This window comes from Caretta caretta, chromosome 20 (genome assembly GCF_965140235.1).
Source record: "Caretta caretta isolate rCarCar2 chromosome 20, rCarCar1.hap1, whole genome shotgun sequence".
Classification (NCBI taxonomy): Eukaryota; Metazoa; Chordata; order Testudines; family Cheloniidae; genus Caretta; species Caretta caretta.
In genome coordinates this window covers 21248098-21519323 of record NC_134225.1, presented here as the reverse complement: position 1 = coordinate 21519323, position 271226 = coordinate 21248098, and the positions used below count along the sequence as shown (strand labels likewise).

At 57.2% G+C, this 271226-nt stretch overlaps 18 protein-coding genes and 2 non-coding genes across 37 annotated transcripts in view; 9 read left to right on the top strand and 11 right to left on the bottom strand.

The window, feature by feature from the left end:
* The window catches only part of STX10 (syntaxin 10), an 11390-nt gene extending 7072 nt beyond the window's left edge, over positions 1-4318 (top strand). For 2 of the 3 annotated variants that reach the window (XM_048832253.2, XM_048832252.2), the window contains exon 7: positions 1-186. This exon is cut by the window's left edge and continues 1219 nt beyond it. Coding sequence is in view for 1 of the 3 variants with exons in the window: in XM_048832255.2 (XP_048688212.2) it covers positions 4153-4283 (131 nt within the window). In the remaining 2 variants the exon portion in view is untranslated. Of the gene's footprint in view, positions 187-4152 lie in introns of those variants that run through there. The other variant, XM_048832255.2, reaches the window with a different exon arrangement.
* Positions 4319-15656: 11338 nt separating this feature from the next.
* On the bottom strand, positions 15657-35207 carry NACC1 (nucleus accumbens associated 1). 3 transcript variants are annotated; one of them, XM_075121692.1, is made up of 6 exons: positions 35082-35207; positions 22124-23078; positions 20635-20814; positions 17953-18058; positions 17499-17596; positions 15657-15935 (listed from the first exon to the last, which is right to left on the bottom strand). In XM_075121692.1, the coding sequence occupies exons 2-6, from the start codon at positions 23025-23027 to the stop codon at positions 15676-15678; spliced, it is 1548 nt and encodes a 515-aa protein (XP_074977793.1). In that variant the 5' UTR covers positions 23028-23078; positions 35082-35207; the 3' UTR covers positions 15657-15675. The 3 variants fall into 3 exon arrangements, with proteins under 3 accessions (XP_074977793.1, XP_048688207.1, XP_048688208.1); XM_048832250.2 differs by having other exon boundaries at positions 20635-20817; positions 35082-35205; XM_048832251.2 differs by having other exon boundaries at positions 20635-20817; positions 22124-23075; positions 35082-35205.
* Positions 35208-38233: 3026 nt separating this feature from the next.
* Positions 38234-48578, top strand: TRMT1 (tRNA methyltransferase 1). 2 transcript variants are annotated; one of them, XM_048832247.2, is made up of 17 exons: positions 38234-38324; positions 40173-40557; positions 41000-41055; positions 41748-41869; positions 42591-42778; positions 43177-43292; positions 43647-43759; positions 44446-44594; positions 44820-44903; positions 45289-45358; positions 45441-45575; positions 45766-45851; positions 46249-46357; positions 46639-46715; positions 47353-47472; positions 48083-48197; positions 48344-48578. In XM_048832247.2, exons 2-17 carry the CDS (start codon positions 40193-40195, stop codon positions 48425-48427), a joined length of 1989 nt encoding a protein of 662 aa, XP_048688204.2. In that variant the 5' UTR covers positions 38234-38324; positions 40173-40192; the 3' UTR covers positions 48428-48578. The 2 variants fall into 2 exon arrangements, with proteins under 2 accessions (XP_048688204.2, XP_074977924.1); XM_075121823.1 differs by having other exon boundaries at positions 38242-38324; positions 40169-40557.
* A 359-nt stretch (positions 48579-48937) lies between these two features.
* Positions 48938-72308, bottom strand: MAN2B1 (mannosidase alpha class 2B member 1). 2 transcript variants are annotated; one of them, XM_048832243.2, is made up of 24 exons: positions 72131-72234; positions 70284-70386; positions 68465-68638; positions 66025-66218; positions 65531-65663; positions 64559-64701; positions 63514-63630; positions 63015-63097; positions 62336-62456; positions 61890-61968; positions 61287-61396; positions 59863-59970; positions 59512-59628; positions 58455-58673; positions 57730-57827; positions 57236-57353; positions 56534-56652; positions 55810-55911; positions 55134-55221; positions 52494-52574; positions 51921-52157; positions 50409-50558; positions 49747-49849; positions 48938-49432 (listed from the first exon to the last, which is right to left on the bottom strand). In XM_048832243.2, exons 1-24 carry the CDS (start codon positions 72200-72202, stop codon positions 49305-49307), a joined length of 2997 nt encoding a protein of 998 aa, XP_048688200.2. In that variant the 5' UTR covers positions 72203-72234; the 3' UTR covers positions 48938-49304. The 2 variants fall into 2 exon arrangements, with proteins under 2 accessions (XP_048688200.2, XP_074977923.1); XM_075121822.1 differs by lacking the exon at positions 70284-70386 and having other exon boundaries at positions 72131-72308.
* Positions 72309-73979: 1671 nt separating this feature from the next.
* LOC125627778 (PAT complex subunit Asterix) lies at positions 73980-78113 on the bottom strand. Its single transcript, XM_048832281.2, has 4 exons — positions 77992-78113; positions 76747-76852; positions 75728-75825; positions 73980-74195 (listed from the first exon to the last, which is right to left on the bottom strand). The coding sequence occupies exons 1-4, from the start codon at positions 78039-78041 to the stop codon at positions 74129-74131; spliced, it is 321 nt and encodes a 106-aa protein (XP_048688238.1). The 5' UTR covers positions 78042-78113; the 3' UTR covers positions 73980-74128.
* LOC125627777 (WD repeat domain-containing protein 83) lies at positions 78112-85862 on the top strand. 2 transcript variants are annotated; one of them, XM_048832278.2, is made up of 10 exons: positions 78112-78226; positions 78903-79067; positions 79523-79643; positions 80057-80162; positions 80752-80800; positions 80922-81048; positions 81382-81449; positions 82770-82878; positions 83313-83427; positions 83550-85862. In XM_048832278.2, exons 2-10 carry the CDS (start codon positions 78965-78967, stop codon positions 83703-83705), a joined length of 954 nt encoding a protein of 317 aa, XP_048688235.2. In that variant the 5' UTR covers positions 78112-78226; positions 78903-78964; the 3' UTR covers positions 83706-85862. The 2 variants fall into 2 exon arrangements, with proteins under 2 accessions (XP_048688235.2, XP_048688236.2); XM_048832279.2 differs by lacking the exon at positions 78112-78226 and adding an exon at positions 78281-78363.
* On the bottom strand, positions 83752-112748 carry DHPS (deoxyhypusine synthase). Of its 7 annotated transcripts, XM_048832272.2 has the most exons (12): positions 111852-111989; positions 109495-109923; positions 108364-108503; positions 107637-107765; positions 106996-107108; positions 104007-104098; positions 100959-101107; positions 99305-99418; positions 98633-98722; positions 98041-98106; positions 93584-93651; positions 89445-89510 (listed from the first exon to the last, which is right to left on the bottom strand). In XM_048832272.2, exons 2-11 carry the CDS (start codon positions 109919-109921, stop codon positions 93616-93618), a joined length of 1356 nt encoding a protein of 451 aa, XP_048688229.1. In that variant the 5' UTR covers positions 109922-109923; positions 111852-111989; the 3' UTR covers positions 89445-89510; positions 93584-93615. The 7 variants fall into 7 exon arrangements, 6 of the variants coding, with proteins under 6 accessions (XP_074977516.1, XP_048688233.1, XP_048688229.1 ...); XM_075121415.1 differs by lacking the exons at positions 98633-98722; positions 99305-99418; positions 100959-101107; ... (4 more) ...; positions 109495-109923; positions 111852-111989 and adding exons at positions 83752-85464; positions 85605-85730; positions 86020-86123; ... (3 more) ...; positions 88430-88551; positions 88814-88978 and having other exon boundaries at positions 89286-89510; positions 98041-98601; XM_048832270.2 differs by lacking the exons at positions 89445-89510; positions 93584-93651; positions 111852-111989 and adding exons at positions 96908-97644; positions 112662-112748.
* LOC125627779 (guanine nucleotide-binding protein G(I)/G(S)/G(O) subunit gamma-7) lies at positions 92836-96715 on the top strand. The gene is made up of 3 exons (XM_048832282.2): positions 92836-92992; positions 94060-94152; positions 95552-96715. Exons 2-3 carry the CDS (start codon positions 94060-94062, stop codon positions 95675-95677), a joined length of 219 nt encoding a protein of 72 aa, XP_048688239.1. The 5' UTR covers positions 92836-92992; the 3' UTR covers positions 95678-96715.
* LOC125627775 (WD repeat domain-containing protein 83) lies at positions 112599-117983 on the bottom strand. 2 transcript variants are annotated; one of them, XM_048832274.2, is made up of 10 exons: positions 117890-117983; positions 117057-117213; positions 116481-116601; positions 115988-116093; positions 115350-115398; positions 115102-115228; positions 114701-114768; positions 113658-113766; positions 113067-113181; positions 112599-112935 (listed from the first exon to the last, which is right to left on the bottom strand). In XM_048832274.2, exons 2-10 carry the CDS (start codon positions 117157-117159, stop codon positions 112780-112782), a joined length of 954 nt encoding a protein of 317 aa, XP_048688231.2. In that variant the 5' UTR covers positions 117160-117213; positions 117890-117983; the 3' UTR covers positions 112599-112779. The 2 variants fall into 2 exon arrangements, with proteins under 2 accessions (XP_048688231.2, XP_048688232.1); XM_048832275.2 differs by lacking the exon at positions 117890-117983 and adding an exon at positions 117753-117807.
* Positions 117161-124042, top strand: LOC125627807 (uncharacterized). Its single transcript, XM_075121787.1, has 5 exons — positions 117161-117215; positions 117853-118123; positions 119438-119543; positions 120529-120682; positions 122884-124042. Exons 1-5 carry the CDS (start codon positions 117161-117163, stop codon positions 122901-122903), a joined length of 606 nt encoding a protein of 201 aa, XP_074977888.1. The 3' UTR covers positions 122904-124042.
* Positions 124043-124234: 192 nt separating this feature from the next.
* Positions 124235-134465, bottom strand: LOC125627774 (F-box/WD repeat-containing protein 9). Of its 2 annotated transcripts, none has more exons than XM_048832273.2 (11): positions 134152-134465; positions 131904-132332; positions 130785-130921; positions 130049-130177; positions 129408-129520; positions 128289-128380; positions 127935-128083; positions 126668-126781; positions 125960-126049; positions 125368-125433; positions 124235-124971 (listed from the first exon to the last, which is right to left on the bottom strand). In XM_048832273.2, exons 2-11 carry the CDS (start codon positions 132328-132330, stop codon positions 124897-124899), a joined length of 1392 nt encoding a protein of 463 aa, XP_048688230.1. In that variant the 5' UTR covers positions 132331-132332; positions 134152-134465; the 3' UTR covers positions 124235-124896. The 2 variants fall into 2 exon arrangements, with proteins under 2 accessions (XP_048688230.1, XP_074977517.1); XM_075121416.1 differs by lacking the exon at positions 134152-134465 and adding an exon at positions 133981-134104.
* A 2732-nt stretch (positions 134466-137197) lies between these two features.
* Positions 137198-167322, bottom strand: TNPO2 (transportin 2). Of its 3 annotated transcripts, none has more exons than XM_048832257.2 (25): positions 167208-167322; positions 165275-165388; positions 164850-164925; positions 163411-163560; positions 162275-162381; positions 159559-159692; positions 158122-158203; positions 157089-157211; positions 156125-156243; positions 154414-154474; positions 152077-152245; positions 151661-151813; positions 150552-150777; positions 149576-149747; positions 148782-148868; positions 148412-148519; positions 147873-148031; positions 147695-147782; positions 146950-147048; positions 146478-146573; positions 145579-145654; positions 143505-143604; positions 142553-142627; positions 141611-141741; positions 137198-140178 (listed from the first exon to the last, which is right to left on the bottom strand). In XM_048832257.2, exons 2-24 carry the CDS (start codon positions 165371-165373, stop codon positions 141634-141636), a joined length of 2667 nt encoding a protein of 888 aa, XP_048688214.1. In that variant the 5' UTR covers positions 165374-165388; positions 167208-167322; the 3' UTR covers positions 137198-140178; positions 141611-141633. The 3 variants fall into 3 exon arrangements, with proteins under 3 accessions (XP_048688214.1, XP_048688213.1, XP_048688215.1); XM_048832256.2 differs by lacking the exon at positions 167208-167322 and adding an exon at positions 166383-166532; XM_048832258.2 differs by lacking the exon at positions 167208-167322 and adding an exon at positions 166321-166342.
* On the bottom strand, positions 150027-150097 carry LOC125627860 (small nucleolar RNA SNORD41). Its single transcript, XR_007354104.1, has one exon. It is a non-coding gene; the product is annotated as a small nucleolar RNA SNORD41 (small nucleolar RNA).
* On the bottom strand, positions 153230-153297 carry LOC125627864 (small nucleolar RNA SNORD41). Its single transcript, XR_007354108.1, has one exon. It is a non-coding gene; the product is annotated as a small nucleolar RNA SNORD41 (small nucleolar RNA).
* A 1690-nt stretch (positions 167323-169012) lies between the features above and the next one.
* On the top strand, positions 169013-176034 carry LOC125627772 (RING finger protein 11). Its single transcript, XM_048832262.2, has 3 exons — positions 169013-169222; positions 172623-172792; positions 174160-176034. The coding sequence occupies exons 1-3, from the start codon at positions 169103-169105 to the stop codon at positions 174329-174331; spliced, it is 462 nt and encodes a 153-aa protein (XP_048688219.1). The 5' UTR covers positions 169013-169102; the 3' UTR covers positions 174332-176034.
* Positions 176035-178681: 2647 nt separating this feature from the next.
* TRIR (telomerase RNA component interacting RNase) lies at positions 178682-187324 on the bottom strand. Its single transcript, XM_048832261.2, has 3 exons — positions 186917-187324; positions 180820-180897; positions 178682-179352 (listed from the first exon to the last, which is right to left on the bottom strand). The coding sequence occupies exons 1-3, from the start codon at positions 187196-187198 to the stop codon at positions 179245-179247; spliced, it is 468 nt and encodes a 155-aa protein (XP_048688218.1). The 5' UTR covers positions 187199-187324; the 3' UTR covers positions 178682-179244.
* A 332-nt stretch (positions 187325-187656) lies between these two features.
* GET3 (guided entry of tail-anchored proteins factor 3, ATPase) lies at positions 187657-197984 on the top strand. Its single transcript, XM_048832260.2, has 7 exons — positions 187657-187979; positions 188779-188926; positions 189550-189698; positions 192682-192832; positions 193230-193337; positions 196544-196741; positions 197320-197984. Exons 1-7 carry the CDS (start codon positions 187819-187821, stop codon positions 197449-197451), a joined length of 1047 nt encoding a protein of 348 aa, XP_048688217.2. The 5' UTR covers positions 187657-187818; the 3' UTR covers positions 197452-197984.
* Positions 197985-201509: 3525 nt separating this feature from the next.
* On the top strand, positions 201510-210690 carry BEST2 (bestrophin 2). The gene is made up of 10 exons (XM_048831772.2): positions 201510-201704; positions 204590-204768; positions 205046-205140; positions 205664-205897; positions 206875-207029; positions 207654-207731; positions 207997-208149; positions 208419-208499; positions 208742-208896; positions 209528-210690. Exons 2-10 carry the CDS (start codon positions 204617-204619, stop codon positions 210105-210107), a joined length of 1683 nt encoding a protein of 560 aa, XP_048687729.2. The 5' UTR covers positions 201510-201704; positions 204590-204616; the 3' UTR covers positions 210108-210690.
* Positions 210691-215338: 4648 nt separating this feature from the next.
* Positions 215339-237760, bottom strand: HOOK2 (hook microtubule tethering protein 2). The gene is made up of 22 exons (XM_048831771.2): positions 237607-237760; positions 233293-233378; positions 232797-232869; positions 232232-232282; positions 231547-231679; positions 230779-230846; positions 230461-230523; positions 230194-230274; positions 227347-227495; positions 226916-227056; positions 225678-225879; positions 225383-225493; positions 225100-225187; positions 223013-223082; positions 222119-222256; positions 221824-221911; positions 219494-219528; positions 219160-219242; positions 218770-218873; positions 218344-218451; positions 217267-217338; positions 215339-217048 (listed from the first exon to the last, which is right to left on the bottom strand). The coding sequence occupies exons 1-22, from the start codon at positions 237715-237717 to the stop codon at positions 216881-216883; spliced, it is 2223 nt and encodes a 740-aa protein (XP_048687728.1). The 5' UTR covers positions 237718-237760; the 3' UTR covers positions 215339-216880.
* Positions 237761-269868: 32108 nt separating this feature from the next.
* JUNB (JunB proto-oncogene, AP-1 transcription factor subunit) overlaps positions 269869-271226 on the top strand; it is a 2096-nt gene continuing 738 nt past the window's right edge. Inside the window, exon 1 of the mRNA XM_048831632.2 lies at positions 269869-271226. This exon is cut by the window's right edge and continues 738 nt beyond it. Within this exon, the coding sequence (XP_048687589.1) occupies positions 270352-271226 (875 nt within the window). The 5' untranslated portion in view covers positions 269869-270351.

Below are 271226 nucleotides of genomic sequence, written 5' to 3'. Positions count from 1 at the left end.
TGGGAGATGTAGTCCTGCTCCCTGGCTGGAGGGAGGAAGTAGAGGCGTAAAGGACCTCCAACTACAGCTCCCGTGTGACGAGGGCCTAGAGTCTCGGGGCCTAGCTGGAACCTGAATTTCTAATGTAAAAAAATATTTTTTTAAAAAAACCTTTAAACAAATGCACAATAAAGCAGCAAAACTGAAGACCTGAGCCCAGTTTTTTGTCCCTTTAAAGGCGCCTGGTTTTTGTCGGTGGCTCCGTGTGCTGAGATGGGGCCGGCCTTGGGAGCGTTTAATGCTCCGTCACCGGGGATCTTCGCAGTGCTCTGAGAAGTGACTTTTAAGGCCAGCTTAGCGTGGGGGCCCAGATCCCCAGCTGGTGTAAAGCGGCGTTCTCCCGTCGGGATCAGTGGGACTGCACTGATTTACACCTGCTGAGGCTGTGACTGTCCCGGTTGTGCGTCTAACATCAGTGGCGGGGCTCCGCAACGGGTGTGAATCCAAGTGGCTCCTTGGCCGTTATGCCAGCTGAGAATCTGGCCCCCGGCCTTCCCAAGTGCTGCCTAGAAACGGGCACAGCCCTGAGCACGCAGCAATCCCGCAGGCAGAGAACGCAACGGCGCCTCTGGGCGCTGCGGGGGCCTTGTTGCGAACACAAAGTCACCGGGGCTGGGTTTTGTCCCTAAGAGGCAACGGATCTGGCTCCTGGGGGGACGGGAGGGCGTAAGAAGAAGAGATCTGGGGGCAGATCCCAGGCACGAGGCGTATCTGGACACAGGCCCAGTGTCCAGCGCTTGTAATTGTGGTAACCTGCAGGGTTCTGGGTCTCTCCTGGGGCATGTGCCCCCCCAGCCACTCTCTTCTCTGCAGGCAGGAATGGGGCTGCAAATGGTGTTGGAGCGGCTCAATGAACGGAGGCAGCTGCTAACGAGGCCTGCCCCTCCCCCCCAGCCCCTTATAAAGGCTGGATGAGTTTAGGTGACTGTTGGCAGCTGCGGGGGGGGGGTGCTTTTAAGCCACAGGGGGTCAACTTCTCATGGTGCTACGCCTGGGGGGACAGGCCTGGGCGCTGCTTGGTAATGTAATAATGAATAAGCACATGCGAGCGCCCCAGCAGGGGGCTCCCTCCGCCCTGTCTCCCCCTGCAGGGTGCAAAGGGAGCTGCAATGGGCCTCTCCCAAGAGTTTCTTTCTAGTGCGTGACGGGCCAGAGGCGGCTGTGTGTTCAGCCACTGCACTGCTTCAGAGGATGCGTGGACACCCCTGCAAGGAGCCCCGCCTATGCTGTGATGGGGTGTATGAACCCCATACTGGGCAACATGGGGTTAAGGGATTATTTTGGGCCCCGGCACACCAGAGCTGCAGCAAATGCTCCATCTGCTGGAGGAAGTAAAAGGCCGGGAATGAGCTTATTTGGGGGGCAGTGCAGAGGGGAAGCCTCGAGGCCCTGACACAATGAGGGAAGGCTGGACCCACCCCAGAGACAACCAGAGAGGGAAGTATCCTGTGGCCCTTGGACATTGGTAACCACCCCTCCTTCCTTAGTGTGGTTTGGATTTCCCCACTAGGGGAAAGCCTTGGAGTAAGCTGACTTAGTGGGCAGGGGACAAGAGGAAGAGGCCAGCCTTGTTTGCCAGACTGCTTGTAGCCCACAGGGGCCTGGGTGGGAGCCCGGTGGAGTGAGAAGGCCCGGGTGCCCCTCCCCACAACCCCATTGGTAGTCAGAGGTAGTGGCCATGACCACTAGGCCACTCTCCCCAACTAGACCCCCAGTGAGGACTATTACACTTGGATGGTACCTGCTACCACATGGGAAATCAGCCCCCACGCCTGCCCCAAACCCATGTGCTGCTTTTCCTGGGGTATCTGAGAAGCTAAAGAAATCTTTGACAATAACGGGGTTTTTATAGTCTCTCATCACCGCTCTCTGTATCACGTTCTACAGTATTTTAAAATTCCAGTGGAAATTGGGTAACGGGGGGATGTCATGGCCTGAGCCAGAGTTGATGAGTCTCCCTGAAATGATCTGTAATCTGCTAGAGGCTCCAGCTGAGGGGGGAAAGTGTGGGGGGGGGTGTCTCGTCCCGCAAGGCGCTGCCCACACCCCCCCCAGCTGAGATAAGGGCCCTCATCCTGCCAGACGCTACCCCCGCACCGCCCTAGCTGAGAGCAGGACCCATGTCTCGCCAGGCGCTGTGCAGATACGGACAGAGGGTCGCTTGGCTCTCCACGCCTGCTGTCAATCTGGATTCACTCCGTTACAGCCAGGGGCGTGGCATGGACTGTGCACCAGCTCGGCACCGCTGTGCTTTTCTATCATGGTTTTCAGTGCCCTGGGACCCATCCTGGCCAGCTCTGCACAAACACGGGAGGCAGCTGGCTGCCCTGATGTGCTAACTAGCCAAGCTAGCCCCCAGGTGGAGACAGAGGGCTGGCCTCCAGGGGCAGTGGACTCGCTGCAGGGGGCACAGGTGTGCCCCTTGCTGGAATCCTGTGCCCAGGCCTGGTGGCCGCACAGCCAGGAGGCTGGGGCTCGACGAGTGAGGGGGGCAGACATGCCATGGGGCAGATTCAAGCTTTGGAAAACCTGCCGGGCACTCCAGCTGTTCCGCTTACCCAGAAAGTTAGGGGTGATGTGATAACCTCATGCGCACCGCCGGGTGGCATCACGTGGCTTGGCTGCGCTGCCTCTGGACTTGGGCTTCACTCAGACCTGGGAACCGAGAACAAGCTGCCCCCTTAGCGAGGGGGGTCTCATCGCTTCGCTCCTTTTGAAGAGTACAAAGAACCCCCGGGAGTCCCTCAAGTCCAGCCCTGGGGTTACTGCCGACAAGCGGCCCCCCAGAAGGAGAGCCCTGCTCCAGGTGCCGGGCTGCGGGATGGTGCAAAAGAAACTTGCGCTTCTGGCAGTGGGTTATTCTTCATGCCGGCCCTGGGTTTCAGGCAGCTCCTTGTCCATCCTTTCTGCGCCGGCTGTTTCCCTGCTGGCTTGGTGAGGTGGACAGGAGCGTGCGCATAAGGCCGGACCCCGCCACCAACAGGTCTTTTAGCCGGGCTAAGTGCTTGTTGGTCAATGACCTGCCCAGATGGGGTCCCTCCCTTGGGAGCAGCTCTTCAGGGACGCATCAGGCCCTGCCTCCCCTTACAGGGGCCGGCCAGCCCGGGACATGTGACTCGATCCCGGGCTGTAAGTACCTACATGGGGAACAACTATTGGATAACAGAGGACTGATCAATCTAGCAGCCCAAGGGTCAACACAAGAGCCAAAGGCTGAAAGTTGAAGCTAGTCCAGTGCAGACTGGAAATATGGTGTGAAGGTTTTAACCGGGAGGGCATTGAAGCAACTTACCCAGGGTCCTGGTTGAGTCTCCACCACTGGTAATTTGTAAATCAAGATCAGATGTTTCCCTAAAACATCGTCTCCTAGTTCAAAGAGGAATTAATTCAGGGAAGTCTTCTGGTCACAGAGAGCCCTTCTGACCCTAAGTAGGTAAAGGGAGCAGAACGATCCCCTATTTTTGATGGGGAAACTTAGGCACAGAATTGGCAATGTCTTGGTCAAGGAACTAAACCCAGCTTTCTCAGGTGCCTTAAACACCAAGCTCCAGCTGTTGGCAAATGCCTGGGGTGTGCGCGTGAAATCAGGATAGAAAATAACCAGCCGGGTGTGCAAATTTGTTACAAACCATTTTATTTTTTATTAACATTTCTGAATTCCTCTTTCTTTTTTTTTTTTTTAAATCTTTACAGTAGTTAATGTGCAATTGTCGATACTCTCAGGTCACAGGAATGAGGGAGTCACAAAAATTTCTTGGCACTTATAACACAGAACAAATACTGGCATTATTGGGGGGCAGGGGCAGGGTTAGAACAACAGCAGGGGGCGCCGGGGAGCAAAGAGTGAGTTGCATTAAAAAAAATTTTTAAAGGTTTTTTTGTTTTGTTTTCCTCTTTGTAAGTATGTTATGATGGGGGGGGCAGAGACAGGGGCATCGGGGGGAGAAATGCTTGAGATTATAGAAGCTAATTGCATCAACTGAAAGCACTTGGAAGGTGTCCATGCTGCATTGGCATGCGCTTTGAACAATCAGGCGTTCGCGCTTTTTAAAGTGTAAATTAGAGATTTTTTTTTCCCCTCAGTTCGTTCTTTTTTGTTATTGTTGAAAAAGAAAACAAAACCCGACGATGATGGCAACGAAAGGGAAACCAACCCAAAAGCTGCGAAAAAACCCAGGTGCCGCTTCCCAACTCAAATACGGAAAGTGAAGTCCAGATTGGAAAGAAAACACAAACAATCGTGAATAAATTTGCCAGCTCAGAAAAAAAAAAAATCCCATGGGGGGGGTGGTAAGGGCTTCCCACTTGAGCCTGGCGCTGCGGGCGGAAGATAGCCAGGTTTCCAGCATGGTTAATTTGGGGCAAAGGGGTGTGGGCTAACGCACTGTGGCCTGGGGGAGGAGCGTGTGGCTAACATCCCATTCCCAGGCAGGGATCTATGGCATGGGCTCTCCCTTGGCTCCTGGGATAGTGTCAAGTACATTGGGGTGCAGGGGCATCTGGGACTGCCGGCACGTTGCATAAGGCACAGCACCCCCCATCTTTGGGTCTCCCAAGTTACAGTGTCAATCAGGCTAGGAGCACGCGGGGAGGGGTGTACGCCCATCTCAGTTTGGGGCTGGCGGGGAAGAATGGGGGCAAAAAAAAAAAAAAGAGAAAATTCGAGCTGCAGAAAGTGAGACCTACTCCCATCTCAGTTCTAGTGTCAAGCCGCAGTCACTCCTCTGAGCTCCGGACAATCCGGAGTCACTCCATTACAACCAAAGCATCAGCGGTGGACTTGCACTGGCATAACCCAGCTCAGCTAAACGGGGCTGCGGCAAACCCATTCCCACTGGGCCCCCCTGCCCCAGAATCCCCTCCCCCTGCGTTATAAACTAAAACCTAGGTCTTGAAAGGCATTCCCATGCCCAGCTCCCCTGGGAAGTAAGCATTTAACTCCAGAATCTGGGACTGAAATCGCTTTTCCCTTTTACAATATTAAATCAAAAGGCCAGTTCCCAAGCAGGGGAAGGAGAGGGGAGTAACCAGCAGAACCAGCCCCCATGCAGAACCAGTTCCAACGCCACCGGATGCTTATTGTGAGCTACTTTCTCCCCCAACCCCAGAGCTTTCTGGCAGGCCGGCCGGTGTCCGCCCACATGCCTGGGAAGTTTTGGGTCTGATTCCCCAGCAGCACAAAGGGATCTGAAAGTGCCTATGGGGTGCAGAGGGCCTGGGAATTCCACCCTGCATAGGGGCCTTCCCAGGCAGTGGAAAGAGGGGGCAGGTCAGCCTATTCTGTATCTCCCCCTGGCCTGAAGCGGGAGGCCGAGGCAAGGGAGCAGAAAGGGGGCTTAGAGCTTGGGCAGCCCTGCCATGGGGGGTTCAGTTTGATCCACCCGAGAGGACAAGCCCAGGCTGTCTTTTAAGCCGAGGTAGCGGGATTCTGATCTGGCGCTCAGGCCTCAGAGAGAGGAGAACCGGGATGATCCTTGCTCCTGCCACATCCACCCCATCCCTACTCCCTTCCCCCTCAGATCCTCCCCACTGACCCTCGCTCATTACAGGCCTAGATGCTTTAATCTCTAGGTTCCCACCAACAAAGTTTAAAACCCACCGGGGAGGGGGGAGTGTTCACTTCAAAAGATACTTCCCCCCTGCCCCATACTGATGTGGACAGTAACAGCACCACCAGGTGGCCCATCTACGGAATAGCAACATTCAAACCTCTCTCGCCCACCCTTGCTGTGTGGATCGAAGATCATGCCATGGCTCTGCACTGGCTCAGGCTGGGCCAAATCAATCCACGGGCCCCAGTGTCTGAGCTAGGGTGGGCAAGCGGGAGTGAAAGGGTTAAAGGGACATTATTTGGGAAGGGTCTGAGGTCGGGCATGGGAAGGACCCCAGCTCTCCTTTGCAAAGCAGAGACTGGTTCAACTCATCACACGTGAGGGTGCTGACACCTGCCACCCCGACACTGGGAGCCAAAGGGAAAAGTTGGGAGCTCAAGCTCCAGTCAGACGGTCCCCAAACCGCACAGACACCGGACACACTTCCGAATCTCCCCTCCATGACCGAAGCCCTGGGCTGACATCACCCCAGACAGCAGGGATCCCTGCTATCATCTAGTGCAAGAACAGGGATCGGGGGGATCCTAGAAGCAACCCCCATCCCAGGGGATCTCCTGCTAGCCTCCAGATCTGGCTGCTTTTCCCCAACCCTCACCACACTACGTGCCCTGCCGCATGCTCATCACAAATACTGTCAGCTTGCACTGTCCTCGTCCCCTGTTGTTCACCAGGCTGGGTCAATATTCCCTCCATGTCAGTGGAGGGGGACTGAGGCACAGAGCTGGAAGGGACTCCTCCCCGTCCCAGAGCTGGGAAGAAAACCCAGGAGTCCTGGTGTGAGGGCCACACCTCTGGAGCTAAAAGCTTGTGTCAGATCATCTGTGGACCAGGCCCAGAGAGGGGGCTGCAGGGGGAATGTAATGCACGCTGATCCACAGCTTTCACTGGCCCCCAGTCCCTATCCACCCAGTACTGCCCTGCTCTGTTCACGGGACAGCTCCCATCCTCCCTGCATAGAGTGGATCCGATCACAGTACCGGCCCCGGCAGCCTGCGCTAGAAAGTGACGGAGCCTCAGTGCTCTCTAGCCAAAGGCGCTGGCAGAACAGGACCATCCACTGGCAGCTGCGCTATTCTGGTCCCGAAGTCAGATCCTGCCCCACTTCCTGTTCACCAGGGGGGAGGATTTATATCCTGGGCCAAGGAATTTGTCCCAGTCAGCGTAAATGAACGAAACATTACAAACAGCAGCCAGCCAGGCAGCACGGCACAGCGGGGAAGGCACTTGGCAAAGTCAGGAGAGCTGGGTTCTGAGTGGGAACGTGGTCTAATGGTTAGCGCCGAAGGAAGCGTAGGAGGAAGAGGGAGCCAGGACTCCTGGGTTCTATCCCTGGCTCTGGGAGGGGAGTGGGGTCTAGTGGGTTAGAGCAGGGGGGGCTTGGAGCCAGGACTCCTGGGTTCTATCCCCAGCTTTTCTACAGATTCCTCTTGGTCCTGGGGCAAGACATCTCAGTGCCTCCCTTTCTCCATCTGTAAGACAGGGAAGGTCTTTTGAGATGCCCAGACCGCAAGCCCCTGCGAATAAGTATTGTAGGAAGGCTCTGGAGAAGTTTGCCCCCCCAGTGGCGTAACTATATTACCACACAGGAATCCTACGCCACCGGAATGCAGGGCTCCAGGGCAAATGTGGGACAACCTAGAGCGTCGTGGGGGAAGGATGTGGCCCCTGGCCTGACTGTCCCCACCTGATGGCCGACTCCACCTCTACTCCGGGACTCACAGCCCCATCCCCCACCTAGAGACGAAATGGCTCGCAAGTAAATTCAGTGCAGCAGGGGCCTGTGCTAGGCGGATGCTGGGAAAGTTCAACCGCACCTGTGCCGGTGCCCCTCAATCCTGACCCGCAGCCCCCTGCTCTCCCAGCCCTGGGCTCCCCCCTGAGCTCTTCCAGTGCCCCTCACTCCCCACCCTCAGGGCCCCTTTGTAAGGACGATGCTATGTGCTTCAGATCAGCATCAGCAAGGGGCAGGTAACAGCCGAGCTGAGCGAGCTCTCAGGTGCTGTATCTATCTAACAACCTAGGCCCCACTTTGATCCCCCTCAAAGCCTGGCCGCCATCTCAGCTGACACCCCAGGGCACGGAACCGGAGACCCCCCCCCCCCAGGGCTAAAAGCAGGAGTTGTCACACATCTTCCCTAGCCCCAGAGAGCAACCCACACCCTCTGGCAGAGGAGAGAGACTGGGCAGCTATAGGGGAAGTCAGCTATTTCCCATCACCAGGCACCTGCCCCCTGCTGGACAAAGGCTGCTAGGACTGTCAAACAACATGGGCCACGCTAAAACAAGAGTCACTCTCACATTTCTTTAAAGGGCTTTTTTACCCCTGCTCTAGGCTCTCTGTTTTCTAGACTGTTTTAATCGCTCTGGAAAAATAGGACTTTTGCGGGTTTGGTTTCAATATTTAAATCTTATCACCTCCCTCCCCTGCCCAGAGGGGAACTCAAAGTGAAACTGACTGGGGAAGAGAAATATTAAAAGTGACCAGGAAGTGAATGAACCAGCATGATTCTCCTGTAACACGGCAGGCTGGGGCTATCATGAGCAGAGTAGGAAGATCTGAGTTCTGATCCTGAGGACAAGAAGCAATGGGCTTAAATTGCAGCAAAGAGCGGATTAGGTTGGACATTAGGAAAAACTTCCTGATTCTCAGGGTGGTTAAGCACTGGAACAAATTACCAAGGGAGGTTGTGGAATCTCCATCATTGGAGATTTTTAAGAGCAGGTTAGACAAACACCTGATGGGGATGGTCTAGATAATACTTAGTCCTGCCTTGAGTGCAGGGGACTGGCCTAGATGACCTCTCGAGGTCCCATCCAGTCCTGTGATTCTATGGACAGGGCAGGCATTGTACAATCCTCTCCAGTCTCAGAATCCATGGTGGTTATAAGTAAAACAGCTGAAGACTTTGTAAAAATATGTTGTAACAAACCTATCGCCACCCCAGATTTAACCGTTATCACTTGCAATTTTGCAGCGGGATTAGAACTCAGATTCTCCTGTTCTGTACATGAGAACCCCCCAGCCCTCTGTGCTACAGGAGAACCAGGCTCCTAGATTAGCAGTGTTGGGCTCTTGTCCCACAGGTGAGTAGTTCAGATTTTAGCCAGCAGAGCAGCATGGGGTTCCCAGCCATGAGCCTGGCCGCTTCCTGTCAAGCTTCACAGAATGTGCCTCTCTGTAATGACAGACAGACATAGTCCCATTGGATTCAGTGCCCAGAGTGGAGCGTACAGGCTTGGGGCCCTAACAATGCTTTGACAGTATCCTTTCTGACAGTGAAATAAAGTCAGATTACAGTGTCATTGGGAAGCCAGTTATTCCCCTCCCTCCCCCTTCATAATGATTATTTTTAAATCTGGGGGGGGGGGGGGGGTGGATCGTGAAATCAGTAAAAATATGCACCAAAAAAACGTTTCAGACACCACCACGTTTACAAACCACACGTTGAAACAAAGGAGCAATTAAAAAAAAGGTTATTTCAAATAACTAACAAACACCACACACTCGTCTTTGATTCCTAGTGAGTTACCATGATCCCAGTGTCTTGGCTTTTAATTTCTTCAAGAGCCAAACTAACCCATGATGCTTATCTAGTGATAAGGTTAACCACGCAAGCCACCAGTAGCCAGACCAATGGGCTCCTGAACCAGAAATCTTTCCAAACAAATTGTGATAACATAGGGATGGGAGGAAAACGAGGGGAGGGGATAGACGAGTGACATTTGGTCCAAATTTGGAGCTGTGACCAAGTTTCAAACTGTGTCCCAGCGTGAAGCATTTTGCTGGGGCTCTTCACAGCTGATCGAAAGCACAGAAAGAAACATTGAGAGGGGGAAAAAAATAAAATAAAAACCTTTTCCTCCAACATTTGGAATTTTGCCAGTGGGCGTTGTTTCTGAATTGTAGAAAAATATCAACCAAGCTCTGGGCCCGATCCAGCAAAGCGCATAAGCACATGCTTAAATTTAAGCATGCGAGTCGTCCCACTGACTTCAACAGAACTTCTGGCGAGCTTAAAGTTAAGCAGCCTCCATGGGGCTTCACTGACTCAGGTCCCAGTGCTCAGCATCTCACAGAAGCAGGACCCAAGTTATCTGAGGGTAATGCACAAGGGGGCAGAGTCTGCTTTTCCACTGACAAGTTGGCACACCTGGCAGAAGGCTGTTCTTAATGGAGCTGCAGCCAATTCATACCAGCTAAGGATCTGGCCCCACTTACTTTATTGGAGCCGCGCAGATTTACATCCGCTGGGGATCTACCCCACTAGGTGGAATTCACACCGGCTCGTGTCTTTTTTGTCATGTAAAATTCTAGTTCAAGAGTGTAAGTGACGCATAGATCTGGAGCCAGTCTGCTGAACGGGGGGTGAATTTTACATATTCTGATTTAAAAAGATCTTCCAATCAAAGAATTATACTTTGATATTATGCTCTTAAAGTGTTAAAAATACATACACTAGAAACGTTTCTGTGGGAAGGCGTCTCCAACCCCCCACAGCTGGTGGCTTAAAAAATATTAAGAGGATTTATGCTCTTACAATTTTTGGAAGCGGAATTTTTGCAGGCAACCATTTTCCAAACACACAAGACTGGTTCATTTCTTTTCCCCAACTCCTCTTTTCATTAAAAAGAAGATCAAATGGTCAGACATTCCAGGCAAGGAGGAAAAGTTTTTACTAAAAAAAAAAAAATGTAAGCAAAAAAACCCTCACCCTTTCTTTCTACTGCAGCTGTGTGCGTGAGAGAGAGGGGAATGTATTTCCAGTTAAAAGAAATCATGACTAATAAAGATTGTGAGCAGCTTTCAGATCTGTTGATTAAAAACACTATATTAATAATATCACCCCGCTCTTATATGTAGCGGGAAGATCTGGGTAATTAAAAGTCTGATACAAAATGCAGCTGTAAGTGTGTGATCACCACACCTCGCAGAGTGAGCAGAATGGTTTTACAGCCACTCACACTTCGCATGGGGATATTCGGCAAAGCAGTTTAATAGGGAATAAAGGGCACAGATCCATAGAAATGTGGGGCTGGAAGGGACCTCGAGAGGTCACCACGTCCAGCTCCCTGTGCTGAGACAGGGACAAGTAAAACTAGACCTTCCCCAACAGCTAATTGTCCAGCCAGTCCTTAAAACCCTGCCACCACCTCCCTTGGACGCCTGTTCCAGAGCTTAACTCCTCCTCTGGTTGTAAAGCTTTTCCTAATATCTGACCTCAATCTCCCTTGCTACAGATTAAGCCCACTGCTTCTTGTCCTAGCTCCAGTGGACACGTCCCCTTTATAACGGCCCTTAACACATCTGAAGCCGTATCCGATACCCTCCCCGCCAGTCTCCTTTTCTCAAGGCTAACCACACTCAGGTTGTTTAACCTTCCTCATCGGCCAGGTGTTCAAAACCTTCGATCCTTTTCCGTGCTCTCCTCTGGCCTCTCTCCAGTTTGTCCACCTCTTTCCTAAAGTGTGGCAGTCAGAACTGGACACAGGACTCCAGCTAAGGCCTCGCCAGTGACCTTCCCACACCTTACCCACCACCCTCCTGTTAGTACACCCCAGATCGATACAAGGCTTTTTAGCAACTGTCTGGCTTTGGTGGCTCGCATTCACCTGTGTCTAGAACCCCCAGATCCTTCTCAGCCGTCCAACCTCCTGCCCAGCTATTCCCCACTTCATAGCTGCACATTTGATTTTTCCTTCTCCAGTGAAATACTTTGCCCTTGTCTTTACTGAATTTTATCTCGCTGGTTTCAGACCAATTCTCCAATTTGACCAAGTCGTTTTGAATTCTAGCCCTGACCTCCAAAGTGCCCGCAACCCCACTCAGCTTGGACATCTGCACACATCATAAGCGCGCTCCTCACTCCATTATCCAAGTCATTAATGAAAATATTGACTAGGACCAGACCCAGGTCTGACCCCTATGGGATGCTGCAGGAGACGTCCTCCCAGTCCTACAGCTATAACTCCTCTTTGAGTCTTCCCGCCACCCATCTTATACTAATTTCATCTAGATCACATTTCCCTCGTTTGCTGATGAGAAGGTCATGGGGGGCTGTGTCAAAAGCCCACCTAAAATCAAGATCTACCGTGTCTACTGCTTCCCCCCACCTGCAAAGCCAGTCACCTGTCAAAGAAGGAAATTAGCTTGGTTTGTTCTTGATCAATCCATGCCGGCTATTCCTTGTCACCCCATTGTCCTCTAGGGGCTTATAAATTGATCATTTAATCATCTGTTCTGCTGCCTTTCCAGGTATCAAAGTCAGGCTGACTGGTCTGTGATTCCCAGGGGCCTCTTTGCTCCCCTTTTAAAGATCGGCACTATGTTTGCCCTTCTCTGGTCCTCCGAGATCGCTTAAATCCTAATGACCCTGCCTGGGGTAACCCACATCAAGGGCTCATCCAGCATAGCATTTCCTCCCTGAATACTATCAGCTTTGCATCTACACCGGGTCTTGTGGTGGGACAGCTGTGCCGGGAGGAGGTTGTGATTATGTCACACGCCCAGACAACACAGCTATACCGGCAAACATCTGTAGCTAGACTGAGCCCTACACACAGAAGTTGCACCGGTTTAAGGTTAACCAGTTTAGTTGTGTGTGGACATACTTATATGGGTTTCAAACCAGTTTAGCTTGCCCCTGTAACTTTAGAGGCACGAGCCAGGTTTAAAGTCGTATAGGAATGTCCACACACACACAAACGTTGCATCTAGTTTAATACATCAGTGTGAAAAATCACACCCTTTGATCCAGCAATGTAAGTGCGGACGGAGGGTAGGTTTGAGAGCAGGCGAGTGCTTCTGGCTTCGTCTTCACAGCAGATTTAACCCAGGTTCAGGTGCTGGTTTCCCCCATCACACGCTTCGAATTCAGACACAACCACCCGAGCCACAAGGTGCAGCTGCCACCGGGCTCCGAGACACATGGTGCGGACGCTGAGTTAGCAATAGGAGGGATAAGCTAACTGCAGTCACAACAATCCATAGATGATGGTCCTCCAATCCCTTCCCACAAGCCCCCGTGGTGGCCAATGCTGGGTATTCTCTAGCCGTATGACCCAGGGCCAGAAGCGATCTGCCTTCACATGCCTCTGCTTAGCGTCCTCAGGTTCACACCACTGCAGCTTCACCCTTGCTCCCCTCAGGAGGCTCAGGTGAATGCTTCCAGCACAGCATGGCCACGGTTTCAACCCTCCCATCGGGCGGAGCATGGCAGGTGTGAACTTCCCTGGGGACAAGCCAACAACGGTTTTGATTTTCTAGCTTTCTACTAATCCCCTCTCCCCATCCGCTGTCACACGCACAGATCGATCCGACTTGCTACAGCAACAAGAGAGACCGTCCACACAGTGTTACACCTCCATCCTTAACCTCGAACAGCCGATCACCCCAGTCTGATCCCGCTGGGGTACATGGCTACACAAGGGGGATGGAAGAGGGGGTCAGACCCCAGCAGAGTTACTATTCACAGTCCCCAACCCCTGAAATGCAGATTTTTTTACATTACATTTTAAATGTTTTTTTAAAACCTTTCCCTGTCCCCATAACATAATTATGGGGAAAGTTTTATTTGCTCCAAGGGGCACCAACTCCCAGGGTAGGGCATTGGCTTACAAAGAAAACAGAAGGTTGCAAAAAAAAAAAAAAAAAATTCTAAGAGGGATAACAATGTTTTCATGTTGGCATTTTAATTTCCAATTTGGGGGTGTGGGAGGGGAGGAGTGTGGTCGTTTGTTTAAATTTAAAAATGTTCACAGATGCAACAACCACAATAGTAATTACACTTAGCAGCTTTTCCAAGGCAAGAATCATTATCCCCATGTCACAGATGGGGAAACTGAGGCACGGAGAGGGGAAGTGAGTTGCCCAAGGCCATGCGGTAAGTTGGTAGCAGAACCGAGAACAGAACCCTGGAGTCCTGACTCCCAGCCCCCTGTGATAACCACCAGTCCACACGCCATTCCCAGAGCTGGGAACAGAACCCAGTAGTCCCTGACTGCAAAGCAGCACAGAAGTGAAATTGAGGAGAAAGGGAAGGTAAAATTAAACAGTGTCATTTCAAGAAAACATACAGCATCAATTCCAGGAATGAAAACAGGCCCTAGTGCTTAAGAAGCAGCATGTGAATAGGTCAATGAACACACACACATCCTAACAGATGAATCCTGCCTGTGTCTGCAGGATCAAGGTCTACATTTTAAAATCACAACTTGGGATCCTGGCATTAACCGGAAGGGATTCAAATAGATTACCCCCATCTCCCCCTCTTTTTTTTTTTTCCCCGACAATGCCCCGTGCTATTGAAAAAACAAGCATAGCCTTGCATATCGCATTCAGGGGCTCATCTATGCTGGATTTTGGTTTTACATCAGCGTAACTATAGCGCCGTCAGCGTCAACTCCAAAAAAACAAAACAGGGAAAAGGTCGTATCAGTCTGAACAAAACCCGTTCACCCCAAAGCAGAAAGTTTTGTTTTGCAGCGTTTCTTACAGTATTCCTAAAATAAAATGGAAGGTCATTTCTAAACCAAATGTTACGATGAAACACTGAAATAGATGCATCCGATGAAGTGGGCTGTAGCTCCCGAAAGCTTATGCTCTAATAAATTGGTTAGTCTATAAGGTGCCACAAGTCCTCCTGTTCTTTTTACGGATACAGACTGACATAGCTGCGACTCTGAAACCTGAAATAGTTTGAAAATGTCAAAACAAAACGTTTCGGGGGAAGGGGTTGGCCAAAACAATTTGGAGAAACTGCCCCATTTTGGTGGCAAATCTGCCTTTTCCAGCCAAAAGAAATTTCAGCCAACAATCTCAAATTTCAAGTTAGCGTAACATGACACACCTTGGCTGGGGACTGAATCTCAGACTTGAGGTGATAAAAGCCAAAACTGCTACCGGGTGAGCTAAAAGATATGGCCTGTTAGAGGATTCAAACCTTCACATGCAGCCTGGCCACTCGAGGGAGACAAAGCAACAGGGAATTAGGTTGGCTCTGCCCAAAGTTCAAATGCCCATAGAGGTCACTTGTCAGTCGCTGCAGTAGGATTTTACACTACGTGGTTGGAAGGGGAAAGAAGAAAAGAATCCAGTGTAGACGCAATGTGAAAAGACATTACAGCCAGGAGCGTTGCTCTGTCGCTTGCTTTAAAAAAAAAGCCCCCATTCAGAGACACACACGTTACGACCCATCCTTATTCTCCACCCTTGTCACTGCAGCCTGTGGATGGATGAAAGAAATCAGTGGGACTTGAGCATGTAAGGTGAATAAGGTCAAAGGCCCATTTTGACTGAATTCAAGAGGAACATAAAGAGGTGCTTAAAGTTAAGCGCATGCTTACATGCTGTCTTGAACAGATGCTTTTTAGAAATCAGGGTCTTAAATTCGGATTTTTATTTTCCTGTAAAATCGTACAGCCCCACTTTGTACGAAGGCTCCATTCGTGAGCAGTTTGCACAGGGTTCATAAAGCTTGAATGCAAGGTTAATCAGTTCTCAGGGATGGTTATCAAATCCAATGGGAAGCTTAGACCCAGCTGCAACACATCCGACGCTCCTGTCTTTGATATGCTTGAGACATGATCCATCATTTATTACCCCTTTGCAAACCACCTATAAACAGAACCTGCATATAAAGCGTGATCAATTATTTATAGATCTATTTAACGAGAGGTCATTAAAAGCACGGATCCTGCACAACGTGAGGGGGAGGAAGGGGGGAATTTCCCCGGTTTGACTCACAGGGCTACCCAAGAAAACATCCACCTGCCCAGTAAGAACAGCGTGAGATTGAAACTGCCCACGCCACGACCCCTCTCTCATTACCCACACTGCATTAGGAACTGAGGATGATTTTGTTTTTTTAAAGAGACGGTGCAACGTTTTTCCCCCCCTGGCAAACCGAAAAAAAAAAAAAAACCCACATTAAAATCAAATCAAAGTGGGACGCTAAAAATAATCAACTTAAGAAATTAAAATAAAATAAATCAGTGAATGGAAAGGGCTAACGGGAGGAAGCGGTTTTTACTGGAGGCTCTCGGCCGAGGTCCCTGCATCCCCGTCGTGACTGCCTGTCTCAAAGCTCTGCTCCACTCCCATGATGTCCGGCTCCATCTTCCCAGTGTCGTTGATGAACGTGGTGTAGGTGTCACCTTCTGCCATCAGCAGCTTGAGCTTGGGGATCCAGCTCTTACGGACCACGCGCCGGGCATTCGTGCACATGTCGGCGGCGATGGCGTTCATCTCGCTCTCCTTGAAGTTGGGGGCGAAGTTCTGGCAGTAGACTGGGGAGCGGGGCCGAAAAAAAAGACACTTATTAGTCGGGCAGCCATGCTAGCACCCCCCGGCAAGTGTGCTGCAAGACCCCCCTCCCAGTGCCGGATCCACAGAGGACAGGAGACAGTTACAGCCCAGTTCGGGGGGCCCAGCGTAATGCCAGGATGGGGAAGCGAGGGGGCGTTAAGTAGAACAGGGCAAAACACTTCCCCCCACCCCAATGAAAAATGCAACTTCAGTAACACCAAAGCGTTTTGCAAATTCACGTTCGTTTCACCTAATTGCTCATTTAGGGCAAAAGCCTAAAAAAAAATTATACAAAAAAGAATTGATTTTTCGGTTTGAAAATGACTTTTCGTTTCAATGTTTCCTTCCAAGTTCAAAGAGCGTTTTAAAATGGTCAAACCAAAACATGCTGGTTTCAATGGAACAAAATGTTTCGTTCCACCCAAAACTCTTTTCTTCCCAATCTTTTCATTCGCCAACAATTTCTGAAATTTTTGTTTTCACTCCCACCAGAAACTAAAATTTTTGTTCCACCCAAACTATTCATGGTTTATTTTTACTTTTTGATTCGCCAAAATTTTGAAACCTCTCCCCCCCAGCTTTTCTGAATTGTCAACAAATGAAAAAAATCTGTTCTTTGTCCTTCTGTAATGTTAGGAACCAACTATCGCAAAGCAACCGACAATAAACAAAAATCCCGTTTTCCAGAGTGATTAAAATAGTCTAAAAAAGTGCCGAGATCAGCTCTGGGGTATAAATGGTGGGAATTATTATTATTTTAAAAAAACAAGAAGCTTTTTAGCTTGGGCCTACATTTTATGACTATCTCTCTGCAGCCTCTGGCCAGCAGGGGCATGATCTCAGTGATGGGAAATACCTGTCTCTGCCTTTAGATCCCCATTCTCTACCCTACACCCCTCCCCCCGCCCTGCCCTCCCCCCACACACACATAATGAGTGTAATTCTCCCCCTGTGCATCTGGGGTCCTCCTCTGTGCTGTTCTGCAAAGAAGAGTCTGGCCCTTTAACAGGGGGCGGGGCCAGGATTAGCCCACCCCTTCCCCAGATGGAGAGTACAAGGGTCATGTTATGGGGAGCATGTGACTCAGAACTAGGGTGACCAGACAGCAAGTGTGGACGGGGGGTGGGGGATAATAGACGCCTACAGAAGAGCGAGCCCTGAATATTGGGACTGTCCCTGTAAAATCGGGACATCTGGTCCACCCTACTCAGAACAGAGACTCCCACCCCCCGCCCTGCAATGTTCAGAACCAGAACCAGAGCTCCTGGAGGACTTGGCTGTGCCAGCTGGGTCTCTGGGCCTGCCCCCCGCTGGTCTCTGGACGCTCAGGCCAGGATCTCCGTAATGAGCCTGATGCAAAGGGCACGACGCTCAATGAGGAAGACGCAACGGGCTAGGCCCCAGAGCGTCACTGGGATGTGGGGCAGTACCATCTGCTGCGAGACAGGCTTTCGGACCCCGGCTCACCCCCCATGGGGCCCGGAGGATGCAGCCTTGTGGAGCCCCTGGGCCCAGCAGAATCACCCCCTGCCCCCTGCACTCACACTTCACGGCATGCAGCACCCTGCTGTCCAGCGGCTTCCGGCTGGGGTCGTTGGTGGACGAGCGGATGCCAGTACCACAGCTGTTTGCCAGAGTGTTCCTAGCCAGGGGAAAGGACAGAGAATTAGAACTAAAGACCCTCTCACCACTGCCCTGCTCTGACCCCCAGACCCCCATCCCCTACTCAAAGGTGGGCAAAGAACCCAGGAGTCTTCGCTCCCAGTGCCCCCTGCTCTATTCCTGCCAGTTCCTTACCACAGGCTGGGGGGAACCCAGTTCTGATTCCTGGCCCCTTGTGCTCTAACCACTAGGCTCCACTCCCTTCCCGGAGCTGGGGCTAGAATCCCGGCGTCCGGACTCCCAGTGCTGCGTCAGGCCTGGCAGGGCAGGGCAGGGCAGGGGACAGGAAGAGAGAGACGCAGGCCCACCCCCACGATACAGAAAGCCGAAATTCACCGATCAAAAAAGGACGCCAGAAGCCGCCTCAGAAGCACTTTGTGCCGCGTCCCCGCGCTGACATGGCAGTTCATCAGCTGTGCCCGGGTGATGTACACGTTCGTTCCTAGGCAGGGTGGGGGAAAAAAACCCATTATGACCCAGACATGTCCCTCTGACCCCTCACAAGGGGGCGCCACTAGGGAACAGCCTCGATTCCTGCCGAGCCTGCCCTTGGACCCAACAGAACGGAGCTGGAGCACGAGCCTCAATCCCCGACCTGGCAGTGACAGACAGCGGCTTCTGCGTGGCGAGGGAGGTCCTGGCGTCGGGGCAACACGGAACAGGGGATGGGGCTGTAACACTGCATACTCTAGGGCACGGGAGGTTAACGACGACGGTTGGGGCCCACTGCTGTGCCCAGCACCCCATGAACCTCCATTCAGGGTCCCCTGCCATGCCAGGTGCCCCACAGATACCCCCTGGCTGAGATCAGGGTCCCCTGCTGAGCTGGTCACCCCAAAGACCCCACCCCCAGCCGAGCTCAAGGTTCCCTGTTGTGTCAAGCACCACACAAACACCCCCCAGCCAAGATCGGGGTCCCCCCAACATTAGGGCCCTACCAAATTCACAGTCGATTTGGGTCACTTTCACGGCCACAGGATTTTTAAAACTGTAAATTTCATGGTTTCAGATACTTAAATCTGAAATTTCATGGGGTTGTAACCCTGGGCGTCCCAACTCAAAAGGAGGTCACGGGGACGGGGTCGCAAGACTATTGTAGGGAGGGTCGCCGTATTGCCACCCTCACTTCTGCGCATGGTGGGGGGCGGTGTCATAAATATACAGCTATGGGTAGCATAAAATCTACCTTTAAAATCTACCATAAAATCCTTTATCTGTAAAGGGTTAAGAAGCTCAGATAACCTGGCTGGCACCTGACCAAAAGGACCAATAAGGGGAGAAGATACTTTCAAATCTGTGGGGGAAGGTTTTTGTTTTATGTTTTTTCTTTGTGTTCTCTCTGGTGAGGAACCAGGGCAGGGAAAATACAACTACTAAAGCCATATCTGAACTAACATCTAAGATTACAAATTGTAAGTAATAGGAAGGAAATGCATTGGATTATCTTTTGTTTTAGCTTGTGAATTTTCCCTGTGCTAAGAGGGAGGTTTATCTCTGGTTTTTGTAACTTTGAAGTTTTGCCTAGAGGGGAATCCTCCGGGTTTTAAATCTTATTACCCTGTAAAATTACCTTCCATCCTGATTTTACAGAGGATATTTTTACTTTTTTTTTTTTCTTTATAATGAAGTTCTGTTTTTTAAGAATCTGATTGGTTTTTAGTGTCCTAAAAAGCCCAGGGGTCTGGTCTGTGCTCACCTTGTTCACCTATCTCGTTGGTAGATTATTCTCAAGCCTCCCCAGGAGAGGGAGTGAAGGCTTGGGGGAATATTTTGGGGAAACAGGAACTCCAGGCGGTCCTTTTCCTGAATCTCTGTCTAACTCCCTTGGTGGTGGCAGCAGTACCCATCCAAGGACGGGGAAGGATTTGTGCTTGGGAAAGTTTTTAACCTAGGCTGGTAGAAATAAGCTTAGGGGGTCTTTCATGTGGGTCCCCACATCTGTACCCCAGAGTTCAGAGTGGGGAGGGAACCCTGACGGGGTGGGGGGGTGTCCTCACTTTTGAGGGGGGGGGAGGGAAAGGCTGGCCTTACGGCCTATACCATGGTTGGGAGGGTGACGAGCCGAAGGCCCCTCTGACCTCCGAACGCTGGGACACTGGGCCCGGAGCCAGGGAAGGGCGGGGCTGGGGTCGCCCTGGCTGAGGTGCTCCTACCGTATGGCAGGCTCCAGCTGCTGGTCCTGGCCAGGCTGGTGAGGGACGGGATTTCCTCTTCCCCTGCAGGGGCCGCTCCCGGGGTCAGGTCAGATCCATCTCCAGGAAGCTCCGCGGCTTCTGGCAGGGAGCCCAGCTCTGCAGGCAGTGCCACCGCCCGCAGCAGCGCAGAAATAAGGTGTCGTGGCAGGGTATCGCCAGCTTCCACCACCCTCCTGCGCCGCCTTCAGAGCAGGGCGGCCGAAGTAAAGGTGGCAACATCGCAACCCCCTACAGTAGCCTTGTGACCCCCCCACAACCGCAGTTTGGGTTGAGACCCCCAGTTTGAGAAACACTGGCCTCCCCCGTGAAATCTGGTCTTCTGTGTACTTTTAGCCTGTACTATACAGATTTCACGGGGGAGACCAGATTTCACGGTGCAGTGAATTTTTTAGGGCCCTCTCCCCAGGCTGAGATTGGAGCCCTCTGTCATGCTGGCTGCTGCACAGAGAGCTCCCGCCCCTGACCGAGTCCCCATCAGTCCAGGCCCTGCACAGACCCAGGGTGGGATGGGAAACTGAGGTACAGGGTTGGGGGAACTTGCCTGAGGTCACCCAGTGGGGCAGTGGCAGAGTTGGGAACAGAACCCAGGTCTCGTGAGTGCCAGCCCATTGGGCCTCACTGCCTCTCCTGTCACTGGCTCCCGTCTGCCAACACGCAGGAACAGGTGCTCAGCTCCCGGTAAGGGAAGAACCCCACTGAGTTTGGATCAAGCCCTAAAACAGGGGCAGCACATTCACATGCTGCAATTTAATTAGCCCCCCGCCCCCAACCCCAGACTGGTCTCTGCCTCCTTCCCCCAGTTGGCCACCCCCCCCACACACACCTGTCACGAGCTCCAGCTTCTCCGCAGGGTCGCCCTCGTCGTACAGCTTGGGGTGACACCGGTTCCCGATCTGGTTGATGAGCTCGGCCGGCAGCGACGCCAGGTCCTGCCGCACCCGGATCCGGTTGCGAGACTCAGAGGCCACCTGGTCGGGCAGGGCTTCCACCTTCTCTGCGGCCGCTGCTGGTTGGGGCCCGGGGGAGTAGAGGGTGAACACACAGAACACAGCTCCTAGGCCTAAGCATTCAGTCTAGTGGGGTGGGAGGGGGCTAGGAGCCAGGACTCCTGGGTTCTTTACCTGGCTCCGGGAGGGCAGTGGAGTCTAGTGGTTAGAGCAGGGGGGACTGGGAGTCCGGACTCCTGGGTTCTACTTCCAGGTTTGCCGCCAACTCACTACAGCGACTAGGACCCGTGATTTTTTGTGTCAGTTTCCCTTTCCGGGAGGCGGGGACGATGGCCATTTTTAACCCCTGCACAGATGGGATCTGGAGCGCAAGGGGTTTGTCTCTCCAGCTGGAGAAGAGCGAATTCTCCCCTATTACAATGGGGACCACCGGCCCAGCTCCTCTCCCCGGCCATGGGTCCGTGTGAATTTATCCCCTGGCTAATCGCCCCCTTGCAGATGGGCTTCTCTAGCCGCCGAGTGGGGTGAGCCCCGAGAAAAACCCGCAGCCTCACCACTGAGCCCTGCTTTGATAGCAACCTGGGTGTGCCCGGCCTGCTGGGAACTGGGCTGAGACTCAGTGAAACTCACGACACAGAGGCTGAGCCTTTATCCAAGGAGAAGCCTGGAACAGCTGGAGAAACCCCAGAAAAACCATCATCTCCAGGCCTCACCCAGGTCATTGATTTAAGGTTTCTACGCCCAGATGTTACAGCTTGTCCTTGTCCTACCCCCGCCGCTGGGGTATTTCTCCTCACCACACTCCTAGGAGGCAGGGCAGGGATCCCCAGTGTACAGATGGGAAACTGAGGCACAGAGAGACCGAGCAACATGCGCACGGTCACACTGGGAACTTGTGGCGGAGCTGGGAATTGAACCCAGGTCTTCAGGGCATGAGGTATCGCCCTTACCACTGGGCCACCCTTCTTCTCAGTGGTTCTCTAAGCTCTTCCAGGCCAGACTCTCCAGCTAGTGTAGCTGGATTCACCGTGCAATGAAAACAAGTCCTTGTCCTCGCCTGCCCATAACCCTGACAGCGAACGTGCCACACCCAGCAGCAGAGCAGAAGCCCCGCCCCATCCCTCAGCCACTCCCCAAAGGGGTGGAGCAATAAAAGTCCCTCCTCTTCCCCCAGCCACTGCTGTAAGGAGAGAGCATTATAAGCTCCACCCCTTCCTCTCTCCCTGTGCCATGCCCCCAAGGGGGCAGAGCACTAGCTCTCCTCCCCTTTCCCAAGCCCCTCCCCAAGGGGTGGAGCATTAGGGCCCAAGCCCCTCCCCCAAGGGGTGGGGCATGAAAGGCCCCTCCCCACCCAGCCACTCTCACCTGTCTGCCCTACATTCATCATGCTGTACATCGTGTACATGTTGCAGATCTGCCGGTACTGCTCATCGGAGCCTTCCTCGGCCGCATCCTCCTCTTCGTCCTCCTCGTTGTGATAGGAGCTCGGGCTGTCGCTCGTGTAGGCGCTGGACGTGCCGGGGCTGGTCTGGTCGGACGTGCTGGGCCCGCTCACCACACTGGGCCCGCTGCCGCCCCCGCCCCCTGCTGCTGCTTGCGCCCCCTGCTGCTGCTGCCGGTTGCCTCCGAGGTCCTGCGTGGAGAACTTGGCCATTTTGCGGCTCCCGTTGTTGCCTCCTCCCCCGCCTCCGCCCTCCTTCTGGCCGTTGTCCCAGAGCCGCTTGACCACAAAAGTGCACTGGACGGAGTCCGACTCCTGCTGCTCTGTCTTGACGCGGGACACGAGGGGCAAGGGGGTGTTACAGGAGGGCCAGGTGGAGGTCTGGGCCACGGGGCTCTGGGGCTCGGAGGAAGGGGTCTCCTCGGCGTGCAGGCCCTGGGAGTCGCAGCTGGGGGAGCTGACCTTTAGGAAGAACTCAGTCCCTTTCTCCATGATCTCCTGGATCTGGAGGAAGCCGGCCGTGTACATCAGCAGGAACTGGTCTCCCACATTCATGCTCAGCCGGCCCGTGTAGCAGAAGCTGAGGATCTGCTGGAAGGACTGGGGCTGCACAGCCGCCGGCAGCTCCACCACCGCGCTCTTGCTGTTGTTGAAAAGGTCCCGGAAGTAGGAGCTGCTGGCCGCCAGGACGGCCCGGTGAGCCTTGAAGGCGTGGCCTTTCACCACCACCGAGACGTCGCAGTACAGCCCCTGAAGGCGCTGCTCGTTCAGGCACTCCAGGATGCTGTTGCCGAAGTTGGGGATCTCCATCTGCAGAGTCTGCGCCATAGTCGTCTCCTCCTGGCTTGGGGTGGGGGTGGGGAGGCGGTGGGGGGTCTGCTGGAGACAGAGAGGAGGGGAAAGACACGTGGGGGGGGGAGAGGAGGAGACGGATGGATGGATACGTGTGACCAGGGGTGGGCATGCACCACGATGGACGGACGGGTGGGTATGGATGCACGGGGACCACAATAAGATACATCAGATGCATGGTGATGGACAGATAGGTATGGATGATAGCAGGTGGAGACAGACAGGTGGGTGGGTAGGTATGACGACAGAGACAGACCGACGGGGTAGATGGATGCAGACATGGAGAGGGGAGAAGAGAAGACAAGAGGAAGGCAAACAGGGAGAGCAAGAGAGGAGTGAATGGGGGGAAGAGAACCAGAGGTGGAGAGACATGCGAAGACACAGGCAAGACATGGAAGCAGGGGTGGGGGGAATGATAAAAGGGAGCAGGGGGCGGGGATATAAAAAGGAAAGTGCGTTAGCTATTTGCCTGGCTGTGGCGGAGCGGCCCTATCCCATCAGCCAGGTTCACATTAAGATCTTTATGATGCCGCTGCGGGGGGCCCGCGTTGTACCTAAACCCCAGGGAATGACACCCGCAGTGGGGTCCAGCGGAAGGGGTTGAACCTGACACCTCTGGATCCCACAGCTGGAGTCCCTCCTGAGCTAAAAAAGAAACCCATTCGCTCAGAGGCTAATAAAACCCGATCCGTGTCCATAGGATACTTTCACAGACCCCCAAGGCCAGAAGCGACCATTGTGATCTGTAGAACCCAGGCCAGAGAACATCCCCGAAAGAATTCCTAAAGCAGAGCTTTTAGAAACAGACCCAGTCCTGGCTGGAAAATGATCAGCGACGGAGAAGCTGTCGGTACCTTGTTCCAGTGGTTACTCTCAGCATGAAAAATGCTCACCTTGTTTCCAGTCTGAATGTGTCCAGCTTCAACTTCCAGCCAGAGGATTGTGTTAGGCCTGCCTCCGCTGGACAGAAGAGCCCGTTACTCCCCAAGTAGATACTCAGACTGTGATCAAGTCACCCCTTAACCTTCTCTCTAATAAGCTAAATGGACTGAGCTCCTGGAGGCAGGTTTTCTAATCTTTTAGATCCTTCTCGTGACTCTTCTCTGACCCCTCTTCAATTTATCAACATCCTTCTTGAATTGTAGGCACCAGAACTGGGCACAGGATTCCAGCTGCGGTTGCCCCAGTGCCGAATGCAGAGGGAAAATCACCTCTCCCTACTCCACATTCCCGTTTATACATCCCCGGACCCCACTAGCTGTTTTGGCCCCAGCGTAATGCTGGGAGCTCCTGCTCAGCTGATTATCCACCACAACCAAATCATTTTCAGAGTCCCTACTTCCCAGGAGAGAGCCCCCCTGCCTGGAAGCACAGCCGACGCTCTTTGTTCCGAGCCGGATACATTTACAGTTAGCTGTAATAAAACATAGTGTTTGCTTGCGCCCAGTTTACCAAAGGATCCAGATCGCTCTGTGTCAGTGACCCATCATCTTCATTGTTTACCCGTCCCCCAATCGGTGACAACTGCAATACCTCACCTCTCCCAAACCGTAATGGTTTTATCTTCATAACCTGGCCGGGAGGTAGGGCGGTGCTATTCTCCCCATTGTACAGATGGGAAAACTGAGCCACAAAGAAGCCCAAGGTCACACAGGGAGTCTGTGGCAGAGCAGGGAACTGAACCCAGGTCTCCCAAGTCCCAGGCTGGTGTCCCACCCAGTAGAAATCCTGACACTTCCAGGGGAGCAAACCTCGGACCCCTGCATCTTAAAGCCTTTGCTACCTCTGCTAGAAGACTCAGCTCTGTCCTCCAAGGCTGGTCCAGGCTCATCAATCTCTAAGTGGCCCCGTCACCACTCCAAGGGGACAGAGCAGCACACCTCATGGGCGTGGTGTGCACGTCCAATCCCTCTTTGGCTCTTGCCAAGTTTTTGGCCTCCACGCCATCCTGTAGCAGCGAGTTCCACAGGGTAATGATATGTTGTAAGGACGAGTATTTCCTTTGATCCATTTTGTAATGGTTTCAAAGACACAGCGCGCCCATGTGTGCATGCAAGCTCCTAGCCACACGGCCATCTTTTCTCCACACGCTGGCTAACAAGGCAGGAAATCAGAGCCACGCTCAATTCCACGCTCCCATCCCGTCACTGAGACTTGCCACGCCTAGCAAATCGCTATGGAACGAAGCTGGGAGGAGGGTTAATTTATTTGTGATTAGCAGAGCAATTTGCTAGACTTTTTTTTTTTAGCTAACTGATTTTTTTTAAAAATCCCAAGAGAACAGGAGAGACTCCACCTGCCTCCGACTCACAGGGCGCCCACCCTGGGTCTGGGTTGGAGCCAGCACCCCCCAGAGAAGAAAGAGGCAGTGTCCCATTTCCTGGCCCCCTGAACCAACCGCTCCCCTAAGCTGGGCTGGATGAAAGCTGGCACCCCATAAAGGGGAAAGGGACTGAATCCCATTCCCTCCTGCCCCTGAGCCAGCCAGTCCCCTAACCGGGGCTGGATCAGAGAGGACCCCCCGCGGAAGGGAAAGGCCTCATACTCCTTTCCCTAACTGGCCCCCGTGCATTGTACGTCTTTTATGGGAGTGGGGGAGGAGAGATGCAGTGAGCAACACAGGTCTATCCCACACTATTTCGATATATTTCTATCCCACACTATTTCGATCTGTGGCAGACACTGAAACCAGGGGAAAAAAAACGTAAAGCGAGCGAGCGGGGAGTAAACACTGGCTGAACTAGCCACGCAGGGATGCAAAGCAGGAGCGGGGAAAGGTAACCAAGTGAACGGAGTATTGACTTATCCACCACGTGGTGTGCTTGTCTCCACAGACACTACTGCTGGGAGCCGGGGACGGGCATGTGCTGATCCGAGCGCCCCATCGGCATCTCCCCAACCCCCGGGCGGGGAGAAAACCAAGGCCCCCGTGGCTTTGTTGTCTCATCAGCCCCAAGCCCTGATAAGCCGGCCTTCTCTCCAGCCCTGCATTTAGCCATTTCAAGAAAGCCCAGCCACTGTGGGTACACCTAGTCTGTGTGGGGCATCCCACACCCAATTTCACATGGGGGGGTGGGGTGGGGGGGGCGGAAGGACGGCGAAGGTACAGGCAGGAGAAGGGATTTGCCTAAAGCTGCAGAGTGAATCAGTGGTGGAGCTGTAGAGAGAACCCAGGAGTCCTGGCTTCTAACTCCCCGCTCTACTCACTAGGCACCACTCCCCTCCTACAGCTGGGGATAGAATCCAGGAGTTCTAGCTTCTAGCCCCGACCTCCACTGCTCCAAACACTAGACACCACTGCCCCCTTAGAGCTAGGCACAGAACCCAGGAGTCCCTTGCCCCCACTGCTCCAAACCCTAGACACTACTCCTCTCTTAGAGCTAGGCACAGAACCCAGGAGTCCTGGCTTCCTGCCCCTCCTCCCCCATTCTAACAGAACAGAATCCTCCACTCCCTGCCATCCCAGCCTTGTTCCTTGGTAGCTGCCATGGAATTCCACCTCGTCGGCAGCACTTTGTAATAAATGCAAAACTACAATCCCGAGCTCTCGTCTAGCACGTCTCACAAACAGATCTCAAAGAAGGTCACTGTCATCCTTGTTTCACTGATGGAGAAACCGAGGCACAGAGTGGGGTGAGTGACTCGCCCAAGGGCCCCCAGCAGGCCAGTGGCAGAGCTAGGAATAGAACCCAGGCCTCCCGAGACCACTAGGCCGCACTGGGCTAGGCACTGTACAAACGCAGAACAAGATGACAGTCCCACTCTCAAGCAGCTCATGCCCAGTCATAAACTTATTCGTTCTCTGCCAGAATTCTGAATGCAAACCTTTCTGGGCAAAGGCATCATCATCACAAGAGCAAGGGCAAGTTTTTCCTCCGCCTTATTCTGCAGGCTACTTATAAGATTCCTTCTAAAAAAAGAGAAGCAAAAGGAAGGTCTTGTGGTGAAGATAACAGACCGGGACTCGGGGGGCCTGGGCTCTGGCATCGCTCGGCCTTGTCTACTTGGAAAAGTTGAACTGGTTTAACTCGCTTTTTTGTTTTTTCTTTAAAGACCCAGGGAACCCCTGCACGGATGATCTGATTTCAGTCGAGTTTAAATCTGTCTCTAACCGACTTGAACCAGCCCCAGAGAAGCCGCTTTTACACCAAAACCGGAGCGCCCCTTGGCAGCACTTTCACCCCAAGTGGCTTACGTTCACACCTTCGCTTCAAAACCAGCACAACTTTTCCATGCAGACAAGTCACTTCACATTTCTGGGACACAGTCCCCCCAGTGATAAACCCGAGGGACCGATCCTGCCTTTGTCCCTTTATTTATAGGGCAGCAGGGTTTAAGACCAGGAGGGACCATTAAATCCTCTAGTCCGACCTACTGTAGGCCCAAGATCTTCAGTTTCACCCATTTACCCCTGTGCTGAGCCCAGCAGCTGTCTTTGGCTACAGCAGAGGCACCAGGATGGATCTGGTGACTTCGCAAGATGTAGATTCCACCTCCTGGAGGTTTGTCCCAATGGTGAATCTCCCTGAGCCTTATTTCCAATCTAAATCCCTCTGGCTAGACTGAAAGCTCATTGGGGCAGGGCCAGTCCCTCACCCTCTGTGTGTGCAGCGCCTGGCATGATGGGGCCCAGCTTTCGGCTGGAGTGGGGTCTGTGCAGTGCCTGGCATGATGCAGCCCCCCATGCAAGACCCAGCATGAAGGGACCCCCCAATCTCAGACGGAGGATGGTCTACGCAGGGCCCGGATCCCTGCGGCGGGCGGGTATCTGTGCAGGTCCTGGCATGATGGAGCATCCAATCTCAGCTGGGGGTGGGGGTGGGGGGGGTCCTGTGCAGGGCCCGGCATGAGAGGGCCCCCAGTCTCAGTTGGAGGGGTGCACGACACAACCAGGCCCCAATTTCGCTCAGCACAAGCATCCTACAGAGACAAGGTGATCTTTAGGTGAAATCCTAGCCCAGGACAAGTTATCCTACAGCCCAAACTTTGCTAAGCAACACAGCAAAAGAATAAGACCACGGTCTTCTCAGCCCTGTTCCCCCGACCATCATCTTACCCAACGGCCAGCCCCTACCCATCAGAGCTGGCTGACCCTCTGCCCTGATCCCACATACACAGCTCCAACTCTGAGCCACACTGGCTCTTAGCTTTGGAGACCTCTGTGGATTCTGGCTCAGCCCAGCTCCCACCCATCCCACAGGTTGGCTGGTGCTGGATCAGCTGTCTCCAAGACTCTATGTAGCCCCAGCGCAAGACTAGCAACCTAACCTGCCTCTCTGTCTCAGGGACCCGCCTCTGGCGGGGAAGGGAATTTACTTGTTGTCCCTTCAATCCCACTGACTGCAGCAGCCAAGGAAGGAACAAGACTGAGACCTGACAACTCGTTCCACCTAAGGGGCCGCCTGCCAGATCGGGGTGGCTTTCCGCCTCCCCCAGTCCAGGGAAGATTAATACCTTCAGCCCAACTAGCCCCCCACGGTCCCAACCTCTCTCTCCACCCACTCCTGCATGCTCACCACCTGGTTCAGACACCTGATACCCCCAAATCGCAGGAGGAAGGGGTAGGGTAACCGTCAGATCAGAGGGAGCCTTTCACATCAAACTCAGGGACATTGACAGACAGGCTGGGGAAGCAGAGACAGTGGTTCCCTTGAGAAAAAACCCCCTGCACTCGCTATTGATTTGCATTAGAGCCCCTGACCCACATCCTTGACCCAAAGATCTTTTAGCCTCAATCCACTAAGCACAGACACGATGGCATGCTACCATCTCTGCCTCTCCTGGGAGGGAGAGAGATGCCACAGACTCTTTAGTGGGGGATCCCCTCTACCAACCCCACTCCAAGCGAGGGGAACCCCCTGGTGGGCAGAGCCCCAGGGCCCCAGATTCCTAGGGAAACTGAGGCACACAGTGATGCGGGAACAGACCCAAAGTCTTGCCCCAGGGCAGTGGACTCCCCCACAAGGCTGCCTCTGTGCCTTGGGTTTTGGAACCTGGGTGACATTGCGTTTTTAAAGTCACAGCAGCCCGGAAGGGTCACTCTTTTTGCCCGCGATCCACCAGAGAAACCGACTGCCTTGACCTATTTGCAAGCGACAGAGAGGAGGGCAGCAGATGAGCCGGCTTTCCCAGCAGCTGGCACGTATAAGAACGAGACACCAGCAGGTTAGAGCACTTAACAGAACCTCCGATCCTGCAGAAAAGGAAATCAGTTTAAAGGTGCAGTCCCACTGCATGTGCAGCAGGATCTAGCCGGGGCTCGGGACACCTGGGTTCTGTTCTCCACCAAAGACCTGGAGTAAGTCATCCTCTGGCCTCAGTTTCCCCTTCTACCACTTGTTAACTTAGACTGTAAGTCTGTTGGGACAGCGACTTGCTCTTATAATGTATCTGCAGCACCTGGTGCAACGGGCACCTGATCTCACCTGCGGCCTCTAGGTGCTACCCGCACACGCCTAATAAGGGTCGAATCCTGCATTACTGGAGTCCATGGTGCAGGCTCAAGGGATAAGGAGGGGCAGTCCCTGTCCCAAAGAGCCTCCTCACTCTCCTTTACTTTTGACATTTATCTCAGCAGGGCAGGGAGAAAGTTCTTTGTCAGTTTCATCTTCCCTGGTCTGAAATCAAGGAGGTTTGAGAGTCCTGTTTTGGTTTTTTTAGTTTAATTTTTAAAACCCATTTAAATCAAAAAGTTTTTCTACCCATAGGAAGTTCTGTAAAACCATTACAAACCCTGACTTCTGGGCCTGTTTATTGTAGACAGTGACAGACTCCGGAAGCCCTAGAGTGATGGTTAAGGGGTGACTTGATCACAGTCTTTAAGTACCTACCTGGGGAACAAAATACTGATCATAGAGGGCTCTTCAGTCTAGCAGACAAAGGTCTAGTAAGAGCTAGTGGCTGGAAGTTGAAGCTAGACAAATAAGACACAAATTTTTAAGAGGGACAACTTACTAAGGGCTACTGTGGATTTGCCATCACTGGCCATTTTTAAATCAAGTTTGGATGTTTTTCCAAGAAATCTGCTCTACTTGAAACCAGAATTAATTCAGGGAAATCCCACAGCCTGTGTATTATACAGGAGATCACACTAGCTGATCACAGTGCTCCCTTCTGGCTTTATAATCTATGAAGAAAATGTAACGATTCTACCTTTAATTTGACTCTCAATAATAAACACCTGATGCTTATTTCTTCCAAGGTTTCACAGTACTCTGCACATGATCATTAACCAGCCTCCACATGCAACCCACACTCCTTCACCCGAGGATGAGTCAGTATCATTATCCCCATTGTATTGATGGGGAAATTGAGGCACAGAAAGGCGAGGTGACTTGCCAGAGGTCACCCAGCCAATCAATGGCGGAGCTTGGAATCTAGAAGCGCTGGTTTCCAGCATCTCCAGCTCTCACTTCCAGACCACAATCTCTGCCAAAGACAGGAATAAGAACGGAGGAGTCCTGGCTTCTACCTTCCTACCCTAACCACTAGATTCCAGAGACTAGACCCTACTCTCCACCCACCTGGGAACAGAACCCAGGAGTCCTGATTTTCAGTCCTCCATCCTGACACCGATTTACAGGTAACCTCCATACTATGGAGCCACAAGGCGCACAACATGAGGGCATTGCCAACCTCACCTCCAGCTAATGAGAACAGTTGCCCCCAGTTTGAGATTCAGGAATTTTGGTGGGAGTCAGGACTCCTAGGTTCTATTCCCAACTCCGCCACTGACCTGCTGGGTGACCTCAGCCAAGTCCTTCCCCCACTCTGTGATTCAATTTCCCTTCCCACCTGTGGCTGTGCAGTGTCCAGTGAAGTGGGGTCCCTTGATCTCAGCTGTGGGGGACAGCGCCCGGCGCAGTGGGGGCCCACTGATCTCGGCTGGGGCCTTTAGGAGCTCTTGCAATACAAGTTACTATCATCCAGTGGGAGAAAATAGAACGGCTTTGCCTGATCTGCACCCCCTACAAGCCCTCTTGGTTTTTCTGGGGGCCCCAAGATACCAGATCGGGGCACATTGTGAAGCATGTTTCACACAGGCCACAAGAATAAGACCTGTCTCTAGCTTCCCTAGGCTGTTTTCAGACCTACCCACACAGCCACCCACTGCTGCATGTTTAATATCAAGTATCCAACTCCAGCTCTGTCAGAAGCATCAGAGGAATAAGCTGCCCGTCAGCTGGATCCCTCCCCACCCGATCCAGCACCTACTCCTGCCACTCTCACAGATCAGCCTCCTTCGCTGCCCGGGGACCCAGAAAGCCGCATGCCTGGCTCCTGCTGGGATCACAACCCCGACAGTTCTGTTCAGGCTTAAACTCAGCGCTCCCCAAGAAGGCACCGTAACTCATTGACCTCTGTCCTAGGATCTCAATCACCCTCCCATCCAGAGCCAGGAGCAGAGCCCAGGAATCATGGCTTCAAGTCCACTACACCCCACTCCTGGAGCTGGGAGGAACCCCATGCATCCCGACTCCCAGCCGCCTGCTCCGTTCACTAGACTCCACCCCACTTCAGCACTGGGACGAGAACCCAAGAGTCACAGTTCCCAGCACTGTGCTCTAACTATTAGACCACACTGCCTCCCCAGTGCTGTGACAGAGCCCCGAGTTGCTTAGGGATAGTGGCGTAGATTGGACGCTCCACTATACGGTCACAGAGGCAGCCCTCAGACCCAACTCCCGCACGAGGTCTCGACAAGGAGGCAACACTGAGATGCAGGGATCGGGCAGTGGACTGGGGATCTGGAGATCAGCATTCCATTCCCAGCTCTGCCACTGACTCTGGGCAACCCATTTCTCTGCTCTGTGCCTCAGTTTCCCCTCCCACACAATGTCTATTTAGATTGCAGGCTACTTGGGGCAGGGACTCTCTCACACCCTGTATCTGTGTAGCACCCAGTACTATCTATTATAGGTACTTATATGGCCTCCCATTACCAGTATCTGAGCACCTCACTACCCTTACTACATTTATTCTCACCCCTGTGAGGCAGGGCTGAGCTATTATTCCCATTTTACAAATGGGGAAACTGAGGCACAGAGCGAGTATGGGATTTGGAGATCTCTCATGGAGTATGCAGCAGAGGAGGGAATTGCATCCGTATCTCCCAAGTCCTAGGCAAGTGGCCTGACCTATAAGGGGCTGGAGTCTGTGTACCTCAGTGGTAGCCCATATACATAATCCAGCTTGCTACCACTCTGTTTCAACATAGTTGTAACTAACTGGATGCTGATCCTGCCAGGACCGTGGACTGAGCTACACAGAAAAGGTCCAGGGATGAGGTTCAAGCTTAAAAAACAGGATTTATGCACAAGACAGATACCACAACCTTTCCCCCCCAAATCCATAAAGAACTGCAACCCCCAAATTGCAACCCAATCAAAAACGTATTGAAAAAAATATACAATCTCCAAATAGAAACAGCAACCCAAACAAAACAACATATTAAAATATATGTGTAATCCAAGCCTGAACACTGCAACCTAAACAAATGGAATAAAAGTGAAATACAACCCAAACAAAACAATGCACTTATTATATATACACACACACAACCTGAAACTTGCAACCCAAAGAAACAGAAAAGGGGAACATGCAACACAACACGTGTGTTATTATACACACTCTCTACATAAACCAGAAACCTGTGACCCAAACACATAGCAAAGGAAAAAAAAATTAAATTAAATCAAATGCAACCCAAACCAGACAGCTTAACCTGCCCCCGCCCCCTTCAAAATGTAAATAAAGAAAAATGTAAACCATTTGCAACAGAAACAAATTGTAAAGCTTTTTCGGTGAAGTGAAGAAATCCTCGCTACACCCTCACCTCAACCCACTCTGGGGTTGTTCCAGTTTCACGAGCCACAGAGTTTATCCAGGAAAAACTTCCTGGCTTTTTGTTTGGTGGGATTTTTATTTATTTTTTACAGGGGGAGATCACCCCTTTATCCCTCCCTCCCCTTGGCCAAACACCACTAACTCCCAACATATGACAAGGAGAAGGGCAGTCTGCCGCCCACACACACACACCCACACACACACACACCCACCCTCCCGGCCTTGCTACCCCCAAATTCCCAAGTAGCTGAAGTTGACTTTAGGCTGGTGGCTTTCGGCCCTTCCCTTGCAGCTGAGTGGGCAAGAAGCAAGATAACGAAACAAAAGCCCATCTAGGCACAGGGGGCTGCTAGGATGGGAAGACCCCAACTACAGCTTGAAGACCCCATAAGAACTGCTGTAGCTCACGAAAGCTTATGCTCAAATAAATTGGTTAGTCTCTAAGGTGCCACAAGTACTCCTTTTCTTTTTGCAATAGAAGGGTTTCTCCACCCAGGAGCCTGATCCATTGGGGAGATTCATCCTTGCCCCCACCCCCTCACCTCTACCCAGAAGGGGGTGCATAGGGGGAGGCCTCACCAGAGTTTATTGTGGGGGGTGGTGATTCTCTTCCCATGGGGGGGGGGAAGGTCCCCTAACGTGGAGGAGATTGGGAGGGTCTAGGAGGAGAGTGGGGGGCAGCTAGAGAACTCCCCAGGGGGCAGAAAGTTTCCTGAAGGCACTGTGGGGTGAGCAGGGAAGCCTCTGGGGGAGAGGCGGGACCTGGAGAAAGGCCTAGCACCCCTCCAGACCACCCAGGGGAAGGGGTGAGTCAGATGGGGGGACTGCAGCAGAGGGAGGCATAGCCAGTCCCCTCAGCATCAGGGAACTGAGATAAGGGACTGCAGCAGAGGGGGAGCAGAGCAGGTCCCCCCAGGATCAGGGGGTTACAGTGGAAGAGTCAGATGGGGGGAGTGCAGCAGAAGGGAGGCGGATCAGAGGATGCAGGGGGGTCAGGTGGGGGCTGAAGCAGAGGGGGGCTGAGCAGTTTCCCCCAGGATCAGGGACTCTGGGGTGGGTCAGGTGGGGGCTGCAGCGGGAGGGAAGCAGCTCCCCCCAGAATCAGGGGGTGCAGTGGGGGTCAGGCTGGGGGGTAGAGCAGGTCCCCCAGGATCAGGGGGTGCAGTGAGGGGTGCAGCAGAGGGGGTCAGAGCAGCTCCCCCCAGAATCAGGGGGTGCAGTGGGGGTCAGGCTGGGGGGCAGAGCAGGTCCCCCCAGGATCCGGGGCGGCAGTGGGGGGTGCAACAGAGGGGGGCGGAGCGGGTCCCCCCGGGATCCGGGGGGGCAGTGGGGGGTGCAGCAGAGGGGGGCGGAGCGGGTCCCCCCGGGATCCGGGGGGGCAGTGGGGGGTGCAGCTGAGGGGGGCGGAGCGGGTCCCCCCGGGATCCGGGGGGGCAGTGGGGGGTGCAGCTGAGGGGGGCGGAGCGGGTCCCCCCGGGATCCGGGGGGGCAGTGGGGGGTGCAGCTGAGGGGGGCGGAGCGGGTCCCCCCGGGATCCGGGGGGGCAGTGGGGGGTGCAGCTGAGGGGGGCGGAGCGGGTCCCCCCGGGATCCGGGGGGGCAGTGGGGGGTGCAGCTGAGGGGGCGGAGCGGGTCCCCCCGGGATCCGGGGGGGCAGTGGGGGGTGCAGCAGAGGGGGGCGGAGCGGGTCCCCCCGGGATCCGGGGGGGCAGTGGGGGGTGCAGCTGAGGGGGGCGGAGCGGGTCCCCCCGGGATCCGGGGGGGCAGTGGGGGGTGCAGCTGAGGGGGGCGGAGCGGGTCCCCCCGGGATCCGGGGCGGCAGTGGGGGGTGCAACAGAGGGGGGCGGAGCGGGTCCCCCCGGGATCCGGGGGGGCAGTGGGGGGTGCAGCAGAGGGGGGCGGAGCGGGTCCCCCCGGGATCCGGGGGGGCAGTGGGGGGTGCAGCTGAGGGGGGCGGAGCGGGTCCCCCCGGGATCCGGGGGGGCAGTGGGGGGTGCAGCTGAGGGGGGCGGAGCGGGTCCCCCCGGGATCCGGGGGGGCAGTGGGGGGTGCAGCTGAGGGGGGCGGAGCGGGTCCCCCCGGGATCCGGGGGGGCAGTGGGGGGTGCAGCTGAGGGGGGCGGAGCGGGTCCCCCCGGGATCCGGGGGCGCGGGGGGCCCCGCCCCGGGCGCGGGCCGGCTCCCACCTGTGCACAGGGGCGGTCTCCGCGCAGGGCTCAGCTCGCCCTGGCCTCGCGGCAGCAGCAGCCATTCATTGCCAGCCAGGCCGGCTCAGCCGAGGGCCGAGCGCTCCGATGCGGCAGCGGCCGCCGCCAGCCGGGCCTCCCCTTGCATCAGGCGCACACACGCCCAGGCGCGGCTAGCTGAGCCCTGAGCTGGCTGCTCCCTGCTGGGCCCAGGGGCGGCCCAGGGGAGCAGGGCCCCTTCCCCCATCTCCTGGGGGTCAGGAAAATGCCTCTGGGTGAACTTGCCAGCCAGGCTTTGGGCTTATCCTTGAGGAGGGGGGTGCAGAGAGGGAGAGAGATGGGGTGCATGGGAGTAGATAGATAAGAATAATAGAATCATATGAATCTATTGCATATACACACAGAATAGTAGAATCACAGAATTATTCTATGTGGCACCTTAGAGACTAACCAATTTATTTGAGCATAAGCTTTCGTGAGCTACAGCTCACTTCATCGGATGCATTCAGTGGACTGCACTGAATGCATCCGATGAAGTGGGTCCACTGAATGCATCCGATGAAGTGAGCTGTAGCTCACGAAAGCTTATGCTCAAATAAATTGGTTAGTCTCTAAGGTGCCACAAGTCCTCCTGTTCTTTTTGTGAATACAGACGAAAGCGGCTGCTACTCTGAAACCAGAATTATTCTATGCAACTTCTCTGCAGTAAACTTTTTTACATACTATAAAGCCATATATATACACACTGAATTTCATGTCCTAGCACTAAATATATAAACATATATGTATATAAAGTCATAATATGATTATATTATAATGATTGTATAATTTTAACACAGCACCAATATACAGATAAAGTTAAGTGCAGAAAAATCGTGTGTATATATAGATAAGAATAATAGAATCATGATTGTATAATACATATATAATTTCTCTGCACTAAACTTATTTTCATATTTATATATACATGCTAAATTTAATGTCCTACCATTACATTTATATATATATATATATATGATATTTTAATCATATGACTTTATATATATGTTTGTTTTAGCACAGCAATATACATATAGAAAGTTTTGTACACAGAAATAATATATGTAGCTATCTATCAAAATAATAGAATCATACATATATTTTCTTTGCACTACATTTATGCATGTACTTCTCCGCATTAAATTTTTTCCTTCCCTTTATATATCTCAGTGTAAACTTACATATATATATGTATATATTACATTTAGTATCCTAGCACTAAACTGATATATATATGTAATTTTTATAAACCAATATATATAACATGATGATATATCATAAACATATATATGTGTATAAAGTCAATATATTTTATTATAATTATATACCATTTTATATTTGGTGCAGATAAATCCTATGAAATGGGAGGGTCAGACTCAACAGCTCTATAGGAGAGGCAGGTACCATGCTTAGGAAGTTTGGATCCAGAAGCAAAATGCATCTGCAAAAAAAAAAAAAAAAGTTGGGAGAGGGGGGTTGTTGTGGGAGGAATGGGTTAGAAGGAGATTTTCCCACCTCTACATTTGGATCCAGGGTTTTCCCCATGATTAGGCCCAAAATATTCTCTCTCTGTGTCTCACACACACACACACAAAGTAATTTCTGGATCTGGAGTAGGGGGAGGTCATCTCCAGCTTTGGATCTAGAATTGACCCCCCCAAAAAAATAAAATTTGGTGTTTGGATTGAAGGAAGTTTCCCCCAATTTGGATCCAGAACTGACCCCCCAAAACACAAATAAGTGGGGTGGAGTAGGGGAAGAATTAACTCCTGAAACTATAATTTTTGGAGGCAGATTAGAAGGAGGGTTCCCCCAAATTTTGGACCCAGAACTGCCACCTTAGAAAGAAAAATTGGGGTGGTTGAATTAGGGTAAATTTCCCCCATATTTTGCTCCAGAAATGACTCCTTTAAAATCTTAAGAGGAGGGAGGAGATAAGGAGAAAATTCCCTCCAAACTGAGGGGGGGAGTGTAGATTTTCCAGGTGGGGTCTGGATTATTCCTCACCCACATTCCCTTAAACCCCATTTTTATGGCCCTTATCCTGCCAGGTGCACCCCTGATTGGCAGGAGGAGTTGGGTGCGTGGGTGGGTCTTTTTGGAGAGGGATTGGATTTTCCAGTGGGGTCTGGTCCCCTGACCCCTTTTATAGCCCTGGTTCTGCTGGGGGCACCCCAAATTTTCAGGGTGTTCAGATCTGGGTTGCTGAGAGGGCATTTGGATCCTCTCTATATTTTGAGGGTCGTGTTATTATCTGGGGTTCTGGCTCCATATCCTAATCTGTAATTCAAGCCCAGCCAGGAGGAAGACTTGACAGACAGTTGAGTAGCCATATGTGGGGAAGGACTAGGATGGGCCAAAAGGCCTTGTCTAGCTGTGGAGTCTGTAGGCCTGGCATGCACCTGGGGACCCTGGAGGGGGTGGGGAATCAGTTTCAGTTGCAGCATTCCCACCCCTTCCTGGGATGCTGCTGAGGGCTCTCGGAGGGGTTCATGAGCCTCATGGGGGGAGATGACATCGACACCCCCCCCAAGCCTGTGCAGAGGACTAAGGAATGGGAATACAGATCTATACCCACTGAGCCCCTCTGCTCCGGGGGGAGGGGAGGCGGAGGAGGGGGAGGATAGGGCCAGCTATGGATCTCCACCCCTCAGGTTATGTGCCGACCTCAGGGCATCTGCTGGATCCCGATGGGACTGGGGGTGGGGAACCATAGCTCAGTCCACAAAATGGCCCTTCGAACCAGTGGCAGGTTTTGCACACCTGCTGCCATGCAGCTTCCTTGACATGGCTGCATTTTGCAGGATACTCGATGGATGTCTCACGCCAGCCCCTGTGTTGTGCCATGGTGATTTCTGTCGTCAGGCTGCCTGGGTTGCAGTCATGATGTGGCCACATTAAAGGGGGAGCAGCCTGACAGTGATCCCCAAAAGAGGGACATGCTCCCCACCTGGCAGGGCTCCTCTTTAACCCAGTCTCTAGCTCAGCTGCCCCCCACTACCCATTCTCAATGGGATTGATTTTCCGGTCGCGTTTTGGTCACAGCCGCCAAGTTGTTTGTCCCTCTAGCCGCCCTGTACATGGCACCTCCCATTGGCCGGATGGGGGTCACCTGATCGCTCCCCGCAGGCTACAATATGGCGCCGTCCATGTAGCTGCTCCTGGAAGGCGTGGAGGGAAGGCTAAGCTTGCTGCGCTCTTTGGGTGAGGGAAGCCTGGGGTGCTAATTGGGGGAAGGGGATGTTCTGCCCCGCACCCCAGGGAGGGCCCCGTGGGCTCAGCATTAATTTAGCTTTTTTGGGGGGCACCTCAAATTTCAGCTCTCAAATCCTCTGCTTGGGGGGGGGAATTTGGGGATTATTCTTCCCCCTTTCTCCTCCTCTGAGTTATCCTGCACGAGCTCAAAACCTGGCATCGGCGCCTCAAACGGAGTCACCCTCCCCCACTTTAATTCTGAGGGATCGGGGCCTCCTAGTCCTTCAAGCAGTTTGAACTGGCTCCCAGAAAATATCAGGTTTGGGGGGAGGTGGGGATGTCTTTCACTGTCATTGTAAGTCTCATGATACTGGGTGGCTTGTTCTCCCCCCGCCCTTTCCGAAAACCGTGGCTCTTTGTCTTGGGTGACTACGTGAGATCTCAAGCTTTTGTTTTAGAAAAAAATAACCATCCATACTCTATTAGTCGCTACCAAAAAACCCCAAAACCCACCCTGTGTTATCTGAACTGGTTCATCGGGGAAAGCTACTGCAAAAAAAGGGGCGAATATAAGAATGACCCTACTGGGTCAGACCAAAGGTCCATCTAGCCCAGTGTCCTGTCTGCCTAAAGCAGCCAGTGCCAGGTGCCCCAGAGGGAATGAACAGAACAGGGAAGCATCCAGTGATCAATCCCCTGTCGCTCATTCCCAGCTTTTGGTGAACAGAGGCTAGTGACACCATTCCTGCCCATCCTGGCTAAGGCCATTAATGGACCTATCTTCCATGACTTTATCTAGTTCTTTTTTGAACCCAGTTATGGTCTTGGCCTTCACAACATCCTCTCCTGGGGAAAACCTAGACTGGTGACCACCCTAGTCCTTGAACTTGTGGTGAAAAGCTTAAAGAGGTGAACACCCATGCCAGAAATCAAATAAAAAGAACCTCATGTGTTGTTTTAAAGAAATCTGATGACTTTAAGCCAACCTCGTGATGACTAATTTTTGGATGCATGGGGCTGACAGTGCTGTTGGATTGCAGTAACTCCTAGGAGTCCAAGCCATGGACAGAGAGTCCTGTTGCGTGAGGCGCCGTATGGACACAAAACAAAAAGATGTTTTGTCCTACAGCGCTCATGATCTAAGGGTTTGTCTACACATGGTTTTTGCACTGATTTTTTTTTCCCCTACATATGTAATTAAATCATTGCGACGCCTTTATTGGGGCTGTGGTTATAGCAGTATAAAGATGTGCTGGTAAATTTACCAAAACCAGCTCTGTTGATCTCAAAACCCTTATGGGGCAAGGCTGCATCCCCACCAGATTGTTGCAGCAATTTAACTAAATCAGTTTTTCCGCAAAATGCAGATAACAGCACACGGTGGTCATGAGTAGCAACACATTAAAGATTGTGCAGTGCTTGGGTACGACAGGAATGAGAGCTGCAGAAGTAGTGTTTGCATGCTCATTGGCAAAGCCACTTCGTTGTCCTAAATCAGATTCCTCCTTAACTCTCCTTTGCCATGATGGCTACAAAACCCTTGGCATTGGCTGATGTACAGAGACCGCTGCCCATCACGCTCACTGATACGGTTTCCTTTTGCTCCCCTGTCTACAGCCATCTGTTGCCTTTTCTTATATTTAGATTGCAGGCACTTTGGGGCAAGGACTGTCTTTGTTCTGGGGCTGAACAGTGCCTAGCACAGTGAGGCTGTGGCCTGTGACTCTTAGGTACCACTGCAATACACCTAATAACAAGCCCAGTGCAGTACCACAATACAAACCGTAGTAAGACCGTAGTTTATAAAGTATTTGGGGATCCTTCAGGGACTATTTCTCTCTTGTATTCTGGAGACAGCTGTGACACAAAATGTTCTGATGAAGGCTAAGTTCACTCCACTGGCTTGGTTTATGAGACACTGCATCCTGCAGCCGGGCAGAACTGTAACAAATCAGCTGGCTGGAAGGGGCCGGAGATTCCTGCCACCAGAAGATCTGCCAGCTGGAAAGCTCTGTCCTTCCAAGCACATGGAAGGGGAATGCCCACAGGAAGCCAATGGCTCCCATCCAGAGCAGCGTGAGGAGCAGCCGCCTACATCTGATCTAGCGATGGACACTGGGAGCTGCGCTGGCCCCGTGAAAACTGGGGAGACTGTGATCATGGAGGGGAAAGCAAAGATCATCTTCCCCAGTGCCAACGAAGTGTTCTACAACCCTGTGCAAGAGTTTAACCGAGACCTGACGTAAGTACAACCAAGAGGGGGGCCTGGAGCTGTCTACACTTATCTGGCCCCCATCACGGTAATATATGAGCACTTAGCCCTGCCCAGCCTCACAGGAGGGTTGCAATTATCCCAAGACACCAAGGCTAAGTGATTGGCCCAGGTTCACACAGGCAGTCTGTGGCAAAGCACAGAATTGAACCCAGGGCTCCAAAACACCACCGTTCCTCTCCTATTAGCCCATCCTTCTCTAGTGCCAAGCACCTGCTGTTGTGGGGGCCCTTAATGTGTCTCCAGTCAGGGCCCCCAAAATCCAGTCACTTTTGAAATCAGGGCTAATGTGACAATGGAAAGAATTGCTTGGAAAAACTGAGCAGTAGCATGTCTACCAGGGGATGTGGCCTAGATCTGAGCGTTAATGGGCACTAAGGCCTGTGTGTGTCTCTCTGATCTTCTGCCTCAGGTGTGCCGTGATCACAGAATTCATTCGCCTTCAGCTTTCGGCCAAGGGGATTCAGAGTAAGTGGAAATCTCTCTCTCTCTCTCTCTAGAAAATCCCCCGCCCCAATGCAGTGAGCAGGATGGTTAAATTAGTAGGACCGTTACTAGCACGCTAGCTTTCAAGGCCAGACGGGACCACTGTGACCTTCTGGCCTGTTGTCCCTCCCCGAGACTCCTGCCTTGAGCCCGGTGCATCAGGACAAGGGAATGCTGGGAGCTCGGCTCTGATTCTTAGTTGTCCCCTTTCTGCGCCGCTTGCGGGTGGGAATGTTAAGCTGCTCTGTGCTCTCCATAGTTTGGGCTCCACAGGGGCTTCCTTAGCCCAAAGCTGAAGCTAGGCTGCTCTTACACGCTGCTCCCTATCGCCCCTGGGATGCAGGGAACAGCCAGAGTGCTGGACACTTTGGCATAGTGGGCAGATCGGGGTGTGGCGAGAGGCTGGGAACAGGGATGGTTCAGGGCCTTCATGTTAGCTCCTCAGCCTGGGAGGGTGCCCTGCACAGAGGGGCATCCCCTCCTTCTGCCCCTCCCCCCCCCCCCAAACTGCAAGGCCTCTTTGCACATTAGAGCAGCTCAGAGCTAGGCCCCCTAAGGTCTGAACCCAGAGATGCTGCCCAGACCCCTTAACACCCAGATCTGTTGCAGTGCTGGAGTGGGGGGACGGGTGACACCCTTGCATCCGCCCCCACTGCTCGCTCTGTCTCTTGCAGTTGCCGTGCCAGGAGAGGAGAAGGTCGAGAAGGTGGTTGTGGATCTTTCCGAAGGGGAGGAGGCTGGGTCAGAACCAGCACCCGAAGGGGAGGGGGCAGCGGCAGTGGGAGAAGTGTGCAAGGTGCGTATAAACCTAGCACTAGCTTTCCCGTAGTCCCAGGGTCACCGTCTTGCCAGGCACTGCCCAGAGTGAGAAACAGTCCCTGCCTCAAGGTGTTTGCGGGCCAAAGAGACAAGCCAATCTCTTTTTGGGTAGGATGGGTGGGCTCCCCAAAATTTCTCCACCCCAGCTGTGGCCCTCCCACTGCCTGATGTCTGATGGAGGGTGTGGGCAGGGGAGACTCTCCCTTGACCATCCCCCCACCCCAGTTCTTGGGGAGAAGCCGAACCACCTCCCTATTTATGCTGCAGCTTTTTACTGCCTTCATCCACTGCACTGCAAACCGTCTTGCTGCGAGCAACCTCCAGGCAGGTCTGCACTGGCCCCTCCAGCTCGGTGAACACGCAGGGTCTTGCTTAACCTTGCAAAGGAATTGGAGTTTGCCTTTCAGGCGGATGGAGAAACTTCCTAATCCAGAGCTTACTGCTGGGCTCCTGGCATCAGTGTCTGGGCAGGAGTCTCCAATGCGCTGATGCATGTAACCCACGTGATGGCTGGGCCATGGGCAGAGGTGGATGAGCCTGCTTCAGCTGTGGCTACAGACCTGGGGCTTGTAGCTCAGGCATCAGGGGCTTGTGCTGTTGGATCCAGAAGTCCCGTGTTCGATTCCCCACCGATCGGTGACCCAGGGGGGTGTGCGGGCTTTGGCTGAGATGTGGTCCCTTCTCCCTCCCCGGCGCAGGAAGGAGTGCGGATCTTGGAGGCCTTGGCCGCCTCGGGGCTCCGCTCTATCCGCTTTGCCAAGGAGGTGCCCGGCCTCCGGGCTGTGGTGGCCAACGATTTCTCTTCCAAAGCCGTCGAGCTCATGGCGAGGAACATCCAGTTCAATGGAGTTGGGCACCTGGTGACGTCGAGCTTGGCCGATGCCAGGTAAAGTTGCAGGGATGGGCCACTTTGACATCACGTGTGCTGAGCGGGCTGTTCTCAGCCACTCACCAGGTTGGCCTGAGCTTCCCAATCCAGCTGGCTCAGAAGCAGGAGGGTGAATGGCCTTGTGCCTGGAGGATTTTGGGGGGGATTTTGTGGTCCAGGGGCTCTGGACCACAACTGGGCACTTAGACGCTACCGTATTACACCTAATAAATAACCAGCCAGGGAGACTGTGCCCTATGCAGGGTCTCCAGTGTAGGGGCTGGGGGAGGAGCTGTGTGGGTGGGGGGCTTGGCCAGTCCTGCGATATCCTAAGCTGCGAACTGGCCTCGCAGGCCTCTCGAGGCTCTGCACTCGGGAACTCCCCTGCTCAGTGTCTGTCCCCATCCTGCCTGCAGGATGCTGATGTATCAGCAGAAGGCGGAGAAGCATCCGTTCGACATCATCGACCTGGACCCATACGGCAGCCCTGCCACCTTCCTGGATGCCGCCGTGCAGGCGGTGAGTGAAGGAGGTGAGTGGCGGGGTGGGGGGGGAGCATCAGGGCTGCTGGGGGCAGGGGAGGTGGCACTGCGAGCTTCCTCGCAACAGTGACTTGCCACATTTGCAAGCTTCCATTGATGCTTTGGATGTAGGATCTGGTGGGTTAGAGGAGGGTGACCAGGAATCCAGCTTCCTGGTTCTATCTATCCCAGGGGCAGATCACTTCCCTCCTCCACCTCAGAAGTGAGGGCCCCAGCGGCTGTCCCAGGCTCTGGAATCTGGGCGGAGACCCGTCTAGGCTGGGTTTTCGCATCCTGGAGCAGGTGAGGTCAGTGGCTGGGGGAGGAATCCTCAGCTGACCGCCCCCGGGATGTCTCCCTTGCAGGCCTGCTGTGTGTTACCTGTACCGACATGGCAGTGATGGCCGGGAACAGCGGGGAGACGTGTTACAGCAAGTACGGAGCCATGTCCATCAAGGGCAAGTTCTGCCATGAGATGGTGAGTGGGGGCAGGGTGTCCCTGGGGGTGGGCGGGGCCTCTGCCTCCATGCTCCGCCCCATCCACCTGTCTCTGCTGTGCACCCTAGGGCAGCGGTTCTCAAACTTTAGCAACCCGAGGACCCCCATTTTGACTTAAAATTTTTTGTGGATGCCCAAGCCAGCTTCTAATTTTCCCTGGGGGTGCGCAAGCCCCCACTCAGCCCCAGGCCCTGCCCCCACTCCACCCCTGCCCCCAAGGCCCTTGCTCCACTCCACTTCTCCTCTTCACCTCCCCTGAGCGCACCCCATTCCTGCTCCTCACCCTGCCTTCCAGAGCCTCCTGCACGCTGCTGAGCAGCTGTTCTGCAGGGTACAGGAGGCACTGCAGGGAGGGAGAGGAGTGGATCGGTGGGGCCGGCAGCCCCAGACATGACTTGTGGGCCCCCTGGAGAACCCTCGCTGACCCCAGTTTCAGAACCGCTGCCCTAGAGGGAAGGGGAGCTCAGCCTGCTCCCTGGCCCCTTTATTCCTTGGACCCTACTTGCGATGGGGACGCTGGTCCTGCTCGGGCTGGGCTGAGACCTGGCGCACTTGTGTCCCAGCAGAGCTGGGCTGGGGAGATCAGGCCCAGTACTGGAAGGGGAGCAGGGCCCCCTCCCCACTCCCGCCTCACAGGCAGCTCCTCGACCCCGTTTCCACACGCAGGCCCTGCGGATCATCCTGCACAGCCTGGACCGGCGCGCCAATTGCTACCAGCGCTACATCATGCCACTGCTGTCGGTCAGCGCCGACTTCTACATCCGGGTCTTCGTGCGGGTCTTCACTGGCCAGGCCACCGTGAAAGCCTCTGCCAGGTGAGCATCTCATCCCTGGGGCGCTGGCCAGAAGGGTTAGCCCGCCCTGCTCTCCACAGCGCCCCCTGCTGGAGAGGCCAGGAGTGGAGTAGCCAGGCGCTCACCCCCACCGCCAGCCTTCCTGCCCTGCAGCACCCCTTGCTGGCACCCCCATTGCTTGCTGTGCCCTGTCCCCACTCCCTGTTCCTGGGCCCATTGTTGCTGAATCTCCTCCTGTCTCTGCAGCAAACAGGCCCTGGTGTATAACTGTGTGGGCTGCGGGACGCACCGCTTCCAGAGACTCGGCAAGATGACCAGCCACGGGAGCAAGTAGGGGGCTCTGGGTTCTCCCTCACCCCAGGACAGTGCAGCTGTCCCCACCCACGGGACAGGGGCTGACTCCAATTCCTGGCCCTGGAGAGCAATGGGAAGGGACCTGTCCTCAGAGCTAGTGTCCACTGGATGGGAGAGTCCAGTGCTGGCCTGTCCCTAAGGAGATGCAGAATGGATGCGGGGAGTGGAGAGGGGATGACTGGTCCCTGGAGGTGGGAGCGGGGGGTCCCCAGCTGGAGGTAGGCCTGGCCTGGGAGGTGGAGCTGGACTAGGAGATCTCAGGTTAGGAAAGGGGGCTTGGAGGGGGGCTGGGATGGAGAGGCGGGGCAGGGGGAGGGGCTCTGCTCCATTAGATCTCTAATTACTGTTCTGATTGATTCAGTTTTAAATACTCGGCTGCCTCTGGCCCCCCAGTGGGCCCCTCCTGCGAGCACTGCCACCAGCGGCACCAGGTGAGCCCCCGTCCCCCCCGGTGCACCCCACTCCCCGAGGGCCGGGCACACTGCCCTTACCTGCTCTGTTCTGTTCTCCCAGCTGGGTGGCCCCATGTGGGCGGAGCCCCTCCACGACCTAGCTTTTGTCCAGAGGGTCCTGTCGGCCTTGGGGAGCAACCCGGGACGGTTCGGGACACAGGATCGGATCCAGGGGGTGCTCAGCATGGTGACCGAGGTGAGGGGCCAATTGGGAAGCACCCCCGGGGGAACAAGCGGCATGGGGCCCTGCTGGGGAATCGGGTGGTCTCTTTTGGGTCTGAGTTGGGGAGCAGCTGGGAGGGTGGGACCCCTGGAGCTGGGGGCGTGGCCAGTTGGGTTTCTGAGGGTGGGGCCTGTGCTGAGCCACTGTGTTCCCCTCTGGCCAGGAGCTGAGTGACGTCCCGTTGTACTACACCCTCGACTGCCTGAGTAGCACCATCCACTGCAACACGCCCTCCCTGCTGCAGTTCAGGTACTCGGGGCCTTACGGGACCAGCCAGTGGGCGCCGGGCAGAGCCAGGGGCAGCCCCTGCCCCAAAGAGCTTCTGCTCTAAACACCCCTGGAGTGGGCGGGGAAATAGGGCACAGAGCGGGGGCAGAGCTGGGATTGAGACCCAGACCAGGGGCCCCCCGCTCCACCGGGACATGCTGCCTCTAAGGCAGGGAGTGAGGCTGGGGTTGGACGCATCACATAATTCCCTTGGGGGAAAGCACCTCCCCTACCCACTCACCACTAGGGGGTGCTAGGCAGGGCCCAGAGGGGGAGGGCGCCCCCTCCTGAGCTGCCACCACCTCGGAGAGCCCAGGGGCCCGCAGGCAGCAGAGGGCTCCCCCCGCAGCATGGCCTGAGGGCTCCCCTCCGGTTCCAGATCCGCCCTCCTCCATGCCGGCTACCGTGTGTCGCTCTCCCACGCCTGCAAGAACGCCATCAAGACGGATGCCCCGCCCTCCGTCCTCTGGGACATCATGAGATGCTGGGTGAGTGGGGGGGGGGGTGGACTTAGCGTTTCTTGTCTGCCCCCACCCCATCAGGTCACCGCTGATGGGGATGCCTGAAGCCAGTGAGCTCCCTCCATGCGAGCCCTGGCTGGCTGTGAAGCTGGTGAAGGTAGCAGGGGGAGGCAGGGTTTGGGGAGGAGCGGGGGGTCCTGTCTGTTGCGGCTCAGGGTTGAGGGGCACCGGCTGAGCTGCGTGTGAAGGGAATCCAGGGCTGGGGGGAGGGGAACTCAAGGGAAAAATGACCTGATCTCTCTCCCCAGGAGAGAATCCATCCAGTGAAGAGAGAGCGACTCTCGGACACCAGCCCAGCCTTCCACATCCTCTCTGTGGAGCCCACGTACGGCCTGGGGGTTCGAAGGGAATCAGGCCGGTGCCTGGCACGCTGCCTTCTTTGCTGCTGGGGGCAGGGGCTGGTGGGATGCAGAGGGGAGGCAGCGTGGCCTAGGGGGGAGAACAGTGGACTAGCACTTGAGACACCTGGGTTCTAGGCCTGGCTCTGCCACTGGCCTTCAGTGTGGGTGGGTCATGTGCCTCTGTTTCCCCATTTGTAAAATAGTGATCCTGATACTGTGACCTCCTTTGGCGATCGCTGGGTAAGACGCAGGGATGGGGGTGGTACAACATCACCAGGGCCTGCCCCTGCAGTGCAGAGGGTCTGGGGGATGGCCAAGCCCTGCTGCTTCAGGGCAACGCAGCTGTCTAAGGCGGATTAAGGAGGAACTTTCCCCAGGACAGGTTATTCCACCAGGTGTGTTGCACAGCTGGGAGACATGGACCTAAAGTGCCCCCGCCAGCCCACTGGTCTGAGCCAGGGCAGCAGGGGATGGTGGGTGAGGAATACCAGGCTGGATGGGCCCATGGGGCTGATCCACTCTCCCCGTGCCTAGTTCTTCAGGATTCCCCACTCCAGGCTGCTCAGGAAGCCCCCCCTGCAAAGCACTGAGCCGTCTGTCTCCCTCTCCTCCATGCCCTAGGCTGCAGGCATCCTTCACCATCCGCGAGGACGCCAACCCCAAATCCAGGAAGCAGGGTCTGAAACGGTTCCAGGAGAATCCCGAAGCGTACTGGGGCCCTAAAGCCAGAGCTAAAGCAGGGTAAGGGAAGCCGATGGACTGGGCCAAGATTGAACAGCTGGGGGAGGGTGCTCAGATGCAGGACTCCGCGGTTCTATTCCTGGCTTTGTGGGCCAGTTACTTCCTTTCTCTCTCTGCCTCAGTTTCCCCAGCTGTAAAGTGGAGCTAGGACTGACCCTATCTACCTCCCTGGGGCTGGTTGCAAAGTGCATCTTTGACGGGAAGGCACCAACTGGGACAGCTGAAGAGGACACCTGGGGCCCGTGGGGAGGAGTTAAGGCTAGGGGGCTGCTGTTCTACCCTGAATCCAGCTCCGGGCCAGGATGACTCTGGATCCGGATCAGAGCAAGGTCCCACCCCTGTGTGGCTACTACTCAGCCAGGCTGGTAGCCTTATCCTGCTTCCATTGGGTCTCTTTAAAGCCTCCAGCCCCAGTGGATATGTGAACGCTCCTCAGGGCCTGCGGCTTTATGCTGTTATACAGCTGGCGTGCTCCACCCCAGAGCCAGCTGCTGTCACTCCTGCCCATAGCTGAGCAAACTCCACTGCGGGGCTGGAGCTAACCCTGGGGGTTAAAATAGCACTTCGACCCCAGCAGCCCTCCTCACGCAGCCCCCTCCTGCCTTTCCAGGGGTGGCATTTCCACCTCCCTGCAGGACAAGAGGAAACTGCATCAGAACAAGCGGAAGGAGAGAGCGGAGGACGGGGGCCGCTTGAAAAACACCCCCTACAAGAGGCTCAAGGAGGTGAGGACTGGCCGGGGGGGGGAGGGGGAGCTAGAGCTGGGATGAAAGGGGCTCGGGGGGGGTTGGGGGGGAAGCATGGCAGCTCCTGGCCATGGTGCTGCTGTAATAACCCATAACCCTGACTATAGCTTCTCTCCCTCTGCTAGGGGAGCTGCGCGGGGGCTGAGAAGTGCTGCCCCTCCCCTGAACCGGCCCCCCAGGCTGTGAAGACCGACAGCCCCCCCCCGTAACCCGGCCCTGAGCAGGAATGGAGGCTACGGGGCTTTATTTTTTTAGTTCGATGAGGGTGCAAGCTTTTCATTTTAAGACTGACTGTCTCCCCCACCCTGAGCCTCTGTGCGGTCGGCCATTAAAACAAGGGTCTCTCCTTTTTAGGGACAAGCCCAGACTCACGTGTGATGCTTCTGTGTGGGGCACACGGGGGGGAGCTCAGCTCCCCCCCCCCCCGATATACACACTTCCCAAAGCAGGCACCAAGGGGAAGGCAGGGCTATGCCATGATCCCCCCAGCCTGGCAACTCTTCTTCCCCACCTGGGCTGAGGAAGGGCTCCGCAGCCACAGCCTGGCTGGCTGGACTCCAGGCAGGATGGTGGAGCTACTCTGCCTCAGTTTCCCCACAGGCAATCGATCAGGCATGTGGGGGGGGGACAGGACTCCTGGGTTCTATTCACAGCTCTGCCCCTGCCCTGGTGTGTTCATTCTGCCTGCATCCCCCGAGCAGGACTCAGCCACAAGCACCTAGACCTGAGGTCCTTGTTTATTAACAATGGCACTTAGACCCACACAACCCAGGCTGAAGGGGCAGGTGGGTAGAAATCAGAGGCTGTGCTGAGGAGGAGGAGTTTTTTTTTTTTTTGGGGGGGGGGGGCGGGGGAGGGCAGCACTGGACTCTGCCCCTCCCTTCTCCCCCAGAGCTGGCACTGCCTTAAAGCAGGGCCTGACAGGTGCAAGTTTAGCTCTTGCAGCAGCCAGGATGTGCCCCCCTCATTCCCACCAGTCAAGTTCTCAGGTGGGCAGGGCCCCACCTGGCTGAGTAGGGGGGCAGTAGTTCAGGACTCCACCTGGATGGCTTGATCCTGGGACGGAGGTGGGGGGCTGTCTTCCCCCTACAGCTCAGCCTGGCCCCCACTGGGGCCCGTGTACTGGATGGTGGCCAGGAAGGTGCGAATCTCCATGGGCTGCAGTGTGACTCCCAGCGGGTTAAGCGGAGGGTAGGCCTGGCGCCTGGCTGCACCTGGGAGAGGAAGCCAGGGGTTAACTGCCCAGGGGCAGCAGCTGGGGTGCCCTGGGCCTAGATGCTGCCAGCTTCTCCACCGGAGGGTGGACATAACCCTCCCATGTGTCTGTGAGCTCCCCACGCCATGAGTACAGCTGAGGGGCTCTGGCCACATGCAAGACAGGGCCTCCCCCAAGGGCCCAATGTGCCAGCTGCCCACCATCCCCTAGGTAAGGAGGCAGGCACTGGCTGTGCTGGGCAGAACGGGGGGCACAGCATCAGGGCTGCTGGCGGCCTCTGATCCGTGCTTTAGTGCGGGGGTGGTGATCTACCTGTGGCTGGCCTCCAGCTGAGCCGGTTCATGGCATCTCGCTTCTGGTTGGCCACCAGATTCATCTCCTGCAGGGAGGTGATGGTGAAGGAGGAGAACAGGTGCTGGGTGGGGAGAGACATGGTCAGCAACTTCCTCAGGTGAACCCTGCCTCCTTCTGGCCACCCCCAGACCTGCAGGTGAGTAGACAGCAGCAGCAGCTCCACACCCCACCCACCCCAACAAAGGGGACTCCTGCAGGCTGGTGTGAAAACCGGATTCTGTGCTGCCTGTCCTCAGCCTCTGGGTGGGGCTGCTCATTCACGCTCCACCCCAGAGCTGGCTGCATTTCAGTGCCAGGAATGGGAGCCCTGAGGAGTCAAAAGCACCCACCTCTAGGGGCCAGGGGTTAGCATCAAGTGGGTGAGACCCCCCTCCATAAAACAGCTGTCATGCCCTATGCCCGCTGCACCTTGTGTCTAAGGATCCCTCTCCCCATGTGGATGTGCAGCCATCTCTGGTGTGGGACTTGGCAGCTGTTTTATACAAGGATCCTTTGTGTGATGCTAAGATCCACCCCAGAGGTGGCTGCATCTCAGCCCTAGGCAAGGGAGCCTGAGACTGTCAAATGCTTTAGATGAAAAAGCCTCTAGGCCAGCAGCTCAGCAAGTCCCAGGTACCTACCAGCAGGTCAACAGTGACGGGCTGGGAGCAGTTTGCACTCTCCCCTCTCTCGAACTGGTGCTCCAGGCGGATGAGGACGGAGCTGGGGTCCCACTGGGCCAGTGTCAGGAGATGGACGGAGGGGGGAAGCTCTTGCTTCAGAGCAGAGAACTGGGGAGGAAGGGGAGACAGGGTGTCAGGCTGCCAGAACAGCACCCCTAAAGGGACAGTTTCAGCAAACTTAAAAAAAAGTCATCACCTGCCCTTGAACTATTTCAGTTCCCCAGGCTCCGTCCGTGGCTGCAGGGCAGCGCAGTGTGGATACAATGCACTCCCCTTCTCCTCGAGGGGCTGGCCTGCAGCTCCCAGCGTACAGCAGCGTCCCCCTACTTATGATGGGTTAGGGGGACAGGCGGAGCCCTGCTTCCAGCAGAGAGCGGCTGGCTTGTCACAACCCTTCAGTTTACTTGATCCCTCAATTTTCTGTGGAAGATCAGCTTCGACAGAACAGGTGGTGATGATCCCAGCTGCCCTCACAAGTGAGTCACCCCAGCGTAGGTTTCACAGGGGGCATGTGTGGTGTGTGTAACCCCATTCTTGGGAGGAGTCGTCCCCCACAAGCAGGGACCACAGGGCCATCAGCTCCAGCCCTTTTTGTCAGCAGATCTCAAAGCACTTTATGCAGGTCAGGCTTATTAGCCCCATTTTACAGATAGGGAAAGTGAGACACAGGGGGGGAAGGGACTTGCCCCCGGCCACTGTGTGCTACCCACTAGACAACACTGCACAGTCCCTTCCAGGCAGCACAGATTGAAAACAGGTCCCTGGTGTACAGCTGGCAGGGGGGGAGATTGACAAGATTTGTTTTCACCCAGCAAGTTGTTTAGCTGGGGATGGCTATTGCCAACTTAGCAAAGGGAGGAGATGGGAAGAGAGGAGTTTAAAATCCAGTTATATTTAAACAACGCTGACTTAACCCTAAGTCCTGGCCAGGAAGAGGGCAAATACCTCTCCCCCCTCTGAAATTTTCCCAGGGGAAAAACTGGAGTCGTCCCGCCCCCCCACCCCCCATCTTGCCCCACAGCAAAGCTTCCCACAAAGGGATTTTGGCCCTAGCAATTTTCCTGCCTGAATTTAACCTAATGAGCAGAAAGGAGGCACCTGCTCCATGGGAGGCGGGGTGTGCTTGGCCATGATGGGGTTAACCTATAGTTCACCATAGCCCTCCTGGTCAGCTGGCCCTGGGCTGTGTTGGGGTGGGGGCAGGAGCTGTAGGACTGGGAGAAAGGGGAGAGGCATAGCGATCAGAAAGACAAGGATTTCCCTCCTTGTCCAGCTCAAAGAGCCCTGCTCTGGCTGGAGGTGAGTTGGGAGCTGAGGCTGTGTCCATGGAGAGCGGGGCTGAGACCCCCCCACAACTCATTTCACAAGTGGGTGAAGCAGTTGGGAACAAGCAGCCCCTGGCAGGATTCAAACCAGCAACCCAGCAGCTCACAGTTCCCCTCCCTAAAGCACAGAGCCCTGCCCAGGCACCTGCTTGAGGCTGCGCTGCCCCCGGTGGAAGGAAGGGCCCCCTCCAGGTGCCAGGACCAGCTGGGGGGCCATGAACTCCTGCTGGGCCTGCAGCCGGTGCCGATCGGCCGAAGACTCCACTGTGTCCAGGAAGACGAGGTGCCGGCCCCGCACCACCAGGCCGTCATGGTAGACCCCAGGCTCCAGCAGGGGCTCCCCCACCCCGCGGTTGTCGTCATAGAGCAGCCGTCGGTGCACCTAGCCGCAGGGAGGGAATGTCAGAGCCGGGCGCCCTCGCTGTTCTGCTGCGGGGGGCGGGGGCTGGGAGCGCCACCTGCTGGCCAGCCCTGGGCGCTGCACAGGTGCAAGTCTAGGGCACATGGGATTGTAGCGCTAAGGGCGCCACCTGCTGGCACAGCTCTGCTTCTGCAGGAAGGGGGCGATACACACAGGCTCAGAATGGGGGGCGGGGGTGTTGTGGGGGGAGTGGAGTCCACCCTTTCTCTTCCACCCTTTCTCCTCCCCATCCACCTCTGCGGGGAGGGGGGGGAAAGAGGGGCAAGATACTTCTCTCCCCCTTGCCCAGTCTCTCACCATGAGCTCCACGGAGCCATCGGCCACACTGCTGCCCCCCTGCGAGCGATCCGTCAGCACCGTCAGCTGGAACTTCTTGTTCTAGAGAGAAGAGCGAGCCCAGAGCTAACAGGGGTGGGGGGGTGTGACGCCCTGCCAGGGAGGGTCACTCCCCAGCATCCTGTGCTCCCTCCAGCAGGTAGCAATGGGAGCATTCCCCCCCGCCCCCCCAGCAGCTCTGGTGCTCTTCCATCCTCTTGTGTCTGCCTGCGGCTTCCTGACCCCTTCCTGCGCTGCATTACCCATCCCCGCGGCTGTAGGGGGGCACTTGGCGGGGGGGGGGGCGGGGGGCTGCATTTCTTCCTTCTGGAACGGCCTCCCTCCTGTGTCTCTGCAGTGATACCTCCTCCTCTTGTGACACTGCACTCCATATTCCTCATAGTGATATTTCAATACATGGTTATGGCATAATTATGATGCATTTTGCACAAGATGGGTCATGGGAGGTGTCAGTGGAAAAGGGATGATTTGCTGAATGATTATCCTATTTGTATGCATGGATCATTTTTGTATCTGAAGTTATAAATCTTGGCTGGGTGTATTTCAGATGTTTCATTTGAGGCTACGTCTACACTAAGCACCTTTGAGCGACCCAGCTATGCTGCTAAAAGGCGCACGGTGGCAATGCTGTTTGGTGGCAGGAGAGAGCTCTCTTGCCGACAAAAATCTTCCACTCCCAACAAAAAAAAAACAAAAACAAGCAGCGGTAGCTTTGTGGGCAGGAGAGCGCTCCTGCTGACAAAGCTGTTCATGCTGGTGCTTTTCCTCGGCAAAACTTCTGGTGTTCAGGGGTGGGGTTCACACCCCTGAACGACAAAACTTTTGCAGACAGAAGTCCAGAGTAGACAAAACCAGAGTAACACCCACAACCAGCCTTTCAGGTACAACAGGGAAGAGCTAGACAGGGCTGCTGGACTATGAAAAGGCTTAGCCTTCTTGTAAATGTTTCAACTGGCCTGTAAGTAACGGCTGCTATGACCCAGCAAGGGCATGAGACCAGATCACAGGATACTGGACTCCATGTTGGGTACCTGTATTTTTCCACAAACTGGGTGGGAACTGTTGTTGGAACAAAGGGTTCCTACCATATGTTTAAGCTATATAAGGTGGGGTGTGACAGCATCTAGGGGCCTCACTCCCCACCTAAGAGAACTCCTGGAAACACATGAGGACCAAAGATTGAACTGGGGGAAGTGCTGGGCCCAGGCTAAAGGGATTTCTAGCCTGCGAATGGAAACGCGGTGTACTGCTTGGATCAACAGCCACGCTGAGAGATTGTTAATTCATATCCAATCTGTCATTTTAGGCTTCGTTTGCGGTTTTGTTTATTTACTAGGCGATACATTAAGTGATAGCAAAAAGATCTTGTCGTCAATAAACTTGTTTTTTGCTTTATCTAACCCAGTGTGCCTTTGAGTGAAATGTCCTGCACCACCCTGATGAGCCAACTGCCCCCGGCTCCCCGCCCCACTGAAACTCACTCCCCCAGCATCTGGATCCCACCACTGAGACCCTCACACCCAGACCCCCTGCCAAGCTCTATCCCCCTGACACCTCCCAAGCCCCAACCACTTTCACCTGGACCTCCCAGCAGATTCTCACTACTGTTGCACCCAGAACCCCCCCTCCCAACAAGCCCCTGTGCATCCAGATCCCCCCGCACCCAGATTGCCCCACACCTGGATCCTTCCACACTTGGATCCTGCCTTCCTGCCCACACCTGGCATGGAGGGGCAGGGCCCTGGGGTGTTTCTGGGGCAGGCTGGGTCCTTGCACTGTGTCAGGGTTGGGTGCAGCCTTATTGCTGAGTGTGTCCCAGGGGGAGCTGCACAGTGATCTCCCACCTCTGTACAGCCAGGGTCCTGTGCGCACCAGTGCCAGGCTGGAGCCTCCACATTTATTTGACAAATAAAATTTGCAGAATTTTAAAATATTGTGCGCAGAATTGTTAATTTTTTGGCACAGAATGCCCTCAGGAGTATCAGGTAGCTCAGTTTGGGTGTGTGGCATCTCCTGCTGTCAAGTTGGGTGATAACAGGGCCTGGTGAGGCTGGCTGCATCTCCAGCACAGCAGTGTGGGCAGGGCCAACCCAGCTGTGTGTCCTACAGGGGAACAGCGATTCCCAAACTGCACCTCAGGGATGGCAACCTGTCACACCCTTTGCTCTGCCTTTGCTCGAGCCACTGCATGGGCCAGAGCAGATCTGGGGGCATGGGAACGAGTGACCAGCAGCACCACCTGCTGGCCAGCACTGGTGTCTGCAACGCTTCCCCCCCAAGATCTTTACCATATCTGGCACCCACCACTGTAGGAATCAAGCCCTCGCCATCTTTAGGGCATTTACTCCCTCACCCCGTCCCTGTGCAGACAGGACAGTTGTTTATTGATGGGGAAACTGAGGTATGGGGACACGATGTCACAAGCTCCCACAGCAGAGCCAGCAGCAGAGCCAAGAACTGAAGGCCCAGGCCAGTATCGCTACTCCCTGGACCATCCCTGTATCTCCAAGGAGAGGAATCCCCCCCCCACACACACACACTCTACCGTGATGGGGAGGGGACCCAGCAAATGCCAACAGGGGCCCCCAGTGGCCCTGGTACCTTGATATAGATGCGACTGTTGACGGGATAGTAGTTCCCAGCCACCGCCTCCGTCTGGCTCAGGTTCCACGTGGCCCGATAATCCCGCCTGCCATGAGCACCAGAGCCCCATTAAGCCCCGTGTCGGCCATCTCCCCCACTGCCCCTAATCCGGGGGGGGGGGGGGGGGGGTAGGGCCAGTTTGGGCTGTGCAGTCCGGGGCTCTGGGCAGATCCCAAGCAACAAGGCTCCCAGCCTGGCCCTGGCTGGGGAATGGACTGTTCCATAGCGGCAGAGGGAAGCTCCCCTTATACCTAGCCCTGGGGTACCCCACATGCTGCCACAGTCCACAGCTGACACCCCCCAGGGGAGGCTGCTGGCTAACCATGGGGGAGTGTTGGCCAGGGCTCATTGGAGTAGCTCATGCAGGGCCCTCCATTCAGGAACCTCAAACAATAATTAAGGCCTGGACGTTCATTAAGACACAGCCCCTTTTTACTAAGGGGAGAAGGGACTCGATAATTCAATGGAAGACACGAGAATGGAACCCAGGACTCCTGACTCCCAGCCCTGCCCCCCCCGCTCCCCTCCCAGAGCTGCAGGGAGAACCCAGGAGTCCTGACTCCACCCTGGAATCATCCCCTCCCCTGCCGAGGAAGGATCACCCCACTCCCAATGTCTCCCTGCCCCCCTTTACCTCCGCTCCAGAATCTCCCGCCCGTTGGAGTCTGTGTAGAAGCGTCCGTCCGTCTGCAGGGATGTCTCAAAACGGCTGATGATCTCCTTGCCCAGCCCGTCGCTGCGGCAGAGGGGGCAGCAGGGTCAGACGTGGGGTCTGGCAGCACACGGATTCCCCCCACCCCCGACACTTTCTGGGGCTGTTCCGACATTTTCCATCTCAGCTGTGTCAATGGCCGGGGTGCTCCCCATGAAAAGCATCATGGGGATGGACAAATTGATGTGCCGTCAAAACTCCCAAATACTTGCATTTGGCAGCACTGCTGCAGTGCCTCCCACTTTATAAACCTGGCTCCCTGGTCAGACTACACCTCCCATGCGGCGCCAGGGACTCCCATAATGCACCACCTCCTGCCCCCAAGAGGGGAGGCTGTGGTGCATCATAGGAAATGTAGTCCAACCAGGGACCCCAAACCAGAGGGAATGGAAACGTGAGGCATTTGAACTACAACTCCCATGGCGCATTGCACCAGCCCCCGCCCCAAGAGGAGAGGCTGTGGTGCACCATGGGAGATGTAGTCCACCCAGGGAGCCCAGCCCAGAGAGGAAGATGGGAGCATGAGGTACCAAAACCACAACTTCCATGGAGCACGGCAGCAGGCCTCCAAGTTGAAATTACTTTGGTTTTCAGGCAGTTTCCTGTAGCAAAACCCTTCCATTTCCCACCCAGCTCTCACACTCACTCTACAGGGATGGGCCCCACCGTCCACTCCAGCTCCACATAGGCCTGCCCGGCATAGAGCCGCACCACCTGCGAGCACCACGAAGAGAAGTTCTGGTAAACCTCCTGTACCAGCTTGTTCTGGACCAGAGAGAGAGAGAGAGACACACGTGTGTGTGGGATCCCCTCACCCAGCACTGCCTAACTTCTGGGTTAGGGCATGGGGGGTGGGCACAGTTTAGAGCAGGATCCCTCATCAGATGCGGAAATGCAGCTCCTTCTGGGGCAGGCTGTTAGCAGCCCACGGAAACTCAGCACAGCGTTGGAGGAGAGTAAGGAAAGGATCCTGTATTCAGCTGGAAGTGCAATGAGGTGTGATTGCAGGATCCTGAAGGGGGTTAGCTTTGATTGAGACATCGCGGTAAGGTTAAGGAACATGCAAGGGGATCTTCAATGGTCGTTAGGAGGTGGGAACTTAATTTTAAGTCTTACCCAAGAGCTAGCAACTCTGCTCTAACCCAGTGGACTCCAGTCCCCCAGCCAGACTTGGGAATAGAACCCAGGCATCCTGGCTCCCAGCCGCCCCCCTGCTCTAACCGCTAGATCCCACTCCCCTCCCAGCTAGCTCAGGGCTAGCGGCATAAGGGAATCAGAGACAAGAGAGTTCGGCTCCCACGCCCAGCCCCCTGGAGGTTCCCACACCGGGGATGCCCCCACCACCTACCTTCACCAGGTACGTGCGGGCTCGCCTAGCCACAGGGAGGGGCTTGGAGTGGTTCGGCCGGAAGATATATGCCCCGGAGGCCTGGGCGCTGTCGTCATCACCAATGCTGGCGTTGTACCTTGGCCAGGGGCAAGAGGGGGGAGGGTGGTGAGACAGCAGCCCCGAGGAAGGTCCAATCAGCTGCCCAGAGCATCATGAGCCCCAATGCCAGGGAGAGACACCCCACCCTACCCACCCACACACAGCTCCAGCACTGGCCAAGAGATCAAACTCTCTCTCCTGGCTATTACCCTGGTTTACAGCTGGGGAAACTGAGGCACAGAGGGATAGGGAGAAAGGTATTCACTCGTGCTCAAATGTGAGTCAATGACAGAGCTGGGAATAGAACCCAGGAGTCCTGATCCCCAGCTCCCACTGCTCTACCCACTAGAGACCACTCCCCCCCAGAGGTGGGGATAGAACCCAGGCGTCCCGACTCCCCCCAGCTCACTGACCAGAAAAAGCTCTGAGACACAGGCAGCGAGATGCTTTTGTCCAGGTTCTGAATCTCCATCAGGAGCCCAGTGACCGGGTCGAACAGAACCCGGAGGTGCTGTGGGGAAGAAAGCAAGATCATCAATAGACCATGACCCGGGGGACAACCCACTGCAGGGCCCTCATTCCTCCACCTCCGATTACCCTCCCCTCCACCTGGGGGTCGCCCGGAAGGGACGCCCTGGGTCACACAGTCCAGTCCCCACCCGGTCAGATACTAATCTAGTGCCATCTTAAAGCTCGTTAGGTTGTTTACCTCCCACTGCTCCCATTGGAGGCCATTCCAGACATGGCTGCCTAGAAACCCGCTTCTCATTGCCAGCCTACACTATTTCCTGGACCGTTTATCTCACTTTGTTCGTGTGCCAACATTATCCTTTAGCTTCAACAGTTCTTCCCCCTCCCGAGAAGCCTATTGCACAATATTTATTAGGCATATTACGGTAGCGCCTCCGAGCCCCAGTCACGGGCCTGGGCCGTATTGTGCTAGGCGCTGTACGTTATTTATTAGGTGTATTACGGTAGCGCCTCGGAGCCCCAGTCATGGAGCAGCTGGAGGTGGACAGACAAGAACAGAGATTGTCCCTGCCCCAAAAGAGCTGGCCCTTCCCTTGCCTTAGAAACGGAAACTGACCCGACAAACAAAGTGAAACTGACCGGGCTGCACCCTTGCTCAGGACAGTACCTCATTCTGGAACTCCCTGGGGGACCAGGTGTCCACCCAGGGTTGGGCCTGCTCCCGGATCCGCTTGGCTAGCCTGGAGCGCAGGTCCCTGTTGGCCGTTTTCGAGATGGTGTAGGTGCTGTAGCCCAGGGGAGGGGCCAAGGCTGGGAAGATCAACTCGTGGGTGGCATCTCCCCGGCCTCGCCTCACTGCCCGGGTGAAGTTTGAGACGGGGACAACCTGGAAACAGAGAGAAAAACCATCTGAGGCCCCATCGGGAGGGTCCGAACAGAAATTGTGCCACATGGGGACACCATGGGGCTGATGCAGGGAGCTCTCAGGTTAAGCAGAGTCAGGCTTGGTTAGAACCTGGATGGGAGACCAAGGAAAATCCAGGGAGGGGGCTGTCTGTCACCTCTTCAGCACTCCCCCCTCACAGTCAGTGCAGGCCCCAATGCCACAGAGCGATGCTAGGGGGCGCTGTGCTGCAGGGAGAGGGGTGGGAGCTCAGGAGGGGCCACTCCCCCCTTGGGGTCAGCGCTGGCCCCAGTGTGGCACTAAGGGGCGCTGTGCAGCAAGGACCGGGAGCTCGGTGGGGGGCACTGACCCCAATGCCACAAGTATCTGTGGACATCATCGCCCCCTAGAGGATGCAATCAGACCTGCTCGAGTGCATGCAATCATACCGCCCTCTAGTGGTGGCAGCAGGCAGAGCCTACACGAGCAGCATTGCAGCTCCCCGCTAAGAGGGAGGGGAGGGATAGTTCAGTGGTTTGAGCACTGGCCTGCTAAACCCAGGGTTGTGAGTTCAATCCTTGAGGGGGCCATTTAGGGATCGGGGCAAAAATTGGGGATTGGTCCTGCTTTGAGCGGGGGGTTGGACTAGATGACCTCCTGAGGTCCCTTCCAACCCTGATATTCTATGATTCTAAGAGACCCTTCCTTTTGCTAGAAGATGCCCGAGCCCAACCCCAGCTAACAACTGAATCCCCTACAGGCCCACGACACGGGAAACAGGTCAAGCAGGCAGCCGCAGGGAGGAGAGAAAAAGCCAAGAAGGAAGACGCTCTGGCCCTACCTCATTCGGCACCATCTGGCCGTTGGGATCGGTCACCGAATACGAGGCTCCTTTCACGGGCAGCCGGACGTTCCAGCTCACACGCCGTCCCAGCGGGTTGTAGAGGATCACCATGAACTGGACAGACAGACCCAGGTTAGCAAGACGCTCACCCCATCCTCCCACCGCCAGCCAGAGGGCGCGGGTGCTATTCACTGGCTGAGCCCGGAGAGGATAAAAGCCATCCTACAATCGACACGGTAAGGGCGAGTCTCCTCCAGCTCAAGCAGCGACCTGCCGTCTCGGGGCTGGTGGAGCTGGGTTCTAGGCCGGGCTCCCCTCCCGCGGTCTAAACAACAACAAGGTCCTTACGGTGCCGGCGGATTCAGTCAGCGGGCACACGCTGATATTGAGGTAGTTGCAATAGATGAAGTTCTCCTTGTTGCCGCTGATGCTGGCCAGAGCATTACTGACCAGGACCTGCAAGAGGAGAGATGCCTCCCATCAGGTGAGAGACGAGAGATCCACCTCCCCACACACACCCACACACTCCAGCTGTGAGTCTGACTCTAAGGGGGGCGCTGTGCTGCAGGGAGTAGGAAGGGAGCGCTCTCCCCTCACTGTCAGTGCTGACCCCAGCAGCTTCCTGGGCAGCGATGTGTGTGTGTGTGTGGGGAAACGGACCATCAGCCCCTCCCTTCCTCCCTGTGCCCTGCACCACCTCTCTGGAGACGCAGGGGAGGGACACGTTGCTGAAGGAGCGAGGCGAGCAGGCGGAGGGGGGAGGCGAGCGGTGAGCCAGCAGCGAGTGGGGGTTCTCGCGGCAGACAGGGGGGTGTCTGGCAGGGGAGTGAGGAGGCAAGCGGCGGGTAGGGGACTGAGGAGGGATGCAACAAGCCAGCGTTGGCCGGGGGTGGAGGGGTGAAGAGGGATGCGGTGCAGGGGGGGCACCAACCCCCCCAAAAAACCTTACCTAAACAAATGACAATGATTGGGATGTCTACATGCGCGTGTTACTTTATTAACTTGAGGAAAAAAATAAATAATTTTAGGGAAAAGCGTCAGTGTGGCCACCAGCAAGAGTTGGTGGCCACACTCTGAGGCCACCCAAAAATTTGTTCCGAGAACCCCTGCACTAGGGGACGCTGCAGGAAACTGGGTGGGGACTGCTCCTCTCAGTCAGTGCTGGCCCCCCGATTCCCTGTGGGGGCGGAGGGGGCGCTGTGCTGCATGGAGTGGGAGGCCCCACTGCCAGTATGGACCCCAATGCCAGAGGGTGGCACTAGGGGGCGCTGTGCTGCAGGGAACAGGTCAGTGGTGGCCCCAATTCCCCAGCATACAAGTAGGGGGCGCTGTGCTGCGAGGGGCTTGATAGAGGGGGACGCTCTCCCCTTGGGCCCAGCATGGACCCCAGTGCCCGAGGGCAGTGCTAGGGCCCCGCTGGGGACTAGAGAGGTTAGCAGAGGATGCACTAAAGAGCATGTTTAGGCCACGAGACAGATATTGCCAGGTCTCCACAGCAAGGCATCACCAGGGCCACCCTTTGCTGAGGAGAGGAGTAGGGAGTTATTAGGGGGGTCCCCTTTAGCTGAAGAAATCCCCTTGCCCAGCGTTGAGATGCGGCCACCTCTGGGGTAGGGCCATAGCAGGTCCTTGGCTACACCGACACCCCCCTAGGCTGCCTTTTCCTTGGGCCATCCTGCCTCGGATGCTCGATGCAGGGCGACTAGAGGAGGCAGAGTCAGGTTCCGGGATCTCTGGAGGGGAACAGGGTGCCAAGGAGCCAGGGCACGTACCTGGCAAGCATCCCAGCCGGCAGCCAGGCGCTTGGCGTAGTCATTAGCCACGTGCTGCTTCTCCGTCCCGCTGACGGCGTCGTGATGCTGGGCCACCGCCATGGCCCGGCCTGTGGAGGAGCCAGGGCATCAGGGGCAGAACAAGGAGCTGCACCAAACCCACGGGATGGGACGATGCAGGACGCAGGGAAAGGGGGATTGTGGGGCCAGACAGCCCCCAAATCCAACCTCTCCAATAGAGGGCTGGGCCTGCACTTTTCCTGCCTGGCCTGAAGACTCCCCATCGGCCCCCAAGCTCCAGCATCAACTTGGCAACTTGCCCAAGGCCACACACACAGGAGCGGAACCCAGGAGTCCTGATGCTGTCCCCTGCTCTAACCACTAGACCCCACTCCCCTGCCAGAGCCCAGGAGTCCCCACTCCCATCCCTGCAGCACTGGTTCACGTTGCTGGACGTGTGTATGGAGGAGGCAGCACTGCCCTCTGCTGGCTGCAACAGGAGCTCTTCCTTTGTTCCGTCTCCCCCTAGTGGCTGCAGGGGGCAGGATAAGTTTGGGGGGAATTGCAATAACGGGGTGATTCACGGCGCAGCAGCTCACGTACGGAGCACGGCACTGTCTCCTTCCCCGTAGGGGCCTGTCCTCGCCACCGGACCGGCCAAGGCTTCCAGCTGGTTGCAAACCTGCAAGGGGAGGGAGGGGGAGCAGTGATGAGAAAACATTTATCAGCATCCGGTAACTCTCCAGGAGGGACTCGCCGCTCCCATTTCATAGAGGGGGAAACTGAGGCATAGAGAGGGGATGGGACCTGCCCAAAGTCACACAGAGCTAGGGATTGAACCCTGGATCCCAGCCCCTCTGCTCTAACCACTAGACCCCACTCCCTTCTCAGAGCTGGGGGACAGAACTCTGGAGTCCGACCCCCTAGCTCAGACCTCCTTGCTGTCCCGCTCAGGGCAGGGTGCTGGGAAGATTGACAGGCAGCAGGTCACAGGGAGAAGGGACGTGGGCGGGATCCCGGACTCCCTGCCCCCAACTGGGGATGCCCACCTGTAGGAAGTTATTGCTCAGTCGCTCGTAGCGTTTGAAGGCCGGCCGGCTGGTGAAGTAGCCTGTCCAGAACTGGTGCGGCCCGTCAGCGTAAGGGAAGAAATCGTCGTATTTGAGGGACCTGTGCGACACCAAAGAGGGTCTCCTCTGCAACTCATGGGTCCAGGAGACCCGGACCTTCTCCCTTCCCCCTCCTCAATCCACCCCACCTGCACACTGCCTGGCCAGAGGGGGGTAGCCAGCCAGCCCGCGCCACAGCTCAGCCCCTGAACCCAGCACCAGCCACCCCCAGGGCCCGAGGAACAGAGAGAAGGCTTATAATGGCATGGAAGAAACTAAAGAGAGATGTGCTCATTTATATACTCCAGTGCGGCGCTAGGGGGCGCTGTGCAGCAGGGAGCGGGCTCAGCAGGGAGCACTCTGCCCTTCCAGTCAGGGCTGACCCCAATGCAGCACTAGGGGGCGCTGTGCGGCAGAGAGCAGGGTACAGGCTCAGTAGGGGGCGCTCTGCCCGTCCAGTCGGTCCCCAGGGCGGCTCCATCATTACCCCTCCAAAGGGGACGCACCGGGGGTTGGCAAGACCATCCTCTCCGCCCTAGCATGGGGGGCGTGGGACAGCGCAGGCCACCCCAGGTGGGTTCCTGCCAGCCCCACACCGCCCTCCGGCCCCGGTGCTCACCACGACAGGTTGGCTTTGAAGAGTTCCCACAGGTAGCAGGTGGGGGTGGAGTACAGCACGTGAACCTGGCTCCCGTTGAGTTGCTGGAAGAGACACAAGGGGGTGGAGGAAGCGGTGGGGCAATCGGGCCAGGTGGGGGCTGGGCTCTGTCGTCCCTAGTGGCCAGTCAGGGTAAGGAGTCTGCTGCAGCCTCCAGCTACCAGGCCTCGGTCCGTCGCTCAGGCAGCACAGCCTGCCGCTCCCAGAGCCCGAGGACCCGGGTTCGAGCCCAGCCGTTGCCCCCATCACAGCAGGGCCCTGCCGAGTGCAACAGGCCTCCTGCCTGGGCCACGCGGCTGCCCCCAGGGGCCTGGCCTGTGGGTCAGGAAGTGGGAGCCCAACCCTCTGCGTCTGGAGCGGGGAGCCTCTCCCGGCCCAGTATGCATCCCAGGCGGGTCCCCACCGGACTGGGAAGCCCTGCCCCGCAAGGGGCTCCTGCCCCCCCCCCCCCCCCGGTTACCTGCGCGTTGACGTGTTTGATGAGCTTGTCCATGTTCTTGTACCACAGGTTGGCGTTCTCGTACTGGAAATCCGAGCCCATTGTCATGACAACGTGCTTGGTCCGGTAGTGCTTGGCCTGTGACAGAAGGAGACGCTTCAAGCTCCCCGCTCAGAGAGCCCCCCCTCTCGGCACCCAGATCCCGAGCTAAGGCCTCCCCGTGGCGAGAGCCTGGCAGGCAGCCGGCACAGGGAAGAGCAACATTGTTTCGGCAAAATGGAAGTGTTTTTCTGCAGGAAATTCTGGCTTTGCGAAACGGGCGGTTGGCGGAAAAGTCATTTTGCGACCGGTGTGTCGGAGTGCAGAGGTCCCGGGGCACTGGGCCGACACACCGGTCACCGGAGCTAATGACAGAGATCGCCTGGAGAGTCCCCCAGGGAGGCTCCCCCAGTGCGATCTTGGGGCGGAGGAGGAAAATGGAGACCGGTCCAAAACATTCAGCTGCGTATTGCAGCTGACCAGAGACTGGCGGCATGTCACAGGGGCTGGAGCTGTCCCTGAGGCAATCCCATCACAAGGTGCGATCCTTACGCTCCTTTCTGGGGCTGGTCTGTTATTTAAGAGGACAGGCACCGCAGTCCATGCTCTACATGAAATTATTATACCAGGGACAGAAATTATTACACCGGCATCCGGCCACGCAAGGGTGAAGCTAACAATGGACCCAAGAAATTCACATCCCCCGAAAGGGGCTTTACTACAGCCCCTCTCTGGCTATAAAATGACACTTTCCCCCATGGACCAGCAATTCCCCACCCAATCTCCAGGCAGCCTCTAAGCGCCAGCCAATCACAAGAGTCGGCCACGAACAGCTGAGCGTCCTCCGATGGCGGAGGCAGGAATCAAACCCAGGAATCCTTACTTCCAGCCCCCTGCTCGAGCCATTACACCCCACTCCCTTCCCAGAGCCAGAAACAGAACCCAGGCCTCCTGGCTCCCAGGCCCTTTGCTCTAACCCCTAGACATAAGGCCAGCTGGCTGCAGAGGGTCCCCTCCCAGCTCTCACCTGGGCAGCCGCAGTTCCCAGGAAATACGCCACCAAGCTGTCCACATTATTCTCATCGCTCACATCATCCACAATGGGGCTGTCAGAGCAGAACTGGTCCCAGCAGAGGGACAGGGGCGGGTTGTAGCCGTTGGGAAGGACACCTGGGTGGAGGGGGGAACAAGATCACCAGGGGCACAGGCACCTGGGTGGGATCCAGCCAGCGATATGAGGGACGATGCGGGTGTCGGGGGCCAGCACAGAGCCAGGGCCCACAGCTCTGCCTTGTGAGGCTGTCCCAGGTTGGGGGTGGGGCCCACCAACTGATGGGCACAGTGGCAGGGCAAAAGGAGCTGGCCTACAGGGGTGTAAATGCCAGGGAGGGAGGGGGCTCTGGGGGAAGGGTGAAATCCAGGCCCCAAGGGGGAAAGATCTGATTCTGTCCAGCCAGGAGTGCAGGCAGCACGGCCCAAGGGTGCTTGCTCCCAGCCCGATGGGACCAGAGGTGGCAGTGGGGAAGGGTCCCTGTCCCCTCCCCTGATCTGAAAGGGCCCCACACCACCTGGCTGGGCATGGGGGATTCCCAGGTAGACAGGGGAGCGTGTGCTCCCTGGGCACCTCCCCAGCAACCCAATCTGTTCCCCCAGCCCTGATTAGGGATGCCACCTCTGAAGTACAAAAGGGGGGGGGACAAAAAAGCCCAGGGGGAGGGACCCCCAGGCCAGCCCCTCTCCTCCCCTCCATTCCAGGCCCCCAGCTGGACACCCCAGGTCCCATCAGGTGGGTCGGCCTGGGGGCAGCCTTTCTGCTTCTGCCACTGCCTCCCCCTCAACCATGAGTCTACCCCCCCCGCCCCCGACACACACCTGGAGCCCACCCACCTGCCAGCTCTGGCTGCCCATTGGTCCGTGGCACCGTCTGCCTGTGGCACAGGTGCCCCGCCCCCCAAAACTGGGATGTTCCAGACTTGCCAGCACTCCCACTCCAGCTCACCGGTGAAAAGGTCGGCCCCGGGTGGCTGCAGGCTGGCGCTCGCTCTCCAGATCTGCTCCATCTCCTGCAGCTGCTCCCGGTTGGCTTTGTCCTGGTAATCCAGTCGGCCGAAAAAGAAGCCATCAAAGCCCATCTGGAAAGGGGACGGCAGCAGGAGGGGTCAACGCCAAGAGCCCGAGAGCCAGCAAATGCTGAGGCAGCAGCGTGACCTCGTGGCTAGAGTGCTAGACGGGAACTCAGGAGACCTGGGTTCTATTCCCAGCTCTGCCACTGACCTGCTGGGTGACCTTGGGGAAGTCCCACCCCTACTTTGTGCCTCGGTTTCCCCACCTGGAAAATGGTGATAATGCTCCTGACCTGCACAAAGCACTTTGAGACCTGCTGATGGACAGTGACACACACTGTCCCCAGGAGGATACCCCCTTGGCCTCCGAAGTCCCTGCCCATTTGGGGTGGGGGTGTGTGCGGTTCCAGGCCCCCCCAGGGGACTTCACCTGGGCGAAGAGGGAGGCCTGCTCTCGGGAGTGGCCGAAGGGGTCAATGTGCCAGGCGGCGCGGGGCCGGCCGCACTCCCCGAAGGTCTCCTGCAGGAAGCGGAGCCCCAGCGTCATCTGGTCAATCATGGCGTTGTAGTGGGTGGCCGCCTCGTCATTCATGCACCAGCCGCCATTGATAAATTCCAGCCGCCCTGTAGGGAAGGAGAGGGGGCGGGTTGCCCTCAGCGCCAGGCGAGCAGGGAGGCCGGGCACCGCTGGGATCTGCAGCTGCCTGGCGGTGCCGGGGAAGAAGAGAAGCCAGGGACTTTCCGAGGGTGTGGGGCAGCATGGACATAAGATGACACTGGCCAATATCACGTGTGCATGTGAGAGATGCTGATCCACACAAGCAAACACTGTGTGTGTGAGGCAGACGCACACCCACACGTGTAGGCTACCTGCAGCCATAGCTAGGAGTGTCTGTGATCTGCTTTTTTACACTGTGCCAATAAAGATCTGAATCAAGTTGTGCGAGAGACACAAGATGACCCAAGCAGAAGCCCCACATGTTATGTGTGGGACAGAGACACACCCCAGACATTTGCTCCCTCTGTGCGTGTGTGTTATGAGGTACCCACCAGTACAGGCAAAGGGTCAGTGTGGGAGAGCGAGACCCACACACTGGGACAGGCACAGGTGTATACAGTACAGGCCAATGCAGGGATCTGATGCGTTTGCTGGCGCACACGCACAGGGAGTTTGGGTCAATAAGTGGGTGTGCATGGCATGACGCACAACAACCCAGTCAGGCATATTATCTGGGCATGTGGCTTTCACACACCGGCCTCTAGTGACGTTGCACTCCATATGCTTTGTAAAAATATGTTTCTAAGTGTGAATATGATGTAACTGGAATATGCTGTATGCAAAAGGTCTCCTGTAAGGTATCATTACAAAGCTTATAATCCACTGAGTGTGGTCATCCTATTTGTATGAATGTGACCTTCTTTTACCTGAAACTAGGAACCTGAAGTATAACTCTGAGGTCCTATTGTAATTATGTAAAGTGTGGGCCAATTAATGGTGGTTTAGAATCTTGATGGCTCCCATTGACCAGGACAACTGATTGTAAATGACAGGTTTCAGAGTAACAGCCGTGTTAGTCTGTATTCGCAAAAAGAAAAGGAGTACTTGTGGCACCTTAGAGACTAACCAATTTATTTGAGCATGAGCTTTCGTGAGCTACAGCTCACTGGTTAGTCTCTAAGGTGCCACAAGTACTCCTTTTCTTTTTGGTTGTAAATGGTTTGTTTACCTGCAAGCCTTCCTGTGTACATGTACGGAAGAATGAGGTCTTACAGTGACATGTGATCAACCCCATCTTAAACCTGGTGCTTTTTCCATTTAGAAGGGGGTGTGAGGACCCACAGAGACAAAGGATTCCCGCCTTGTGCCAAAGCTATAAAAGGGAGTGGAACAGAACAAAGGGGACTGCCAGTCATGAAAAATTCCCTAGTTACCACCTGAGCAGGAACTAACAAGGTCTGTAACAGGGGAAAGGATTGGGCCCAGACTAGGAAGGAGTCTAGTCTGTGAAAGAAGGTTATTGGAACATTACTAAGGGTGAGATTTACCTGAAATCAGCTTCTTAACGTATTAGACTTAGACTTGTGTGTTTTGTTTTATTTTGCTTGGTAACTTACTTTGTTCTGTCTGTTATTACTTGGAACCACTTAAATCCTACTTTTTATACTTAATAAAATTACTTTTGTTTATTATTAAACCCAGAGTAAGTGATTAATACGTGGCTGTGCATCTCTCTCTATCAGTGTTATAAAGGGCGGGCAATTTATAAGTTTACCCTGTATAAGCTTTATACAGAGTAAAACAGATTGACTTGGGGTTTGGATCCCATTGGGAACTGGGTGTTTGGGTGCTGGAGACAGGGGACCTGTGAGCAGTTTTTGGTTAAAGTCTGCATATTTGGGGGCGTGGACCAGACCTGGGTCTGCGTTGCAGAAGGCTGGCGTGTCTGGCTCAACAAGGCAGGGTTCTGGAGTCCCAAGCTGGCAGGGAAAACGGGCTCAGAGGTAACTTCAGCACGTCAGGTGACAGTCCCAAGGAGATCTCTCTGACCGAACCCCTCACACCACGCACGCCCACTGATTGACCCAGGCATATTATCTGGGCATGTCTCTTTCACACACATGGGCCTGTACTAGTCAGTATTGCACAACATACACCCAGAGGCACATGCGTGGTGCGTGTGTCAGAGAAACACACCCGCAGACCCAACTGAGGCAAAGAATCCCTGTGAGCGTGTCTCTCTCTCCCCATCTCCCCCACCTATGCAGACATCCCTCTGTATGAGCGGGCTGGGGACATCACCAGACCCAGCAGTGCAGGTCACTCCACCTTCTGCCACAAGAGCAGTGCCCAGCTGGGCGGGATCCCTTACCCTCGCTGACCAGCTGCCTCACCGCCTGCTGCATTGGGTTCGCCTGCAGCCGCCACCAGCGGTAGAAAAAGGCCACCTCGACGTAGATAAAGCGCTTAGTGGGGTCGGCCAGGAGCTGGGGAATGACCGAGTCCAGGATGTACTGCACACCGGCGTGCTGGATGTTATTGCGTGCTGCGAAGGGAAGGCACAGGGCTGAGCAGAGACGTCCAGGGACCCATAAAGCAGGGACGGCAGCGAAGCCAGATCCCCCCGACCCAGCCACAGCACCGCCAGGAGGGCCGGATCCCCCACCTTACCACAACACCCGCAGCGCCCCTCCAGAGGGCTGGATCCCCCCGCAGCCATGGACAGCACCCCAGAGAATCTCAGATCTTTCTGTCTCTCCAGAGCAGGGGTAAGCCTCCCTCCCCAGAACTGCTCTGCACCTCCTGCAGTTCAAAAATCCGTCTCCCCCCCAGAGCAGGGACAGCATCAGGGTGAGATAAGCTTGCACACACAGCACCCCCGGAGTCTCACCCGTCAACCAGCCAGCCCCCACCCCATGGTCCATTCCCCACCCACTCAATCAGCCAGTCCCCCCTCCCCCCGGCCTTGGTTGAAAGGCCCTATGACCTAGGCTTCTGCTTAAGTCACGCCCGTCCTACACTGCTTTCTCTATGGCCTGAGAGATCAGATGCTCCAAAGGTATTAATGTTTCCACTAACTACGTGCTGACCTTGACTGATGTCATGGAAAAGCCGCCCACGTTAGACGCGGCCTCTAAAAGGTGAGTAAAACCACGGGCTTATTATGGCCGGGGGAGAACAGCAGGGAATGACAAAGATTCAACATATTCCTTGGCCTAGCAAGGACGGATACAAAACGCTCTGAGGAAGCATGATGTAATGATGGGGGGGAGGGTGGGGGACAGTGTGTTAGATTCCTTGCTTCTGGGAGAGGAGTAGGGCCTTGTCGTTAGAGCACAGGGGTTGGGGAGACTGGGATTGAGGACTCCTGGGTTCTATTTGCAGGTCTGGAGAGGGAGCAGGGTCTAGTGGTTAGCTCAGGGTGGGGATTTCGGGACTCCTGGGTTCTAATCCCCACTCAGATTCACTGTGTGACCACAGGCAAGTCCTTTCCCCCAACTGTGCCCCGTGAAGCTAGGACGCTTAGTCCGTGAGTGCATGTGAACTGCCATGAAACATTCTGGCAGGCGACACAGACTTTATCAAGTATCTGGCAGGGAGGCAAGGTGGGAGCGTACCCAGGCCTGGGGCAGGTCCCTACAGCCCAGCCAGGGTTGGGAGGTGCTCTCTACCTCCATCAGCAGCAGAGGAAGTAAATATGCTGATGAGAATAAGATCTCTGAGCAGCGCTTCCTCCCCCACCCACATCTTGCTGCAGAAAGGAGCCCTCCCTCAGCTTGGACTCATGCAGGGTCACAGCCAGCTCTAAAGCCAGCAGAAACAGGGATCAGATAGCGACATTGGCCTTCAGATTTGATCCTGCTACGTGGGCTGGCTGGCTTAGTGTGTTTGGGGAAAGGGGATCCGGGGTGTGTCTGTTCTCTGGGACACAGGACAGCCAGAGTCTATAATCCCTGGCTCTGCCACTGGCCTACTGGGTGACCTTCGGCAAGTCTCCTCACTCTGTGCCTCAGTTTCCCCACCTATAAAATGGGGATGACAATGCTGACCTCCTTTGTCAAGTGCTTTGAGATGTACTGATGATGAGCCCGAGGTAAGAGACCAGGATTAACCCACCGAGTCTGACTGCAGCAGCTCCGGTGCACGGAAACCCTCCCTCCCGCCCCTTGCGCACAGTCTCTGCCACTTACCTCCATAAAAATACTGATCCACTGTTTTCAGCCAGCCCACATCATTGTGTGTGTGAGGGATCAAGTGGACATTCAGCATATCTGGTTTAGTGGCCGGGCAGGACTACGAGGAGAAAAATAACCAGACATGCTACAAACTGGAAGGGAAGGCCACAGCCCCATTGTAAGAGTTCTCGGGGCCAATAGGAGATACCTATCTGAATGGATATTGCTTGGTGTAGCCAGCGTGGAATGCTAGAGGTGGAAAGAGGCAATTGTCTTCTTGGCAGCCCCCTGCTCAGAGCTGGACTGCTCCCTGCCCTAGATTCTCCAGGGCTTTGGACAAACACTTATTGAAAAATAAATCACGTGCCAACAGCAGACTGAAGGAGTTTTTCCACTGATGTAGTTAATCCACTTCTCTGAGAGTCAGCAGCTAGGTTGACAGAAGGATTCTAGCTGTATCTACACCAGGGGTTAGGTTGTCCTAAGTCCAGCACTCATGGCACTAAATTTTTCACAGCCCTGAGCGACAGAGCTAGGTCAATCTAAGTGTTCAGTGTAGACCAGGAGTACCTGGCTGGGGAGTCAGGACTCTTGGGTTCTAGCCCCAGCTCTGGAAGGGAGGCAAGGTCAGTGGTTAGAGCAGGGAGACTAGAAGTCAGGACTCTGGGGTTTGATCCCCAGCTCGGTAGGAAGAGTGGTGTCTAGTGGTTAGAGCAGGTTAGAGCTGGGTTCTACTGTCTGCAACCTTGAGCTGCAGGCACCCCAGCTGTAAAATGGAAAGATTTCACCCTGGCCAGGGTGCTCAACTTTGCAGAGCTCACAATGGGAGGTGGCTAATTATCGTAATAATCATCTCACTGAGAGGAAGCAACAGTTTAGGGAGATGGTGCGGGAGGAAAGGAAGAGGAACAAGCTGCAGAAACAGACAAAGGCACCAATCTGCACAGTATTATAATCCCCTAGAGCGCCCGCCCCACACACACACACTGCTAGGGCTCAGCCTAAGGTCAAGCGTTCAGTGCTCCCTGTTTTACTGAACTCGGGAGGGGTGGGGGTGACCCTGGAAAAGGTTAGTTATCTGCTAATGCGATGAAGCATTGCTTTGAGCCCCAAGCTCCCCGCCAGGGCCGAGAATGGGCGGCGGAGGGGGGATGGAAATTAGACCCAGCCACTGCAACCTGTCCTCTAAACTCTGGACTGTCCTGCCTTCCCCACCAAGCTCCCCCACAAGAGCACCCCCCACCCCACTACAGAACCTCATCCCCCCCCTTCATCCCACAGTCTCAGAACCCCCAATGCAGATGGGCCCTCCTCTCACCCCTTCACCTCCCCCTTCTCCAGCCAAAGCTCACCCACCCCTCAGAAATCCTTCCCCCTTCCCCCTTTACCCCTTCCCCCGACCCTCCTTCACCCGCTGCTCCCCCCACCAAGAAATCTCCCCTATCCCACCACCGCCCACTTCCCCAGAGCCGCCCCCATGCCTCCCCTTCAGTCAAAGCCCCCTATTTATCCCCTCCACACAAAGCCTTCCCTTCTGCCTCCTCCAAAAGCTCATCTCCCCAGGCCCCCTACTTCCATTAGCTCCTCCACATGCCCCCACTTCCTGCCCCCCAGACCCTCGCTCTCATCCCACCCTGCTGCCTCTCCCTCTCCCAGCCCCTTTGGCTTCTTCACCCCATCTCGCTCATCCCAAGAGCGCCCCCGCCAGCAGCCCCCTCTCCCTCCCCCCCAGCAGCCCACTCCCCCCCCCCGGGGCTCCCTGTCTCCTCCGATTCTCCTCTGCTGCCCACTACCTGCCCCACTGCCCGAGCCCCTCTCCCGACCCCACACCCAGACCCCCGCCAGGGCCCCCCCGCCCTCACCTCGTAGCCACAGCCGGCCGCGGCCGCCCGCAGCAGCCCCACGCCCAGGAGCAGCCCCACGAGCGGCCCCATCGCCCGCCTGCAACCGCGACCCCCGGCGCCTAGCGGGCGGGCGGCTCCCGCGATCATGTGACCAGGCCTCCACGTGACTCCCTGGCCACGGCATGCGGCTTCTCGCTTCGCCCCCCGCGGAGGAGCCAATCCGCAGAGACGGGGCGGGGCCACGGCCTTCATTCGCCCCTCAAAAGCGTCAATGCAAATAAGGGACGCGCTGATTGGCTGACGGGGAGAGGGCGGGGCCATGACCTTGCTCCCACAAAATCCCCCCCCATGCACCTCCATCTAGCCCCCTCCCAAAAGTGACTCCCCCATTGACAGCAGGCCGGAGGGCAGGGAGTGGGGAGGGCTGGGGCGACCCCTTCCCCGGGGGCCAGTCTCTGGGGCAGGGAGTGGGGAGGGCTGGGGCGACCCCTTCCCCGGGGGCCAGTCTCTGGGGCAGGGATCTCAACCTCGAATCACCACACGGGCCACATGAGGACAAGTACATTGGCCCGAGGGCCGCATGAGTGACACCTTTCCACACCACCCTATAAAAGCATAGGCAAAAATGAAGAGTAATCTAGTAGGCTACTAAAAGTCAATGAATTCGCTTTTTTAAAACTGTAAATGCTCAGCAATGCACCTCACTCAAAAGACAAAACACACATTTGCTTTTAGAATTACTTCCCTTAAAGCCCCCCCTTTGCCCCCGGCCTCACCCCCACTCCACCCCTTCCATGAGGCTCTGCCCCTGCCCCGCCTCTTCCCACCTTCCCCAAAGTCCCTGCCCCAACTCTTCCGCCCCCTCCCTGCCCCTATTCCAACCCCTTCCCCAAATCCCCGCACCAGCCCCGCCTCTTCTCCACTTCCTCCCCGGAGCGCACCGTGTCCCCGCTCCTCCGTCCTGGAAAGTCCTAAGCGTCGCCAAACAGCTGTTTGGCAGCGGGAGGCGCTGTGGGATAGGTGGAGGAGAGGGGACGCAGCACGCTCCGGGACAGGGCGGAGGGTGAGGGGAGTTTGGCTGCTGGTGGAGTCAGCGCCTATGGCAGGCCGCAGGAAATAAATCCGCAGGCCGCATGTTTTTCAGACCCCGGCTCCAGGGGATGCCTCCTGAGAGCCAGTGTGGGGCTCTCCCATTGGTGGGCACCGTGGCCTGGAGTGAATCTCCCAGGGAGCTGAGGCTGGCCCCTTTGTGTGGGGATGGGGGCCAGCTGTGCTTTACGCTGTCACCAGGACCCTTGAGGGCTGGGGCGAGGTTTACACCACCCCACCCCTCCATCCACATGCCTGCTGAATCTGAAGCCTTAGCCCTTCTCTGTGAAACGGTGCGAGTGCTTCCTAATAACTACTTTCCAGGCTCAAACCCCCAGCCTTTCGCTGCTAGCCTCGGAAGCCAACTACAGCCTGCAGCATCCTGCTGGTTTGAAGTGAAAGTGTGTATTGATCTAGGTCTGGTGAAAAGGTGCCAACAGAACAAACCTCTGAGACTTAAGTCCTCTGTCCACAGAGCAGATGCAACGTGGCCAGGAGCCAGCTTAAGCTTCCCCCTTATGCCATCCTCCCAGTGGGCGAGGACCCCACCCAGCAGAGAGCAATCTCTATGGCCGAGTCAACACTTGGCCTCTGTACTGTCAACAAGTCAGTTAGTGCCAGTCATGGTGAATTATTTTTACAATGGGGACCCTCGGAAACTGGACTGAGACCCACAAAATATCAGTTCGATGGTAAGTACTTTCAGCCCCTATGAACCGGTGACAGAGATGAAAGGCACCATCCTACATGCGCACAGATTATTTTTTTAAACCAAAGCTCCTACAGCAACAACCCATTTATTTTGATAGCCGAGTGTTACAACACACTGCTTGTACAAACAGATGGTTCTAGCGTGTGAATCCTTCCTCTCTGCCGACAGCGTCTCTCTGGGATTTGCAAGGAGTTGTGCAATGAGCTGTAATCTCTTCACCAAGGCGGGGACATGGGTTGGGGATTCTGGAGATAGGACATCACCACCGCAGAGATAGACAACCTGAATCCAGAGGAAGAAAAATCAATCATTTTAAAAACCAACCAACCATGAGGTTTTTTTATTATTTCAATATCCACCGTCATGTCTGGGTCTTGTACAGCATTAGCATGTTGGTGAACAATTCCCAGGGATTCCAAAGTACTTGCTTTCTCACCCATGCATACGAGGATTGCTCACCCACCCGGAAATGGAGCCACCTCTACAGTGGAAGGGAGCAGCTGCTTAATGTCAAACACTGTACAGTAACTCCCCACTTAACGTCCTCTCGCTTAACGTTGTTTCAACCTTACGTCCCTGCTCAATTACAGAACATGCTCCATTTAAAGTTGTGCATTGCTTCGCTATAACGTCATTTGGCTACCTGCTTTGTCCACAGCTGGCAGCTCCCCATCAGCTCCTCTACGCCCCGCCCCCCAGAGCGCCTCCCGCCCACTGGCAGACCCTGTGTATCAGCACCTTTCCCCTCCTCCCCCAGCTTCCTGCCCACGGCAATCAGCTGGCTTGCAGCATTCAGGAGGCAGGGGAGGGAGGGGGAGCCTGTGCGCCAAGTCCTCGCTCCTCCCTCACGAGCAGGAAGCAGGGGAGGGAGGGAGGAGGAGGGAGGACGTGGCATGCGGAGTAAAGGGGGAGGAGGGGGGGAAGAAGAGGTGAGTTAAGGGTGGGGACTTGGGGGAAGGGGTGGAGTGGGTGGGCCGAGGGTTGAGCCCCCCACCCCTGGTTCTTGCAGAGTAGAGGAAGCTGCCACTGCTGGTGCACAACAAGCTTCTCCTAGCCTACAGCACCTTCAGCCTCCTTGCCTGCCTCATTGTCTACAGTGCCAGTGGGCTGTCCCTGTGTGGGGTAAAGTGAGGGCACCTCCCAACTATAGTACTGTACTGTACAGCAAAAAAAAAAATTTCCCTGGAACCTAACCCCCCATTTACATTCATTCTTCTGGGGAAATTGGATTCGCTTAACATTCGCTTCACTTAATGTCACATTTTTCAGGAACATAACTACAACATTAAGTGTGGAGTTACTGTACCAGTTTTTGACGAGATTTTTCATCCAACTGGAACTGCAGCGTAGGTATTTAAGGAAACAGACTGTAGATTCCAGAGTTGGGAATTGGTCAGGACATGGGTTCACAGCTCAGCTTTTAGGAAAAGATGCCATGGAATTTAATACCCAAGAACAAATGAGACCTTGGTTTTGGATCTCATTCAAATGATGGCACCTCCAACAGACCAGCCCTCTATCACCAAAGCACCATGCTGGGGCGCTGGTTCATTGCTGACTAGGATGAAGAGTGCTCCGTACTAATCACCAACACCATTTTATCCCCATTTTACAGATGGAGAAACCACGGCAGCAGGAAAGTGTCAAAGTGTAAAATCATGCAGTATTAGTGGCAGAGTTGGGTACAGAACCCAGAAGTTCTGGCTTCTACTCCTCTGCTCTAACCACAACACGGACAGGCAGGCACATTTGGATGTATGTCTTCCATTCACATGGTGAGTCAATGAGACAGTAAAAGGAAGACAATGACTCACATGAAGCTGCTCATCATCTGTTTGGTGTCCTCTGAGCTTCTGGAGTTGGCAAAGCTAATGAAGGAGCAATAGACAGCAATCCAAGCACACCACTTCAGCTAGAAACACAGAGGAACTAATGTGAGAGCCTCAAAGTGGGCACTTATGGGATCTCTCAGGATCTTCAATATCTAATAATACTGGGCAAGTCCCAGAGCTCTTTAAAACATTCATTAAACAAAGATCACAACCCCTGCTCCCTTGTGAAGTTAGTTAGTTTCAGTACCATTTCACTGACTCGCACAAAGGCACACAGCGAGTCAGTAGCAGAGCTAGGAAGAGGAACCCAAAGTCCTGGCTCCCAGTCCCCTAATTTAACCAATAGGACACACTCCCTCCTCCAGCCAGGAAGAGACCACAAGAGCCTTGACTCCCAGTTCCCTTTTCTACCCACTAAACACTCAGCCCGGAACAGAAGTTGACTCTTTCTCTTCCAATTCTATTTCAGTGCAATGGCTTAGACCACTCTAGGTCTCCCCCTCATCCATCCCCCAAATCATTTAACATAGGGAGGCTCTGGAATCCCTGTCACTGGAGGTTTTTAAGAGCAGGTTAGGCAAACATTTGTCAGGGACGGTCTTGGCATACTTAATCCTGCCTCAGTGGGCTGGGGGGACATGCACAAAGCGGGAGGGTCTTGGAGCCCAGGCTCCCACCTGAGCGGGAACGTCTGCACTCCTATTCTTAGCTCTGCGGCTGAGCCAACTGATCTGGTTCTGAGACTCGGTGCCGTGGGATTTTCTTTGCAATTCAGATAGACACTAGGTGATCTCCTGAGGTCCCTCCTTGCCCAGCATTTCTAGGATTCTGTGAAAGAGCAGCCAGTTGGTGAAGGGAACAGGCACGGTGAGGCTATGGAGTGCTACAACGCCCAGCTGCCCAGATGTCCTTTATAATAAAGAGCAGGCATCTCATGTTTGCGTCACCCTAGAAGGCATCTTATCTATGCAAGAGCTAATGTTCATGCCTTTCCTGCGCACCTTAAGCATTAAGCCGCACATGCTGAAAATCATCCCCAGCAGGTTCATGTAATCTGGAGTGGGATCTTCCAGCGTGGGGTTGTTCTCTGTAGACGGAGGCTTGTACCTACAAAGCAAGCGTGAAATGGCATGTTAGGAGAGAGAGGAGGGAGTGTTAACTCACGCTTGGAAACTATTCGCTCTCTTCTCCATAGGTAGCGTGAAGATAAACAGGGATCTGCAGGGGTGTGGAATGGGATAAGGGGCCTTTCATCTCCAAGTCACTGGTATCAGGCCAGCCCTAGCTCAAGCAGACTGGGTGGCTCAGGGTGGGGATAAGGAATCAGACACGGGGGCTTTCTCATCTAGAGCAGTGGTTCATATCCACCCCCAGACCTGAGCAGCTTAGTACACCAGGGAATGAGATGTGGAGCCTTTCACCTCCATTAACCAGGTTTAATGCAGGTAGAGAGGGACCTAAAGTCAGTCCCAACTGAGGTCAGTTCATGGGAAATGAGGTGGCAGGTTTCCGGTTGGTTGTGATTGGTGAAGGGGGTGGTGGTGTCTTGGGAACAAGAATAACCTGGGGTGAGAGATGCCAGTATCTCCACTTCCCTGCTCTCTGCCATAACCCTCTGACAACTGGCCAGATTCCTGCCACCCACCCCTCGGGGTCCTGCTGGGCAACCCCACCGGACACAGGCCCCGCGGCGATCACCCGCCCCTCAGGGTCCCGCTGGCCAACCCCACCGGACACAGGCCCCACGGCGATCACCCGCCCCTCAGGGTCCCGCTGGCCAACCCCACCGGACACAGGCCCCACGGCGATCACCCGCCCCTCAGGGTCCCGCTGGCCAACCCCACCGGACACAGACCCCGCGGCGATCACCCCTTCCCATTTAAAAGGAGAATTTGCCCTGCCCCAAGGCTTTGGCTGTCAAGGGGCTGCCATGTGGAGCTCGCTGGCCGCTCGTCCCTCGGGGGCACGCTCCAGCCTTCCCTATGGGGCAGCGCCGTGGCCTCACGACGGGGCCCCAGGGCTGCCAGGCTCAGGGGTTCTCACACCTCTGTCCTGGTGATCCCCTGTCACGGAGCAAGCCTCGGAGTGCGACCCCCGCGCTGGAAACACCGTGTATCTGTTGAACCCCGTTATAAATGCTGGAGGCCCAGCGGGGGGGGGGGCTGACAGCTCGCGACCCCCCGTGTAATAACCCCCCGTTTGAGACCCCCTGACCCGCACCCCCCGGCCCGGCCCGCCCCGCTCACCTCAGCACCTTGTTGGGCCGCCGGGGGTCGCTCATGCTGTTGCCGGACATTTGCTCCCGGGGGGGCGCGGATCGGTGTAACACCCCGCGGCCCGCAGCAATGGTTCCGGGACACCCCCCGCCCCCCGCGCCTGGCCGGGGCGAGCCTGTCCCCGAGCCTGGCCCCACGGCGGGCGGGGGACGAGGCGGGGCCGACAACGAGCCCTGCACCCCGCGGCGGGTCCCGCTCCGAGCAGGTGGGGCCAAGCGGGGCGGAACCAAGGGAGCCGGAACCTGCGGGGCCAGGGGACGGGAATGGGAGGCGGACACAGAGGCCCCTCTCCCCGGTGCTGCGTGGGGGAGAGGAAGCAAAGGGGGGGCCTGGGGCTGGGGGGTGAGTGAGACTGATGGGCTGGGGAGGGCTCTGGGGGCTCGGGACCGTATAGGGGGATGATTGAGCCTTAATAGGCTGGGGAGGCTACGGGGGTTGGAAGGAGACTAAGGAACTGGGGGCTGTAGGGGGCTCTATAGGCGCAAGGCTGGGGAGGCCACGGGGGTCTCTGCAAGAGCTGGGTTGAAGGGCGCTGCACACAGCTCTGTAGGGGATGGCTCCAAATGTCTGCAGCTCCATAAGGCTCCCTGGGTCTTAATAGGATGACCTCTGTGTCCCCGACCGCACATGGAACCCAGCCACGGCCTAGATCTAGCGGGGGTTGGATTTTCCCTTTCCCTGCCTCCTGTGGCAGCAACAGGCACCAAATCACTTTCCTGTTGTTTCCTTAGCCAGGGCGGCACCAACCGCTTCCCCGAGCTTGTGAGCGAGTGTCTCCGGCCCCCAGGGAGACATCCGTAAAGCTGGAGTGTGGTGAGAGATTTGTAACCTGCCCCAGCTGACCCCTATTGTATCTTGTCCCCCCACCCCCATGCTTACAGAGTCCAGATCTCCCAGATTTAGCCACCATAGGTACTTGGTACATAGCCGCTTGGGTCCTATCATGGCGTTTCCTGAACCGAAGCCCAAGAAGCCAGAGCTGCCAAAGAAGCTGGTGCAGAATCTGGAGTGCAAACAGGGAGCGGTCAGGGCAGTGAGGTTTAATGGTGAGTGTGTCCTCACGGGCCCTGTGAAGTGAGTCAGTGGGGTCTAGTGGGTTGAAATGAGGGCTAGCACTCCTGGATTCTGTTCTCAGCTCTGGGAGGGGAGTGAGGTCTAGTGGTTAGAGCAGCAAAGTCAGACCCGTGCGGGGCATTTAGAGCCCTGTTGATGCCAGCAGATGTCAAAGAGTTCAGACTGTTAATGTGTTGCTTATTGTTGTGTCCTGGTGGGAATGAGGATGTGTCTTAGTGGAGATCTGCCCTTAGTTTCTTCCATCATTTTGGGGGTTGGCTTGGAGGGGGCAGCTGGGAGAGCATGCATGGGACTAGCAGGGAGCCATGCAGAGCAAGAGGACAGCAGGGAGAAAAGCACCGCTGTGGGTGGAAATGCTGGATGTGGGGTTAGTGCCCCTGTGGGTTACGCTGTCCCTTTGCATCATTCTCCATCCTGTCTCCTGCAGTGGACGGAAATTACTGTCTCACCTGCGGAAGCGACAAGTCCCTGAAGCTGTGGAACCCCCACAAGGGGACCCTCCTGAAGACCTACAGCGGCCATGGCTACGAAGTGTTGGACGCGGCTGGGTAAGGGCAGGGGACGGACTCTACTTCTCTCGTAACCCAAGGCACTTCAGGATCAAAACCACTGTAGAGTGTTTGGCACGCAAGTGGTTAAAGCAGGTGGGGAAGGGTATTGGCGGAGTGAGGACTCTGGGGTTCTATCCCCAGCTTTGGGAGGGAGTGGTTTTTAGTGGGTTGCGTAGGAGGGACACTGCTGGGAGTCAGGACTCCTGGGTTTTATTATGTCACTAATATGCTGTGTGGAATGTGTCGTCCCCCCCCCCAATGTGCCTCAGTTTCCCCCATCCGTAAAACGGGGACAGCTACGCTGACATGCCAAAGGGATGCAAAGCCTCATAGATGCACATCTGTAACCTCCCCCTGAGGGGTCGGATCCCAAGATAACACCTAACCTTGTCTCTCTGCTTCCCCCACAGTTCTTTCGATAACAGCCAGCTCTGCTCCTGCGGGGCCGACAAAACGGTCGTCCTGTGGGACGTAGCCAGTGGGCAGGTGATCCGCAAGTTCAGAGGTCACGCAGGGGTGAGGCCCATTTGGTTACTGCAGTGCTGCCCGGGTTGGGGGGTGCTGCAGGCTGATGTCAGCTGGCCTGTACATGTGGGGAATGACTTGGTTGGGTGTGGGGAGGCGCCAGGGGAGGCCCAGCTACTCTGTCCCTACAGGTGTAGCTGGCTGCCCCATTGCTTATTACATCAGGCCAGGGAGGCTCCCTTGCTCTCAGCCAGTGGGTGTGACAGATGGCGACCGTAACCCTTTGTGCGTGCTACCAGGGTGGGGACTGAATCGAGGTGGTGCTGCCTAGGGAGCGCATAGACAGGTGCAGCAACTAAGTGTGGGCAAGGGGGGAGGGTTTTAGCATGGTGAAGCAGCTCAGGGTTACATTGAGTTGCTTGTAGGGAGCGTTGGGAGGGGAGATGTGGGGCCTGTGGGGAAGCTGCAGTCAGGTTCAGGAGGGGCTGAGGGGATCAGTGTGGCTTGGGGGAGATGCTAAGGAGCTGGGGTGATTGCTCGGCGGATGGCCCAGCGACTGCAGGGAGAGCACTCGAGGGCCACGCACCGTGTGCTGAACTTGGCCCCGGTTGTCCTTCCTGACCTGTCTCTCCATCCACAGAAGGTGAACTGCGTGCAGTTCAACGAGGAGGCCACCGTGATCCTGTCGGGTAAGCAGACCGGCTCCGAATCCCCAGCTGACTCATTGCGAGTCCTTCAGGAACTCCGTGGACTGGCAGGGCTAGATCCGGCCAGGCTGTTACTCCGAATCTGCTCTGTGCTCTCTCCTAGGCTCAATTGATTCCAGCGTCCGCTGCTGGGACTGCCGCTCACGCAGACCCGACCCAATCCAGATCCTGGACGAAGCCAAGGACGGGGTGTCCAGCCTGAAAGTGTCGGATTACGAGATCCTCTCTGGGTGAGGGGAGCTGCGTCAGGGAGGGGGCCGTAGACCCAAGTGTGAGTTAGAAGAGCCAGAGCCCCCAGGACCCAGACCAAACAACCTTCATCAGGGTAGGGAGAGGCAGGTAACCTCCCCCACCAGGGATGTGCCGTCTCACGTTTGACCCTTGTGGGTTGCCATATTCGGGAATGGAGCTGATTCAGGGGCTTGACTCCCCCCTTCTCCAGCTATATTCCCAGGAGCTGCCCTGGGAGCGCCCCAGCTGGGCCTGGCCAGTGTGTGTGTTGGAGGACTGGGCATCCCATCCTCTGTACTTGCCCTGTAACCCCTTCCCCGTTGTCTCCCCAGCTCCGTGGATGGCCGCGTCCGGCGCTACGACCTGCGCGCAGGGGAGCTGTACTCGGATTACGTTGGAAGTGAGAGAAAACAGCTACCGCCAGGAGCCCTAGCCACGGAGCCAAGGCCAGAAGGGGGCGTGACTGCCTCCATAGCACAGGCCAGAGAACGTCCCTGGGTTCAGTCCTGCTTGTAGGAGACAGCCCACCAGGACTTAAAGTTGCCAGGGACAGAGAATCCCCCAAAAGCGCCGCATGCAGTCTGGGCAGGAATGTCCCAGTGGGATTAAGATCCCTCCCACTGCTGACTAAGGAGGACTTGTGGCACCTTAGAGACTAGCCAATTTATTTGAGCATAAGCTTCCGTGAGCTACAGCTCACTTCATCGGATCACTCTCCTTACAATGACAGGTTTCAGAGGAACAGCCGTGTTAGTCTGTATTCGCAAAAAGAAAAGGAGTACTTGTGGCACCTTAGAGACTAACCAATTTATTTGAGCATGAGCTTTCGTGAGCTACAGCTCACTTCATCTGATGAAGTGAGCTGTAGCTCACGAAAGCTCATGCTCAAATAAATTGGTTAGTCTCTAAGGTGCCACAAGTACTCCTTTTCTCCTTACAATGTGTATGATAATCAAGTTGGGCCATTTCCAGCACAAATCCAGGTTTCTGCTCCCCTCCTCCCCCCACACACACAAACCGACTCTCCTGTTGGTAATAGCTTTGGAAATGGCCCAACTTGATTATCATACACATTGTAAGGAGAGTGATCACTTTAGATAAGCTATTACCAGCAGGAGAGTGGGGTGGGGTGGGGGGAGGTATTTTTTCATGCTTTGTGTGTATAAAAAGATCTTCTACACTTTCCACAGTATGCATCGATGAAGTGAGCTGTAGCTCACGAAAGCTTATGCTCAAATAAATTGGTTAGTCTCTAAGGTGCCACAAGTACTCCTTTTCTTTTTGCGAATACAGACTAACACGGCTGTTACTCTGAAACCTGCCACTGCTGACTGACACCAAGTGCCATGGGGGAGGGGAGGTGGGCTTGGCTTGGCTGATTAAGGGTTAGGGAATGGCCTCTAGGGGGCGCCAGTTCCAATGTTGCTCCAATGTGGGCACTAGACTGTCAGGGAATGTGACACAGGGACCTTCCCCTCTAGGGGCGCTGGTTCCGATCCAGCCCTAGGGCAGGCTGGGTGGAGGTTGGGGGAAATGGGACGCTGGCTCTGATGCGGCCCCTGGGCAGGGGGTGGCTGGCTTGAGAGGTAGGCGAATGAGTCACTGGCTCTGATCCAGACCTAGGGCAGGGGGCTGGCTGGCTCAGCTTTTACCCAGCACCCCCCTCTGCGCCAACTCCCGGTTTCCATCACCTCCAGCAACTGCTGCTTTGTCCTTGCAGGTCCTGTCACCAGCGTGTGTTTCAGCAAGGACGGGCAGTGCATGCTGGCTGCCAGCCTGGACTCCACCCTGCGCCTGCTGGACAAGGACACTGGGGAGCTGCTGGGAGAGTACGTGACCCCCTCGCCTTCTGGCCGGGAGCAGTTGGATGCGCATCTTAGGGCACACTTCCCCTCCCCAGGCGCAGAGCTGGGGCTTAACACAGGGGCTCAGCCAGTCCTAGGACCCCTGTTGCACAAGAGTCTCACGCTTGCTCTCTCTGGGGCAACCACTATCTGAGTCTGGGGTCTTAGACTCCCTCCCCCCCGCTGCAGCCTCCCAGCCAAACCCCTCAGGCCCAGCTCCTCAAAGGTGTTTAAACACCTGCCTCACTGAAATCCAGGGCCCCAGGAGGGGCCGCTCACCGCACTAGGGCCCTGTACACAAGGAAAGGTGGCTTCAGGCCAGCCTGGGGCACGGCCCGTGGTGTAATCCAGCTGGGGTACAGCAGGAGGGGTTCCCCGTTCTCCCCCATGCAGACCCTGTCTGGTGTGTTCCGCTCTAGATACACCGGCCACAAGAACACGGCCTACAAGCTGGATTGCTGCCTGAGCGAGAAGGACACACACGTAGCCAGCTGCTCGGAGGATGGGAAGGTGTATTTCTGGGACCTGGTTGAGGTGAGGGGGGGCTGCACAGGGCAAGTCTAGCTTGCAGTGGGTAGAGGCCCCACTCCTTGCCCTTGGCATCGGGCCCCTCCTTTCCTAGCCACTCTCACTGGGGGGCTTTCTATCCCCCGCAGGGCTCCCTGATGCTGAGCCTGCCTGTCGGCAGAGGTGTGGTCCAGTCCCTGTCCTTCCATCCCAGCAAGCCCGGCCTGCTCACCGCCACCGAGGGGCATGTGCAGTTCTGGAGAGAGGAGTCCCACATGGCAGAGGAGCAGCCGCCAGGCTGTTGAGCTGGAGCATTGGGTGTCCCGCCGTCCAATCACACACGGACTCAGCTTTGGGGCAGCTGCTTTATTGAGCCATGTCTCCGAGTCGGGGCGGCCGGGACTCTACAGACTCTGTGGGGGAGCAGCAGCAGCGAGCCCCAGAGCAGCGCATGCAGGAGTGGGGTGAGCCTGCCTTCTTGCCCTACGCAGCAGCTCAGACCCCAGCCATGCAGGAGTCGTGGGCCTGCCCAGCACCGATCTACCAACCAGTGACCCTACAGTCCCCATCTAACCGCCTGGCCCCCCACTATCACCCCACACTCCAGGGGGCGGCTGGACACAGCCCCAGGTGGCTCAGAGGGCCTGGGAGACTTCAGAAGATACTAGGGGCTAACATTAATGGGGAGGCACCCCCACCCCCCCAAGGGCTCTGACCATCCTCCGTCTGGGACTTTGTTTTTTTAAAACTTCCTCAAAATCCATCCCCCAGGGCCTGGGCCCGGCTACTGCTGCCAGGCGTCCTTTCCATCGGTCAAGTACCCCGCAGTGACACCCCCCCCGCCCCCACTGCTTCAGCCTCAGCTGCCCCGGTCCGTTCCAGGGAGGGCACGACCAGCGCCCCCCGAGGAAACCGACAGCTGGGCACCAGGTCCAGACAGGAGCTAAACTCCGGTTTCCCTGCTGCACAGACGCTGCTCTTGAAGAGCAGCGGCCAGTAAATCGCTCCTGGGCAGGGGCGGGCAGGTGCCGGAGCTGAGCCCTGCCGGGCGGTTCTCTCTCCGCTGCAGAAGGGGGTGTTCCGAGCGCAGGTTAGAATAACAGGCACCCGGCCTCTCCCCACGGGGGCACAGCTCACATCCCCCCCAGGCTGCCCTTGCGACTGTGCTCAGTTAACCTGCACTGAGTCGCGGGGCGCGGAACACGCAGCAGGGCAGGTTTAACGCAGCCCAGCCGCTGATGTATGAGGGGAGCCGGGGGTGAGCTGCTAACCTCCGTTGAAAGCTGGCCAGCCAGATCTTCGCTGCTGGTTTCAGCTGAGGTTAACACCCGGGGTAGGGCATATGTTCTGACCAGGTGGGATGGGAACACAGGGGTTCTTTCCCAAAAGCCGAATAATAAAATCGTGTTTGTTAAAACTTGCCATGCATCAGCGGGCCCGGGCCCAGGCCTGGCCATGCTGCCCCCAGCTACCCAAAGCGTCCAAATCCAACTGGAAGGAAGAACAGGTCCCAGCACGAGTCCATGGGGCCCAAGGTGGATGTGGGTACGGCGGTCCGCAGGTGCCAGGTTCTGCCAACGCCCCAATGCACTGAGCATCACAGCCCCTGAGGGCGGGCAAGGCCACCCCCATTCTACGGGGGGGGGGGGTCGGTCAGGGGTCACCCAACGAGTCAGCGGCAGAGCTGGGACTCAAACCCAGGAGTCCTGATGCTCAGGCATGCCCCAGCCCTTGTGAATTTGGAAGCAGGGTGTTAAAGAGAGGGATGGGGATAAAGCCAGACCCTCCCCCACTTCCCTGGGATCCCAGGGCAAGCCCAGCACAGCCACGGGGCAGAGGCAGGGGGAGGTGCAGTGTCTGGTGATGGGCAGGGGTATGAACCTATTTGCTCCTGGGGCCTAGGACTCCCCTCCCCCTCCGGACTCCCCACGCTGCATCCCAGGCCGGGGCTCTGCTGGGCCAGGGGTCTCAGTCATGCTGCTTCTCGGAGCCGAAGGTGCTGGCTTTCTGGGCGAAGGTCTCGGCCACCAGCAGCGGGAAAACCAGGGAGGCGTCGGCATAAACCTGCCACCAGGAGAGCGAGCGGGGATGTGAGTGCAGGCACCCAGATCCTATACCCCCGCCATGCCCCCATCCCCCAATCCCTCCAGCTCCCCATCCCCCAACACGGCCCACACCCCCACCCTCCAGCTTTCCATGCCCACCTTCACTGGCTTGGCGTCTATGCGGATCTTCCCCCAGGACACCGCCTCGTCTGGCCGCGCCCCCGAGTCGGAGCCGTCGAACTCCTGTGCTGTGTTAACGTAGACGGCGTAGTCGGCTCCGTTTCTCTGCAAGGCGGAGAGCGAGGGAGTGTGACACCAAGGCGGGTTTCTCCCAGCCCGCTCCCCCAAGCATGACGGGGAGGGAATGTGCCGTTTGAGGTTATAAATTTAATCCCCAAATAAAATGTTGGACCTAAAGCTACAGCACCGCTCTTAGATACACCTAAGTTAAGAACACATGAGCCTGACGGGGGGAGCAGGCGCGGCGGCCAGGCAGGTGGGCCCACCCGAGCCCAGTCAGCAGGGACACACCCACCCACCCACCATCCCAGGCCGCAGCCCGAGCCCCCCTCACCATCAGGTTGGCATTGGCGATGTGGTGCTTGACAAGCCCCCCTCCCAGGATGATCATGCCTGTCTTCTTGGCGAAGATGGCCTGGGTGTTGATCAGCCGAAGATCTGCCGAGAGAAAGAGACCATGGTGACCCCCTTCTTCCTGCCACCCTCTCCCAGGAATAGGACCTAGGAGTCCTGCCCTGTCCCCTCCCCTGCCTTAACCATTAAATCTCACTGCCCTCCCCGAGCTGGGCTAGAACCCAGAAGCCCCTCTGTGTCTTGTCTGGGGTAGGAGGTCTCAGCAGGGGGACAATCTGTATGCTCTTCGATAATGCAGAGAGGGTTCCCAAGAGCTCAGTATGAAGGGGGTCCCCCCCACTAGGAATCTCCCCAGCACTGCAGGCAGGGGGCCTGCAATTCCTGCCCAGTCTAAGCCAGGGGGCTGGGAGGGGGGTGCTGCACAGAAAGGACCATGCTTAGGGGGAGGGAGACAATCACCTTCCACGATGTCCAGCACCAAACCTGGGTTCTTGTAGGAGTGGAAGAAGATCATGTCCCCCAGGGATCCGTCCGTCAGGGCTGGGCTCAGCACCGGGATGTTGTTCTGCAAAGGGGCACGAGTGGGGCAGGGAGTGTGGGGTGGGGCAGAGGAGATGGGAGGGGGAGTTTGCATTAGATCCCCTGTAGAAATTAACTGGGGGTGTGGGAGGTAAAGCAACAGCCTTGTGGGGGAGAGTCTCCCTCAAAGTAGCGTTTGTGGAGGAGCAGGGCCACTATATTATGATAGAGCCTAGACCCCCACCATGCCAGGTGCTGCGCGGACCCCCCCCCCACAAACCTTCCCCTGACCGAGACCAGGGCCCCCGGTCATGTCAGGTACTGTGTGGACATAGAGCAAGAGATGGTCCCTGCCCTCAAAGAGCTCACAATCTGAAGAGACAAAGGGTAGGAAGGGAAACTGAGGCACAGAGAGGGGAAGGGACTTGCCCTAGGCCACCCAGCAGGCTAGTGGCAGAGCTGGGAACAGACCCCAGCTCTCCCAGTCTGGCCCAGCACTCACCCCACTGGGAAACGCTACTGGTGGATTTGCCGCCCCAGGTTGAAGCCCCGGGGAACAGGCTGCTGATCCCCGCCCCAGACCAGGTGGGACCCAGGGGGCCATCATTATCTAGCCTGCTCTTAAAGGGGCAGCGCTCCAACCAGCTGGTCACCCAGGCTCTCCCAGAGAGGGACTCGGGGGTGGGGGGATGGCGGTGTGGTTCAGCTAACAGTCAATCCTAGCCCAGAAAGGGTTAGCCAGAACCCCAGTGGGGAAATGAACAGGACCCCCCGCCCACCCAAATTTCTCCCTCACCCCAACTGACCTTCTGTGCCCAGTAATAGACCGATTCAGGGTTGTTTATTTCCTTGCCCAGCCGTGCGATCATCTTGGACGGGGTCCATTTCACAGCCTGCAGGACCCAGGGGTCAAAGCTGTGGTGAAACCCCGCTCTCCTGCCTGGGCGACGCAACCCGACCTCCGCCCCCAGCTCAGAGGGAGTTATCGAGGTTCACGGGCTCATCCTCACAGCTCTCCCCGTTCCAGTGCCAGGCATCCGTTACGGTACGGATAGGGAAACTGAGGCACAGAGGGAAGTGACTCTCCCAAGGAGTAAAACCCAAAAGTCTTGACTCCCAGTGCCCACCCACCCTCTGCTCAACTCCCTAGACCCCCAACTCCATTCCCAGAGCCAGGGATAGAACCCAAGTATCCTGACTCCCAGCCCCCCTTTCTCTAACCACTCCCCTCCCATCTACACATGCCAAGTATTTTGGCGAGGCGGGAGGATGTTGGGGGTGTTCAGTAGGGATCAGGTCAGAGACTTTCCCAGCATCCTACAGGCCCAGCACCATCCCTCCCCTGGGACACGGCCTCCCCTGATGCTTCCCCCACCCCCTATCTCTCACCTCCATGTTCTGCTCAGCGACCATCTGATCCAGGATGGGCATAAGCCAGTCTTCAAACTTGCAGTAGTTGTCGTTGGGCACCAGCAGGTTCCCGATCCTGGAGAGAAACAAGCAGGTTCAGCCCCCGGCCCCCTCAAAACCAGCTGGATTCAGCCTCTCCACGAGCCCCACTCTGCCCCAAGGAACAGGGACACAGCTGGCATTTCTGATCCCCACAGATGCCCGGGGGAGCAGAGAGGATCCTGGCCGAGTGGCTGGGAGCAGGAAATGGAGCCTTTCACCTCTAGAGCGTCAGTTCCTGACCCCCAGCCTCCCCACTCTCCTCCCTAGATCCCACTCTCCTCCCAAACCAGGGACAGAACCCAGGAGTCCTGGCTCCCATTCGCCCCCTACTCTAACCACTAAATCCCACTCCCCTCCCAGAGAACCCAGGAGTGCGCCCTCCTGGCTAGACCGGAGCAGCCCCCCTGGCCCCCCTGTACCTGTTGATCCCGCTCTGCCGAAGCTCCTTCCCCCGCAGGCTGAACTCCCCCACGTAGGTAGGTGCCAGGCATTTGATGAGATCCTCTTCCACGCCACCTGCTGTAGTGACCAGCACATCCACCTGCACGGCACAGGGACCCCGGCCTGTCAGAACCCCCCTGCTCTGGGGCCCCAGTGCTGGGAGCCCGCAGCTGAAGGGGCAGGGGGGTGGCCGCTGTTCGGGTGTTAGAGCCCAGCAATGGGTTAAGGGGGGATGTGGCAGCAGCCTGGGTGTCAGAGCCTGGCACCGGGAGGGGCCCTCAGGGACACAGGTGCTCAGTGCCATGGGAGCACAAGGGACACTGGTGGGGGGCAGTGCTCAGCGACCGGGGGGGGGGGCATACCATGTTGTGCTGCACCAGGTAGCGGATGGTCTCGCGGATGCCCGAGCTGATGAGGTTGGAGGTGTAGCCCAGGAAGATGGTGCAGCCCGAGGGCTGCCGGCGGCAGGGGTTCAGGTGGGCGCGGGTCTCCTCCTCCTCGCCCAGCGGCTCCAGCTTCGCCGCGATCTGGGAACCGGAGCAGCCACATGTCAGGGGCACCCGGTCTGGCGGGTCGGGGCACTCACCCCCCCTACAGGTGCCCAAGCTACCGGCCCCCTATCCTCTGGCTCTCCTGTTAGCAGCCTCAAGGAGCAAAAGGGACGTGGAGAAACTGAGGCACAGAGTGGGGCAGTGGCTTGCCCGCAGCAGAGAGGTACAGAACCCAGGAGTCCTGACTCCCAGCCCCCATCGTCCTGCTCTAACCACTCGACCCCACTCCCCTCCCAGAGCCAGGGTGGAACCCAGGCGTCCCGGCTCCCAGCCCCCCCCTCACCATCCTGTTGATCTCCTGCACGGCCTGCCCGAAGCTGGTGGCCTGGAAGCCGGTGGTGAGGTAGGACTGGAGCAGGGCGCGGTGATCCAGCCCGCGGTCGAAGTCGTAGCCCCGCACCTGCAGGCTCTCCTCGGGCAGCCCGGCGCTGGGCTTCAGCACGGCCGCCACGGCCGCGGCCGGGAACCGCTCCCCGGGGCTCTCCATGGGGCCGGCGCCCGCGCGGCTCTGGGGGGGCCGGGGAGAGACAGGGCGGGTCACGGGCCGGGGCAGGGGCGGCGCCTCGCCAGGCCCCCGCGGGGCGAGCCCCGCCCGCCCCGCTTTCCGAGCTCCGCCCCCGAGCGAGCCCCGCCCGCCCCCCTGTCCGAGCTCCGCCCCCGAGCGAGCCCCGCCCGCCCCCCTTTCCGAGCTCCGCTCCCGAGCGAGCCCCGCCCCCCTGTCCGAGCCCCGCCCGCCCCCCTTTCCGAGCTCCGCTCCCGAGCGAGCCCCGCCCCCCTTTCCGAGCTCCGCCCCCGAGCGAGCCCCGCTCCCGAGCGAGCCCCGCCCTCCCCCGCCCCCCTATCCGAGCTCCGCCCCCGAGCGAGCCCCGCCCGCCCCCCTTTCCGAGCTCCCCCCCAGCGAGCCCCGCCCCCGAGCGAGCCCCGCCCTCCCCGCTCCCAAGCGAGCCCCGCCCCCCTTTCCGAGCCCCGCCCCTCCGCTCCGAGCTCCGCCCCCGAGCGAGTCCGAGCCCCACCCCCGCTCCAGGCCCCCGGAGAGCGCCACAGAAACCCCGCCCCAGTCCCCAGTCCCCAGCCCGGCTGGCTCGTACCGGCGCCTCAGGCCCCCGCTAGCCCCGACGCCGGACGGCTGCGCCTGGCCGCCGCCATGTTGACCCCGGCCAGCTACGGCAGCGCCGCTGGGTCACGCGTGCGCCTCGGGGAGGAGCGCGTCCGTACTGCTGGACGCTGCCACCTTGCCCCTCAACTTCCGCAGCGCTGGAACCGTACGCGTGGGAGCCGCCATCTTGAACAGAAGCCGGTTACGGCGGCCCTCAAGGGTCAAGTGTTCTCCAACTCCAAGAGCCTCCTAGCTTAGAGCATCTGCAGAGGTTTCCAATGGGCCAGTCTCAGGCCCGACAAGGAGCAGCCCCCTACCCCGGTCCACAGTACACCCCTATATAGGTGCCCTATACCTAGAGTTGCCAACCTCCAGGATTGTCCTGGAGTCTCCAGGAATTAAAGATGAATCTTTCATTAAAGAGTATGTTGTGATGAAACCTCCAGGAATAAATCCAACCAAAATTGGCAACCCTATCTATACCAGGCCAGGCAAATCAGATCAGCTTCCCCTCATGTGGACGCAGGTCTGGCACTACTCTTCCTGTATGGGAAGGGGAATAAGCTACACCAGCATAAGGCACCTTTATCCCAGTGTAACTGTATCCACTCTAGGGGTTGTCCCATTTAGGTCATCTGGGGGACAGAACCAGCATCCTGTGCATGTAAATGCATGAGCTGTTCCTACCTGTAGCTCACGAAAGCTTATGCTCAAATAAATGGGTTAGTCTCTAAGGTGCCACAAGTCCTCCTGTTCTTTTTGCGGATACCGACTAACACGGCTGCCACTCTGAGACCCAGGCCCTGAGTCAGCAGCCAGCACCACACAGGGCTAAGTAGTTCCTGAAGCACATACCGGAGTCTGTTCCCTCTGAAAGGCAGCATGGCAAAGCAGCCCAGTTCTGCCGGCTGTGAGCGCAGACCAGCTCTCTGTTCTGGGGACCTGTACTCTGGGAACCATCAGCTCCTAGCTGGGCTTTCACAGCACAGAGACGGCCGCCGGGAGGCGTACGTGGTGAATAGTGAGGGTAATTAACCACAGGAACACTTTGCCAAGGGTCCTGGTGGAGTCTCCATCCCTGACAGTGTTTAAATGAAGATGGGATGTTTTTCTAAACAATCCACTGTCCTTCAAATGGGAATTGAATCCTACCAGGGAAATCCCATAGCCGGTTAGACAGGGGGTCAGACTAGCTGATCACGCCGGTCCCCTTGGAATCTATGAACTAACCCCGGCAATCCTGCGCTGGCTGGAACGTGTCCCGTCATCCTGAGGCTGCCTGCAGCCAGGGTCGAAGGGCTCATTGCTCAAGCTCTGTTCACGGGAGCGGGCAACACCACACGTGCTACCCCTGCTCCCTTGAGCCACAAAAACGGGGGCAGGCTGTATCGCCTCCACCGCCCCAGCTTCTTTCATCTCTAGGTAGGCTCTTCTACTGCGCCCCATCATGGTGGTATCGAAGTTGCCCCTCTTTCTGGTTCCTCTCCCCCCACCTCTGCCCCTTTACCACCCACCATCACCAGCCGGCGCCGCCTGCCACTCTCCGGTGGGGTTGAGGTGTGGGGAGCAGTGGATGCGAGTCCCAGTCACGTGCTGAGCTGCAGCCATGTGAGGCCCAGCCTGGACAGATCGGGTGTCCTGCTACCCAGGCCCCATGAGCAGACTTCTCCCCGCGCCCCAGCTCGCCTTTACGCCAACAGCCATGACCCCCGGGGCCCCAAGTTGGGGACACGGGTGAATCTCACCCATCCAGATGGGCAGGATGCCCGGTCAAAGGGAAGTCCGTCTTCAAAGCAGAGTGACCGCCGCTGACCTACAACCCTGTCTGCCAACCTCTGGGGGTGCCCTGCAGTCTGGAGGTGGGACAAGGCAGGATATCATGGCTGGTGGAGACCCCGGAAAGCCAGGGTTCAGGGTCCCTGCACAACCACCCCCTTTTCCCAGCTGCAAGGCCCAAGATCCAGCGAGGGACCCCCCACATTCCTGCCCCATGTCACCATGGGAATGGGGAGATGCTACAGCCCTGCAACACCCAGAACTGCCCAAGGGGGACAGATTCCACAGTGGGGACTGCAGCTGTGTCCGAACCAGCCTGGCAGGTTGGAAATGCCCCACCCCTGCTGGTGGGTTAGAGCGGCCGTAGAGAAGCAGCTCCCTGCCCCCCAGATACCCTCGACCTTTGGAAGCAGATTGATTGAACTCCTGCCGCTCTTCCCAGGAGGACCCTGGGGTCCCGTAACACCAAAGGTTTGCCTGTGGTCTCATGAACACAGCAGTGCGAGTCAGGACTCCTGGGTTCTTTTCCTAGAGCAAGGAGGGGAGTAGGGTCTAGTGCTTAGAGCAGGGGGGACTGGGAGCCAGCTGGGACTCCTGGGTTCTAGCCCCAGCTGTGGGAGGGGTGTGGGGTCTAGTGGTTGGACTGAGAAAGAGAGGATCTGGGAAGGACTCCTGGATCCCAAGGCATGATTTCCACTCTCGCCCCTCTTCCCCCACCGCGAGCCCTTCACCCCAGGCCTGGCTGCATTTTGGCTCCGGCTGCTCTCAGGGCTGAGATGCTGGAGCGCCCCTGCTGGGGAAAACGCTGCCCCAGCCCAGCAGGAAGTGCCCCCCTTAGCCCCGGAGCTGCAGCTACACTTTGCTGGGTGACATTTCGCTCTGTGCATGGCCCAGCTGGCTTCAAAGGCATCAAAGCATGTGCGGCGGGTGGGGAGGCCCAACTGAACCTCAGCCTCTTGAGAGCGAGGGCAGGCAGGCGGTGGCCTGGGGAGGGAGGATAAATAGGGCAGAGGCGGGGGCATCGGGAGGCTGGTGGAGACTGACAGAAACGGGCAGCGATACAGCACCTGGGGAGTGCACCAGGCTGCAAACTGGGGGGAAGCATTTTGCCATCTCAGGTGAGCAGAGCAACCTTGTCGGGGGCGGGAGGGGGGGCAGAAAACAGGGCCTGATTTTGATCCCCCCTCCCCTAAATCGAGACAATGGGGGAGGCCGTGGAATTGACAAGAGGTTCGGATCAGAGCCAGGCTCAAATGCTGGTACTCAGGACCGGAGGGGATGAGTTTCACTGGCGGCTGGATGACTCAGATGGCTCCTGCCGGCATTGGCCCAGCTCTGGGACTGCCGGTCCCGGGGGGCAGGAGCGACAAATAGGTGCAGGGATCAAACCCCAACAGTGTGTGTGACCCCCATCCTGAGCTTGGGATAGAACCCAGGAGTCTCAGTCTGGGAGGGGAGGGGGAGACCGAACTCCTGGCTTGGAGCCCTGCTTCTGGAAGGGGAAGCTGTCTAGAGGAAGGACTGGGTGTTAGCACTCCTCAGTTCTATCCCCTGTCCTAACCGTGGGGTCTAGTGGTAAGAGCAGGGTGGGGGTGGGAGTCAGGCGTCCTGTGTTCTAACACAGCTCTACCACTTGGTTGGTGACCCCAAGCTAAATCACTGCCATGCTCTGTGCCTCAGTTTCCCCACCTATTCAGTGGTCCTATTACCTGTGTTGCAGAGCAGATGGCAGGAGCGTGAACTAACTTTTCCAAAGTTCTCCAAGACCCTTGGGCATCTGGAGGGATGGGAAAGGATTATTAATGTGACTATAAACAACATGCAGCATGTTTGCACAACACCCAGCACAACCGGGTCCTGCTCCATGAGCGGAGCGGCTGAGCGCTACCGTAATACAGCTAATCAATAATAATGGAAGGATAAAGGGGATGGGTGCCCAAGCTTCCAGGCCCAAGATTTAGTGCCTGCCCCAAACTGTTGTTGTGCGCTGTTATATATCTGCCATGCCCCGCCCCAGAGGTGGCTGCATTTCAGCGGCATTTGGGAGTCTTCAGCTCTGCTGCCATTTAAATGTCACGTGCTTTTCCCTGCTGCTTTGGTTCTCGCGGAGCAGCCTGCGTGCTTGTGGAGCTCAGCATCTTCACCCCCTCCAGTTGGTGTAACCCAGCCCTCCTTTGCCCTGCAGATGTTGGGGAAGGCAGCCAGCTGCAATCACACAAGCCAGGGCCAGAGGGCAGTGGAGCAGCTGCGGACAGAAGCCGGGCTGGAGAGAATGAAGGTGACACGACCCCCCTCACAGTCCCTACACTGGGGAATTCATTTGGTGCTGGACTGGCGGGACCCAGCCTTGCCCCGCTGCTGAGGGTGAGACAGGAGTTCTGTCTCCAGGCCCCGGCTCGGGCTGAGCAGGACTCCTGGGTTCTGTTCCTCGCTCAGACTCTGTTTCTGCCCCACCCCTACTAGAAACCAGCCTGAGGCCTAACAAACCCATGTCATGGGAAGTAGCACGAGAGGTGATGCACCAGCAGCTGCTGCCCAGCTGGAGCGGAAGATTCAAGGCCTAAATGGGGATGTAAGGCCCCCTCTTATCCACACACACCTACCTCGGAAAGGGTAGGGAGGGCGAAATTGACATGGCAGGATCCCAGTTAGAGGGGATCTTTCACCTGGGGGGCAAAACCCAGAAGCAGAACCATTTGATTTGGGGGGGGAAGGAGGGGCCCAGCCTTGCCCCATGCCAGATCTCCCCCCATAGGATAGCACCACACAGGGGCCTGAGAAGGGGCAGCTGCTGCTCCCCAGTGGGGAAGAGTGGGGAGCCCCTTTCCTACACCCCTGCCCAGGGCAGCTGTGACACGGTTGTGCAGGGCGGTTCCAGCCCTGCAGCAGCCGGGGTGCATGCCAAGTTCAGGCTGCTCTGTCGTCAGGCCCGTTTACAGGACGGAGTAGCAGGAGCAACACGGCGGGGAGCAAGGTAATTGCCTAGGAGGTGGTGGCTGGGTCAGGCCAGCGTGTTCCTTTCAGGCGTGGTTTAGCAGGACGCAGGGCTCAGGAGAAAAACAGATCCTGCCGGGATCAGCTGCAAAGTCGGCTCTGAAAGCGGGAGGCAGTGGGGGGGGGCGTGGAGGCTCCTGGCCTCTTTCAGCTCTGGTGGGATGGGGCCCTCCCAGCTGGCACCGACCTGCGCCAGGCCCTTACGTAAAGCTTACCATGGGCTCATTCTGCCCAGAGTTGCTTTCCCCCTCAGCGAGATGGTGCTTTGTGGTGGCAACCTGGCTGGGGTTGTGGGGCGGGGGCTGGAAGTCAGGACTCCTGGGTTCTGTTGCCAGCTCTGGGAGGACAGCAGGCTCCAGTGGTTAGAGCAAGGGGGTGGGAATCACGAACTCACACTCCAGGACCTCCCCGAGACAGGGATAGAACTGGTTCCCAGCACTCCCCTGCTCTGGCCACTAGACCCCTCTCCCCTTCCAGGGAGGGTGCTGGGAACCAGGACTTCTGGGTTCTGTCCCCATCTCTGGGAAGCCCTGCAGGGTAAGGTCTTGACTCCCACTTCCATCCCAGATCTGGGAACAGAACCCAGGATTCCTGACTCCCAGTGCTCCCTACTCTAACCACTAGCCCAGATCCCCCTCACCCTGCTGTTTGGCTTTGCTCAGCTGCCTTCTCTCCCGCTCTAGGTCTCCCAGGCAGCCAGTGAGCTGCTGCAGTACTGCCGGGCCCATGCCCAGAGCGACCCGCTGCTGACCGGTGTCCCTGCCTCTGCCAACCCCTTCAGAGACAAGAAAACCTGCAGCATCCTGTGAGGACCCTGGACCTCCAGCCCGATACGGACAACAGGCAGAGGCCTCTGAAGAGGGGAGCAGGCTCAGAGGGGGCATGACGGGGTTCCTGCTGTGTCCCACCCTATCACCCTGCTCCCCTCCCCACATCCAGGTCAGCGCAGCCTCTGTGTGCAGAGAGCAGGAGACTGTCTGACCCCTGGGGCCCGATCCCTCCTGGTGTAAATCAGGCGAGAGGAGGAGCAGGGAGTTGGGGGAAAAGCGTGGCCCTGCTGTAGCCGGGGGAGCTTTACCATCGTTTTCAACACAGCCAGGCTCTCCCCCAGGTACAGCAATCCCCTCGTCAGTTACAGCCTCTGCACACAGCATGGGGAAGGGGAGCCAGGCCAGGCCTGACTGCAGGGCAGGGCTGGCCAGCCCCAGGGACAAGCTGGCCTAGCAGCCCTGCTGCCCTTGGGGTCCCCATTCACTCCATCCCCCTGGGGCTGGGGGGCAGACTGGCCACTGGACAAGCTGACCCCACTCTACTAAGCTGCCTCATCCCTGGCCGGAGGAACCCGCATTGGGGGTGAGCACAAGGGGGAGGAGCTAAGACCCAGTGGGTCATTCCGTTCTCAGCCCCCCTCCCTGGGGAGATGGATGCCCAACTCCGCCACCGACTCAGCGTGTGACCCTGGGCAACTCACTTCCACTCCCCCGTGCCTCAGTTTCCTCATCTTCCCAGGAGGGGGACTGGGAAGCACTGGGTTACTACGGTGATAAGGGCCTGGTAGGCAGACAGCTACAGCCTGCCGTTCCAGGGAGCCCAGTCAGCGATGGCAGCCGGTTCTGTTGGGTACTGGGCCCGGCCGTGCCAGCTCATTGCACACAGGCAGTAAGGCCCCTAGATCCCCCCTGACCTGGACTGGATCAGACCCAGGAACCTCAAATTGCGTTTTGTCCATTTTGACAGTGAGCTCTTCGAAGCCAGGACCGTCTCACTTTGTGTTTGTGCAACCCCTGGGGCCCTGATCATGGCTGATGCTCTCAAAACACCCCTCCTAATAAAGCATCTGCAGCCCAGTTCCCCCCAGTGCCAAGTGCTTCACTTAGCTTACAGATCGAAGCTAGCCTGGGTCCTTTCATCTCCTACTTGGCTGGTGCCGGGAGGAAGCCGCCGTGCCTGTATTTTCAAGGCTATAGGGATTGAATTTAAAACTAAACACGTGATTTCACTGGGAAGGGGATAAAAACCCACTGACATCTCTAATCAGATCCTGTCTGGCAGAATAGTTTAATCAACAACATTAGAACGTGCGTCTCAACTGAGTCCCTGTAAGTTACACATCAGCTCTGGACTCTGTTTCTATCTGGTCAGCCCTTGCGTCTGTTTTCCTCAACCTTTAGCAGGCTGTGTGGAGCTGGGTTGGATGGTTACTGGTTCTGACCCCTTACGGCCGTCCCCTCCCGCGCTGTGACCTGAGAGATTTTGGGAACCGGCCTCGAAGGACCAGCAGCAAGAGCCCTGCACCGTGGAAAAGCAGGTGGGAGGTAGACAGATAAGTAGCACAGGCCGCCTGGCAGTCAGGCCAGGATTGTGATAATGAAGGAGCCCAGAGGGTGGAAAAGGGGACAGCGGTGGAAGAATGTGAGCCAGAGAGAGCTAAGTCAGTGCGTCTAGCAGGGAAAGGCTGGCCAGGCTCCGATCCCTCTGGAAACTCAGGCATGGAAATCGCTCTGGGAACGACAGCGCCAGAGCGAGCTCAGGCTCAGCTCAGCTTTGACCTCCCAGCTCCTCGGGCCTCTTCCAAAGAACAACGAACAAACAAATGCTGAAACTCTGGCCCCTCCCCTGGGCGGGAACACGGTCCCCGGGTGCAGCACCTCCCTCTGGGGCCGCAGCTGCAAGACGTGGCTCTGCGGATCCAGGCCTCCCATCAGGCATCGAGCCTCCAGATTTCCAAGGACAGGCCCCTGGAGGCAGCTACTACAATGTTGCCTTCTGCGCTGACCTGCGGGGGAAGCCGGGAGCGGAGGGGTGGGTGTAAACAGGCGCGACAGGAACCGGGGACTGAGGCCGTTTCAATCCGAGAGGCCAGGGGACCAGCTCCAGGGTTCCTGCTAAATACACCCTGCCCCCGCCCCGAGTTCAGCCACAAGGACAAAGCGTTCAGCATTCAGCACAGCCTCAGATTCACTCCTCGGGGCAGCACGGTCTCTCCCCTGTGCGCAAGGGAGTGCCCCCTCTGGCTGATCTGAGTGGTGGCCCGCCCTGGCCAAAGGAAGAGAGCCGAGGAGAGAGAGAGGATTCCACATGCACATTCCCCCACAACAGACAAGCTGGCTGGGAGGGCAGAAAGCTCAGGCACCCTCGTCCCCCAGTTCGGAGTCCGAGCGCCCCTCCTTACCCCATTCAGCACGTTGTTGTGCGTCTGTGAACAGATAGTGCGAGGCGGGTCCGTCGGAACGTGTATCTGGAAAGAGAAAACTCATGGGGGAGGTTAACCAGGGCCGGGTGAATCCATAGGGAGGAATGGGGGGAGCCCCTCTCTGTGCTATTTTTAGGAGGGCCCACTGTTTCTTTGCTCATCAGCACTAGGGGGCTGCATTGATGCAGCTACCCTGGGACTGGCTACGGGTGGCCGGAAGTGGGGTAGGCAGATCCCAGGCCCAGACGAGGCTGCTATTGACTTGGAATCGGAAATGCCTTATTTGCACAATCCTTGCTGTTCGCATTATAGAGAAGCATGTTCAGGGGATGAAGCTGAGTGTGCAGAGGGCTCTTCCAAGGGCCAAGACACAATTCTCAGAACCCTCCAGCAAGCAGGAATTACCTCTCTTCCCCCAGGTGGGGAAACTGAGGCACAGACAAGGAAAGTGGCTTGCAGCCAAAGTCGTAGAGCTGGGGTCGAGACTCGTGTTTTCCTGGCTCCCAGCCTCTATGAGCAAATCGTGGGGAGTGGGATGGGGGAAGGATTGCTAGAGAAGCATGGACCTTACCCGCAGGGTCTTGTCAGTGGAGGTCGTGTACAGAGTACCCAGGGAGTGCCAGACCCCAGTGATCTGGGACCCGTGACCCACGTCAAAGTACTGTGGGGAGGAAAGAGACAGTAAGCCCTCTGCATACCTCCAGCTGGGGCTCACCACAGGGGTGAAAGCCAAGGCACCCCTCTGTTGCTAGCCTGTGTGGGTCCCATGCATCTCTCTGTTCCTAACCCGTCACCTTCATGCTGGGGACTCTCACGCATATGCATCCAAGCCTGACTAGGGGATCCCACTCCAAGGTGCTTCGGAGGGCCCAGTTTAGGGTGTCGCAGGTCAGATCACACCAGGACCCCATGGAAATCTAGGTATTTTCGGTATTCATCTGGCCCCACCAGTAGCAAGTAGCAAATGGGTCATTGAGAACCATCTCCTCTGCCCTCCAGGGAGGGATGTTCCCTCCAGGGCATGGGGAATCGAGACCCATCCAGCATGGGGTTCAGGGAGGAGAGCCCTCAAGTGAAACTGACAGTGGCTGAGTTCACAGCCCCAAGCTGCAGGCAGGCAAACAAGCAGCAGCCCTGGTGTTAATCCTCTGGGGTGAAAAGGGGTGGTGGTGGGGGAATAGATGTAATGCTTAGCAAGCCTGCATCCCTCTGTCCAGCCCCAGGTCAGGGGAGGCCTGCATACCCGGATGCGCTGGAAGCTGCCTCCTCTGTTTTCAAAGACGTAGAGTCGTCCCTGGTTGTCCCCGGCCCACAGCTGCGTCCCCTGGTAGGACATGGAGAGCAGGTAGGATTCCAGCTGGGGAAGGAAAGGAGCAAAGAGAGGATGGCACAGCTCTGGGGGTGTATCGGTGTGTGATCCACTCCCCCCCATACAACACCCTCTGCCTATTCTAAAGGAGTTCCTTGACATTGGACTGCATCTGGCTGCCTGTTTCCTGGTTCCCCACAGGGCATCACATGTCACAGACAACAGAGGCCTGATGAGTGGAACAGGAGAAAGAGGCTCAGGTTTCAGGGGGACCTAGAATGGGGGGGACCTGCAAGCCACAGAGGTTCAGCCTGGGACACCAGCCCTGCAGCGTGTTTAATACCAGTCTGTTTCTTACAGTGCAGCCTCCCTCATTGCTGGTGAATGAGCAGAATGCCTGGTTAATCTGGCAGGAGGAGCTAGAAGTGCTTTATTGCCATTAAGCACCACAACCCTTCCTCTACAAAGGAGGCATCTGTTACCCCACTATACATCTAGGGAAACCGAGGCACAGCGACTGACTTGCCAGAAATCAAACACTACGTCACTAGCAGACGTAAGCCCCGACTCCGTGGGTGCTCTGGGGCTGGAGCACCCTTGGTGAAAAATTAGTGGGTGCTCTGCAACCATTGGCAGCCAAGCTCCCCTCCCCGCCCCCCCTCAGCTCCTCCTCCACCTCCTCCCCTGAGCGCGCCGCGTCCCCACTCCTCTGCCTACCTCCCAGCGCCTGCTTTCGCCAAACAGCTGTTTGGCAGTGTAGGAAGCTCTGGGAGGGAGGGGGGAGGAGGAGCCAGAATCTGGTGTGGTCAGGGGAGGAGGCGGGGAAGAATCATAGAATATCGGGGTTGGTATGGACCTCAGGAGGTCATCTAGTCCAACCCCCTGCTCAAAGCAGGGCCAATTCCCAATTTTTGCCCCAGATCCCTAAATGGCCCCCTCAAGGATTGAACTCACAACCCTGGGTTTCGCAGGCCAATGCTCCCCCCGCCAAAAGATGGTGTTCATAGAATATCAGGGTTGGAAGGGACCTCAGGAGGTATCTAGTCCCACCCCCTGACCAATCCCCAATTTTTGCCCCAGATCCCTAAATGGCCCCCTCAAGGATTGAACTCACAACCCTGGGTTTAGCAGGCTAATGCTCAAACCACTGAGCTATCCCTCCCCCCCAGAGGCGAGGGCGGGGTGGGGATTTGGGAAAGGGGTCAGAATGGGGGCAGGGCAGGGGTGGAGTCAGGATGGGGCTGGGGGGTCAAGCACCTACCGGTGAGAGTAGAAGTCAGCGCCTATGGTAGCAGACCCAGGAGTCCTGACTCCCAGCCCCACCTGCTCTAACCACGAGACCCCACTGCCCTCTCAGAGCTGGGGATAGAACCCAAGAGGCCTGACTCCCTGCACCTCACACCCTCCTTCAGATGCAACCAGTTGGATCAGGGACTCTCTAAGGATTACATATTCTCCTCCTCCAAAATATCCTCAGGTAGGGAGTGTCTACAAACTCCCATCTCCCTCCTCTCCGTGGTGATTCCAGGCAACCTCCACTGCCTTCAGCAGGTAGGAGGGAGAATAGTCACCAGCTCCGGCCACCCACCTGCAGCCTCTGGAGGACGCTGTTGGCCCGGCGGTCGAAGACGACCAGTGTCTGGTCCTTGCTGCCTGAGATGATGAAGTGCTCATCTGCCACAAGGGACAGCACGGCGCTGGAGTGGAGCTTGCGGCTCTTCAACGGGGTGTGGGAAGCTGCCGGGAAGGGAACAATGTCAAGATCTTTGCCGGGACAGAGCTCTGCTGGGGAGACTGTGGGTCCTAGCCAGGTGATGCCTGCACTGTGCCCTGGGTCAATTTCCCTCCCACTTACCCCCTAATGTGGTTGGGAGGGGAAGTAATGTTCTATCCTGCACCCCCAACCACACAGCCAGGGGGCTAGCAGATCTGCACCCCACCCCACCCCTGGAGTCATGGGGCAGCAGATCTCCACCTCTAACCCACAACCTGCAGTCAGGAGCAGCAGATCGTGACAGTCTGTACCCCTATGTTAGCCCCTTTTCAAGGATTATGGTAAAACTTATACAAAGTATGCCTTATGAGGTATCATTTGAAAACTCATGATTTGCTGATCCTTGTTGTCTTGGTAAAATGTGTGTGACAACATTGTATGTAAAGTTACAAGAGATCACGGTGACACATTACTGAGCCATGTTCCCACGTTCTGGAGGGCAGTCACAAATCAGCTCCTAAGAGACAAAAGGCTAGACAATGCCTCAGCTTGGTGTCAACGAGGTCAAGTGGACGATCACCGCATTAAGTGGCCCCTCTTCTGCTGGAGACAGGGTGTGGGCAAAAAAAAAAAAATCTACATTTTGACAAAGAAGCAGCTTGAGGTTCCTGGCCACCCAGGCTCTCCGTCCCCTGAATTTAGCTGGAGGTGATTCTTGCCCAAGAGAAATGACTTTGTTGGGAGAGTGAATGCCCCAAACCATCTCTCCTGTTCACTCCGCACAGGGCATCAACACCACTTAAAGAACAAAGGAAGCAGCAATGGACTGGGGAGGGATCCTGACTGAAAGATTCAGCCAGTCAGACTGTTGGAACTTGGGGCGTGAGAGACTTTTGAATTCCCTTCGGGAACGTCTACACTGGCAAGTTTCTGCACAAATCATACCACTTTTATTAAAGCGCTGGAATTAAACCGCGGTTGTGTCCCCACCCTGTGCTCCTTGTGAGGGTGGAGCGCATCCACATTAGCAGCTCTTGCTGCAGCAAAGAGAGCAGTGCATTGTAGTAGCTATCCCACCGAGCACCTGGCCGCAGGGTGCTTTGGGAAGGGTTTGCAATGGCTCATGGGGCAGGTACAGTGCCACATGATGCAGGGTTCCCAATCCCATTGTTCCATGGGCATCCTACTACATTTCCAGCTGCTTTTCAACTGAAGTGGGGGGGGGGTCAGTGTGTGTGTGTGGAGGGTGGGAGAGAGAGTGTGTTTTGGGGGACAAAGAGCGTGTCAGCATGCTGTCTTGTAAGTTCAGACCACAGTAGGAAGCAGGCAGGGGGGAAACCCCGACATCAGCTCCCGCCTCCCTCCCCAGCTCTCTGCACAGCACTCTCTCTCTCTCTCACACACACACACGCGTGTGTGCGTCCGTGCGTGCCTGCGTTCAACAGCTCGAGCATTCCACATGAATGGTTTGCTTTGTGGCCCGGAGCAGCACCGCACCCAAGGGCGGTCAGAAACAGAGCTTGGAAAGGGGCCGGGCGCACGGCTCCAGGGCCGCCCAGTTCAAACAAGGAGCAGAACGGCCACGCGAGGGATTATTTCCAGGCTGTAATGTGTTTACCCTGCTGCGACAGCGCTGGACCCTCTGCTGCAAGGCTTCCCACGCTCATCAAGGTGGTTTTTTCCCCAACGCTGCAGCTGAGGAGTTTCTGCGCCCAAAGTGGCTTGGCAGCGTGCGCACCTCGGGAGTTACACCGCAGAACCCTGCTTTCCTGCGCCATATCTTGCCCGTCTAGGCAGGGCCTGAGCTCGTTAAGTTAGGTGTTAGCTGCATTTTACTTCTTTGTAACCAATTCTGATTTTCATGCCTCATGACTTGTAATCACTTTCTGGTGTTAAAACAATAAAGCAAACGTATTATCTAAACCAGGGTGTTTGGATTGAAATGTTTTGGAAACTTCATTCGGGATAACAGGATTTGTGCAGATCATTTTCTATGAGCAAGATGATGGACTTTCTGTGAGCTTGGCCTGTTCCGAAGAGGGCTGGACTGTACACGCCCCACATTTCTGGGGGGAAAGCCTGGGCTGGGCGTTTGCCGGTGTTGCCCTTCAGTGCCGTTCAGAGGGGCTGGCCGGAGCACTCAGACAGCATAGCTGGGAGTCACTTACATGCTGGAGGCTGGGTGTGAGCAGACCTGGAGTGGTTACTCCCATGGCGAAGTAGTGTAAAAGGCACCCCAGGTTGGAGAATTGAGGGGCCATAGCTGTCCATCAGTCCAGTCTATACCCTGGGTAAAGTTACACAGATCTTCACAGCCAGCCAGTGGATTTTCCCGCCCAGGTCCCCGCTGGGAGGCAGGAGTATGGGAGGGGTTGCCCCAAGCCCAGGGTGCCCAGAAACCCCACTGAGTAGCGTTCTTGCTACTCAGGCTGAACTGGGCCAGCCCCGCTGAGCAACAAGCTCCAGCAGCACTGGAATCACTCCCCCACCCCACTCCTGCTCATGGGATCCCCCCTTCGCACAGGTTACATGGGACCCGGATTCCCCATCTAGGCAGGAAAAAACGAAGGGACTGTTTTTTCTTGACTATAAACTGAAAAGCTGGCCTGGGATTCCTGGGGGACTCGCTGCTCACAGGCCCCAGCAGGAGGAGGTTCACGTGCAGCAGGCCCTTTACACAGCCCTGGTGACTTTTACCCAGAGATCTCAAAGCACTTTAATCGAGCCAGGCGGCTCAGTATCATCAGCCCCATTTTACAGAGCGGAAAGCTGAGGCAGAGCAAGCAAGTGGCAGGAGCAGAAAACGGAGCCTTAGGGTCATGGGACTGTGAAAGGACCTGCTGCATTGGGCCTGCTGGGCTCAAGGGTGCAGGGATGAGCCCAACTGACAGCTGGAGCCTCGATCCAAAAGCGGACACTAACCTCGCAGGTCGTACACCGTCACCTTCTTGTCGTAGGTCCCGGTGACCAGGATGTCGGGCAGGTAGGAGAGACACAGCACGGGAGCTTTCCCACTGGGAGTTGGGGAGACAAGACAGCGAAGGGAGAACAAATATGATCCTTCAGGACGAGCCTTGCAGTTGCCACCCCCCCAGGGCTGGAAAGCCCAAGGCCTTTGGTCCCTCTGTGCCCAGCCTCTGGGTGAGATCCCGATGACTTCTCCTCTGCTGCTCCTCCCGAAGGTACTTATCAGATCCCCATTACCGTAATGTCTGAGCGCCTCGCAATCTGGGCCTCCTCCCCCACTTACCATAATGTCAGAGCACCTCCCAATCTGGGCCCCCCCCTCACATTACCATAATGTCAGAGCACCCGGCAATCTGCTATCCTCCCATTACTGTAATGTCAGAGCACCTCGCAATCTGGGCCCCCCATTACCGTAATGTCAGAGCACCTGCCAATCTTTAATCCACGTATCCTCACTAACCCTGTAGTGTAGGGCACTGTTCCCTCTAAGCTGTGTGTGCGCACACAGATCCTAAACCCCACACACACGGCAAAACACCGCATGCACAAAAAATGAACTACTACATCAGAGCCAGGCTGAAATATCATTTACGGGCAACTTTTGACATTGTTTGCCCGCCATCTATCAACACAGCCAGATTCTACTAGCTGGCAAGGGGGGGAAAGGGAAAGGAGGGCAATGAATCGTACCCCTCCTCGCCAGCATTTCGAATGTGGAATGTTGATCACGTCGGGACGGTCAGGACCCATATATCTCCATTTTCCCGCGTTTTTTTGCCACAGATGCATGGACATGATCGGAGGTATGCACAAACTTCCGGCATCCTGATCTGAATGCTCTCCCGTTTGCCCTTTTGTCGAGTCACGCTGTTAAGCGCATTGAAATAATAGTCATATAATAAAAGTACTAATTTTAAATAAACCAATCTGGTAAAAGAAATCAATCCCAAAATGTCACTGTCTAGAGGTCTAAAGCGTAAAAGAACAGCGACTTCATTTAAATCTGGATGGCTGGATGAGACTATAGAGACGGTTACATTGAAGTCACATAGTGCAATGCTTGTTAAACTTCGTGAAATATTCACATATGATGAGGACAACGGAGTGGTTTGTGTATATTGTCGAGATGCCAGAGCTTCGGGAGAATTTTCAACAGGAAGAATGTGGAAAGATGTATGGAAGTTGGATTTCTTAAAGCGTCATCTGTCAAATCCTTATGTTCAAAATACAAAGACTTTCTTGCTGAATAGATTGTTATAGTCAGTCAGTACAATGACTTCAAGTTTGCAGTAGCCGAAAGAATCTAAAGCCAACTGGTTTTAAGTTTCCCGGATATGGTGACATTTGCTCACCAGAACGAACAGTTTCAGGATCTTGCAAAGTTGACGGATATTGAAGGAACATTCCTAGCATCAAGTGCAGACTGTGAGCGTGGCTTTAGCTTAACGAACGCTCTAAAAAAAACAAACTACGGAATCATTTACAAGTAGATCCTTTGGACATGCTGATGTGTATTAAAAGTTACCAGCTGGATGGAGGACTGAGAGATCTGGACAGAGTTTATATTGAATGGGCAAATGAAAAAGATCGCAGGGAAAAACAGAAAGGTTAGTTTAGCAGTCTTTGACATTTCGACCAATAAGGAAATTAAAATGCATTTGTAATTACATATCTTATTCTTGGCTGATAATCATTTATTGATTTTTTTAGGAAAATTTTAAATTTAAAACAAACACTCTTGTTTTTCTTATGATGTTCTCTATCTGAAAACCCATATAAATTGACATGATGGCATACTTATTACATTGTCTTTATTATAGGTTTATCAAAATCTTTTCAGACATGTGTATAGAATGAAAGGTGAAAGTGGACACCAACGGGCAGAAGCCTATGGACTGATAATGATAATGATTAATATGTGCTTGATATATGCTCGTGATTGTCTATAAAAAAGATCTTAAAGCATAATGCTTAAAACTAACTTCTACTTCATGAAGAACGGTTAAATTTCCTTTTTCTAAGTATTTAAAAATGACTTTTATAAAATAACATGGTGTAAAATTATTATCAAATTACAAATTAAAACTTTTTAAATGTATAAGCATTTTACTCGCTTGGGTGCCTTTGCCTCATGGCACACAAATTTGAACTCTGCTTCAAAAATCTGCACAGAAGAAATTTTTCGCGCACACGGCCTGTCAAAAATTAGAGGGAACATTGGTGTACGGCTGTGCAGTTAACCCTACTGTATGTGTGGGGAAATGAGGGCCAGATTTTGATAGGTACCTAGGCACCTAACGCCTCTGGGTCTCACTGGGAGTTAGGCACCGAGATCTCTTTAAAAATCTGTCCCTAAGTGACTGGCCCGAGGTTCCACTAGACTCTGTGCTGAATCCTGCTCTCTTGTGTGCCGGGCCAGCGCTCTAACCACTGAACCCTTCCTCCTCTCCTGCCTAGCAGCAGTCTCCATTGATCCTCTTTGCTCTCGGACAATCCACCTGCCCCCCGGCTGCTTTTTAAGCCCGTGATGTGGTCTTCTAGGGGACAGTCTGTCTGGCAGGGACTGCACAGTGCAGAGCCAAGTTGTAGTGAGCCACGCATGGAGGTGCAAAGGAATGGCTTCTCACCCGACAGTCCCCAGCTTCAGCCCACTTCCCCGGCCTGAGCCCTTGGCCTCCCCCACTTCGGTACTCTGGTCTAGACTCTGCCCAGCAGCACCATCTCCTCCCCTCTCCACCGAGCATGGCTGCCCCGACCCCAGTCTCTAAGGCACTGAAGATTCCACTGGTGGCTGAGACTCTCCAAGGTCTCCCTCTCCCAAGAGGCAGAGGCAGGGAGGCAGCTGGGAGCACCAGCCATGCGGCCGAAGGAGGAGTTGGTGGGAACCAGGCTGGGATCGCTTCCTGGAGGGCCCGTGGTGCAGGGGGAGGAGGGGAAATGGTACCTGATCTCCCCAAACTGCTGCCCGTTGGCCTCTATGTCCCACAGTTTCACCGTGCTGTCCCAGGAGCCTGAGCACACCTTGTTGTCTCTTGAAGCCAGTGACCACACCCAGCCCTGCAGCGGGAAAGGGAGAGAAAAGGGTTAAAGTAGGAGGCTGCCTTTTCCTGGTGTCTTTCTCCGAAGCCCTTTAGCCCCCCAGACTCCCTGCAATACACAGAGTTAACCCCATTGTACAGACAGGGAAACTGAAGCACAGAGCAGGGACATGAACACAAGAGGTCCCAGTCACTAGACACACTGTCCCGGCTTCATCCAACCCGACAGAAGGGAGGAAGAAAGCTCACATTCAGCACAAGCGTGCGCAAAAAGGGCACAGGGAAGGGGGGACTGGGCCAGGGGACATTTCCTATCCAGGGGTCTCAGCAGGTCTGGCATCCCCAGAACAAAACCCCCATCTCAGGGATACTGGCACCAATTAGCTCCCCTCGTCATGGCAACAGCAAGGGCTGGGGGACAGCTCGCTCTCCAGCTGCTTGGGCATACCCATGCTGGGGACAGAGTGCCACCGGTGCCTTTCTCCAGCTCAGAGGAAGCCTGGTCAGACTCCTCCCCGCCCTGGGAGATTGAAGGTCAGTTTCCCACCTTGTGCGTCCCGTTGCGCTCCGTGCCCAGTGCTTTCACCAGCACCTTGTCCGGGGACTGGCCCAGCTCCCGCAGATCCCACAGGTCGACGTTCCGATCCAGGGAGCCTGAGACACAGAGAGCCCCACCCTGCAAGAGAAGGAGACAGACTGGCCACGGGTCCTTTGAAATGGGAGAAACTGGTCAGTCATTGGTACAGGAGCAAAGAGATGATGGGATGGTCAGAGGCAGGGACTCAGAAGTTAGAGCCGGACGGGGCTGGATGTCAGGACTCCTGGGTTCTATTCTTGACTCTGCCAACAATTTGCTATAGGACCTTAGGCAAGTCGTTTCCCTGGTCCATGTCTCAATTTCTCGCTGTGAAAATGATGTGAGCCGCTCAGATACATGTAAAAGTATCGCCTACTCTCACCCTACAGAACTCCTGGAGCCAGAGACCAATGTGCGGAGCTGCCCTAGTTAACAGGGCTCGGAAGATACCACCACCACAACCAACCGTACATGGGAAGAGAGTCTTCCATGCCTACTCCAGCCAACAGCTGCGTCTCATGATTAGAGATCAGCAGCTGTTAAACCCAGAAATAGAACCCAGGAGTCCTGACTCTGCTCTACCTCACACCCTTCCCTCCCACAGCCAGCAGTCGAACCCAGGAGTCCTGACTCCCAAGCCCTGCCCCACCCCACTCCCAGACATCAGTGGCCAGCAAAGGAGGAAATCGGATCTCACCTGCAAGAGCAGAACGGAGTTGATGGAGGAGAAGTGGCCGTTGGCGAGGGAGAAGTACTCCGTTCTCCTGCCATCACAGGCCCAGTGTCTGAGATGCTCCTCCAGCTCCATGCAGGCAGCCGGCCAGTCGAAGTCCTCCTCTGCGTAGACAGGAAGAGATCGCAAGGATCAGGGTGAGGGGTGTCCGCTCTGGGCATCCCATAGCCTGGGTGGATAGGGAATCTGGGGCTTCCAAAACTGCTGGGAGCTTTGATCCCACAGCCACTCCCCATCTCCTGCACCAGGTCGAGGTGGGGCTGTGTAAAAATCGCTTTCTTCAGGGTAGCGGCTCTCAATCTTTCCAGGCTACTGTAGCCCTTTCAGGAGTCTGATTTGTCTTGCGTACCCCAAAGCTTCACCTCACTTTAAAACTACTTGCTTACACAATCAGACATAAAAATACCAAAGTGTCACAGCCACACTGTTACTGAACAATGGCTTGCTTTCTCATTTTTATCAGAGAATTATAAAATAAATCCATTGGAATGGAAATAGTGTACTTACATTTCAGTGTATAGTCTATAGAGCAGTAGAAACAAGTCATTGTCTGTGCGAAATTTTAGTGTGTACTGACTTCGCTAGTGGTTTTTGTGTCACCTCTTGTAAAACTAGGCAAATCTCTAGCTCCCACTCCCCAGCCCCCACTCCAAGGAAGATCGGGGGAGCTACTGCCATTACAGAGGTGAAGCCAAGGCAAAGCAGGGAGGGGACTTGGCCAGGATCACATAGTGACGTCAGCTGCAAAGCAGGGAACAGAAGTCAGGTGTCCTGATTCCGAGTGCCCCCCTCCACTGTAACCACTAGACTCCCTTCTGGAGCTGGGGATGGAACCCAGGAGTCACGAATCCCAGCCCCCTGCCCTAACAGCTGGGGATAGGACCCTGGAGTTATTGTTACCCTCTCCCACACAGCTCTAACCAGCACCAACTAACTCTCAAGATAGTAAAGTTAACTGGGGGACCTCTCTGAGGCCCATGAAATAGCATCTGGTCCTACAGTAGATCCCAGGAGTCCTGGCCCCTAGTCCCGTGCTCAGTCCTTGTGTCTCCTCCAAGTCCCACCTCCAATGAAGAAAGTCCAATGGAGATCTACCTTCCACCACCGGGTAACACCCACTGATCCTCTTCTGAAGGCGAATCCTCCAGGTCACTGGGTCCTGCACAATATCCCTGAGGGTCCGACAGACCAAGGGCAAGACCTTCTGAAGAAACCTGGCTTCCAGATAAGAGCAGATCTCCAGGATCAGCTCCAGAGGGAGGGCTAACAGCCCAGAGGTCACGTCGTCGCTTGCAGGAGACTTCTTCAGCTCGAGGGGAGACCTGTGCTCCGATGCCTGGGCCCTGGGCCCCACAGACAGTGACTCGGGAGGTGGGCACTGGGCCTTGTGGCTGGGCTGAGCAGAGCTGAGGATGCGGTCGATGTATTCCTGAGCCTGCGTGTCTGGATCAACCTTGTTCTCTGCGTCGGAGTCATTGTCGGAGCCTTGGGGGTCCTCGGAGGAGCTTGGTGCCAGGTCCATGGCTGCAGAAGCAGTAGGGACAGTGAGAGTGGCAAGCGCAGCATAGGAACCAGTAGAGCATATCGTATGTAAGCATAGAGCAGAGCATAACATTGGCCATTCTACCCCATGCAGCCGATACAGCAAGGGACAGGTTCAGTCCACCAGTCCCTTTCATTCTGCCAGCTCATCCGGTAGCTGTATGTGCTCAGGGTTGGAGTTTAAGGCCAGAAGCGATCATTAGATCATCTAGCCTGACCTCCTGTAGATCGCAGGCCATTCAGCGACCCCAGTAACTTGTGTTTGGCTAAAGCATCTTTCAGAAAGACAACCTGACTGGAAGACAAGACAAGATGGAGAATCCACCACTTCCTTCAGAGTCTGTTCTAATGGTTCATTATCTTCCCTCTCAAAAATCAGTGTCTAATTTCTCATTTGAATGTGTCTGGCTTGAATTTCCAGGTGTTCGTTCCTGTTCTGCATTTCTCTACTATGGTCCCTCTAGACCCACCATTGCATCCACCTGCTGTACCAGCTCAGACCCACAGCCCTATGTCCTCAGCTTCCCATCCTCTTGTTCTGCAGTGTTTCCCAAACTGTGTGTGTCAGTGGGGGGGAAAGAGAAGTTAGGACTGACAGACTTCTCAATTGTTCTCCAGAATTTCAGCTTTCATCATTAATTAAAGTCTTCAGCTCCTGTGGTTGTGAAAAAAACACATGCCCTGACTGTTACACTCCTGGAGTCTGCAAAGAGCCTGAGACGACACTGTTGCCTCAAGTGTGACTGACACAGCAACAGTGCCTGAGCCCGCAGAGAGCCTGAGCCCATCGCTCTGAGTGGAAGGTAGGTGCTTCATTCTAACAGGTTCTCTCAGATGTCTTCACTGACAAAGTGGGAATTTTCCTCTGTGTATGTACTATGTATTTGGCTTGCTACCCAGGGTGGAACAAAAGGGTTATCTACTGTTTGGGGCAGATAAGGAGATACCAGGGAAGGATGTGATGTAACTCTCTGGGGTGGGATGAATGGGTCACTAAAGGAGGGCTGAAACTGAGCCATATCTATGGAGAAGCTGGAAAGACAACAGGAACCCCAAAGGCTAAAACAGTCACACCTAGAAACCAAGAAGGAGGAGATCCCCCCTCCCCCAGGATGTGGAGCAAAAGCCCCAGCTGGAGAACGAAGGGGACAGGCGTCAGGGAGAAGGGCTGGCCTCTGGGGAGCCAGAGAAGCTTTCGCTTGGGGCTGACAAGGAGACAGACAGGGATGGATTCCACAGCAGCTTTGCTGATGGGCCCGGCTTGGCCAGGATGGCCCATGGTTTACCTCCGCCCAGCGCTAACCTAAGGGCATTCAGATGCTACAGCCAGGTGACTGACCTGCCTGTGCCGCTGGAGGGGGAGCGCACAGGCCACCCGCAGGAGGCTGGCTGGACTAGGCTAGATTTGCTGCAGGGAGCCAGGAGAGACAGGGCCAGACTCGGATTCCTAGGCCTCTGGCCCCACAGAGTTAGGGGCCTGGGCCCGGCTGGCTCGGGGGGGGCGTCGCCCCCCCCCGCAGAGACCTGGGGGCCCGGCTGGCTCGGGGGGGGGTCGTGCAGAGACCTGGGGTCCGGCTGGCTCGGGGGGGGGGGTCGTGCAGAGACCTGGGGGCCCGGCTGGCTCGGGGGGGGGGGGTCGTGCAGAGACCTGGGGGCCCGGCTGGCTCGGGGGGGTCGCCCCCCCCCACAGAGACCTGGGGGCCCGGCTGGCTCGGGGGGGGGTCGTGCAGAGACCTGGGGGCCCGGGCCCGGTCCAGGGGCGCCGCTGGCTGCAGCCGGGGCAGAGCTCGGACCGGGGGCAGCGCGGCCGGCAGCGCGGAGGAGGCTCAGGCTGGCCGGGGAGGGGCAATGAACGAAGCCGCCGCCCCCGGGACCAGCCTGGCCCTGCCCTGCCCCGCCCCCCTTCTTACCCCCGGCGGGGGCCGAACCGCTCCCTCTGACAGCGGAGCCCCGCCTCCTCTTGCTCTCCACTTCCGGATCCGGCGCCTCCGCCCCCAGCGTCACAGGCGAGGCGGCTTCCAGCGCCGGAAGATGACGTCACATAGCGGAAGTACTGCCCGCCCCTCCTCCTCACGTGACCGCCCTTCCTGGGGGTGAGATCATCCTTGGCAAGGGCTGGTTCATAGACCCCCCCCCGTGTCATGACGTCAAGGCATTCATGTGACATCATAGGGATGACATAACCCTCTTATGACATCACAGCATCAGTGTCTTCCCCAGCCTTGGGCAACAGCCTTCGTACACCCCCAGCCAGCCACCCCACAGCCCTCCCAGGGGCAGCGTGGCAGGAGCCAGGCCCCAGCTGGGCTGCCCACCCCAGCTCCTCTCTGAGACAGACCAGGGCTGGGTCTGCCCCGCCCGAGGCTGTCCCAGACCCTACCCCCAACCGTCGCACCTGTGGAGCCCCCCCCAGCAGCCAAGGAAGCACCTCTAACACCCCACTCACCCCCCCGGTAACCAGCGAGCTGGGCTCCTGGCTGCCTCTTGCAAATCCAGAAGCAGGCCAAGGAAGCAGGGCAGCACTGAAGGCCGTCAATAAGGCCAGCTTCCCAAAGCACTTGTGACCACAGTCTAAGAAGTTATCCTCATGCTCCCTTTTTGAGATGGGGAAATAAGTAGCTTGCCCAGTATCATACCACTTAATGAACCCAGGTCAGTGCCTTTAAAGCACACCCATGTGCTAATTCATTTTTTCATTTGTTCTGTAAATCTTCACCCACCTTTACAAAGGAGAAAAGTATTATTCCCACTTTACAGATAGGGAAACTGAGGCCCAGGGAGGGGAAGTAACATGCCCAATATCAACTCCCAGGCTGGAGGTATGCCCAATGCTCCAGCTTAACAGCCTGGTGGCTGCTCCTCTACCACGTGGGACTCCTCTCTCCAGAACTGCACACGCCCCTCAGTGGCGGTAAGCAGGCCAGGCTTGCTGGGGTGGAAGGACAGGGACTGGACCACACCTCTGCCAACGGGCAGGCTCAGCATCAGGGAGCCCTGCGGGGGGAGGAAAGACCCCCAGTGAGAATGACACGGGCGGCTAGGAAAGGAGGGGCCTGACCCCCACGGCAAGGAGTGGGGCCTCTGCCCACTGCAGGCTAGACTTGCCCTGCACAGCCCCCCCTCACCTCAACCAGGTCCCAGAAATACACCTTCCCGTCCTCCGAGCAGCTGGCCACGTGTGTGTCCTTCTCGCTCAGGCAGCAATCCAGCTTGTAGGCTGTGTTCTTGTGGCCGGTGTATCTAGAGCAGAATAGACCAGACAGGGTCTGCATGGGGGAGAACGGGGAACCCCTCCTGCTGTACCCCAGCCGGATTACACCACTGGGCTGTGCCCCAGGCTGGCCCGAAGCCACCTTTCCTTGTGTACAGGGCCCTCGTGCAGCGAGCGGCCCCTCCTGAGAGACCAGTGGCCCTGGATTTCAGTGAGGCAGGTGCCTAAATATCTTTGAGGGGCTGGGCCTGAGGGGTTAGGCTAGGGGGCTGCAGCGGCTGGAGGGGAGCTCAGAGTCAGTCGCTGACCTCCAGAGCAGGCGGTGTCTGTCTGAGACCCGAGACTCAGGGAGGGGCTGCCCCAGAGAGAGCGAGCATGAGACTCTGGTGCAACAAAGGTCCAGGGACTGGCTGAGCCCCCGTATTAAGCCCCAGCTCTGCGACGGGGGTGTGTGTGTCTCCCCAACAATGACTGCTCCTGGCCAGAAAGCGAGGGGGTCACGTACTCTCCCAGCAGCTCCCCGGTGTCCTTGTCCAGCAGACGCAGGGTGGAGTCCAGGCTGGCAGCCAGCGTGCACTGCCCGTCCTTGCTGAAACACACGCTGGTGACAGGACCTGCAAGGACAAAGCAGCAGATGCTGGAGGTGATGGAAACCAGGAGTTGGCACAGAGTGGGGCGCTGCATAAAAGCTGAGCCAACCTGCCCTCTGTCCTGGGGCTGGATCAGAGCCAGCGCCCCATTCCCTCTGGGCCAGCCAGCCCCCTGCCCTCAGGAAGCATCAGAGCCAGTGCTGCATTTCCCCCACCTCTCCAGCCAGCCAGCCAGCCCCCTGCCCTCGGGTTGCATCAGAGCCAGTGCCCCATTCCCCCGAGGCCAGCCAGCCTCCCCTAGGGCTGGATCGGAACCAGCGCCCCTAACGGGGAAGGTCCCTGTGTCACATTCCCTGACAGCCTGTTTCCCATGTTGGAGCAGCATTGGAACTGGTGCCCCCTAGAGGCCATTCCCTACCCCTTAATCAGTCAGAGAAGAATGAGGGGGGATTTGACAGCTGCTTTCAACTACCTGAAAGGGGGTTCCAAGTGGATGGATCTAGACTGTTCTCAATGGTAGCAGATGACAGAACGAGGAGTAATGGTCTCAAGTTGCAGTGGGGGAGGTTTAGGTTGGATATTAGGAAAAACTTTTTCACGAGGACGGTGGTGAAACACTGGAATGCGTTACCTAGGGAGGTGGTGGAATCTCCTTCCTTAGATATTTTTAAGGTCAGGCTTGACAAAGCCCTGGCTGGGATGATTTAGTTGGGGATTGGTCCTGCTTTGAGCAGGGGGTTGGACTAGATGACCTCCTGAGGTCCCTTCCAACCCTGATATTCTATGATTCTATGATTTTATGAAGTCCTGGTGGGATGTCTCCTACAAGCAGGACTGAACCCAGGGACGTTCTCTGGCCTGTGCTATGGAGGCAGTCAGCCCAGAAGATCGCCACGCCCCCTTCTGGCCTTGGCTCCGTGGCTAGGGCTCCTGGCGGTAGCTGTTTTCTCTCACTTACTTCCAACGTAATCCGAGTACAGCTCCCCTGCGCGCAGGTCGTAGCGCCGGACGCGGCCATCCACGGAGCTGGGGAGACAACGGGGGAGGGGTTACAGGGCAAGTACAGAGGATGGGATGCCCAGTCCTCCAACACACACACTGCCCAGGCCCAGCTGGGGTGCTCCCAGGGCAGCTCCTGGGAATATAACTGGAGAAGGGGGGAGTCAAGCCCCTGAATCAGCTCCATTCCCGAATATGGCAACCCACAAGGGTCAAACGTGAGACAGCACATCCCTGGTGGGGGAGATTTCCTGCCTCTCCCTACCCTGATGAAGGTTGTTTGGTCTGGGTCCTGGGAGCTCTGGCTCTTCTAACTCACACTTGGGTCTACGGCCCCCTCCCTGACGCAGCTCCCCTCACCCAGAGAGGATCTCGTAATCCGACACTTTCAGGCTGGACACCCCGTCCTTGGCTTCGTCCAGGATCTGGATTGGGTCGGGTCTGCGTGAGCGGCAGTCCCAGCAGCGGACGCTGGAATCAATTGAGCCTAGGAGAGAGCACAGAGCAGATTCGGAGTAACAGCCTGGCCGGATCTAGCCCTGCCAGTCCACGGAGTTCCTGAAGGACTCGCAATGAGTCAGCTGGGGATTCAGAGCCGGTCTGCTTACCCGACAGGATCACGGTGGCCTCCTCGTTGAACTGCACGCAGTTCACCTTCTGTGGATGGAGAGACAGGTCAGGAAGGACAACCGGGGCCAAGTTCAGCACACGGTGCGTGGCCCTCGAGTGCTCTCCCTGCAGTCGCTGGGCCATCCGCCGAGCAATCACCCCAGCTCCTTAGCATCTCCCCCAAGCCACACTGATCCCCTCAGCCCCTCCTGAACCTGACTGCAGCTTCCCCACAGGCCCCACATCTCCCCTCCCAACGCTCCCTACAAGCAACTCAATGTAACCCTGAGCTGCTTCACCATGCTAAAACCCTCCCCCCTTGCCCACACTTAGTTGCTGCACCTGTCTATGCGCTCCCTAGGCAGCACCACCTCGATTCAGTCCCCACCCTGGTAGCACGCACAAAGGGTTACGGTCGCCATCTGTCACACCCACTGGCTGAGAGCAAGGGAGCCTCCCTGGCCTGATGTAATACGAAATGGGGCAGCCAGCTACACCTGTAGGGACAGAGTAGCTGGGCCTCCCCTGGCGCCTCCCCACACCCAACCAAGTCATTCCCCACATGTACAGGCCAGCTGACATCAGCCTGCAACACCCCCCAACCCGGGCAGCACTGCAGTAACCAAATGGGCCTCACCCCTGCGTGACCTCTGAACTTGCGGATCACCTGCCCACTGGCTACGTCCCACAGGACGACTGTTTTGTCGGCCCCGCAGGAGCAGAGCTGGCTGTTGTCGAAAGAGCTGTGGGGGAAGCAGAGAGACAAGGTTAGGTTTTATCATGGGGATCCGACACCTCAGGGGGAGGTTACAGACGTGCATCTATGAGGCTTTGCATCCCTTTGGCATGTTGGGGTTGCTGTCACCGTTTTACAGATTGGTGGAAACTGAGGCACAAGGTGGGGATGTGCCACACTGCAAACCCGGAGTCCTGACGCCCAACAGTGTCCCTCCTACGCAACCCACTGAAAACCACTCCCTCCCAGAGGTGGGGATGGAACCCCGGAGTCCTCACTCCGCTATTACCCTTCCCCACCTCCTCCAACCACTTGCATGCTAAACATTCTAAAGTGGTATGATCCTGAAGTGCCTTGGGTTACGAGTCAAGTGGAGTCCATCCCCTGCCCTTACCCAGCCGCGTCCAACACTTCGTAGCCATGGCCGCTGTAGGTCTTCAGGAGGGTCCCCTTGTGGGGGTTCCACAGCTTCAGGGACTTGTCGCTTCCGCAGGTGAGACAGTAATTTCCGTCCACTGCAGGAGACGGGATGGAGAATGATGCAAAGGGACAGCATAGCCCACACAGGCACCAGCCGCACATCCAGCATTTCCACCCACAGCGGTGCTTTTCTCCCTGCTGTCCTCTTGCTCTGCATGGCTCCCTGCTAGTCCCATGCATGCTCTCCCAGCTGCCCCCTCCAAGCCAACCCCCAAAATGATGGAAGAAACTAAGGGCAGATCTCCACTAAGACACATCCTCATTCCCACCAGGACACAACAATAAGCAACACATTAACAGTCTGAACTCTTTGACATCTGCTGGCATCAACAGGCCTCTAAACGCCCCGCACGGGTCTGACTTTGCTGCTCTAACCACTAGACCTCACTCCCCTCCCAGAGCTGAGAACAGAATCCAGGAGTGCTGGCCCTCATTTCAACCCACTAGACCCCACTGACTCACTTCACAGGGCCCGTGAGGACACACTCACCATTAAACCTCACTGCCCTGACCGCTCCCTGTTTGCACTCCAGATTCTGCACCAGCTTCTTTGGCAGCTCTGGCTTCTTGGGCTTCGGTTCAGGAAACGCCATGATGGGACCCAAGCGGCCTGTACCTATGGTGGCTAAATCTGGGAGATCTGGACTCTGTAAGCATGGGGGTGGGGGGACAAGATACAATAGGGGTCAGCTGGGGCAGGTTACAAATCTCTCACCACACTCCAGCTTTACGGATGTCTCCCTGGGGGCCGGAGACACTCGCTCACAAGCTCGGGGAAGCGGTTGGTGCCGCCCTGGCTAAGGAAACAACAGGAAAGTGATTTGGTGCCTGTTGCTGCCACAGGAGGCAGGGAAAGGGAAAATCCAACCCCCGCTAGATCTAGGCCGTGGCTGGGTTCCATGTGCGGTCGGGGACACAGAGGTCATCCTATTAAGACCCAGGGAGCCTTATGGAGCTGCAGACATTTGGAGCCATCCCCTACAGAGCTGTGTGCAGCGCCCTTCAACCCAGCTCTTGCAGAGACCCCCGTGGCCTCCCCAGCCTTGCGCCTATAGAGCCCCCTACAGCCCCCAGTTCCTTAGTCTCCTTCCAACCCCCGTAGCCTCCCCAGCCTATTAAGGCTCAATCATCCCCCTATACGGTCCCGAGCCCCCAGAGCCCTCCCCAGCCCATCAGTCTCACTCACCCCCCAGCCCCAGGCCCCCCCTTTGCTTCCTCTCCCCCACGCAGTACCGGGGAGAGGGGCCTCTGTGTCCGCGTCCCATTCCCGTCCCCTGGCCCCGCAGGTTCCGGCTTCCTTGGTTCCGCCCCGCTTGGCCCCACCTGCTCGGAGCGGGACCCGCCGCGGGGTGCAGGACTCGTTGTCGGCCCCGCCTCGTCCCCCGCCCGCCGTGGGGCCAGGCTCGGGGACAGGCTCGCCCCGGCCAGGCGCGGGGGGCGGGGGCTGTCCCGGAACCATTGCTGCGGGCCGCGGGGTGTTTCACCGATCCGCGCCCCCCGGGAGCAAATGTCCGGCAACAGCATGAGCGACCCCCGGCGGCCCAACAAGGTGCTGAGGTGAGCGGGGCGGGCCGGGCCGGGGGGTGCGGGTCAGGGGGTCTCAAACGGGGGGTTATTACACGGGGGTCGCGAGCTGTCAGCCCCCCCCCCCCCCCCGCTGGGCCTCCAGCATTTATAACGGGGTTCAACAGATACACGGTGTTTCCAGCGCGGGGGTCGCACTCCGAGGCTTGCTCCGTGACAGGGGGTCACCAGGACAGAGGTGTGAGAACCCCTGAGCCTGGCAGCCCTGGGGCCCCGTCGTGAGGCCACGGCGCTGCCCCATAGGGAAGGCTGGAGCGTGCCCCCGAGGGACGAGCGGCCAGCGAGCTCCACATGGCAGCCCCTTGACAGCCAAAGCCTTGGGGCAGGGCAAATTCTCCTGTTAAATGGGAAGGGGTGATCGCCGCGGGGTCTGTGTCCGGTGGGGTTGGCCAGCGGGACCCTGAGGGGCGGGTGATCGCCGCAGGGTCTGTGTCCAGTGGGGTTGCCCAGCGGGACCCCGAGGGGCGGGTGATCGCCGCAGGGTCTGTGTCCAGTGGGGTTGGCCAGCGGGACCCCGAGGGGCGGGTGATCGCTGCGGGGTCTGTGTCCGGTGGGGTTGCCCAGCAGGATCCCGAGGGGTGGGTGATCGCCACAGGGTCTGTGTCCAGTGGGGTTGCCCAGCGGGACCCCGAGGGGCGGGTGATCGCTGCGGGGCCTGTGTCCGGTGGGGTTGGCCAGCGGGACCCTGAGGGGCGGGTGATCGCCGTGGGGTCTGTGTCCAGTGGTTTGGCCAGCGGGACCCCGAGGGGTGGGTGGCAGGAATCTGGCCAGTTGTCAGAGGGTTATGGCAGAGAGCAGGGAAGTGGAGATACTGGCATCTCTCACCCCAGGTTATTCTTGTTCCCAAGACACCACCACCCCCTTCACCAATCACAACCAACCGGAAACCTGCCACCTCATTTCCCATGAACTGACCTCAGTTGGGACTGACTTTAGGTCCCTCTCTACCTGCATTAAACCTGGTTAATGGAGGTGAAAGGCTCCACATCTCATTCCCTGATTGTACTAAGCTGCTCAGGCCTGGGGGTGGATATGAACCACTGCTCTAGATGAGAAAACCCCCATGTCTGATTCCTTATCCCCATCCTGAGCCACCCAGTCTGCTTAAGCTAGGGCTGGCCTGATACCAGTGAACTGGAGATGAAAGGCCTCTTATCCCATTCCACACCCCTGCAGATCCCTGTTTATCTTCACGTTACCTATGGAGAAGAGAGCGAATAGTTTCCAAGCGTGAGTTAACACTCCCTCCTCTCTCTCCTAACATGCCATTTCACGCTTGCTTTGTAGGTACAAGCCTCCGTCTACAGAGAACAACCCCACGCTGGAAGATCCCACTCCAGATTACATGAACCTGCTGGGGATGATTTTCAGCATGTGCGGCTTAATGCTTAAGGTGCGCAGGAAAGGCATGAACATTAGCTCTTGCATAGATAAGATGCCTTCTAGGGTGACGCAAACATGAGATGCCTGCTCTTTATTATAAAGGACATCTGGGCAGCTGGGCGTTGTAGCACTCCATAGCCTCACCGTGCCTGTTCCCTTCACCAACTGGCTGCTCTTTCACAGAATCCTAGAAATGCTGGGCAAGGAGGGACCTCAGGAGATCACCTAGTGTCTATCTGAATTGCAAAGAAAATCCCACGGCACCGAGTCTCAGAACCAGATCAGTTGGCTCAGCCGCAGGGCTAAGAATAGGAGTGCAGACGTTCCCGCTCAGGTGGGAGCCTGGGCTCCAAGACCCTCCCGCTTTGTGCATGTCCCCCCAGCCCTCTGAGGCAGGATTAAGTATGCCAAGACCGTCCCTGACAAATGTTTGTCTAACCTGTTCTTAAAAACCTCCAGTGACAGGGATTTCAGAGCCTATGTTAAATGATTTGGGGGATGGATGAGGGGGAGACCTAGAGTGGTGCTTTGGTGCTAGAGGGCTGGTCTGTTGAAGGTGCCATCGTTTGAATGAGATCTAAAACTGAGCTCTCGTTCGTTCTTGGATATTAAATTCCATGGCATCTTTTCCTAAAAGCTGAGCTGTGAACCCATGTCCTGACCAATTCCCAATTCTGGAACCTACAGTCTGTTTCCTTAAATACCTACACTGCAGTTCCAGTTGGATGAAAAATTCTTCATCTGTCAAAAAACTGGAACAGTGTTTGATGTTAAGTGACTGCTGCCTTCCACTGTAGAGGTGGCTCCATTTCGGGGTGGGTGAGCAATCCTCGTATGCATGGTTGAGAAAGCAAGTACTTTGGAATCCCTGGGAATTGTTCACCAACATGCTAATGCTGTATAAGACCCAGACATGATGGTGGATATTGAAATAATAAAAAAACCTCATGGTTGGTTGTTTTTTAAAATGATTGATTTTCTTCCTCTGGATTCAGGTTGTCTATCTCTGCGGTGGTGATGTCCTATCTCCAGAATCCCCAACCCATGTCCCCGCCTTGGTGAAGAGATTACAGTTCATTGCACAACTCCTTGCAAATCCCAGAGAGACGCTGTCGGCAGAGAGGAAGGATTCACACGCTAGAACCATCTGTTTGTACAAGCAGTGTGTTGTAACACTTGGCTATCAAAATAAATGGGTTGTTGCTGTAGGAGCTTTGGTTTAAAAAAACAATCTGTGCGCATGTAGGATGGTGCCTTTCATCTCTTTGTCATCGGTTTCATAGGGGCTGAAAGTACTTACCATCGAACTGATATTTTGTGGGTCTCAGTCCAGTTTCCGAGGGTCCCCATTGTAAAAATAATTCACCATGACTGGCACTAACTGACTTGTTGACAGTACAGAGGCCAAGTGTTGACTCGGCCATAGAGATTGCTCTCTGCTGGGTGGGGTCCTCGCCCACTGGGAGGATGGCATAAGGGGGAAGCTTAAGCTGGCTCCTGGCCACGTTGCATCTACTCTGTGGACAGAGGACTTAAGTCTCAGAGGTTTGTTCTGTTGGCACCTTTTCACCAGACCTAGATCAATACACACTTTCACTTCAAACCGGCAGGATGCTGCAGGCTATAGTTGGCCCCCAAGGCCAGCAGCGAAAGGCTGGGGGTTTGAGCCTGGAAAGTAGTTATTAGGAAGCACTCGCACCGTTTCACAGAGAAGGGCTGAGGCTTCAGATTCAGCAGGCATGTGGACGGAGGGGTGGGGTGGTGTAAACCTTGCCCCAGCCCTCAAGGGTCCTGGTGACAGCGTAAAGCACAGCTGGCTCCCATCCCCACACAAAGCGGCCAGCCTCAGCTCCCTGGGAGATTCACTCCAGGCCACAGTGCCCACCACTGGGGGAGCCCCACACTCATTGGCTCTTAGGAGGCATCCCCTAGAGCAGGGGTCTCAAAGTCGTGGCCTGCGGGCCATCTGTGGACCGCGAACCTCCCCAATGTGGCCTGCAGGGCTCCAGCAGTTTTGGGGCCGGGTCTCTCCCTTGGCCCCACCTGCCACCCCCCGGAGCTCCCTCCCCAAGCAATTTAAAATGGCCAGGGGCCCTGGCAGTGCAGTGGACCTGAGCGGCGTCTGCCTGCTTGCTACACGTGTCGGCCAGCCCCTCCCTGCGGCCCCGGGGTGGGTTTGTGCCTCCACATGCTGCCCCCGCGGCCTGTGGGAAGTTATGGGACTGGTGCCTGGGGGCAGCAGCACGTGGAGGCCCCCCGAGCCCGCCCCACCTTCGAGCCCCAGGTAAGCGCCGCCCCCACCCCCCTTCCTGCCCCCAAACTCCCTCCCAGAGCCTGCACCCTAGACCCCTTTCCCCCCCCAAACTCCCTCCCAGAGCCTTAGTCAGGTGGCGGGCAGGTTCTGGGTGGCATGAGTAACATTATTGGCCCGTTGGGAGGATTTGAGGACTGGCTCTTGGGTCAATTGAGTTTGAGATCCCTGCCCTAGAGACTGGCCCCCTGGGACGGGGTCGCCCCAGCTCTCCCCACTCCCTGCCCTCAGGCCTGCTGTCAATGGGGGAATCAGTTTTGGGAGGGGGCTAGATGGAGGTGGGTGGGGTGGGATTTGTTGGGAGCTAGGAGAGGTGTCCACGGGCAGGGGGCAAAGGTGGGGGGGTTGTGAGCTGGGGGGAGCATGGGAATGTCGGGGGGGGGGCTTGTGGCAGTGCCTGGTGTGGGAACTGGGGGGAGCATCAGGGGAAGATGGGAAAGTCAGGAGGAGGTGCTGGAACGTTGCGGGGGGGCGTGGAGGCTCCTGGCCTCTTTCAGCTCTGCTGACACGGGGCCGCCCCGGCTGGCACCGACCTGCGCCAGGCCCTTACATAAAGCTTACCCTGGGCTCACTCTGCCCAGAGTTGGTTTCCCCCTCAGCGAGATGGTGCTTTATGGTGGCAACCTGGCTGGGGTTGTGGGGTGGGGGCTGGAAGTCAGGACACCTGGGTTCTGTTGCCAGCTCTGGGAGGACAGCAGGCTCCAGTGGTTAGAGCAAGGGGGTGGGAATCACGAACTCGCACTCCAGGACCTCCCCAAGACAGGGATAGAACCAGGGAGTCCTGGTTCCCAGCACTCCCCTGCTCTAGCCACTAGACACTTCTACCCTTCCAGGGAGGGTGCTGGGAACCAGGACTCCTGGGTTTTGTCCCCATCTCTGGGAAGCCCCGCAGGATAAGGTCCTGACTCTCACTTCCCTCCTAGATCTGGGAACAGAACCCAGGAGTCCTGACTCCCAGTGCTCCCTGCTCTAACCACTAGCCCTGACCCCCCTCACCCTGCTGTTTGGCTTTGCTCAGCTGCCTTCTCTCCCGCTCTAGGTCTCCCAGGCAGCCAGTGAGCTGCTGCAGTACTGCCGGACCCAGAGCGACCCGCTGCTGACCCGTGTCCCTGCCTCTGCCAACCCCTTCAGAGACAAGAAAACCTGCAGCATCCTGTGAGGACCCTGGACCTCCAGCCCGATGCAGACACCAGGGAGCAGCCTCTGAAGAGGGGAGCAGGCTCGGAGGGGGCATGACGGGGTTCCTGCTGTGTCCCACCCTATCACCCTGCTCCCCTCCCCACATCCAGGTCAGCGCAGCCTCTGTGTGCAGAGAGCAGAAGACTGTCTGACCCCTGGGGCCCGATCCTTCCTGGTGTAAATCAGGTGAGAGGAGGAGCAGGGAGTTGGGGAAAAAGCATGGCCCTGCTGTAGCCGGGGGAGCTTTACCATCGCTTTCAACGCAGCCAGGCTCTCCCCCAGGTACAGCAATCCCCTCGTCAGTTACAGCCTCTGCACACAGCATGGGGAAGGGGAGCCAGGCCAGGCCTGACTGCAGGGCAGGGCAGGCCAGCCCCAGGGACAAGCTGGCCTAGCAGCCCTGCTGCCCTTGGGGTCCCCATTCACTCCATCCCCCTGGGGCTGGGGGGGCAGACTGGCCACTGGACAAGCTGACCCCACTCTACTAAGCTGCCTCATCCCTGGCTGGAGGAACTCGCGTTGGGGGTGAGCACAAGGGGGAGGAACTAAGACCCAGTGGGTCATTCCGTTCTCAGCCCCCCTCCCTGGGGAGATGGATGCCCAACTCCGCCACCAACTCCGTGTGTGACCCTGGGCAACTCACTTCCACTCCCCCGTGCCTCAGTTTCCTCATCTTCCCAGGAGGGGGACTGGGAAGCACTGGGTTACTACGGTGATAAGGGCCTGGTAGGCAGACAGCTACAGCCTGCCCTTCCAGGGAGCCCAGTCAGCGATGGCAGCCGATTCTGTTGGGTACTGGGCCCGGCCGTGCCAGCTCATTGCACACAGGCAGTAAGGCCCCTAGATCCCCCCTGACCTGGACTGGATCAGACCCAGGAACCTCAAATTGCGTTTTGTCCATTTTGACAGTGAGCTCTTCGAAGCCAGGACCGTCTCACTTTGTGTTTGTGCAACCCCTGGGGCCCTGATCATGGCTGATGCTCTCAAAATACCCCTCCTAATAAAGCATCTGCAGCCCAGTTCCCCCCAGTGCCAAGTGCTTCACTTAGCTTACAGATTGAAGCTAGCCTGGGTCCTTTCGTCTCCTACTTGGCTGGTGCGGGGAGGAAGCCACTGTGCCTGGATTTTCAAGGCTACAGGGATTGAATTTAAAACTAAACACGTGATTTCACTGGGAAGGGGATAAAAATCCACTGACATCTCTAATCAGATCCTGTCTGGCAGAATAGTTTAATCAACAACATTAGAACGTGCGTCTCAACTGAGTCCCTGTAAGTTACACATCATCTCTGGACTCTGTTTCGATCTGGTCAGCCCTTGCGTCTGTTTTCCTCAACCTTTAGCAGGCTGTGTGGAGCTGGGTTGGATGGTTACTGGTTCTGACCCCTTACGGCCGTCCCCTCCCGCGCTGTGACCTGAGAGATTTTGGGAACCGGCCTCAAAGGAGCAGCAGCAAGAGCCCTGCACCGTGGAAAAGCAGGTGGGAGGTAGACAGATAAGTAGCACAGGCCGCCTGGCAGTCAGGCCAGGATTGTGATAACGAAGGAGCCCAGAGGGTGGAAAAGGGGACAGCGGTGGAAGAATGTGAGCCAGAGAGAGCTAAGTCAGTGCGTCTAGCAGGGAAAGGCTGGCCAGGCTCCGATCCCTCTGGAAACTCAGGCATGGAAATCGCTCTGGGAACGACAGCGCCAGGGCGAGCTCAGGCTCAGCTCAGCTTTGACCTCCCAGCTCCTCGGGCCTCTTTCAAAGAACAACGAACAAAGAAATGCTGAAACTCTGGCCCCTCCCCTGGGCGGAAACACGGTCCCCGGGTGCAGCACCTCCCTCTGGGGCCGCAGCTGCAAGACGTGGCTCTGCGGATCCAGGCCTCCCATCAGGCATCGAGCCTCCAGATTTCCAAGGACAGGCCCCCGGAGGCAGCTACTACAATGTTGCCTTCTGCGCTGACCTGCGGGGGAAGCCGGGAACGGAGGGGTGGGTGTAAACAGGCGCGACAGGAACCGGGGACTGAGGCCGTTTCAAGCCGAGAGGCCAGGGGACCAGCTCCAGGGTTCCTGCTAAATACACCCTGCCCCCGCCCCGAGTTCAGCCACAAGGACAAAGCATCCAGCATTCAGCACGGCCTCAGATTCACTCCTCGGGGCAGCACGGTCTCTCCCCTGTGCGCAAGGGAGTGCCCCCTCTGGCTGATCTGAGTGGTGGCCCGCCCTGGCCAAAGGAAGAGAGCCGAGGAGAGAGAGAGGATTCCACATGCACATTCCCCCACAACAGACAAGCTGGCTGGGAGGGCAGAAAGCTCAGGCACCCTCGTCCCCCAGTTCGGAGTCCGAGCGCCCCTCCTTACCCCATTCAGCACGTTGTTGTGCGTCTGTGAACAGATAGTGCGAGGCGGGTCCGTCGGAACGTGTATCTGGAAAGAGAAAACTCATGGGGGAGGTTGCCCAGGGCCGGGTGAATCCATGGGGAGGAATGGGGGGAGCCCCTCTCTGTGCTATTTTTAGGAGGGCCCACTGGTTCTTTGCTCATCAGCACTAGGGGGCTGCATTGATGCAGCTACCCTGGGACTGGCTACGGGTGGCCAGAAGTGGGGTAGGCAGATCCCAGGCCCAGACGAGGCTGCTACTGACTTGGAATCGGAAATGCCTTATTTGCACAATCCTTGCTGTTCGCATGATAGAGAAGCATGTTCAGGGGATGAAGCTGAGTGTGCAGAGGGCTCTTCCAAAGGCCAAGACACAATCCTCAGAACCCTCCAGCAAGCAGGAATTACCTCTCTTCCCCCAGGTGGGGAAACTGAGGCACAGACAAGGAAAGTGGCTTGCAGCCAAAGTCGCAGAGCTGGGGTTAGGACTCGGGTGTTTCTGGCTCCCAGCCTCTATGAGCAAATCGTGGGGAGTGGGGTGGGGGTAGGATTGCTAGGGAAGCATGGACCTTACCCGCAGGGTCTTGTCAGTGGAGGTCGTGTACAGAGTACCCAGGGAGTGCCAGACCCCAGTGATCTGGGACCGGTGACCCACGTCAAAGTACTGTGGGGAGGAAAGACAGTAAGCCCTCTGCATACCTCCAGCTGGGGCTCACCATAGGGGGGAAAGCCAAGGCACCTCTCTGTTCCTCGCCCATGTGGGTCCCATTCATCTCTCTGTTCCTAACCCATCACCTTCATGCTGGGGACTCTCACGCATATGCATCCAAGCCTGACCAGTGGTTCCCACTCCAAGGTGCTTCGGAGGGCCCAGTCTAGGGTGTCGCAGGTCAGATCACACCAGGACCCCATGGAAATCTAGGTATTTTCGGTATTCATCTGGCCCCACCAGTAGCAAGTAGCAAATGGGTCATTGAGAGCCATCTCCTCTGCCCTCCAGGGAGGGATGTTCCCTCCAGGGCATGGGGAATCGAGACCCATCCAGCATGGGGTTCACGGAGGAGAGCCCTCAAGTGAAACTGACAGTGGCTGAGTTCACAGCCCCAAGCTGCAGGCAGGTAAACAAGCAGCAGCCCTGGTGTTAATCCTCTGGGGTGAAATCCTGGCCCGGCAGGACCTGGATTTCACCCTGGGGTAAAAGGGGGCGGGGGGGAAAACAGACATAATGCTTAGCAAGCCTCCATCCCTCTGTCCAGCCCCAGATCAGAGGAGGCCTGCATACCCGGAGGTGCTGGAAGCCGCCTCCTCTGTTTTCAAAGACGTAGAGTCGTCCCTGGTTGTCCCCGGCCCACAGCTGCGTCCCCTGGTAGGACATGGAGAGCAGGTAGGATTCCAGCTGGGGAAGGAAAGGAGCAAAGAGAGGATGGCACAGCTCTGGGGGTGGATCGGTGTATGGGGGGGGAGCGGATCACACAACACTCTCTGCCTATTCTAAAGGAGTTCCTTGACATTGGACTGCATCAGGCTGCCTGTTTCCGAGCAGGACATCACATGTCACAGACAACAGAGGCCTGATGAGTGGAACAGGAGAAAGAGGCTCAGGTTTCAGGGGGACCTAGAATGGGGGGGACCCGCAAGCCACAGAGGTTCAGCCTGGGACACCAGCCCTGCAACGTGTTTAATACCAGTCTGTTTCTTACAGTGCAGCCTCCCTCATTGCTGGTGAATGAGCAGAATGCCTGGTTAATCTGGCAGGAGGAGCTAGAAGTGCTTCCGCGCCATTAAGCACCACAACCCTTCCTCTACGAAGGAGGCATGTGTTACCCCACTGTACATCTAGGGAAACCGAGGCACAGCGACTGACTTGCCAGAAGTCAAACAGTACGTCACTGGCAGACATAAGCCCCGACTCCGTGTGTGCTCAGGGAAAAATTAGTGGGTGCTCTGCACCCACTGGCAGCCAAGATCCCCTCCCGCCCCCCCATCCTCCTCCGCCTCCTCCCCTGAGTGCGCTGCATCCCCGCTTCTCTGTCTACCTCCCAGCACTTGCTGCCGCCAAACAGCTGTTTGGCAGTATAGGAAGATCCGGGAGGGAGGGGGGAGGAGCAGGACAGTGGCAGACTCAGGGTAGAAAGCTAAGCCGGGGTGGGGATTTGGGAAAGGGGTCAGAATGGGGGCAGGGCAGGGGTGGAGTCTGGGCGGGCGGGTGGTCGAGCAGCCACCAGCATGAGCAGAAGTCAGCGCCTATGGTGGCAGACTCAGGAGTCCTGACTCCCAGCCCCACCTGCTCTAACCACGAGACCCCACTGCCCTCTCAGAGCTGGGGATAGAACCCAGGAGGCCTGACTCCCTGCACCTCACACCCTCCTTCAGATGCAACCAGTTGGGTCAGGGACTCTCTAAGGATTACATATTCTCCTCCCCCAAAATGTCCTCAGGTAGGGAGCGCCTACAAACTCCCATCTCCCTCCTCTCCGTGGTGATTCCAGGCAACCTCCACTGCCTTCAGCAGGTAGGAGGGAGAATAGTCACCCGCTCTGGCCACCCACCTGCAGCCTCTGGAGGACGCTATTGGCCCGGCGGTCGAAGATGACCAGCGTCCGGTCCTCACTGCCTGAGATGATGAAATGCTCATCGGCCACAAGGGACAGGACGGCGCTGGAGTGGAGCTTGCGGCTCTTCAATGGGGCCTGGGTAGCTGCCAGGAAGGGAACGGCATCAAGATCTTTGCCGGGACAGAGCTCTGCTGGGGAGACTGTGGGTCCTAGCCAGGTGATGCCTGCACGGTGCCCTGGGTCAATTACCCTCCCACGTAGCCCCACTGCATTGGGCCTGCTGGGCTCAGGGGTGCAGGGATGAGCTCAACCAACAGCTGGAGCCTCGATCCAAAAGCGGACACTAACCTCGCGGGTCGTACACCGTCACCTTCTTGTCGTAGGTCCCGGTGACCAGGATGTCGGGCAGGTAGGAGAGACACAGCACGGGAGCTTTCCCACTGGGAGTTGGGGAGACAAGACAGCGAAGGGAGAACAAATATGATCCTTCAGGATGAGCCTCGCAGTCGTCACCCCCCCAGGGCTGGTATGCCCAAGGCCTTTGGTCCCTCTGTGCCGAGCCTCTGGGCGGGATCCTGATGACGTCTGCGCGAGACCCTTCTCCTCTGCTGCTCCTCCCGAAGGTATTTATCAGATCCCCATTACCGTAATATCTGAGCGCCTCGCATCTGGGCTCCTCCCACATTACCGTAATGTCGGAGCACCTCCCAATCTTTAATGCATGTATCCTCACTAACCCCGTTGTGTAGGGCTGTGCAGTCAACCCTACTGTATGTGTGGGGAAATGAGGGCCAGATTTTTACAGGTACCTAGGCACCTAACGCCTCTGGATCTCACTGGGAGTTAGGCACTGAGATCTCTTTAAAAATCTGTCCCTAAGTGACTGGCCCGAGGTTCCACTAGACTCTGTGCTGAATCCTGCTCTCTTGTATGCCAGGCCAGCACCCCAACCATTGCACCCTCCCTCCTCTCCTGCCAAGCAGCAGTCTCCGTTGATCGTCTTTGCTCTCAGATGATCCACCTGCCCCCCGGCTGCATTTTAAGCCCGTGATGTGGTCTTCTAGGGGACAGTCTGTCTGGCAGGGACTGCAGAGAGCAGAGCCAAGTTGTAGTGAGCCACGCACGGAGATGCAAAGGAATGGCTTCTCACCTGACAGTCCCCAGCTTCAGCCCACTTCCCCGGCCTGAGCCCTTGGCCTCCCCCACTTTGGTACTCTGGTCTAGACTCTGCCCAGCAGCACCATCTCCTCCCCTCTCCACCGAGCATGGCTGCCCCGACCCCAGTCTCTAAGGCACTGAAGATTCCACTGGTGGCTGAGACTCTCCAAGGTCTCCCTCTCCAAAGAGGCAGAGGCAGGGAGGCAGCTGGGAGCACCAGCCATGCGGCCGAAGGAGGAGCTGGTGGGAACCAGGCTGGGGTCGCTTCCTGGAGGGCCCGTGGTGCAGGGGGAAGAGGGGAAATGGTACCTGATCTCCCCAAACTGCTGCCCGTTGGCCTCTATGTCCCACAGTTTCACCGTGCTGTCCCAGGAGCCTGAGCACACCTTGTTGTCTCTTGAAGCCAGTGACCACACCCAGCCCTGCAGCGGGAAAGGGAGAGAAAAAGGTTAAAGTTGGAGGCTGCCTTTTCCTGGTGTCTTTCTCCGAAGCCCTTTAGCCCCCCAGACTCCCTGCAATACACAGAGTTAACCCCATTGTACAGACAGGGAAACTGAAGCACAGAGCAGGGACATGAACACAAGAGGTCCCAGTCACTAGACACACTGTCCCGGCTCAATCCAACCCGACAGAAGGGAGGAAGAAAGCTCACATTCAGCACAGGCGTGGGCAAAGAGGGCACAGGGAAGGGGGGACTGGGCCAGGGGACATTTCCTGTCCAGGGGTCTCAGCAGGCCTGGCATCCCCAGAAGAAACCCCCCATCTCACGGCTACTGGCACCAATTAGCTCCCCTCGTCATGGCAACAGCAAGGGCTGGGGGACAGCTCGCTCTCCAGCTGCTTGGGCGTACCCGTGCTGGGGACAGAGTGCCATTGGTGCCTTTCTCCAGCTCAGAGGAAGCCTGGTCAGACTCCTCCCTGCCCCGGGAGATTGAAGGTCAGTTTCCCACCTTGTGCGTCCCGTTGCGCTCCGTGCCCAGTGCTTTCACCAGAACCTTGTCCGGGGACTGGCCCAGCTCCCGCAGATCCCACAGGTTGACGTTCCGATCCCGGGAGCCTGAGACACAGAGAGCCCCACCCTGCAAGAGAAGGAGACAGACTGGCCACGGGTCCTTTGAAATGGGAAAAACTGGTCAGTCATTGGTACAGGAGCAAAGAGATGATGGGATGGTCAGAGGCAGGGACTCAGAGGTTAGAGCAGGGCAAGGCTGGATGTCAGGACTCCTGGGTTCTACTCTTGACTCTGCCAACAATTTGCTACATGACTGCTGGAAAGTCACTTCCCTGGTCGATGTCTCAGTTTACCCCTGTGCACATGATGTGAGCCGTTCAGATACATGTAAAAGTATCACCTACTCTCACCCTACAGAGCTCCTGGAGCCAGAGACCAATGTGCGGAGCCGCCCTAGTTAACAGGGCTCGGAAGATACCACCACCACAACCAACCGTACATGGGAAGAGTCTTCCATGCCTACTCCAGCCAACAGCTGCGTCTCATGATTAGAGATCAGCAGCTGTTAAACCCAGAAATAGAACCCAGGAGTCCTGACTCTGCTTTACCTCACTAGACCTCATACCCTTCCCTCCCACAGCCAGAAGTAGAACCCAGAAGTCCACACTCTCAAGCCCCACCCCACCCCCGCCACCAGACACCAATAGCCAGCAAAGGAGGAAATCGGATCTCACCTGCAAGAGCAGAACGGAGTCGATGGAAGCGAAGTGGCCGTTGGCGAGGGAGAAGTACTCCGTTCTCCTGCCATCACAGGCCCAGTGTCTGAGATGCTCCTCCAGCTCCATGCAGGCAGCCGGCCAGTCGAAGTCCTCTGCGTAGACAGGAAGAGATCGCAAGGATCAGGGTGAGGGGTGTCCGCTCTGGGCATCCCATAGCCTGGGTGGATAGGGAATCTGGGGCTTCCAAAACTGCTGGGAGCTTTGATCCCACAGCCACTCCCCATCTCCTGCACCAGGTCGAGGTGGGGCTGTGTAAAAATCGCTTTCTTCAGGGTAGCGGCTCTCAATCTTTCCAGGCTACTGTAGCCCTTTCAGGAGTCTGATTTGTCTTGCGTACCCCAAAGCTTCACCTCACTTTAAAACTACTTGCTTACACAATCAGACATAAAAATACCAAAGTGTCACAGCCACACTGTTACTGAACAATGGCTTGCTTTCTCATTTTTATCAGAGAATTATAAAATAAATCCATTGGAATGGAAATAGTGTACTTACATTTCAGTGTATAGTCTATAGAGCAGTAGAAACAAGTCATTGTCTGTGTGAAATTTTAGTGTGTACTGACTTCGCTAGTGGTTTTTGTGTCACCTCTTGTAAAACTAGGCAAATCTCTAGCTCCCACTCCCCAGCCCCCACTCCAAGGAAGATCGGGGGAGCTACTGCCATTACAGAGGTGAAGCCAAGGCAAAGCAGGGAGGGGACTTGGCCAGGATCACATAGTGACGTCAGCTGCAAAGCAGGGAACAGAAGTCAGGTGTCCTGATTCCGAGTGCCCCCCTCCACTGTAACCACTAGACTCCCTTCTGGAGCTGGGGATGGAACCCAGGAGTCACGAATCCCAGCCCCCTGCCCTAACAGCTGGGGATAGGACCCTGGAGTTATCGTTACCCTCCTCGCACAGTTCTAACCAGCAGCAACTAACTCTCAAAGTTGTAGAGTTAACAGGGGAACCCCTCTGAGGCTCATGAAATAGCGTCTGGTCCTACAGTAGATCCCTGGCCCACAGTCCCGTGCTCAGCCCTTGTCTCTCCTCCAAGTCCCACCTCCAATGAAGAAAGTCCAATGGAGATCTACCTTCCACCACCGGGTAACACCCACTGATCCTCTTCTGAAGGCGAATCCTCCAGGTCACTGGGTCCTGCACAATATCCCTGAGGGTCCGACAGACCAAGGGCAAGACCTCGAGAACAAACCTGGCTTCCAGGTAAGAGCAGATCTCCAGGATCAGCTCCAGAGGGAGGGCTAACAGCCCAGAGGTCACGTCGTCGCTTGCAGGAGACTTCTTCAGCTCGAGGGGAGACCTGTGCTCCGATGCCTGGGCCCTGGGCCCTACAGACAGTGACTCGGGAGGTGGGCACTGGGCCTTGTGGCTGGGCTGAGCAGAGCTGAGGATGCGGTCGATGTATTCCTGAGCCTGCGTGTCTGGATCAACCTTGTTCTCTGCGTCGGAGTCATTGTCGGAGCCTTGGGGGTCCTCGGAGGAGCTTGGTGCCAGGTCCATGGCTGCAGAAGCAGTAGGGACAGTGAGAGTGGCAAGCGCAGCATAGAAACCAGTAGAGCATATCGTATGTAAGCATAGAGCAGAGCATAACATTGGCCATTCTACCCCATGCAGCCGATACAGCAAGGGACAGGTTCAGTCCACCAGTCCCTTTCATTCTGCCAGCTCATCCGGTAGCTGTATGTGCTCAGGGTTGGAGTTTAAGGCCAGAAGCGATCATTAGATCATCTAGCCTGACCTCCTGTAGATCGCAGGCCATTCAGTGACCCCAGTAACTTGTGTTTAGCTAAAGCATCTTTCAGAAAGACAACCTGACTGGAAGACAAGACAAGATGGAGAATCCACCACTTCCTTCAGAGTCTGTTCTAATGGTTCATTATCTTCCCTCTCAAAAATCAGTGTCTCATTTCTCATTTGCATGTGTCTGGCTTGAATTTCCAGGTGTTCATTCCTGTTCTGCATTTCTCTACTATGGTCCCTCTAGACCCACCATTGCATCCACCTGCTGTACCAGCTCAGACCCACAGCCCTATGTCCTCAGCTTCCCATCCTCTTGTTCTCCAATGTTTCCCAAAATAGGGGAGAAAAGGAGAAGTGAGGACTGACAGACTTCTCAATTGTTCTCCAGAGTCTCAGCTTTCATCATTAATTAATTAAGGTCTTCAGCTGTTGTGGTTGCAAAGAAAACCTTCAACACATGCCCTGACTGAAACAGTGTCTGAGTCTGCAAAGAGCCTGAGCTCATAACCCTGAGATGGGGCTCTTGCCCCAAGTGTGACCTACACAGCAACAGTGCCTGAGTTTGCAGAGAGCCCATTCTCTCAGATGCCCTCTCTGACAAAGTAGGAATTTTCTGTAATATTTGTTTGATTCCTACGTGTACCTCAGGTGCCCTATGTATTTGCCTTCCTACCCAGAGTGGTATGAAAGGGTTATCTGCTGTTTGGGGAAGGATGTGATGGGAAGGACGTGATCTAACTCTCTGGGGTGGGATGAATGGGTCACTAAAGGAGGGCTGAAACTGAGCCATATCTATGGAGAAGCTGGAAAGACAACAGGAACCCCAAAGGCTAAAACAGTCACACCTAGAAACCAAGAAGGAGGAGATCCCCCCTCCCCCAGGATGTGGAGCAAAGGCCCCAGCTGGAGAACGAAGGGGACAGGCGTCAGGGAGAAGGGCTGGCCTCTGGGGAGCCAGAGAAGCTTTCGCTTGGGGCTGACAAGGAGACAGACAGGGATGGATTCGACAGCAGCTTTGCTGATGGGCCCGGCTTGGCCAGGATGGCCCATGGTTTACCTCCGCCTCTGGGCGCTAACCTAAGGGCATTCAGATGCTACAGCCAGGTGACTGACCTGCCTGTGCCGCTGGAGGGGGAGCGCACAGGCCACCCGCAGGAGGCTGGCTGGACTAGGCTAGATTTGCTGCAGGGAGCCAGGAGAGACAGGGCCAGACTCGGATTCCTAGGCCTCTGGCCCCACAGAGTTAGGGCCCTGGGCCCGGCTGGTTCGGGGGGGGGGGGTCGCCCCCCCCCGCAGAGACCTGGGGGCCCGGCTGGCTCGGGGGGGGGGGCCCGGCTGGCTCGGGGGGGGTCGCCCCCCCCCACAGAGACCTGGGGGCCCGGCTGGCTCGGGGGGGGGTCGTGCAGAGACCTGGGGGCCCGGGCCCGGTCCAGGGGCTGGCTGCAGCCGGGGCAGAGCTCGGACCGGGGGCAGCGCGGCCGGCAGCGCGGAGGAGGCTCAGGCTGGCGGGGGAGGGGCAATGAACGAAGCCGCCGCCCCCGGGACCAGCCTGGCCCTGCCCTGCCCCGCCCCCCTTCTTACCCCCGGCGGGGGCCGAACCGCTCCCTCTGACAGCGGAGCCCCGCCTCCTCTTGCTCTCCACTTCCGGATCCGGCGCCTCCGCCCCCAGCGACACAGGCGAGGCGGCTTCCAGCGCCGGAAGATGACGTCACATAGCGGAAGTACTGCCCGCCCCTCCTCCTCACGTGACCGCCCTTCCTGGGAGTGAGATCATCCTCGGCAAGGTCTGGTTCATAGACCCCCCCCGTGTCATGACGTCAAGGCATTCATGTGACATCATAGGGATGACATAACCCTCTTATGACATCACAGCATCAGTGTCTTCCCCAGCCTTGGGCAACAGCCTTTGTACACCCCCAGCCAGCCACCCCACAGCCCTCCCAGGGGCAGCGTGGCAGGAGCCAGGCCCCAGCTGGGCTGCCCACCCCAGCTCCTCTCTGAGACAGACCAGGGCTAGGTCTGCCCCGCCTGAGGCTGTCCCAGACCCTACCCCCAACCGTCGCACCTGTGGAGCCCCCCCCAGCAGCCAAGGAAGCACCTCTAACACCCCACTCACCCCCCCGGTAACCAGCGAGCTGGGCTCCTGGCTGCCTCTTGCAAATCCAGAAGCAGGCCAAGGAAGCAGGGCAGCACTGAAGGCCATTAAGTGCTTTGGGAAGCTGGCCTCATTGTGACCACAGTCTAAAAAGTTATCCTCATGCTCTATTTTTGAGATGGGGAAATAGAAGCATGGAACTTAAGTAAAAAGAAAAGGAGTACGTGTGGCACCTTAGAGACTAACCAATTTATTTGAGCATAAGCTTTCGTGAGCTACAGCTCACTTCATCGGACACATACTGTGGAAAGTGTAGAAGATCTTTTTATATACACACAAAGCATGAAAAAATACCTCCTGCTAATAGCTTATCTAAAAGTGATCACTCTCCTTACAATGTGTATGATAATCAAGTTGGGCCATTTCCAGCACAAATCCAGGGTTTAACAACTCTACGTGCCCTATATTGATGACATCATCATCATCATCTGGATCCATGGAAAAGAAGCCCTTGAGGAATTCCACCATGATTTCAACAATTTCCATCCCACCATCAACCTCAGCCTGGTCCAGTCCACACAAGAGATCCACTTCCTGGACACTACAGTGCTAATAAACGATGGTCACATAAACACCACCCTATACCGGAAACCTACTGACCGCTATTCCTACCTACATGCCTCCAGCTTTCACCCTGACCACACCACACGAACCATCGTCTACAGCCAAGCTCTGCGATACAACCGCATTTGCTCCAATCCCTCTGACAGAGACAAACACCTACAAGATCTCTATCAAGCATTCTTACAACTACAATACCCATCTGCGGAAGTGAAGAAACAGATTGATAGAGCCAGAAGAGTTCCCAGAAGTCTCCTACTACAGGACAGGCCTAACAAAGAAAATGACAGAATGCCACTAGCCATCACCTTCAGCCCCCAACTAAAACCCCTCCAACGCATTATTAAGGATCTACAACCTATCCTGAAGGATGACCCAACACTCTCACAAATCTTGGGAGACAGGCCAGTCCTTGCCTACAGACAGCCCCCCAACCTGAAGCAAATACTCACCTGCAACCACATACCACACAACAGAACCACTAACCCAGGAACCTATCCTTGCAACAAAGCCCGTTGCCAACTGTGCCCACGTATCTATTCAGGGGACACCATCACAGGGCCTAAGAACATCAGCCACACTATCAGAGGCTCGTTCACCTGCACATCCACCAATGTGATATATGCCATCATGTGCCAGCAATGCCCCTCTGCCATGTACATTGGTCAAACTGGACAGTCTCTACGTAAAAGAATAAATGGACACAAATCAGATGTCAAGAATTATAACATTCATAAACCAGTCGGAGAACACTTCAATCTCTCTGGTCACGCGATTACAGACATGAAAGTTGTGATATTACAACAAAAAAACTTCAAATCCAAACTCCAGCAAGAAACTGTTGAATTGAAATTCATTTGCAAATTTGATACAATTAACTTAGGCTTGAATAGAGACTGGGAGTGACTAAGTCATTATGCAAGCTAACCTATTTCCCCTTGGTTTTTCCTCCCCCCCCCCCCAACGTTCTTGTTAAACCCTGGATTTGTGCTGGAAATTGCCCACCTTGATCATCATACACATTGTAAGGAGAAAAAAGGAGTACTTGTGGCACCTCTAAGGTGCCACAAGTACTCCTCTTCTTTTTACGAATACAGACTAACACAGCTGTTACTCTGAAACCTGTCATTGTAAGGGGAGTGGTCACTTTAGATAAGCTATTACCAGCAGGAGAGTGGGTTTGTGTGTGGGGGGGGGAGGGAGGTGAGAAAACCTGGATTTGTGCTGGAAATGGCCCAACTTGATTATCGTACACATTGTAAGGAGAGTGGTCACTTTAGATAAGCTATTACCAGCAGGAGAGTGGGGTGGGAGGAGGTATTTTTTCATGCTTTGTGTGTATATAAAAAGATCTTCTATACTTTCCACAGTATGCATCCGATGAAGTGAACTGTAGCTCACGAAAGCTTATGCTCAAATAAATTGGTTAGTCTCTAAGGTGCCACAAGTACTCCTTTTCTTTTTGCGAATACAGACTAACACGGCTGTTACTCTGAAACCTCTCAGAACTTAAGTAGCTTGCCCAGTATCACACCACTTAGTGAACCCAGATCAGTGCCTTTAAAGCACACCCATGTGCTAATTCATTTTTTCATTTGTTCTGTAAATCTTCACCCACCTTTACAAAGGAGGTATTATTCCCACTTTACATATAGGGAAACTGAGGCCCAGGGAGGGGAAGTGATATGCCCAATATCAACTCTCAGGCCTGTGGCAGAGCAAGAAACAGACACCCCTGCAGGGTTATGAGAAGTATGAAGAAACGTGGCAGCGAGGAATGCAGACCACAACTCGTGGTAGACAATACAAGGCCCTATATGTCAGTATACTTCCTAGCAGATTCAGTTGTGCTCTGGAGATGGAGGAGTGAGGGAGCATAGGGATCAAATAAAGTGGGGAGGAGAGAATGGCAAAGTTTACAAACCCAATATTTACTTAAGAAAAAACAATGAGCTTAGACACACCTGTAGAGTGGAGTCACATGAAATTTGCTTTTTTTTTTTTTTTTTTTTAAGTTGACAAAATTATACATAAAATGAGAAAAATCTCATTTCAGCAAGGTGCAAGCAGCGGCTTCAACACTAGGTACACTGTCACCATAGGAAACAGTACAGCACATTTACAAATATACAAATCCAGGGTTAACAAACAGGAGGCAGAAACTAGAAGCAGTTATACAAAAAAAAAATCAATTTCTAGAGGCAGTCAGGTCAAGTAGCTTAAACTTCACTGTTCGAGAAAGAGTTCACAGCCTTCTTTCATCTTCCTACGCTTTGGGAACTTAAAACAATTTTTTTTTTAAAAGTGTTTTATATATATAGCAAGCTGGGATGCCAATTTACTTAGCAGTATAGTTCTTGTTCATGCATTTAAAAAGATCACACCAGAACCCTGCTCTAATGGAAATCCATGTTTCATCCCTCTCTGGAGGAGGAATGGAAGGAAAGGGAATGCTTAAAAATAAAGCATCAAAATGCAAAAAAGAAAAACATCTGATAGTTTCCCAGAGACCTGCTCAAGTCTTATACCAATAAAAAATAAAAATAAAAAAGGAGGCTGAATTGAAGGAATGCATCTATTTAGTTCCCCATCCCTTCCTTCCTCTAAGGTAGAGATGCACTTAGGGCTGAATGCTGCTTGAGTCTCTCCCCACCACTCAGATCTTCAGCAGGAGAGACAGCTAGGGGCTACACCAGCCAGTGAAAGCAACAGTAGACACTAAGCCAGCCAGGGTGCCATGCTCAAAATTTTGCGGTGGAAGGCCTATTGGGATGTTCACCCGGTGAACTCCAGTGCAAAAACTTGGAGGGCGTTAAAAGAAAGCTTTAAAAAAAGAAGTAGAAAAAGGAGGGAAAGGAAGTGCTGAAAAATAACCAGGGAGGATGAAGGGAAAGGATCAGTGAAGCTTAAGTTACTGAGTGATCCCACAAACAAATGCTTTCAATAGACACAGGTGCAGCATGACTGATCCTAGAGTGACCAACTGCTGCTTTAGTAAATTGGTTCCCCCCACCCTGCATGACATTGCCACCCAAAAGAAGATGGTGGGTTCCTCACTGCAAGGTACTTTTGCAACAGGTGCGGCTGCAGCCTCGAGAAGGGTCAGACTTTCCACAGTTCAACCACAGGTTCGTCCTGCTGTCACCTGAGTGACTTTCAGTTTTTGATTTTTTTTTTTTTTTTGAAAAAAAAAAGGAGTCAGAAAACAGAAATCCAGGAAGGAGTTGGTGAAGAGTTCTCCCCAACCTGCACTCGGAGAAAATCAGCGTCCCAGCGGCGCTCTCCTCTCAGGAGAACTGGAATTTCCCTTGGTTCGTGTCACTTTGGGAAATGATCTCTCTTCATCCCACAGCTCAGTTGATTACAGACAGATCAAGCAGACTCAGACACTTCCTGACAACTGGCAGCACCCCCTGCCCACTCAGTTATTCTTGCACCTTTAAAGGATTAAACCTTCCCCCTTCTTTCCTCCCCATACAGCTGCCTTCTGACTAGTGGCAAGTCAAAAACCATCCAGGCTGTCAAATGATGCTTTCACAGCACATTATCTCATTTACAGTTAAAAAGCTGTGGTTACACCAAGTCAAAAGCTTTCAGCATAACCAACCCGATTTTTGGGGGTTTTTTTGTTTTTTAAATAAACTGGGGACTAAAATTCATGGGAGTCTTTTGTCATGACTCCAAATGAGCATGTAGCAGTTTATGGACTTGTCTTTAAAATAAATCTGACTGTTGCCTACACAAAGTTACCCTCCCATCCCCTCTGTGCTCCGCTACCTTGACTGCCCTCTTATTTTGTAAACGGAAGTGGCAGAAACTCCATTAAGACAGAAAGCGTAATTAACCGTAATGAATTATGTTACTTGGGACCGAGTGCAGTACATGTCTCCCTGATCAGGTGCTCCATAAACCAGGTGAAGAGAAGATGTCCTGCCTATGCATGATACAACCGCATCACTTCCAATCCCACCCTAGTCACTTTCACCTCCCTCTGTCTGTAGCTGAAGGACAGGTTAAGAGAATTCACTGCACTGTGTATGTTGATTTTTTCTTTTCTTTTTTTTTTTTTTAATATAAAAAACATGCTTCTCCGACAGTATTTGTTACAAGGGCCCCCTTCACAATAGAAATCGACTGGATCTCGGCTCAGGAGGTCCTTACGGGTTGGGGTATTTTGTGCATCGCGTCCAGTAAACAACGCCATGGAACTATTTCAGAAAAGGTTTTTTTCTTGCTGTTTTAAGTTTCTAGATGAAAAACAATTACATGTAATTATGGGCTACTCACAGGATTGCTAGTCTACTTCGGTCACCATGCAGTCTTGAAGAGGTGAGGAAAAGCTGATCTCAAACACCGGTGACTGGTAATATTTATACAGTAGTATAACCTTGGTTTTATTATAGTTTAACTCTTCCATTCTCGACAGCTCGATTTTTAACCATTAGAACTTTTTATCCAATTTTAGCATTTTATTCATATCTTTGTTTTTAAAACCTAGCCTTTAAATGGTTTTTTTTAAAATTATTATTCTTATTATTATTATAAGCTAGTCCTTTTCTATTATGGCCCTAGTTAGATCCCTTTCTCAGGAAGTGTTGCAGTTTAAGATCGCTCCCCTATTTTGGCCCACGGCCAACCCCCACCCCATCCCCATCTACCAGAGATGACCTCTGAAAAAAAGAGGAAAGAGCCCCTTTTCCCAATCACTGAGATTCCCTGGTTGCTTGTTTGAATTGATCTCGGAGGTCCCCCCACTTCAAAATTTCAGGAGATGGGAGGGAAGTCATTTTATGTCCCACAATGCTCCTCCCTTCCTCCCTAACCCCCCATTAACAGGGCTCTGCAACACCTGTGGACGAGTTCCCAGTAACCCTCCCAGCACATACAGGAACCTAGAGGAGACACAAGAGAGAGGACACCAGTTAGTCAAGGTACACACAGGTCAAATGAAGCCCTCTGAAAAGGACTCAGAATAGCTGCAGTCATTATTAGCCACAAGTCTCATTTCCCCTGCTTTTCCTGGAAGACTCTGGCAATGGGAAAACTAGCAGATTATAGCAGCACATGTGATGCGGAGGAGGAAGAGATTTGTATCCAGGTTGGCTGAAATTTGTCATAACCCAAATGTCCAACAAACAGTTGGGAGACAAGCTCTTGGTTAAAAATCCAACACCTCAGTGGGTGGGCAGACAGAGCTCATAAGCCACAACCTAGACAGCCAAGGAGTCCTCCACCGAAATTAAGGCAGATGAGATTTGATAAGCCCTGCTGTTTCGAAGGCAAAACACAAATGGCCAATCAGGCTGACTTCATATTCCCCCGCTTTGGGGCATCAGATCAGTTTTGCAAACTGTCCATCTGCTAACTTTACATGTCAAAAACTCTTTGTTCCAGGTAAGAGGGGTTTTTTTTGGGGGGGTGGGTGGGGGGGGACAGACAGGGGGAGAAGAAAAATATTTAAGCCAAAGTTTTAAAGCTTGGGTGCATTATAAATGAGAGACCTGATTCTCAGCACCCAGAAATCCCCAGCTTCAATGGAAGCTAAAGGTCCACAAGGATCAGGCCATTTTTATTTGAGTGTCTAAAGCCTAAATCTGTGTTTAAATTGACCTTCATCTCTTTGTCCGCATGTTAAGGGTGGGCAAACAGATCAAGTGTCTGGGCTGGTAAGTCTGTGTGTGCTACCTCAGGGCTTTCGATTTTTTTCCCCACACTTCACACCTGTTTTGCTCAGAGACCTCAGCACCTCAGAGGAAGACTGAGCAATCATCCTCGTTTTAGAAGTGTGGAAACTTGAAGCAGGAGTCCTGAATCCCATTCTGCCACTGTAACCTTCAGACAACACTGCCTCTCCACACTTCCCAGACACTAAACATTTGGTTTGCTTTTCACCAGTTCTGCTCTTCTTGCCATTAGAAATTGACATTTTGCCTGAGGATCTTAATGCAGGTTCATAAATCACCATAAGTTCCACCCTCAGCCCCAACAAGGGAGACATCACACTTCCACTACAAGATGGAGAAACTGAGGTACAGAGAGGAAGTGACTTTTCCAAGGTCACAGTGAGTCAGTGGCAGATCCAGGAGAATGCCAGCTCCCAGCCCTGTGCTCCAAACCCTTCACCACCCTGCCTTCCCACTTAATCTCTCCATCAACTTCTCAACATGTTAACACTTGAAACCTATTTGCCAGAGGAGTGAAGCGGTGGGGAGGGGCAATGAGTGGTTTTAGCCCCATGAGAATGGGAGCTAAAAGTCTACGCCCACCACCACCACACTGGCTGATCCATCAGAACCAGCCACGGTTCCCTGTGTCCAAACTCACCTGGTTCGGTTTCTCTGCGTTGCCTAGACCCCATAAAACGCAGCTAGCCTCTCCTTCAGCAGAGGAGGGAACTGCTCCGAGAACTGCTGCCAGTTCTCCTCCCCAACTTGGTCTTTGAAGCCATGAAGAATCTGAGGACAAAGAGCAGCAAGATGGGACTGCACAGGCTTGTGTGTGGGCAGGGGAGGTGGAAATACAGGCGCGTGGCTATGCCTACAGCCCTCCCTGTTACTGCAAGGCTCCTGGGTCAGCAGAACGAAGTTAGAGGAGGATGAACAGCCCCACCCACTCTCTGTGCGCTACAGAGGGAGGACGTGTACTCTCCCACTTCGGAGCTGCTAACGGGCCAAGCGCTGCAATCCGCACACACTAACCCGAAGCGGCAGGGATTCATGCTGGGGGCCCACTGTTGAGGCCAAACAAACCCAGCCAACGCTGGCGGTTCCAAGTTCCACCCGATGGCAGCTGCAGCTAAACATGCTTAATAAGGCATTGAAGCTGCTGGAGTGTTTAGTAATGCTTATCCCCCGCACAACCAAGACACAATGACAGTGTCACACTCCAGATGGAGGCCTCTGAGCGCTACACACACATGAACCCTCACCACCACCCTACAGGAGCTGGGCTTCCCAGTTTATAGATAAGGAAGCGGAGGCATAGACAGAGCTGGAAAGACCCCATATCCACCCATGAAAAGAACCCAGGAGTCCTGACCTCCCCAGCTCTAGCCATTGGACAGCACTCCCTCTCCATCAGCAAATAAATGGAGCTAGAGATCAGGCCATCACTTCACCTGCTTGCGATGACAAGGAAGCCCCTTGTCAGTTGAAAGCTCAGAAAGAGGGCCCCCCTCGCCACAGTATTAGTCTGCAAAGATCCATAACTGAACTGAGGACTCAGCTGAGGCATCTCTTGCCCCCCTCCTTACGACGCGTTACTTACCTTATAAAACATGTCCCTCAGGTCATCCTTCGGGCTCACCCATGAAGCAACAGCATCGCAGAAGAAAATAAAGTCCTGGAACAGGATAAAGGTGCTTGGGAAAGAGTAGACCCAGACCCCAGCGCAGCGTGAATGAAGAGTCCCATTTTAAGGCCAGACAGGACCTTTAGATCCAGTCTGATTTCCTGCAGAACAGAGGCCAGGGAACCTCCCCCAGCAATTCCAGTAGCAAGCCCAGCGCTTCTGGATGAGCTACAGCAAGTCTTTCCAGGAAGACTCTCTTTTTAAAGTGCTGCTCACCCTTAACGACAGCAGCACTAATTCCACTCGGATACCAACCTTGACTTAAAGGCCACGAACGATGGAAAATCCACCATGCCCCTAAGTAAGTTGCTCAAGTGGTTAATTACCCTACTATTAAAAAAATCACCCCTATTCCTAGTCTGAGTTTTTCTACTTCCAGCTTCCGGCCATTGGCTCTCGTTATGCCTTTTTCCTGCTAGCTTAAAGAGCTGGGTTTATGGTGTGAAGCGACACCGCCGTGGGGACCTGTCCGATATCAGGAGCAAAGCAGGGTCAGGGCTTACCAAGGCAAATCTCAGGTTGCTGCAGGGAGAGGCGTGAGTGGCTTGGGAGGGGGCACTCTTCCTTTGGTCAGTGCTACCCCTTGTGTGGTTCTACAGGGCACTAGGCTGCAGGGTAAGAGACTCAGTGGGGGCACTCTCCCCTTGGCATCAGTATGGATCCTGATACCCCAGTGCAGCACTGTGCTACGGGGAGCAGGGTGGGTGACTGTGTCAGGCACCGACTCCTGGAGTCAGTGCAGGGTTACACAGTTCTGTGGCTGTGGGGGTTCCCTTTGCAGCTGGGTAAGAGGGTGCTGTGTGGAGGGAGGTCCAGCCAGCTACTCCGGCAGTCACACAGCCCTAGAGAATGGCTGACGCGCCGTTACCTGCACGACTCCACCGGGATTCACCCCGATCATCATGCAGATGCCGCGGAAGGCAGAGTCCTTCTCTTCGTTATCACGGATGTTCCGTAGAGACGTACACCTGGAAGGCAGAGCACACCCCACAATCAGTGCCAGAGGGGCCGGGCAGAGAGCAGGGAGGGAGCCGATTAGGCTGAACAGCTGCACATCCAGCTATGCCAGTGCACTGGTGCAACCACAGCTGGGTAGATGAGCCCGTGGCAGTTGAGCCCAAAAAACCAGAGCTAAGTTACTCCCTAGTACTAGTAGAATTAGCACCTGGGGATCCCTGCCATTAGTGCAGAGACACCCCCATGCCAGTATTAGCTTCTCATCCTTCTGTCCCTAGATGCTTGACAAATGGATCTCCCCACACGCAATGGCAGCGTTGGAATTAGAACCCAAACGCCCAGTCCAGTACCTCTCCATTGGCCCATCCTGCCTCCTTCCCCGCTCAGCAACTCATCTGAGGTTTCAGATACTGCAATAACTCAGGGCCTTGTTTCCCTGGGTCGCTGGAAGCCAGCTCTGTGCTATACTTGGCCTCACTCGCCTGCTGGGGCCCGGTCTGAGCTATCGTTCATGCAGTTACACTGAGCACTGGCAACCTGGTCAGGACACGGCAGCGTTAAGAGATTAAAAATCTACCTGGGGAAGTTGAGGGGTGGGGGGGGTTATTTTTAAACAGGACACTGAGCTAGCAGGAGTCCAACTCCCCCGCAAAAAACTGCTGTAAGATCCCAACCGGAGGTAGGTGGAGATAAGAAGCAAACAAGAAAAGGAGTATTTGTGGCACCTTAGAGACTAACAAATTTATTTGCGCATAAGCTTTCGTGAGCTACAGCTCTGCTCAAATAAATTGGTTAGTCTCTAAGGTGCCACAAGTGCTCCTTTTCTTTTTGCAAATACAGACTAACACGGCTGCTACTCTGAAACCTGTCATAAGAAGCAAAGAGTCTCTATTAAAAGGTAACCAATGCTGCACTGCAGATGAGGCAGGCAAGCTTATCTCCAGAGAAATCAGAGCTGCAGGCTCCCCGGGGGAGGACTCTGCTGCTACTGTTCCCCGCCTTTGTTTATGGAAACAAACCCCGGAATGTATTCCCTTTCCTCAGGGGACTGGTTTAGTCAGCCACTCGGCAGGAGAAATGGGGGAGTCTGTTGTGGAGGTCCCCCCAGGACATGAGCTTGCTCAGGTACATGCCAGTTCAGTTAGAACCTCTCCCTGGTGTGGGATCACATATCGAGTTTCACCAAACCGCTTGCCATTCCCTTTTGAGAAACTGTGGCGTGCAAGGAACAGTTGATCCTGACACTCAGGAAGAGCACCAAGGGGAGGAGTTGGGGGGGCGGGCTGAATTTATTTCTAAAGCCTGGCAAATCCCCACCCTCAGAGAAGATGGAGGGTGAAGCTCCAGCCACACAGAGAGAGACAGTCGTGCAATACGCAGCCCTCAGCAATAGCAGGTAAGTGTCACACCCACACAGAGCAGGCCCAGGTCTGGACATGTCAAATGCTATCTCAGGTAGTTTCCTGGCCCTGGTTGTTGTAGTATCTGAGAACCTCTCAATCCTCCTCATGCTTATCCTCACAACTGAGACAGGGCAGTGCCATTATCCAGATAGGGAACCTGAGGCAGAGACACTGGGTGACTTGTCTAAGGTCAGTGGCAGAGCAGGGTCCTTAATGCAGGTCCTGTTGAATCCCCATTTCAAACATAGACAGGCATGAGTGCTGCCCCAGTTCACCCAGCTCCCTCCCACAGGCAGGGTCTCATTTGGAAGTTACCCAAAAAACCCTGCTCCCACAACTGCACTAGGATGTATGGGCTTGGGGCTTTAGGATCCCAGAATGCACCAATGCAAAGAGCTAGGCAGAAGAGCCTGGATCACTGGAAGCTTTTTGCCAAGTTGTCCATCAGGCCATGCTGCATTTGCCCGTCGCTATCACTTGGAACAGACCTCCCCCCAAGGGAGCAGCCAAGAACCCTTCAGCCAAACACCTGTTCTACACCAAACGCTCTCTTTCCCCCTCTCCGACTGCGGTTTCACTAACCAGGGTCTGATAAACTGCTGTAGCATCGGCGCGACCTCTTGAGGGCAAACGTAACCCAGGCGTCCGATGGTGATGGCTGGAAGAGACACAATCCCATCACGGATCTGAGCAGCGAGTCTGGGATTCGAGTATGTCCTGAGGACGCGGCACATGGCAAGAGAAGCAACTAGGGGACTGGGAGAAAGAAACGCCTTTCCCCTCTCGAGTGGCCAGGTCAGGGCCGGCCAAGATTAACAGGAAGCTGATAGGCCGTTTGGTAGCACTGGTCCAGTTCCTCGTGGGAAAAGCATCTACTTTGCATGATCCCATAAGTAGCTGCCCTGTTTTCCTGCCAGCCTCAGCTGCATAACACAAGACTGGATGGACCAAAGACCGAACTCCCATCTTGACCAGTAGATGCCCTCCAGGGTGGAGCCGATGCCCAGAGGCATGAAAGGGAAGCTTGCCCTGTTGCTGTCAGGAATGTACGTGTAGATTTTGGCTGTTGACTGGCTTCTTTCATCAGGCTCAAGGTCCCTACTGCAGGGAAACCACCTGTAGAAGGATGGTCCACCCCTTAAAGGTCCAGGGACCAGCTGTTCCAGGGCAGAGCCCCTTTAAAAACAGGAGCTTGGCTGTGATTCTGGGATGGTGGACAGGCCAGCAGCCCTACCTCCCCATTTAAGGGCAGCAGCGGGGAGAGCAGCTCCTCCATCCCCCCTACTGACTCCCATTTAGACACTTTTCAGGCTGATGGCAAATTGGTGGCTCCCGGGCCAGACCTTGTTCCCACTGGCGTCCAAGCCAGTTTCGCTCTTGGGAGTGGGATAAACTAGCAGGATTCACTCCAATCACTGTGGTCCCTCCTACGTGCGCAGAGCCAGAGGTTGGGGGTGACGTGCTGGGCGTCCCCAACTCACCTGTGTTCTCCAGCAGCGTTTTGGGGGTATTTGGCCTGTTGATAATCTCCACTAGGTTGTTCAGGACCATCTGGACGTACGGCTGCATTTCCGCCCCTGCCAGGAAGGAGAGTGCTGTCAGCTCCATCTTTGACTTGGCTCATTAAGCTTCCCCCTAGACCAGCTGTTCTTAGGACAGATCTCAGTGAATGAATATTCATTCACAGCCCCTCTGAGAGGCAGATCAGGATTAGCTCCACTGCAGATGGGGAAACTGAGGCACGGATAAGGAAATGTCCAAGATCAGTGAGTGGCAGACTAGACTAGGACTAGAACCCAGGAGTCCTGACTCCCAGCCCCCCTCCCCATGCTGTACACACAATGCCAGAGCCACCACCCCATTGCATGAGGTGGGATCTCGTCCCCAACAGTACTGGCATGGGAGTGAGCGAGCAGCAGATGCCAGGGCCAGCCTGGCTCTTGGCACGCTTACCCATCTGCATGCAGATCTCCCCGATGGCCCAGGTAGCGTTATTGCACACCGAGATAAACTCCGGGTTCAGGTTGGTGCCCAGGATAGGCATGAACTCAGCTGAGCACAGAGGAAGAGGAAGGACATGGGGTTAATTCTGGAGAGGTTGCAGGTGGGGCACATACCATCTAAGGTGTTGTACCGCCCCTCCGCCCCACCCATCACCATAGTATCTGGGCACTTTCTAGGTAAAGTCAATAGCTGCAGCAAAGCCCTTGGTTTGCTTCCTGGAGTCTCTGGCTCTTCTCGGGACCAGCACTGTATGAAGGGGCCTACAGAAGAGCCATTCTTCCTCCACATGATACTGGCTGGAGCCCCTACCTGAGGCTGGAGCCTCATGGTGCCAGGCTCTGTGTTTTGGGCAGTTCGAGACAGTCCCTGCCCCCAAGAGCTCGCAGGCTGGACAAAGGAAAGGAGCATCACCTCCATTTTACAGACGGGAAAGCTGAGGCCCGTAAGCTATTTAATTACTTGCCCGAAGTCATGCAGGGAACCTGCGGCAGAGCTGGGATTGAACCCAGCGTCTCCCATGTCCCAGCCCTGCTCCACAATCACAAGGCCAGCCTGTCCTGCTCTGCCATTCCCTCTGGATCAGACAGTATGAATACTGGGACAGCTCTGCTCTTTGAACTTCTCCATCATTTCCAGAGGCAAGAGGGCCCCTGTGACAACGGCAGCAAAGTGAGGGCTCGGCGCAGGGACCTACCAATACATGGCTTGACATGCATGAAGCAGGCTTTGGTGAGGTCTCCCAAGAGGGCGAAGGAGCTCTGCCGAACCTCCGGCATGGTGTCCTGCACGGAGCAACAGCGAAGGGTTAGACTGGGAGAGAGTCAGTAGCCACAGGGACACAGCTGTTAAGCCAGGGTCCGGAGCCGGCTCACCTGCATGCACTGGAAGAGCAGCGTCATGATGTTGCTTCTGGCCACCAGCTGCTCCACATGGCATCCTAAGCCCTCTGCCAAGCCGCTCAGCAGATCCAGGGCCACGATCATGAAGTCTTTGTCAGGAGCCTCGTACTGGTCTGGTTGCTGATTGTACATCTGATCGGGAGAGGGGTTAAAGGCAAAGTCTTTTTCCAAAGGGAATCCCCAACCCCCACCCCCCATGTGCTCCGGAGGGGAGGGCTGTGCTTGTGGCTACGGCACTGGATTGGCACTCAAGAGACCCAGGTTGAATTCCCAGCGGAGCACGTCACACCCCCTCTCTGGGTCCCATCTGTAAATCGGGGAGAAGGATGCATCCTTTGTCTCGTCTATTTCAATTGCATGCTCTTTGGGACAGGCTCGTCTCTTAGTAGGTGTCCCGACAGCTCTTAACAATGGGGCCCCACTTGCACGTGATGCTTCCAGGCACGACTGCAAGACGAAGGACAAAAGCCCAAGTTCTCTATTCCACCTGCCGCGAGGAGTCCGGCACTTACCATGGCCTGCGCAAGCGTTTTCTGCACCAGCGTCACGCAGCGCTGGTAGACGGGTTCACAGTATGGAAGGAAGCCACTCTGGAGAGCGGTTGCTACGGATGATAAGCACTGGCAAGAGAGATGCAACACCTCAGAGAGGATGTTCACAGGGGTCCATCAGACCCAAGCCCTCCTTTTATCCCAATCTCACACAGGTCTGTTCCAATTCACACATCACAGGTTTTATCCTTCCGATACCACCTCTCTCCCTCCCCCATCTAAGCCACCACAGTACAACTCAGGCGTCAGCTGCTGTTGAAGTTGGGAGACCCTGATACACAACCATGTCTCCCAGCATGCTTTCTCCCGCCCGTTTCTCACAGTCACTCACTTCTAACAGAGGGAAGAGATCCTTGTCCTCATCCTTCAGTTCATTCCACTTCTGGATCAGAGGGGGCATCAGCTTCTGGATATACTCCTACAGCAAGGGGGCAGGAAAAGAGACCAGTGCTATCATGGGGTGGGTTTTACACTACGGTCTAGCGTGCGTACTTGTATATACCCCTCCCAACCCCGGCATCACCGTCTGATCTGAGTACATTGCACTCTGTAGGACTGTGCTCTTGTCCCCATTTTATAGTTGGGGAACTGAGGCGCAGAGGGGCTAAGTGACTTGCCCAAGGTCTCATGGGGAGTCTGTGGCAGAGTTAGGAACTGAACCCAGGTCCCCATGCCCCAGGCTAGCATGCTAACCACTGCACCATCCCTCTCCAGCAATCTAAGCTCAGCCCAGAACTCTCAGAAAGCCAAAACAGTCCACACACTGCTTCAGGATTCGAATGTCTTGTATTTTCTTCCTTCATCATTGTTCCTGGGTGCAGAGCGGCATGGAGAAAGCACCAAGGGAATTTGGTAATGCAGCTGCAGTGGCTGCTGGCAAGGACGTGCTGCACTGCGCAGCTACTGGTACTCACTCCATCCACGTCAATTGCTATCCCTTCAGCAGCAGCAAGTTTGTAAGGGCAAGGAATGGAGGGGTCAGCGGACATCGGGGAAAGCGTCCAAGCCGCTTTATTACTGTCACGCTGTGCGGGGGAAAGAAGGGGGCAACGAAGCATTGGTGTGTGAATGTTAGTACTGGTACCCCCGGCAATCAGTCGGATGGAGGGTGTAGGCGGCACGTACCGGCTGGTTTAGGTGATGCCCCACAGAATCGGCGAGGGTGCCAATTGCATCGTACAGGATCAGCAGGTTCTTGTGCTGGTATTTCCCAAAGGCAAACACCAGGGTGTCCAGGATGAAGCTGAGGTAAGGAACCAGCTCCGTGCAAGCCTCCTCCTCCAGCGTTGCAAAGGCGCTGGGGGGGGGTGGGGAAAAACAACAAGCAGCATTAACCCAAACAAAGAGAACCTGACAGGTCCCAGGAAGCGGCATGAAGCCAGCGGCAAACTCAGCAGTGGGCAGCCAGGTAAGTCCAACTTAGAAAGCAGACAAAACCCACTTCTTGTGATACAACAACCCACGAAGCAGCTCATTCGAACCACTGTGAGCTGGCCCCCCACACCCCACGATAACCACCCCAACTGCTGGCTTTGACCAGAAGCACTGGGCCATCTCCCCACCCCACGGTAATTCTCCGGATCAGACAGTATGAACACACAGTCAGTCATGGTTAAGATCAAACTTCAAGTTCCTCATCATGTCCAGAGAAAAGCACTGCGGGAGATGGGGAAGATCCAGCTTGAGCAGTGACCAGGCCTCAAGCCAGGCCCCACGTCCAGGACCAGTCCAGGCAGACCGTGGATGCTGGAGAGAATGGTTCGATGAGAGAGAGTTACTGCTCTCCTCAGTTCACCTGCTGTAGCAGCCATACAGGCTCCAGTGGCTGGTACTGGGAAGCTGACGCTAGCCCCAGATTGTAGCCAGGGTGACTACAGATGCTAGTTAAGAACAGTGGCTTGCGTGGCCACCAGCAAGCCTTCGCCAATATCCCGGGGCACCGGAAGGGTGCGTGATTCAGGATTAAAGAAGCTGGGGACTGCAGCTGTGGAAGGGGCAATCTGATCACAGGACTCTGTCTTTAGCATGGGGAGACCTCTCGGCACTGGTCTGCCACTGCTTCAATTCCCACGCCCCAACACCGCCCCACACTCCTGGGTACCTGCACGCTGCCTCCTGCACCCTCTTGTTGCTGTCGAGGATGCGTTTGAGCAGCTCCGTCATCAGCGGCTTGAGGTGCATGTCGGGGGGCTGGCTCACCACCCAGTGGGCGTAGCGGCTGAGGGTCCAGCAGGCGATGGAGCGCACCAGGGCCTTCTTGTCCGAGAGGCACTGGATCAGGTGCGGGATGAGCTCAGGGAGGTAGGGCACCATGCCCTGCATGCAGCCTGTTATAAGAGGAGAATGCTCAGAGCCCAGAAGAGGGGGAAGAAGGGTATGCCCCTCCAGCCTCTATGGACTGTTCAGCCATGGCTCTCTCTAGTGATGCTCGGCCTACCCCCAGCAGGCAGAGCAAGGACACTAACTAACCCTGATCCCCATCCCTTAGCAAGCATTGTGGGGTCTCTGGGGAGGATCAGCTGCTGGGACACAACCCTCCTTGGCTTATTTTAAAAAGTTAAAGGCTATCATGTGACACAAGTTGCTCAGTCCCAAAACACCTGAGTCAGGTGGCAGGAAATACCAGTGCCAGTGGACCTGGGCACATAGAGGATTGCAGGCCAGGGTTCAGTTACAAGCCCCAGAAACCTCTGGAACTCATTGCCACAGGATGCCACTGAAGCCAAGAACCTAGCAAGATTCAAAGAGGGGCTGGATGTTTATATGGATAACAAGGGTAGCCAGAGGCAGAGCAGTTAGCGCTAACATAGCATTGGAAGGACATAAAGCCTCATGCTTTGTGGTTTAAGCTCATCTGATAATTAGGGGTCATGAGACCTCCATGGGGGCAGATTACCCCACATCTGCTCCTGCAAGGCTCCTTTGCCTTTCTCTGAGGCATGAGGTGCTGGTCACTCAAAGACAGGATACCAGGCTAGATGGGCCTTGGGCCGGATCCAGTCTGGCAGTTCCTGTTGTTGCACAATAAGGCTACAGGACGAGGAACAGCTGAGAGGCGACCACCCAGAGGGAATTCTCCCCCTCCCCACCCTGTACAGCACTGCACACTAGATCGGTTATGTTGCCTCCCAATCACCAAGCATCGACCGGCCCCTGCAGGTTGCTTGGTGGATGTGATCCATCGCCGCAGCTCCCACACACAGCACTTGCCTTCAGCAATGGCCCCCAGGACTAGAATCCCAGACTCTTTGATGACCCACTCGGGGTGGAAGAGCAGCCCCTTGAGCAGCGGGAGGAGGTGCGGGAGGAGCTCGTCTCTGAACACGTTGGCCAGGACGTCCAGGGCTGCAGCCGAACACTTCCCTGTGGGGACGAATATACGTTCATTATTTATACTATGGCAGAGCCAAGAGGCCCCGACCCCAGCTCAGGGCCCTGCTGCGCCAGGTGCTGCACACACAATCCAGATTGTCCCCAGCAGGCAGCACTTAGGACACCCGGCTTTTCTGGGCAAGGTGAGGACTCTGCTGCACTTCAGCCAATGCCTCGCTATGGTGTCACCCAACCATCGACAATGCTCTGCCCAAACCAGACCTGGGCGCGAGCCCAGCCCCTCCCCGACCTACTCAGGTTCCAGTCCGACAACGTGTCATCGTCATCGTCCTCATCCTCCCCATCCTCATCATCCTGCGTCCGGTCCTCCTCGTGCTGCAGGGTGACGGTGCGTGACTTATGGAAGCGGGGCTTGATGTCCTGCTCACTGTCTGGGATGGCCTCGTCCTCTTCCACATCACCCTGGGGCGACAGAAAGCAGTTCGGGTACAACTGACAGCCGTAAGATGGTTCTCAGCGTGGGGTGCTCCGGAGAGCAGCTGCTAGCAACCCTCTGCCATTTCCTTTAAAGGAGAACCACAGTTGGACTCCAACAGGCGTCTGGGGGTCCGGCTACACCTCAGCTGGAGCTGTAATTTCCAGCCCGGAGAGACGTACCTGTGCAAGCTCTGATCGGGCTACAGCACTTAAAATAGCAGCACAGTCACAGCGGCTCAGGCTAAGCATCCCGAACACGATTCTGTCCGAGACCCCGGGTACATACTCAACCCGCTAGCCCATCGTGACTACATGGCTGTTTTTAGCATGCTCGTTTGATCGAAGCAAGCGTGGGTGCATCTCCCGGAGCTGGAAATGCCATGTCCCGCTGCAGTATAGCTGCGCCCTAAGATTCAGCACCTGGGAATTCACATATACCCCCACCACACGGCTTGCGCGGCTGTATTGCTGAAGTGCTTTGGGGAAATTTTGGGTGCTCACCTGCCCTCTGTGCCTTTGAAATTCACCACCATGGCTTCACAACACGCTGCTCAAGCCCTCATGCCACATGCATCTGCTCTGCATACTGAGCTTGTGTCAAACCCCACCCTCTACAGGGAAGGCATTGGCACCCAACCAGGAAAGCATTTTACAAGGGAGGGCAGTATCATTATCCCCATTTTACACGGGGGAAACTAAGGCACAGAGCAGAGAGGGACTTGCCCAAGGTCACCCAGCACACCAGTGGCGGAACTGGGAATTGATTCCAGCTCTCCTGAGTCCCAGTTTCCCGTGCTACCCTCCACTAGAAATGAGGGGCTGTAGGATCAAGTCTCTGGGCTCTTGCAGGCACAGTTTTGCAGAGATCTCGCAGTAGGACAGGACGCCCAGCCCCAGCTAAGGCCATGTCTGTACCTAACATGCTCCCGTTTTAGATCCCCCTTCATAGCTGCTCCCAGTCACGCCTCCTTGGATCAGACAGTATGAATACAACAACCATCATTGTCATCAGGTTGGAAATTATACATCACTTCCAGGAGGTCATGAACTGGTACCTCTCCGTAACCTATGACCTATAATAGTGCTAGAAGTCCTCTTCCTTATCAGGTGTATTACGGTAGCACCCCAGGATCAAGGCCTCATTTTGAAGGCACAGTGCCTGCCCCAAATAGCTTTCACACGAAACAAAGTACTATCCCCACTGCACAGATGGGGAAACTGAGGAGCACGACGATTAAGTGATGTGCTCAAGGTCACAACAGAGCGTCTGTGGCAGAGAAAGAATTGAACCTGGTCTCAGTGCAACACCTTACCTGCCAGCCCATCCTCCCTCTAGGAAGGATCCCATGGAACAGGGAGCTTCACTGCCAGCAGTCCACAGACATCTCCAAGGCTACCCTTTCAATAAGCATGTGTAACACAGCCTGGACATAACGGTCCTGGAGACTGACACACACTGCCCAGGGTACAGCAAGCCATGCTTCACTCCTAACACCCACCTCACTGTGCCTCAGTAGTTGGATCTCAGTCTGGCCCCCTCCTGACCATGCCACAAGAGGGGGCTAACTAGTGCCAATGGTGTGTGGGTCCCAGGAGGGGACTGAGACCTGGCAACTAGCTTCACTCAGGCTACCCAATGGCCACGGCGTCCAGTAACAAAGACTCAGGTACTAATATTATATATATTACGGTAGCACCTAAGAGCCCCAGTCATGGGCCAGGATCCTACTGCATTGGGTGCTGTACAAACAGACCAAGATGACAGTCCCTGCCCCACAGAGCTCTCAATGCTGAATGCTTTGCTGCACTGCAAACACAAAATGCCCTAATAAATCAATACAGCTGGTAGGCAGCTCATTAAAACAGAGAGAGATTCTCTTGATTTGCAAACAATGATCTAGGTAACTTGGAGGCAGATACAGCTCCCTGCAGGGATGATTTGAGAAGAGAATTTCATACACAGCATGTTTCAGTGATTGTATTTAGCAAGCATTAATCCCATTTTACAGACAGGAAGGACTAAGGCAAAGAGAAAGGAAGGGACATGGTTGAGGCCACAGGAGGAGTCAGTGTCAGAGCTGGGATAGGAACACAGGCATCCTGGCCGTCCCAAGCGCACCCTCCCCTCTCTCTTTGCATCGACAGACACATACCTTTAGCAATATGATATCGATTTCAGAGTATTTCATTCCATTCACCAAGATCGGAATCAATCTGTCAAAAGGAGGGGGAATAAGGGTGGATTCACAAATCAAGGTCGGAGGAGAGGGAGGTGGAAATCACAGAGTGGGGCAGGTGCTTATAACCAGCCAGTACTAGAGAACAAAGGGGACAACCAAGCGAGTTGTTTTGTGTTCTAAATGCCTTAAATTGTTCGGTTATTGAAACCGCTTGCAACGAGCCAAGAGCTTCAGACTGAACCTGCTTGCGGAGCGGCCTCCTAGCCAACAGCTAGACAGGCACTGGAGACTGGAGACTGAGACGACACCTAAAACGCTACAGCAGCACTGCTGCAGGGCTTCAGCATAGACTCGCTACAGCAACCGTTCTCCCGTCACCCTCGTTAATCCACCTCTGAGAGGGGCGGTAGCTGGGGGGACATAAGAATTCTTCCATTGACCTACCACTGTTTGTTTACTCCAGGGGTTACAACTGCATAGCTGTCTCTGTCAAGAGTGTGGATTTTTCACACCTGAGAGCCGTATCTATGCCAACGTAGATTTCCAGCATAGATCAGCCCTGAGCAATAACCAATGTCCAACCCACCCTGTTCAGGCTTATCCAATACTTGGAGCTATACAGTCAGCTCTCAATGGGTTCTGCCCATTTTACAGACCAGCAAACAGAAGCAGCAAACCAGTGGCAGAGCAGGAAAGAACCCAGGAGTCCTGACTCCCAGCCCCCATCACTCAACTGCAGTCCCTGCCCAGAGCTAGAGATGGAATCCAGGAGTCCTGACTCCAAGCTCCCAATGCACTAGCCCATAAATACCATCTTCAATTATTTAGTTACAAAAACAAACCGTCTTTGCACTAAGTGTTCCTTCTTTTTAAATAGAAGGAAGTGAATTTTACGGTGGTGTCTGCACATTGCATGGAACCTAGGCGTCCTGACTTCCAGTCCCCTGCGCTAAACTCTAGATCACACCCCCCCCCCCCGCCAGAGTTGGAAATAGAACCCAGGAGTCCTGACTCCCAGCCCTGTGGCTCAGTCCTTTGCCCCTGTCTGGGAAGCCTTATCAAGGCTACTGATCAATTTGCATGCGTCTCATTGGTTTATTGCTTCACCCTGAGGAGGTTAATATGGTCCCTTTACTTTACATGGGGGGGCGGGGGCGGGCGCGCTTTGAGAGCTTTAAATCAATCCACTCAAGGACTGAGCGCTCTGGTGCTGCTTCAGCATGGGGAGCTCAGTGCCTGATCTTTGCCTAGGGTGTGGCAATAAACCAATGAGAGACGTGCAAACCCGGCTAAGACACAGACGAGCCACAGTCAGTTTCACTGTACTGTAGACAGCCGGTTAGGAGAGCTCACATGCACACACCGCTTACTAGTAAGAGCGGCTGCAAAGCTGAACTGGCAGCAGGAAGGGATGTGTGCCTGGCCTCAATCTGACCACCTGTATCACCGGCCAGCTATCCCTGTACTTAGCCCAACCTCCAGCCCCAACCAAGAGACACTTAAGCATCAGCAGGGGAGCAAACACACCCTCAAAAGCAACAGTATTTGCCTGTCCTTTCCTAGCGTGCCTCCAGGGTTGCTACTAGCCCAGCTCTCTGAACCCGTCATCCCCTACTGGCCACAGCGGCAGCCCCAAGAGGCTTCCCAACTCTTCCCCCGCTCGTACAGAAGCAAAGCTACTCACTGCACTAGATGCGAGGACAGCACCTCTTTGCAGATGGGCTGCTCTGCTAGCGTCAGCCAGAACTCGCAGGCTTCTAAGGCTACGTTCTCGTCATTGTCCTGGGTCCTCTGCAGCATGTACTGGGGAGAAGAGCAGCGACGATCAAATGCCAGCTTCAGGGCAGGCCCGTGACACAGCAGCTCCCGGCTCAGCTCCCCCTGCACGCGCTTTGTTTCACCCACCGTGCAAGGAGAACCTCATGCACTTGGCTCCAATAACCCAACCAGTCTGAAGACGGAGCTGGATAGGTTTCTGAATGTTATTTGACATGACCGCCCGGGGTGGCCTGCGGTAGCTGGGACCTATAGTCAATGACCCAGGAGGTCCCCGACAGCCCTACGTGCTGAAATGCCAGGCGGCGGACAAACCTGGCTGATCTCAACCTACACAGGGCTCAGCACGCTTCACCGTGAGTCTCCATGAAACCTGATGCTAGGGGGCACAGTGTATGGGGCATTAACCAACATCCCAAAGCTCTAATCAAGCCACCATCACATCTCTGGGTAGGGGCAGTCACCCGCGTCCTGACCGAATGCCAACTGGGGAGGGAATTGCCTTTAAAACACAGGTGTGAAACTGGATGCTCAGCAAACCAACAGCCTAAGGTCCCTACCTCAGAGGTTATACCAGAGAAGCCCAGCTTCCTGGACTTGTCTGGGCACAAGAGTAAACCCAGGCCGGGTGTGGAGAGGGCAAGCAGCAACCAAATGGGGGCGCTCACACCAACCTGAGAATCTGATTACAGCGTAAGCCAGTTTACTAGCAGGTCTGTTGCTCCTTCTCCCCACCCATGCTTGGACCACCATTTACATTCACCCCCTCCCCTCAAAGCCTGGAGACAGTTAATTGCTGATTCGATCCACAGTGTCCCCAGAAAGCCCAATCCACCACTGAAGAGCCTGCGGGATTCCGCTCTGGGACACACCTGAATGATACTGTGCATGTGAGGGATCAGACGATCTATCCGGACCTCTAGCAGCATCACCAGCGCTCGGCAGACATTCTTCCGAACCTCGGGGTCTTCGTCCACCGCCAGAGCGAACAAGTGCTATGGGGAAAGAGGGAGCTGAGACTCCAACACCAAGGGTCCCTAGAGCAGGAATTCCCTTGCTGACTTCCATGGCATGGAAGAGAGAGGCCTAGCCAGTCCCTAGGCTATTGCCTGACAGGGCTGGAGCAGGCTTGGCTTTCAAACAGTGATGTTCTGGTTTAACTTGGGTGGGGGAGGGATTTCTACATACTACGGAGCCTGTGAAAAGCCAGGGGAGAATTCCAGGGTACCAGGCAGTTTTGCGTGGCCCTACGCAGAGGCAGACCTGTAGTACATGAAGCTGCAGATATATTCTGGACTCCTCAGCACAGGCTAGACATCCGGGGGGGTTAAAATGGATGCACAAGTCGGAGGCTAACACAGGAGGGAGATACAAGGTGGTGTTTGTACAAAGGAGCCAGACAAAGCTTGTGAATATTTGTCTTGTGGTCGCCCCGGTCATGGAGACCCTTAAGCATCAGCAGGGGAGCAAATGCAGGGCTCCACGGTGCTCAGCACAGATACAATAATGGTCCCTACCCCCACAAGGCAGACAGCGTGGCTCAGGGGATAGCACTCTGGATGAGGAGGCAAAAGACCCAGGTTCTATTCCTAGCTCTGCTGGGTGACTTATGCAAATCACTTCAGCTCCATGACTCAATTTCCCCCAACTGTAAAACCTCCTACATAAAGCGCTTTGAGCTGTACAGAAGAAGAGCACAATATGAGCTGGGTGTTATCACCACACTTCAGAGCAGCTGGCGTTCTCTGGGATCGCAGGCTGTGGTGCACTCAGGGAGGTTTGCAAACAGATGCCATATGGGAAAGCTGAGCAGAGCAGCAGCATTAGGCTGGGCACATCTGTCTGAGACCATCCAGACACCTGGGTCTGGCCTGCCAGCAAGAGTGCGTTGAAATGTCTCCTCACCTCGATGAAGGTGTCAATGTTATCCATCAGTGCCTGAGCTCGGTCCATGATGAACTGATTCACACAGGCGATGGCATGGGACCTGATATGGGGGGGTGGGGAGGAAAAAAAGATAGTGGGTCACCAAAGTATTCCAGGTGGTGACCCCTGCCACCCTCCCAAAAGGGGATTTTAGTGAAATAGACATTAGGAGGCAGTTTGGTCCCAGTGGATATTCCTGTCTCTGGTGGCTTGGTGACATTGGGCAGGTCACTTTTCTTGGTGCCTCAGTTTCTTCACCTGTAAAATGGGAATGACCTCCTTTGAAAAGCATTTTGAGATCTACAGATGAAAAGCTAGGGATTGTGAGCCCAGCTTCCATGCACAAAGGAGGTATAGGTCACTGCTCAAACAGCAGCCCGTCTAGTCATTTCAGGGCTTGACCTCTGACCTTCCCATGGGTGGGGACGTTAGTGGGACCAGTACACAGCTTTGATCTCAAGGGCACTCAGCTGTTCTGTGGCTGCACACACAGCATGTAGGCCCAGCTCAGCCCTTTAGCCTCTGCAGATGATGGAACCCAGTTGCATGTAGCTCACCAGGAGGGGGTTCTTTTGGGAGAGCTTGTAGAAACCAGGGTGTCCTGTCTAGACATTAAAGGGGGTGGGGGGAGGGTTGCCCTGGGGTTCCTGGGCAGAGTTCTCCTCCTCCACTGTGGTGCAGAGGGTAAGTCAGTTGGGTATTTCACCCCAGGAGGGGCAGCATGGAGATTGAGAGGAAGGATGTGTAGTGGTTAGGGCACTACCTAGAATTCAAAGATGCAGGTTCAATTCCCTGCTCTGCTACCTACTCCCTGGATGACCGTGGGCAAGTCACTTAGCCACTCCGTGCCTCAGTTCCCCATCTGTACAATGGGGATAATAGCCCTGCCCTGCCTCACAGGGGGGTGAGGAGGATTAATACATAAAAGATGGTGAATGCTTAGATATTGTAGTGATGGGGGCCAGACAAGTAAGAAAATCTTACAGGAGAGATGCTACTTAAATCTCATCCTGAGCAAAACGCAGCATAACATTGTGTAGCAGGATGGCTGTTCTAACTGGCAACTTGAGCAGAATTCTCACTGCTCCTTCTGGGCCAGTTGCTGAACTTTGTTCAGCTTACAGCTAAGCATGAGGCCATGCATTCTGCTTATGAAGAATGAGTCAGGGTGTGGGGGGAGAGATCCTCCAGACACTTGGAAGGTCACTGGCATCTCGCCAGCGATCGTGGTTTGGTTCTGGGACCAGTCGAGAGACATCCCCCAAAGCAGAAAGTGAATGCACTCAGGAAACGGAAGTGGGATGTTACGAAGGGGCGGGCTCCGTTGAGGTTTCATTCACGCATGCCCAACCTGAACCCCAGCACTACGGCAAAGAGCGCAACGCTCCCCACACCGCCAGGCAAACTAATACACACCTGATCTTGGGGCTGCAGTGCTTGAAGAACTGAAGGAATTTTGGAATCATGATGTTCAGGGGTCGATTCAGAGCATCGCTGTCCAGGAGTTCGGAAGAATCCTCACAGATCTTCTGCAAGGCACCAAAGGCCCCCTAAACACAACAGACTCGTCAGCTCACTCACAGAAGGGTCCACAAGGGAAGAAGATATGTTACAGCCATGTAAATAAGAACCCCAGGTTACTGAGAATTCCTCTAATCCAGAGGTTCTCAAACTGTGGGTCGGGACCCCTTGGGGGTCACGAGGTTATTACATGGGGGTTTGCAAACTGTCAGCCTCCACCCGAAACCCCGCTTTGCCTCCAGCATTATAATTGTGTTAAATATGTAAAGAAGTGTTTTTAATTTAAAGGGGGGGGGGGGGGAGTCCGCACACAGAGGCTGGCTATGTGAAAGGGGTCACCAGTACAAGAGTTTGAGAACCAATGCTCTAATCCAAGATTCCTTTTTAGCCTTCCCTCAGAACCTCAGCCAACTACCCCAGAAAGCAGCCAGTGAAGGGCCCAATTAAACTGAGGGTTCTTGCAAGAACCTGGATCTTCAGATCTTGTGCTATCACACAGCACATTCTGTCCTTCAGTGAGGATACTCCTGAAAGTGACACGGGCTAGCAGTCCGAACATCCCACTGGGAGCCAGGAGTTCTGGAGCCCCTCCCCCAGTTCTAGGGTTAACTCTGTGAGATCAGACAAGGCACAGCACCTCACTTTGCCCACCTGTAATAATCTAGGTATTTATCTAGCCTCCATCCCAGTTTCACCTGCACATCTCAAACTGGGAGGTATTCCTTAAGGCTGGGAAGTACTATCCCACCACAGCTGGGGAAACGGATGCACAGAGAGATTTGGCTAAAGTCTCACAGGGAGTCTGTGGAGGAACTGAGATTAGCACCAGATCTTCAGAGTCCCAGACCAGTGCCCCACCCCAAAGCTGGCAGCTGACTGCAGAGTGAAAGGGAAGATTGATGTTTTTATGGTGCTCGGGAGAACAATGCAAAAATAGCTTTGTACAGACACACGCAGGTGAAATCTAAACTCAACCCATGAGTGTTTACAAAGAAGGGATGGAAAATGTAGCCTGGCTGCTTGTGTACTGCTGTTAGCATTCCCAGACCCAGCGATGTCTTATACAAACGCCAAGCACAATGGCTACCATTAAAGTTGCGGTGATAACCATAGCTATGTAGAAGGCAATGCTATCACCATCATAAACCTGAGGAAGGCAGCATGGTCTAGAGGGTACGTCACTGGACGACCTGCGTTGTGACCTTGGGCTTCTCACTCTGTGCCTCAGTTTCCCCCACTCACCCTTTCTCTTGTCTATTTAGACTGTAAACTCTTTGGAACAGGGATCACCACTCTCCCTGGCAACTTGAGATGGAAACAAATTGGGGTTTCACTGTGACTAGACAGTAACTGAACCCAAGGGTGTGCCGCTGCAGAAGGTGGGAAAGTACTTGGCAGCTCCTTGCAAGATTTAGCCTTATCTGCATCTCTGCTTTGCACAGAATCCAAGAGTTTCACAACTAAACCCCTTGACCCCTCCCCTGATCGCTTTGGGAAGGTATGCATTTCAAAGGCCAGACAAGGCAATGTAAATGCTATTAAGCAAGGACAGTCTAAGCCCTTGTCTATGTAGGGAAACCGAGTGGATAGCCTTAGCAGAATAGCTAACATGAGTGCTAGGAGGAGTTCTGTCCATTTCCTGTTCTCCTTATGTCCCCCCCAGGTCATCCTGACTCCAAGATGGAAGGATCAGGACTGCCGGGGCGGGGGAAGGTGCAATTTGCCCTGGGCCTCCCTTTGAGAGGGCCTCCAAACTAAGTGGCATTGCAACCTGGTGCTAAGACCCTCTGTGACTGGTCACAACACCACTCACTCAAGTTTGACCCAGCCGTCCTCCATTATGACAGAGGGGCAGCTGAGCCAAGCCTGCAGTGGGGAGCTGGGACCATTCCCCTGAGCAGGAGCCACCACTCAGGGGTGACCTTGCTCTCCAGCATCCCCATCCCAAGTGGTTTTTGTTTTCGTTGGTTTTTTCCTTTTTTTTTTTTGGTGGGGGGGAGGGGAGGGAAGAGTGGGGGTCTCCACTTTCAGATTTTGCCCCAGGCCCTGAAAAATGCCCGTGCAGCCCTGTGAAGGACAGTACTTTACCCCACCCCAGTGTTTTCCATCTGAGGAATTCCAAGTGCGCTCCCCTCACAGAACCCGTGTCTAAGTATTTACCTTGTCTACCAGTGATGTTAGTGAAAAATGAGATGTTTCGGGGGGGTGCGGTCAGCAGGGGGAATCACACTGGGGACCTCTAGATCTAACAGCACGAACTTCTACTCTCTGGGCTAGAAGACCAAGGTTTGTCAGCTCAAAAGCTATACAGACTCATGAACTATGTATTCTGGTTCAGTCCGACGGCTAGAGAACCACACTCCATACGTGTGGGTTACATTAGGAAAGCAGACCCATTTTACAGAGGGGAAACTGAGGCATAATACCATAATACAGAAACATGGACATTTATCCCTATGGGAACCAGACTGAGATTCGATAACTCAGTTCACTTCAGGGCCACCCAGCCGGGCTGGATTTGAGCAGGTGACAGAGTTCGCCTTCTATACGCCCAAGTTGAGAGAGACCCTGATGTAATCCCGTGGCCTCCTCTCCTCCGACATTGTCTTACCTCACACGTGTTGTAGTCTTCAGAGTTCAGCAAGTTGCATAGCTGCGGCAGGAGCTCTGGCCACATCTGAAGCTCCCCCTTGGAAGCTATGGTGGTAATGAGAATCCCTGCCAGTTGGAAACACACAACATTTCACTCCTCATGCAAAGCTTTGGCTGGTCAAATCAAGTGTTCCACTCATTCAGTCTCTCAAGGTCATTTACACACACACCCAGGGGAGGTGTCATTTCCCACCCCAAATAGGCATTATCACGATCCCCTCCTCAACGCCTGCTCTAACACAGTGGGTTTAATCAGGCCCCCAATCCCATAGAACCAGACTACAGTCAGACCCTTCTATCTGTCTGCCACCCCTTTAGCAGTAAGAAGGGCAGGTCAGTTCTTTCCAGGAACCACGCGTTCCAGAAGCAGCGATGCTACCAGACCTGCTAGGCAAAGATCAGGACCGGAGGCTTCTACACAAGATGATTCCCGAGCATTAGATAAGCACACCCGCCTCATTAGAGACACTTTCTTGCTCCACATCTGTTCTGTGCACTTTTGACACACGTGCACTCATTTTACTGACTTCAACCTGACCTACAATTAAAGTTTTACCCGCATAACTAGATCAGTGAAAGGCGTGATTATTTTAGCAACAGATCTGCTGGTAGAAGCCCTAATACAGACACTGTATAAGGGGCTTTATATCAGTGTAACTGCATCTACATTAGGAGACAGGTTTACTGCTTTAGTTATGCCAGCATAGTTAAGCCACCACACTTGAGGGTAGACCAGGCTAGAGTGTTTTATTCCTACTGGCCTTGCAGGAAGCGTACAGGAGAGCAAGCGGGGCTGTATCCCACCTCCTGCATCAGCTAAGTTCCCATCACCGATTCTTCATTGCTGGTAAAGCAGGAAGAACTCAGCACCAGCAATTAGAAAAATCCTCTCCCGACAAGGAGACGACACAACATGGGACATTGATGATTTTCCATGGCAGCAAACACAGCCTCGCTTTAATGGGATCATTACAATATACGCCTCTCCCCTACATGCAAATTAACTTACATGACATAAGCGAGTGCCTGTAAACGCTACTTGAAACTGGACTCACTTCCTACAGTGCAACCCAGTCTCTTCCCCACTGCTCTTACCGATAGTGGCTCGGATAAGAGAGGAAGCGTCACCAATGTTGTTCAGACATTCCTGTTTAATGAACTCCGCCACGGGCTGGGGGAAGCTCTGGTAGTGTGCCTTCACATTGTTCTTCAGGATCAGCCCACTGAGCGAGCGAGTCGGTTCATCTGGTTTGAGAGAATTTTTGGAAGGGTGGGGGGGGGGGGGTAAGAGAAAATTAAAAAATTCCATGAACAGCTGTTGCTGCTCACCTCACAGGTGGCTGCTTAACTGTGAGTGACTGGGTAAGAAGAGATTCCTGTACATATCTAATCTGTTGAACACTCTGACATGCTGTAGGGTGAAAGGATGACAAGCACGTGGGTTTGCTGCCCAGGTACAGATGCCTATAATCTCAATGCAGGCAAAGGTTTAGGATGCAGCTATCTGCCTTTTGTTGTTATATTCACACTATACCTTCATCTACAAACACAGTGACTTGCCATTCCTCTTCGAACACAACCCCCGCTTCGCAATGCACTCCAAGGCTTTGCATTACCCTGAGACAGAGTGCCAGCCCCATTTTGAAGAGGCCCAAAATGAGCAGGAGGTGAACTCAGTCACTGAAGAGGTCTCAGCAAGTTCAGCTGGGAATAGAAGCCAGGAATACTGGCTCCCAGTGCCCCTATTGTAACCACTAGCCCACAATCTCTCCCACAGCTGGGAACAGAACACTGTACTCTCAGCTTGGAGAGGAAGGCTGGTCCAGTGGTTAGAGCGCTAGCCTGGGCCATGGATTCAATTCCTACTCCACCTGAGTGATCTTGGGCAAGCCATTTAGCCTCATCATGCCTCAGTTTCCCATCTGTACAATGGGCATAACAGCGCCTCCCTGCCTCATGAGGTGTGTGCGTGAGAAAGATTATGAGGCATCCAGATACTATGGTGATGGGGGGCATATCAGTACATACCAATCACAGACTTCCCATCTCCTGCTCAACTACTGACCAAGTCTCCCTCTCACAGTGAGGCAGAGAACCTAGGCACCCCAGATCCCTACTCTGAGCACCACCTCAAAGTTCTTAGGAAAGTCAGTAACTTGCCATAGAGCCTCTTTTTTTTTTTTGCAACACCACCTGTGGAAAAATCATTAACTTACAGCTATTCACAAGGAAACATCTGCAGACATTTCAAGTTTACCAGATACTCCAGCAAGAACCTTGATGGGCTTCAGGTGTCAGGCCGAGATCAGATACAAGCTCATTTAAAAAGCAAGGGGGCCTACCTCAGATGTGTCTGTGGAGCACCATCCCCACCAGGAAACCCACCTCCCAACACTCAATTTTTTATTGGCACGTTCACATGAGTTATCCCAACAAACCCCAGTTGAGGAATTTTGCATACAAGACACACTTAGTGGCATAGGGACAAGTCCCCGTGCATCTTCCATCCACTTTCATCACAGCAGGTAACGTACCTTCCGATTTCAGCCGTGTCAATACAAATATCAGGTAGTTATTGAAGTCGGGGAATTGGTTCAATTGCTTCAGTTTCTACAGCGCTAAGTTAAAGAAAAAGGCGCTCAGCCCAGACAGGGATTTTAAAGGAAGGCTGATGCACAGCATCTGTCTGGACTTTGCAACAGGAAGGACCAGATGGGTGCCCTGCCAAGCTGCATGTCAGTGACACAGATTCTTCTAAGATACAAAAATAAATCCACAGACAGGAGTACGAAAATTCTTTCCCCCCCCCCCCCCCATTTTAAGGCTATGCAAGGCACCTCGACTTACAGGGTATTAGTTTTCAGCACAGCTTACACAGCAATGAGCTAGGGAAGCAAACATACACAACTTGGTTCTGCAAAGACTTTCTAGAGCGTAGCCTGGCTTATTCCAAGGATACATCTTGGACAACCCGCTGCGTGGCAGTGTTAGGAGACTGGGAATCTTTGAGTAACTGCAGCACTTGCTGTAGTCCCTGCTCATCTGGCTGCCAATCCATGGTGCAGAGCTGTAACTACACAGGAAGGAAAAGAGGTTAATGACACTACATTCAGAGCATCTCACTAAACTGCAACGAAGATCATAAGGCATTGCAGAACTCTGGCTGTCAGCCAGGATGGACCTGCACTAGCTATGACTGGACACAGCTCTGATCCATGAGCAGACGGCTCCGTAAGAAAAGGATTTCTCAATGCACGTAGGTCCTTCCTACCTTCATACAGAGGAAAGAAAAGTTTCTGCTGCTTCTGCAGGAACGAGACTTACTGAAAATGCTATTTTTGTTTTAAAGTTTGGAGGGTGGGTTTAGTGGGGATAATATTAGCATAACTTATCACAGAGCTAGAGCACCATCCAAAGCACATTTAAATCAATGGAAGTCTTCCCAGGAGCTTCAGTGGCTGCTGGATCGGGCCCTCTGCTCCCCCAGCAGCATCACATCCATCTCCAGGGAAGTACAGGTCTAGGAATAATGGCAGGGAAACCGATGGTGAAAGTTTAGGTTGAAAATGGGAAAGGTTTCCTTATTGCAAGGGATCTACTGCAATGTGGAATTAATTTCTCAAGGGAAGCACCATCATTTGGGATATTTAGAATTGGACTGGAGAACAAACTACTGGGGGGAATCCCCCAAACTTCTATGGTCCCCCAAATGCTTATCACCAGGAAACTTAGCCAAATGGGGAGTTCAGCGAAAGGGGAGCACTCAGTGGATTATGAGATGAAGAGATTTGGGGGGGGGGGCATGCCCTCATCGTCTCTCCCTTGAAAATAAGTTAGTGGGAGTTTTCATGGAATCCAGTGCTCACAACCCAGAGAGACACGTGGAGAGAGACTGAGCCTCCACCCTCACCATTTCCTCTCTGCCCCACCCTTTTCAGGGTAGACCCCACTTCCTCCTAACCCACCACCGCTCTGGGCCTGCCTTTTCTAAACAGCCCCCCTTACCAGTCCCTACTGATCCAGCCTCAAATCCCAAGCTTCAGGATGAGGCAAATTCTCGGGGTTACCTTGCATGGTGCCATTTGGGCTGGTGGGAAAGAAGAGAGGGTCCCATCTTCCCACAGCCCTGAGGCAAGACCACCCCGGCCCTCAGCCCAGAAAGAGGAACAGGCCCGGGACCCATCCATAGTTCCCTGCCCCAAATGCTTCTTTCCTGCCCCGCACCCTACATCCTCCAGTGACTGCCCCCAACCCCAATCTCACCCTGGAGCCTTCCCAACCCCAAATAGCTCATCCCTCCCCGCAGCCACCCTGTGAGACTCCCCCCCCCCCACCTCTGGGCTCCATCCTGGCCTCCCTGCATTTGATCTCCCATCGAACCCCCTTCCACCCGGGCTTACCCAGTTTGCCCCCCCCCCGCTCCTCCCGCCCCCCATCCTCTCCCCTCCCGCCCCCCTCCCCCGCCTGCTCCTCCCGCCCCCCCATCCCCTCCCCGCCTGCTCTTCCCGCACCCCCATCCCGCCCCCCTCCCCCGCCTGCTCCTCCCGCCCCCCCATCCCCTCCCCGCCTGCTCCTCCCGCCCCCCCATCCCGCCCCCCTCCCCCGCCTGCTCCTCCCGCCCCCCCATCCCCTCCCCGCCTGCTCCTCCCGCCCCCCCATCCCGCCCCCCTCCCATCCCGCCTGCTCCTCCCGCCCCCCCATCCTCTCCCCGCCTGCTCCTCCCGCCCCCCCATCCCGCCCCCCTCCCCCGCCTGCTCCCCCTCCGGGGTTCCTCAGCTCCCCCAACGCCCGCCCCTCCCCGGCTCCCCGCGCCTAGGCGGCCACGCTGCCCCCGCCCGCCTCTCGCAGGCCCCGGCGGGCGCTGCGGCCTAGCCGGCCCGGCGCGGCGGTACCTGCCCGGCTGCCAGGGGCGGGCGCGGCGGCCTCTCTCGCTCTGGCGGCGGCTCCGGCTGCCCGGCCCAGGAGGGCGGCGGCGGCGGCGGCGGCGGCGGCGGCAAAACGAGGCGAACGCGACACGCGGGCGCTGACCCCGGCCGGCCGCCGTTCCCCGCCCGCTGGCGGCCGCACCACGTGACGTGAGGGAGGGAAACTGAGGGAGGGTCACGTGCTGGGGAAAGAAACGGGCACCGGTCACGTGATAAGAGGAAGGGGCAGGCTCGGCTCCCAAAGAGAGGTCGTAGCCACGCCCCCTTCCCTCAATCTGTTGAACCAAGCTGTGATTGAAAGGTGGAGCCAGGACGCCTGGGTTCTATCCCTGGGTGGGGAGCGGGGTCTCGCGGTTAGCGCTGGGAGCCAGGACGCCTGGGTTCTAGCACCAGCTTTGGAAGGGGAATGGGATTTAGGGGTTATTTGTATTACAGTAGCATCTAATCCAGTGGCTCTCAAACTTTTATACTGATAGCAAGCCTCTGTGTGCAACCCCCCCTTACAAATTAAAAACACTTCTTTACATATATAACACTATTATAAATGCTGGAGGCAAAGCAGGGTTTGGGGTGGAGGCTGACAACTTGCAACCCCCCCATGTACTAAGTTTGTGACCCCCGAGGGGTCCTTACCCCCAGTTTGAGAATCTCTTATCTAACCTGTCAGATGTGTTGTACATACCTGAGGCCTGGTCTCCACAGTCATACAGGTTTAACTATAGGTGTCATTTTTAAACTAACTTTGGTTAAATTGCTACAACAGTGGAAGATGCACAGGCTGGGAGCAGAAATTGAGGCACAGAGAAAGGAAGTGACTTGCCCAGGGTCACATTGCAGGTCAGTGGCAGAGCCAGAATAGAACCCAGGTGTCCTGAGTCCAAAGGCGGATGGATTATGGTTTTGTGGGGCCCTGGGCCAGCCCAAGAGGGACCCCTCCCCACCCCTTCTACCTGCAGTCCCAATCTCTCCCCCCACCACCACTCGTACTGGGAAAATGGGGTCAGGGCGTAGGGACTTGTCCATCTCCACCCACCCACCTGGTGCTCCTGCTGGGGAGCAGGGTTGCGGCACGGGGGCTTGCCCCATTCTGCTTGCCCAGCACTCCTACCAGGGACCCTGCTCCCCTAACAAACCAGCCCTGGTCAGTCACTCCCAGACCAGACAACCTTAACTCTGCCCTCTGTTTGATGCCAGCATGTGATGATCAATCTGCAATCGTATGAGACAAGGAAAAGAAAAAATCTTCCAGGCTTTCTTCATGCACCCTGAAAAGCAAATGAGGGGCAAGTGGGTAGGATCAAGGCAGGAGAAAGTGGCGCATTTAGTCCAAGGTTAGGTATATTCCCAAATTATGAAGGTCATGTGGGGTGAATCAAATCGATTCCCAAATGGATTTTCACCAGTACATCCACCCAAGGAACAAAATGCTGTCAGCCTTTTGTCACTGGGGGGATATGGGGGGCCCCCTTCTTTACACCCCCTCTCATCCCTTCCACACTGCCACCTTCCCCTCTTCTCCCCTTTCCCCAGCCCCTTCCTCACAGCCTGTTTTCCCGACCCAGCCACTCCCTGCTCTGCCCCCTTCCTCACTGCCCATCCTCTTTCCTACCCCCCTGCCCTCCCCTTCCTCGCTGATGCTCCCCCTCCCAAACCCACACGCTCTCCCCTCTACGCACGCGCGGAGCCCCGCCAAGGGCGCCAGGACTCCAATTCCCGTGATGCCCCGGGACGGAGGGCTGTACCATTGCCAGGCGACGGGCGGGGGGGGGAGCGGACGGCGTCGCTCTCTGCCCCTACCTCTCCCCCCAGCGGAGGGCCGGGGGTGGCAGAGTCCGGCCGGGAGCCGGGCCCGCCGGGCGGGGATGGGGAACTGCCTCTCCTCGCAGGCGGCCGATGACCTCTCGCTGCTCAACGACTCGGGGGACGGGGCCAGCCTGGGGCCCGGGGACCCGCCGCCCCCCCCGGCTCCACCCCCCTACCAGGTACGGGGCGGGGGAGCCTGGCGGGACTGGGGGGGCGGCCCGAGGGGGCGGGGGAGCCTGGCGGGCCATGGGGGGATTGGGGGGCCATAGGGGGAGCGGCCCGAGGTGGTGGGGGAGCCTGGCGGGCCATGGGGCCCGTGGGCGGACTGGGGGGCCATAGGGGGAGCAGCCCGAGGGGGCGGGGGAGCCTGGTGGGCTATGGGGCCTGTGGGGGGACTGGGGGGCCATAGGGGGAGCGGCCCGAGGGGGCTGGGGGGCCATGGGGGGGCGGCCCGAGGGGGCGAGGGAGCCTGGCGGGCCGTGGGGGGACTGGGGGGCCATAGGGGGAGCGGCCCGAGGGGGTGGGGGAGCCTGGTGGGCCATGGGGCCTGTGGGGGGACTGGGGGGCCATAGGGGGAGCGGCCCGAGGGGGTGGGGGAGCCTGGCGGGCCATGGGGCCCGTGGGGGAACTGGGGGGCCATAGGGGGGGCGGCCCGAGGTGGTGGGGGAGCCTGGCGGGCCATGGGGCCCGTGGGCGGACTGGGGGGCCATAGGGGGAGCAGCCCGAGGGGGCGGGGGAGCCTGGTGGGCTGTGGGGGGACTGGGGGGCCATAGGGGGAGCGGCCCGAGGGGGCTGGGGGGCCATGGGGGGGGCGGCCCGAGGGGGCGAGGGAGCCTGGCGGGCCATGGGGGGACTGGGGGGCCATAGGGGGAGTGGCCCGAGGGGGTGGGGGAGCCTGGTGGGCCATGGGGCCTGTGGGGGGACTGGGGGGCCATAGGGGGAGCGGCCCGAGGGGGTGGGGGAGCCTGGCGGGCCATGGGGGGACTGGGGGGCCATAGGGGGGCGGCCCGAGGTGGCGGGGGAGCCTGGCGGGCCATGGGGCTTGTGGGGGGACTGGGGGCCATAGGGGGGGCGGCCCGAGGTGGTGGGGGAGCCTGGCGGGCCGTGGGGGGACTGGGGGGCCATAGGGGGAGCGGCCCGAGGGGGTGGGGGAGCCTGGTGGGCCATGGGGCCTGTGGGGGGACTGGGGGGCCATAGGGGGAGCGGCCTGACACGGCGAGGGAGCCTGGCGGGCTACGGGGCTTGTGGGAGGACTGGGGGGCCATAGGGGGAGCGGCCGAGGAGGCCGTGGCAGGGGGAGGAGCTTGGGGAGCCATGGGGCCCATGGGGGGCTATGGGAGCCTGGGGAGCTATGGGGCCTGTCGGGGGGCGGCCCGATGGGGAGTATGGGGGCAGGGGAGACAGAGGGGCGGCCCATGGGGGGGAGGGCAAGGGAGAGGCAACGCCGGGAAAGTATGGGGGGAGCCTTGGGGTGGCCTGTAGGGGAAGGAGGGGCTCATGGGCTGGGGGGGAGCTGTAGGGAGCAGTTGGGGGTTGGCTTGGGGTAGGGGGGACCGAAGCCTATGGGGGTGTTCCCAGGAGAGGGATGTATTCAGAGGTGTGGCCCATGGGGCAGGTGGGTTGCCAGGAGAGGTGAGAAGCTGGGAGGCTGAGCTGGGAGGAGGGGGCTACCGCTTATGGGGATGGGATTCTGGGTGGGGAGGGAGGCTGCGCTATGGCCTATGGGAGAAGCTCGCTATGCAACTAGTGGTGTGACCCCTGGGGAGTATGGGGGTTTGCAACCCCGTGGGGGGGAGGGCTCTTGGGGTAGCTGGCTCTGCAGTTGGGGGAGGGGAGCAGCAAGGGGTGTGGTCCATGGAGCAATTCTGGGGGTGGGGGTGCGGCTCATGTGATGTGCTGGGAGTGGCCCAGCGTGGGCTTCCTTTGGGAAGGGTACTAGATGAGGGTGGGGTGATGTCTCCTACCTGACTTAGCCAGCAGCACTCCCAGTCCTGTATGGGCGCATGGCTGGGCACCAGGGGCCAGCAGGATCCCCCCAGGAACTCCTGGGTTCCAGGCTTATTCTCTTCCCCTTGCCAGCCTTTGGCAGGCGCTGGCTTTGGACATGGGCCTCTGGCATTCCCCGAGAAGCCAGGCTGTATTTCCGACCAGCTCCCATCAGCACCTCCTGCAAACTGGGAGCCAGAGAATCCTGGCTTGTCCAGATTGGGATTGTCTCCATGGGCTATTTCCAGGCCTTTGGTCCTAGTCTGAAACACCCCAAGCAATGGGGCTTCTCACAGTCTCCCTTGGGCAGACTGTATCCTGATACTCGGCCTACACTGTGCTCAATTTCAGCCTAGCTCCACCCTAAACATTCCTCTCCCAGCTTGGTGTCTCCACCCTGAAGACACAGCTGTCTCCTGGGTGCTGTAGAAACGCCTAGTTAGATTGGAAGAGATCTGCCCAATGCTCAGAGCCATGTAAACTCTAAAGCCGTGTCTACACTCGCACTTATGTTGGCAAAACTTTTATCACTCGGTGTGGAAACCCGCCCCCGGCGTTGCCTGCACAAGGGCTTGGATGCACAGCGCTCTGTTGGCGTCTCCCACTGATGTAGCTTCATTGAGCTGGTTTTATTCTGTCGATGGGAGAGCTCCCTCCCATCGGCATATTGTGGCTATGCAAGTGATCTTACAGCGGTACAGCTGTGCTGCTGAAAGCTTGTAAGTGTAGACATGGCCTAAGGCACCTATGGCCTTAGTAGAGATACACCAGATGGGTCTGAAGCCGCATAAACAGCCCAGTCAGTGTTTTCTGTCATTTGTAGGGGGAGGAACGTGTATTACACACTGCGGGTTGGAGGAGGGAATAGCATGTGTGTTTCTGGATGAAGGGCTTGACCCTGTGCCACTCAGATCATGGCATCCGGCTGGGTCTCTGGCCTGGCGTTTTTTCAGGAGCAGCACTGGCGTTCTCCATTGGTGCTTGAGTTCAGTAACACCATGAAGAACTGTCCACAGCCCTGCGGTGGGAGGCAAAGGACAGGGCTCTGAAAACTCCCCTTTCTCATGATGTCTGTAGAAACCTTGACACCAGCTAGGCAGCAGCTGTGCTGACTGCATTGCTTGTTATGCTGAGAAGTCTGGTTTCCTTGGGCTTCCCTTTCTGTCTATATCCATCTGTCATCCCTTGTCTTACACTTGGATTGGAAGCTCTTTGGACCAAGGACTCTCTTTTCTGGTCTGTTTGTACAGCACCTAGCACATTAGGATCCTGATCCGTGATTGGGGTACTGGATGCTACTGTAATACACCTAAATAATGTACAGCACCTTGCACACTGTGGTCTTGATCCAGGACTGAGGCTCCTGCTTGGATAGACTGCAAAATGAACTCCTTAAATAGCATAATAGAAATGCCAGGCCAGAAGGAACCTCAAGAGGTCATCTAGTCCAACTCCCCCCATGCTGAGGCAGGGTTGAGTCTACCTAGCCCATCCCTGCCCGGTTTGTTTTCTCTTAAAATCAGGAGGAGGGGGGACGTTCAGCCCTGGGTGCCTGTTACCAGGGGAGTGAGCTCTTGTCTTTTGATTTTGAAGGAACATGAGCCGATCCCAGTGTATCACCCCACGCCGAGCCAGACCCGACTTGCCACACAGCTAACGGAAGAGGAACAGATCCGAATCGCCCAGCGGATCGGGCTGATACAGCACCTGCCCAAAGGGATCTTCGATCCGGGCACGGAACCATCGGAAAAAAAAGTGAAAGAGTAAGTCCTTTGCGTCGGACACCCTTCGTTTCCTCTCTTAGCCCGGCCTGAGCTGATGGCAATCACCATAAAGCTGAACAATCTGCCCCTAATGCATGTCTAAACAGTCCTTAGAATTTACTGCCTTAGTTTGCAGTAACTCCAAAATTGTCATGGAAACTTCCCAGGCTTGGCAGAAAATCCACTCACCCCTCGAGGGAAAACAACTGACTAGCTCCAAGCCTGTGGTATTACACAAGGCTGGATGACGTCTGCCTAGAATGGAAAGTCTTTGAGGACCGAGTCCTTGTCTTCATACCTCTTTGCTAGAGCAGCCAGCCCGCAGTTTGCCCTCTGCAAATATTTGTCTATCCAGTGGGCTGATCCCACTTCTTCCAGACAGCTCCACTTTATCTTCAAACCCTTTCTCAAACATAACCAAGCCTCCATGAAAGCTACTGCTTGTTAAGTTTTGCGTTTCAGAGTTCAGCTGGTATTTGAGAGAGTCTCCCATTGGAGGGCTGAGGTGGGAAGTAACCCGTTTTTTCTGTTTAGAATAGGGCGCTGGTTGTACTCTCAGTTGTCTCTCATAGAGCTTAAGGTCAGAAGGGACCATTAGATAGCCTAGTCTCACCTCCTGTATATTACAGGCCATTAAAGCATTTCAGTCGTCAGGAGACTAAACTCTGCTCCAGGCAGAGAACAGGCGAGAGATCAAGCTGCCATCGTGCCCAAGGCTCCTGCAATGGCAGGGAATTGATGACCGATGCCTAGATTTCAAATGCTTGAGGAGTTTTCCTGTAGGGGTCAGGAAATCAAACCGGAAAACTGTCCAGTCCAAAAGCCAGTGTATTAAACTTACAGGCATGTGAAAATGAGACTGGAAATCACTTTGCTAGCCTATCTGTTTGCCAACACCTGTTCATCTGGATTCACCCTGCTCAGATAGATGTAGCAGCCCCTACTACATAGATGTGGCCGGGGGGGGAGAGGATCGCTTTCACCTTCCTTGGAAGCAGCTAGTCCGGGGCGCTGTGGGAGGTAGAATACTGGTCTGATGCAGCCTTGCCTTGCCTGGCATCAAGTCCAGAGGCATTTGATTGTACTCAACTCTGTGCATCAGCTTATTGGGTCAAGACTCCTCCCTCTGAGCATGCCCAGGCTGGGAATCTCTATATGCTGCTCTGCCGGAAGAAAGGGGCTTTTCTCTCTTCCCAGGGCTCATGGGAAGCAGAGCATGAAGTAGAGCGGCCTCAAGGCTACTCTAGCTTGACAGGCCCCTGAACATAGGAGGGGTAAAGCCCCCAGGGCATGGATGGAGACAGTGGGGTCAGGTATCTCCCCTGCAGCTGGCAAGCTAACAGCACTTCCCCTCTCTCTGGCCACAGGTGTGTGATCTGCATGCTGGATTTTGTGTACGGAGACCCCATCCGGTTCCTGCCCTGCCTGCATATCTACCACGTGGATTGCATCGACGACTGGCTGATGCGCTCCTTCACCTGTCCCTCCTGCATGGAGCCGGTCGATGCTGCTCTGCTGGCCTCCTACGAGACTAATTGAGGCCAAGCGTTGTTGTTGTGGCCCACGCTAATGCTTTGAGGCTGGTGGTGCGGGGGGGAAGTTGGACAAGTGTGGAGGGCTGGGAGCTTTTCGTTTTGCACACTCACTTTGGATACACCAAAGACTCCGGCAAGGAACTCCAACCCTGCTGCCTTGCAGATCATCCAGAGCCGTTAGAACGTGGCTCCGACTGAATGTCAGTTAAAAGCTGCCTCTTACAAGCTCTGTATTAGTGTGTCAGGCTGAGGTATTGAAAGTTCCCTTCCTGGGCCCTCCCAGAAAGCAGCACCTGCCCATTCCATGCAGCCTCTCCAAGTAGCTCCTTAGCGAGCATGGCCCGGCTCTGATGGGGATGGGAGGGAGGTGCTGTTCAGCTGCAGCCCCTGCGTGAGTGTGACAATATTAGCATAACGCAGAAGTGAAAGAGCAAGAGATAAACGGATGAGGTTAAATAAAAACAGGTACTGATCCCCTTGGTAACAAACAGAAGGTGCAAGAGCATAGAGGTGCTGGCTGCTCAAGATTGAGCTTGGTTAGGGATTTTTTCTGTTCCTCTCTGCTTTAAATAGTCACAACTCAGCTCCTTTAGCACCTGTTTTTCCCTTCCCCTGAGTGGGGGCAGTTGTGCTTAACCCCTTGACTGACTGAAACCAAACTGCCCACCCCCCAATGGGCTGGAATGATGAAAATAAGCCCCCAAGTGGCTCCCCACCCCCTGTTATTCAAACAGGAGTGCCTGAGAAGCAACCTTCTCCCTGTAGTGGGTGACTTTAAGAAGCAACATTACAGCAGGACTCTGCAATTCTAGCACAACAAAGGGCACCTGTGAAGGCGCTAACCTCCTTAGTGTAAATCTTGGGTTTGAGGAAGGGAAACCAAACCCTGCTCATTTTCTCTCTCCTGCTTTAGAGATTATTCTCACCAATCAGATAATGTTCTAATATTCCACCTGGCACATCTGCCTGAACAAAGCGATTTCCTGGAGGAATTTCTCTCACCCCCAAAAGGTTTTATAGCCCCAAAATAAATTATTTCCATTAAGCCAAATCTGCTTGGCGCAATGTGATTTTTATCGTGTCACAACTGAATGGTTTTAAATAACCGAATGCAGGTTTCTTCCCTAGTGCTATTTTAAGTGCGTTAAGTGTGTGCCAGGTAAAGGGCAGTTGCTTTTTGATGAATTTTCTCCTTTTTGAAGGTAGGGCAGCAATTAATTTGTTCCCTTTGAGATTGCAACTTTAATTCCAGTCATTAAACTCTACAGTATGCAGATCTGCTGCCTTAGCTGGCTTACAAGGCAGCAAAGACTAATCAAAACTACAAGAGTAGAAAATTGAAAACAGAGGCCACGTTTGCTCCATGAAATAGGAAGTTTTCTTTCGCATGATGGGAGCACCAGGAGCTTCCCTTGTTGCCTTGAGACTTAAACCTACCCTAGCGAAGCCAGCTTGTTTGCCTTCCACGCACTCGGCCATCAGATGCCCCTCGCCCTGCAGGAATTGACCCAGCCCACTGGGCTTTGCACAATTTTTTAGTGAGCTGCCAGTTGGATGGGCTGGCCTGTGCTCTGTTAGCAGTTCCCAGGTCAGAGGCGTGAAAGGGCTTTTCCAGTTATGTATTGTCCTTAACAAGGATTTAGCGCTTGAATGTCAAGACTGATGTACATTGCCTGGGAAATGAACAATAAAATAGATTGCCCGTGAGTGCTCGGCCATGTGGATTTCTGGTGGTGAGCCTCTCCTACTGTTCAGCCTCACAGCTTACAAAGGCCTAGGCACAGCACACACCTCTGAAGGAGGGACGTCAGCCCTAGGCCCCGGTGGGGAACAGAACCCCACAGCCCTGACAAGATGCAACACTAGACCACATTTAAGACTCCTGTAGCTATCTCTGTCACGACCACTTGCATCACTGCCTAGCCCATACAGGAGCCGCTACATCTACTGTCATGGTTTGCTGGGGGACAGCAATGTACTCCTCATGCAGCTGGAAATTGGTCAGGAGCATGGGCCTAAACTGTGCTCCTGATGGACCAGGTCACGTCACAGAGAATGGCAGTGCTAGCTGCTGGAATAGGATGTGCTTGTGGGAGATTTAACCTGGACCTGTGATCTCTTCACCCAAAACTGCTACCCACCCTCACAACGGCTTGCATCAGCTGTGGCTACCACCTCCTGCAGTATCTCTGACCATGTACACCACCTAGTTGTACATGGTCAGAGATACCCTTTGTCTTAGTTGAGGTCTCAAGGCTATATGTCTCCACTGCAGTTAACCTGGGGGAGCAGTGCCTGGGTGTGTGTCCCCAGCACTGAACCATGTCCTCTTGGTTTCTGCACTTGCCTGTGTGTCTGGGGACATATCTCTGGGTTCTCTGGGCTGAGATGCTCTGGGATTCCTTCCCAGTCAATTATGGGAGAAACTGTCTTTCCTTCAAGACAGGGAATTGGGGCAAGAGCATTGGAGGACAAGTAGCACCCAAGTACTTCAGCCTGCATCCTCACTGCAAAGCCTGGGGGTTCCTGCCTGGGTTCTAATTCATCTCCCCAGCCAGGTTAGCTAGCCTGGCCTTAAAACACCTTCAGACCCACCTCAGACACTTACGGGACAGCAATGTGGTTTGGGAGGATTCTAGGTTAATGGTGCAGTGTAGACATAACCCCCTGCCCACTCCCCCAGGGTATTTCCATAGCTGCTTCTACCCCATGAGCTCAAAGCACTTACCTCAGTCCCAGGAGGTAGGTACCACCCTCTTTCTCCAGCCAGGGAAGCTATGCTGCAGCCAACAGCTTACCATGCTCCTGCTCTGTTTACAGCAGCTGTATCTGTGAATGGCTTTATTGGCAGCAGACAGCTAATTAATTACACATGCAAAACAGAAAGCATAGACAGAAAACAGAGCAACACTTCCTGTGAAACAGGCCTACCGCCACAGCAGTATGTGCAACAAGAGTTTATTTTAAACAGCCAATCTGGTAAGAAAAAATTGTGAGCAGCTCTGAGCTTGGCCCGTAAGAGTGATAAATCAGTTGGAGCTGCTGTGACATATCCCCTATGGCTGTCCAAGGCCCAGCCGTTCACTTAAAGCCTTACGTAGGTAGGATAGGTCAGCTAGGGTACCTGCTAGAAGCCTCAGGTCACACTAAATAGAACCTGGCCCAAGAGATTCATGTCACTCATCTCTACCTATTAGGGGATCCAGCTTCCCCCTCCCCCTGACTGGTAGAGAAGATACACTGATCGGAAACTACACTCTTTCCCCAACTCCTCCTGGCAAGAGCCATTCATGGGGAAAATCTGGCTCCAAAATATTCCAGGATTAATTGGCTACTGCACCTCTCTCTCCTCAAAGGTGCTGCTAGGTAGGAGCATCTCCAGCTGCTCACTGTGAACAGATGAGAAGAGCCAGCTGAAGGCAAGTGGTTGAAAATGGCACAATGGGCCTGAGATTTAAACCCAACTTGATCCCACACTTGAGGAAATAAAGGCCCAGAGCAAAGACCCTTAGGCTGAAGCAGCTGGGTACAAGCTTTAAGCCATCACTTAATTACAAGCCATCACTGCCTTTAAGCCATCACTTAATTACAGGTGGATATTTAGTTTGCAATTGCCTCCAACTGGCAGATCATGCTAGCAACACCTGCAGCCTTCACCACTGCCAGCAGCTGGAGTTTAAGATGTCACAGCACTGTAGAAACTCTCCTGCCCCAACTTTGATGTAAATATCTTGTGAGTAGGGGAAAAGGCACAGAGTTGAAATGACTTGGTCACAGCTGCAGCGAGCCAGGGGTCTGAATTCCAGCCAGGCTTGTGGCCCATGTCACTCAGCCACTCCGATTTAGTGCAAATCCCACCAGGATGACATGGCCCATTTGTGATCAGGCTGCTGTAAGAGGCTTTGCCACAGCTGATTGGAGTCTTCAGGAGCAGTAGCAAGTTTTTAACACTTCGGTCTGTTTCCCCTCCCCACACACATCCCTGACCCTCATTAGACCACCCACTAGTGCCAAGTCTCAAGCTGCTTAGCTTACAGGAGCGACCACAGGCCTCCCATTCACTCGGACAGTTCTGAGAAACACCCCTCCCATTCCACAGGTAGCAATTGGGGGTCGCAGTCGCAGGAGTTTGTTAGGCAGGCAGTGATCGGGCAGTCTGAAACCGCTTGAAGTTGTGTGAAGGAACTGGGGAGAGAAACCACCACATGAGACGGTAACCCAGTAACCCTTGATTGGTCCTGAAAACGCTGAGAAGGGTAACGGAGCAAAGGTATTGCGAGGAACCAACTGGGAACCCTCCAACAGAGCCGCAGGGAATGCAGCACCAGCATCAAAGACACCCAACAAAGCAGGAGCAGCTTAAAAATATCCAAGGTCTTTAATGAGTAAATGCAACTGTGGCATCCACATTTACTTTTAATAATGGAGTTTGACGCCCGCCCTCTACCACCTAGAGTTTCTACTCAAAGTTAGCTAGTATGAAGCTCAACTTGCTGAGACGGCTGGAGTCCTCAGTGGGTGAGAGGGAAGAGCAGGGGTGGTGGTTGTGTACAGATGTGGAAGCGAGTTGTATCTCACATGCGAGAGCTGGTGATTAGATTTTGCTTTGACAGCCGCGGAAATATACAACATTGTCGGGATTCCACTAGTTTGGATTCTTTTAAAAAAATAAAAGCTACAACTAATTCAGAGTCCGTACTTCCCAGAAGGAACCAACGAAAAACAAAACTAAGTAAACGACAGACTAATGAAAGTCTCGGTGCGCCTGGGTATATAAAAAACGTCTGTGGGAACCATCCATTGGAGCCAATGCTAGAAACAGCTGTGTTAAGTTCACAGTGACTAGCTACCCTCCTTCGCTGTTTTAAATAAGTATGTACAACAGAGCGTCCTCACGGAAGTCAGCAGAAAGAAGGGCTATTTAACAAGGGGTCTTGTTTTGTCATCATCGCTACACTGGTGAGCTTTGTATTTTTTCACTTCTGCCATGTATTTGGCCCAGGCATCTCCTTTACTTGTCAAAACCTGCAGAGAGAGAAAGGGGAAATTCAAAGGCTGTAACCAAAACACATGCACTGAGTGGATTTTGTTTTCAAAGGGCTTTACACCAATTAGCTACCTGCCAACACCCTCACCAGGTAAAGTAGCAGTTATCCCAAACAGGGACATGGACAGGAAGACTTTTGCCCAAGGCCACAGCAAGCCAGTGACAGGACTAGAACCCAGGAATCTTTACTCCCAACTCTGATCACTAGGCCCCACCCGCCCCTCCCAGAGCTAGGGACAGACCCCAAGAATCCTGATTCCCTGCCCCACCTCTGGTCTAAGCACCAGAGCCCCCTTCTCATGCCAGGAATAGAACCCAGGAGACCTGGCATCCAAATTTCTGTTTTAATCCCATACACACCTTGACTGTTACACTGAAGCCCCTTTCATCACTGACAGTTTAAAGTGCCCACAAGTGACTCCCTGCGAATCTCAGCTGCACAGGACGCTGGTGTACAATTACCACAAGGGCTCTCCAATGACCCACCCTGCCCTCAGCCGAGGCGTGGGACAGGAGCATGGTTAGGTAGCACTGCAGATACTCTCTGCTTCCCAGGGCCACGGGAAACTGTGTAACTTGGAGCAGCTCAGAGGCTCTTCTGTCTGCACAGGGAAATAGCCCAGAACTACCACACTGGAAGTGGATTAATCTAAACAGAAGTAGTTCCACTTATTCCACACTTGGGTGTGTCCACATAGACAGAACAGCTTCAATACAAGGGCAAACAGCCCAGAATAGCTATTCTGAGCTAACGCTCCATGTAGACACTCTTATTCAGTCTCCCTTAACCCAGCCCCAGAATAGGCAAGCATAATGGTGGCTCGAAGTCTCCTCCAAGCAGCATAGGAACTGACTCACTCAGAACTCATTCTGAACCCGCTGCCCAGATATGCTCTTGGACTGATTTTTTCAAGAATGTTTATCATCACTAATCACAGTAGAACCTGCGTTTTACAACACCAATCTTACAAACGACCAGTTACACAAACACCTCCCCCTCCCCCTCCATGTGGGATGGGGAAATCACATAATGACGAAGATCATCATCAACTTCCTTCACATTCCGATGCTGTCAATGCATTGGAAACCGCTTTGCAGCAGTTTGAAGGACAAGCAATCAAGCTATGCAGGGCACAATCCTGAACTTATGCACCAGAAACTGTCATTTTGAGACCACCACATTTATGAACTCTTCGGTTCCCAGTTGGTTTGTAAAACAGAGGTTCTGTGGTCATCCCTAGCTCTTCTCTAACATTTTTCCCACCAGAGATCTCAAAGCACTTAAAGATCAGTATCACCCCATGTTCCAGATAATGACATGGAGGCACAAAGGGTCATGAATTGCCCAAGAGCACCCAGCAAAGCAACGCCAGGAGCAGAAGCCAGGTCTCCCCAGTTCCAGTCCAGTGCGCTATCCACTAGGCAACCCTGGCTCTGCCACTTACCTCCTCCTCGGTCTTTTGCTTCTTTGCTACCACTCCTGTCTTCAGGGCTAGTTTGTTGCCACCTCTCCGCTTGCCCACCTGGGTGAAGGGACAGAAGACTGCAACCGTTATACGAGCCCTGGCAGCTGCAAGGGTAATGTTGCCCACTATATAATGGAATAGGGAGTCCTTCAATTAGATCATCTTAACGCGTCACGCCTCTTCTTCAGAATAAAGCTGCCAAGCGTTACCTACAGCCTGCGCCCCACCACAGCCACAGATGCTTGGAGAAGACAAACGCACTTCCAACAGCTAGCTACCGACGCATCGTTTGGTTTAATCCAACCGCAAGCAGATGCCAAGGGAATCGGAATCCTAACCCAGAGTTCTTCCCCATCCCAATACGAGCCATTACAGCAGGTCTGTCCCCCCAGGAAGCTTTCATTTTTCGAGCCTCATGCATCCCCTTCCACCACCTCAAATATGCCTGAAGTGGTTTCACCTTCAGACACTGGCAATCATCAATAGGGCATGCTGAGCATTGCACAGCCTGTCACACGAAGCTCCCTAAACCTATCTGCTGTTAAACTACTGCCTCATGTGTCGTATTAATGTGGATTTTCACAGACTTGAGGAAGTGCTCCGGGCACTCTAGAAATCTCTGTATCAAGCTTATAAAGCTAGTGGGGTATTATTTTATTTTTATTATCATTATGCAATGATGTAAGCAGAGGTTATGTGCATTCTGTAATTAGCTAAGTAGAAAGTCAGGGGAAGACAAACATTTTGCATAAGAATAATTATCTCCAAGAGTCATTCTTTCATGGCCAACATCCAGTCAGGTAGGTTGCTGGGACTCCCAACCACAGCCTTGGGGAAACCCTGCTCCTGTTTCCGCTCTGCAGCCTGCGGAAGTATGAATAGTCAGATTCAGAGACTCAGACTTTAAGGTCAGATGGGACCATTATGATCATCTAGTCTGACCTCCTGCACCACGCAGGCCACAGAATCTCACCCACCCACTCCTGCAATAAACCTCACCCCTATGTCTGAGCTATTGAAGTCCTCAAATCATGGTTTAAAGACTTCACGGTGCAGAGAATCCCCCAGCAAGTGACCCGCGCCCCACGCTGCAGAGAAAGGGGAAAAACCCCCATGGCCTCTTCCAATCTGTCCTGGAGGAAAATTCCTTCCTGACCCCAAATATGGCGATCAGCTGAACCCTGAGCATGTGGGCAAGACTCACCAGCCAGACACCCAGGAAAGAATTCTCTGTAATAACTCAGATCCCACCCCCTCTAACATCCCATCACAGGCCATTGGGCCTATTTACCACGAATAGTCAAAGACCAATTAATTGCCAAAATCATGTTATCTCATCATACCATCTCCTCCATAAATTTATCAAGCTTAATCTTGAAGCCAGATAGGTCTTTTGCCCCCACTGCCTCCCTTGGAAGGCTGTTCCAGAACTTCACTCCTCTAATGGTTAGAAACCTTCGTCTAATTTCAAGTCTAAACTTCCCGATGGCCAGTTTATATCCATTTGTTCTTGCGTCCACATTGGTACTGAGCTTAAATAATTCCTCTCCCTCCATAGTATTTATCCCTCTGATATATTTATAGAGAGCAATCATATCTCCCCTCAGCCTTCTTTTGGTTAGGCTAAACAAGCCAAGCTCCTTGAGTCTCCTTTCATAAGACAGGTTTTCCATTCCTCGGATCACCCTATTCAAAGGACATTCGAGCAAGGCAAGAGGCCATGAAATCCCTGCTTCCTCCTACCCCAAAAAAGGAGATCCCAGCTCCTGTTCCAGCCAAGCTGCAATAATACTGCAAGCCTTGAGTGACAGCCCATCTCCCTCACTGCCAGTCCCAACATGTGCTAGGAATGTGACAGCATGGAGGCAGGGCTCTACAGCACAATGCGTGCAATTGGTACTTCATAACCAATTAATACACATAAAAGTAAAGGGCAGGAAACTCTTTGCACTTGGATTTTCATTCTCTACAATCCCTGTTGATCCTGAGCTAGGGCAGGCAGAGGGAAAATGGGTTTTTGTTTCTCAGTCCATACAGCTCCCTGGCACACAGAAAAACATGGTCTGCCGTTACAATGAATAAAAGCGCTGTTAGCTCCACATAAGGGAGATCAGATTTGTGCCTCTATCATCATCCAGGTCCAGTTTTCAGAGATCTACTGTACTACGTTCCGACACTCACTGGCCTGCACATGAAACCCCAAAATAGGGTTTAGAACCAGTAAACGTGCAAAATTCATCCCATGGGGTGGCTATTTTCTAAAAGGCAGTTAAACAGCTCTCGCTAACAGCCCTACAGTAAAGTGGCATTCAACATGAAGGGAATAGAAAAACACAGTACCAAAGCCTGTCCTGAACACCATAGAGCAGACAGCTTTACCTTGGTTAGGGCCCGATTCAGCAAGGTACACAGACACACAAATAACTTTTTTGCATATTTATAGCCTCATTACAGAATAATGTTAATATCTTGGTGAATCAGGTCCTATCCAATGCATTAAGCAGGCACCAGGATGGCCAGCAATGCTACTGATTATTAAAGCTACGATTTTTTCAGAGGTCATGGAAGTCATGGAATCTGTGACTTCAGCCTGTGGCAGCCAGGAGCTGCAGGGTCCCCGTGCCACCCAGCAGGGGTACCCCACAGCTCCCTAGCCGCTGCGTGCAGTGTGGGGACCCTGCAGCTGAGCTCCCAGTTTTGTCATGGGTATTTTTGGTAGAAGTCATGGGTCACAGCTTCAGTGAATTTTTCTTCATTGCCCGTGATGTGTCCTTGACGATTACGAAAAATATCCTTGACAAAAATCTTATCCTTACTGACTATTCAATGTCCTCTGCTAGGGGGTTCCAAAGGGCACTGAGAGTGACCGGCACTGTAGGAAGGAAGAGGAGGAGTAATAACTGCGGAGGCCAGGTCTGAATGCTGAAGCCCAAAGCAGGTAAGGCTCTGAACCCGTTTAACATTTGCAAACACCACTGCAGTTTTCACGCACACCTATCATCACTTGTGCAGCCAGTACCCGAGACCACTGGGAAAGGCAATAGTTATTCTTTAACATTTTCTCACTCAGTTTTTGTTGTCCCCATCCAGCTCGCTACAACAGTGTCTGACCTTTGCTGTAGCTAGCATAGTTCAAACTCTTGTGGGGACAGGGCCCAAGATGTATTTAGCCCATCATAGTTTGACCAGTGACCCAGATATTGTAATGGCAGGGCAGGGGATTTGCTTTAGCATCATTGCAATCTTCAGAAGTTACAGCTAACGAGCTTCCAAGCACAACAGGGAAACAGTGCTAATAACTGTTAAGGAAGCACACTATTCAGTGCAAACAGGGCTCAAATAAATTGGTTAGTCTCTAAGGTGCCACAAGTCCTCCTTTTCTTTTTGTGGATACAGACTAACACGGCTGCTACTCTGAAACCTGTTATTACTCTGAAGAGTAGTCAATTAAGATGTAAAGATCCAGGGGGTTAAAAAAAAATAATCAGCAAGACATAATTCCACCCACATGCCAGGAAGTGAAAAATGTCATTGTTGGAATAAGTTTCTTCTGTAGCTCTAAAAAACTCTCCTTAGAAAGCAGCTTCACCCAGAGTCTCTATTTGATAAATACCGCAAGTATCAGCAATAGCTCATAGCATTTGTGGGCCCTTTACTGCTTCATATTCTCTCAAATCTGTGAAGCAAGAGTAAGGGACTTGCCCAAGGCCAGAGTCAGCAGCAGAGTGGATATTAGAACTCAGGAGCTCCTGGTCCCCAGTCCCACGCTGACAAACCTGCCACAACCTTAAATTCCACAGCACTGACCACTGCACACAAAGCTCTAACTTCTCCAAGCTCAACTGGCTTTCAAGGCAGTGAGGGCCAGCTATTACAGCAAGGGGCGGGTAACCAAGAACAATGGGTTTGCCCTTCACATCTAAAGGGGGTATGATCTAGTGGTTAGAGATAGGACTGCAACTCTGGACTGGGAGCGAGCAGGAGTCATGCCTACCAGGTTCTAATCCAGCTTTGCTACTAGCCCAAGAAAGCTTTAGTCTGCTTGCAGTATCTCTTCTGTTCCCTGGGTCAAAATCAGGGATAATACTTACCTCTAAGTAGTGCTCAGAATTAGCTACTTAGCACTGCAATGATCTGAAGCGCTATATAAACTCCAAGGATTTATTAGCCATCTGATAAGGGGACAGCCTTGATGAAGTACAAGCTCTAGTAATTACTTCATTCCTTAATGGGCACTCAGAGCACACACCAGATCAGCTGGAGCCCAGGACTGGCCATTCAAGTTCTACAGAAGAAACTTTGAGGACTCCAGCAACTAACATTTTCCCCCCTGGTCCTGGCACGTGCGCACAGCCAACTAGTTGAAAGTAATCCATGAAGCTGTGCGAGCAGGGGATGGAAAAGGATAACCTCTGTGAGATGCATGCAGCGCTTCTCCCGGGGACATTCCAGAGACAAATCAAGTTTGGGGCACCTACCACCAGGCATTGGAGGGAGGAAGAAATGCCACTGCCAGGGAGGAGGAAAAACTTTTCATGTGGGGGGTGGAGAAGTTGCCTTCAGAGAGGGAACTTGCTTCCTAGTGTGGGTGGAATAAGGGGGAATAAGGAGACCCCCCCCCCATTATGGAAAGGGAACGAGGATGGGAAATATGGGTTTCCTCACTTGCAGAGGGTTCTAAAGCAGCAGGGGGACCAGGAGAGTGAGTGGCAGGGAACAGCACCCCACAAAGAGGGACAAGAGAGGGAAGGCTGCAGGCTCAGAGAATAAGGATAGAGAAGCTAGCAGGATATGTGGTCCAGGAGTAGATAAATATCATGGGGAAGAGATGTGCTAGAGAAAGTGAAGAAGAGTGCAACCTCCAGTGATGGGGCAGGTGCCGGGGGGGGGGGGGGGGGGGAGAGTTATACAATAAAACGAGGTTCCTGGGAGTTGGGCACAGGCCCCCCTGGGATGGGAAAGTTTGAGGTCCACAGGGCTGATAAGAGAGAATGAGGCCCTGGAGGAGAAAGGAAGTAAAGGCTGGGGGGTGCGGGAGGGAGAGCAGGGGAGGCCCTGGGAATGAGAGGAGAGGGATGGAAGCAAGAGAACAGGTGTAAAGCCCCATAATGGGTAAGAGAAGAAGTAAAAGAAAAGGAAGGAGAAAGGGGGTCAGGGTCTCCCAGGGGATGGGGTAGGAGAGTGGGACTGGGGGTTTGAGGTCCCAGGGGAGATAGGAAAAATAAAAGTGGGGTGTAGAAGAAGAGAATGGGGAGTGGAGGCCCTAGGGGAGAACAATGGTGGGGGGGATAGGAAGGAGAAGTCGGTGGGGGAGGCTCCAGAGAACATGGGGCAGCAGGCTGGTGGTGTTGATGTAAGGGAGAGGATGGGGGGGGGGATTCATAGGAGCTAGAGGAAGATAAGAGGATTGCAGCTGGAGAGCATGATCAGGGGAAGGCCACAGGGGGAGGGGAGCAGTGTAGGAGAGACTCCAGAAATTGGGGGGGGAGGAGGAGGAGAAGAGATCGCACTGAGGCCAGGGAGGGGAGCGGGGGTAGATGGGATAGGAGAGGCCCTAGGGGGTGGAGGCCAGAGACGGGGGGGGGGGGAGAGAGAGGAGGTGAGGCCGGAGAGGGGAGCGGGGGGGGGGTGTGGGGAGGCAGTGGGAGGGCAGAGGCCACGGGGGGGGGGGGGGGGCGGCGCGCGCTAGCAGGGATAGATGGGATGGGAGAGGCCCCAGGGGGTGGAGGCTGGAGACTGGGGGTGGAGGAGGCAGGAGAGAGGAGCGGGAGAGGGAACTGTGAGGAGGCCGGGGGTCGATGTGATGCGAGAGGCCCCAGGGGATGGAGGCCGGAGGCTGGCGGCGGGGTGGGGGGAAGAGGGGGGGAGGCGAGGAGGCAGCGGGAGGGCGGAGGTCGATGGGATGGGAGAGGCCTCGGGGGGGGGTGGGGGGTGGAGGCCGGAGAGGGGAGCGGGGGGTGCGAGGAGGCAGCGGGAGGCTGGGGGTCGATGGGATGGGAGAGGACCCAGGGGGTGGAGGCCGGAGGGGGGAGCGGGGTCGGGGTCGGCGCGGGGAAGCGGGGCCCCGGGTCCTTACGAAGCTGAGCGCGCTCCCGCTCCTCTTCTTCCCCTCCGGCGGCCGCTGCTGCTCAGTCCCGGAGTCCCCCGGGGCCGCCCCTGCCACCGGCTCCTCCCCAGGCCCCACCGTCCCGGCGGCGGCCGCTGCCTCCTGCCCCCCCTGGGCCGGCGCCTCCCGCCCCCGCTGCTCCGCCTCCATCTTGCGCTTGAAGAGCTCCAGGAAGCTGCCGTCGTTGGCGAAGATGTTGACGCCGCCCGGGCCCTGCGGAGCCGCCGCCGCCCGTCCCCCTCGGGCCGCCATCTTGTCCGCGGAGGCCGCCGCCGCCGCGCCCCGGGGGGTGTCGGGAAGAGCCAGCGCCGGCCGCGGGGCACGACGGGACAAGCCCCAGCGGGTGTCGGGCGAGCGAGCGCTCTGCGGCCCCAGAGGCTTGCGGGAACTCGCCGGGGCAAGGCACGCTGGGAATGCGAGGGCGTGCCCGTAAGGTACGCTGGTCCGGCACGCGCTCCGGGGGAATGGCGGGCACCACGGCCAATGATCGGCCAGATCGTGACCCTCGACTCCAATCAGGAGCCCTTTGGGTGGAAGTGAGGCTGTCGGCGCCCTATAATCCAACGAACCAATCAACGCCCCTCTCTTTAGCCCAATCACGTAAGGCAGATGTCGTAGGGACCAATCAGATGAGGCAAAGGGGCGGAACTTTTCCGGGCAAAATCAGGGTGGGCGGGCTTGTTGCGTGACCCAGTCAGATGATGAGGGGGCGTGGTCGGACTGTACCATTGCTGTAGACTGCGGGGGATAGTACGGCGAGCGTGACGGGGTAGGGCGGCCCAGCTCCGTCTTCTGTCGCTGCGTGTTCACTCGGTGCTTCCTCCTCCGCGAATGGTCTGGCGCAGCACCGAGTCACGTGAGCCGGTTCCAAGATGGCGGCGGCGGGGTCCGGCTGGGGGCTGGAGGCGGACGAGTTCGAGGACGCCCCCGATGTGGAACCGCTGGAGCCGACGCTGAGCAACATCATCGAGCAGCGGAGCCTCAAGTGGATCTTCGTGGGGGGGAAGGGAGGAGTGGGCAAAACCACCTGCAGGTGAGGGGGGTGGGTTAGACTGTTACAGCGGGCGGAGGGCCTGAGAGCGTGCGTGGCTGTACCACTATGGGGGAAGAAGGGGTGGCAAGGCCACCTGTGGGGTTGGGATGTACCATTATGGGGGGGGGGGGAAGAGGAGCGGTTGGGGCTTGGGAAGGCCACCTGAAGGGGTTGGGATGTACCATTATGTAGAGAGAAGGGGGAGTGGTTGGGATGTACCATTACTTTGGAGAGGGAGGGATGACGGTTGGGAGTGTCGAGGCCCCTAGGAAGGGTTGGATGTACCATCACGGGGGCAGTTTGCGGCTGCCTGTAGATGAGGGCCCAATAGAATGGACCATGGCAGTATACAGGGAGAATGACACCACCTGTAGGCTAGAAGGGTTGGGATGTACCATTGTGTAGGGGAGAGGTGTGGGAAGATCGTTTAGAGGGGTTGGGATGTACCATGATAGCGAGGTTGGGCATGTTATTACTATGGGGGTGGCGAGGGGGATAACTTGTGAGGAGTGCTTGGGATATACCATTGCACCAAGGAACAAGACTCTTCTACTGGTGTACTTGGTATGTACCAGTATGCTGGGGGGGGGGGGGGGGAATAGGAGAACAGACTACTTGCAGGGGAGCCGGAATCTACCATTGCAGCTGGGCAGGGGGAGTGAGATGCTTCCTGCAGGGGAGAGTTGAAAGTGCCCCCTGCCCCCCTATCCCACGCCTCACCCCTCCTGCTATTCCCAACCCCTTGGATTTCCCAGAGCTATTCTCTTTCTCATGCCCACTGACTTGTCCCCCGCAACAGCTGTAGCCTGGCCGTGCAGCTGTCAAAGGTGCGCGAGAGCGTCCTCATCATCTCCACCGACCCAGCCCACAACATCTCTGATGCCTTCGACCAGAAATTCTCCAAGGTCCCCACGAAAGTCAAGGGCTATGACAACCTGTTTGCAATGGTGAGTTAGGGCTGGTGGGCGGGGAGGGGGCAGGAGAGGAAGGGGGAAGAGGATGGGTTTCCAATGGCTCATTTTGCCACATGCAGGGCTGGAGCGGAGTCCCCCAGTGCTTGCAGTGACAGACCCAGGAGTCCTGCTTCCAAGTTGCCTGTTTTAACCACGCGATCAAGCTTCTTAGAACTGGGAAGAGAGGGGGGAAGAATCCTGACTCAGTTTCCCTTTGTCCAGCCTTTAGCCCCCACTTCCCTTTCAGAGGCAAGAGTTAGAGCCTTGGAGTCCTGACTCCTAGTCCGTCCGTCCCGTTCCCCCCACACCACCACCACTCGAAACACTAGACCACACTCCCAAAGCAGGGAATAAAACCCAGGAGTCCTGGCTCCCAGTTCTCACTGCTCTAACCACTAGACCCCACTCCCCTTCCAGAGCAGAGAATAGAATCCAGCAGCTCTGGTTCCTAGCCCCTGTTCTAACCCATCAGGCATTCTGAAATGTGTTCATCTCCCCTCTGTCATGCTCTCATGTGGAAGGCAAGAGCTGGTGCTGAGCCAACAAGTCTCCCGTCATTTGGACAGCGAAGGCCACTCTTCGCTAAATGCTTGCCCCCTTCTCCTCCCTTTCCCCAGGAGATCGACCCCAGCCTGGGGGTGGCTGAGCTCCCGGATGAGTTCTTTGAGGAGGACAACATGCTGAGCATGGGCAAGAAAATGATGCAGGAGGCCATGAGCGCCTTCCCCGGCATCGATGAGGCCATGAGCTATGCGGAGGTGATGAGGTGAGCTCGGCAGCCTGGCACTGGCCCATGATACTTGCCTGAAGAGATTGGGAAGCTTAGTTGATGTTGATGTTGGAATAGATCTGACAAAAGGGTGACAAGGGCAGGCCGCCTATCACAGAGGAGGAGAGGTTGGGGACAGACTACCTGTGGTAGGGGAGGAGGGGTTGGGATGTACCATTATGCGGGGAAAGGAGAAGGGGTTGGATGTGCTGTCAAGGCAGGGGATGAGACCACCTATAGATGAGGGTCACTAGAATGTACGATTACAGCACTGTGGGTGGGAATGAGACCATCTGTCAGTGAAAGAGGACTGCCTTCTATATAGGTTCTCATACTGCACTTGTCACTGGTCTGAGCACCTTCCTGTAGTGTGTTAAGCAATGTGGCTGCACATCTGTCACATGGGGATGGGACGGGGGTAAGAGACCATCAGCAAGGGGGTGGGGTGTACCATTATAGTCAGAAGACGGCTATAGGTCTTCAGGGTGGATACGTTTTCACCCCCACACATCCACATGGCATCGTGTTTGGGCCTGTGAGATCTGGGTTCACCTGCTGACTCTGCGTGCGTAGCTGTTGGCAGGGTCAGAGGGATGACCTAATGGACAGGGCATAAACTCAAGACCTCTATTTGCCCGAGGTGTCTGCTGTGACTACGGGCTAGTGGCTGTGGCTGTTAGGGCCTCGGTTCCCCAGCTGTAAAGCGGAACTAAGAGCATTTCCCTTGTCCAGCTCTTCTGTTTGCCCTGCGAGCTCTTTGGGGCAGGGCTTCTCACACTGTGCAGCACCTGACACAGTGGGACCCTGATCTCTGCTCGGGCCTCTAGGCTCGATCATAATATTACAGTTATTGAGAACAATCACAAAGGCTTCTCAAAAAAAGAAAAGGAGGACTTGTGGCACCTTAGAGACTAACCAATTTATTTGAGCATAAGCTTTTGTGAGCTACAGCTCACTTCATTGGATGCATACTGTGGAAACTGCAGAAGACATTATATACACAGAGACCATGAAACAATACCTCCTCCCACCCCACTCTCCTGCTGGTAATAGCTTATCTAAAGTGATCACTCTCCCTACAATGTGCATGATAATCAAGGTGGGCCATTTCCAGCACAAATCCAGGTTATCATACACATTGTAAAGAGAGTGGTCACTTTGGATGGGCTATTACCAGCAGGAGAGTGAGAACCTGGATTTGTGCTGGAAATGGCCCAACTTGATTATCATACACATTGTAAGGAGAGTGATCACTTTAGATAAGCTATTACTAGCGGGAGAGTGGGGTGGGAGGAGGTATTGTTTCATGGTCTCTGTGTATATAATGACAGGTTTCAGAGTAACAGCCGTGTTAGTCTGTATTCGCAAAAAGAAAAGGAGTACTTGTGGCACCTTAGAGACTAACCAATTTATCTGAGCATGAGCTTTCGTGAGCTACAGCTCACTTCATCGGATGCATACCGTGGAAACTGCAGAAGACATTATATACACACAGAGACCATGAAACAATAACTCCTCCCACCCCACTGTCCTGCTGGTAATAGCTTATCTAAAGTGATCATCAAGTTGGGCCATTTCCAGCACAAATCCAGGTTTTCTCACCCTCCGCCCCCCCCCCCCCCCCCCCCCCCACACACACACACACAAACTCACTCTCTGAGGGAGTGAGAGAACCTGGATTTGTGCAGGAAATGGCCAACCTTGATTATCATACACATTGTGAAGAGAGTTGTCACTTTGGATGGGCTATTACCAGCAGGAGAGTGAGTTTGTGGGGGGGGGCGGAGGGTGAGAAAACCTGGATTTGTGCTGGAAATGGCCCAACTTGATGATCACTTTAGATAAGCTATTACCAGCAGGACAGTGGGGTGGGAGGAGGTATTGTTTCATGGTCTCTGTGTGTATATAATGTCTTCTGCAGTTTCCACGGTATGCATCCGATGAAGTGAGCTGTAGCTCACGAAAGCTCATGCTCAGATAAATTGGTTAGTCTCTAAGGTGCCACAAGTACTCCTTTTCTTTTTGCGAATACAGACTAACACGGCTGTTACTCTGAAAGGCTTCTCAGCGAAGCATTTGGAAATGTAAACCGAGCAGAAGCAAAACCCGTTCCCTCCACAGCGTGTAGTTCACCTGGGACTCTTGACTATGGGAATGAAATTCTAGGTAGCCAATCCCAGTCCAGATCCACCCCCATCTGACAGCTGATTGAGCCATCCAGCTCCTGTCTAACGTGGCCAGAGTTCTGGGAACAGGTATCACAAAATCCACCCACTGCGCCAATTTGTGCCAAGCATGGAAAGGACCACAGAGGGTGAACTCCCCGCTAGGTGCCACTGCTCAGCCTGTGTGGGGGCCTATCTAGGGGACTTAGTTACCCAAGTGTGAGTTTATTACAGTGGGGAGGGGAGATATGGAGAACAAGCCCCTCCCCTGCACGTGGAAGGGCACTCTAGGCCAGTGGTTCTCAAAGCCGGTCTGCCGCTTGTTCAGGGAAAACCCATGGCACGCCAGACCAGTTTGTCTACCTGCTGCGTCCGCAGGTTCAGCCGATCGCGGCTCCCACTGGCCACGGTTCGCCGCTCCAGGCCAATGGGGGATGCGGGAAGGGCGACCAGCATGTCCCTTGGCCCGCGCCACTTCCCGCAGGCATCCGATGAAGTGAGCTGTAGCTCATGAAAGCTTATGCTCTAATAAATTTGTTAGTCTCTAACGTGCCACAAGTCCTCCTTTCCATTACAGAGAGGTGCTCTGGGATGTACCATTATGCAGGACAAGATCACCTCCAAAGGTGAGGGAGGGAGGAGAGAGCCCTCTGTTATATACTACAGCCAGGGAGGCGGGAGACTGGTTTGCATAGTCTGACACCTTTTACCAGCCCTAGGGAGAAGGGAAGGGGGGTTCCCCAGAGTCTTGTGGGAATGAGCTGAGGGAGGTTTTGCTCCCGACCCTGGTGCTAATGTCTGTCTGGCACATACAGGCTGGTGAAGGGGATGAATTTCTCCGTGGTGGTGTTCGACACAGCCCCTACTGGGCACACACTGCGACTGCTCAACTTCCCCACTATCGTGGAGCGGGGCCTGGGACGCCTGATGCAGATAAAGAACCAGATCAGCCCCTTCATATCTCAGGTAAGTGGGGAAGGGAGCTGGGGAGCCATTGCATGGTTCTTCTCGGCAAGTAGCTTTCTTTCTAGATCTGGGTGGGGTTGAGCTAGACCGTGGGCTGGGCCCTGGTGTGCAGCGTTCGATTGCTCTGGCGTGGGTCATGGTGTGTCGCACTCAACGGCTCTGATCTGGCGTGGGCCCTCGTGGGTATGGCTCTGTATTCCTCTGGCGTAAGTCAGGTTGGGTTTGGCTGGGGCTATGGGACACCCCGTCCTGGGGTCCAGCTGGCTGAGCCTGCTGTGGGACTGCATCCAGCTCATGGCCCTGTTGGGCTCGGAGCGCTAGCTACTGGCCGGTTCTCTGAGCTGAGCTGTGGCATTGAATCACTATTAACCCTGCCTCCCTCCCTGTCTCTCTCCAGATGTGTAACATGCTTGGCCTGGGGGACATGAATGCCGACCAGCTGGCCTCCAAGCTGGAGGAGACGCTCCCCGTCATCCGGTCAGTGAGCGAGCAATTCAAAGACCCGGTAAGAACTCAACAAGGGGGAAGTGGTGGGTCCATCGTTGCCTTTTTTGTCTGAGCCCAGCACCCGCACAGAACGCAGTGAAGACTCAAGGCACGTAGTGCTTAGACACTGTCACAATTAATATCTGTCTGTATTCCAGTAGCACCCAGAGGCCCCGACCTGGCCCCATTGTGCTGGGTGCTGGGACCTACACGTATAGATCCTAAGGCTAGAAGGGAGCAGTGTGATCATCTAGTCTAGGGGTTCTCAAACTTCATTGCTCCACGACCCCCTTCTGACAACAAAAATTACGACAGGACTCCAGGAAAGGGGACCAAAGCCTGAGCCCACCCAAGCCCCGCCACCATGGGGGGAAAGGGGGCCAAAGCCACACTGCCCCAGGCAGGGGGCCTGTAACCTTAGTCCCTCTGTCCAGGGCTTGGGCTTTGACCCTGGGCCCCAGCAAATCTAAGCCAGCCCTGGCAACTCCATTAACACGGTTTGAGAACCGCTGGTTAGTCTGACTTGTAGGGCACCGGCCTGAATTCATTCCTGTCTGAACTAGAGCAGAAAAACAGCCAGTCAGGAGTTAAAAATTGCCAGTGATGGAGGATGCACCAGAGCCCTTAAGTTCTTCCAGTGATAAATTACCCTCCATGCCCCCACCTTTCCATCTGAATTGTTCCAGCTTCCGCATCCAGCTGTTGGAGTTTGTTGGGCAGTTCAGTCTAGCAGACAAAGCTCTATGATCTGGTCCCCAGGGAGGTACTTACAGACTGTGATCAGGTCAGCCCTTAGCCTTCTCCTTAATCTAAATAGACTCACTCCTTGAGGCCAGCACTGTAAGGCATGTTTTCCACCCCTTTCCTCTCATGGCCGTTCTCTGAACGGTATCGAAGAGCTTACAGTTAAGGCCTCTGTCTACGTTCTTACCTGGCTCTTGTGGCCTGAGCTTGTCTACACTTGCGAGTTAACGTGGATTAACATACGATGTGAATTTAAAGCACACTAGCTGTTCCTGATGAACTCTGTGTTCCTTGTTCCTGTTTAGCTGAACCTATTTTGAAATCTGTTCTGATGGGCTCAGATCCAATCTTTGCAGCATCCCTGCGAGGAAGGGGGGAAGCTCCCGCCCCATTTTCACATGAGGCACAAAGAGGGTTAAATGATTTGCCCGGGGCTCTGTTGCAGAGCCTGGGGGAGAGCCTAGTTTCTTGAGTCCCAGGCCAGTCTACACCCAAAAGTTAGACCTAACTGTGTCATACAGGGCTATGAAAATGTGACGCCCTGAGTACTGGAGTGAGATCAACATGGGTAGTCCAAGGGAAGGATTCTTTCATTGACCTAGCTACTGCCTCCCGGAGAGGTGGATTCCCTACATCAAGGGGGAAAAACTCCTTCAAGTGTTAGTAGCCAGGGTTGGGTAGGAAGGGGAGGGATCTTTTCGGTTGGGATGGCAACATCCCTGCAGCACCTGCCATCCAGACATCTCAGCAGTCCATTGGCGCTCTTGACATTTGTTTGTCCCTCCCTTTGGGACAGTGAAACTGGACCGGTCAGTTTGACCCCCTTGGTTGGTCAATTTCCAGTTCTCTGGCACTAGCCCAAGGCTAGTTGCAAACAGGTTTCGGAGAAAGGTGCTCTGTCTGGTATTTGATACAAACTGGAGTCTGACAGAGTTGGGCTGATTCCTGGTCCCTTTGTTCTTGCACATGGGGCAGGGATGAAGGACACTGCTTCCGGTCACTTTTGTGCTCCCTGCGTTTTTGGGGGCCCTGCTGGTGCAAGTTAGAGCAGCCTTGAGCTGTGATTCCTATGAGCTCCGGGAAGCAGAGAATAGCTATAGGGCATAGGGTTGCCAGTTTTGGTTGGATGTATTCCTGGAGATTTCTTCACGTGACATAATCTTTAATTAAGGACTAATATTAATTCTTGGGGACTCCAGGCCAATGCTGGAGGGTTGGCAACCCTAATAAGGCAGCATACTCCAGCGACCCCACACAGAGGTGTGCATGGGCAGGGAGGAGGAGTTTCTACCTTTTTAAGGCCCCCTTTGGGCTGCTCCAGCAGCCCAATGCAACTGAGCATCAGACCTGGTATTGCCAACGCCCCTCGGGGCGACAGTGAACCCAGCCCCACCAGTCCCTTTGCATTCCTGCGAGGCTGCTGTGGAATTCGCTGCCGCAGGGGGAACCCTCCTGTCTGCCACCATCTGTCTGCCCTGAAAAGCAAAGGGCCGGGCGGGGGCCGTGTCACTTCTCACCCATTATCTGCTGCTCCCAGCTCTGGATGCTGCAGGGCAGACGCTGATTGCCTGGTGGGGTCAGGCAGGAATCCCTTCTCTTCCCACCCCACCCCCACGGGTGCAGTCTTCTCTGATTTAACCTCTTCCCTCCCCTGCCACTGAGCAATGTGGGCTGGGTGGTTAGGACCCACACACACACAGGTGAGGATCCGGTGAACCATTGGTGGGATCTAGTGTGGCAGCAGTGACCCTGGGCAAGAGGACACGGTGGATCCCATCCTGGGAGCGGGGATGGGACAGGGCCCTGGGTGGGCCCGTTGATCTAATCCTGCCTGGGAAAGCTCTTTTCTTTTAAAAGCGACTGCGCGTATTTATTTAGTGTTTTGCAGTAGCACCCCCAGCGCTGGCTGCTGGACAGACACAGGACAGACGGATAGCCCCTGCCCCAGAGAACTTCCCAACTAAGCATAAGAAAAGATCATTTTAAATCTGCTCTTAAGCTATGCTGTCCTTGGTTTGGGAGCCTGCCTGGCTTTTAAGTTCCCTTAACAAACTCTTCTTCCTGTGCATGTTTCCTGCACAGGTCTCAATCAGTGACATGGGTTTTGGGAGAAGGTTGCATACAGGTCAGTGGGGTGAGATTCTCATTAGCTTTGTATTTTGTTTGCCTTGGGAAGGGAGCATGGTCTAGTGGGAAGAGCAGTGGGGACTTCTGGGTTCTGTTCCCAGCTCTGGGAGGTGAGTAGGGCCAGCAGGTTAGAGTAGGAGAGCTGGGAGCCAGAACTCCTGGATTCTATCCCCAGCTCTGCCATTGATGTGTTGTGTGATCCTAGGCAGATCTCTTCGATTCTTGGTTTCTCATTTTCCCCCTCTGTCAAATGGGGGCTAACAGTGCTCCCCCAACACCACCACCCCCCCTCCCCGCTGGGGGTCCTGGAAGGGCCCTGAGAGCAGAGTAACGGTGTCATCCCCCACCCGGCAGGAGCAGACCACCTTCATCTGCGTCTGCATTGCTGAGTTCCTGTCGCTCTACGAGACCGAGCGCCTCATCCAGGAGCTGGCCAAGTGCAAGATCGACACCCACAACATCATCGTCAACCAGCTGGTATTCCCGGACCCAGAGAAGCCCTGCAAGATGTGCGAGGCCCGGCACAAGATCCAGTCCAAATATCTCGACCAGGTAGGGAGGGGGCTGGGCAGCTTCCCCCTGGACCCATACCTCTGGGTTCCCTCTAGCAGACTCCCTGCCCCTGGACTGGGCTCCTCGTGGCCTTCTCTACCTTCCCTTCCCGCCTTCCCCACTGGGCAGCTTCCAGCCTTCTCAAACTCCACCCCCCCAGGGGCTGGAGTAGGCTCCTCTGGCACGGGAGGCTGAGATCAGTGGGTACAGAGGTGTCCCAGCAGCCAGAACCCCTTTGTTATGGATTCCAGTGGCTCCAGGCATCTGCCAGCCCAGCCCTGGGGGCCTTAACCCTCCCTGCTGCTACATGAGACCCAGCACTGGCGTAGCAGCTCGGTGCTGCCCCCCCCCCGCCCGATCCGGCCTCCAGCTCTGCTGCCCAGTGCCAGCGTGTGACACAGCTTGTCAGGCCTCAGCTCGTGGCGGGGCCACGGCTCCGTGCCACGGCACCAAGCAGCGAAGCCCCTTGAGCAGAGAGACCAACGGCCGAATGGGACCACAGAGCCTGTGCCCCCTCTGGGGTGGGGGTGGGGGTGGGGGGAGGCTGGTTCTCTCTCACCTCTCCCCACCCCCTGCAGATGGAAGACCTGTACGAAGACTTCCACATCGTCAAGCTGCCGCTGCTGCCCCACGAGGTGCGAGGAGCCGACAAAGTCAACACCTTCTCCAGCCTCCTCCTGGAGCCCTACAAGCCGCCCAGCACCAACTAGGGACATGCGGTCGCTGCTCCGGTCTGGATCATTCCACTTTGTCAGTTACACACCAGGACCCCGCCCCCCCCCCCCCCCCCCGCAGAGCACAATCCTTCCTGCCCTGTCTGTCACATGATAGGGAGGCTTGCAGTCAGCAGGGGTGGGGGGGGGGGCGTATTTATTTCCCCTTCCAAGGAGGGGCAGGATCTCTCTGCCACAGGGAGAATACTGGATTCCCTCCCTCCCCTTAACACAGCCCCCCCCCCCCCCCCCCGTAGTCTCAAGGCTGCATTAAAAACCAGCAATCCACGTCCTTCTCCCCCTTCCCTTCCGTAGGGGGCTACACCACTACAGGTCACTAGATGGGTCCCTTGTCTTTCCCCTCCCCTCTTTCTCCCAGCATGCTCTGCTGCTCCCCCCCTCGGTGGAGGGGGTTCTCCGGGCGCTGGGAGTCAGAGGGGGCTCTGCCAGGTGTTGTACAAAGCCGAGGCCCCGAAGCTTAAGGAAAAACATGTAAATAATAATAATAATAAAAAAATCTGAGGAAAGTATAGCTGTGGGGTGTTCTTGCGGGGAGGGGCTGGGACTTTCTTTGCGTGGGGGAGGGGCTGCACATGGGAGTGGGGTGCCCCTTGGCCCAGCAGAGGTGGGTGTCAGCAGGGAGCCTCTACATGGCACAGCCTACATGGCTTCCTGCAGGGTGGTCACTGTCCTGTGTGGGGACTCAAGCCTTGATTTGGAGGCAGTACCGTGGGGGGGGGTGGCGAGGGCTCCCTGGTTCTGGTTCCCAGCTTGGAAAGGCGTGGGGTCTAGCGAGTGGTTAGAGCAGGGACACGGGGCGTCAGGACGCCTGGGTTCTGTCGCCCCCCTCTCTGCACCAGCCGACGCAGTGCAGAGGGGCTGGGGAAGGACAGTCATCCCTCTGTGGGTGCGATTGATCTATTGACAAGGGGGCTGGTGGGGATGGAGCCTAGTGACTGTTCTCCCACAGAAGGGAGAAAAGCAACTCCTGACACTGGTGGGGGAGAACTTCTCAGTCACTCCATCCTTGCATGTGGGCTGAGGGGGTGGGGCTTCAAGTCCCCTTGGCGTTCCCTGTATTCTGGGCCCCAGCATCAGTTAGAGCAGCCTCAGGCTGCTCTATCTCTCGCTCGGCTCCCCTTGCCTCCTGTGGGCAGCTTCCTCCAGCGTGGAGGGGGATGCAGCTTCCTGTTCAAGTCCGCATCTCCTGGCAAGGCAGGTTGGCGGCTGAGGCCCTCAAACTCGTGACCCCCAAGCTCTCTGTATGATGAGAGCCCCAGTCCTCCGTGGGGGAACCTCTCGACCCCCTAGAGAGCTGTAAGGTTGCTCATCCAGGGAGGGCACCCGGTGGATAATGATTTCAAGTGCCAGCCAGGAGGCCAGGCCCTCCGACAGGATCCCCCTGCAATGGCTGGGAACAGGGAGCAAGCCAAGGTGCCATTGTTCCCTTCCCCCCCCCTGGCACTGGAGACCCCAGATCTCAAGTGGGGGCTGCCCCCAGAAACCCCCCTTCCCCCCATGGGTTTGGTGACCTGGTTCCTTCCCTGACCGCAAATGGAGCAAACTGGGGTGACCCCGGTTTGAATCCAGCCCCCTGTCAATTGCCTCTGCTTGGTGGAATTGGGCCCGGAGGCTGTTATTAAATTGGGCTTGGCAGGGTGCTGGGGGCCTACCCCATGGCCCATCTCTGCTGCCCTGCTCTGCCTGGGCACTGGGGGAAGGGGACCAAGCGCCTGCCTTGTTTGTCTGGCTCCTTCCCAGCCGCTTGAGGCTCTGCCGGGAAGCTGGAGGGGGGATTGCACCAGCCTTATCTCAAGGGGCTTCAAATGATGGTCATGAACGAGGAGGGTGGGTCTTGTGCAGGGGTTCTCAAACTGGGGGTTGGGGTCATGAGCTTATGACATGGGGGAGTCACAAGCTGTTGACGTCCACTCCAAACCCTGCTTTGCCTCCAACATTTATAATGGTGTTAAATATGTAAAAACATGTTTTTAATTCATAATGAGGGGTTGACCCCCTTTCACATGGGAAGCCTCTGAGTGCACCAGGACAACAGATTGAGAACCCCTGGTCTTGTGGATCAAAGCCAACAGTAGGAGGCAGGACTCCAGGGTTTTCTCACTAGCTGAGGGGGGAGTGGTGTCTAGGGGTTAGAGCAGGGGGGCTGGGAACCAGGACTCCTGGGTTCTCTCACTAGCTGAGGGGGGAGTGGTGTCTAGGGGTTAGAGCAGGGGGGCTGGGAGCCAGGACTCCTGGGATCTAGCACTGGGGGGTGGGGGGGAGCAGGGCCTAGTAGTCAGAACAGCACAGTGGGAGCCAGGACTCCTCGGTTCCCTTCTTAGGTGGGGCCGTGACTGGGCCTCCCAGACTCTGGCTTTGCCTGGGCCGGAAGGGCAGGCTACAGCTTCTCCCGCTGCCGACTCTGCCCACGCTCGCCCGCAGCAGGGCTGTGAGGCGTCAGCGATGGGGTTGTGAAACACGTGGGGCCCCGTGTGCGTCCAGGAGGGGGTTATGTAAGTCTCTCCGCGTCCGTGTCTGGAACTTGTGTCTGCCCCAGCAAGGGGCTGGGGGGGCTCATTAGTGCCGACCTGCTCAGCCGTGTGTCTCCAAGCTGCCCAGCAAGGCGGTGGGCACCAGTGCTGATCTTAAAGGGCAAGTGCCCTGCTCATGGCTATTTCCTGTTAGTGCATGAGGGGGTGGGTTTCAGAGCTGGGGTGTTGACTCTGCCCAGTAGGGCCTGCTCTGGGAGGGGAGTGGGGTCGAGGGGTTAGGGCAGGGAGTCAGGACTCCTGGGTTCTACAGCCATCATTTTCAGGGGTGCCGGGCTGCCAGAACAGTATCAGCCCCACTCCCTTGTGCTGGGAGTGATGCCTCCCTTCCCCTCCACGCTACCCACCCCACTGCCTAACCCGGCACAAGCTGCCCCCTCCTCGCTTGCCAGCCCTGGCTTTGCAGACAAACAGGAAGGGGGGTGGGGGGGACTGCAGGTAGGTCCATGTGCCAGGGAGGAGCTGGGAGAGGAGATGATGGGGGAAGGGGGGGTTCAGGCCTGGTATTGAGGAGGGGCTTGCATCAACCTCTGGCTAGGTGCTGCCCCAGTGACCCCTGCCAGCCCATGTGTGGGGAGGGGTTGATGTGTGTTGCTCTGGGGCAGGGCTGAGCTCACCCTGCCCTAGGCCACCAGCAGGGAGCCCCCAGCCTGCATTGTTTCCAGAGGGCAGGGCAGGGCAGGGCAGGGCTGATGGGGGGGGGGGGGACAGCTGGGTGCTCAGCCAGATATGTGCTGGGTTTGCACCAGCCCCTGCCCACAGGCACAGCAGCTGCCTTGCTCATTATGGTCGGGATCATCACCCCACTTAGCAGTGCCCCAGGGCCCTGCTCGCTTGGGTCACACCTGGCCAGGGGCTGAGGGCAGGACCCAGCACCCCCCTCCCAGGAGTCCTGGCTACCAGTCCACCCTTGCTCCAGCCACTAGACTCCATTCCCGCCCCCTGGCCAGGGAGAGAACCCAGGAGTCCTGGCTCACAACCCCCCTGCTCCAACCACCAGACCCCACTCCCCTCCCAGAGCCAGGTATAGAACCCAGGAGTCCTGGCTCCCAGTTCCCCCCTTACTCCAACCACTAGACTCTCTTCCCTGCCCCCACCCCAGCCAGGTATACAACCCAGGAGCCCTGGCTCAAAACCCCCCCATTCTACCCACCAGACCCCACTCCTCCCCCTCCCCCCCAGAGCTGGGGAGAGAACCCAGGAGTCCTGGCTGCCCTGCATTTCTGGAAAGGGGGGTTGCAAAACTCTGGAGAATGTGCTGGGTGCTTTGGAGACTCCCGGCTGGAGAAAGTCCATTGTCTGGGCTGTTTGCCTACTGAGGAATCAAGCCTTGGAGGTGTTGACTTGTCAAACAGAGCTAGGGAAGAAGCCAATACAGGAGGGAGGGAGCCGGTTGCCTCGGGCCCCATGCGTAGGGGGGGCTCTGAGAGGACAAAGGTCAGAGGGGTGGGCACTGAGGTATTTAAACAGCAGCCCAGGGGAGTGGGGTCTCTTTAAGCAGCTGCAATAGCTCCTTGGTGTCCTGCTGCCAGCTCCTGGACGTCCCTGGGTGTCTTCACCTGCTTAGCAGCCAGCTCCTCCCCAGGCCCTGTCTCCTTTTGCCCCGCCCCAGGAGAAGAGTGGGGATAGATTTGCTGCCTTCAGTTTAATTTCTCTTCCACCAGCGTCTGATTGCAAAGAGACCCGGAAGATCCAGACAAGGTCAGTGCAAAGCTCCCCCAAATCCGAGGCCCCTGCCGTGGTGGGAATGGCGGGTGGGAGTGTGCGGTGTGGAGCAGACAGTGGGGACTTTGGGGTGGGGGGAGTGAGCCTGTATTGGGATCTCCACAGACACCCCCTCTTTCCCCAGGGGGAGCTCCGCAGACCTGGCCCTGGGCTGAGCTCCTTTCCAGACTGGAGCCTTGAGCCCTGCCTGTCAAGTCCCAATCCTGCACAGGATTAGGTGTCATTATGGTAGCGCCCAGGATCAGAACCCCATTGTGCTGGGGGCTGAACAGTATTAGGTGTATTACGGTAGCACCTCAGAGCCCCAGTCATGCTGTACAAGCCCGGGGGTGTGTGTAACTGATGTCAGTAAGTGCCCCCCACCCCACGCCACCAGTCACAAAATCTCCAGACAGGCGCTGACAAACCTGGTCACCTGAGGGCTGTTTTTATTGGCCCTCTGCTGTCGCAGCTGCTGGAGCCGGACACTTTCAAGCCTTTTTCTGTAGCTAGCAAGGCGAGAAACTCCGGGGAGCGTCTGCTCATCACATGACTCCGGGAGCTGAAGCTTGAAGGACAAAAAGACCTGAGATCAGAAGAATTGTGGTTAAAACAAGGAGTCTCGGAGCAGTTGGGCTGGTTTGAAAGGGGCTGCAATAAAATCCCAATAACGAGTATGAAAATCATTTGGGGGCTCAGAGAGATGACAGGCCTGGCAAGACAGTGAGATCATGAATCTGACCCCTGTCACCCACAGATAGACCCCTGCTAGGTGTTAGAATACTTTGGGAATATTTTTCATAATTGCTCTTTAACTATTGAAATGTGCTCGTTTCTTGTGGTTATCAGACTGGCTGAGCTGGGAATATGATGATAACGGACGGGTTTAGTGGTGGCTGTTGGCGAGCTTGGGAATATGCTGTTAATAGTGACGATCGAATTATTCTTGGAAAGTTTAGTTAGTTGAAGCTTTAAAAATTTACCACTTTAAACTCCCTCCCCCACCTGGATACATTTTGTAATGTCCCTTTGTGGAAAATGGTTTAAACTGGGAGCCAGGACTCCTGGGTTCTATCCCAGCTCTGGGAGGGAATGGGGTCTAGTGGTTAGGGGCTGGGAGGAATGGGAGTCGGGATTCCTGGATTCTGTTCCCAGCTCTGGGAGGGTGAGTGGGGTCTAGTGGTTAGGGCTGGAGGGAATGGGAGTCGGGATTCCTAGATTCTGTTCCCAGCAATGGGAGGGTGAGTGGGGTCACCTGGTGGTTAGAGTAGGTGGCTGGGAGCTGTGAACAGAACCCAGGAGTGCTGGCTCCCAGCTGCCATGTGTCCCCCTCCTACTCTAAGGGCTAGACCTCCCTGCCCAGCTCTGGGAGTCTGATCTAGAGCTCAGAGGGGGGGGGGGGGGCTGGAGGGTGGGTTCCCTGCTGTATGCAGACCCCGGGGTCGCTTAGCTCTGCTAGGAAAGAAGGAATGCTTTTACAAAAGGCCCCTTTCCCCTAAGGCAATAATTGTAGGTGCCTTTTAAGAGCCGGGCAGGTGCGGCTGTGACGACATGGGGGACAGAAGCACAGACTTGCTGCCTCACTTGTATTTTCCCCAGCCTCTTTTCATGCCACTTGCCGGCCACGTTTGCTCTCTGCCAGCTATTTCAGCCACTTCCTCGATTTCCATTGGGGTCCCGATCTTAGAGGTGGCTGGAGTCTCCCAGCCTAGGGAAATGACCCGCCCCGATGGGCTTACACCCCATTTTGACAGAGGGGTGTTAAGAAGGCAAAAGTTGCTGATCGCCCGTCAAATTCCCTTGGCTCGATCTTGCCTCTGTGTTTCCCTGCGTGTAACTCTCTGGCTCGGGAACACGCCGGCCGCCCTTGGCCCTGTCTTAACCCAAACCCTCCGATAACATTGGCCTTTTCATGGCCACCTGGGCTAAACATAGGGCCTGGCCTTAAAATCTCCATCCCCGGTGCAAAGGAAGGTTCTGGGCTCCTTGCGAAAGGCAAGACAAAGAGGAGGAGCGGGGTGGCGTCTTGTGAGTGGAATTTCTTTCTGCAAAGGGCTTTCAAACCTTGCTGGGGGGGGTGGGGGGGAAGCAAAGCAGGCTGGGGACATTAATAATGAATTAGCCGATTCCTGAGCAGTCCAGAAAGGGGGCTGGGTCTGAGATCCTGGTGGGAAGGGACAGACTTGCCATGGGCTGAGTTTCTTTTTTTCTTTTCTTTTCTCCCCAATTTCTGGCAAACATCTGGGGGTGAGGGGGAAATTTACAAGGTGGGAATAGTGACTCTGAGTTTACGGACCGGGGGGGTCTCTTTCGCTGAGGACTGGTTAACATACAGTGATTTACTAGTGGGTTACGTGAAGTCCCAGAGACTCCACATCCCCCCATCACCCTGCAAGCTGCCTGGGTAGCGCCCCTCCCATCCCCCTCTGTGTCAGGGACTCCCTGCCCCCCATGCCTGGTGCTCTGTGACCCTTCCCCCAGGCCAAGGGCTGTGTGCTCCTCCATTATCCACTTGCACCCTTACTAGGGTCCACATTCTGCCCCCCCCATGCCAGGGGTTCCCTGGGCTCCCCTGTTCCCTCCTTATTTGGATTACGGGAGCCCCAGTCCCGGCCCAGGACCGCACTGTGCCAGGCGCTGTACAGACCGTGCCAACAGACAGGGTGTGCGGGGGAGGTGACACAACCAAGGCTCTAGCGGGGCCACAGCTGGCGTGCAGGTGGGTGGCACCAGGCTTCCCCTCCCAAAGCGAGGACGAGGGTCGCCCCCAGTCCTGCCCCAGGGCACAGGGCGACCCACCTGCCCTCCTGAAGTCCCTTCCGCCCTTTCCCATCTCTGATTTCTCTGGCCCCGTGGCCATCGCTGTCCATGTGTCTCTGCAGGGCCCGTGTCCCCCTCACCACCCCGCCATGACCGTCACCTACACGGCCCGCGTGGCCAACGCCCGTTTCGGGGGCTTCTACAAACTGCTCCTGCTCTGGCGCGGGAGCATTTACAAGCTGCTGTACAAGGAGTTCCTGGCCTTCTTCGCCACCTACCTGGGGCTCAGCCTGACCTACCGGTGAGGGGGGGCCCTTTGCACGCGCGCGTACCCCTGGGCCTGGGCACAACTGTGGTGGGCGTGCGACTTGCACCCACGCTTGTGGCTCTTTGCACACGTGGGTGGAGAGCAGGCCCCCGGCCCCTCGCACGTTTGTGTGCTTGCACTCTCATGGGGGGGGAGGGGCGGGCATCACTTTGCACGTCTGTGTGGGCGCCCCATCCCCGTGCGCGGTCTGTGTGGAAACCCCACGGGCGAGGGCACCGAGCTTCTTGCATTTCTCTCCCTCCCGCCGCAGCTTTGTCCTGGCCGAGGATCAGAAACGCTACTTTGAGAAACTGGTGATTTACTGCAACAACTACGCCAACCTAATCCCCGTCTCCTTCGTGCTGGGTACGAGCCGGGACCCCCCACATTCCCCGCCCAGCCCCCTGCGTGAGACAGGTGCCCTCCTCCCCCAGGCCCTTTGCCCTCTCCCAGGGCAGGCACTGTAGGGTATATGGGCCCTACTGGATCCCCCCTGTGAAAAAGTGCTGGGGGGGGGCAGAATGCCCCTCTGGGCTGTTTGTAGCACCATGAGGCGGGATGGGGGGGCTTGGGCTGTGGGTGGGGGCTCAGCTCTCCCACCAGGGAGGGACCAGCCGTGGGTTCGAATCCCGCTAGGCCCCTCAAGCCAGGGCTGGGACCCTCCAGTCGAATGGGGATGAGAGTGAGCGACTCCTGCTGGCCAGCTGGGGAAGGGGCATTAACGGAGCCTCTCCCAGCCCCATTGGACCCCGCTGACCTGTCTGGGTTTGGGGCTTGTTTTCTGTCGTCCGTGTCCCCCCCGCAACCCCGGGCAGGGCTGGGGGCCAGGACGCCGGGGTTCTGTGGCCGGCTCGGCCCCTGACTCCAGCGTTTGTCCCTTTGCCTGCAGGCTTCTACGTCACGCTGGTGGTGAACCGGTGGTGGAGTCAGTACACCTGCATGCCCATGCCCGACCGCCTGATGTGCACCATCTCCGGCACCGTGCACGGCGGGGACGAGCGAGGCCGGCTTTACCGCCGCACCCTGATGCGCTACGGCAGCCTCTCGGCCGTGCTCCTTCTGCGCTCCATCAGCACCGCCGTCTTCAAGCGGTTCCCCACCATCGACCACGTGGTGGAGGCAGGTCGGTGCCGGGGGCGGGGGGGAGCTGCAGGGAGCGGGGCGGGGGCTCAGCAGGGGGCGCTCTCCTGTCCCGATCAGCTGGGAGACAAAATCCAGGGCCCCTCGCGGCCAGTAAAACGCCACTTCGCATTTGAGCCGCGGGGGCGCGTTGAACCCCGGCGTCCTGGCCGGCGTCCAGCACCGGGAATTCCTTACTGCCTCCCGAACGCCCTCCCGCTGCTTCAGCCGTGCCCAGGTCTCACGTCGCGGCCTGATCAAAACCTTGGCGCGGCCGTGCAGCTGTGAAGCAGCCTCCGTGCCAAAAGCAGCTGCATCTCGGCGCCGGGCCAGGGGTCCCTGGATAAACAGCCCCTGCTCCACCCCAGAGGAGGCTGCATCTCAGGGCCGGGCCAGGGGTCCCTGGATAAACAGCCCCTGCTCCACCCCAGAGGAGGCTGCATCTCAGGGCCGGGCCAGGGGTCCCTGGATAAACAGCCCCTGCTCCACCCCAGAGGAGGCTGCATCTCAGGGCCGGGCCAGGGGTCCCTGGATAAACAGCCCCTGCTCCACCCCAGAGGAGGCTGCATCTCAGGGCCGGGCCAGGGGTCCCTGGATAAACAGCCCTCCTGCCCCACCCCAGAAGCAGCTGCATCTCAGTGCCAGGTGAGGGGTCCCAGTGTAGCATCTGTTTAGAGGGTGGGGGGACTGTCCAGGGAGGCTGACGAAAGGGGCGTCTAACGGGGGGAGGGGCAGGTGGTAACAATCCTCCCCCGCCCCTGCGCATTGAGGTTGGGGCAGTTTGTGCCCCAGGGGTCCCGGGTGCTCATGCTGGAGGCGAACCCCATGTGCCTCTCCTGCTCCCCCTGGTGGCCAGACCTCGCAGAGACATGTGAGTCCCTGCAGCTGGGGCCGGAGGGGCTGCAGGGCGCAGAGGCCGCAGGTTTGGTCCCCGGCCTGGGTTGTGGGGACGGCTGGGTGACCCCTTCCTCTCGCCCGCAGGCTTCATGACCCGGGAGGAGCGCAAGAAATACGAGAACCTGAGCTCGTCCTACAACAAGTACTGGATCCCCTGTGTCTGGTTCACCAACCTGGTGGCCCAGGCTCGCAAGGAGGGGCGCGTCCGGGACAACTGCGCCCTCAAGATGCTGATGGAGGTGGGTGGAAACGGAGGTGGGGGACTGACTGGGGATGCCTGGGTTCTGTGCCCGGCTCGGGGTGTGGGAGCCCCGGATGCCTGGGTTCTGTGCCCGGCTTGGGGTGTGGGAGCCCCGGATGCCTGGGTTCTGTGCCCGGCTTGGGGTGTGGGAGCCCCGGATGCCTGGGTTCTGTGCCTGGCTCTGGATGGGGTGGGAACCCTGGCACCAGGGGTTCTGTGCCCGGCTGTGGGTGGGGAGGGGGGTGGGTCAGCCCTGGCCACCTGGGTTCTGGGTAGGGGCGTGGGAGGTCCGGATGCCTGGGTTCTACCACTTGTCCTACCTGGTTTGAATCCAGGCCCTGGTGGTGACTGGCAAATCCAGGGCCTCATCTGCCAGGTAATGAGTTTGCTGGGTCTCTGCTCAGCCCCCGGCTGGCTGTGTTCTGTCAGCACTAACTGGGGGCTGATGGGGGAGACTGAGCCCTCCCCAGCTCTAGAGGGGACCCCAGTGTGGGGAGACACCTTAGCAGTGGTGGGGGCTCTGCTGGGCAGGGGGCATTTCGTGGGGATGCCCCAAGTCTGTCCCTGGGGGGCTGTCGAGCTGCCCCCCCAGCAGAGATCTGCTCCCCTTTCCCCCCCACAGGAGCTGAATCACTTCCGTGCAAACTGCAGCATGTTATTCCACTACGACTGGATCAGCGTCCCCCTGGTCTACACACAGGTGAGCTCCGACCCCATGGAGTGGAGGCTGGGGGAGCCCGGACGCCAGGGTTCCGGGCCCAGTGCTGGGATGGGGAGGGGCAGGGCTGGGGAGCCCGGACGCTGGGATGGGGAGGGGAGGTGATGGGGAGGGGAGGGGCAGCCCGGACGCCGGGGTTCCAGGCCCGGCCCTGGGATGGGATGAAGAGCGGAGGGGCAGGGCTGGGGAGCCCGGATGCCGGGGTTCTGGGCCCGGCGCTGCCCTGACTCTCCGCCCCTGCCCCCAGGTGGTGACCATTGCCGTGTACAGCTTCTTCGTGGCCTGTCTGATCGGGCGTCAGTTCCTGGACCCAGCCCAGGGCTATGAGGGCCACGACCTGGACCTGTGTGTGCCGGTCTTCACCCTGCTGCAGTTCTTCTTCTACGTGGGCTGGCTCAAGGTGCGGGGCGGGGGGCTGTTCTCTGGCTCCTGGGGGGCGGGGGCAAGACAGAGGTGCAGGTTTGGGGCTGGCAAAGGGGGTCAGGCAGGGTATGAGGGTGGGAAGACTCCCAGAAGGGGTTGGGGGGGCAGGAAGCTGGGGGGAGGGGCGGGACTGGTAGGGGTGTTGGGGGGGCAGGGGGAGGGGCAGGACTGGCAGGGGTTTTGGGGGGGCAGGGAGCTGGGGGAGGGTCTGCCCCCCCCACTCCAGTTGAGCCCTGCTCCCCCCAGGTGGCTGAGCAGCTGATCAATCCCTTTGGGGAGGACGACGACGACTTCGAAACCAACCTGCTGATCGACCGCAATTTCCAGGTGCTTCCCCCCACCCCGCTGCCAGCCCCATAGACTGTGTGGTCCTGACAGACACCCAGCAGGGACCCTTCCCCCAACTTAGTGTCTGGCTCCAGCTCACCCAGTCAGTCTGGGGCAGAGCCAGGGATAGAACCCAGGAGTCCTGGCTCCCAGCCCTGCCCCCGCTCTAACCACAGGCCCCCACTCCCCTCCCAGAGTGGGGGCTAGAACCCAGGGGTCCTGACCCCTCCCCTGCCCCCCAGGTCTCCATGATGGCGGTGGACGAGATGTACGACGACCTGCCCCTGCTGGAGAAGGACCGTTACTGGGACGCCTCCAACCCCCGCGCCCCGTACACGGCGGCCACCGTCTTCCTGCTGCACCAGCCGTCCTTCCAGGGCTCCACCTTCGACATGACGTAAGCCTGGGGGAGCTCCCTTGGTTGGCCCCTGGACCACCAGGATCCCAGGGGCACTTGGGCGTCTCTGCTGAGGTCTGACTAAGGCGGATAGGATGGTAACGATGCCGCCCCTTCCTGGAACCTGCTTAGTTCGGAGCCTCCCACCCCAGAGGTGGCTGCAGCTCAGTGCCGGGTGAGGGATTCCTGTATAATGAGGGGCCGTGCCCCACCCCAGAGCTGGCTGCAGCTTAGCGCCGGGTGAGGGACCCCTGTATAGTGAGGGACCATGCCCCACCCCAGAGCTGGCTGCAGCTCAGTGCCGGGTGAGGGATTCCTGTATAATGAGGGTCCGTGCCCCACCCCAGAGCTGGCTGCAGCTTGGCGCCGGGTGAGGGACCCCTGTATAGTGAGGGGCCGTGCCCCACCCCAGAGCTGTCTGCAGCTCGGTGCCGGGTGAGGGATCCCTGTATAATGAGGGGCCGTGCCCCACCCCAGAGCTGGCTGCAGCTCAGTGCCGGGTGAGGGATCCCTGTATAATGAGGGGCCGTGCCCCACCCCAGAGCTGGCTGCAGCTCAGCGTATGTAGAATGAGCAGCTTTGCCCCACCCCAGAGGTGGCTGCATTCCAATCCCCGGTCTCTCCGTTGCAGGCTGCCCAAGGAGGACATGCAGTTCCAGCCGCTGGAGGAGATCGAGGAGGGGCTGGAGCCGAGCCGCCACGTCCCCCTGCACCTCCTGAACCGGCTGCTGTCCGCGGGGCCCGCCCCGGGCAGCTTCGGCCGGCGCCTCTCGCTGCTGCGCCGCAAGAACAGCTGCGTCTCGGAGGCCTCCACCTCCTACAGCTGTCTGTGCCAGGACACGCAGAGCACGGACTGCAGCTGTGGGCCCCCCGCCCGCCGCCCGCCCCTCAGCGAGGGGCCCTTCGCCCCAGAGCAGCGGGGCTGGGAGGGGGGCGAGGAAGCCGGGCACTGGGCCACAGGCAGCCACGAGGAGGCCTTGCCCGAGGAGTCGGACCTTGCCCAGCAGTCCCAGGTCTCCTTGCTTCACCCTGACAGCGCCGCCCCTGTGGCCGGCGGCTTCCCTTCGCCGCAGGATACGGGGCCCCTCGTGGACACATCCTTCCTCTTGCAGCCTGGAGCCGCCAAGGAGTCCCCCGCCCGGAGCAGCCCCCCCAGCGCCGGCTACCGCCCCTGGCTGCAGAACCCCATCGAGGAGGAGACCACGGCGTGAGCCGGGACGTGCCGCGCAGAGACGCCCTGTGGCCAGGGGAAGGAGGGGCCAAACCCCAGAGCCGGGTGACCCCCCATAGCCAGGGGGCGCGGCCCCGACACCTAGATGAGATGGCAGAGAGGCCTGGTTCTGGGCCAAAGGTAGCTGAGCCCAGACAGATCTGGTGCTGCCAGATGAACGGTTCAAATGGGGGGGTGCTAATTGGAGGCCCATCAGTGCTCCCCCCCCATCCCCAGCAACCCAGACCCGTCTGCTTCCTGTCTCCCCAGCTACGGGCAGGGCCCTGGTGGTGCAGCACCCCCTGCTGGCTGATCCGTGCTGGACCCAGCTGTGGTCCCCTCAACTCTCATCCCCGAAGAACAGGGGGGGGGCCCTGCTGCAAACTTCAATCTCGGAGGCATCGTTTCATTAGCGCTGGGTTGCCCCGGCCTCTACCCTCACTCGCCAGCCGGGACTGGACATGGGGGGGAGGCGGCTGAGATGCGGGGGGAGCCTCACCCCTCTGTGGCTGGGGGAAATGGCTCAATCCCTTTTCTTTCACAGTCTGGCTCCTGCCTTTTTAAATATAATTTTATTAAGCTGCTCTTCAGTGGGGTCTTGTGCAGGGGAGGGTGGTGGGGGCATTGCTGGGAAGGCTGGCTGCAGTATGGCAGGAGCAGCTGCGTGCCTCAGTTTCCCCCTCTGCCGCAAGGAACTACTATCACTCAGATCTCTTGTGCAGGGCTGATGCGCTCTGCTGGACAGAGGCGATGGGGCCAGTCCCACCTCCAGAAACTTAGCTCATGTTTAAAATAAAGTGGGCTGGTGAAGGGGGCGGGGTAGCGGTGCAGGAAACACAGGCCAGGGCCTCTTGACCCAGGTGTTACTGTCTCAGTATCCTCCTAGGGCTGCACCAGGGCTGGTGGCCCCTCTTACCAGCCCAGTGCCTCTGGCTCACATTCCCTCAGTGGGGTACGGAGCCTGGGCTAGGACCCTGCTGGAGAAGTGATGTCGGCCTGTGGCTGGACCAGGAATGCCCCGGGGTGGGACCTGCCCCTGGGCGTAGATGAGGGAAAGGTCCTCATCATTAACTACAGCACTGCTCCTGCGCACGGCCCTGTTTTCTCACGTTTGTGCCATGGGGGTGGCAGTGGGGAGCTGGTATTTGGCCCCTGGGGGCAGGAGTAGAACCCAGGGGGGGCCCTGGAAGGGGGTGGGCCAGCAGGTTCAGAGCCTGAGCCTAGTTTGAACAGCTACATCTTCTGCTCTGAGCTGCATCTCAGTGCTGGGCGAGGGAGCTGCATATAAGAAGCAGCTGTGTCCCACCCCAGAGGTGGCTGCATCTGCATATAATAAGGAGCAATGCTCCCAGGTGGTGCTTGAAACCGTTCTCCCTGGGCCCCAGGAGAGCCGGTCTCCCACCGCCGAGCTCAGGGCTTAAAAACCGCTCACATCTGGTAGTAGTCCATGCTGCCCTCACCGCCCTGGGTCGACAGCTCGCGGGGGGCAGGCTCACGTCAGGCTCCTAAGAGCCGCTGCAGGGCGTGGACAGAAAAACCCCTTCGCTGGCTGCTCCTGGCCGGTAGCACCCAGACTGGCCCTGAGCTCAGCTCACAGGGAGGAGATTCCTGCTGGCCCCCGAGCTTGCAGCTGGGCTGGCCAAGCCCCTAAGAGAGAGGGGGCAGAACCAGGGCTGATGGATTGCCCATTGGGGGCAGTTTTTAAGCCCCGACTGACCCCTGGCCTACGCAGTCGTAGGCCCGCTCAGCCAGAATTTGTGCTTGATCTGGGGGGTGGAGTTTGTGGGCAGGTGGCTGGAGATGGTCCCAATTTGCCCTTCTGGTCTCAACCCAAAAACACCTCGAGGGGGTGTAGCTGCTTCACCCTCCCGCCCCCCAGGGCTGGAAAGCCAGGCAGAGCAAGAGCCGGGCCAGCATTGAGGGCACCTGCCCCAACCCGGTTTGATCTACAGCCCCGTGCGCTCTCCCTAAGGCAGCTGAGTGGCTGGGCTCACAGAAATGCCCAGGCCAGCTGCTGTGATTAAGAGCGGAAAGGTGGGGGTGTCGTCTCCTTTGAGGGAGGGGGAAAGCGAGGCACAGCCGCTCAGGGCCTGCTTTCGAAGCAGGGAGCTGTCCACATCCCCTGAGTCTGGGGGAATTGGGGGGCTGGACTGAGATGGGTACAGAGTTGGCTCAAGGGCCCCCGGGGCCTCACCGGCCCAGCAGGGAATCACCGTGTCCTTTAACTCCAGCCTCAATCCACCTTCAGCCAAACCGGGTCAAAAAACTCCAGGCCCCTTAACTCACAGCCAGGTTTTCAACTGAACCAACCCCCCCCACCCCCAATTGTTTGGCTCCAGTTGAAATTGGCTCAAACCCAGTCTGAATTAAGCCAGAGCAGCTGCTGTTTAGCAAAGGCCAAGGGAAGCAGCCCCAGCCCAGGGGTCCTGCCCGGCTGTGCCTGCGAGAGTAGCCCCTGCTCTCCTGCATGGATGGATGGTTTTAAACCTGCCCCCCCTGCAGGGCTCACCACGGTTGTACAGAGAAAGCCTGTGAGGGCCTGGGGCTGTGGGTCGATCCTGCCACAACTTTTAAACGCCCCAGCTGCTACCTTGCAAACTTTCAGGGCCCGGTCAAGGCAGAGAGAGCCAGATGCCTCAAGGGTGGGGAAACCTAGTGGGGAAGGAGGAATACAGGGGACACGGGGAGCCCCAGCCAGCAGCTTAGGACCACTCCTGCAAATAGAGTTTCCACAGCTGGCTGTAGGGTCCAGACCCCACCTCCTCTTTGCCCCTGGGGCTGAGAAATTGGGAGATTCACACCCAGATTTAGCTCCCAGCCAGAAGGAGGAGTAGAGCCTGTGGGACAAGCCCTGAGCAGCCCCAGCCCAGGGGAAGAATGGGGGGGGGGGAGGAGATCTATGATATGAGCTGGAAGGAGTAAATAGGGGCAGAGAACGTCGGGCATGGGGGAGTCCCTGCGATGGTGAGAGGTGGGCAGCCAGGGGCGTGGGGGAGAAGTGGAGGAACACACAGGCCCTGCTCCAACACCCTCTCTCTCCAGCAGCACCCAGAGCCGCTCTCATGTTGCAGGAGAGAATTGGGCAGCTGGCCATGTGCCGGGGGCTCTGCTCAGAGCACAGCAGCTCCTGCCTCCAGTCCTGCTGTTCTCCACCAGCAGCCCCTGGCGCTATGTGCCAGCTTCCCCTGAGGGGGGAAGTTTGTCTCTGCTTGGCCCTGGGAGATCACCCGCTTCCCTTGGGAACTCCCTCCTGTAGGAGGGTGCTAGAGGGAACAGGGGGATCCCTGCAGCCTGGAGCTGCACTCGTTAAGTCCCAGGCCCAGGAGTACCAACCACCCCAATGGGAGGGAGCGGGGCTGCTATTCTCTTCTGCAGGCTGGAATCTAGAAGCCGCAGGGAAGATCTATTCCCAGCTCTGCCCTGGGCCTGCTGGGCACCTCAGTTTCCCCATCTGCTAAGTGGGGCTAACACTAGCGACGTTGTCTGGGGACCAGGGAGCTCTGCAGCTGAACAGCGCTGGAGAAGAGCCGGTGCTTGGCCGCAGGACTGCGCTGATCCGCCAGGGCCGCTGGAGATTCTCCTGGCACAGGGCAGTTGCTGGGATGGGATGGGCGAGACGGGCCCCAGCCAGATCTCCTGCCTTCAGCTCCAGCAGGCATTGCCTGAGGCAGAGGGCAGGGCTCCCCAGGGAGGGTAAACGCCTCCAGAGGCCAGAGAGAGGGAGAGGTGAGATGGCCCCCGGTGTTGCAGATTGCAGGGAGTTAAGTGCTCCCTGGGCACAGCACACCCTCCCTCCAAGTGCCACACTGGGGGTAGCACTGTCCGGGGGGCGATTACCCTCTGCTGAGCCCCACCCACCTGCAGCACCACTGCCCGTGACCAGCTGGGCTGCGGGCAAGGAAAGGAGTTCAGTTTGATGCCCAATTCCAAGCCAGCAGCCAAGAGCCAGCCCCAGGCCTTGGCTAGGGCAGGAGCCCATGTGAGATGAGTGTTTTTTTGTTTTTTTTTTGGGGGGTGGGGGGCTGGGTCTCAGCGCAGGCCCCAACCAGGCAGGGAAACATGCTGCAGCTGCCCCTGCACAGTGCCACCCACCATGGGCCCTGCTCCGTGACTGGTCCTCCTACGCGCCAGACACTAGTTATTATTAGGTAGATTACGGTAGCACCTAGCACTTACCATTCATAAACCAGTCGGAGAACACTTCAATCTCTCTGGTCAGGCAATCACAGACATGAAGGTCGCTATCTTAAAACAAAAAAACTTCAAATCCAGACTCCAGCGAGAAACTGCTGAATTGGAATTCATTTGCAAATTGGATACTATTAATTTAGGCTTAAATAGAGACTGGGAGTGGCTAAGTCATTATGCAAGGTAGCCTGTTTCCTCTTGTTTTTTCCTACCCCCCCCCCCCCCCCCAGATGTTCTGGTTTAACTTGGATTTAAACTTGGAGAGTGGTCAGTTTAGATGAGCTATTACCAGCAGGAGAGTGAGTTTGTGTGTGTATGGGGGTGGGGGGGATGTGAGAAAACCTGGATTTATGCAGGAAATAGCCCGACTTGATTATGTAAAGAGTTGTCACTTTGGATGGGCTAGCACCAGCAGGAGAGTGAATTTGTGTGGGGGGGTGGAGGGTGAGAAAACCTGGATTTGTGCTGGAAATGGCCCACCTGATGATCACTTTAGATAAGCTATTACCAGCAGGACAGTGGGGTGGGAGGAGGTATTGTTTCATGGTCTCTGTGTGTATATAAAGTCTGCTGCAGTTTCCACGGTACACATCTGATGAAGTGAGCTGTAGCTCACGAAAGCTCATGCTCAAATACATTGGTTAGTCTCTAAGGTGCCACAAGTCCTCCTTTTCTTTTTGCGGATACAGACTAACACGGCTGTTACTCTGAAACCTAGCACTATGGGGTCATGGGGTCTACCGTAGTACAACTAATAATCCGTGGAACCTGCTCTCAGACCCTAGGTGCTACTGTAATACACCCAATACACAGCCCCCAGAAAAATGGGGTCCTCTTCCAAGAGGAGGATGCCTCCCCACTACCATAATACACCAAATAATCCATGGAGGTGGGCTCCCAGTGCTACCATAATACACCTAGTTATAGCATCCAGAAAAATCCATGCAGCTACCATAATTCACCTAATAATCCATAGAGACCTGCTCCCAGACACTAGGGGACAGAGCAGCCAGATTACTGGGTCTCAAGAGACAGATGAGCAAGAACGATTCTAGCATCTTTATTGGTAGTGTAAAGATTCTGCACAGGAGCCAAGATGCCCCCGTGCGCCATTGCAGGCTGCCCTAGAGTAGAAAAATAAAAGACACGGGGCCCAGACCCACAGAACCCCTCATCGCTACCCCCGTCAGTTTTACAAAATATACAGTTTGCGTCTTTAAAACCCCAGCAGCGTTTGCCTAAAATCATATTCTAAAATGAAAAGAAAAAAAAGAGGGGGGGCTCAGCGCAATCTGGACCCCCCGCCACTTAAAAATAAAACTCAATGCACTTCAACCCACACAGAGCAGAGGTAAAAATACAGCAGATCACTTTAAAACCAAAAGATGCTGCTAGACCCGGCCTCTGAGAACGGCTACAGAAACCCCCAGTGCCGGAGAACAAGAGGCGGGGGGGGTTGCAACAGGCTGTAGTGACCGACTCTGGGACCTGCCTTGCTTTAGTGTTGAAGGAGAGGTTTGAAGCATCTCCTTGCCGGTAGCTTTAGCCTCTCAGCCCAGGCCCCTGGCTGGCCAGTTCTGTTGGAGGGCAGGGAACGGAGCAGAACCCAGGCAACAGGGATCCAAGATCCCCAAAGTGAAGCCTGGGAACAGGTGACACCTGATGCCACAGCAGCTAGGAAACAGACAAGGAAGTGGGGAAGAGTCATGGTGTGTGAAGATGCCGGGAAGGGGGTGGCTGGCACAGCAAGTCAGAGGCTCCAGCAGGGAATTATGAAGGGGGCAGACCCCAGCCCAGAGGCTGCAAGCCATCTCCCCTCACCCATGGGCACTGGCTGGGTGGCATGAAGCAGCAGAATCTGCCCAGCCCCCGACACTGATGGGACCAGCCATGAGCGCAGGAGCTGTGGTGCTGGCAGAGACCTCCTGGCGTTCAATGCCCCCAGCCGCACCGGCGCCCACCGTGGCTCAGCCCTGGAGAGGAGTTCAGCTGTGTTGCCACATATGCCCCGAACACGAGCCAGCGCCCCCCCAGCTGGCATGGCCACAGAGGTTGACCGCCAGGTGCCTCAGCAGAGGGGCTCGTATCGCTGCGCTCAGGAGAGTGGCCAAGAAGGGGTTAAAATTCAGGGGGGTTCTTTCAGAGGGGGGAGCGAAGGGAAGGGATCAGCTCCATGCTGGTGCTCAAAGGGACCAGCCCAGGGAGCATGGGGGAGTGTGTGTGTGGGGTCAGGGGCACTGGTTAGGGGCTGAGGCTCAGGGAGGGTCCTGGCTGATCCCCCTGCTTGCTCCCCCCCCAGCATTCTAGTAGTGCAAAGGAATGGGGGCTTGCAGCAGGGTGTCTCCCCCCCGCAAGATCACGGGCAGATCCACTCCCCCCAGCAGCGTAGGTCGTTCTACCACATCTCTGGGGGAGGGCAGAGGCAGAGTTAGCCCCTTGCTGACTCCATTCCCCCCCCTGCAAGTGACAGATGGCACCACTGGGGGTGGGTGCCACAGGGCAGCAATGGGCAAGGAGCTCCAGTTCCAAGACCCCCCCCCAACCCCACGCAGCCATGGAGGAGGGTGGGAGTAGGAGGGGCTCCGGTCAGTGCAGCTGTGGGGGCTTGTCTCCGTACTTGGCCAGCAGGGGCTGGGTCCGCCCCAGATGCCCCCTGCGGGCATTGGTGGCCTGGCGCTGCTGGGCCAGGAAGGACTGGGCGCTGCTGGAGGTGGCCGATCGCTCCTCCGTGGCTTGCTGGTGGAGCGCCATGCCCTGCAATGGGAGGGGGGAGGTCAACGTGGGGGGCACAGGGACAGCCCCTGGGCACAGCCCAGCACCGAGGCCTGGCTGGGAGCTCAGCCCCCACCAGCAGGAGTCATGGGTTGCTGGGGCAGGGGGTCTGGCCCAGCCAAGGTGCTGTGGGATTCAGTTGGCACCACCCCCCTTGCCCCCCAGAAGGCCCGGCAGCCTGGCACACCCCCTGCGCTCACCGTGTTGTACCAGGCGCTGATGATCAGCTTCTCTTCCTGCTCCCGCTGGGATCTCGTTTTCTCCAAGTTGGTCTGATGGGGGGGAGAAATGGGGAGGGGGAGTTAGTGGGGGAGGCGGAGCCAGGCTGGCTCCTAGGGCTCAGGGTGGGCAGATGGGGTGCTCTCCCCCCACCCCCAGCTTTGGGTCCCAGAGGCCACATGGGGGCCTCCTGCAGCCTTTGGCTCAGGGCCAGGCCTGGGGGAAGCTGAGACCTTGGGAGGGGAGGAAGCTGGTGATGGGGGGGGGCACCTTGGCTCCCCCTTCTATTCCACAGCACAGGCTGCCTGAATAATCCAGCAGCTGGTTCAGGGTGCTTGGCCGTGGCCACAGGTATCCCCCCACCTGGGACTGGATCCCTCCCTCTGGCTCAGCCCAGCTACTAGTGGGCCGGGCAGTGCAACCCCACCCCCAACCCCCAACTTGCTGGCTGCCACTCGCCAATGGAGCCCTGCACTGCCCACGTCCAGAGGGTCCTTCCAGGGCACCACCCAGACCATCTGCACCTGGGATCAGATCATCCAGTCTGACCTCTTGGCTAGCACAGGCCACCCCCCCCGGCGAGCCCAGCAGCTGGAACTGGGGTGTGTCACCAGTGCCCAAGCCCCTGCAGTGGCAGGGAACGGATTAGACGCACCCAGATAACTACACCCGGTGCCCTGCGCTGCAGAGAAGGTGCCCGTGACCCCCCACCAAGCTCCCTGACGATCCGACATAGGGGGAAGATCTGGTGACCCAGATGAGCCAGACCCACCAGCCAGGCACCTAAGCAGTGGATTTTCTGGCCCCTCCCGACTGGAGACCAAACCCTGATGCTTTGGAGGAAGGCAACCCACCCACCCTCCCAGAACACAGATGTGCCTGGTGGGGGGGGGGGGGGGGTTCCTTCCTGACCCCTGCAGATGACCGCTGAAGCCCTGAAGCAGGAGGCTGGATTCCAGCCATCATCGCGATACAAGCGTCTGAGGGCAGCTGCGGCAGTTCTGTCCTCTCCGGGCCCAGGAAGGAAGGAGACTAACCCCACAGCCCAGCACCCTCACCTCCAGGTGATGGATCTTCACCTCCTTCTCCTGCAACTGGTTCTTTAAGGCCTGGATCTCAGGGGGGGCCTTGGATGGCTGCTGCTTGGGGTGCAGCGTCTTAATGACCTGGAAAGGAGTGGATACAGTCAGAGGCGTTACCGGGGACATCTCCCTGCCCCCATCCCAAGCCCGGCGGGCCAGGGGAGACCCCACCCTCCCCCGCCCGGGGCAGGACTCCTGCCGTGGCTGTCCGTGTTGCAGAGCTTCCCAGAGCAGCGCCCCTTGTGGGGAGGTACAGGGAGGACGGCCCCAGTGGCACTGGGGTGACGGGGCCCGGCCCTGCAGCCCTGCCATGGCTTGGGCCACTCGGGAGCGTCCCAAGGGATGGAGCCGGCCCAGCCTGGGGCTCCCGGCCCCGGCCCAGCCTGGGGCTCCCGGGCTCACCGTGCAGGCCTTGTCCATATAGCGCTTGTACCGCTCCTCCATGGCCTTCATGTCCTCGTCCTTCTTCTTCAGACACTCCTGCAGCTCGTTGATCTTCCTGGCGTCTGGGGGGGAGGGGAGCATCAGGAGGGGGACCACATAAAGCATCCTCCCCCCCGCCCATGTGGGGAAACAGAGGCACAGAGCCACCCCAGGAGCACCTGGCTCCCCCAGTCCCGTGCTGCTACCAGGAGCTTCAAGTCACCCGCTAGGGACATGCTGTGGACACGGCGTCATGGGGGGAGCGACTGAGGGGCCAGCCCAACCAGAGCCCCCTCTCCACCACCCCCCCCGTCGGAACTGAAGCCTCCCCCTCCCTGTGCGTCCACCCCTCCCCCCCAACCCCCATACTTGTGCTGTCCACTTTGGGCTCCAAGTCCTCAATGTATTCCCGCTTCTTCTGCAGCTCCGAGTGGGCCTGGTGCAGCTTCTCCCTGGGGCGGGGAGGAGACCAGGGCTGTCAGATGCCCAGTGCCCCCCTCCAGCCCAGATCCTCCTCTCAGCCTTGATACCTTGCCCCAGCTAATGAAGGGTCAGGCCCCCTGCTCGATTCCTGCCCCACCACTCTCCTTGGAGCTAGCTGGGGGACACCCACCCCTGCGGCCAGCTCACAATCCCGACTCACTGAAGGTACCATGCCCGCCCCATCCCGCCCCGCAGGTACTCACAGAACACCACAACTTACAGGTGCTCTTCCAGCTTCCTCTTCAGCAGGCAGGACTAGGGAGGAAGAACAGGGGAGGGTGAAGATCGAGAGCCCGGACCACGCAGGTTCTGAGGGGCTGGGAGCTGCCATGGCAGCTGGGCCCCAGCGTTCACGGCCCCTCCCCGCTCCGGAGAGCTTCGGGGGGGGGGGCTGAGACGGAGAGACAGCGCCTCCAGCGTCTTGGGGTCACCAGCTGGGCCCCCACCCACCCCTGCTCAGCTCTCCCGGAGCCGGCCCAGCCCGAGACGGGTGTGGCACCATTGGCACGAGTGGACACAGGCCAGCCTACGCCAGCCGGGGGGGGGGGGGGGGAATCCAGCCCTTCCTGCTCTGAAGCCCAGCGTCCTGGCGCTGCGGACGCCCGAGCTCAGCCTCTGGCGCTCCACACTGCAGGGGAAGCCAGGGCCACGCAGAGCGACTGTCACAAGCCTCTAGCTAGTCCCGCGACCCCGTCCCCACCCCAGGCCTGACAGAGCGGAAGCGATTTTACATTGATTGAGCCAATGGGGGGGACGGGACACACACACAAAACAAAACTGAAAACCCCCCAAAACCCCAGGGGTTTAGATGGTAACCATCGAAAGCGCATCTTAAAGGCAGTTTGTAACAGCCGGGAGACACATGTAACCAGGGGGGCAGCTATGACAGAGCTAGGACCCGTCCGTTCAAATCATGGGCTTAGCTACATCTAGAAAGGACACACGCCGCGATTTTCTGGGCTGCTCTTTAGAACGAGTGTCTCCATTTATAGCTAGGCCTGGAAGGAGTTGATTGTGTGTCGGAAAAAATCCAATTCACCATCCCCCCCGCCCCATGAGGAAATCTTGACAGAGATAATCACCAACGTGCAGACAGGCCAAGTACGATAAATGTGGGTTGAGAACTTGTCAGTCTGGGATTGGAGGAGATTTACTGGGGATCTGCGGACAAGTTGTGTTCTCAAGCTTTAGCTTTCTGAATCACAACGTCTGCCATTTGTCCGACCCCTCGCCTCGTTTCCCGCAACTGGGAAAACTTAAATGGATAAAAAAAAAATGTAAATTATAAACAAAGGGAGAGAGTGTTCTGCCCAGTCTATGTATAAACCTAGGCCTTGTAATAGGGCTTGGCTCCCTGCAGAGGCCGACGGGTAGCCAAATGGGCTGGAGGCACAGAATATTCCGCAGTTTCTCTTTCAATATACAGCTTGGTGCAATATACTCATATCTCCCAAGGGAGGTTAATAAGCCAGGAAGCGAATTAAGCAGCATTAACAGGCTACAAATAACAGTCAAGATTTCCGACAGCAACTAGCAGTATTTTGGGGGGAGGTCCCCCAACTCAAGACCTCTTATAAGCCGCCCAGTCCCCCACTCTCAGGAAGGGCTGGGCATCCACCCCGGAGATCAGGTGTCATGGGCTGGGCCCAAAACTCGCCATCCCCTCGCCCACGCAATAGGAAAGGAGCACAGAGAAGCAAGGTGGATTTAAACGAGGGGCTGGTTGGTACTTACAATGGCCTGTAGGGGTAGGGGGACAATCAGCCAGCGAGACAGAGGGGGTGGGGGAGAGAGAGAGGTGTTAGCGTGATCACAGCACAGAGTTGGAGTGCGGGGGGCACACGAGATTGCTGTGACGATTTCACACACAGAGGCAGCAGCACCTGGGGAGGATGCGGCTGGAGGATAGCAGCGAGTGGGCTCCCATCCCCCCCCACAGGGGACCCCAAGAGAACAGTGGGCTCCCCTTCCCAAGAAGGAGAAATCAGGGGAGGCTGAACCCCTTTCCAGCCGCCTCCTCCCCCTCATGCACAGATCTCCAGCTCCCCCCCCCCGCCCAAACAGAGCTGTGGGGCAGACCACGCCCAGCCGCTCAAACCCAAGGGCACCCCTTCCCCCAACCCCCAAACCCAGTGCATTGAGTGGCAAGCTACTGCAGGTGCACTCAGCCACCCGGCAGCCTTTAGCCAGGGCGGAAGAAACGCAGGAGACCTTATTCCAAGTTCTCACATTTGGCTGGGCGCCCACATGGGGAGGGGCGTAGCCCCAGGGGCCCTGCCATGGTGCCCGTGCCATGCCCGCATACCCCAGGCTGAGCAGAACGAGCCGTTAGCTGCTCCAGTGGCTTCGGCATGGGAAAGGGATGGATCAAGGGGGACAAAACCGATCAGTCACGGGAGAGGGAATCTTTCCCCAATGCAGCAGGGCCCGAGGGTGCATGGCCCAGCACTGACAGTCCAGAATCTGCTCCGAGGAGGCAGGTCAGAGCCGCAGGGCGATGGGGCAGAGGTCAGGGAAAGCCATGTACAGCCCGTCCTCGGCCAGACTCACATCCTCTGCCTTGGTGCCCTGCTCCTGCAGGGCCTTCTGGAGCTCCTCCACCTGGGCCTTCAGCTCCGAGATCTGCTGCTGGTGCAACCTGGAGAGGGAGGAAGAAGGGAGAGGAGGCCAGCTGAGAGGAGGCAGTGGATGGCACGACCGGGACCCTCCCTGGGCTGAGGCTCCCACCCCCCCCATCAGCTGGCTACAGGGAGCCAGGAGCCTCTCAGGTGAGATAGGTTTGGGGGAGGTCTCAGGTTACTTAGATCAGCAGCCCCTCCCAGCCTGGTCTCCCCGCCCCTGTTACCTCTGCTGGGTCTCCAGCCGGTTCTTGGTGCGGTTGGACTCCTCCAGCTGCCCCTGCAGCTCGGCCAGCTGCTGCTGGTATGTCGCCTCCTGCACGCACAGCATCTTGTTCTCGTGCTGCAGGCGCACGATGGTCTCCCTGGGGTCGGGGAGAGGGGTGAGGTCAGGAGGGCAGATGGCCCAGGGGCCCCCCAGCCTGCTGGCCCAGGTGCAGCTCCTGGGGGACCACACGTCCCAGCATGCAACGCTGCATCTCAACCCAAGAGCCAATCACCGGCTTGGACTGAGAGGCAGCATTGCATGCTGGGACCTGTAGTCCCCCAGGGGCTGCAGCTCCTCATTGGGGCATCTCCAAGCCACCCTTTGGCTACTCACAGGCCTCTGCAGCACCAGACAGGGAGGCTGCAGGAGCTAATTCAGCCAGCCCAGGCAGAGGTTTGGGGAAGCCCCAGCAACCCCGGGGGAGGGTGGGGGGGGGCAGGCTGGGAGACCCCTCCCTAAGGTGGGAGGTGCAGCAGTGCTAAGAGCTGCCCCTTGCCCCCCTGCTGCGGGCACCAGGCAGTCTGGCTGTGCAGTGACATGGCAGGCATCGTGCCCCTGGGCCAGGTGGGCGTTGGCCTGCTCCAGTCCATTTGCCCCCCCCCAGCCCAAAGAGTCATCACCCCGAAGAATTTAACCCTTTTACTCCTGGCTGCACAGACAGCTGGGAACAGCTCATGAGCCTGAAGGTCGGCAGCAGAGACCCTCCCCGCAAAGGGGACTAGCAAGATTCTGCAAACGCAACACACTGAGGGCTTGACAGGAACAGCCCCCCCACCCCCCCAGGTACGGTGGCCTAAAGGTGCCAACAGACACCACACCCCTCTAGCCCGAGGGCTCCAGGGCGGGAGCCTACTTGAGTTCAGTCGGCAAGATTTCAGCGGCCAGGTTGTCCATGGGAGAAGAGACTCCGTCCAGCAAGGCATCTGCAAGAGGAAGGGGGTGGGTGGGTTGTGTGTGGAGGAGCAGGGACCAGCCCTGACTTGGCAGCTCTCTACTAGCCCCGAGCATGGGGGGGGTGGGATTCTTCTCTGCCCCTGGCCGGGACTAGGGACGCAGAGATCCCAGGCTAGGGTCACAACCAGCAGCCTCCTGCTCTGGGCTAGTAGCATAGGCCATTCATGAAGCTGGAACAACGCCCCCCGTTCAGTGGGAGAAAGTTGAGCCCAGGACACGGCCGGCAGGGGCCAGGGAGGAAAGAGTAAGAATGTCCGCCCCCAGCAGAGAGTTATGAAAATCTTGCTTATGTGGGGCAGGGTCTCTTTCCTAGTGTCCCCCCTCCCCCAAGTTAGTTTATGTGCGGTAGCATGGGGGGCTCGCTTAGAAATGGGATACAGTTCTTGAATTCAATATCTTGTGGCAATGAGTTCCACAGATTCTGTATCACAGTTAAAAAAACAACCCAATGAATTAGAGTTGGTCAGAAAATGGGCTCCCCACCCCAGGGTCGGGGCAGGGAGGAGTTTGAACTAAAATAGATTAACAATTTCAGGGGGTTTGGCCAAAATATTTCAGATTTAGAAGTGCCCCTGCAGTGCCCCATGGGAGTTGTAGTTCTGGTGCCTTGTTCTACCATTCGGGCCACGCTCCCTGACGGGACTGCATATCACCCACCTGCCCCCATGAGGTGAGATAGGGGTGCATCATCAGAGAAGTAGGCTGGCTGGGGAGCCCAGCCCATGGAGGAAAATAAGGAAACAGAACTATACCTACACGTCCTCATTCTTCTCTCTTGGCCAGGTTCCGCAGCTGGCCCACATTCCTATGATGCACCTTGATCTCGCCTCATGGAGAGGGCGGGTGGGTGCATCATGGGAGATGAAGTCCAAGGAGCTCAGCCCATAGAGGAGAACAAGGACATGAGGAAACCAAACTTCAGCTCCCACAAGGCACCATGGCGGTACAGCCAATCTGCCTAGTTTGACGGCAATACACAATTTTTCCACGGAAAGCAGGTGCATGTCCCAAAACAAGTTTGTTTCGCCCAAACTCCCCTTCGCCCAAACTCCCCTTCTCCACCAAAAAAAAAAGTTGACCAAAAATTTTTGACCAGCCCCATAACAGACGCTTCCAACAAGGAGCCGGCTCGAATTCCATTCTCCAGTCCCTCGCACCCAGCCGACGAAATGGGAGCTGGAACGTTCCCAGTGGGAACACGCCGTGCTCAGGAACGAATTGAGGTGGATGTGCCCTGCTTGTTACTACTCGCCTTCCATCAGCTGATAAGCTGCCGAGTGTAAAGTTCAGACAAAAGGTTGCCACGAGTTTGTGGACGACAATGCAGCTTGGAAGGAGAAAAAACCAAAACATCACGTTCTTGGCTGTGCAGATTCCTGGCCTAGGGAGCGGAGCCGAGTCATGTGGAAACGCAGCCTCTGACCAAGGCCTTGGCTTTGTACTTGGCTTTATTCCTGATCTCGGCTAATTGTCTGAGGCTAGATCAGGGGGTGTTGGTAGCTGTGTCTCCAGCTCTGGGCCTGCTGCTGTTTGTAAGGGGGACTCTGAATTACAGCGAGGCCCTGTGATGGCGGGTTTGGTTTGAGCTGCAGTTAGAGCAAGAGGTTTGACAGCTTTTTAAGCATCACGCGTTTGTGGGCACTCAGCATCTTGGAAAAGTCAGACCCTGGGTGTTGTGAGTCAGATCCCCAAAAGTGTGAGGGGCCTCCCCCAACCCTCCAAACAGAGGCAACTTCTGAGAGTTTCCCAGCACTTATGGCTTCAAGGGAAGCCTGAAGAAGCCCCAGTGCAGGGATGGCTGCCCGAGTCTGCAGAGAGCGTGAACCAGCTCAGAGGCGCGAACAGACATCTCGTTACGTCTGTCCTCTCCCTGCTCCAGGCCAGACAGGAGAGGGGCAATTGCAGCAGGAGAGGCAGCTGCTGCTCCCGCCCCCAGCCCCCCCGCACAGCTCCAGACCGTTCCTATTCCAGCACAGCTGCACCCACCTGCTTGGCTCAGGTACGTCTGCTGCACTTGGATGCATCTGAGCTCCTCGTTGGCCTCGCGGAGGGAGTGCCGCTCCTCAATCAGGCGCTGCGGGGAAGGGGGTGAGGGAGCAGCGGGGGGTCAGCAGAACCCTTCACCCAGGCGGAGAGCATGATCGCCTCGCTCCCAAACCTGGGACTCCCCACGCCCAGGCGGTCGGCTCTAACTGCTAGGTGCCACTCCCCTCCCGGAGCTGGGGATACCGGGCAATTCCAACTCCCAGTCCCCGCCCCCCGGCCTCACCTCCTTCTCCTTCACCAGCGCCTCGAACTTCTCCTTGAGGTTCCTGAACTCAAACTGCCACTTCTCGGCCTTCAAGGCCTCCTCCGAGTGTTTGCTGTGCAGCTCGTGCACCTGTGGGGTGACAGGGACGGGGTCCGACGCAGCCACTGCTTCCGGGTGCAGACCTCGACCCCCCAGCTGGGACACCAGCAGATCAGGGAAACCCCTCGCACCCCGCAGAGAAGTGGGGAGAGCCTCTGCTGGAGACGCCAGCCCCCCCCTACCCCCCACTCTGCCCGGGGAGCCCCAGCCCCACCTGTCTCCTGTGGGTCTCCAGCTGGGAGCGGACGGCATTGGCCTTGTGCAGCTCCTCCTCCAGCTTGCAGGTGCGCTGCATGTAGACCGTGTTCCGCTCCTCCAGCAGCCGCACCTGCCGCCGCAGGTCGCCCAAGTCCTCCAGCTTCTTCTTGTACGTGGCCACCGCGGCCTCCAGCTTGCCCACCTTGTCCGACGAGTGCCTGCCGGGGGCGGGAGGAGCTCGGCCGTCAGCCAGGGGCCCGGCTAGTGGCACCCAGTGAAAGTTCTAGCCACTCCTCTGTGGCTGCAGCAGATCACCGGGTCATTGGGAGTGGGCCGGGGGAAGAATACTCTGAGCCCTGGCTCCCAGCTCACCCCCTGGCTCTAACCCACTGGACCCCAGCGCCCCCCAGAGCCAGGAGTCCCTGGGAGGACCGCGGCATGCTCTCCATTCCAGGGAGAACGGCCACACTGGGTCAGACCAACGGCCCATCTAGCCTGGTAGCCTGTCTCCCGACAACGGCCGGTGCCGGACGCTTTAGAGCAGCGGTCCCTGCTACGCTGCCCGCCAGGGCATTTTTGTGCGCCCACAGGACACCGCGCTGCCGAAATACCGCCCGCCAAAACGCCGCCGAGAAGCACTGCCGTTTCTCGGCGGCATTTCGACGGTGGGGTGGCCGGCGCCTGCCAGTCTTCTGGGAATAGCAATATGCTATTCCCACAGAAAGGCTGGGGACCACTGCTTTAGAGGGAACGAAGACAGCAGAGCCATTCTCAGGTGCTCTGTCCCCTGTCCCAGAGATTTAGGGACACCCAGAGCGGGGGGTGGTTTGAACAGCTGCTGGGTCCAAGGCCAGCAAACCCAACTCGAGAGCACGGAGCCCTGCTTTGCTCAGTTTGCCAGCCGCACCTCTAGCCCCATCTGGCAAGTGGGGAATCCAACCAAGAATCCCTGGCACCAGAAACTCAGCCGCTCCCTCTGGAGCTGGAGGGCCTCCTCTGTTAGCTAGCAGTAGTAGACTCTTATCTTCAATGTGGCATGCTCCTGTGCACACACCGGGGGTAGGAAAAGAGGAGAGAACAACATGCCCTTAACCAGTGAGATTGCATCAGAATCCCGCAGGGGGAGACTTCCTGCCTGATCCTTGCCCTGGGGCATGAGGGTTACCTCCCCCCACCCTTAGAGTTTTAGGGTGCTGTGGTTACTCACCTGCTGGGCAGGTGAGGGGGGAATCCCATCAGACCCAGGGCTCTCACCTCAGCACATCCATCTCGTCCTTCAGGGCCTGGGCCTCCTCGGCCAGGCTGCTCAGTGCCTCGTTCCGATGCTGCAGCTCCTGCACCTCCCTCTCCAGCTCCTCACAGCGTGTGCGGAAGTCCTCCTTCCCGCTCTCCAGCCTGCGGGGGGTGGGCAGCCCCAGACAAGACACTGAACCTAGCTCCCCAGCTCTAACCCCTAGGCCCCACTCCCCTCCCAGAGCCGGGAACCGAACCCAGGAGCCCTGGCTCCCCAGCTCTAACCCCTAGGCCCCACTCCCTTCCCAGAGCTGGGAACCGAACCCAGGAGACCTGGCTCCCCAGCTCTAACCCCTCGACAGCACTCTCCTGCCAGAGCCGGGAACCGAACCCAGGAGCCCTGGCTCCCAGCTCTAACCCCTAGGCCCCACTCCCCCTGCCAGCCCACCCACCTGAAAGTTTCCTCCTGCAGCTGCGTGATCTGAGCCTGCAGCAAGAGCAGTTTCTTGCCACCTGTATCTGACTCCAGCCGGTTCTTCTGCTCCTTCAGGGTCTTGTTCTCCAGGATCAGGGTGTTTTTCTCTTCCACCAGGAGGGAGATCTGCGGGCCAGGAGAGGGAGTCAGACCCCCCAGCCGATGGGGACAGGCAGACAGCCAGGAGATACCCCTCGGCCCTCCCTCAGGACATGAGCCTTTGGACTCGGTGCTGTCCCAGAGCCAGCGGCTTCCGCCCACCCCATGCTCTGTGCACTAGTGTAAACGGGGATCCTGAAAGGGCGCACCCGAGACCCGTCAGAGCTGGGGAGGGAACCCAGGAGTCCTGGCTCCCAGCCCTGTGCTCAGACTGGGCCTTTGCAATGCAGAATTTGTGAAGCTTCCACGCTACAGTGGGGCCCTCGGACCCACTCCGATGGACCCAGGAGTCTCGTACCAGCAGCGCGGGGGGATGGCTCAGGACTCGGCTGCATGGTCCCGGGCTTCCTGGTATCCTGGATTCAGGCCGTCTATGGCCACACTTATGCCGGAGCCCCCCCGCCCACAGGAGTAGATTCCAGGCTGGGGGGTGGGTGGGGGGGAAGGATACCAGCTCTCCCAAGGGGGTCAGAGCTCCCCTAAGCCTGGCATCCGAGTTAGGTCCTTGACTCAAGGCATCTAAGCAGAGGTGGCGGGGTGGGCTGCACCCCTTTATGAAAACAACAGATGGGGATACAAAAATCAAGGAACTCCCACCCTTTCAGGGCAGGGTCACAGCTCTCCAGGGGGTCACGCCCAGGGCAGAGGACACGGCAGGCTGCCTGGCACATGCCTTGAGTAGGTGAACCCCAGGTACTGGATGCCCTCTACAGCTAGGGAGGAGTGGCCCTAGCTGCTCTAACTCTGGCTACCCTTGTTAGACACACAAGCATCCAGTCCCCTCTTCTGATTCCTGCCCAGCTCTTGGCCTCAATGCCATCATGTGGCAGCGAGTTCCACAGGCCAACGACTGGGAAAGAGCATCTTTCTGTTGATCTGCGAAACTGGAAGGCCATAAATTCAAATCCGAGCGCCCCGTCACTCTGGTGCTTCTGGAGAAGGGAGAACAGACACTTCCTTCTCTACCCCAGTCATTTTAGGTTCGATTTATCACAGCCCCACTCTCACTGCATCTCATCACTGAGGAGCATCCCGCTCTTTCCACAGAGCCTCAGATAATTCTAGTCCCCTTCCTTGGAACCCCAATAATTCAGCAGTATGCTTTTAGAGACGTCGACCCCCCCGACTTTGCAGAGAGGGGAAGACAGTTTGGAGCACAGAGTTCTGGAAGGATGTGAGTAGGTAAGTGAGCCGCGCCAGGGCCGTTTCAAGCAGGTCCATGACACACATGCTCATGCAGAGGAAACGAACACGACGGCGTGCGCAGCTTTGTCAGTAGCTCTGTTACTGCAGGGGAGAGAGGGGGTGGGGGCAAACGGCGAACTCACCTTCCCGCAGGGGAACTGTGTCTCCAGGGATACGTTAGCACCTTACGGGAGCAAAGGGGGCGGTTTATGGAGAGCGGGTGGCTGGGAGACCATTGCACTTTGCACCGCAATGGGGAAGGTTCTTGCTATATGGGCATCTGAAGCGGAAACCCACCCTGATCCTCTGTAACCGGGGAGCGAGGATTTCCCATCTATCCTGGTCAGTGGCGGGGGCTTTAGCGCCAGCCAGGAGCCCTCTTCATTCTGGAGTCAGACACCTTCCGCGTGCACCCAGCTGGGATCTTGTGCCCCAAAGCTGACGAATCGCTAGGATGGCTACAGAGGCTCAGCTACCTGGGGAACTCCTTGCTGCAGGAGGTGTACCCAGAACAGAGCTGGGTTTCCTTCCCCCCAGTTCAATTTGCTGCCCTCACATCGTTGTGGATCTGTTCTCATATTAGGGGATGAAGGTAAACAAGAGCCCGACTGGCATATTGCTGCTAACACCGGGTCTCTCCAGCCACTTGCTACCCCACGCCTGGCTCTGCGGTAGCCATGTTGGACCCCCGAGGGGCAGGGAGATGGCCAGGGTTGCCCGGCCACTCAGCGGCAGAGCCAAACAACAGAACCCAGCCATGCAATCTGTGCTGAGGGCACCCCCACCAGAAGACCTGGGTTCGATTCCTGGCTCTGCTACCGCCTCCCTATTGGAGTCACTTCATCTCTCTCTCAGTTTCCCTCCTCTGAAGCAGGGAGAACAGTCCATCCATTCACCCCACCCTTTGCTCGGCTATGTAGATTGAGCAGCTGTCCCTGCTCAACGTACGTACAGAACCAAGCACAACAGGGCCCCAGCCGTACAGAGAACTCAGGGGTCCTGACTGAATCTCATTTACATCACGCCAGACCTGATCTAGCCCCCGTCGGATAACCCGCCCACCCCTCCCAAAACATACCCAGCTCCAAAAGCTGGAGAGCTACACCACTGGGTGGGGAGAGATGCAGAGGCCCACACGCCACGCAGCCCCGGAGCAGACACACTGCAACCACAAGCCAGCCGGAGAGGAGACACCCAGAGAGTGCAGACGGGACCATTGGTGGGTGGGCGGGTTCCTTGGGCCCGCCTGACAGCTGCTGCAGCAGGGATCAAACCGGGGACGCCCGGAGCCCCTACAACTTCAGCTGGAGACTAAAGGGTCTGGAGCCAAGAGAGCAGCTGACCCTCTGGGGGCTGGGCTGAGACACAGCTGCGTTGCCTGGGGTCCTTTCAAAGCCAGCTAGCCAACCCCCCAGGCCTGAGTTGGGTGAGATTAATTCTGGCTGCCCCCAGCCCAGAGCCAAGCCAGGGAGGAGCCCACCTGTTGCTCCAGTTCCTGGCAGCGCTGCTGCATGTCATCCGGCTCCTCCAGGTCCTCGCTGAGGAAATAGTACTTCCGGGACTGCAGGACAGAGGGGGTGACGTTAGAGAAGGGGATCACAGACAGATCTCAGCACAGCACCTTTCCCACCGGGGGCAAGGATCAGGAGACCTGGAGCCAGAGACACTCCACCCCCTCCTGACAAGTCACAGCCATGGCCCCCGAATTCTCCCCTCTTTTACAGGTGGGGAAACTGAGGCACGGTACCTGGCTATCGAAGTTGCCGTACGTCTCGGAGGCCAGCGTGTCCAGCGGGTCCTTGGTCATCAGCTGCAGGAGAGAAAAGGTTACAGATGTTCAGGAGGCAGCTGGCAGGAAGCAGATGGGCCAGCACAAAGCCAGGCAGCGGCTCCGCAGTGGTTTGCATGGGGGGGGGGGTGAGAGAGCAAGGGGCTGCGGGTCAGGAGGGAGGCGCACCATTGGCAACAGTCTCATACCCATGAGTGCCAGCCCCAACGAGCCCCCCATCCCCCAGCAAGCCACCCCACCCCACCCTCCCAACCCAGCTGGCCGGCCCCAGCTCACCTCCTGAATGGCAGCCATAACCACGTGCTGGACGGACTCCTCCAAGGTCATGATCTGCTGGATGTGCTCTGGGATGGAGGAAGGGTAGCGGCTGAGTCCCTGCCCCTCTTCCACCCGCCCCCCAACCACGCCAGCCTCTCCCTCCAGCACGAGCCCCTTTCCCCCTGCACAGCGTGGGGGCCAACCCCCATCCCAGGGGTATGGAGGCCAGCCCCCCGCCCCCATGCCGCATAGGCTCCCAACCCACATGGCACAGATGCCAACATCAGAGGCCTCTGTGCCAGGTGCCATGGGGCTGAGGCCGGAGGCACAGAGCAGCAGCCCCCAGGGTAATTCCACAGGGGGATCCCTGTGCTGCAGGGAGGGGGAAGAAGGATTGGGGGAGGGGAAAGCGGGGAGGCCACATGCTCAGGCTCAGCGAGGAGAAGGCTCCTTTGCCAGCCACCTCCCCTGGGGTTCCTGGGGGGGGAGGGGAGAGGGGAGCTGGGATTCAATCCCCTCCCCTGCACTAGCCATGCCATTGGGGAACAGACAGGGAGCTGGGTCTGTCCTGGGGGGGGGAGGAGGGGGGGAGATCTGAGCTAGTTTGTGGGAGGGGACTCTGCACATGGAGACCATGGAGCCCTTAGGTGGGGGGAGGATCATGCTGCTTTTTGGGGACCCCAGAATGGCACCTTCCAAAAATCACATGCAAAGACACCGCACCCCGGGCAGGGAGTAACCACCTGCCTCTCCCCCACACTGAGCCAAGCCCCCGTAGTCTCACACCTTGCTTCTTCTCACAGCTGATGGCACACCCCAGCACCAGCTGCAGCAGCTTGCCCAGCTCTGAGGTGTCCGAGAACTCCCCGATCAGGTTGACGTCTGGCAGGTGACGCTCTGAGATCTGGTGACCCAAGACCTGGGGGAGAGATGGAGGGTTCTGGGGAGGCAGCGAGGGGGCCCAGAGACACCCCCTGCCCCCCACAGACACCTGCCCCTCCTCCCTATGTGCTCAAGCCGGTGCCTAAGGGGGTCGGTGCACAGACCCACCAGACTGGGGCTTCCAGGCTGACCTACCAGAGCCAGCTGCAGAGCCCCCCGGGACCAGGCCTATTGGGGCAAGGAGGCACCCAGAGGAAAACAGACACTTTAAACCTACCTCAAGACATACAGGGTGAGTGAGGGTACCATCCAGGGGCTGTTAGAATACACCCCCCCCCCAACAGAAAGGGCAGCATGGTCTAGTGCACAGGACATGGGCTAGGAATCAGGACATCTGGGTTCTAGTCCCAGCTCTGCCATGGACCTTGGGCAAGTTGCTTTCCCTGTGTGCCTCAGTTTCCCCTCCCATCCTGTAGGACTCTAGACCATGAGCTCCGCAAGGCAGGGGGCTGATCTCAGCCAGGGCCCTCTAGGTGCTACTGTAGGGCACCTAATAGCCACCCCCCCCCCTTCCCTCGGGGACACTCACATCTTGGGAGTACTCCAGCACGCTCTGCAGGATCTTTTTCAGGTTGCTCACCTGGAAGAGAGAGTGTTGCAGGATTCTATTGCCGCACACACCAGATCCAGGGAGAACTCCCCCGCCCCCTCCAACTGGGCTGACGCTGATCTCACTGGGGGCAGGGCTGAGAACCCACAACTCGGCTCAGGCAGCTGCCAGACCAGACCGGCACTCAGTAGGGGAGCTGCAGGGTGGGTGCTTGGCCTGGGAAGGGCACACAAGGCAGCGCCACGGCTGGCTCGTAAGCAGGGTGGGGGGCAGCCAAGCCCCCAAAGAGGATGGGAACAGCCAGCTGGAAAGTTGCAGAGTGGGGAGGGGATTCAGTCACTTCGTGCTCGCCAGACCCCATGGCAACCTCCTGCCTCACACATCCCACAGTCCCAGGGGAATGGGAACAGATTGAGACTGTCCACACCTAGCCCTGCTTGAGAGGATACCAGGGCCTTCACAATTGGGGCGGCGGGGGGGGTGGCGGTGGTGGTGTGAAGAGATGGTTTAAAACTCTGCCCCCATCCCCATTCAAGCCAGTTACCTTGAGCCTCCAGTTGTCACTGGTGTCATCTTTGATCCGCAGCAGCCAGGTCTCATTGAACCAAGAGGAGTCTCTGAAAGGGAGGAAGGGACAGGGCAGGGTGGAATGGGGGGGATGCGGAATGGGAGGGGAATTCCTGGCCTGACTGCAGCAGCTGCCACCTTGGGGCAGGATCCGGTTTCCCTGCTGGCTGCCCACGCCCAGGGTGGGCCGTAGGCAGGGATCTGGAATCTTGCTGGGACAAGGGTCAGGAGGTGGGGGCAGACGTGGGCACAGGCTTCCTGTCAGCTCCACTCTGCCCTCCCTACAGGCCCCTTGCTCCAAAATCCTCCCCCCCGCCCCAGGAGCCCAAAGCACCAGAGATCCAAGCCCAGTTGCCCCGGGTCTGGACAGAGAGGGATGAGCCCCAGTCTAGCACCACGCCCCCACATCAGCCCTGCCACTCACTCTAGCTTTAAACGGCTCCCGCCTCTGGGGGCTGCAGGCCAGTACTTACATCCTGTGCAGGACCTGGGCAATGGGGACCCCGCTAGTCAGATCCTGGTAGGTATGGCACGGAGATGAGACGTGGAAGGTCTGCAGCTGGGAAGGAGGACACAGAGGTGGCTCAGCAAGGCAAAGAGTGAACGAGATTTGCAGGGGACAGGAAAAGCCACCCAGAGACCCAGCAGGGGTAACCCCTGCACCCTGGGCAATTGGCCAGGGCTGAGGATTGAACCTGGGACCTCTGGATTCTTAATGCCGGAGCTAGCTGTTAGCCAAGGCAGGAGGGCGGCATCATCCCTCCCTCGCACCCAACACAGCCCCACCCACCAGGGAACACTCCAGAGCAGGCACAGTCTATGGGGCTGATGGTTCGGGACGTCCAACCCCAGCAGAAGCTGGAGGGAGACACAAGGAACTCCCCCACCCCCAGGGCAGCCAGCCAGCACCCCCGCCCTTGGGCAGGTTTGGAGCCAGTGCCCCCTAAAGGGGAAAGGCCCCATAGCCCGGTTCAGGTGTCACCCAGGGACGAATCCAGATCCTAGTTGCTCACCCTCCCTGCGGGCCAGTCGTGCCCACATCCTACCCCCCGCCCCCCAACCGGCCTTCCCGGCCATGGGGGCACAGACCCACCCTCTCCGGCACGCCACACAAGACAGGTGCTAGCCCAGTGTTACAGCCTCCCCTGGATCACGCTGGGCCAAGGGATGGGACCAGCCACCCCTGACTAACCCAGGTGCTGAAATCCCCCCCCTCCATCCACCCCCCTGCCCCACAAAAAACCGGCACCCCAAACCAAGAAGGAACCAGCCGCTAGCCCAGCAGCCGAGTAGGATTTCACATTCAGGGCAGCGAAAGGACGCTCGATCAAGCTAGTGTCCTCCCGCCCATCCCCCCATGCTGTGACTCCCTCTGTATGCGGCAGGTTCCCCCTTAAACCTATCCCCCGCCTCCTAGAGAGACCCCCCACTCTGGCCTGGGACCCGGCTTCAGTTTCTAGCCACCTGTTGCAGAGGCTTCCTGAAGCTCCCTCCCACTTTGGGGTGGTGCTGGAGGGAGCAAACTGCCAGCACCCCCCCATCACCGGGCAGGAGCTCCCCCCACCGAGCCCGCTGGCTGAGTCACTGCACTCAGCTGCCAAGCAGGGGCCCGGAGGGCAGACCGGGCTACAAAGCCACAGGCCAAATGGGGGCAGGGCCCCTTCATTCCCCCCCACTTCGGAAAGGGGTAAAAAAGACACACACACGCCCAGCAACAACAGCCCCTCCCCGGCTGGCTGGCTACAGACTTAACCAGGCAGCATCAGCACTCCTGTGATCTCCAGGTCAGACTAGATAATCAAACAGTCCCCTGCAGGCTGGAGAACTACGAATTGCTCCCCCTGGCCCCGGCCCCCACACCTTGGCCCATCCCCAGAGGACCCCCCCACTCCCACTCCTCTAGCTAGGGGCAGTTATCAGTCTCTGGTGCCCCCACAGCCTCACAAAGGTGACCTATGCAGCTCCCGCCCCCATGAACTCCAGCCATGCTGGGGGGTTAGCACCATGGGTTCCTGTCTCACCAGGAGACAGGCTGAGACCCAGAAATTTGTTTCATAGATGGGCCACTGAGCGGTCATCAGCCGGAGTGATTGTCTGTCGTGTTCCCCCCGTGCGCCCCAACAACTCAGAATCAATGCCCCAGAGGGAAAGGCCCAGTACCCCATTCCTTGAGCCAGCCAGCTCCCTTGTCCTGGGGCCAGATCAGAGCCAGCATTCCCTGGAGGGCAGAGGCCCCATACCCCATTCTCCACCCCCGCCCCGAGCCAACGAGTCCCCCGCCCTCTAGAGGGCACCATACCCCATTCCCCAACCCACCACTACAGCGAGACTCCCCCCAGCCCCAGGCAAATTAACTGCCTTGCTACTGCAGTACGGTCATTAGTTAATGGGGTTATTACAGCAGTGCCTAAGGGATCACGTGTACAGCTCCTAGCGCACCCCCAGTAGCAGACCCCCCCACACATCGAGGAGCTAATCAGCTACGGGATGTTGCTGCCATGGTTTTATGACCGAGGTGCAAGGCAGTGACTGGCTCGCCTGGGGATTGCCGGGGTGGGGGCATGGGGGTTAAAAGGCTGCTGTCAGGGCAGAGCCCGAGCCATTGGTGTTGTGTAACTGCCCCGGGATGGTACCAATGGGTTGGGAAAGGTCTGGCTGGAGCCGCCCCAGCTCAGGGGAGGATCTGGTACCTGACCCACTGACAGGGGTGCCCCAAGGGACTGTTTAAGAGTAATGCACTGACCCCATGGACCCGTGACTCCAAGGTGGGGGAGAAGCGCAGAACACACAAGCCCCGGGTGGCAGAGTCCCCGTGGCCAGATCTCCCCTGAGCAAGAGCGGCTCAGCCGTGACCTCCCAGCGCCCCAGAAGCCTGAGCAGGTCTGGCCGGGTTTTCCCAAAACATAGTACTTGAGCAGGGCAGCTTTGATCTCCTGGCCTGATCTCCCAGTTCCATAATCCTCCCTGGCAGGGCTGGGCAGAGACACAGGAAGGGCCTTCGGCTCAGGTTCAGCCATGCGGGCCTTAAACATGGTCAGGGTGGGCCGCCTCGTCCCCAGTCTTCTCTCCTCTGTCCTGGTACAAGTCACCCCTGCTTGTCTTGCCACCAGAAGTATTAGCCAGGGCACTGCTGCAGGGGAGCTCGCAGCACCAAAGTCTGCGGTTTGAGCCATTGTCTTCTTCCTGCAGACCTGTGCCGAGCTTACCTGTCCTGCCCACTGGGGGTTGGGACAGGAGGTATCAGGTGTTCGGCCGTTGGAGCTCCCACTGTCTGGCCAGAACCTCCAGTGACCTGGGCCGGTTTCAGCCAGACCTCTCGGCCTATTCACCCCAGCCCATCCCATACCCCTCTCAGACACCTCCTGCCCCGGATCTCCCCCAACAGCAGCGTCCTAACCCACCGCGCTTCCCGGATAGTAATCCCCGGGTGAGCCAGTCGCTGCCCTGCGCTCCAGAAAACACCCCAGCACCCTGGGGGCCAGCCTGTGGCCAGGGGTCCCTGCTTGGGTCAACTCTCCCTTTGCAGCTCCTGCTAGCGAGGTGCACCCGAGGCTGTGAACATCAGCAGGCAGTGCCCCAGGGTGCTGGGGGGAGAGGGGTGCAGGGCGCATTGGGGAAAACCGACGGGTCTGGAGCACTGTAACTGGGCGCGGTACGGTAGGGCTCTAAGGCAGGAATGGAGATGTGGGGGTCTGGAGGGATTGGGGAAGGGTTGAGCGTACAGACCCCCTCACCCTACACGGGGGGGGGGGGCGCGGCGCACAGGACTGGAACTTGGCTGTGATGCTCAGAGGGGCAGGGTGGATGGGGGGAGGGGAAACTGGGGTATAACATGTGTACAAGAGGGGGACTGCGTAGGGGGGGCATTGCCCATGGCAGAGACCAGGGGGCTGGAGGAGACTCAGCTCATGGAGGCAGCCAGTACAGACCCATAATACCCAGGGCAGGCGAAAAGGGGGGACGGGGGAGGGGAACAGCCCAGGATTAGCACCCCCCCCCCCACTGATAGAGAGAGCACAGCCATAAACCAGAGGCAGTCCCCCATTCCCAGCTCCCCCCCCAGCCTAGTCCTCCCCCCATAGCCCAGGGGGCCACCCCATAGCCTAGTCCCCCCCCCCAGCCTGGGGGCCACCCCCTCCCCCCACAGCCCAGGGGCCACGCCCTCCCCTCCATAGCCCAGGGGGCGACCCCCATAGCCTAGTCCCCTCCCCCTACAGCCCAGGGGCCACACCCTCCCCCCCATAGCCCAGGGGGCGACCCCCATAGCCTAGTCCCCTCCCCCCACAGCCCGGGGGCCACGCCCTCCCCCCCATAGCCCGGGGGGCGACCCCCATAGCCTAGTCCCCTCCCCCCACAGCCCGGGGGCCACGCCCTCCCCCCCATAGCCCGGGGGGCGACCCCCATAGCCTAGTCCCCTCCCCCCACAGCTCGGGGGCCACGTCCTTCCCCCCATAGCCCGGGGGGCGACCCCCATAGCCTAGTCCCCTCCCCCCACAGCCCGGGGGCCACGCCCTCCCCCCATAGCCCGGGGGGCGACCCCCATAGCCTAGTCCCCTCCCCCCCCAGCCCGGGAGCCACACCCTCCCCCCCATAGCCCGGGGGGCGACCCCCATAGCCTAGTCCCCTCCCCCCATAGCCCGGGGGGCGACCCCCATAGCCTAGTCCCCTCCCCCCACAGCCCGGGGGCCAAGCCCGGGGGGCGACCCCCATAGCCTAGTCCCCTCCCCCCATAGCCCGGGGAGCCACCCTCCCAGCCAGGGGGCCACGCCCAGGGCACCAGCCCTCACCCAGGTGAGCAGGGACCCGCAGAGCTCGGCCTTGTCCACGCTCATGGCTCCGGCCGCCCCCCGGGGCCAGGCACGATCCGGCCGCCGAGCGCCTCGGTCCGCCAGCACCATAGACACCGGGCCCCGCTCCCGGCCTAGAGCGACCCCGCCTGGCGCACGTCGTCCGCTCCGCCCACCGCCGACATCTTTCGCCCGGGCAGGCGGCGCTCTAGCGTAGCTCTGGGCTGCGAGTCTCTATGGCGAAAGGACGTTCTAGGGACGTGGAGGGTTGTTCTCTGTGGTCTCTTTGCTGGAAATTTGAGGGCACTATTTATCACAGAAGCTCAGGGTCGGAAGGGACCTCGGGAGGGTCCAGTCCAACCCCCTGCTCCAAGCAGGACCAACCCCAACGACATCATCCCAGCCAGGGCTTTGTCACGCCGGGCCTTAAAAACCTCTAAGGATGGAGACTCCACCACCTCTCAAGGGAACCCGTCCCAGTGCTTCCCCACCCTCCTCGTGAAACAGTGTTTCTAATACCCAACCCAGACCCCCCACTGCACCTTGAGACCATCGCTCCTCATTCTGTCGCCTGCCACCCCTGAGAGCAGCCGAGCTCCCTCCTCTCTGGAACCCCCTTCCAGGAGTGGAAAGCAGCTATCAAACCCCCCCTCACTCTTCTCTTCCGCAGACGAAACAATCCCAGTTCCCTCAGCCTCTCCTCGTAAGCCATGTGCTCCAGCCCCCTCATCATGTTTGTTGCCCTCCGCTGGACTCTTTCCAGTTTTTCCACATCCTTCTTGTAGCGTGGGGCCCAAAACTGGACGCAGGACTCCAGATGAGGCCTCACCAATGCCGAATAGAGGGGAACAATCACGTCCCTCGATCTGCTGGCCATGCTCCTACATATACAGCCCCAAATGCCGTTGGCCTTCTTGGCAACAAGGGCACACTGCTGACTCATATCCAGCTTCTCGTTCACTGTAATCCCCAGGTCCTTTTCTGCAGAACTGCTGCCTAGCCATTCGGTCCCTAGCCTGTAGCGCGGCCTGGGATTCTTCCACCCTAAGTGCAGGACTCTGCACTTGTCCTTGTTGAACCTTATCAGATTTCTTTTGGCCCAAGCCTCCAATTTGTCTAGGTCCCCCTGTATCCTATCCCTACCCTCCAGCGTACCTACCACTCCTCCCAGCTTAGTGTCATCTGCAAACTGGCTGAGGGTGCAATCCACACCATCCTCCAGATCATTAATGAAGATATTGAACAGAACTGGCCCCAGGACTGACCCTTGGGGCACTCCGCTTGATACTGGCTGCCAACTAGACATGGAGCCCTACACTCATCTATCTATCTATCTATCTATCTATCTATCTATCTATCTATCTATCCCCATACACCCCATCTATCTATCTATCTATCTATCTATCTATCTATCTATCTATCTATCTATCTATCTATCTATCCCACTTTTTCAGAATCCAAAGAGTCTCATACCCAGAAATGAGCGTTAGAGGTAGCATTTGGGAGCAATACCCCCCACCGAGACTCCCAGCCCCTAAGGGTGCGTCCATACTGCATTGTAAACCTGGGTTTCCAGTTGCTGGCCCCGGGTCTCACAGCCGTGCTGACAAGGTCACACTGTGCTCCGCAGCCCTGGCTCGGGTCTGTGGCTCGACCTGTGTCCAAACTGCGTAGCAACAGGGCTTGGCCCTGAGCCACAGCAGGGCTCGCTCTGAGACACACCCCCCCCAGCAGGGTCCTCTGACCAGGGTCAGAGTGCTTGATGACTCCTCGTGGGCTGATTTGTGTGTGGACAGAAGCTGGTCTTGGGCTCAAACCTGAGTCAGAGCCCAGGTTTTGTGTGAGGTGTAGACAAAACCCCGAGGATCTCACGCTGCCCTGTGGAGTTTGGAGCTCAAGCACAGGGCTGGGGGAGGGAAGGGGGGTGGACACTTCATGGCCTGTTGGTGCAGGGGGCTGTGGGCCCATTGCAGCACTAGGGGGCGCCAGATGCCTTGCAAACTGCCCCAGACAGCAGCGGGTAGGAAAGGGGTGGCCGACAAGGAGCTGGCGCTGTGGGGAGTATAGAGTGACACAACGGGGGGGCTGCTTCTCTGTAGGCCCCCAGCACCCCTCCTCTTCCTGCCCCCCTTTGGTGCCAAGTTTCCGAGCTGGGGTGGGGGGAGCTGTGCTTCTGGTGCACTGTGTGTCCCATGGCAGCGCCCTGCCATTGGCCGTGGGCTGTGTGTGTGTGTGAGGATATCAGCTCCTGCCAGAGAGATATTCCCCATTGCACCCCACAGCCCCCCTGCACTGCCCCCATACCCCTCACTGCTCCCACTCCTCGGCCATTTCCGCAACGGTGCACCACCCCAGAGGTGGGTGCATTGCTCTGGCACTCGCCCCAGCCACAGACCAAAGGCCCCGTTGCTTGCAGCCACAGCAGTGAGTCCAAGGGGGGGGAGAGTAAATGGGGTAGGGGTGGGGCAAGCGATGCTTGCCTAGTGCAGGGGGGTCTTTGGCGGCAAGATGCCCAGGAGAGGCTAATGGTTTTGGGGAAGTGGCAGCCCTGGGACTCCCCAGCCTCCTAATTTGCATAGCTGGAGGGGTGAGTCCAGGTTGGGGGGCTTCCCCCAGCGTGCTGTTTTGGGGAAGCTGAACTGCAGGAGTTCCCCGGCAGATGAATCAGAACCAGGTTGGGACTGACCTTCTGCAGGCTCTTCCAGCTCCCCAGTGGGGGCTGGGTGTGTTCTGAGTCCCACTTTGGCCTTGTTCTGTTCTCCAGCACCAGGGGTGTTTGCGAACAACAGAGGGGCAGGGAGCAGGGTGCAGTGGCTGTGGGGTGGGGAGGCGCCTGGGGGCTGGTTACCAATATTCTGTGTGCTGGGACTGACAGATGGGAAAAGCAGGTGGTGTTAGCCAGGGCACTGCTGTGGGGAAGCTCACAACACTGCCAAGTATCAGGGGGGTAGCTGTGTTAGTCTGTGTCCACAAGAACAAGAATGAGTCCATCACAGCACTGGGATCTGGACTGATGTTAGACAGGGCACTGCTGCAGGGAAGCTCACAGCACTGGGATCTGGACTGATGTTAGCCAGGCCAGGGCACTACTGAGGAGAAGCTCACAGCACTGGGATCTGGGCTGGTGTTAGTCAGGCCAGGGCACTGCTGCAGGGAAGCTCACAGCACTGGGATCTGGGCTGGTGTTAGTCAGGCCAGGGCACTGCTGCAGTGAAGCTCACAACAGTATAGAGAGAGGCCCTATTTATCCTGGGCATTTAGGGATCCCTATAACCCCCTCCCCCTTCACCTCCCCTGCGGCGCGGCTGGGGGCGGCTGCGGCCCCCGAGAGGCCGGTGCGGAGCCTTGGAGCCCTGCAGGGGGCGCTGTTGGGCAGCCCAAGGCTCCACGCAGAGACCGACAGCGCTGAGCGCTGGCCGCCAGAGGGCAGCACAGCACGGCGGATCGCGTCACTACGGGGTAGGGCCCCGTTAACCCTTCACACACCAGCGTGGGCCACCGCTGCTGGTACAGCCAGTTTTCCCTTACTGCTCTCCCCTCCCCGGCGCTGTGAGCTTCCCCACAGCAGTGACCTGGCTATCACCAACCCAGATCCCGTTGCTGTGAGCTTCCCCTCAAGAGTGCCCTGGCTAACACCCAGATCCCATTGCTGTGAGCTTCCCTGAAGCAGTGCCCTGCCTAACACCAACCGATATCCCAGGGCTGTGAGCTTCCCCATAGCAGTGCTGTGGCTAATATGAGCCTAATCCCAGCACTGTGAGCTTCCCTTCATCAGTGCCCTAGCTAACACCAATTGAGATCCCAGCACTGTGAGCTTCCCCACAGCAGTACCCTGGCTAACACCAGCCCAGATCCCATTGCTGTCCAGAGGAGGCTGCTGGAGGGGGTTTCAGTTTACAGCTGGCTGGGGAAATGGAGGGATGCCCAGAACCAGGGTCTGGGCTCCCTACCCCCCAAGATAGACCTGAGTGAGGGGTCCTGTTCTCTGTACCTACAAGCTCTGTTTTAGACTGTGTTCCTGTCGTCTAATAAACCTTCTGTTTTACTGGCTGGCTGAGAGGCATGGTGAATTGCAGGAAGTGCGGGGTGCAGGGCCCTGACTCCCCCACACTCCGTGACAACTGGTGGCAGAGGTGGGATGTACTGCACCCCGTGGATGGCGCTTCCTGCAGTAAGTGACTGGGGAGCAGTAAAGCGAAGGGGGAGTAATGTGAACCAGGAGTGCTGAAGGCTCAGAGAGGAGCGGTTTCTGGAGGCGGAGGAGCTGTGCTTAACCCCTGGGAGTGTGTGACCAGCGAGAAGGACTGGTGCAGTAATGGGGTCCTCCTGGGGACTGCGGTGAGCAGTTCCAGGGCGGAGGAGTCTGCAGCTTGACCCTGGGAGAGAGGTGGTGACCTGGAGAAGGGCTGGCACAATAGGGGTTCTTCCTGGAAACCCTGGGGAGCTGAGAGCACCCAGGCCTGTGAGTCCAAAACAACTTGAGAACAGCAGAGTGATGGCCTATCACCATCTCCTTAAGAAGGACATTGTAAACCTGTGCAAAAAGAGAGGGTTACACATTGGAAAGTTCACCAAAGCACAGTTATCGTGCAGCTGGAGGACGATGACCATTCTAAGGAGCAGATTCCTGACCCAAATGGGGCTACAAGAGGATCTGGGAGCAGCTGGAGTGGTAGCCAGGCATCCACAAGACTCCTGTCCCCAACCAGACGGGGGTCTCCATGATCAGGTTCCCCATCGGGGGATCGGAGATGGATGGGATTGGAGCTGAGTCCAAACGAGCGAGAGGACTGTGAGAGACAGCGAGAGCCCGACAAAGAGTTGCAGGAGAAGCAGCAGCAGCATGAACTGGCGGTGGGGGAGCGGAGAGGCCTAGGGGACCTCCCTGGGGTGAGTGGGGATAGACCCCGGGGGGCCAGTTCCGCAGGGAACCTCGATGCTAAATTGCTGCCCTTGATTAAGGAGGGGGGTGTGTGGATGCCCACCTCACTGCCATTGAGCAGCCTGGTGATTTGAACCAGGGGGACCCTGCGGAAAAGCCCCAGTGTCTAGCTCCCTTGCTGCGTCCCAAGGCCACAGACGCCGTTAGCCAGATGGGTGGGGAGGTGGACAGGCTCCCACTCCTGACCCAGCCTATGTGTCTGCATGGAGTCTCCTGGGCTCAGGCCCCTCGGACTCCCAGTGGGAGCGGAAGGTGATGGTCAATGGGGAGACATTCCTGGGGTGGCGAGACCCTGGGACAGAGAGAACTGTTGTGAGGCCCTGGGTGGTGCAGCTCACCAGATGCTGAGGGGCTGTGTGAGCTGGGTGAAGGTCCCAGGGATGACGCCCCTCCCCCTGCCTATGGTCCAGATCCCTGTGCAGACACAGGAGGGGTCAGACTGGCTGGTCTTTGGGGTTCTCCAGGATATCGGCTGTGAGGTCCTGTTGGAGGATGACTGTGTCTCTCTGGGACAGGATCCAGGCCCTGCTCCTCTATAGGCTGAGGGTTTGAATTTGAATCCAGGGAACCAATCAACTAAGACGGAAATTGCCAGTGAAAATGCAAATGACCTGGCTGGCAGGGATGACCTGCTAAGCTCGAGATACCAGCCTTCCTGTAACCAGACCCCTGGGGCTTAGTGGGACAGAGAGATGCTCCCCGCCCCCTTGCACACCTGGGACAGCAAGGGCAGCGTTGAGCCAGGGGGGCGCTGAGACCCCAGCTGAGTGGGGGACCCACAGGCAGGGCAGGTCGGCTGCCAACCAGGTTTGCCTGGTCCAGAGGCGCTGCTGGGAAGTGAGTCCATGGCAGGGAGGGAGCGACCAGGGACAGGGCTCAGCGGGGCTGTGACCCCAGGCCCAGCCCGCGAGAGGGAACAGGTCCCACTCCCTCCCCCAGCAGCTCAATTCCAGACCGAGCCGCAGAAGGATCCCTCATTGGAGGAGCTGAGGGGCCTTGCTGGCCACAGCGCTGCAAACCCCCTTGGGGAAGGCTGCAGGGACAGATTCCCGTGGGAGAAGGGATTCCTGTACCGGGAAGGGGCTCCTCCAGGGGAAGTAGAACTGTGGGGGATCAGGAGTCAGCTGGGGGTGCCCCAGAAGTGTCACCGCAGACTCTTGTACCTGGCCCACGATGTCCCTCTCTCGGGACACCAGGGGATCCAGGCCCCAGGCAGTGGCTGCTGCAGAACCGTGACTGGCCCGGAGTCTGGGTCATGGCCCAGCGGCACGGCAGATCCTGCGACCCCGGCCAGAGGGGGGGGAAGGCCAGGATAAGTGTGAAGCCCCCTTGAGACCCCTGCCCATCATAGAGGAGCCTTTCCAGAAGGTGGCCATGGACATAGTGGGGCCCCTCAGCAAGGTGACCTGGACGGGGAAGAAATACATCCTGGTGGGGATGGATTTTGCCACCTGCTACCCAGGGGCAGGGGCTCTGTCCTCCACCAAGGCAAACACCGTGGCAGACGGGCTGCTGACCATCTTCAGCAGAGGGGGGGTCCCAGCGAGGCCCTTACAGACCAGGGGTCCAATGTCATGCCAGCCCTGCTCCGGGGCTTGTGGGAGAATTGGGGGATCTGGGCTCCTGCATATCACCCTCCGTCCAACAGGCAGGTGGAGAGAGTTTATGGGACCCTGAGGATGATGCTCCACAGGACTGGGACAAGGACCTGCCCCACCTGCGGTACAAGGAAGTGCCCCAGGAATCCACAGGGTTCTTCCCTTTCGAGCTGCTGTGTGGGAGGAGAGTGAGGGAGCCCCTGGACCTGGAAAGGGACGATTGGGAGGAGAAGGGGGAAGACCCCCTGATGGATCTCTTCCCTGAGGTGGGAGCCAATCCTCCCATCAGGTGTCCCCCATCCAGAGTCACTGGGAAAACAGCCCAGAACCCGGAGCAAGAGGTCAAGGACATGCTGGCTTTGAGGTGATCCAGCTGTTCAACAGCCCATGGGCCTCACATGTGGGGCTGGTCCTCAAGAAAGACGGGTTGATCTGATTCTGTGGGGACTATCAGAAGCTTAATGCCATCACCGTGTCCGATGCCTACCCCATGCCTAGGCCTGGTGAGATTCTAGACAAGCTGGTGGAGGGGGGCTCATTACCTCTGTACTACGGATCTCACCAAGGGTGACTGGCAGGTGCCTTTGGACCCAGATGCCAGGTTGAAATCTGCCTTCACCACCGCCCTGGGGCTCTTTGCGTTCCTGGTCCTGCCTTTCGACCTCAAGTGGGCGTCAGCCACCTCCCAGCGCCGGGTGGATCTTTTACTGAGGGGGATGGAGAACTTGGCCCTGGCGTCCATTGATGACATCTGTGTCTTTAGCCAGGCCTGGGAGGAACACACGTCCCAGGTGAAGAGGGGGCTGGGCTGCCTCAAGGAGGCAGGACTGCCAGTAAAAGCTGGAAAGTTTAAGGTGGGGATGGCAGAGGTGTCGTACCTGGGCCACAAGGTGGGGAGCAGCTGCCCAAGCCCAGAGCCGGCTAAGGTGGAGATGATCAGAGATTGACCTTTATCGGGATGGCGGGGTACTACCGGAGGTTTGTACCCCACTCTAGCTCCCTAGCTGCCCCCATCACTGAGCTGTGTAAGACGGGGAAGCCAGACAAGGTGGTCTGGACCGAGCCGTGCCAGAGGGCTCTGTGTTGCTGAAGGACGCTCTAATCCAGGGCCCGGTAAATCTGGTAAACTTGGTCAGTGCCAGGCCCTTTTCAGTGTCACCGACGCCTCTGACGCAGGGCTGGGCGTGGTGCTGATGCAGGCCGATGCTAAGGGGGAGAGACACCCCATCGGGTACCTGAGCAAGAAGCGGCTGCCCCGGGAGCAGAACTATGTGGCCATAGAGAAGAAATCACTGGTCATGGGGCAGGCCCTTAAAAAGCTACAGACGTATCTATTGGGCAGCGCTTCACTGGGTACACTGACCCCTCTGCCCCGACGCGGCTGCATCTAATGAAAGGGGCTGATGCCGAGTGGCGGGCGACAGAGACACCTGGTTAGAGGGTGGCCAAGGTCAAGATGGGGGCTCTTAACCAAGAGAACCCGAATGAGCCCTCCAGACTGGAGCGCTGGGAGAAGGCCCGATCCCAGTTTGAACCCCAGGGGTTTTGGGGTGGCAAAAGGGCACGAGCTGAATAAACCTTCCCACATGCGGCCTGGGAGTGCCATCAAGCACACCTGACCTAAGGGTGGGCATGAAACTGGAAGGGCCTGGTGTAACTCCCACCAAGGAATGGGAGAGATGCCGGGGCATCCATGGGAACGTTGGTGGGTTTGAACTTCCTGGCTAAAGTGACCCCGCTCAGTTCAGTCTCGAAGCGGGAAGAGAGGTGACGAAGTGGATATGTTCTTAATGTTCTCTCTGAATATTGCATGTGTGCCTCAGTTTCCCCTATGCAGTTCTTAGTATCTAGGTGGTGGGATCAGGGGGTGTGATTGTTGCAGAGCCCTAGAGGGCCAGTGCGATGGTGTCTGCACAGAGAATGGCCGACACCCTGTTCCTGGCAACTGATGGCCTGGGCCCCTCCCCTGCAAGGTGCCAACTGAAGGTGTTAGAGAACAAAGAGATCAGGTGCCCTCCTTGCCCAGGAAAGAGACAAAGGCCAGAGGAGGGGCTGGAGGGGGATTCAGTTTAGAGCTGGCTGGGGAAACGGAGGGAGGCGCAGAACCGGGGTCTGGGCTCCCTACCCTCCAAGGTGGACCTGACTGAGGGGTCCTGTTCTCTGTACCTACAAGCTCTGTTTTTGACCGTGTTCCTGTCATCCAATAAACCTTCTGTATAACTGGCTGGCTGAGAGTCCTGGTGAATCGCAGGAAGTCAGGGGTGCAGGGCCCGGACTCCCCCACACTCCGTGACACCCTGTAACACCCCTCTCCACTTGCAGGAATGGGGGAGGGGTTGTCTCTGTATCAGGATCCCCACCCTGGGGTACAAGGGACTCCAGCTTTGCCTGCCTGCATGGGGGAGGGCTCTGCAGAGCTGGGGTGAAGACGGGGGCTTGGTCCCTGGGGCCTGTATGGCCCTAGGGGATTTTTAGTGACATGGGGGCCTCTCCCACTGGGGGCCGAGCTGAGATCCAGCAGCTTCACCCACACTACTGACCTGGGGCCGGTTTGGGCTGGCACCCCCTGGGAGGGGAAAGGCCCCGTGTCCTGTTCCCTGACACACCCCACCTGATTCCGTGCTTGCCAGGCCCGGGAGCAGGGGGAAGGGAGAGGTGGCCCGTCCTGGCTGGGCTGGTTCCCTTTGGCTCTGGACAGATGAAACTTTAAAGTCTGGCTGAGGCAGAAACCGTGTCCGTCAGCCTGGAGAGAGCTCTGCTGGACCCCACCCCGTCCTGCTACCCCACCCCTGGGCTGCCCCACACCCCAGCTCTGCCGGTGCCCCTCACTCCCAACCTGCAGCCCTCTCCTCCCAGCTCTGCCAAAGCACCTCAGTCCTAACCTGCAGCCCCCCAAATGGGAACCTGGTGTGTTAGATACCCCTCTGCCCCAGCTCTCAGCCGCTGAGGATGGAAAACAAACTCCACGGGGGGCGCATTGGCTGGGGCTATTTCGACTTCTCCCAGGGCGGGACGTGTTATCGGGTGCCGTGACTCACGGGCGACTCAGTGACCGTCTGCCTCCAGCTTCCCCTTCCCTGCTTGGGCAGTGCGGGGTTAGCCGCTCCAGCACCAGGGGGCATGGCTGCGTCCGTCCGTCCCCCCCAGTGATGGGGCTCAGCACAGGGTGGGCTGTAAGGCGGGGATATGGACTGGGCCTGGTGAGGGATAAATCAGCAGCCCCCGGCCCCTTCACCAGCAGCCCCATGTGACTGGCCCCCTCTCAGCCCTGGAGAAGATCCCTGTAGGGCTGAGGCCCAGTGGGCCAAATGAGGTATTCGCCACCTGACATCCTACAGGGCCCTATCACCCAGCAATGAGAGGCAGCCACCTCTGGGGTGGGGCACAGCAACTGGTTGACAGAAGTGTGGCAACAACACGCGACAGCTGAGGACAGGAAGTGAATAACCCTGGGTCCAGTTCGAAGCCCGGGGAGGAATTCCAGGGAACAGGAAGAACGGAATTAGCTCAGTCAGTGTGTGGCCAGGACCGCGGGGTTCACACCCCAGCACTTACAAAGATGCAGCGTCAGGCCCTCAGGTTCACCCCCACAGCGCCCCCTTGTGCCATGCTGGGGCATTGGCGGTTAGCATTGACTGCTAGGGGAGAGGAACCCCTCATGCACGTGGGGGGGGGGGGGGATGAAAGGGGAGAGCGCCCCCTGCTGCACAGCACCCCCTAGTGCCCCAGGGAGGCATGCCCTGACTGTAGGGGAGAGCGCCCCCTGCTCAGCCCTTGCCCCGCTCCCTGTAGCAGGTCTCCCTTGGGCCGGCCCAGCCAGTCTGTGCTAAGGGGTGCAGGCCAGGGTGGCAGGCGTCGGAGCAGCGGGTGCTGCAGCCCCAGTCGGCCAACGCCCAGGTGATGCCGCCAAGGAGCCGGACGGGGCTGTCGGGGCGGCTGGGCTCCTACCTGCTCATTAGCTCTGGCTCCATAATGACCTTGAATTGCCTCTAATTACAGCCCAGGCTGGGGCGAGAACCAGGCAGGGATCCAGCAGCTCGCACGATCCCCGCATGGGATATCTGGTGGGGCTGGGGGGGGGCCGAATCTGGGGGGGGACTCAGAGACGGGGAGGGGTGGAGGAACTGGCCAGCCCAGTGCAGGGCCAGACTCTGGGGGTGTAGCTGCCCACAGGCGCACACCCCCACAGAGACACAGACACATCCCCTGTCCCCCATCCGGGCATTTCCAGCCCAGCTGGCCTGAGATCCCAGACTAACCTCCAGACCCAGGGGGCGAGGTGATGCCCCCCCCCACAAGTCAGGGGGAGCTGCTCATGCCTTGGAGAGCTGGGGGGGATTGGGCTCTGTACCCGGCTGCTGCTCTGGGATGAGCCCCCTGCTCCCCATAAGCACCCCCTCCCTCCCCCTGCACCTTCCCTGCTCCCTCTTCATCCCCCTACACCGCCCGAGTGCCTGCGTGTGGAATGGGTTCGCTGGGCCTCAGCCTAGCTGCCAGCAGGACACCCAGGGGGATGCTGACAACCACACTGGGGGTGGGGAGAGCCAGTGGCCTTGCCCCTTGCCCAGAGGTGGGGCTGCAGGACCGCAGCCAAGTATCCCAGCATCCTCTCTCCCGAGCGGCAGGGATCAGGGTGGGGGTGGCCGCGGAGACGCCAGGCTGGGGAAGTGGCCGCACTTTGTCCTGTGTGTCGGGACCAACCTCTGAGCGAGCTGCTGGCACGGGCAGATCCTGCTGGGAGGGGGGCACCAGCCCTGGCCCCACGGGCCCATCAGCCTCCCTGAACGCCGCAGGCCTCACACCCCCAAGGGGCTGGGGAGAGGACCAGGAATGGGGGAGATTGGGGAGATAGAGGGGTGTGTGGGGATAGATAGATAGATAGAGGGGGTGTGTGGGGATAGATAGATACATAGGTAGATAGATATGGGAACAGACAGACAGAGGGGTGTGTATAGGGATGGACAGACAGACAGCGGGGTTTGTAAGTTGGATGGACAGACATACAGAGGGGTGTGTATGGGGATAGTAAGACAGACAGAGGGGTGTGTATGGGGATAGTCAGATAGACAGAGGAGTTTGTAAGTTGGATGGACAGACATACAGAGGGGTGTGTATGGGGATGGACAGACAGACAGAGGGGTGTCTGGCTGGCTAGATGGTGGTGTCTGCAGCAGAGGGTGCTGGCTGACTGGGACCCCGGGGCCCATGCCGGTGGCTGGCTGGGGAGGGGGGGGGCGTGTTTGGGGGATCCAGGTCCAGGGGTTAATGGAGTGGGGGGGTTCTCCCTCCTCTTCCCCGACTCACAGCTGTTTCCCCTGGAAATTCCCACCCTGGGATAATGCCTCCCCCCCACCCCCCAGCAGGCTGAGGCCACTGGAGAGCTGCAGCGACCCGGTGCTGCCCCGGCTGGCCCAGCTAGCGGATTCCAGGAAGGCAGCTGGGCCTCCTGCCCCGGCTGCTGGGAAGTCTGGGAGCCGTGACTCACACGCCGCCCCCCCCCCAGCCTTGTTCCGTTCCCCAGAGACTGGCGGGAGGGGGTACAAAGCTGCTTTCCCCCAGACCCAGCCGCAGCTGGGCAGCTGGCCAGGCCCAGGCTGCCTTTGAAGTGGTGGCAATGGGAGCCCGGGAGGCTGGGGGTGTGTGTGTGTGTGTGTGTTTACATCATCTGGGCGGGATGCCAGGAGCCCATATGAGAGGGGACCCATGGGGGGACGTATGGGTCTGGAGGTGAGCAGGACCAGTGCGGGGGGGGTGGGGGTGGGGGTTATGGGGCCAGCTGGACTCAGCCCCGGATCTCCAGAGCGGAGCTGGAAGGACCCACTTCCAATCCCAGCCCCAACCCTGGGTAAACCCCAGCTGGATGCCCCGTCCTGCCCAGTTCCTTCTCTGGCCCTGGGGGGGCGGGGCACATGTCCAGGGGGGGCTCTGGCTGGAGGGGGGGCGGGAGCCAGGGCAGGCGGGGGGGGGGGAAGGGCCTGTGCTCATGGTGAGGGATGGCGAGGCGTGTGCTGCTGGCATGGGGGGGTGTTGCTGGTGTGTTGTCAGTGTGTGCACTGCCATTGTGCGTGCATGCTGGGGGGGGCGTGGCGCGCGTGCACGTGTTCTGCGGGTCTGCAGGGCTGGTGCGTGTGAGTGTGTGTGTTGTGCCCCGTGCATACGTGTATGTCTGTTGTCAGGCCAGGCTGCCGGTGCGTGTGCGTGGCCCGTGTGCACCGCACTACACGCCCGGCTGGCCGTGCGTGTGCCCTGCTGGTATATGTGTTGCTGGTGTGTACTGTGTTACAGTCTGTGTGTGGGTCTGTGTGTAGCGTGTGTCGGGTGTGGGTCTGTGTCGGCGTGTGTGTTGGCGTGTGGGTCTGGGTCTGTGTTGTGGGTCCGCACCTGCGCCCCTGTCTATGTCTGGCTCTGTGTGTGCGTGTCGGCGTGTGGGTCTGTGTTGTGGGTCCGCACCCTGCGTCCGGGTCTGTGTCTGGCTCCGGGTCCGTGTGCGGACCCGTGTGTGCCGGTGGCCCGCGTGTGCGTCTGGACCTGGCTCCGTGCGTGCGTGTCAGCGGGGGGGGGTGTCTCCCCCTCCGGGCTGGGATTGGTTAACAAACCTTCTCTGACGTAGGCAACCACCCCAGTGACTCCTGTTGCTTAACCCTTCGCGGCCCGGGGCCTGGGCGCCTCCCCTGCGGGGGCCTGCGCAATCCCGGACTGACGCACCTCCCGGGGGGGAGTCCCAGGCTTGGGGGGGGAGCTCCCCCAGCCATCCTGCCCCCCACATCCGTGCATTTATCACCCCCTGCCCGCCCCAGGGCTGCAAGGGCGACTTGAGGACCCAGGCGTCCGGGGCGCGGAGACCGCCCCCCCGCCCCCGGCGATGGCGCAAGGGGGTGTCACGCGCCGTCACCATGGCAGCAGCTGCTTCCTGCTTTGTCTGGCAGCTTCCAAGAGCTTCCGCCCACATGGAACAAAGACACTTCCCGTTCCCTGCAAGGGGGGGCTGATCCCCCCGCCCCGGGGGGGGTTGGCTGGGGGGGGTCCCATTCAGTGCCCCCCCCAGTCCATGACCTGAGTTTGCCAGGACTCAGCCCAGGTCAGGGGTCGGAGGGGTCAGCCACCCCCCCTTCTCCCCAGGCGGGGGGAGCCCCAGGCGGGGGGAGGAGGCGCCGGTGGGTGGGGGGCTGCGTGTCCCTGGGCTGGTCCCTGCCTGCCTTCCCCACCCCCCCGGCCGTCTGTCTGGCCACCCCCTTGGGGGCTGACTCACCCCTGGCCCATTTCTGGCTAAGCCGGTCACCAGGGCTGGGGAAGCCCCGAGACCCCCTTGCTGTCCCCCCCGCAACCCGCCCCCCGTTACTCAGGCAGAGGGGGGACGACAAGAGCGGACGAGCCCTTTCTCGTGTGACCCATAACTCTCAGCTTCCCCCAGGTCGGTGTGACTCAGGGGGCGGGATGGGGTCACCCCACACACCCCTCTACCCTTCCCCACTGCTAAACTGGGGTCTGCTCCCCCCCCCAGCTCAAGATCATAGCAGCAACTACAGAGAAGTCCAATGGGTCCATCCAGCCCCATATCCCCCCTCGCCCCCTCCCCACATCAGACCATTGAGCCCAGCCAATCCTGTATTTCCCCCCCCCCCCATCAAACCCAGGTGCCCATCCAGCCTGGTACCCCTCTGCCCTCCCAGATTACCCCCCTCAGCTTGGTACCCCTGGCTCCAGGCAGGAGCCCTGCAGGGCTGTAGGATGGGGGGAGAAGCCTGGGGTGTGGGGAGCAGCGTGTGTAGGTGCAGGGCCGGGGGGGGGGGTGTTGGCCCATCGTCCCAGTTCACCCCGCCCCCGCCCGGATCCACTTCCCCGCTGCGGTCAGCCCACAGGATGCGCCGGCTCCCAGCTCTGGGGGCTGAACTCAGAGAACCCCGCACGCCCCCCTCCCTGCTGATGTGCCCCCCCGCTGCTGCTGGGAAAGGGCGCGGAGCTGACGCTGCCAGAGGCTGGCCTTGGCCCTGGGCCCACGCGCGCGTAGCTCTTCCCTGGGCAAGATGCTGCCTGGCCTCTGATCCACACCCCATGCGGGGCCTGCTGCCCAGAGGGCCCCAGCTGCGGGGCAGCTGAGCGACTCTGGGTCTGGAGCCCCACTCCTCTGGCCAGGGCCAGCCCCACGGCGCTTGGACTCCCCCTGCCCCACATGGACACCCCGTGGAGGGCTGGGACGCTTTCAGCCCCTGGCCACAGGCTCTGGGGCTGGAGCAAAAATGGCACCCCCCTAGAGGGGAAGGGGAGCAGGGTAGGGGGCTCAGCAGAGGACACCCACCCTGTGCAGTGGGGCTAACCCCAATGCCCCACTGCGCACTTGGGGGGTCTATTGGTTCCAGCCGACCTCAGAGTCTGTTTCGTAAGTGCTGGGGTGTGACTCCGTGTCCCGGCCAAGTGGCAGGTTGGGAAATTCTAGACCCCTTCCTAAATCCTCCCTGTGGGTTCAATTGGACACAGGCAGCTGCTTCACTTCCTGTCCTAAACTGTTGTGTCTTATTGCTGGGCAACTAGCAAACAGCTGGCCACGCCCCATCCCAGAGGCGGCTGCATCGCCCTGCACTGGGGGAGGGAGCCCGGAATCATCCGCCCTTGCAGCCTATCCCAGAAGCAGCTGCATCCCAGGGACCGCGAGGGAGTCTTTTCTAGTTACCCAATTTTGAGACGGGAACGGCTGGAGTTAGACCCAGTATGGTCAATGCTGACGTCAATCCCAGGGACCAAGCCCAGTGCCTCAGTTTCCCCCCTCTGCACACGCAGATTCCCCCACCCCCTCCGCTGCCTTCCAAACCGTCCCCATCTGCCTCTTTCTATTCCTCTTTCTACACAGCGGGAGATTTCGTCAGTGCCTGTTCGGGGGAACCTGTCCCATACAGGCTTCCGCGGCAGCATTCCCGAGGCTAGTGGTTAGAGAAGCGGGGGAAGGGGGGAGTCAGGACTCTTGGGTTCTCTCCCCAGCTCTATCACTGACATAGCCTGGCTGCCTCATCCCTGTGCCCCACCAGTGCCCCATAGGGCGGGGTGGGGGGACACCCGGTCCTTTCAGCAATGGCTACTCCTTCCCCCTCGCTGGCCTGCTGTGTCTGGGGGTGGGGGGAAGGATGGCCAATGTGGGGTGAAACCCTGTGCGGGAGAGGAGGGAGAGAAGCTAGCTGTGGCCGGGGGGGCGGGGAGGTGCACACAGCCAGGGATCTGAGCGAAGGCTCGAAACCCACAAAGGCAGCCTGACCTCAGCCATTCATAGCCGCCTTCCTGTGCCCCAAGCCTCAGCCGCATTCAGAGAAAGAGCGAGCTTCCAGGAGACGCTGCGGGGCCCAGCCCTACCTCCAAACCTGGCCCTGTGCCGCATGCAGCCCCCACCAGTGCTAGGGGGTGTCGGGCTGCGGGGAATGGGGCGGGGGCTCAGCAGGGGGCGCTGGGCTGCAGGGAGTGTGTGTGGGGCGGGGGCTCAGCAGGGGGTGCCGTGCTGCAGGGAGTGTGTGTGGGGCGGGGGCTCAGCAGGGGGTGCCGTGCTGCGGGGAGTGGGGGGAGGGGGCTTGGCGGGGGGGGCTCGGACCCACTGCTGGTGGGGTACTATGCTGCAGGGTGAGCAACTGAGGGCTCTCTGTGCCCCCAAACACAGGGGAGGCAGCTATATTTGGGGGGTGTGGGTGTCCGTCCTGTTTTGCTCCTTTTCCCCCTTCGCCCCTCTTTCCTTCCTGTGGGAGATATTCCCACAATGCACCACTTCTGAGTTACTTCCCCTGCTCCCATCCCTGCCCTGTCCCAGAAGCCTGGGCTGCTCCCAGCTCTGCCCAGCAGGAGGTGCTGCTGCAGGATTCCCAGGAGGCTTGTCTGGCAGGCAGGAGAGCCAGGTTCGCCCCAGGTCGGCCACCTCCTGTCTTGGGAGCTGGCCGGGTGCGTGACTCAGCTGGGAGCAGTGGGGTGAGGGGTGAGGCTGGGACACAGATCAGAGCCCTGCCTGGCAGCGACACTTCCCGGTGTGTGGGGAGGCGGCGGAGGCCCTGAATTCCTGGGAGGGTGAGGGGCAAAGGCTGACCCCCGTTAGACAATCCTGCACCCACAGTACCCATCCGCAGGACGCACATGGAGGGATGACAGTACACATGTGTGTGACACGCAATGCACACGCAGAGCATGCCCCGGGGAAGCGTGCCCGCGGTGAAACATGGAGACAGGGATGTATTGCAAGGAACATGCATGTCGCATGCATGTGGGTGGCGTGCCAAAGATTCACGCAACACGTGTGCAAGGCGGATCATTTTGACACACGCTTCGCCATGCACGAAGAGAACTAGAGAGCTGTGCAACACACATGCTGTGCCTGGCACACAATTCAGCCACGCCGCGAAGCACAGAGCCTCTGGTACAGACCCCTGCAACATGCAATGCACATGCATGCAGTCCACATGCAGGGCACGTAACAGACGATCACACAGCATACATGGAAAACATGCAATGCACATATGAACAGCAGACGTGCAGGGCACTCCCAATCCTCTCTGGCAGGGGTCCCCCATGCTCCCCGAGGGCTGCAGTTCTCTGACTCTCCTCCCTGTCTCTGGGACCCCCCCCTCCATCCCCACATGTCACCAGAGGCCGGAAGTTCGTGCATCGAAAGCCCGGGTGGCGCCCAAACGGTTAAATCCGTTTTCTCGCCCGCCGCGGGTGACACGAAGCGAGAGGCGCGGGGGGGCTGCGGCTGGCGGGCCCTGTTCCCCGTTCCCCTGATGACTCAGCCCGGCCCCGGCGAAGTCCGCTCGGGGCTCGGTTGTGGTCAAGAGCGAGAGGAGGGTTGGGAGCAAAAAGATTCCCATGGGGGGCTGAGGGTTACCCCCCAAAGCGACGGATGACTGAAAGAAAGAGAGCCCTGGAACCAGCACTTCTGGGGTGACTGGGTGGGTGGACTCGGGGCGGAGGACACAGGAGCAGCTCTGTGGAGATCCAATGTCACTGCACTGAATGCACCCCCCTGCCCCATCTCCCTGCACTGAGCACCCCCCTGCCCCATCTCCCTGCACTGAGCACCCCACTACCCCATCTCCCTGCACTGAGCACCCCCCTGCCCCATCTCCCTGCACTGAGCGCCCCCCACTGCCCCATCTCCCTGCACTGAGCGCCCCCCTGCCCCATCTCCCTGCACTGAGCGCCCCACTACCCCATCTCCCTGCACTGAGCACCCCCCTGCCCCATCTCCCTGCACTGAGCGCCCCCCTGCCCCATCTCCCTGCACTGAGCACCCCCCTGCCCCATCTCCCTGCACTGAGCACCCCCCTGCCCCATCTCCCTGCACTGAGCACCCCCCTGCCCCATCTCCCTGCACTGAGCGCCCCCCTGCCCCATCTCCCTGCACTGAGCGCCCCACTACCCCATCTCCCTGCACTGAGCACCCCCCTGCCCCATCTCCCTGCACTGAGCACCCCCCACTGCCCCATCTCCCTGCACTGAGCATCCCCACTGCCCCATCTCCCTGCACTGAGTGCCCCCCCACTGCCCCATCTCCCTGCACTGAGCACCCCCCCACTGCCTCATCTCACTGCACTGAGCACCCCCCACTGCCCCATCTCACTGCACTGAGCACCCCCCACTGCTCCTTCTCCCTGCACTGAGCACCCCCCCACTGCCTCATCGCACTGCACTGGGCATCCTCCACTGCCCCATCTCCCTGCACTGAGCACCCCCTGCCCCATCTCCCTGCACTGAGCGCCCCCCTGCCCCATCTCCCTGCACTGAGCACCCCCCTGCCCCATCTCCCTGCACTGAGCACCCCCTGCCCCTTCTCCCTGCACTGAGCGCCCCCCTGCCCCATCTCCCTGCACTGAGCATCCCCCACTGCCCCATCTCCCTGCACTGAGCACCCCCCTGCCCCATCTCCCTGCACTGAGCGCCCCCCTGCCCCATCTCCCTGCACTGAGCACCCCCCACTGCCCCTTCTCCCTGCACTGAGCGCCCCCCTGCCCCATCTCCCTGCACTGAGCGCCCCCTGCCCCTTCTCCCTGCACTGAGCACCCCCCACTGCCCCATCTCCCTGCACTGAGCACCCCCCACTGCCCCTTCTCCCTGCACTGAGCGCCCCCCTGCCCCTTCTCCCTGCACTGAGCACCCCCCTGCCCCATCTCCCTGCACTGAGCGCCCCCCTGCCCCTTCTCCCTGCACTGAGCGCCCCCCTGCCACATCTCCCTGAACTGAGCACCCCTGCCCCATCTCCCTGCACTGAGCACCCCCCTGCCCCATCTCCCTGCACTGAGCACCCCCCACTGCCCCATCTCCCTGCACTGAGCATCCCCACTGCCCCATCTCCCTGCACTGAGTGCCCCCCCACTGCCCCATCTCCCTGCACTGAGCACCCCCCCACTGCCTCATCTCACTGCACTGAGCACCCCCCACTGCCCCATCTCACTGCACTGAGCACCCCCCACTGCTCCTTCTCCCTGCACTGAGCACCCCCCCACTGCCTCATCGCACTGCACTGGGCATCCTCCACTGCCCCATCTCCCTGCACTGAGCACCCCCTGCCCCATCTCCCTGCACTGAGCGCCCCCCTGCCCCATCTCCCTGCACTGAGCACCCCCCTGCCCCATCTCCCTGCACTGAGCACCCCCTGCCCCTTCTCCCTGCACTGAGCGCCCCCCTGCCCCATCTCCCTGCACTGAGCATCCCCCACTGCCCCATCTCCCTGCACTGAGCACCCCCCTGCCCCATCTCCCTGCACTGAGCGCCCCCCTGCCCCATCTCCCTGCACTGAGCACCCCCCACTGCCCCTTCTCCCTGCACTGAGCGCCCCCTGCCCCATCTCCCTGCACTGAGCGCCCCCCTGCCCCTTCTCCCTGCACTGAGCACCCCCCTGCCCCATCTCCCTGCACTGAGCACCCCCTGCCCCTTCTCCCTGCACTGAGCACCCCCCACTGCCCCATCTCCCTGCACTGAGCACCCCCCACTGCCCCTTCTCCCTGCACTGAGCGCCCCCCTGCCCCTTCTCCCTGCACTGAGCACCCCCCTGCCCCATCTCCCTGCACTGAGCGCCCCCCTGCCCCTTCTCCCTGCACTGAGCACCCCCCTGCCCCATCTCCCTGCACTGAGTGCCCCCCCACTGCCCCATCTCCCTGCACTGAGCACCCCCCCACTGCCCCTTCTCCCTGCACTGAGCGCCCCCCTGCCCCATCTCCCTGCACTGAGTGCCCCCCCACTGCCCCATCTCCCTGCACTGAGCACCCCCCACTGCCCCATCTCCCTGCACTGAGCACCCCCCCACTGCCTCATCGCACTGCACTCAGCATCCTCCACTGCCCCATCTCCCTGCACTGAGCACCCCCCACTGCCCCTTCTCCCTGCACTGAGCACCCCCCACTGCCCCATCTCCCTGCACTGAGCATCCCCACTGCCCCATCTCCCTGCACTGAGTGCCCCCCCACTGCCCCATCTCCCTGCACTGAGCACCCCCCCACTGCCTCATCTCACTGCACTGAGCACCCCCCACTGCCCCATCTCACTGCACGGAGCACCCCCCACTGCTCCTTCTCCCTGCACTGAGCACCCCCCCACTGCCTCATCGCACTGCACTGAGCATCCTCCACTGCCCCTTCTCCCTGCACTGAGCACCCCCCACTGCCCCATCTCCCTGCACTGAGCATCCCCACTGCCCCATCTCCCTGCACTGAGTGCCCCCCCACTGCCCCATCTCCCTGCACTGAGCACCCCCCCACTGCCCCTTCTCCCTGCACTGAGCACCCCCCACTGCCCCATCTCCCTGCACTGAGCATCCCCACTGCCCCATCTCCCTGCACTGAGTGCCCCCCCACTGCCCCATCTCCCTGCACTGAGCACCCCCCTCACTGCCTCATCTCACTGCACTGAGCATCCTCCACTGCCCCATCTCCCTGCACTGAGCGTCACCCCCACCCCCGCCCAGCAGTTCCCTGCTGCTGATTCAGCACCTCAGTGAGTCTCCCTGCCATGCACCCCGCGCCCTGCCCCGGGACTCCTTTCCCTGCAGAGGGCAGCGGGTTCACCCAGGCTGGCTCCCAGCACGGGGAGTCCTGGGATCCGCCCCTAGCTCTCCCGCCCCCCCGCGGATGTGAGCAGAGCCCCAGGAATGAGGCTGAACCCGTTGGGCCAGTCCCTGCCCCCTGGCCCCGGAACTTCATTCCCAAGTTCTGAGCCGGCTGGGGCCGAGCCTGGGACATTGGGGCCGGGGATCCCCAGAGGATGGGGGGATGGGGCAGGGGGCAGCCAGTCTGGAGTGTGGGTCCTGGCCTTGGGGAGACCCCTGCCTCTGGCCCGTATGGGGCAGTGGGAGGGCACAGCCCCCCAGCAGGGATTCGCCAAGGCCCTTTGATCTGGGACCACCAGGGGATCTGAGCCCATCACGCCAGGGCTGAAGCTCATGGGGGCTCGGACTCCTGGGTTCCATCCTGGCTCTGGGGTGGGAGTGGGGTCTAATGGTCAGAGCAGTGGCCGGGTGGGACCCAGGCGTCCTCCCCAGCCTGGCCCCAACACTGCATCCAAGAAGCGGTTCCAGGTCTACTCTGGGAGGATCTGGGGTCCCCAGGGGTGCGGGAAGGATGTCTGGGGGGCATCCTGTGAGGGGAGGGGCTGGACAGTAACCCGGCCTCATGTCTCAGTAGCTGGGCTCCAGGTGGGGCAGGGACCTAGCGGGGGGGACCCGGTGGAGCGGGAGGGGTTAAGAGAAGAAGTGATGTGATCGGATCAATCCGTTCAGATTTAGGGGGAGCCAGGCCTGGGCTAGCAGGGGGCTGCGGGTCAGGAGTGAGGGGCACCGGCTGAGCTGTGGGGGTGGGGAGCCAGGCCTGGGCTAGCAGGGGGCTGCGGGTCAGGAGTGAGGGGCACTGGCCGAGCTGTGGGGGTGGGGAGCCAGGCCTGGGCTAGCAGGGGGCTGTGGGTCAGGAGTGAGGGGCACCGGCTGAACTGGGGGTTGATGGGCCCTGACCTTGAGTCTAAGCCATGAGGCGACGTTCCCACCCCCAACTTCCTCTTGATTCCAGTCAGTATTTGACTCCGGTGCAAGGGAGGGGGGGTCGTTCCTCATCTGCCGGGGTGGGGAAAAGCTGGGCCAGGGCAGCTGGGGAGACCAACCCCCCTTCCCCACCCGCTGGCTCTGAACCAGCTGCCTCTGCCCCTGCCCGCCAGCCTGGGCGCTTCACGGGAAATGACTCCGTCACCCACCCCCGGTGCTTCCTGGGCACGGGCTGGCAGGGAAGGGGGCATGGGGGGGGAGAGACAGCAAGGGGACAGCATGCCAGGGCAGCTGGCTGAGTCAGGGAGAGAACCCCGGAGTCCTGATGCTTCCCCCTCCCCCGCCGCTCTAACCACTAGATCCCACTCCCCTGCCCCCCACATCCTACCACAGGACTCCATCCCCCTCCCAGGACTGGGGAGAGAACCCAGGAATCCTGACTCCCTTCCCTGCCCCTCCCGACAACCACAAAACCCCACTTCCCACCCAGGGCTGGGGAGAGAACCCAGGAATCCTGGCTCCCAGCCCCCCTTCCCACTCTAACGGAAAGACCCCGCTCCCTTGCCAGAGACAAACAGCGACACATGCTGGTGGAGCAGGCCGGGGGGGCTCCACACCGGGGATTCTGCATCCACCTTTGTTGCCTCCTGGAGCGGGCAGGGGCAGCAGCCCTGGGATCCCAACTCCCCTGGGCACCCCCAGAGTGGGAGCTGCCTGCCCCACCTGCTTCCCCCTAGGGACGAAGGGGTGTCCCCACACTCCAGTCAGCCTCTGGCCCTTCCACTGGGGCTGCCTGATGGGCTGGACTGTGCTGAGACCTAGTAACTCATTTCACCACACAGGCTGCTGTATGTGAGGGGAGTGCAGGCTAGTGGTTAAAGCAGGGGCTGGGAACCAGGACTCCTGGGTTCTATCCCCAGCTCTGACTCTGACTCCCTGTGTGACTTCATTTATGTCCCTCCCCTGCTCAGTGCCTCAGTTTCCCTAGCCCCAGGATGAGGCTGAAGGGACGGGCAATTGAACGTAGTGATGTCTGGCCCCATAGTAGGGGCAGAGCTGGGGATGGTGTGTGTGGGGGGAATTAGTTGGCATCGCTGGGGATGGGAGGAGTAAAGACCTCAGGGAGAAAAGCAGAAGTGCTTCTGGCCAGCTCTGGGGTGGGGGTGGGGGACCCTGGCCACCCCATGGAAAAGCAGCAGGCGGACCCAGCCCCACAGGGGGGCACACAGGATGGGTCCCCCAATTCCCAGTTCCTCCCCTGCCTCAGTCCAGGATATCCTGCCCTACCACCCAGGCTGGAGACATCTGTCTGGGCTTTGACCCTCTCGCCTCATGGTGGGGGGCGACACCCCATAAACCCTGATGCCTCGAAGGCCCCTCGCCCGGACTCCCCAGCCCATTGGCCCAGCAGGGATGGGGGCAGTAGTCATGAACCCCATGAGGGAGGGGCTCTGGCTGCCACCCAGCTCAGAACTCAGCAGGCTCCCCATGGCCAGGGCTCTTCCAGGGGCCTGGGGGTTTGGCCAGACGTTTGGCCAGACGGGAGCAGCACTGGGTGCAAATCTGGCAGGGCTCCCCAGCCCCCTTGCTATCAGTTATGGTGTCTCAGGACACCTGGGTTCTATCCCCAGCTCTGGGAGGGGAGCGGTGTCTAGTGGTTAGAGTCTGGCGTGGTGGTGGGGGGCTGGGAGCCAGGACTCCTGGGTTCTATCCCCAGCCCCGCCCCTGGCTCACTGTGTTGCAAACAGGCGGCAGGTAAGTCTTGTCCCAGCTCCCTGCCTCAGTTTCCCCCAGTTATAACAAACCCAACTCCCCTTATTGGCACCCGGAGCCCCTCTTTGAAATGACATTAGCCCAAGGCAAAACCCTCTCCCTGGGCCCCCCAGGGTCACTGCCAGCCAGGAGCCCCTCCCTGTCCCCAACCTTCCCCCCACCCCCACCACCGCAAGGCTGAGATCCTGGCTCCTGGCACTGACTCACGGGATATTTATAGGGAAGGAGAAGTCAGGCGGGAGGGAAAAACACATGGCCCAAAAGCCCCTAGAATCCAGAGTGGAGGTTGGGGAGCAGGGAATGGGATGGGGGGGGCTGAAGCTCCATAGCCATGGGCAGCTGTAAACCCCCTCCCTCCCCTCATCCTAGCCCAGGGCTCGCTGCAGGGAGCCCAGGATGGAGCAGGGTGGGTGCCACATTCCCCCTCCCCCCCATGTCCTATGCCTCCTGGGGGAGGGGACACCTGGATAGCTGTGAGATCCCATCAGCACAAGCACAGCTTGCGGGGATTGGGGGGTGGGGGGAGCCCAGGACTGGGCTAGCAGAGGGGGTTGAGAGTGAGGGGCACCGGCAGGGCTGGAGGCGGGGGGGAGCCCAGGGTTGGGCGAGGAGGGGGCTGCCGGTTGGGAGTGAGGGGCACCGGCAGGGCTGGGGGCGGAGGGAGCCCAGGGTTGGGCGAGGAGGGGGCTGCGGGTCGGGAGTGAGGGGCACCAGCAGAGCTGGGGGAGGGGGGAGCCAAGGGCTGGGCGAAGAGGGGGCTGCGTGTTGGGAGTGAGGGGCACCGGCAGAGCTGGGGGTGGGGGGAGCCCAGGGCTGGGGTAGCGGGGGGCTGCGGGTCGGGAGTGAGGGGCACCGGCAGGGCTGGGGTTGGGGGGAGCCCAGGGCTGGGCGAGGAGGGGGCTGCGGGTCGGGAGTGAGGAGCACCGGCAGGGCTGGGGGAGGGGGGAGTCCAGGGCTGGGCGAGGAGAGGGCTGCGGGTCGGGAGTGAGGGGCACCGGCAGAGCTGGGGGAGGGGAGAGCCCAGGGCTGGGCGAGGAGGGAGCTGCGGGTCGGGAGTGAGGGGCACCGGCAGAGCTGGGGGGGGGGAGGGGGGAGCCCAGGGCTGGGCGAGGAGGGGGCTGCGGGTCGGGAGTGAGGGGCACCGGCAGGGCTGGGGTTGGGGGGAGCCCAGGGCTGGGCGAGGAGGGGGCTGCGGGTCGGGAGTGAGGAGCACCGGCAGGGCTGGGGTTGCGGGGAGCCCAGGGCTGGGCGAGGAGGGGGCTGCGGGTCGGGAGTGAGGGGCACCGGCAGAGCTGGGGGAGGGGGGAGCCTAGGGCTGGGCGAGGAGAGGGATGCGGGTCGGGAGTGAGGGGCACCGGCAGGGCTGGGGGTGGGGGGAGCCCAGGGTTGGGCGAGGAGAGTGCTGCGGGTCAGGAGTGAGGGGCACCGGCAGGGCTGGGGGTGGGGGGAGCCCAGGGTTGGGCGAGGAGAGGGCTGCGGGTCGGGAGTGAGGGGCACCGGCAGGGCTGGGGGTGGGGGGAGCCCAGGGCTGGGCGAGGAGGGGGCTGCGGGTCGGGAGTGAGGGGCACCGGCAGGGCTGGGGGAGGGGGGAGTCCAGGGCTGGGCGAGGAGGGGGCTGCGGGTCGGGAGTGAGGGGCACCGGCAGGGCTGGGGGTGGGGGGAGCCCAGGGCTGGGCGAGGAGAGGGCTGCAGGTCGGGAGTGAGGGGCACCGGCAGGGCTGGGGGAGGGGGGAGCCCAGGGCTGGGCGAGGAGGGGGCTGCGGGTCGGGAGTGAGGGGCACCGGCAGGGCTGGGCGAGGCAGGGAGGGGGCCGCAGACATCTGTCTGGTTTCCCAGCGGCACCAGGACACGGGATCTTTCCCGCTGGGTGCCCGGCCCAGCCCTGGCGAGAACCTGCCCGTGCAGAGGGCCCAGGCCGGGGCGCTGCCTGGCCGGGCTGGGCCCAGCGTGGTGCCAACCTGGCGTTGCCAGCTGCCAGGCCGGGCAAGGGGCCCCCGAACTGGCTGGGCTGGTGCCACGCGGGATGCAGGGGAAGAGCTCGACTCAGCGCGTTAAACCCTTTCGCCGGCCACGCCTGGCGCTGCTTCCCGCAGGAGCCGCTGAGCCAGCAACAGGCCTCGCCCCCCCTCACTCCCGACCCGCAGCCCCCTGCGACCCCAGCCCCGCTGTACGGGGCTGTCCCTGACCCCGAGCTAGAACGTCTGGGCCTCCCCACCCAGCTGCTCCTCTGCCGGGGAAAGTCCCATCCCCCACCCCTGTCCCGTCCCCGCCTCCCCCCCACCGATCCCCAGGGACTGGGCCAGGTGCTGCCGACTCATCCCCTCATTATCATGGGGAGACAGAGCCACTGGGCTCAGACGCCAGGCCCTGATGCTGCCCTGCAGGGAGGGAGGGGAAGGAATATTAGTGGGGTGGGGGGGGCAGAAGTGGGGACATACCGGGGGGCTGTAGAGGGCAATGGGTTTGGTGGGGAGGGCTCAGTGTGGGGATGGTGTTTAGGGGGGCTTGGGAGAGGGGTCGATGGGGGGAGGGGTAGAAGGGGGGTTGAGCAACAGGGGAGGGGGGGAAGGCGACTCAGTAGGGGGAGGGGAAATTCATCTCATTGGCGCCTGGTTCCAATGTGGGGTCAATCGGGGACCTGTGGGGCCATGACCCTCGAGTCCCCCCCCACTGTTCCTCATGCCCCCTGCCCTCCCCCACCATCTGTCCCCAGCACTGGGACGTGCCCTGGCCTGGCGGGCGGGGGAGGGGATGGGGGACCCCATGAGCTGGGGTGTGTCTGGGAGCCTGGGCTTGGTGCCCAGCTGCAGCAGGTAGAGACGTGCCCCGGCATGTGGAGGAGGTGGGGGGGGGCGGGGGGGCACACCGGCTCCTTCCGCTGCCTTATATGGGCCTGAGTCACCCATGGAGCAGCTCCGGGAGGAGCATCCTCGTGCAAGCGGGGTGAGTGTGCAAGAGGCCGCGGAGGGGCGGGTGCGTGAGTACACGAGTGTCTCTGTGGACGGCTGGGCACAGCACAGGTGAGCGGCTCCATGTGGGCGTGGGTGTGTCCCCAAGCGTGCACCGGTGCGTGTGGATGTACATAGGAGTGTGTGCTGGTGTGCACACGCGTGTGCATGGGGCGTGTAAGTGCGTGCGTGAAGGTGATCACGGGCACACATGTGTATCTGTGCATTTCCATACATGTGGTTGCAGGTTAACCCCCTTTCGCCTGGGGGGGGCAGCCCCTCCCCCTTCCCTTCACAGGTGTACAGGAGCCCAGGCAGGGGCAGGAGGGTGCGGCCCGGCCCTGCCCGGGGACAAGTGGAGACAGGAAGCATCCGATTGTAAAGCTCCTCCTAGTGGCTTCAATATCACTCCTGCCCTGTGACCCCAAACCCACCTGCCCTGGCCCCTTCCCCGCAGACCCTCCTGACAGGCCCAGAGGAGGGAGTCCCTGGGGGGAGTTTGGGGCACTCTGCAGGGGGTGGGGGGGAAATCAGGCCATGTCTGACACCAGAAGCAGCAAATAAATCCAGGGCTCTGTCATTGGCTCTGGGAGGCTGGCTGGGAGTCAGGACTCCTGGGTTCTATCCCCAGCTCGGCCTCTCCTGCCTCAGTTTCCCCTCTGTAACATGGGGATAATAATACATGCAGGCTGGAGGGGGGAACCAATTTGGGCTGAACTGGAACCAGCCTGAGACTTGGACAGGAGCATCCCGCTGTGTCACCCATTCCTCGCCCCAGCTCCGGCCTGCCCGTGCTCTGGGTCAGGGCCACGTCCTGGCAGAGCTCCCAGCTGGGCGTGGGCATGGCTCTCAGACTCTGCTCCTTGCTCTGTGCCTGGCTCTGCCATTGCCACTCCCTGATAACGGCCCAGCCCATCCTGCCACTTGGGGCTGTCTGCAAACCAAACCTGCCTGGGCTGTTTATTTCCTGTCCAAACAATCCCAGCAGCGAGGCCTCCTCTGGGCACGGCCCACCCCTAGAGGGCACCGCCCAGGCAAGTGGATCCCCTGCATGATGGGCACCAAAGTGGATCCTCAGTCCTGTGAGCCCTGTGGGAGAAGCCAGAGTAGATCCCCGAGCAGAGCTGGGCCCAGAGAGGGTCATAATACTGTGTGGTCTCCTGCAGAGCAGATTTCCCTAGCCTTAACCCTAGGGAAGGGCCTGAAGAGCTACACAAGCCCCACCCCAGAGGTGGCTGCATCCCAGCTCCAGATGAGGGATCCCTGTACAAACAGCCCCTGCGCCCCACCCCAGAGGTGGCTGCCTTTCAGTGTCTGTGATACAAATGGTACATTGCTTGGAGCAGGGAGGAGCGTGGGAGTGAGCAGGTTTTAAGGAGAAGGTTGACCAGTCCCTGGGGGACCCGGCGCTGTCAGGGCTGTTCCTGTCACCCGCAAGCCCAGAGCACTTCCCAAACGAAGGTAGCAAAGGCCCTTTCCCACATGGGGAAGCTGAGGCACAGCGTGGAGAAGTGACTCACCTCACTTCACACTGTGAGTCAGTGGCAGGGCCAGGAATAGAACCCAGGAGTCCTGGCTCCCAGCCCCACCCCCGTGCTCTAACCCCCGAGACCCCATCACCCTCCTCCCAGAGCTGGGGATCAAACCCAGGAGTCCTGGCTCCCAGCCCCACCCCCATGCTCTAACCCCCGAGACCCCATCACCTGCCTCCCAGAGCTGGGGATCGAACCCAGGAGTTCTGGTTCCCAGTCCTCCCTGCTCTAACCACTAGACCTCGTCCCCCCCAGGGACAGGAATAGAACCCAGGAGTCCTGGCTCCCTTGCTCTAACCCCTAGACCCCACTCTCTTCCCAAAACTGGGATCGGAAGCCAGGATCCTGCCCACCAGCATTACATCCTGTCAGGTCCTGCAGCACTGTCTGAGCTGTCGAGTACAACAGGATGGTACTTTATTAAAATGCTGGACATACACACTCACATACTGTAGCACTGGGGTAAACACACTGGAGTGTGTACGATCAGGAGGGCCCCAGCCCGTCGTGAGAGCCCTGCAGGGCACTCCAGCGTATAGCGGAGATGATCGTAACAAACTGCAGAGGGCTTGATTAGAATATTGTACAGTGCTGCGGTATATATTGAAGAATATTGGTGCCCAGGAAAGAATCAGGCCCTGTAGTACGTTCTCAGCCTGCTGCTGGGTGCTGTACCAGAGCTGGCAGAGTTCTGCAGTGCACCCCGCTCAGCAGCTGCCATCTCTCCGCACACTGACGAGTACTGCAGAGCACCCCGCACAGCCACTGCCGTCTCTCCGCACACTGCCGAGTACTGCAGAGCACCCCGCTCAGCGGCTGCCGTCGCTCCGCACACTGCCGAGTACTGCAGAGCACCCCGCTCAGCCGCTGCCGTCTCTCCGCACACTGCCGAGTACTGCAGAGCACCCCGCACAGCCACTGCCGTCTCTCCGCACACTGCCGAGTACTGCAGAGCACCCCGCTCATCCGCTGCCGTCTCTCCGCACACTGCCGAGTACTGCAGAGCACCCCACACAGCCGCTGCCGTCTCTCCGCACACTGCCGAGTACTGCAGAGCACCCCGCTCAGCCACTGCCGTCTCTCCGCACACTGCCGAGTACTGCAGAGCACCCCGCACAGCCACTGCCGTCTCTCCGCACACTGCCGAGTACTGCAGTGCACACTGCTCAGCCGCTGCCGTCGCTCCGCACACTGCCGAGTACTGCAGAGCACCCCGCTCAGCCGCTGCTGTCTCTCCGCACACTGCCGAGTACTGCAGAGCACCCCGCTCAGCGGCTGCCGTCGCTCCGCACACTGCCGAGTACTGCAGAGCACCCCGCTCAGCCGCTGCCGTCTCTCCGCACACTGCCGAGTACTGCAGAGCACCCCGCTCAGCGGCTGCCGTCGCTCCGCACACTGCCAAGTACTGCAGAGCACCCCACTCAGCCGCTGCCGTCTCTCCGCACACTGCCGAGTACTGCAGAGCACCCCGCTCAGCCGCTGCCGTCTCTCCACACACTGCCGAGTACTGCAGAGCACCCCGCTCAGCCGCTGCCGTCTCTCCGCACACTGCCGAGTACTGCAGAGCACCCCGCACAGCCGCTGCCGTCTCTCCACACACTGCCGAGTACTGCAGTGCACCCCGCTCAGCCGCTGCCGTCTCTCCGCACACTGCCGAGTACTGCAGAGCACCCCGCTCAGCCGCTGCCGTCGCTCTGCACACTGCCGAGTACTGCAGAGCACCCCGCACAGCCACTGCCGTCTCTCCGCACACTGCCGAGTTCTGCAGTGCACCCCGCTCAGCCGCTGCCGTCGCTCCGCACACTGCCGAGTACTGCAGAGCACCCCGCACAGCCGCTGCCGTCTCTCCACACACTGCCGAGTACTGCAGAGCACCCCGCTCAGCCTCTGCCGTCGCTCCGCACACTGCCGAGTACTGCAGAGCACCCCGCTCAGCCGCTGCCGTCTCTCCGCACACACTGCCGAGTACTGCAGAGCACCCCGCACAGCCGCTGCCGTCTCTCCGCACACACTGCCGAGTACTGCAGAGCACCCCGCTCAGCCTCTGCCGTCGCTCCGCACACTGCCGAGTACTGCAGAGCACCCCGCTCAGCCGCTGCCGTCGCTCCGCACACTGCCGAGTTCTGCAGAGCACCCCGCACAGCCGCTGCCGTCGCTCCGCACACTGCCGAGTACTGCAGTGCACCCCGCTCAGCCGCTGCCATCGCTCCGCACACTGCCGAGTACTGCAGAGCACCCCGCTCAGCCGCTGCCGTCTCTCCACACACTGCCGAGTACTGCAGAGCACCCCGCTCAGCCGCTGCCGTCTCTCCGCACACTGCCGAGTACTGCAGAGCACCCCGCTCAGCCGCTGCCGTCGCTCTGCACACTGCCGAGTACTGCAGAGCACCCCGCTCAGCCGCTGCCATCGCTCTGCGCACACTGCCGAGTACTGCAGTGCACCCCGCTCAGCCGCTGCCGTCGCTCCGCACACACTGCCGAATTCTGCAGAGCACCCCGCTCAGCCGCTGCCGTCGCTCCGCACACTGCCGAGTACTGCAGAGCAACCCGCTCAGCCTCTGCCGTCGCTCCGCACACTGCCGAGTGCTGCAGTGCACACTGCTCAGCCGCTGCCATCTCTCCGCACACTGCCGAGTACTGCAGAGCACCCCGCTCAGCGGCTGCCATCTCTCCGCACACTGCCGAGTACTGCAGTGCACACTGCTCAGCCGCTGCCGTCTCTCCACACACTGCAGAGTTCTGTCCCCCGGCCTGCTGGTGAGTGGGGTATTTACTGATCAGACACTGCAGCATTTAATCTGCCAGCCGGCCCAGCCGAGAGTAAGGGGCCCCTGCAGTCCTCAGGGGCCAGGGGCCTGGTGCTGTAGGAGGAGTCCCAGGGTGCTGCACTGACAGGCTGCTGCAGGATCGCCCATGACCTAAGGCCTCTCCCATCACACAAGCCAGGTCCCTGACCCACAGAGGGTGTGGTCCCCACCCCACCCTACCTTCACCCCGGCACCCTGCCCCGTCTGGAGTGAGCTGGGCAAACAGGCGGTGGTTAAAGGCTTGCCAGCTCGGGATGGGCTCTTCCTGGGCTGGAGAGATGGAGCAGCTCCCCCGCCCCTCTCCAGCTGGAGGGATCAGTTCACGTGAAGGGTGGGATCCAGTCTAGCCACCTTCCCTATAGCTCCAGCTGCCCCCCAGCCCATAGGGCCTTGATCCCCCTCCCCAAGGGCCCCCCCTAGGGCCCTGATCCCCATCCCCCCAGCCCATCCCCAGGTCCCACTCCAGGTTCTGTATCCCCTCTCCCCACATGATCATGGCTGAATTCACATGTGGCGGGGGGCACAGGGAGCAGGGTGGGGACCACAAGGGGGAGCTGTCTGGACTAGCAGGGGGGCATTGTTGAGACCCCCCCCCCCACGGCCCAGCCCTTTTTAGGGGCGTCTGCCGGCAGATAGGGGGCCCCGGGGCTGGCGGGAGGTCTTGGGTGAGTGTGTGCGGATGGAGGTCTTCAGGCATGCAAATGTTCACAAGTGTGTTTTGTCAGTGAGTTCATGTCTGTGCACACATGCGGGGGCCTGATCTGTGTGTGGCGTGTCTCTGAGTATGGCAGTGTGTGCGTCTCTGTGTTTCGACATGTGTGCATTGCTGTGTGCCTGGTTGTGTGGTTGTGTGTTGCTGTGTCTGTATGTTTGTGTGTGTCTCTCATTGTGTTTGGTTGCGTGTCTATGTGTTGCTCTGTGTCTGTCTCTGTGAGCAGCTGTGTGTCTCTGTATGTTTGTGTGCTGTGGCTGTGTGGCTGTGTGTCTGTCTGTGTGGTTGTGTGTCTATCTGTGTGTGGCTGTCTCTATGGCCACATGTGTGTGTCTGTGTGTGTGTTTGTGTGTGCCGCTGTGTGCGGCTGTCTCGCTGGCTGTGTGTCTCTGTGTGGTTGTGTGTCCATATGGTTGGGTGTGTTGTTGTGTGTCTGTCTCTGTCTGTGGTTGTGTGTCTCTGTCCCCCTGTGCCTGGTTGTGTGTCCCTGTGTGTCTGTCTGTCTCTGTGACCGTGTTTCTGTGACTGTCTGGGGCTGCATGCCCACCTCTATGTGTGGTTGTGAGACCGTTCATTTGGGTGTGTTGTCGTGTCTCTGAGTGTGATTGTGTGTCTGTACATTTGGGTGTGTTGTCGTGTCTCTCTCTGTGCGTGTGTCTCTATGGACGTGTCTCTAGGTCTGTCTGGGGCTGCGCGCCCACCGATGTGTGTGGTTGTGTCAGGAGGTTCGGGTGTGTTGTTGTGTATCTGTGTGTGGGCGTGTGTCTGTCTGTCTCGGTCAGTCTCTCTGGCCCCGCCCCCGGTGACGCGCCGCCCGGCCCCGCGCCGCGCGGGCCCTTCCCAGCAGACACGGGGCTGCCCGGCAGGCGGCGCCGCGGCCACGCCCCGCGCGTGGGGCTCCGGCGCGGCCCAATGGCGGCGCGTTTCCGCCCGCCGGGCCCTATAAAGGCTCGCGCGGCGCCGCCAGCAGCTGACTCAGAAGGGGACAGAGCCGGAGCGCGACCGGAGCCGCCTGCTGCGCCCATCCCCGTAGCGCCGAGCCCAGCCCAGCCGCGGAGCCCCCGCCCGCCCGGTACGGTACCCGCCGCCTGTCGCTTCCCACGGGGCTAGAGAGCAGGGAGCCGGGCCGATCGCCCGCCACGCGTGGGGGCTGCGCTCGGGGAGAAGAGCCCGGCCGGGGACCCCCCGCTACACAGCCAGGAGGAAGAGGAGCGAGGGGGCGAGGAAGCGGGAGCGTTTCTGGAAGTGAAACCGAGCCGTGGACTGGTCTCCGGGCGTCCTGGGAGGGGAGTGCGTTGGATCTGCCTTAAGCCCCCCTTCACCCTCCTGCCCTGCCCAGTGAAACCAGCTTTCCTGCCTCTGGGATCTGCACCCCCCTCTCCCTGGTGCCCCCTCTATCTGTCTAGGCCGGGGCGCCGTGTGCTGATCTGGGGTCGCGTGGCTGATGTGTACCAAAATGGAACAGCCGTTCTATCATGACGACTCCTTTCTTTCCGGCTACGGGCGTGCAGAGCTGAGCGGGCCCCCGGACTACAAGGCGCTGAAGCAGAACATGGCTGTCAACCTCTCCGAGCCCTACCGGGGCCTCAAGGCACAGCTGCACCTCCGGGGCCAGGCGGCCGAGGAAGGAGGCGCGTTCTACGCCCCCGCCGGCCTTGCTGAGGCGGGGGCCAACTCTTCGCTCAAGCTGGCCTCGCCGGAGCTGGAGCGGCTCATCATCCAGAACAGCAATGGGGTGATCACCACCACGCCCACCCCGGGCCCCTATTTCTACCCCCGGGGGGCCACGGAGGAACAGGAGGGCTTTGCCGACGGCTTTGTGAAGGCCCTGGACGACTTGCACAAAATGAACCACATGACCCCGCCCAACGTTTCCATCGGCGCAGCTGCCTCAGTGGCCAGCAGTGTCTACGGGGCCTCCCTCCATCAAGAGCCGCCCCCCGTCTACACCAACCTGACCAGCTACAACCCCGGCACCATGACCACCTCCTCCAGCTACCCCACCGCCAACCTCAGCTACCTGCCCCAGACCCATGCCTATGGGGGTCACTCCTTGGCCACCTCCCTCCCGTCCAGGGTGCAGGTGTTCAAGGAAGAGCCTCAGACTGTGCCAGATGTCCAGTCGCCCCCTGTGTCCCCCATCAACATGGAAGATCAGGAGAGGATCAAGGTGGAAAGGAAGCGGCTAAGGAACCGGCTGGCGGCTACCAAGTGCCGGAAGAGGAAGCTGGAAAGGATAGCCCGGCTGGAGGACAAAGTCAAGACGCTGAAGACTGAGAATGCGGGACTGTCCAACACGGCTAGTGTCCTGAGAGATCA

Bases quoted from the DNA above. Each gene is read 5' to 3' on its own strand.
- LOC125627778 (XM_048832281.2), bottom strand. From the start codon at position 78,041: ATGTCCGGCAACAGCATGAGCGACCCCCGGCGGCCCAACAAGGTGCTG. The intron at 76,853-77,991 runs GTGAGCGGGGCG...CTTGCTTTGTAG, and splicing joins CGGCCCAACAAGGTGCTGAG to GTACAAGCCTCCGTCTACAG. The intron at 74,196-75,727 runs GTGAGTCATTGT...CTCTGGATTCAG, and splicing joins CAGATGATGAGCAGCTTCAT to GTTGTCTATCTCTGCGGTGG.
- TNPO2 (XM_048832256.2), bottom strand. From the start codon at position 166,502: ATGGATGGGTCCCGGGCCTGTTCCTCTTTCTGGGCTGAGGGCCGGGGT. The intron at 162,382-163,410 runs GTAAGAGCAGTG...TCCAACTGGCAG, and splicing joins TCTTATCCGAGCCACTATCG to GGATTCTCATTACCACCATA. The intron at 152,246-154,413 runs GTATGTGTCTGT...CTGTCGCCCCAG, and splicing joins TCGATATCATATTGCTAAAG to GGTGATGTGGAAGAGGACGA.
- MAN2B1 (XM_048832243.2), bottom strand. From the start codon at position 72,202: ATGGGGCCGCTCGTGGGGCTGCTCCTGGGCGTGGGGCTGCTGCGGGCG. The intron at 61,397-61,889 runs GTACGTGAGCTG...GCTCCTCCACAG, and splicing joins AGGAGACAGTGCCGTGCTCC to GCCGGGCCATGGCGGTGGCC. The intron at 57,354-57,729 runs GTCAGTGAGCTG...CCCCTGGCCAAG, and splicing joins GTGTCTCAGAGCTTTTTCTG to GTACAACGCCAGCATTGGTG.
- LOC125627774 (XM_048832273.2), bottom strand. From the start codon at position 132,330: ATGGACCTGGCACCAAGCTCCTCCGAGGACCCCCAAGGCTCCGACAAT. The intron at 128,084-128,288 runs GTTAGTGTCCGC...CCTTCCTGGCAG, and splicing joins GACGGTGTACGACCCGCGAG to CTACCCAGGCCCCATTGAAG. The intron at 126,782-127,934 runs GTGGGTGGCCAG...TTCCTTCCCCAG, and splicing joins GCGTCCTCCAGAGGCTGCAG to CTGGAATCCTACCTGCTCTC.
- HOOK2 (XM_048831771.2), bottom strand. From the start codon at position 237,717: ATGGTGCTGGCGGACCGAGGCGCTCGGCGGCCGGATCGTGCCTGGCCC. The intron at 230,275-230,460 runs GTACCGTGCCTC...TCTGTCCTGCAG, and splicing joins ACGGCAACTTCGATAGCCAG to TCCCGGAAGTACTATTTCCT. The intron at 227,496-230,193 runs GTGGGCTCCTCC...CCTGGCCCGCAG, and splicing joins GCCAGGAACTGGAGCAACAG to ATCTCCCTCCTGGTGGAAGA.
- LOC125627777 (XM_048832279.2), top strand. From the start codon at position 78,285: ATGGGAGGCGGACACAGAGGCCCCTCTCCCCGGTGCTGCGTGGGGGAG. The intron at 80,163-80,751 runs GTGAGGCCCATT...CTCCATCCACAG, and splicing joins AGTTCAGAGGTCACGCAGGG to AAGGTGAACTGCGTGCAGTT. The intron at 80,801-80,921 runs GTAAGCAGACCG...GCTCTCTCCTAG, and splicing joins GGCCACCGTGATCCTGTCGG to GCTCAATTGATTCCAGCGTC.
- DHPS (XM_048832270.2), bottom strand. From the start codon at position 109,921: ATGGACCTGGCACCAAGCTCCTCCGAGGACCCCCAAGGCTCCGACAAT. The intron at 101,108-104,006 runs GTTAGTGTCCGC...CCTTCCCGGCAG, and splicing joins GACGGTGTACGACCTGCGAG to CTTCCCACACCCCGTTGAAG. The intron at 99,419-100,958 runs GTGGGTGGCCGG...TTCCTTCCCCAG, and splicing joins GCGTCCTCCAGAGGCTGCAG to CTGGAATCCTACCTGCTCTC.
- GET3 (XM_048832260.2), top strand. From the start codon at position 187,819: ATGGCGGCGGCGGGGTCCGGCTGGGGGCTGGAGGCGGACGAGTTCGAG. The intron at 187,980-188,778 runs GTGAGGGGGGTG...CCCCCGCAACAG, and splicing joins GTGGGCAAAACCACCTGCAG to CTGTAGCCTGGCCGTGCAGC. The intron at 193,338-196,543 runs GTAAGAACTCAA...CCCACCCGGCAG, and splicing joins GCGAGCAATTCAAAGACCCG to GAGCAGACCACCTTCATCTG.
- NACC1 (XM_048832250.2), bottom strand. From the start codon at position 23,027: ATGGCGCAGACTCTGCAGATGGAGATCCCCAACTTCGGCAACAGCATC. The intron at 18,059-20,634 runs GTGTGTGTGGGG...CACCCTGCCTAG, and splicing joins GAAGCTGGAGCTCGTGACAG to GAACGAACGTGTACATCACC. The intron at 17,597-17,952 runs GTGAATTTCGGC...TCCCCTGGCTAG, and splicing joins CTGGCGTCCTTTTTTGATCG to GAACACTCTGGCAAACAGCT.
- LOC125627807 (XM_075121787.1), top strand. From the start codon at position 117,161: ATGGGACCCAAGCGGCCTGTACCTATGGTGGCTAAATCTGGGAGATCT. The intron at 118,124-119,437 runs GTGAGCGGGGCG...CTTGCTTTGTAG, and splicing joins CGGCCCAACAAGGTGCTGAG to GTACAAGCCTCCGTCTACAG. The intron at 120,683-122,883 runs GTTTGTACAAGC...CTCCCGCTCTAG, and splicing joins TTCACACGCTAGAACCATCT to GTCTCCCAGGCAGCCAGTGA.
- TRMT1 (XM_048832247.2), top strand. From the start codon at position 40,193: ATGAAGGCTAAGTTCACTCCACTGGCTTGGTTTATGAGACACTGCATC. The intron at 44,904-45,288 runs GTAGGGGGCTCT...TGATTGATTCAG, and splicing joins ATGACCAGCCACGGGAGCAA to TTTTAAATACTCGGCTGCCT. The intron at 46,358-46,638 runs GTGAGTGGGGGG...CTCTCTCCCCAG, and splicing joins GGGACATCATGAGATGCTGG to GAGAGAATCCATCCAGTGAA.
- LOC125627775 (XM_048832274.2), bottom strand. From the start codon at position 117,159: ATGGCGTTTCCTGAACCGAAGCCCAAGAAGCCAGAGCTGCCAAAGAAG. The intron at 116,094-116,480 runs GTAAGGGCAGGG...CTTCCCCCACAG, and splicing joins GAAGTGTTGGACGCGGCTGG to CTCTTTCGACAACAGCCAGC. The intron at 113,767-114,700 runs GTAAGTGAGAGA...TTGTCCTTGCAG, and splicing joins GTACTCGGATTACGTTGGAA to GTCCTGTCACCAGCGTGTGT.
- TRIR (XM_048832261.2), bottom strand. From the start codon at position 187,198: ATGGCGGCCCGAGGGGGACGGGCGGCGGCGGCTCCGCAGGGCCCGGGC. The intron at 180,898-186,916 runs GTAAGGACCCGG...CCCTTCACCCAG, and splicing joins GCGGGAGCGCGCTCAGCTTC to GTGGGCAAGCGGAGAGGTGG. The intron at 179,353-180,819 runs GTAAGTGGCAGA...CTCTCTCTGCAG, and splicing joins AGCAAAAGACCGAGGAGGAG to GTTTTGACAAGTAAAGGAGA.
- LOC125627772 (XM_048832262.2), top strand. From the start codon at position 169,103: ATGGGGAACTGCCTCTCCTCGCAGGCGGCCGATGACCTCTCGCTGCTC. The intron at 169,223-172,622 runs GTACGGGGCGGG...TTGATTTTGAAG, and splicing joins CGGCTCCACCCCCCTACCAG to GAACATGAGCCGATCCCAGT. The intron at 172,793-174,159 runs GTAAGTCCTTTG...CTCTGGCCACAG, and splicing joins TCGGAAAAAAAAGTGAAAGA to GTGTGTGATCTGCATGCTGG.
- LOC125627779 (XM_048832282.2), top strand. From the start codon at position 94,060: ATGTTGGGGAAGGCAGCCAGCTGCAATCACACAAGCCAGGGCCAGAGG. The intron at 94,153-95,551 runs GTGACACGACCC...CTCCCGCTCTAG, and splicing joins CCGGGCTGGAGAGAATGAAG to GTCTCCCAGGCAGCCAGTGA.
- BEST2 (XM_048831772.2), top strand. From the start codon at position 204,617: ATGACCGTCACCTACACGGCCCGCGTGGCCAACGCCCGTTTCGGGGGC. The intron at 205,141-205,663 runs GTACGAGCCGGG...CTTTGCCTGCAG, and splicing joins CCCCGTCTCCTTCGTGCTGG to GCTTCTACGTCACGCTGGTG. The intron at 207,732-207,996 runs GTGAGCTCCGAC...CCCTGCCCCCAG, and splicing joins TCCCCCTGGTCTACACACAG to GTGGTGACCATTGCCGTGTA.